This window comes from Acomys minous, assembly GCF_964271855.1.
Source record: "Acomys minous genome assembly, chromosome: 4".
In the NCBI taxonomy this organism is placed as follows: domain Eukaryota; kingdom Metazoa; phylum Chordata; class Mammalia; order Rodentia; family Muridae; genus Acomys; species Acomys minous.
In genome coordinates, this window is record NC_140486.1 from 130,447,577 (window position 1) to 130,735,934 (window position 288,358).

Sequence of the window (288,358 nt, forward strand, 5' to 3'; positions counted from 1 at the left end):
GACATATTTGTGAGACAGCAACTATTGAGGAGTTGCTTACCCTGTCTTTGCAGAGTTTGGCCATCAACTCTGCCTGCACCCAAGCTTGTCCATTTTTATGCAGAATTCTATCTGTGGTAGAAATGAGGACATTTTGCCCAGTGGCTTGTTTGCTGCATTTGAAGCCATCTCCATAAGGGGGTTCTTTGATGCTCATCATCTTCTTTGAGCTGGCTGGGTGTTGCCAACAACCTGTCTTGTTGTTAAAGAATCTTTAAAATAATAAAAAAAAATATTTAAATGCCATATTCTGTAGGTCTCTGAGGCTTTGAGGACCTTATCAAACTCTTTTGCCTTATCTATCTATAGAATCATATTTATCTGTTAAACCTCCTCTTTCTGAGTACTAGGGGAGTGAGTGGGAGGGGATGAGGGAAGGAGGTGGGATCTACAATCCGGATGTAAAGAATTCAAAGTGTAGAGCAAGCAAGTAACTTATAGTGCTAACCCCGCTTTAGGGAATAGCTCTGAGACTGGCTGAGAAATTAATGCATGCATTCAACAAGGCTTCTTGGTCACGGAATTCTTGGTCACTTATTATTAGATGTCATTCTTCATATGGCATGAATGAAGATTTGCAGATGCCTTTCTTCTGCTCATACAAAAAGCAGAGAACCAGCCTTAATTGTTCTGTGCGGCCTGCACACCTAATACATTTATAATTTTAAGACTGTATAGTGCTTGCGAGAAATTGTTTTCAGAACAATAGGACCAGACATTGACGCTGGGTCAGACCTGACAGGATTCACTCCTCTCAGCATGCTGGACACTGGCATCCTGCATCCTTCATGTTCCAGCACCAAGTGCTTCAGTTGCTGTTCCTCATCAGAACAGGACAGTTCCCAGGACAGTTTCAAAGAAAGCTGCTGAGCTCAATTGGTCTAGAGTCTCAGACCATCCACACAGGACTCCTATTAAACCTGGCATTTCTCAACATTTAGAAACTGGACCACAAATGCTATTCCTGGCTTGCTTAACCATTTTCCCCAACTTTATTTGGGTCCGTACAAAGGTGTTATTCACCCCAAATCATCCAGAAGAAACCTTAAGAGAACAACGCCCCATTTCCCCTAATGGGAGTTGGGTGGTCTCTGTTTGCTCTCTTGGGCTACAGATGCTTATTTTCATTGGGAGTTGGTTGTAAGTTATTATTGGTTTTATTCAGAGGGAAAATGAGGTTGGACTCAGGAATGTCCCTCTTTTCTTTTTTCTTTCTTTCATAGATATGGAGATAGGGGTTGAAAAGAAAGAAGGGGGTATAGAAATTCATAGCAATGATAGGACAAAAAGTAGATTATTGAATCTATTCCTCAACTTAAGGGCTTAATTGTTACTGACAAATAAGGCTATTTTTAACCCATTGGAATATATTTTTGTATATTGGTACACTGACATAGAATTCAAATTTAATATTATTCTTCATACACATTATATATATTTCTACTCTAATATGAGATATTGTACTCATACAACTCAATTATAATACAACATTTAATTCCAATATGTTGAAAGTGCTATTGAAAGCTGTTTAGAATAATTGATACAAGCTAATTGTTAGTTCATCAAATGATCAAATCATGGTCACATAAATTATTATTCTATTTTTATCACAAGAATATACACCCTAGGTTTAACAGATAGATATGATTCTATAGATAACTTTGATTTTTATAAAAAATTATTATTATTATATAAAATTACATTAAATAAATTCAACATTTATATTAAATATTTGGAGTATCATAAGCTTTCATTTTTAGATAATGTCAAGCAATTTCAATTGAGATGATTATAGATCTGAAATATTTTATTTAATTGATTTGGCCAAACAAAAAAGCTGTATATACATAGATTTTATTATACTATATTCACTTTTCCACAATCATCTTATAGGATAAAATTTGTTTTTTGTAGAACATTGTATTATTTTGAAGTTGAGATTTCTATATTTTAGAAATTTTATTCTAAACATGCTTTTTTTCCTTTCTTTTCTTTCTTTCTTTTTTTCCCAAGACAGACTCTCACTATACAGCTCTGATTGTTCTGGAACTTACTATGTAGACCAGGCTAGCCTCAAACTCAGATCTGCCTGCCTGTGCCTCCTGAGAGCTGGGGTTTAAAGGTGTGCACTTCTATGCCCAGTAGGGTATAGTTTTCTAACATTGCAGATAAACGCTCCATTATAATTCTGTTCATCAGTAGACTTAGAAATTACATTGTTATCATCACTAAGTAGTGTTTTTACATATCAATTTAGTTGGGAAAATGTAAACCAGGAACTTGTTTGATATGTTCTCCTTAATTAACCCCATGGGCGACTACCAAGTCCTATTAATTAGAATTTCTGAATATTCTCTTATCTCTATTAGTTGTTGCATGGACAAACACTTGATCAAAGCAACTTAAGGGAGGACAATTATTTTATTTATTTAACTAACAGTCTACTTCATAGCAAAACAGACTCATGGCTGCCACATAATATAATCTGCATTACATCCAATTTCAAGATTTTTACATAGTTTTATCAGTCATAAAACTTCAGAAACCCTCAAGAAAGTCTGAAGTATGAGTACCTGTGAAACCAGGAAATATGCTTAATATTTCAAATATACACAGAGGAAACATATCTATCCCCAAAGGAAGGCGTGAAGAGTTCACAAGGGAAAATCAGATCAAAACAAGATAAACCCTAGCTGGGGAAACACTGAGGCCTGCAGCTCCATGTCCAGCACCTGGGACTTGTGATGGCATCACGTGTGTGCTCTAATGGACTTGGGGAGGCCCATGCATCGCCTTTCTTTCAGGATGATGTACTCAGTGCCTGTAGCCCTTCTTGGCATATAACTTCATGCCTTTGACATCTCCCGCATCTTTGAGGTCTCGACTTTAACCTTCAAAGCATAAAAAATTGTTCTTTATGGACTCTAGCCCTACAACACATTGCCTGGTCCAACTGACTTTGGAGTTGTGTCAGAGCCTTGATGTCCCTGTAACTAGATGCTACCTGTTGCAAAGCTAGCACCATGTGATCAATGTCACACTCTGCTATCCGTTAGGGGTGTATCGAGGCCTCCCCTCCTTACACACCTGGATTGGCCTCTCAATGCCTGAGTGACTAAAACTGGGAATGAAGGGACCCCCAGGGACCCTGAGAGACCTCTCAGAAACACCAGACTGTTTGATTAATCTGACTCCATGACGGGTTTCAGTTCTCTGCTCTGCCTGACTAGGCCTGAGTTTCTGTTTCCCATGATTCAGAAAAACAATTCCTGAATAAGCCAACATGGGCAGAGATGTAAGGTTGACCGAAGCTATGTTTATATTATTTTATGGTCTTGTTATTCCTGAAAAGAACATATCTGTCCCTAGCCAATCAAATTGAGGATCAACTTCTGAGTAAAAGCCAAACCTCTGTGACTCAACAAAGTCCCCAGGAACTAGGAAGAGTCTCCAAACTGATAGCCAATCCTGAATCACACCCCTGCATCCCTGCCACTGTGTACTCTGACTGTCTCCAAACCAATAATCAATCCTGAATCACGTCCCAGCATCACTGCCACTGTGTACTCTGATTCGCTTCTAACCAATCTGTTTAAAGGTTACCACAAAACTTCCTGACTGTTTATACATTGACCACTTTGTGATCGATATTTTGAAGAGTAGTGATCCCAGCATGCTGGAATTTCTGCAGAATAAATGCTCTTTGCTTTTCCATACCACTTGAGTCTGGAGTTTTCCTTCAGTGATTCTTGAACCCTTATAGGAATGCACTGTCCCAGGAGCCCTTAGAACAGGACACTCTTGGAGGTGGCATTCTCTCTTGTGACACTCTTTACAGGAACTTCCATTTTAAATGAAAGTTTTTGAGTGAGCTTGTATTTTCACACCCAGATCCACGGATGTGTGGAACTTTGCCTTCAAATCTCTCTTCTAAGCCGATGTGGAGTGGGAGGTTTCTCTTCAGTGGTGCTTGCCTCTGGGCCACATGAGTGGTTGCTTGTCCCATTCCTGAGAGAGTTGCATGTGTTTGAAGCCTCATGGACAATCTTTATTGTTCACATTTCATCACTGTTCTGCTTTCCTGTACTTGTATTAGCGTAGCCTAGGGAGCCCTGCTTATACCACTGTAGGGCAAGTCGCACCTGAGACTCTGAACGCCTCCACGCTCTTCCCGCAAGCCAGCTCCAAGAGCCCAAGACCCCAAGGTCAAGTTTTTCCCCACTGCAGCCCCAACTTCCCAGTATTATTTTTCTGCACTTGTTATTTTCCCTCACTGTTCTGACAAAATGAGTGACGGAAACAATTTTAAGGAATGGAAGATATGTTTTGGATTACTGTTTCAGTTCACCGTGGTGGCTGGGGCATGAAGCAACTGCATCTCACATCCACCTTGGCAGATCAGAAAGCAGGGGTGTTAGACCAGAACCCAAGGAAGTCTGCTCCTTAAAGCCCAACCCTAGTGCTACATCTGACAGCTAAGACCTATACATCCCAGTGCTTTACAACATCCTCAAACAAACCACCAGCTGGGGACCAGGCTCAGTCACAGGTGCCTGTGGGAGGCATTTCACGTTAAAGCTGAGGACCGTCCCTTTACATTTCTGTGAGTTCATGCACAAAGTTGTTCATGAAGCTCACATGTTTCCTACAGACATGTGCAACGCCCTTGGCAGGGATGCACATGGACCCAGCTTTGTCCTGTACTTCTTTTTTTTTTTTAAGCCCTCAACAGATGTTCAGTGCATATTTTAGGAAAGTTTGATGAATGAATTAAGGTTTTATATAGTGTGAATTTCCAGGGCTTCCGAATCCTTAGATATGAGGGTAAATTAGACCTTGTAATTTATGTTAGATGCGCCTGTCAAGGTTGCAAGCAATTCTTTAGGAATCGTGTATGAACCTGAAGTTCTGCCTTCATAGATATATATTCATTCACCAGTATATATTCATTCTTTCATTATGGCTTCTCAGAGCTTCCGTCTCGTGAAACCTCATTGGTCAGTTCTGACTTCAGATGGTTTTCATGGGTTATACTTTCTCCAAACATTAAGTCGAGAGAGTGATAATTAGTGTCGGTGATGGCAGTCTTGGCTGCCAATTTGACTACGTCTGGAGTTAACTAAAGCCCAAGCATTAGAAGTGTGAAGATCCACCCTAAATCTGGGCCACACCTTCTGGTGGCAGCCTATGTACAGGACGTGAAAGAAGGAAGCTTGCTCTTTTCCGGGTTGCTCCCACTCTCTTTTTCATCTTCATTTTCTCACTGGCATTAGCATCAACTTCTTCAGGTCTCTGTTGCACACTGAAGACCAGCTGAGACATCCAGTCTCATGGGCTGAACAGCTACTGGATCCTTGGGGACTGTTTGTGGGGAGACAGCCATTGTTGAGATAGTTGAACCATGATTTGTAAGCCACTCTAATCAATCAGCCAATCACACAGACACCTTTTTTTTTTAATCAGTTCTGTTTCTCTAGAGAACTCTAATACAATATCTATTTTAAAAGCCAGACAATGAGGTAATGACACAAAAGCTGTATTCTCTTTATTTTGGGAAAGAAAGTCATAATTAATTATGCAGGGGTGGACTGGGATCACAAAAGTATAGCCTGTGGGTTGAGCCAAGCAGAAGTCAGGATGGGAGGAGTTTGGATGTCTTGGTGATTTGAGAGCTTGCTTGCCCTTCATCCCTCTTAATCCCAGTCATTTTTCTTTCTTTGCTTGCTTATTACTAGTATATATTATGTATACAAAATAGTAGGTTCTATCAAGGCATATGCACACACACACACACGCACACACACACCTCTATATAAAATTCACCCTTCTGTCCACCTCTCTTCTCCCTCCTCTCCCCAAAATGACACCTTCTACATTTGTGTCTACAAAAATGACCTAGAATCCTGCACTTGACAGAAAACAAGAGGCCTGGAGAGATGGCTCAGCCATTAACAGTTAGGCTCACAACCAAAAAATATAAAAGAGAAAACAGAGGTTGCTCTTGTTCAGGATTCCAAAAGGAGTCACAGGGTATTAGAAATAGCATTTCATCACCCTTTGCATTTTAAGTGACTGTTCCTTCTTTAAATAACTTCCCTATAATTTTTTCATAAGTGATACATTCTTCCCAAGGCCCATGTAGCTTTTGAGGCTCTTTGTAGCTGGAGTGGAATTTTCTCTCCCATTTAATAGTGCTCTTTGTGCCATATAGGAAAGTTCTTTATTTTGGCTGCTTTGTCGATTAACGTTTTACAGTCAGAGAAAAGATCTGTGAGGTTTTTATTTCCCCTCTAATTACTGAAATCCTGCAGTTCAGAGCTGACATTCACAGTGTGGAATTTTATGCAGCATTAATCTTGTGTCCAATTTCTCCTGGGTCTCCATGTGTGGATGGCTCCTGTTGGCCTTGTAAGAAGCAGGTGGGCACAGCATGCCTGGAAGCCACGTGTTCCCAGCTGCAGATTAAAGATAAATGCAAGCGATAACACCCCCAAAATTTCACTTCTAACCACCTTGGATTGAAGGGTCAGGATTAACTGGAAACAGAAGAATAAATCTGGTGTTTGGGTAAATGAATTGATCACGTCTCTGTGTTCAGAAAAGGCGTTTTTGTGGGTAGAGTATATTGACTTTTTAAACAGAGCCCAGGCTGAGCGAAAGCTCCTTTATGGTCTTGCTTTTACAAAGCCAAGAAAAAGAAAAAAGATGCAAATACTTCGTGCTTGTTCAACAGCAAAGGCGAACTTTGGCCCCCCAAGGCCTGAACACAAGCACGTGATGAAGGATGTAGGATGAAGTGCATATTCACAGATAAGTGTGGAAAGCACCTCCTGCCATGATCTTGTTCAAGGGCTTCTTTTTTGGTAATTAGAAAGATCAAATTATTAGCAACACCAAACATAACTGGGGAAAGGGATTTTGTTGCTTTGCCTAAGGTATGTCTGTTTGCATTTGGGATAATTTCTCCCTGGGTGGAAAGAGTCTAGGAGACAGATCTCTGTCTCTCTGTCTCTCTCAAATAATTTATTATTTTTAAAATTTGTTCATTCATCTCAATTGTAGCCCCCTACCTCATCTCCTCCTGGTCCCACCCTCCCTCCATCTTCCCCCAACTCCCTTCCCCAGTCCTCAGAAAGGGGGAGCCCTCCTCCCCTCCCATCTGACCCCAGCCTCTCAAGTCTCATCAGGACTGCCTGCATCCTCTTCCTCTGTGGCCTAGCAAGGCCGCCCTGCCAGGGGGAAGTGATCAATGAGCGGGCGGCAGAGTCCATGTCACCAGTGGTTCCTACTCCCTGTATTATGAGACCCGTATGGAGGTTGAGCTGCCCATCAACTACATCTGAGCAGGAGGTGCTTGGTTGGTGCGTCAGTCTCTGCAGGCCACCCTGGGCCCAGGTTTGTTGGCCCCATTGGTCTCTTTGTGCTGCTTCTGTCTCCGCCTAGGTCCTTCTATCCCCCCCACTCTTCCATAAGACTCCCTGTGCTCCGCCCAAAGTTTGGCTGTGAGTCTCAGCATCTGCCTCCATCCCATGCTGGGTGGAGTCATTCTGAGGACCTCTATGGTCAGCTCCTGTCCTGTTCCGTCTTTCCAACAGCTTCCACCGTCTACTCTATTTGCGCGTCTGAATGAGAATTAGGCATCCTCCCTAGGGCTCTCCTTGTTACTTAGCTTCTTTAGGTGTGTGGATTGTATGTGGTTATCCTGTACTCTATGGCTAGGATCTGCTCATAAGTGAGCATATACCATGCATGACTTTCTGGGTCTGGGTTACCTCACTCAGGGTGATCTTTTCTAGGTCCACCATTTGCCTGCAAGTCTCAAAGGGCTCATAGGTGGAGTTGCGTGAGGGCAAAGTATCCTTGGGAAATAGAGCAAAATGAAAGACAATGCTGTCACCTGGTGACCATGTTCTGGAATTACAGTAATGTCCTCTGTCGCTGTTCCCTGTTCCCCAGCCCCTTTCCTGAACTTTTATCCCCAATGTCAGGCAACCCCATAGAGTTCAAGCTGGAGCAACAGGAAAACAAAAATACACCCAGCTTCCCCCACTTTACAAACGGGAAATGGGCATGAAAGCGTTAAAGTGACAGAGTGGGCGATGACCTACCTTGGTATGAGAAGCAACAGCTTTGAGATTTACTGGGTGTGAGTTCACAGACAGATTACCAAGCCCTGATGCACATGAGAGTTTGATTAGGCCACACCCACTGGACTGTGGGGGAAAGTACAAAAATATGTAGGCAACTGCTACAGGTTAGCTACTGTCCTCATGGCGACCGCTACTGTTGTAATTTCTTTTACATTAGCTTCTTGGCTTCCGAAGGACTTTTTTTTTCTTCCATGTATTAAATTGTTTTTGAGGGACAAGTGTTAGTTGTCATCACAGAGCCAGAACCCGTAGGCGTAACCACACAGAATTTGGCTTAGACTTGAAAGCAGCAGAAATGACAACTTGAGCTTGAGCTTAGGTTATGTTTTCTATGGGCTTTTGTATTAGATTTATGTTGCTATAAGGAAGCACCCGAGGCTATGCACATTATAAATCAATGAGGTTTATTTATCTCATATGTTGGTAGCTCTAAGATTGTGTGATTCCCCAAAGATATGGCCTCTTGTGAGAGCCCCCTTGACTGACTGGGGTCGTCACAGAAAATGACACTAACTGGGGTCGTCACAGAAAATGACACTATGGTAGGAACATGGAAGGAAGGATGACATGGAGAGAGAGAGAGAGAGAGAGAGAGAGAGAGAGAGAGAGAGAGAGAGAAGAGAAGAGAAGAGAAGAGAAGAGGAGAGGAGAGGAGAGGAGAGGAGAGCAAATGAAGAGGCAAGAAGACTGGGGAGCACCCAACAATGGCTTGCAATGAGTGCCACCTCTTAAAGGTTCCACCATCTCCTTTTAGTTAACAATTCAAGATATATCTTTTATTTTATGTGTAGGATGTTTTGCTTGCATGTGTCTGTGCCCCATGTGCCTATGTGGTACCCACAGAGGCCAGAAGCTTTGTCAGGTCTCCTGGAACTGGAGTTAATGGCAACTGTGAGCCTGCCACATGGGTGCTGGGAGTTGAACCAGAGTGCTTTTAAGGAACAGCCGGCGCTCTTAACTGTTGAGCCATCTCTCCAGCCCCTCTGCTGTCTCTATATTCCTTTTTATTATAATTTATTCAGATTACTCTCTTTGGGTAGGGTTTTGGAAAACAAAACTGCCTGAAATCTTGGGATACACATTTTCATGCATTCTATATACTTGATTAATTTATTCTATCTATAAATAAGTGAAGGCTAAATGGGACTTATTTATGTCCATGCAAACCCAGGAACTTTGAAGTCAAAGTGGCAGGCTTTTGTTTACAGAGTGACTTTTCTTTATAAATTCTAATTACGTGGCTAATGTTTGCTTTATTTCCTAACCCGACTATACTGGACAAGAAATCCCAAGTCCTGGGAATTTCCGAGACCATCAGAGAGAGGTATATAGGTGTGAGTGAGAAACATCAAACTACAACAAAACCTCGGGCAGCCCCAGGGTCCCACTTAAAGAAAAAAGCGAGCCAGCTGTGGTGAGCTCCTGCCCAAGTGTTTTATCTTGTCAATTCCGTAGGAGGGGCTGGAACGCCATCGGGGCAAACCTCATCAAGTCTGGACAAAGATGGCTATGGAGGAGCCAGCAGAAACTGTCTCCTGCTATTTCACACTGTTTTGTCTCAGCTCTGCCCGTATAGTCTCAGACACAAAGGTCTCAAGCTTTTCTGTCATCCCTCCTGCCCGTGCCACCCCCACCTCCGGGGCCCAACCCATCAGTGGGCAAGCTCAAGGCTCTCTCACTCACACACAGAGGGAATAGAACTGGTCTTTCCTTGCCCTTGTTTTAAAAGGAGGCAAATGCTGGTGTTCACTAGAAGGGTTGTCCTTGATAGGTGTGCAATAAGTGGTACCATTTCACACAGCTGACGGTGGTGCCAACTGGTACAATTACTTTGGAAAACTGGAAATACTGGCTAAACTTAGATGCGAGTAACAGAAGACCCAGCCATGATGCTCTCACCACAGGCCTTGCCCTAAGATGTCTACAGCAGCCCTGTACATAACAGCTCCAAACTGGACACTATTTCAGTGTCCATCAACTGCAATGAATAAATAAATTAGTTGTAGGACACTCGCAAGATGGAATGCGTATTGCGTATAAAAATTGTTACGTGCTACAATGCAGCAAAATGTAAACCTTACAAAGGTGATTGTGAAGGAAACAATTCAGCCTCAGCTGGGAACGTAATAGGCGATTCGGCTTGTATAACGTTAGATGACAAGGCAAATGAATCAACCTGCTAAAGTCCAGCGTGTGGGGATCCTTTCATGAGGCACAGGAAAGACAGGGGACCTGACTAAGCCTTCTGGAGTCTTGTAGTATTTTGCAAAACAAAACAAAACAAAAAAAACCATTACCTTTTCCTGTAAGGACATTATAACCTTGATTTAAAACATTTGATAAAAAACATTTTTTTTTCCAGTTTGTTTTCTGAGACAGGGTCTCTATTCGTAGTCCTGGCTGTCCTGGAGCTCACTATGTACACCAGGCTGGCTTCACACTCACCAAGATCCTCCTGCCTCTGCCTCCTAAGTGTTGGGATTAAAGGCGTGCGCCACCACACCTGGCCAAAAAGTCTTTTAATACGTAGTGTTCATTGCATGTCCTCACTCTTATGAAGGTCTTAGTGCTGGATTTTCTGATCTCGGTGTATAAATTGGAGCCTGTGGAAGCCAGGAAAGCAGAGAGAGGCCTGTGTGGGAGGAGGGAGAGGGATCTTAAAGGAGAGGGCATTGTAGAGCACAGGTGGTGTGTATGAAGGGGAAAGGGGGTAGTGGGGAGGGAGACGAAAGTGGGGAGACGGGTGGGAGCAAAGGGTCAGGGGAGCTATAACTAACTCACAGATGTTTGAAAAAGCCAAGTAGAAACATAGTTTATGAACTTCCTTTTATACGTACACAGTGGAGCCTAACTGGAGGTGCTCTACACACAGGGTGATGTTCCTTCCAGAAGCCACAGGTTGTCAAACAAAAAGCAGGTTGCCAGGGGTACCACTCCTCCATTGTTGGCTAAGGGGGTCCCGAAGACCCCCCCCCCACACAAACAACACAAGCTGTCGCCACTGCCCTTGGTTTCCCACCTGAACCTGAGGCTAAGACCCTGTTGCTGTTTGAAGACATTAACCTGGTACTGGAAGCTTCCTGCATGTAGTTTTCGTAGTAACTGAAGATGTTATACAGACTTCTGGGAAGAAAGGAGTCATGAACAGTCTCACGCAGCTGTGGACGCTGGGAGCTTCGGTAATGACTGGACTGGCAAAATGTGCCCATGGCATATCTTAGCTTTTATCATAGCTCATTTATGGATCATTGCTACAATTGTTCCATTTCAGTATTAGTTATTGTTAAACCATCACTGTGTCTAATTTCTGTATTCGAATGGTGAAATAGTGGTGTGGTAGTCCTGGGAGTGAGTGACCAGCACATTCTGACAGAGCCACTCTGTAGGAGCAAATGCGTTTTACCAGTCCCACGTCTGAGGTCTTTTAGAGGCTCCAGGGATGGAACTACTATTTTTATTTTGCTAAATGGACGTAACATCAGCCTCTCCTCTAAACTCGCATGTCTCTCCCAGGAGATTCGTGCAGCTCTCAGACCTCATCAGCGAAGTTCCCTGTGCAGTGGTGGTGACTAATACACTGACTTATAGCTGGTTAAAGTGTAGATAAGCGTCTGTGGACTAGTCAGCCAGAGATGGGACATCTCTATCCCTGGGTGGGAAAGAGAGAAATAGCATCTTCCGATGTGACAGGGTTGCTGCCATACTTTTAAATGCATAGTGGCTGTGCTGGCCTATACAGGTCCTGTGCAAGATCAAGCCAGCGCACTAGCAAGAGTGGGGGCAAGGCTCACAGCCCCAGCTGAGGAGCTATCGGCAGTTTTCCCTTTTAAACTATAGCTTTAAAAAATATTGCTAACTATAAAATTTTAACTCTTTTTTTTGTGAGAATTTCCTATGTAAGTACTGTGCTTACTTAATATTAATCCCTTTTCTCTCTTTCTCCGACTTGTGTGCCCTCCCCATTCCTCTTAAACCATTGGCCTCTTGTTCTTTGATTGTTATTGATGCACACACATGCTTGTGTGTGTGTCCTGCTTTGTCCATTTAGTGTTGCGTGTATGTGTATGTGTATGTGTATGTGTTTAGGGCTGACCACCTGGGACAGGACTTGTCCCTGAGAAGACTGCCCCCCCTTTCTCAGCAGCCATTAAGCACCTGTGGCTCTTCGTGTCAATGTGGGTCCCTAGGAAATTTACCTCACCCAAGTTGGTGTGTCAGCTGATGGCTTTTTTTTTTTTTTTGGGAGGGTTGGGAGATTCCGTCGTCTTCTAGGCTGTTGCTTCTGGTAGGCTGACCTTGCTCCTTGGGTGGCCCGTGTCTGCGAGTACATGGGCAGCACAAACTGGACTGGGTGGGGTATTAAAGAGCTTGAAGTTGGGAAAGGGCAGGAGAAGGGATGGACCTCAGAGGACATGGGGGAGGAGTGAGGACTAAACACAATCAAAACACACTGCGTACACAGGGGGAGTCCTCAAGGAATTAGTAAAATAGTACATTATAAAAACAACTTGAGTATGAAAGTATAGGGTCTGTGAGGAGGGGGGAGGAAGTCCAAAGAGGAGATAAAATGAAGGTGTCGGGGAATGATGGGATGTCCCACATTTTCTTTGAAGCAGGACCTATACTGAAATGTAAATGTCTATGAAGGGGAGAGAAAGGAGGATGAGGAAGAGGATGAGGATGAGGATATGTGTTTGTGTGTGTGTTACAAATAAAACAGAAAGGAAACTACTTGTGTGGAGGAGGAACTAGGGCAGGCAAGAGGGATGGGATGGAAGAGCGAGGTGCAATCATATCCGTGTAGGCTGATGCCACAACGAAACCTATTATTTGTTTGCTAACAACAAAAAAACTAACAGTAAAAAGAAAGAGCAAACAGACAAAAAATGTACTGTGTTATTTTGGAAATAAAATAATGGAAAGTTCATGGGATCAAACACTCACTTAACCATGCATTTCCCCTCCTGTGGGCACATTGGCGATGTGCACAGGGACTTGTCCTGACTTGAAAAGCAAGTCTGAAGTGGCAGGAAAAACGGAGAACCAGGCAGGGCCCTTTAGGAAGAATGGCTCATGGAAAAGGACCAGGGTGAGGATTGATACGGTAGACATCTGTGTTGGGACTACATGTAGCAGGCCACCTAGTGTTGTCAGAAGTAATTGGAAAGTGATGATATGGATTGCATAGAGGCCAAAGGAAATCAGAGAGCAAAGTAAGTTCTGAGCTATTTATTTTAAATTCAATTTTTTATTTAATTAATTTATTCAGAGCACAACTCAACTGTTATCCCATCACTTTATCATTCCATTCCTTCTTCCCTCCCTCTTTCACCCCATTCCTTTCCCCTGGGTCTATGACCGAGGGGGACCTTTTACCCCACTATATGGTCATAGGCTATCAAGTCTCATCTTGGTAGCCTGCTTATTCTTTCTTTGAGTGTCACCAGGGCTCCCCACCATGGGGAAGTGGTCAAATATGGGGCACCAGAGTTCATGTCAGAGTCAGTCCCTGCTCTCCACATAACTGTGGAGAATTTTCTGTCCATTGGGTAGATCAGCGTAGGGGTTAGATGTTTACTACTTGTATTGTCCTTGGTTAGTGTAATAGTTTGAGCAGACACCCCTGGGCCCTGAGCCACCCATCATGATGCTCTTCTTGTAGGTTTCTAGGACCCTCTGGATCCTTCTATTTCCCCATTCTCCCATGCTTCTCTCACCTAGAGTCCCAGTAGGATGTCCTCACATCTATCCCAATCTCCTGGTGCCCAATTATAAGTGAGTATATACCATATGAGTCTTTCTGCTTCTGGGTTAACTCACTCAGTATGATCATTTCTAGTCTCATCCCAGAGTTTCCTTGTTTTTAATAGCTGAATAGTATTTCATAGTGTAAATGTACCACAGTTTCTTTATCCACTCTTCAACTGAGGGACACTTAGGCTGTTTCCAGATTCTGGCTATTATGAATAAGGCTGCTATGAACATGGTTGAGCATATGTCCATGTTGTGTGCTGGAGCATCTTCTGGGTATATTCCAAGGAGTAGAATAGCTGGGTCTTGAGGAAGCCCTATTCCCATTTTTCTGAAAAAGCACCAGATAGATTTCCAAAGTGGTTGCTGGTTGATCAGTGGAATCGAATCAAAGACCTAGAAATGAATCCACACACATATGGTCACTTGATTTTTGACAAAGAAGCCAAATCTGTTCAATGGAAAAAGGATAGCATCTTTAACAAATGGTGTTGGTCTAACTGGATGTCTACATGTAGAAAAATGCAAGTAGACCCATATTTGTCACCATGCACAAAACTCAAGTCCAAGTGGACTAAAGACATCAACATAACACCAGAGACACTAAATTGGTTAGAAGAAAAAGTGAGGAAGAGCCTGGAACACATTGGCACAGGAGACAACTTCCTGAACAGAACACTAACAGCCCAGGCCTTAAGGTCAACAATTAATAAATGGGACCTCATGAGGCTGAGAATCTTCTGTAAGGCAGGAGACACTGTCAACAGAACAAAGCGACAGCCTACAGACTGGGAAAAGATCTTTACCAATCCTACATCTGACAAAGGTCTAATATCCAAAATATATAAAGAACTCAAGAAATTAAACACCACCAAACCAAATAACCCAACTGAGAAATGGGGCTCAGAACTAAACAGAGAATTCTCAACAGAGGAATATCAAATGGCTGAGAAACACTTAAAGAAATGTTCAACCTCCTTAGTCATCAGGGAAATGCAAATCAAAATGACTCTGAGATTCCATGTTATACCGATTAGACTGACTAAGATAAAAAATGCAAGCGACATCACATGCTGGCGAGGATGTGGAGAAAGAGGAACACTCCTTCATTGCTGGTGGGAGTGCAAACTTGTACGGTTCTGAGCTACTGAAGGCTCAGACAGAGGTTGACTCGAGCAGGTGCTAAGGAGTTGAAGCTTAAGTTTACATAGCCAAGGGATGTCTTATTTATTTATTTATTTATTTATTTATTTATTTATTTATTTATTGCCCGTAGAGTTTCTTTCTCACCCATCTATGCTCTACAGAACAAATGTTTCTGTTGAATGTGCCGTGGCATCATATTTTAATCTGCAAATGGTGGGGTCCGTCATGACTTTTCTGTGGTGGTGTCACCTACCTGTCTTCAAGCTTGGTCTGAAAAATATAGTATAGTGTAACAGGATATTGAGAGAACAAGATGGAGAGAGAGAGAGAGAGAGAGAGAGAGAGAGAGAGAGAGAGAGAGAGAGAGATGGAGAGACAGACAGAGACAGAGACACAGAGACAGAGACACAGACAGAGAGACAGAGAGACAGAGACAGAGACAGAGCAGGCAGAATGAGGAGGGGGCATATAGGAGCAATATCACAACTGCATAACTTTTATTATGACATATTTAGGGTAGATCATTATAATTGTTCCATTTTAGAATCAACTATTGTTGATCCATCACTGATTTTAACATTTAACTTCTTCACCGTTTTGTATATAGGCAAAACCTTGGTATATTCAGTGTTTAGCACAGTTTCAGGCTTCAGGTGTCCAATAAAGCTGTGGCACCCATTCCCTGTGCACAAGGAGGCCGACTGTGCTCCCTGTAGATGGGATGGCAGTGGCTCTGGGGTAGCAGCCACGCTCGGAACGCACGTTACAGTGCCAGTCCGCTTGGCAGAGACTTCATTTTCTCAGTCAGCAAAAAGCCATGACTGAGACATGTCAGCAGAGGGTGGAACTTTGCCAGAATGGATGTGATAACGGCCCCCACGAGTGCCCGGATGTTGGCTGCACTGAATAAACACTGGCTGGCGTGACTCACAGTCATCTGAGATCAGAGGACGCAGAGTCATAAAAATAATCGCATCATCCCATCCCCCACTCCTCACTTCCCCTCGAGAAGACACTAAATTGCTCGTGACTCATTTGTTGCGTTCCCACCATCTTCCTTTTATTTTCTAAATCTGTGCTCTGTGAGATTTTTAAAAATAATATTTTCATTAGTTCTTTGAGAATTTTATACAATCTATGTTGGCCGTATTTAACCCCTACCCCAACACCTCCAGGCTGACCGTCTCCACCTTTACCTTCCTACCCACCTAACTTTGAGTTTTTTTTTGTTTTTCTTCCTAAAGATCTCATCACATGTTGTCAGTGCTGCCAATTACGCTTGGGCGTGAGGCCTGAACTGGAGTGGGTTGACATACCAGAGGTCACATCTTTAAAGAAAGCTGCCCTTCATCTCCCAGCGCTATGAGATGCTAACCCTCCTTAGCGAGTGCTGGGAGTTCCTGTCAATGACCTCTCCTCCACCAGGCTGGTTTGTGTCTGTCTTGAGGGGGCCCAGGTCTCCTGCAGACTGTCATATTCACTGTGAGGTTCATTTGTAGAACTGCCCCTCTGTATCTGGAAAATGGTGTTTTCTTGGAGTTATCCACTGCATATGGCTCTTAAAAATCCTTCTGCCTCCTCGTCCATAAAGACCCCTGAGCCTTAGGGGGAAGGCGTGGTATGTATTTCCCATTTAGGCTGAGAGTGTCTCTCCTGGGTTTTTTGCAGTCTCAATTTCTCAGGTACTTAAGGTCCTTGTGGCTCAGTTATGAGTGCAAATGCCTATTTGGACCCCGAAGCATCAATATAGAGTTAGCTTCACTGATGCTGACTTGATGAGCAAGCCCACCCAGGCGTGGTGCAGCGTAAGCCTGTTTGGCATCTTGTGAGCTTGTGCAAATGTAGCTCAGAGAAATCACATACAGAAAATCGCATCTACCATCTAAGCCAGACCTGGGCTGGCTTTTCCTTCTTTTTTCCTGTTGTCTTAAAGGCTGGCCAGGCATATGATCGTATCTGACATGACCCCTCTTATTTGTTGAGGTACAGCATAAGTCAGACAACACTTATTTAAGTCTTAGGAAACTAAAACAACCCAAATCTAGATTTCACTTTTTGTGGTTAATTCAAGTAACTGAAAAAAAGAAAGAAAGAAAGAAAGAAAGAAAGAAAGAAAGAAAAAGAAGAAGAAGAAGAAGAAGAAGAAGAAGAAGAAGAAGAAGAAGAAGGAAAAAAGCCACTCCACCCAGTTGAATACTGCAAAATTCGGGTTTACAAGGGAACCCAGTCTTCGTACTCTGTCTTGTCATCTATCCAGCAAGAGAACCAGGAAAGAACTCAAGAGAGGAATGCATGGTGCAGGCATCTAGGTCATGACCACATTTACGCTTTTAGGATCGTGAGAGGATGGGACGTGAAATAAGAAGAGACCTCAGGTTTGAACTCTGCCTCCAGTGGCCTGAAAGAGCTATACTAAATATAGATTATACTGTCAGAAATACATCCATTGAGAATATTTCTCTTGAACCAGTAGACCCCACTTATACAGTGATTTGTTGGCAAACTCTTATCTTTTACACAATACCAACTCTTAGAGAGAGAGAAAAAGAGATTCGAATCCTTTGAGAGACATGTCCTATTGTGTCAAAAAAACCAATCTTCCTTACTAGGCTCTTGCTTCCAGAGTCCCCTACAGGGCTGAGGTAGACCACAGGGACCATCAGCGTGTGAGACACAAGACGAAGGTGAGCTGCCCCGCGGGTAGAGCGTGAGCTGCATCAGGCGCATGCGCCTGCCCGCTCCTATTTTCTATGGCAACAATAAAGCGAAACTCCTCAGCTCACTGTTGACCCTGCTAAGCGACACATCTTCAGGTCACAGTCCGCGGTGGCATCCCTACCACACCACCCAGATGCTGTCACACTTTCTCCAAGGACTCAGAAGCACCCACGGGTGGCGCCTCGCCAGACACTTCCAGCTAGGCTGGTCAGAAACTTGGACATCAGCCTCTGAAGCAAGCAGGCATCGCCGTTGGGTTCCCAAGCGGAAATTCACAATGCTACACAGATCAGTCACTCCCCAAAGCACCGCAGAGTCAAGCAGACCGACTCCGACATGCTCCAGACATAGAGATCCGGCTTGCTGGCCTTGGCTGCCAAGATCACAGTGACCTTGAATAGCAGTGTGGTCAGGGCAGCATTTCAAGCACTCCCCCGCCCCCTCCACCCCCCAGACGGTTTTGCTTCTGGCTGTTTATTGAAGAGAAATGGAAAAAGCTTGTTTCTAAGAGGTTTATAGATATGAGTGCCCCAGATGGAAAAGATTTCAAATGTCTACCAGTTAGGTAATCTATAAAATTTGTATTTATACAATGAAACAGTAGGCACAAATAGAAAAGCACCAACGGCTGGTACTGACTTGGCAGAGAGGAAACAAAACCAAGTTTATAATTCACCACTCTGGCTGCTCTGAATGCGTAGCTTTCTCATTTGCACAACCATTCATCTTTTGAAAAATGGTAACAGAATCTTTTGACTTTATTTGATGGGCGTTTGCGCCCGGCTTCTATGTAGTTACCACCTATTTCCACTAGATGGCAGCAGCGATCTGGGAAGATCACGGGAGTCGCCACTGAATCTCAAGGTCTCAGGCTCAGGGAACTAGCCAGCCTTAAGAGTGGTAAATGAGCTGGTGGAGATGTGGTTTCCAGAAGCTGGGATTCCACAATAGCGTTCCCTATAAGTGTTCAAAAGCCTCAGGTGAGGGCAGTGAGGCTGCTAGGGTAAGTCCCGGGGAGCCCAGGAAGGCGATCACCACCCACCCACTCCCAATCTGGAGAAAGGAGGCAAGCGGAAAGAACTATGCTTCTAGGACAAGCAGCAGGGACAGGAAGGAATTCAAAGGGTCCGCAGCCACCGGGTATAAAGTGGAGGGCAGAGGCTGTATATAGGACAGGCAGACACTGGTCAGGAGTAAGATCCGGAGGGAGAGAGCCAGGGCCCCCAGAGTCCTCAACATTCTAATGCTCTTCCCGGCTGTGGCCTTGTTGCAAGAGATGCCTGCTGAGTGGATTCTGACCCCCTCCGTCCTCTCCCCCTTCATGAAGGAGAAATAGGGGTAGAAGAGAAAGACTCCACCCGGTTCACAACGAATTCCTGTGCTGGGGGGTTTGGGGCGGGAGAGAGCTTGTGGAAGGAAGGGTTGGGGGGGGGGGGAGTGAAAAGAGGCTTGCTAGTTCCTGTGAGCATAACTAAATGGAACAGTGGTTTCCCCCAGGAGTGGTTAAGGAGAAGGTTTTATTTTATTTTTTAAGATAGAGGGAGAAAACAGCAGAGGCATCTGGAGAGTCCAGATTGAACCTTGCCATGAGAGGAGAGCGGGATCAAGAAGGATCAAGGAGCCAGGAGCCAAGAGTGCACAGCCCACCAAGAGCACCAACAGACCACACAACCAACATGGCTGAGGTCATACGCGGACCAAGAAGCTGGGGCAAGGGCAGAGAAACGCAGAGGCTGCAGAGGTTGAGGATAGGGGCAGACATGCCAGCCAGGGCAGCTCTGTACCAGGTAGGGACTGGGGGACACTGGAGGCAAGATTCTGCTTTGATTTGTTAAATAGGCACCTGGGCCATTTCTCTGGAGGAGTTTGAGACAGTTAATTGGGAGAGGCGGACTGGTGCCAGGGAGGTCATTAAGGGCTTTTGTAGAATAAGGAAATTAATGTATGTGTGATAGTTTTGTAGGCCTACCAAACTGAGACTGTGTACAAAGTTACTTTGAAGGTGGGTGAGCTAAGCCAGGGGAAACGGCTGTAAAGCTTTGAGAAAAATAGTCTGGAGATAGGGACTTAGCTGAGGGTCCAGTGTGACATGTCACGGAAAGGAAGAGAAACATTCAGTTAATAGTGTAGTAGGAACAGACAAAAAAATTACAAAGAGCAAACGAGAGCATCAGGAGACATTTCCCAAGGGAGTTAGCTCATACCGTGGGGTAAGGGTTTGACACTGCTGAATGCCCCAGGACAGTGTGGTAACTAGTGGCGTACCTCCGGTTTTATTAATGTAAAGTCTGGCCTCTGCTTCATCCTTGTTGCCAGACCTGCTTCCTGTCACAGTGCTGTCTCTCTTCTGCCTTTGCTGTTTCTGCCATCTCCTGCCACTATGCTAGCCCAGGCATAGTGGGCTCTCTGCTCCAGCCCACAGTCTTATGAGCCAGCAGATGCTGTCTGCCTTAACTTTCCTCCTCATTGGTGCCTTCTGTTCCTGCTTGATATGCCATGCTGCTGTGCTGTACTGTACTCAGCATAAGTAATGGTCTGCCTTCTTAATGGGGGGGGGGTGCAGGGGGCGGGAAGGGAGGGGGTCATTTCTATCTGGCTCTAGGTGTTAGCATTCCGTTTCAGTCCGCCCACCTATGACATCATTGCTTACCTGTCCTGGGGGCGTGGCCATATAAAAGGTCATATAAAAGGACAAACCTGCACCACGTGGTCTCTCTCTGTCTCTCTGTCTGTCTCTCTGTCTCTGTCTCTGTCTCTGTCTCACCTCTGGGCTCTCCCCTCCCCCCCTTTCCTTCTCCCCTCATGTTCATTTAATAACTCCATGTAACATAATATCTGGCACCTTCTTATACCTCATTACCTTATCTTATATCTAATTTTTATATATACCACTAGGTACCTCCTAAAACACCTGTTTTCATGGCAACAGAGCAGGGACAACTGGGAGGAGGAGGAGGATCTGGTTTCAGAGCCGCCCAAGGTGGCTGTGTTGAGCTGTCCCTGTCCCTGCTCCCACCCTTCCCCAAGGCTGAAGTGTCCCTGTTTTCTGCATCAACTTTCTGGGTATAAAGCCTTCCCCCTCTCTCTGGAGTGTGTAGGATAGGCAAATAGCAGCCAGCGTGCTCCTATCACAAGGAAGAGCACAGAGGGCAACATTGTTTGTTCAGCTTGATAAACCCAGGCTCTGGCCCTTCATGCTTAAAATCAAAATTAATTTCCACAGGAATCTCTTATGGCATCCTAGATTTTAAAATGAAGGCCCACCCTTGGGGAAAGAGCAGTAATAACTCAGCTGCAGGGGGCTGAGGAGGAAGCTCTCACAAGACGGCGAAACTGCAGGCTCAGGCTCCTCTCCTCTAATTGTGCGACAATTCCCTTGGGAGCCGGCTGAATTATTCTCGCATTATCAACCTGCTCAAGCAAAGCCATTCATGGCTGACAAAGGCTCAAGGTTGTTGACAAGCAGCGCCAAGTACACAACATAATTGACAAATATTAATTATAAAGAGCTACTTGTGTCATGTGAGGGGAGAGTTCCTGTCTCCGTCAGCAAGCATTTTGCTAGTTTGGTTCTAACTGCTGTGTATCATTGCTTTTCTCTGGAGACGTGTAATTTGTTTCCCTATTATTTTCCTTAACAAATATTTGTGTATCTGCTGCAAACTGACTAATTAAGTTCTGGAAGTATTGAGCAGCATCTGTAGCTTACAGACTTTAGGAAACTGGTCTCGAGGACTGTGTTGTTAACGCCCAGATAGTGAGCCTCCCAAAAGACCACCAGGACTCAATTCTGATGCAATACACACAGGGTCTTTTACTATCGAACCGAGCTCGGACCACAAGCCTTCCTGATGAAGCAAGAGAGTTGGGCTGAGCTCCAAGGGTAGTGGGTTTATAAAGGAAAAAAAGCCACAAGCAGGGGTTTCTAAGCCTTGGTGGTACATGATTGGTCTAGGGTATGTGGAAAGTTGGTCTTTCAGAGGTGGTCACGGGCCAAACTGCAATTGTAGCTGGGACAGTTCACAGTTTTCCCAGTAACCGCAGGTGGGTGAAGGGTCCCTGGGAGAACAAGTATGTACAAAATGGAGTCTAGAAGGGGAAATGGAACTAGTCCTGCTCTTTTGATGCCAGCAGGTGGGAAATTAAGGATCGTCTACAGCTGGGTTCTAATCCTGAGCACATTCTGTTTAAGCTGGAAGAGTGAGAAGTCACCTTGGTTAGACTCAGCCTCAGGTTAGTCAACGGCAAAATGAAGCTACCAAGTGTCATCTCGGCACCGTAGGACTCTGATGAGTGAAAACGCTTTGCCAGTGTAAAATATTGGACAGCTGTGAAGACATGCATGGGATGATACAATGGGACATCTCTCTCGTAGCTTCTATGGCTGTAAGCTAATTTTTAGGACACTAAAACATTGGAATCATGAGAAAAGTTACTTACTTTCATTTCTAAATCAGCCCCTGGAAACATGGACAAGTGTGCCCCGGGGAGGGTTTCCGCCGACAAGCACACCTCCTGTGAAGTGCCATGGGAGAGCCGTCAGAGAGTCTCACTGCCTGGTGGTCTGTGAGCTTAGTCACCTTCCTGCTTGTACCCCAAGCCCCATGCAGAGTAGCATGTGTTTACAGCTTATGATTTGGTTTTTGTCTTACTTTTATTCCAAATCTGTACACACTTGCTAGCCACAATTTTGACTCAAATTGACATTAGATATCTGGGTTTCAAAGTTTTAGTTATTGGCACTTGCCAACCGTTATTATTTTCTCAGAGTAACCATTATAGAAACTCCGTTTGTATTTGCTTTGTGGTCAACATGATTCTGAAAATGAAATGGGTGGTGTATCCCCATGGAAAAGTAACATGGTGGCCGAGTGTGGGTTTTTCATACTTTGCTGAGAAACGCTCGTGGGTCCATTAATGGAATCCATAGAGGCATCACACCCATGGCATTTGCAGGTTGCTTTTAGCAGCTGGATCAAGAGCAGGACCATGTTTCTTAGCCTTCCTTTTGTTGTTGTTGGTTCAGGGATTGAATGATTTATGCAACTTGAATCACATGGAGACTCCAGGGGCCGATTGACTATTGGGGGTAAAGTGTAGAAGTTAGAGTTCCTCAGAGAAACGTAATCAGTAGTATGTGCATGTATGTGTGCTGAGACTTACATTTTGAAAATATTTATTTTTATTTTTTTTGTGTGTATGTGTACTTGCCTGCATGTATGTTTGTGTCTCATGTATGTGCAGTTCCTGCATAGGTCAAAGGAAGGTGTCAGACCTTCTGGAACGGCAGTTACAGATGACTGTGAGCCGTTCTGTGGGCGCTGGGGACTGAACCCCGGTCCTTCTTCAAGAGGAGCAAGTGCTGTTAGCCACTCCGGCTCCTACACCCTCACGTCGGTGCTTTATGTTACGGTAATTACGGTAATTGGCTTGTGCAATTTTGGCGAGGGAGTTGAATGACCTCCAGTAATTCCCATGGAGTGTGCACAACATGTTTATAAACGTTTGCAGTAAGCACACGCGTGTGTGTTTAATAAGCACTGGGGCATGTGATCTGAGGCTTGCCTTCACTGTGCTTGGCCAAGAGGGGAGGACAGGCTCCTGATGTTATTCCAGGAGTGGGACCATTGTTATGGTACCGGGCTTGCAAAAAAGCTAATTTGTCTTTAGTCTCTTATGCAATCCTGCCCTTCTGCCCAGCCCCCCCCCCAAAAAAATGTCCTTCCAGATGTTAACGCCTTGACCTTGGACTTTCAAGCCTCCCAAAATGCTCCTGACTAGCTTGCTCATCATGGCTTGCTCAGTTTGTTTTTTTATGCAACCTAGGACCATCTGCCCAGAGGTGGCACTGACCCTAGTGCCCTCCCACATCAAACATAAACCAAGAAAATATCCCATAGGCTTGCCAACAGGCCACTGCGATGGAGGAGTTTTCTCAGTTGGTGTTATCTCTTCCCAGATGACCCTAGATTGTGTCAAGTTGACAAAAACCCAACTAACTTTTGGTATCTGAGGGGGAGGCACACCTGAACCTTCAGATCGAGTTGGTGACATGAATACCCATCATCAGGGGTGCTGAAGATTTAGTTCCTGAAAGAGTCCATTGGCATCGCAGTCCTTAAGGTGAATTCCTATGGTGTTGGTGCCTGACAGGTCCTTCAAAGTGCTTAATTAAATGTTTCAGAACCCATGTGGACATACGTTTAAGAAAAAGGATACAGGAAAAGTAAATGCAATGTGATCAGTTTCCTTCCTAACTTTTGTGGGGCCCACAGACCATATGCCTGGACAGTATAAGCCTGGAACTGGGTTGACGACCTAAACAAAATGATTGTGTGCATTCTTGGCACCTGACAAATAGGCCATGAAAGCCACTGGGAAGCTTTGGACTCAAGTTCTGTGTGGTCATGTGAGCCGTGCCCTCCTGTGGTCTCTCTCCAACCCCAGCTCCAGAGAACCTGGCAGGAACCTAAGCGCTCCCAGAAACGATTTCCAAGGTTGCTTTTTTCTTGGATGTTACATGGTGCCTGGAGCCATTCTCTTGGGGTCAAAATGATTAGTTCTTGCTTTTTTCTAAAATTGGTTGAACTGGGCAGTTTGCCATCAAAGTTGGAGCCAGCCACCCTCCAATTTCAGAAAAAGATTAAGAAGGGAAATGCATTTGGGAAACAAAATAGATTTCATTCAGAAATAATTGAATTCACTTTTTGAATGATAGATACAAACTGACCAAAAGTTATTCAATAAGGAAGCAAGAGGTTGAGATGCAACTTAGCTATATATATATATATATGTACTGTCAGCCTCTGCTTTTGTACGAGAGAGCCAGGGGGCCAAACCCACAGGTCATATCTGTAGATAACCTTAGAACGTGTGGCCCTATGGTCATGGTCATTCATTATATTGTCTTCAATCACTCTTTGTCTTTTTACTCTCTCTCTCCTCTAATTCCTATTGGGAGAGGGAGGGAGGGAAGGAGAGAGGGAGAGAGAGAGAGAGAGAGAGAGAGAGAGAGAGAGAGAGAGAGAGAGAGAGAGAGAGAGAGAACATACTCACAGACGGATATTCAATCCTCAAGATGAGATACTCTTAGGAGACATTGGGAGGCTGACCCTCAAACCTTTAACACGCGTAAAATTCAAAGGCGGACTTGTTAAAATGAAGATTTCTGAATCAGGCATTCTGGATGGGGTCTCGTGACTCAGTTTTACACAGCTCTTCATCACAGCAGCATTATGGGATGCCCACTGTTTACTGCAGTGCCAGGACGACATTTGTAATTAGGGTTGAGGTCTTCTAACCTCATAGCTGTGCCCCACATCAGGAGGATGTCCCGCTTCCAGTCTCTAAGCTGTGTTGTAACTTGATTCTCAGGCCTTTGAACACAATAGAGTGTTGTCTTCTCCATTTGCCTTTGCCCACACTCAGTCACATTCCTAGGCAGCTGTAGTCTCATGGCCATATACAAAAGGTCTGGTCCAGAAGATCTATTATACTTTCCATGGCTTTTCCCATTGGGGAACCTCTTCTCTATGGATTCCCCTTAGGAGGTTGGAAGAACAGCAGGGGCTGCGCTACTCTCTTTCAGTGTAAATCTCACCCTTCTGCACAAAACAGTGGCCATATTTGTCAGATCACCTGCGCTGCTTGCACAAGTCCCTCCGGATAGGGTTTGTTGACTGCTGACGTTCTCCCCTTGATGGAGAGGGTGGGGAGTGCCACTGAGATTCCACACCCCCCTCCCCATTTGTACACGCTTCTGCCCTAGTTGCACATGGCCTGAGGAGGCTCCTGGAGGTTCCAGAGCACATAGGTAGCTGGCTCAGTCTAGCCGGAGGCTACACAGCCTGAAGGAGCAGATGGAATGATTCGTGAGTGGATCTTGGCGAACATCCTGCCACATGCCTGTCACTAACACTGTTAGATGCTCTCACCACGGTGAGCGACTGCCAGGTACAGCTAGCCTCTTACACTCTGAGAAGCTGATTAATGGGACTGAAGATACATTATCAAGCAAAAGATGGATGAAAGTTGCCTGGCCATGTACAGACTTCATTCTGTCAGTCAGTGTAGTGTCGGCTGTCCAAATTTATGTCAAGGAAAGCCAAATTCCATTAACATTTAGTCTATGTCTGCCCTTAGAAATTACAGAAGAATCTTAAAACAGCTGGATGGTTTTATGTGGGAGATTTATATCTTACACAACTCAATTTATTTGAGGAATTCATGCTTCTCTGACACACAAGGCAAGAAGAGAGAAAATAAGAGAATTATGCTGAAGGTGGGAGATTAAATAATTCAGTTGACTAGACCATTACATGCTCCAAATTCTATTCTATTAATGTTCTTTTATTTCTTTTAAAGTTATATGGATTTAAAGTATAACTAGTTATGGCTATGCCATAGTGAGATGCACTTTTTTGTGCAGTCACTATGTGTTAAAATTATAAGATAGAATAAGGTAACACAGATGCTAGGAAAACGTGGGTTTGCTCACAGGAAGCTGTTGTTTCTTCTAACTCAGGAGTGAAAAGACTTCAATTCCATGTGGTGGTACAAAAGTGCAGTGCTAGTTCCTCACAAGGTTGAAATATCAGTGTCACTCAAACCCAGGAGCTGGGACTATACCGGACAGTGCCAAGCTGTTGCCTCCACTGATGTCAGCATCCACTGTGGCTCTTGGAGCCCCAACAGCCTGTACCTGCGGATTGAGGGTGCCACCCAACTGTAGCGTTGACAGCATCATGAGACTGTCTTGACTAAAAGGATTCTTCTTTCTGAATACTGATTCCTGGTGAATACCCACATGTTGTGGGTAAGCACACGCTTGTATGATTAGTAGAACGTTTCTGAGCATACGCAGACACACAGAAATTAGAACAGTTAGGATGAGTGCCTGTTGTTATGGGAACTCAAGATTTTTTAATGCTACTTAATAATAATTAACCCCAGTAAGCTAATAATCAAATATTAGAAGTTAACAAATGCCATACAGGTAAGTACACAGTGCTTTCCTTTGTGGTCTTTACAAAGGGTTATCTGGGCGTCTACCTGTCCTGCCTGTGACTATACCTCATGGACATCTCAGGCAGGTTGTTTGAGGTCAGCCCTCCTAAACACTGCCAGAGAAAGGAACTTCTACCCAAGCACCGAGTGTTGTCGGGAGGGGAGCAAACAGCCCATGGGCACTGGCTGCTTGGGTCTGGGTGTCTTTTCAGGGAGGGTCCTACAGGGGTAGGTGGAATCCCCTGGCATTCAGTTTTAGCAGTCATTTGCCCACAAATAAATGATTAAATGCAAAGACATTGCTCCATGAGTGCTATTTAGGCTGGGGTAGCTGCTATCTAGGGGTTTTAAAATAATTTTTTTGAGATTATAATGTTGTTATAATATCAATTCCACCTTCCTCCTCCTCCCTTCAAACCCCCTGTATGTACCTCCTTGCTCTATTTCAAACTCAAGGCCTCTTTTTATTTAATTGTTCATTCATATATGTATTCTTAAATCCATAAATACTTGCTCTGTATAATGTTATTTGTTCGTGTGTGTTTTCAAGTCTGAGCCTTTGGTTTTGGATAGCCATTTGGTGTGTTTACCTCTGACAAAGATGATTTTCCCACTTTCAGCATTCCTGAGTTGCCTGTGGTCTTTTTTGTTTCCTTTTTTCTTTTTTCTGGCCTAGCACTGAGGCCTCCGGAGCTTTCCCCCCGTCCATGTAAGGATGTGTATAGTTGTCTTCCTCATTCGCCTCATGTTTAGGCAGCCATGTTGGTGCGAGTTTATGAGTTTATGACATTCCTAGGAAACACAGTCTCACAGCAAACTCCCTGATCATCTGACTTTTCCGATCTTTGCAGCCTCTCTCGAGCAATGTTCCCTGAGCCTTAGCATTGTATTGTAGATATATCAGTCGGGATTGGGCTCGGCAAGTCTTCCTTTCTGTGGTTGTGACTTCCTGTAATGGTCTCAGCCAGTTGCAGAGAGAAGGCTTTTGATGAAGAGTGACAAACACACATCTTTGGGTATAAGGGAAAGTACTTAGAATGGAGTCAGGGATTCTGCTGGTTCAGTGCAGTGGTTGGCTATGGGTTCTCCAAAAATCCATCACTTCACTTCCCTGAGCAGTCGCCTAGGGTTTTAGTACCAAGCATAATTTCCCCCTTGTTATGCTAGCCTCACATCCAATCAGAGAGTTGTTGGTTACCATGAAGATAATACATGCCACTACTCCACCCTTAGGGTAATGATGCATGCCGGTTGTGGTTTGTAGGTATCATAGCTGAGTAGAGCTGTTGGTTGCTTTTGCAGGACACCATTGGCACATGAGAGCCCGTCCTCAGAGAAGAGGCTGTGAGGTCAGTTCTAGCTCTGAGGCCCTCTGATCTCTATCTCCAAAGCATACTCTGTCTTCAGAAATCGGGTCCTAACTTCTGTCCCTAGGGCTGGCAGCAATCAAGGGTGGTGATAGTAATGACATATGACATTTTCTTAATGCCTCAGACACCCAGGACCAATAACTCAAAAGTGGTTTCTCATGTCTGGTGCTGGGGTTCCTGTTAGATGGTCTATGGCCCTTGGGAGGGGGAGAGCATCAGCAGCCAAGGTGGGGAAGGTTTTATTTAAACCATAAATGCATATTTGTACACTAACTTATGTGTATTATAGGTATTTTTAGGTAGGTAGTTAATATTAGGATTCCTTAGTCTTCTTCAGACATACCCTCTTCCTCCTTTCTTTATTTATCTCTCTACTGAGCAGGAATGATTCCTCTTCATGTTCTTAAGCTCCTAAATGAAAGAAGTAAACGTTAGCACAGAAACACAGCGTGTGATACACCACAGCTCTCACTATGAGCCCAGTGAACTCTCCCATAGTCATGGGTCCCAGCTCTGATATCACAGGAAATGAGGCTTTCCTTTCTCCCAGAGAGCCAGGTGTGAACACTGAGCACAGGGCTGGACACGACTAAGGATGCTCCCAAGCAGAAGTAATCAAACAGAAGCATAATTTCCCCTGCTGTGCCTTCACTTTACTGTTCCCATTGTCTCACTCGGGCTTATTTTGCTAAAATACCTACCCAAGGAAGTTAGATGCACAGCGTTATTTTCCTTGACACCTTGTCAGTAAACATGGGATCTGGTGTGGTGCCTCAGTTTACCAGGCTTCTTAGGTAACAACAACCACAATAGTAGTTAGTTTTATTTCAAATTTATTCATACCATGTTTTGCTTTTGGGAGTAAAAACACATAAGAACTAATGTCCCGTGGATATGAGTTTGTGCAAACTGACCGACCCGCTTTCCACTGTTAATGTTTTCCCCTTCTAACAAAGGCTTGCTTACCTTCGCCTGTTTGCATGCTTCGACAGCATTGTGAGACCGGATTTGTATCTTAATTTAATCTCCATCCCTTTTCAAACAGTACGTTTCCTTTCCTCCGGATTTCACAATACCCGGTAAGCAAATACTTGCCACAATACACACTTTTATTTTTCGTTCTCCGCAGCTCAGTCTCAGGCCTGTTTACCAGGCGCCCCTCTCCCCTGTGCCTCATTCCAAGGATGCACACAAGGGATCTGTTGTTTAAGGCAAGCTTCTTCCCAGCTCCTGCATAGACGTGGCGTATGTGCAAGGTCTCTGCTTGGCTACAGGGCTGCACCCATTTCTCTCTCCTCCCTTTCTGCAGCTGCTACCCCTGAACAAAATAATGAAGCTATCTGGTGGCATTTTTAGCATCTAGCATCGGTGTATGTGCACTTGGTAGGTGTTCAAGGCCAAGGCACACAATGCTCCTGTAAGAGAACGGCTCTTCTAGGAGGATTCACTCCATTACTCCCCAAACACATATTCTTTGCCCTGAAAAACCCGCTCAGTATGATAAGGGGCACCTAAGAAGCTGTGGTTTCTTTCTCTGTTGTGTCACTGAAGCTTATCTATTAACATTTGACTTTTCCTGGGAGATGGCCATGCCTACTGAATTAGAGGCTCTACAGTCTCATCTCTAGACTTCAGGAGACAAGGAAATATGCTCATTCTTTTTACTCTTGGCATTGACTTCTCCCTAAAGTCCCATTGCCTCTAAGATACACCCCCCCACACACCAAAAAACCCCCCAAAACCTCAGCATCTTTAGTGTTAAAACTTTAATTAAAACAATTTATTTTTATTATCTCAATTACATGTCTGTGTGGCTGTAGGCTATATGCACACAAGTGTGATGGTGCCTCTAGAGCCTGGAGGTGCCAGCATCGTTCTAAATGGAGTTATAGGTGGCTGTGAGCTGCCATGTGGGTGCTGGCTGCAGAACTTGGGTCCTTTGCAAGAGCGGCAAGTGCTCTTAACTGCTGAGCCACCTCTTTAGTCCCCAAACATATGACACAATAAATGTGGGGGGGGGGGAGAAGAGACTTGTGAGTTATTTCCCCACACCTGTGTGAGTTCTGTGTGTGGCCTGTCACTTCCCCAGGGAGACAGTAGCTGCTCTCTCTTGGGTCTTTGGGAGAAACTCACACTTAAAATGTGGTTATATAAAATAGATATAGATTTAATTATACTGATGTTGCCAAGTTAGGGTTTGGTTTCTGCACAGCCTGTGGCTATCAAAATTTGAGGATCCTCAAGTCACTCATATAAAACTATATACTATTTGCTATACTCTGTGTCTATTATTCCGTGTACTTTGTTTTCCAAAGAGTTCTTCCTATTTGTATAACTCAGAGTCCAGGGTGATAATAGTTAAACCATGGGAACATATTTTATTCCCTGAAGAATCAACATGAACTAGGTCAATAGGCTGGGAGGTGAACCCAGCACGGCCTGTGGCCTTGATTCTCTTTGGTCTCTGTGATGCAAGTCTACCTCCTGGGTATGGAAAAGGTCTCCTCATGGATGTACAGTAAGAAAAGGTAGCCATAGAACATTCTCATAGTCAGTCCCTACACAGAAAGGCAGGCAAGGCTGATGCGGTGTTTCCAGGGTCATGAACGACTGTGAGAAATGACCGCGCCCTGCCTGGGAGAAGTAAAGTTCTTAGTTTGCATGGCCGTCTATGGCGTCTATGGAGGAGAATGGGAGATCTCAGAAGAACGGGGGATGGCCAGAGATGACTTTGCACCAGAGGCTCTCTGATGTCCCTCATTTCAAAGTGGTGTACTTTGAGTTACTATTATCTGATTTCTGTCAATGGTATCTAGCCATTTATCTGTAAAATGAATCCTCACATTCACATGAGAGGACAGCAGTACACGTTTACGGTATTGTACAGAGCGCTGGCAACTTTGCCTGTTTGCCATGTATAATTTGAAAAGACCTAGACTGACCTTTGCTGTGGACACCAAAGGAGAAAGTGACCTATCAGACTAGTGTAGCAGGATATTTGATCCCAGTGTGATCCCTGAGATTGTGAACTGTAAAAACCTGCCTGTTGTTAGGTGTGGTCGAGCCCTAACACACACCTTTAATCCAAGAGCTTTCTGTACACAGGATTTAATAACGTTAATCCTAGTTCAAGAGGCAGAGCAAGAATCCAGCTGACAGGGATTAAAGAGTAGGAGGGACTTAGAGTTGAGGTATTTAAGACAGTGTGCAGAAGTAGAAGGGCTCTTTAGCTTTTCGGCTTTTAGCTTTTAGCTCTTGAGCTCCCCAGCTCCTTGGCCTTTGGCTTTTGGGGCTTTGATCTAGCAAGGCTTTGGCCTTGGGGATTTTGGCCTTTTCTTCCTGCGCTGCCAGCTGAGCTACTGAGCCTTTTGGGCCTTTTACATCAGGACATGAGAAGGAAGGTCATCTAGGTGCTTTCTCTGCCTCTCTGAGCTAGCAGGCTTTTTACCAAAGCGTCTGACTCCTAGAGTCTTTGTTGGTAAAATAGAAAGATCAGGGATTTTTAACTAAAACAACAGATTAGCTATAAGTAGTGGGTACTTTGGATGGCTTTCTTTCCACAGTATGGGGGAATTAGCTCAGCAGAAATTTAGGAGCTTAACATATTAGTGAATTTTTTATGGGCCTGGAGATCTGTGACCTGTCCCATCTACTCCAGATTAAACAACAGTTTGCATTTCTTTGCACTGCCTACTGCTAATGGCGACTGAATGGTGGTATTTTTGTTATGTCCACACCCGGGAACAGTGTTCTCTACCCTTGGGAGTTCAGCCTTAACTTCTCTGCCAAGTCCAAAGGAAGGATTTGACCAAGCTTCACTGGAGTCCCGAGGGGAAAGTATGCAGGTCTGTGCCACCATGGCTCCTGCCTGGGACTTGAGATGTCACGTCAGAGAAAATTGGGGTGAAAGATGACATCACATGGCCATAGCTATGACATTGCACATTTGCTGAACAGCTCGGGCCATGTGATTTGGCCACCCTGGATGGCAGTGTGCCACATGGACCTTTTGACCAGTGACTGTTGCTCTTGAGTGGCCTGTCTCAACCTAGATTCTTCCAGAACATCAGCTCGGGCCAGGCAGGCTCAGTGGCGGTTGTTGGGAGGGATCAGTACCCTGGGATCGGAGCTGGGCACAGTGAGTATAAGGCACATCTGATTCAGCTGAGTTGTCCCCTCATAGGCAGAGCTGGGAAATTGCACATGTCTCTGAAAATTGTGAATCGAGGGTACTCGAGATGACTGGGGCAGGCGTCTCAGAGCTGCACTTTTCCTTCTGATTGCCTTGGCATTACATCGTGGTAAATACCTCTGCATAGTTTTGTTAGTATATGGAGTGTCTTTTTCTAGAACTTAAAAGAATTTATAAATATGCTGGTATAGAATTAGACTTATTTTTATTTTACGGAAATGTACATGTGTACATATGTGCACATATGTGTGTATTATCCACTATGAGATAAGTATTGGTTACATACAATTTCATAGATTGTAAACAGAAAATCTTACTTATAGCAATAATTAAGACATATTATATGTGAGCCAGACTATCTGAATAAATGTCTTGATTGTATTACAAAGTAATATGAGGTATAAAAGGTAGAAACAAAATACTGCAGTGAAAGAGAGTTCGAATGTTCCACATATTGTAAGTTTCAGGCTGGTGTAAAAACATCGCCTCACATGAGAAGCTTTGCGATGTATTTTCTTCTTGATTCAGTTTTGATAACAGTGCTTTCCTGCTTCTCCATCCTAACTCCTAAGAGGCAGTGGCACACAGAGGAGTAAGAACTCTGCATATTCGTAGGTGAGTTTCGTGCCATTTGTCCTTTTCTAATGGTGTGTGAGTTGTGATTTCATTTGGCCTTGAAGAGACTTGATGCCTGTTGTTTTATTTCCCCTACCTTAGCCTCTTTACCAACCACAGTGAGCGCGAACGCGCTACTCTTGAGTTTCTAGCTGCTGCACCTTCCAGCCTCTTGTGTTTTGTTTAACAGCAGTGTGAGACTGAGCAGTCTCCTCTGGGTACCTTGCTGGGGACTTCACCTTTGTCACATTAATTTTTTTTCTGATTCTGCCTCTTGATTTTACTGGACATATTTTGCTTTCCTCTTTTGCGATTCTAGAATTGAATAAATCATTTATGTAAAATGGCATTTCCTACAAAATGGCCTTCTTTAGTAAAATTGCATGGATGAGCATGCTGTGAGTGGAGCACAAATTCCATGCAATTGGATAGATTATAGATGGGAAACACTGTTTATCACAATAATTAATTAAAACACCTAGATCTGCGAGCGATGAGGAACTAGTAGGGGGTAGACCACTAATTTAGTATTTAAAACCTCTTAACCAATAATTTTTAAAAAGCAATTTCAAATATAATTTTATACTGAATTACTCTGTTTTTATAATAAGAGCTGTGTGGACCACTCAGGAGTTTGACAGCTCGGTTTTCCTTTTTTGTCCCTTTTACCTCAAAGATCATTTCTGTTTAATGCTTCTTGGAATACAATGTGATCTTCCCCATTGTTTTTATTTTCATGCATGAAATAGGGATCCAAAGGTTTATTTTCTTGTTAGTTGTTAATTATTGTGTTTTACTGATTAATCTGAATTTGGTTTTTCTTTTTTTGGAGCGGGGGAAGGGAGTGTAGCCTTGGCTGTCCTAGATTCGCTTTGTAGACTAGGCTGACCTTGAACTCACAGAGATCCCTCTGCCTCTGCCTCCCTGAGTGCTAGGATTAAAGGTATGCGCCACTGTGCCTGGCTGATTTTGGCTTTTCTTATTCTCCATTTCCCTCACATTTTCTTTATACAAGCATGTGTTACCTAAAGACATCCTAGTCTGTGATGGAGCTCCCTTGGGGCTGTGCCATCCTGTGACACTGTTGCTGCCTTAGTTTACCTGAGCATGCTCAGTGATGCTTACACAATGGCGTGCCATGACTGCCTAGCACACGTTTCTCCGATTGTGTCCTTGTCATTAAATAGAGCATCATTGTTTACTAAAATATCCAGTGAGCTTCTACTTTCTTCAGTTTGTGGACTTCAGGGACACTATTAAAGTGAGTACAGCTCAAAGTTCCTTAAACTTTTGCCTATGGATCCTCAAAGACAAAGCATTAGTTTCCTACTGGGAATGTATGTTATCTTCTTTGAATGTATTTTGGTCACAAATGAGTATCCCAGCTCCCATGAAAACTGGTGGCAATAACCCCCTCATTTGCATATGATAATGAGGAAGATTGCACAGTTCTGATGACAATCCTTACTGCTGTTATAATCACTCTGGTATTGACTGAAGTAAATTGGGGTATTTTCTGATCTCTGCATAGAATTACGTTCAAAGAAATGTTGTCCAGCAACTTACAAATAATTCAAAGGTAGCATGATTTTTTTCCCATTCCTTGAACATCATTATTCACTGTATAACTCATAGCCATATAATATCTACATATCTCAAAAGTTCCTTTCTCTCACAAAGTGTCCAATCTTCCTTCTGCTCTGGAGTCTCCTCTTCCTCTCACAACACTTCTCGCTGTGTGTGTTTGTCTCTACTTCCCTTTCACTTTTCTGTGCATCTATGACTGCATGCACCTGCTGCCATGCATACCCTAATCTTGTGTCACAAAAGCCCAGGAACAGAGCACACAACAATAGGCTCCTCAGGAGAAGGAGGGTTGAAGACGAGTGATGTAACGGAAAGGAGAGACAAGGAAGTGAGAGAAGTCCACATGGCACTTCCTTTAAAGGTTGAGAGGAGGTGTGTGGGACATTCATGCACGGCTGCGGTTTATCTCGTAACCAATCACACCCTTGTATGGCGCACGTACATTTATTCTTGAGATTGTAATACAATTACACCGTTTCCCCTTTCCTCCTGAAATCTTCCATGTGGCCCCCCTTGCTCTCTTTCAAATCCTTGGCCTCCTTTTTCATTTTTCGTTATTGCACACAGCTACCTACATATCCCCAAGCATAACCTGCTCAGTGTGTGTAACGTTACCTGGACGGATGTTTTCAGGGCTGACTGTTTGGCATTGGACAACCCGTTAGTAGTCCCTTCCCCAAGGCCTTGTGAGTTTTCCCGTCCACTCTGCCATGACTGCTGTTCTGTCCTTGTTCACTTCACATCTGGGCGGTCACGTTGGTAACATTTTTACAGGTGCAGTTTCTGACATTCCTGGGAGGCACAGTCTCACAGCAAACTCCACCATCCTCTGGCTCCAGCAATCTTTCTGCCTGTCTCTTCTATAACGCTCCCTGAGCCTTAGGTGCAGGAATGTCACGTAGGTGTAAGGAGTGTTTGTAGGGGCTGGACTCCATAACTCTGCATTTTGGTTGGTTGTGGTTTTGTGAAGTGGTCTCTGTCTGTAGCAAAGAGAAGTTTGCTTGATGAGAGGTGAAGACTATACTTATTTGTGAGTGTAAGGACAAATATATATATATATATATAATGTAGTTAGGGATTGTGATAATTTAGTGAATGATCATGTTTTGGTCGGTGACTGATCACGGCGTTCCTATAAGATTACAATGGAGGGCCTGGATGGAAGAGTTGCTTAGCATGGAAAAGACCATGCTGTTGGCACCTAGCCCTACAAAATATTAAATGGAGCTTAAATTTCCTGTTGCCTGGCCAAACTGCCAAACGGTGGCTTTTATAATATAATAGTGGAACGAGTGTATGTGTGAGTGTGTGTGGTGTTTATGTGTGTGTGTGTGTATGTTAAAAAACCTGCAGACTGTCAAGTAAAAGCACTGCATATAAAATATGTATATCGTATATTACTTGATGAAGATGTTTACTATATTATGTTTTTAATCATTAATTTAGAACTTCTCTTAATTACAAAACTGTTTATTTTTATTTTTAATTTGTCCACTTGACATGCTGATTGTAGCCCCTTCCCAATCCCCCTCCCCCCGTTCCTCAGCTCTCCCTCCGTTCCCTAGTCCTCAGAAAGGGCGAGCCCTCCTCCCCTACCACCTGACTCCAGCCTATCAGTCTCATCAGGACCGCTTGCATCCTCTTCCTCTGTGGCTTGGCAAGGCCACCCTGCCAGGGGGAAGTCATCAACGAGTGATAAAAGTGTTTATTTAAAAAGCAGTATGCCATGTTATGTGGGCAGCAGCCTCCTGTTCCCTGTGTCTCTTGGTTATTTCAGGAGGCCGCACAGACTGACTGTCTGTGGCTACTTAGCCTTATGCATGTACACACTGTGGTGTTGATAAAAAAACAAAGCAGTAGAGTGATGTGGAGTGCTGTGCTCTCAGAACCTATCCCTAGTGTTAAACAACACTTCATTGAATAGAGCAGTCAAGCTTCATGTGACTGGAAGAGACACACGCGGCTATCACAATATTTATTTGGTTGATTGATGGCTAGGACTTGGAAAGACGAAGCAATCTACTCATATCCCCTGGCTGCTGAGTCATCACATCATATCCTGTAGCTGCTGAGCCATCACATCATATCCTCTAGCTGCTGAGCCATCATATCCTATCCCTGGCTGCTGAGTCATCACATCATATTCTGTAGCTGCTGAGTCATCACATCATATCCTCTAGCTGCTGAGCCATCACATCATATCCTCTAGCTGCTGAGCCATTACATTATATCCTGTAACTGCTGAGTCATCACATCATATCCTCTAGCTGCTGAGTCATCACATCATATCCTCTAGCTGCTGAGTCATCACATCATATCCTGTAGCTGCTGAGTCATCACATCATATCCTCTAGCTGCTGAGTCATCACATCATATCCTCTAGCTGCTGAGCCATCATATCCTATCCCTGGCTGCTGAGTCATCACATCATATTCTGTAGCTGCTGAGTCATCACATCATATCCTCTAGCTGCTGAGCCATCACATCATATCCTGTAGCTGCTGAGCCATCACATCATATCCTGTAACTGCTGAGTCATCACATCATATCCTCTAGCTGCTGAGTCATCACATCATATCCTCTAGCTGCTGAGCCATCACATCATATCCCCTAGCTGCTGAGTCATCACATCATATCCCCTAGCTGCTGAGTCATCACATCATATCCTCTAGCTGCTGAGTCATCACATCATATCCTCTAGCTGCTGAGCCATCACATCATATCCTCTAGCTGCTGAGTCATCACATCATATCCTCTAGCTGCTGAGTCATCACATCATATCCTCTAGCTGCTGAGCCATCACATTATATCCTCTAGCTGCTGAGTCATCACATCATATCCTGTAGCTGCTGAGTCATCACATCATATCCTGTAGCTGCTGAGTCATCACATCATATCCTGTAGCTGCTGAGTCATCACATCATATCCTGTAGCTGCTGAGTCATCACATCATATCCTGTAGCTGCTGAGTCATCACATCATATCCTCTAGCTGCTGAGTCATCACATCATATCCTCTAGCTGCTGAGCCATCACATCATATCCCCTAGCTGCTGAGCCATCATATCCTATCCCTGGCTGCTGAGTCATCACATCATACCCTCTAGCTGCTGAGCCATCACATCATATCCTCTAGCTGCTGAGTCATCACATCATATCCTCTAGCTGCTGAGTCATCACATCATATCCTGTAGCTGCTGAGTCATCACATCCTATCCTCTAGCTGCTGAGTCATCACATCATATCCTCTAGCTGCTGAGCCATCACATCATATCCCCTAGCTGCTGAGCCATCATATCCTATCCCTGGCTGCTGAGTCATCACATCATATCCTCTAGCTGCTGAGTCATCACATCATATCCTCTAGCTGCTGAGTCATCACATCATATCCTGTAGCTGCTGAGTCATCACATCATATCCTCTAGCTGCTGAGCCATCACATTATATCCTCTAGCTGCTGAGTCATCACATCATATCCTGTAGCTGCTGAGTCATCACATCATATCCCCTAGCTGCTGAGCCATCACATCATATCCTGTAGCTGCTGAGTCATCACATCATATCCTCTAGCTGCTGAGTCATCACATCATATCCTCTAGCTGCTGAGCCATCATATCCTATCACTGGCTGCTGAGTCATCACATCATATTCTGTAGCTGCTGAGTCATCACATCATATCCTCTAGCTGCTGAGCCATCACATCATATCCTGTAGCTGCTGAGCCATCACATCATATCCTGTAACTGCTGAGTCATCACATCATATCCTCTAGCTGCTGAGTCATCACATCATATCCTCTAGCTGCTGAGCCATCACATCATATCCCCTAGCTGCTGAGTCATCACATCATATCCCCTAGCTGCTGAGTCATCACATCATATCCTCTAGCTGCTGAGTCATCACATCATATCCTCTAGCTGCTGAGCCATCACATCATATCCTCTAGCTGCTGAGTCATCACATCATATCCTCTAGCTGCTGAGTCATCACATCATATCCTCTAGCTGCTGAGCCATCACATTATATCCTCTAGCTGCTGAGTCATCACATCATATCCTCTAGCTGCTGAGTCATCACATCATATCCTGTAGCTGCTGAGTCATCACATCATATCCTGTAGCTGCTGAGTCATCACATCATATCCTGTAGCTGCTGAGTCATCACATCATATCCTCTAGCTGCTGAGTCATCACATCATATCCTCTAGCTGCTGAGTCATCACATCATATCCTCTAGCTGCTGAGCCATCACATCATATCCCCTAGCTGCTGAGCCATCATATCCTATCCCTGGCTGCTGAGTCATCACATCATACCCTCTAGCTGCTGAGCCATCACATCATATCCTCTAGCTGCTGAGTCATCACATCATATCCTGTAGCTGCTGAGTCATCACATCATATCCTGTAGCTGCTGAGTCATCACATCATATCCTCTAGCTGCTGAGTCATCACATCATATCCTCTAGCTGCTGAGCCATCACATCATATTCCTGGCTGCTGAGTCATCATATCTCCTAGCTGCTGAGTTGTCGCATCCCCTAGCTGCTGCGTTACAGAACAAGGGTCCTGCTTTTAAGCAACTTGCTGCAGTATTAAATTAAGCCCAGTAAAGGCTATTTTCCAACATAATATACTACCTATTTTCTTCTCTACTCTAAGCCCCTAACCCAGTTCAATTATTCCAAAAACTTAAAACACATTCTGAGTTTTCACATAACCATTAGTTATATTTTCTTGATTCTACTAGATTAAATAAAATGGATTTCTTTTGGAAGATAAAGCTAATATGGGCAGGTTTAATGAGGAGCGTGTTCATAGCCTCTGCTGATCTGACACTAATATTGGTGTGCTCTCTACCATGCTGTCTCTCTGCCACCTTGCCTCTACTTCATCACTTTCCATCTATAGCACAGAGTCGTGGGGACCAAGGAGGCAAAGGCTGATGGCCTAGGTATAAAAGCAACAAAGATGCTATATCTCCATGGGAAGAGATACAAAACTTGATAGAAATTTTAATATTCTGTTATTATATGTGTGTGAATGTTTTACCTGCATGTATGTATGCATATCACAGACCTGCCTGCTCTCCACTGAGGTCAAAAGAGGATGTTAAATCCCCAGGGACTGGAATTAGAGAAGATTCTGAGGTGACATGTGGGTCCTCTGCAGGAACAAGTGCTCTTAAAACACTGAGCCAACTCTCCAGCCCAATCTTCATGTGTTTTTAAGGAGAGGAAACTATAACTGTAACCTCTGTCATGAAAGGGGACAGAGTGATCACTATGGACATGAGAGCAATGTCAGCGTGCCCTGTGGGGTGAGTCTGCTGACTACGGAGACCTTATGCATTGCAGTAGTCCAGCACACGGCTTACTCCTTATGCCGTGCTTTGTTGAACTTTTGTGCAATTATGCAGGAGAGCATAGAAGGTAGAAAAAGAAACATTACTTGCTTCAACCCACGTCTCTGGGGACCTGGATGTACAGCACGGAGTCTGCTTTGAGGAGTGAGGACAACAGCAAACACAAACCACCACCCTAATGTATTATTTATCCAACCTCATAGGGAAAGTGAGACCGGATACTCTCAGGAATGTAGAATGTGGGCACATACAGCAGAGCAGAGGTTTTGAAGTGGAAATCCTGTGGTACCTTTACGTCAGAAGAGACAGCATTCAGCCGAGCTTTGATTAGGTGTTCCTTGTTAGAAGCTCTGTGTTCCTGACTTACTGAAGGTGCTCGCTGTGCTGTGCAGAGGCTGTGCACACACCATGCTGAACAGCAAGGACCATGTGCAGTAACAGCCTTAGTGTAAGGAAGTGGATGTATCACATGGTTTTTAGTCATGCTGTAGTCCTCCGTGGATGACATCTTAAACTGTAAGGTTGACTGCCATGCTGCTTTATAGAATTTATCTTCATAAATATATAGCGGGCATCACTGACCTCACCTCCTAGTGAGGGGACAGAGGGAACAGCTGTGGTGGCACATGCTAGGGAAACCCAACACTTTGGAAGGTAGAGGCAGGAGGATGGCAACTTCAAGGCCAGTTCGGCTTATATAATAAAACCTTCTGTCAGGAAGCCAAGGGATGAGGGTGTGGCTTGTTGGTCACACACTTCTTACCATGCACAAGGCTGTGGCTTCAACTCCCAACATTGCAAAACAAGACAAAAAACCTGCAGGAATAAAATAAAAATGCAGTAAGTATTTTATTCAAGGCTAGAAAGAGGCAGAATTCATATTTAATTTGCAGGGTTTTTTTTGAACAGCTTATGTGAGAACCATGTTGAGACTCACTTGTTTTTTTTAACTTACTGAGTTAAAAATCGTAGGGAGCATAGACAGCACAAATGTCTTTAAAAAAAAAAAGATTTATTTTTTAAGTATACAGTGTTCTGTCTGCATGTATGTATACCTGCATGCCAGAAGAGGGCATCAGATCACATTATGGTTGTGAGCCACCATGTGGTTGCTGGGAATTGAACTCAGGACCTCTGGAAGAGCAGGTGGCACACTTAACCACTGAGCCATCTCTCCAGCCCTACAGCACAAATGTCTTAAGGAGTAGTAACACTGTCACACAAGCCAGTGAGTCTTAGGGGATGGGTGGCTAGATCGAACCCTCCTCAAGGAAGAAGACCATAAGTGTGTAGTCCCCAAGCATGGATGGTGCATGTCCACTTTCTTACAATGAGTACAATATGGATGGTGGTGGAAGAAGCTAATCTCTACTGGATGGGAAATTGAAAAACATTGGTTCATTAACATGACTGTGCTGTTCTTAACTCTGAAACCCCATAAGCCAAGTCTAATCATGAGAACTAAATGCATACAGCGATCATTTGGAAATTTTACTCTGCAGTATTTACCTCTTTTGAATGTTTATCAATTCACCCATGTGTTTATATCAGTAAAGACTCATGGGCAATTGTAAGCTGGGTTAGAATCTTTTTCTGTTGGCTCCTGTGTCCCTTTGACACAGCCCCATCAAAGTGAGATTGTTTTTGGTGTTCTTGCCTTCCGGTGTAAAAAAGATAGTTATGTGTGTAATTTCTATTTCGGTCTAGTCACCCATTTCCCTAAGAGGCACTTGCTTGTGTGACAGTGTTACTGCTCTTCAAGACATTTGTGCTGTCTATGCTCACTATGAGGAAAATCTCAGAGAAGGGGAGCTCCCTGCTCCATGAGTACCAGCCCACCCTGGAACATCAAGTCACAGCAGGGCTAAGTGCACCCTCTCCCACTGGGACCTGACAAGGCAGTCCAGCTACGGGGAAGGAATTCAGTGGTAGGCAACAGAGGCAGATATAGCCCCTACTCCCATTGTTAGGGCACCCACATAATAACCAAGCTGCTCATCTGGTAGATATGTGTAGAGGGTCTAGATCTAGCCTATGCAAACTCCTTGGATGGTGGTTCAGTCTCTGTGAGCCCCCATGGGCCCAGGCTAATTTACTTTGTAGGTCTTCTTGTAGTGTCCTTGATCCCTCTGACTTCTTTTGTCCTTCCTTCCTGAGCTTGACCTGTTGTGCTGTGGGTCTCTGCATCTGCTTCCATTAGGTGCTGGGTGAAGCCTCTCAGAAAGCAGTGATGCTAGGCTTCTGTCTGCAAGCATAGCAGAGTATTATTAATAGTGACAAGGGTTGGCTCTCTCCCATTGGGTGGGTCTCAAGAAGCTGGGCCAGTCATTGATTTGCCATTCCCTCAATCTCTGCTCCATCTTTATCCTTACACTTCTCTTAGGCAAAACAAATTTTGGGTCTAAAGTTTTATTGGTGTGTTGGTGTCCCCCTCCCTCCACTGGAATTCCACCTGGCTATAAGAGGTGGCAACTTCAGGCTCCATTTTTCCTGCTGCTTAGAGTCTCAGATAGGGTCAGCCCTGTAGACTTCTGGGAGCCTGCCTTGTCCCAGATGTGCCCTCTCCCAATGGATTTCCATCCTCTTTCCTGGTTGACATCTCCCCACTCTCCCCATCCCTACACCTCAACCCACCCCAGTTCCTCTCCCCACTCTCGCTGCCACCCAGATCCCATCATCCACCTACTGTGGATGTCTATATTATTTCCTCTTCTGGGTGAGATTCATGCATCCTCCCTTGGACACTCCTTGTTACTTAGCTTCTTTGGGTCTGCGGATTGTAGTATTGCTATCTTGTACTTTATGGCTAATATCCACTTATAAGTGAGTACATACCGTGTGTGTCTTCCTGGGTCTGGGTTACCTCACTTGGGATGATATTTTCTAGTTCCATCCATTTGGCTGCAAATGTCAAGATTTCCTTGTTTTTAATAACTGAGTAGTATTCTATTTTATAAATGGGCCACATTTTCTTTATCCATTCTTCATTTGAAGGACATTTAGGTTGTTTCCAGTTCCTGTCTATTATGAATAAAGCTGCTATGAACACAGTTGAGCAGATGTCCTTGTTGTATGGTAGAACATTTTTTGGGTATATGGCCAGGAGTGGTATAGCTTGGTCTTGAGGTAGAACTATTCCCAATTTTCTGAGAAGCATCGAGATTGATTTCCACAGTGGTTGTACAAGTCGCTTGAGTTTTTTATCTTAGCCATTCTGATGGGTGTAATACGGAATCTCAGAGTGGATTTATTTGCATTTCCATGATGGCTAAGGATGCTGAACATTTCTTTATGTGTTTCTCAGCCATTTGCTATTCCTCAGTTGCACATTTTCTATTTAGCTCTGTACTTCAATTTTTAATTGGGTTATTTGGTATTGGTGTTTAGTTTCTTGGTTTCTTTTATATATTTTGGATATTAGCCCACTGTCAGATGTAGAGTTGGTGAAACTCTTTTCCCAATCTGTATGCTGCTGGTTTGTCTTATTCACAGAGTTCTTGGCCTTACAGAAGCTTTTCAGTTTCATGAGGTCCATTTATTAACTGTTGATCTTGGTGCCTGAGATCCAGGAATTCTGTTCAGGAAGTTGTGTCCTGTACCAATGCATTCAATGCTATTCCCCACTTTCTCTTTTGTTAGGTTCAATGCGTGCAGTTTTATGTTGAGGTCTTTGATCCACTTGGACTTGAGTTTTGTGCAGGGTGATGAATATAGATCTATTTGCATTCTTCTACATGCAGACATCCAGTTAGACCGGCACCATTTGTTGAAGATGCTTTCTTTTTTCCCATGGTGTGGTTTTTGCTTCTTTGTCTAAAACCAACTGTCTCTAGGTGTGAGTCTTTGATTCAGTTCTGCTGATCAACCTGTTTTTTATGCCAATACCTTGCATTATTATTATTTTTTATTACTATTGCTCTTGCAGTACAGCTTGGAATCAGGGATGGTCATACCTCTGGAAGTTCTTTTATTCTACAGGATTGCTTTAGATATCCTGAGTTTTTAAAAAATGTTTTTATATAAAATTGATTATTTCTCTTCTAAGGTCTGTAAAGAATTGTGTTGGAATTTTGATAGGAATTGCATTGAATCTTTAGGTGGCTTTTGGTAAGATGGCAATTTTTACTATGTTAGTTTACTAATCCATGAGAATGGGAGATCTTTCCATCTTCTGATATCTTTTTTAATTTCTTTCTTCAGACACTTGACATTCTTGTTACAGGTCTTTCACCTGTCTGGTTAGAGTCACACCAAGATATTTGATATTTTTATACAAGGATGTTGTATCCCTAGTTTATTTCTCAGCCGGTTTATCACTTATATAAAAGAGGGCTACTGATTTATTTGAGCTAATTTAATCCACCTACTTTTCTGAAGGTGTTTATCAGCTGTAGAAGTTCTCTGGTAGAATTTTAGGGGTCACTTACATATACTATCTTATCATCTGCAAAAAGTGATACTTTGACTTCTTTTCCAATTTGTATCCCCTTGATCTCCTTTAGTTGTCTTATCGTTCTAGCTAGGACTTTAAGTACTATATTGATAAAGAGAGAATAGAATACAGGGAGAGTGGACAGTCTTTTCTTGTCCCTCATTTTATTTGATGTGCTTTAAGGTTCTCTCCATTTACTCTGATGCTGGCTATTGGCTTGCTGTGTATAGCCTTTATTATGGTTAGGTATGTGCCTTGATTTCACCAATACTTTTAACATGAAGAAGTGTTGGATTTTGTCAAAGGCTTTTTCAGCATCTAATGAAATAATCATGTTTTTTTCCTTTCAGTTTGTTTATGTGATGGATTACATTGATGGATTTTCATATATTGAACCATCCCTGCATACCTGGGTGAAGCCTACTTGATCATTGTAGTTGAAATTTTTTTGTTTTGTTTTTTGTTTTTGTTTTTGAGGCAGGGTTTCTCTGTGTAGCCTTGGCTGTTCTGGACTCTATTTATAGACCAGGCTAAATTTGAACTCATTGAGATCTGATTACCTCTGCTGCCATGAGTGCTGGGATTAAAGGTGTGCACCACTACACCCAGCTGATGGATGATATTTTTAATGTGTTCTTGGATTCAGTTTGCAAGAGTTTTATTGAGTATTTTTTATCAATATTCATAAAACATATTGGTCTGAAATTTTCTTTCTCTTTTGGGTCTTTGTGTAGTTTAGGTATTGGGGTGATTTGACTGTGGCCTCTTAGAATGAGTTTGGCAATGTTCTTTTTGTTTCTATTTGTGGACTAGTTTAAGTATTGGTATTAGGTCTTTTTTTTTGAAAGTCTGCTTGAATTCATGCTAAAACCACCTGGTGAAGGGTATTTTTTGATTGGTAGACTTTTAATGACTGCTTCAATTTCCTTAGGAGTTATATGCCTATTTAAATTCTTTTCCTGATCTTGTTGGTAAGTGGTATCTATTAAGAAAAGCATCTATCATCAATTTTCCAATTTTGTGAAGTACAAGTTTTTTGCAGTTAGACCTAATGATTCTTTGGATTTCTTCAGTGTTTGTTGTTATGTCCCCTTTCATTTACAATTGTGTTAATTTGGATACTGTATCTCTGTCTTTTAGTTTGCCTAAGAGTTTGTTTATTTTGTTGATTTTCTCAAAGAACCAGCTCTTGGTTTCATTGATTTTTTTTGTATTGTTCTCTTTGATTTCAGCTCTGAGTTTATTTCCTGCTATCTACTCATCGTGGGTGCTTTTTTTTTTTCTAGAGCTTTCATGTGTGCTTTTAAATTGCTAGTATAAGATCTCTCCAAGTTCTTTATGAGGGCACTTAGTGCTATCAGCTTTCCTCTTAGCACTGCTTTCATTGTGTCCCATAAGTTTGGGTATGATGTACCTTCATTTTCATTGAATTTTACAACATCTTTAACTTCTTTCTTCACTTAGTTTCCTGACCCAGTGATCACTGAGTAGACAGTTGCTCAGTTTCCATGAGTTTGTAGCATTTCTATTGTTTTTGTCATTGTTGAAGTCCAGCTTTAACCCATGGTAGTCTGATAAAATACAAGGAGTTATTTCAATTTTCTTGTACCTGTTGAAGCTTGTTTTGTGATGTGGTCAGTTTTGTGAGGTGCTAAGAAGAAGGTATATTCTTTTGCATTTGGATGGAATGTTCTGTAGGTATCTGCTAGGTCCATTTGATTCATAATGTCAGTTAGTTTAATTATTTCCCTGTTAAGTTTTTATCCCAATGGCCTGTCCATTGGTGAGCAAGGAGTGTTGAAGTCTACTCTTAATGTGTGTGGTTCAATGATTTAAGTAATATTTCTTTTATGAATGTGGCTGCCTTGCATTTATGATATAGATATGATATAGATGTTCAGAATTGCGACATCTTCTTGGTGGATTTTTCCTTTGATGAGAATGAAGTGTCCCTCCCATCTCTTTTGATTAATTTTGGTTGAAAGTCTATTTTACTAGCTACTAGAATTGCTATTTTAGGTTGCTTCTTGGATTCATTCGCTTGGAAAACCTTTTTCCAGCCTGTTACTCTGAGATAATGTCTATCTTTGTTACTGAGGTGTGTTTATTGTGTGCAGCAGATTGATGGGTCCTGCTTTACACATCCACTCTGTCAGCCTGTGTGGGGTATTGAGTCCAGTGATGTTTAGAGAGATTAGTGAACAATGATTGTTAATTCCTGTTATTTTGATGTTGGTGATGGCAGTGTGTGCATGTGTATGTTTGTGTGTGATGTGTATATGTGATGTGTGTGTATATATGTGTGTGATGTGTGTGTGTGAGTGTGTGTGATGTGTATGTGTGTATGTGTATGTGTGTATATGTGTGTGATGTGTGTGTGTGTGTGTGTGTGTGTGTGTGTGTGTGTGTGTGTATGCTTGCTTGCTTCTTTCTTTTGGTTTTGCTCATGTGGGGTCGTTTATTTCCCATGTTTTATTTGGTGTAGTTAACTTCCTTGGGTTGGAGTTTTCCTTCTAGTATCTTCTGCAGGGCTGGATTTGTGGATAGATACTGTTTAAATTTTATTTTGTCATGGAATATCTTGTTTACTCCATCTTTGGTAAATAAAAGTTTTTCTGGGTATAGTAATAATGAGCTGAGATCTAAGTGGTTTCTTAGTGTCTTTAAAACATCTTCCCAGGCCCTTTTGGTTTTTGCATCTCTGTTAAAAAGTCAGATGTAATTCTAAAGGTCTGTCTTGATATGTGACTTGGCCTTTACCTTTGTTGCTTTTAATATTTTTTCTTTGTTCTTTGTTTTGATTATTATGTGGTGGGATTTTCTTTTCTGGTCCAATCTATTTGATGTTCTGTAAGCTTCTTGTATGTTTATAGGCATCTCGTTCTTTTGGTTGGGTAAGTTTTCTTCTATGGTTTTGTTGAGAATCTTTTCTGGCCCTTGGGGCTCTACGTCTTCTCTTCCTATTACTCTTAGGCTTGGTCTTTTCATAATGTCCCAGATTTCTTGGATATTTTGTGTCAGGGAAATTTTAGATTTAATGTTTTATTTTGACCAATATATCAAATTTTAAAATCTTATTTTCTACTCCTGAGATTTTCTCTTTCTTCTCTTGTATTCTGTTGATGATGTTTGTGTCTGTGGTTTTTGTTCTGTTCCCTTGCTTTTCTACCTCCAAGATTCTCTCAATTTGTGCTTTATTTATTGTTTCTATTTCCATTTTCATGTCTTGAACCATTTTATTTATTTCCTTATCCAGTTTGATTGTATTTTCCTTTATTTCTTTAAGGGATTTATTCACATCCTCTTTAAAGGTGTCCATCATCTTTATAAGGTTTGATTTAAGGTCATCTTCTTGTGCTTTGACTGTGTTAGGATATCCATGGTTTCTTGTAGTAGGATGGCTGGGCTCTGGTGGTGTCATATTGCTCTGGATCTTGTTTATTGTGTTCTTATGCTTGCTGTTAGCCATCTGGTCACCCTGGTGTTGGCTGGTTTGCCTGATGCTGGAAGGACTCCTGATGTAAGGCAGGCAGAGCCCTGGGCCTGAGAATGGCACTCAGGGGACAGAGTGAAGCTCACCTCTGCTGCCTGTGCATCAGGAGGATCAGGCGGGCAGGGAATTATCTGGGAGGGGTCTGAACTGGGTGTTCCTGTGTCCTTGCAGTTCTCCTCAGGAAGACTGGCGATGCAGCTACGGGAATAGACGCAGCTCCCCTCTGCTTGTTGTGCTCCAGGTAGACCAGTCAGGCAGAGGAGTGGCAGGGGGAGAGGTGAGGTGTGGGGACTGGGGGGAGTGGGAGGGTAGGAGGGAACATCTAACCTGGATGTTCCTGGGGCCCAGCAGGCCTGGATGTACCTATGGCCCTGCGTGTTGCCTTGGGAATGTGGGTAATGGGGCTTGAGGACAGCACATAACTCACTTCTGCTGGGTGTATCCCAGGTGGACCCAGCAGCCCTGGCGGGCCAGGGTGGGGGTGTCTCCACATCTGGGTTTTTATTTTTGTTTTTGAGAGCTTGTTTGGAGGTTCTAGCAGGAGACCACAGCTACTTGTATACTCCTGACTGAAGACTGGACCTCTAGTCAGAAAATGAGCGGGCACTTTCGGAAGGGGTGCACTTGGAGCTGCAAGGCAGGAAGGGGCCATCTGCCTAGCCGTCCAGGCCAGCTGATTTGGCCCTGTTGATCAATGGGGAAATAGATGTCACAGACAGATCATCCCCACATCCTTATTTTTGTTTTTGAATAAATGGTATTGTATCACCTCATGTCATGTGCTACATATGGTTTTTGTGCTTTCTACTCACTGTCAGAATTCCCTGCCCTTCTCCCACACAGGGCTGTCTGTGTTCTCAGATATCCTAGATCTTCTGTTCCAGACTTGTAGCAGAAACTATGAATCCAAGTACTGTGATTTGGGCTTTCTCAAGAACAATGTTTAATATCAGAGCACAAATGCAAGAGGTTGATTTGTAAAGTAATTCCTGGAAGCATTCCTGAAAGTGAAACAGGAAAAGAAAAAAAAACATGGAAATAAATTGTGTAATACATAGACTACACACTGGGCCACTGTAGCCCAGTTCTACCCTCCAAATCTCAGAATCATCTCTGCCGTAGCTGGGGAGTCATAAGCTCTTGTGGGAAAGCTGCTGTTGGTATTCTTCTGTCTGTCTGTGATAGTTCTGTCTAATTGCCTTCTCACTGTTTTTGTTCATTCCCATTGATTATGCCTCTGTCAGCTTTGGTGAGAGAAGCTCCTCTTGGCCTTGGCAGTAGTGATTGCAGAGTCTCAAACCCCATCAAGATGCTGAGGATGCTTATGGTCCAAGGAATGGGAACAATACCCCACAGGTTCTTGTATTTTTGCTCTCTCTCCCTCCCCCTTCTTCCCCTTCTCCCTCCCCCCCCTCTCTCTCCTAAGCTCTCAGCTCCTGCTCCAACATTATGCCTGCCTGTCTGCTGCTATGGGTGCTTCCTGCCCTGATGGCCATAGACTCATCCTCTGAATTGTAAACCTTCAGGAAATGGTTTCTTCTGTAAGTTTCCTTAGTCAGGGTAATTTGTCACAGCAGTTAAAAGGTAGCCATAACAATGACTGACAAAGGCTGAGATGGGTCTTCTATAATTTCCCCCTCCCTCAAAAGTTCAAGGCACATAATGAAAGAGGGGGTAAAGAGAACATCAGAATTCATGAAGGGCTCTACATGGTGAAATACTGTCTCTTAGGCATGACATCACTGTTGTGTACTTGGACTCTAGGTAGCTATGGTTACAGGCGCAGACCCAGAACAAGCCTGGGCCACTCAACATTTCCCAAATGAACAGGAAGGACATCAGGAAGCCCTATACTTTTCTGAGTGTATGAAGGAAGCTAGTAGTTGTGGAGAGAGAGAAGAGGGAGATTTTCTTCAATGGTATACCCACTGGTCAGAGCCTGAAGATGACCCCCTCACCCGTACTTCTAAAGGTAACCCAAATTAAACTCAGTGAATAACACAGAATGAAAACAAATCATAAAAAATAAGAAAACAATGACACTGGAAAGGGGGCTGGTTAACAAGAGAAAGGGTTACCTCAGGTGCAAGAGAGGTAAGAGTTTGGGGGAGTTAAATATGATCAAATATATTATGTAAATGTCTAAAGATGCCATAATGGAACCCATCATTATTGGATTATGCTAATACAAAACTAAGAGCAAAAGAACGCTGTTGGGTTGGGGAGGCTGTCCTTATCCACCGCCTCTCATCTTCAGTGGTTGACGTTTGTCCCTCGGGGATGAATGTTCTTGTATCTAAGGCTTTAACTACTGAGAAAGTCCTACTGCTGGGAAGATGGAGACTCAGCTCTGGGAGTAGGATGTTACCCATCCACCAAGAGCTACAGAAGAACCTGGAAGGAGGGAAAATGGCAGAGTCAAGTGCACCGCAGTGGGGTTCACATGTGACTCCCCACAGTCACAGCTGCATTCTGATGTAAAGGACACTTTTCGTTCTTAAAGACAGGCTTTGTCTTAGTTATCTGTATGCATGTATATCTCTGTGCGGGTATGCTCACATGAGCATCATTTCCTGTAGAGGCCAGATTCACCAGACTCCCTGGAGCTGGAGTTATGGGTAGCTGTGAACTGCTTGACTGGGGTGTTGGGAACTGAACTCAGGTCCTCTTCAAGAGCAGAGAGGCCTCTTAATCTCTGATCCATCTCTCTAGCCTCCAAAGGACAATTTTAATGCAAAGACATGCATGGTTAACCCGTTTCAGATTTGCCCGTCTACTGATAAGGTCTTAAGTGGTTTAGCTAAATGTCACCCATTTTCTGCTCTCATAAAGCTTAGCTATAATGTGAGTCCAGATTTACTGCAACCAGATTTCTCCAGCCTTAGTTTTCACATCATCCATGGCTGCTTTGGCATGTCAGTAGCTAAGCTGAGGAATATAGGTGTAGCACACCCACAGCGTCCACCTAGCACATTTAAGTGTCTGGCTCTAGGTGAAGAAAAAAGATCCCCCAACTATGATAAGAGCCTATGAGGAGGAGAATGTTTTAGCCAAGGACATTTCCCCTCTGCTGCTCCCACTGTCTTCTGTATGTGATGACAACCTGCCCTTTGGGGATGATGATTAATGGTCCGTGAGACCATTTGAGCTCTGTGAGATTCTCTGCTCTGTGTTGTTTGGTAGTAGAAAGGTGTCCCTACTGCCATTTTTGACTTACCCTGAAATAACGATGACAGATTAAAGATCTCTCAAGGCCATTTATACTGTAAGCTCTGATTTTGGATAAATATGTAGTGCCAGCAATGAGAAATGACAGCATGCTTTCGGAGGATTGGTTAGAAACTCTGTACGTCTTCATACAACACTCCGTTCTATGGGGATCAGGGACACACTTCAGGGTGAGTGTCACTTGGCAGTTGAGGAGTTTGTTTTGCTCATAAGAAGATATCAAAGGAACTCGTTACAGACAACAGGCTACAATTTGTGAGCGTTTCAGCTCCATGTCACCAAAAAGAGAGTGTCCAACACTTCACTGCTCATTATCTTCAATTTTCAGGAGAAGCTGTAAAGTGATGTGCAAGTACGTGGCAGCATCCTTTAGCAGGATGATATGTTTACAGAGCGCCGTGTTATGGATGGCCCTCCCCCGAGCCCAGTCCAATAGATGTAGGGTAGATACATGAAAATCACATTTCTCAAATTTGGAAACGATCTGCTGCCTAGCTTGTCAAAGCACATATAGACTTGTCACCAGCTACATCACTGCAAACAAAACTAATGTAGAGCCATCCGAAAGATACTTGTTGTTTTTGAGAGGGACAGCTTAAAAATGCAGCCGGAGATCTGGTGAGGCTGGAGGAGAGTGATGCTCATGGTTATTCTTCATAAACTGCGACTTGAATTCGTAATGTTCATCTGAGTCATCACCATATACAACGAATGAATGTAGACCTGTGGCTGCTAGCGGTGGGGTGGTAGGGAGCAGTTGCTCCATGTGCATGAGGATTTTGAAGGAAAAGTATTAAAAGTGGATAGTGGCATGGGTGCACAGCATTCATTAAGCAATCAACGCCTGTGAACTGAGTCCTAAAGATGGCTAAGCCAGTATTTTAGAACTATTTTTATGACTATATATTAATTATACACAATAAGGAGCTTCAGTAGCTGTGTATAGAAATGGGATTCATTGCTCATTCTGAAAGTTTTAATCTTCTCATTAGCCACCTTCTACGTGTGTGTGTGTGTGTGTGTGTGTGTGTGTGTGTGTGTTGGGGGGAGAGCCCATCAATGGGTGTGATTTTGCTTACGGGAGCATGGCACCGTATGTGTAGGTACACTACTGAAGAAAATGTCTCCCCTTTGCCCCCTGAAACCACTAACTACTAAGATTCATCTGAGGTAATAGGGCCTCCATGCCTTCATGATGGAAGGTTGGTAGATTCAATCTTGTGCAAAAGCAGCACATTTTAAGATATATATGTATTATGATAATAGAAAAGATGAAGAGGTGTGTGTGTGTGTGTGTGTGTGTGTGTGTGTGTGTGTGTGTGTTATGGATCCTCTTGTCTAAATGGAACAATGCAGTATGTTCTATTTTCTCTAGTAACTGCTAGAAGATAAAGTACCCGTTATCACGCAAAGAGCACGTGCTATGTTGCATGGAGCATGGAGCAAACAAACAGTGCTTATGAATTAACAATGGCAGGAGGGGAAGTCCACAGCATGACTATGGCATCTGAACACAGGTGTGCTCCAAAGCCAGGCATTCCAGTCTTGGCCACGCCCCTAGCTGCTCTGAGGTTGGAATCGTCAAGAAGATGCATGCTACCATACCCCACTGAACCCCAGAACCGTCCAATTGAAAAATAAATCCAGTTTATAGTAGAAGTGGATACAGTATAGCACATTTTCACAGGAATATAATTCTATCATGGTGACTTAACTGTTGCCACACACAACACTGTTGGATGAATCCTGTCCCCAAAGGTACTGAGCAGAAGAGAACAGATAACAAAAAGAAACACTTACTGTAAGGGTTCTTTTAATCCTGGAGTCTACATAGTGATGACAGGTCAGCCCTTTCTTTACCTTGATGTGAGTGGCGTGTGACTGTGTTGCTCTCTTGTGGTCCCCTATCTTCAGCAGTCTCAGTTTTTGTTGATTCTAAAATGGTTCACATGGTTAATTCTTCTTTTTAAATTCTCCTCCTCCTCTTCCTTCTCCTTTTCCTTCCCCACCTTCTTTTTCTTTTTCTCTTCTTTTCTTCTTCATCCTAAGCCTCTTCCTCATCTTCCTCCTTCAATATTTTGCTTTTTAAAAAATGTACTGGTCTTTAAAATTGAAAATATATTCTTCTCTCATACAATACATGCTAACTACAGTCTCCCTTCCCCCAATCCACTCCACTTACATCCCCACTCAGGAAAGAACAAGCCTTCAAGAAATAACAACCAAGCATGGCAAGAAAAAATACAATAAGACAAGGCAAAAGCCCCCATATATGTGCATATAATATGCATATGTATAATTATGTATTTTGCCTGACAAGGTAACCCAATGGGAAGAAAAAAGTCCCAACAGCAGGGAAAGAGTCAAAGACACATTGCTCCCGCAGTTAGGAGTCTCACATAAAGACCAGACAAACAGCCATAACGTATATGCATAAGACCTGATGTAGAGCCCTGCTGGCCCTGTGCTCGCTGCATCAGTCTCTGGGAGCCATGGAAGTCTTGCTTAGTTTATTCAGTGGGTCGTGTTCTCCTGATGTCCTCCATCCCCTCTGACTCCTACAATCTTTCCTTTCCATTTCTGTGGGGTTCCCCGAGCTCCAAGGGGAGCGACCCCATGGAGACCTATAATTTGGACTGTTTCTCCACAATGATTGGCTGTGGGTCTCTGTGTCCACCCGTGTATGCTGCCAGTGGAAGTGTCTGATAATGCCCAGAGAAGTCACTGATCTGTGAGTGTATCAGGATATTATTTGGAATCATTTCATTGATTGAAAAAAAAAACCCCGACCAGCTGTGTTTGGTCCTATCCTAGGGCTCTGCTATCCCGTCTCTGGCTTCTGGCCATGCAAGCAGTGTAGGGCATGGGATTCCTCTTGTGGAGTAGGCCTAGCTAAACAACACAGCAAGTTCTGTGCCACTGTTGCACCAGCACATCTCACAGGTAGGACAGATTGTAGGTCAAGGGTTTTGTGGCAGGGTTGGTGTCTGCATTTCTTTTTTGGTAGCATGCAGAATGCCTTCCTCCATCAAAGATATTAGAGCGTAGGCGTGAAGGCTCCATGCAGGCACTGGCTCGACCTCTCTACATTCAGTGAGCTGGGTGGATGTTGTCTGGGGCAATAGGGCCCTGCCCTCAGTATCCAGAGAACAACCCTCTGTCCTAGCATCAGCCTGGGTTATTTGGGCATCTCCACAGGACTCTCTCAGCCAACAACTCAATTGAATTCAACCCAGTCCCACCACTTGGAGCTTTGCCTGGGTACAAGAGACACCTAGATTCTGTGTCCCACTCATGAGGACCGCTCTTATGGATTACAGGAAGTCTCTTCCGCACTAGGCTTCTGCGCTGGCCTCCCCCAAATGACCCTCAATTCCAGCTGTCTCTCTCTGTACTCTTCCTCTATTGTACCCCAACACCTGGTCCCGCCCACTCCTTTCCCCCACTCACCCCACTCTACTGCAAAATCTATTCTAGTTCCCCTTACCATGGCAACCGTGTGTCCCCTCTAGATCCCTGCTCTTTAATTAACCACCTGGGTCTATGGACTGTAACTTAGTTTTCATTTGCTTAACAGCTAATGCTCACTTACTAGTAAATACATACCATGTTTGTCTTTCTGGGTATCTCACTCAGGATGATTTATTTATTTTTCCTAATTTCATCCATTTGCCTGAAGGTTCCATGATGCCATTTTTTAAATAGTTGAGTAATATTCCATTGTGTAAATGCACAACATTTTTATTTATCCATTCTTTGGCTGAGGGACATCTTAGTTGTTCTCCAGTTTCTGGTTATTATGAATAAAGTGGCAATGGACACAGTTGAGCAGGTGTCCTTGTGGTAGGATTGCGTGTCCTTAGGATCTATGCCCAGGAATGGTATCCTGACTCTTTTTTTTAAATTTTTCATTTACTTATTCACTTTACATCCAGTTGTAGCCTTCTTCCTCCGCTCCTCCCAGTTCCACCCTCCTTTTTTCTTCCCCCTCCTCTATTCCACAGAAAAGGGGGTCCCACCCCCACCCCAGCTCATCAAGGCACAGCAGGACTGACCACATCCTCTTCCTGTGGCCTGGTAAGGCGGTCCCACCAGGGGGAGTGATCAAAAGTAGGCAACAGAGTCCATGTAAACAGAGCCAGCCCTCCCTCCCTTTAATAGAGGAGCCACATGAAGCCTGAGCTGCCCATCGGCTACATCTGTGTAGAGGACCTAGGTACGGCCCATGCATGGTCCTTGGTTGGTGGTTTAGATCCCAAATGCTCCTCTGGGCCCTGATTGGTTTTCTCTGTGTCTTCTTATAGAGCTCCTGTCACCTTCAGGCCCTTTTATCCTTCCACTTTTCCACTAGACTCCCTATGCTTTTTCCAATGATTGTGAGTCACAGCATCCGTTCCCAACTGCTGCTGGGTGGAGCCTCTCAGAGGACAGCTCTGCTAGGCTGTAATCTGCAAGCATAGCAGAGTGTTATTTGATCCCCATTTCTGAGGCACTGCCATATTGATTTCCAAAGTGGCTGTACCCATTAGCACTTCCACCACCAGTGGAGGAGTGCTTCCATTGCTCACACCCTGAGCAGCATGACCTGTCATTTGTGGTTTTGATCTTATTCATTCTGACAGGTGTCAGACAGAATCTGAAAGAAGTTTTGTTTTGCATTTCTCTGATGGCTAAGGATGTTGAACATTTCTTTTAAGTGTTTCTGAAACATTTGGGATTCCTCTATTAAGAATTATCTGTTTAGATCTGTAACCTATTTTTAATTGGATTCTTTTGCTATCTAATTTCTTGAGTTCTTTATATATTTTGGGTATTAGTCCTCTTTCAGCCGTGGAGTTGGTGAAGATCTTTTCCCATTCTGTAGGCTGCCATTTTGTGCAAATGATGATGTCCTTTGCCTTAACGAAGCTTTTTAGTTTCATGAGGTGCCATTATAAATTGTTAAACTTAGTGTCTATGCAGTTGGTGTTCTGTTCAGAAAGTCATCTCCTGTGCCACTTTCTCTTCTATCAACTTCAGTGTATGTGGTTTTATGATGAGGTCTTTGATCCACTTAGTCTTGAGTTTTGTACAGGGTGATAGATATGAGTCTATTTGCATTCTTCTACATGCAAATAAGCAGTTTGACCCATACCATTGTTTAAGATGCTATCCTTTTTCCAGTGTGCATTTCTGATGTCTATATTAAAAATCAGGTATCTATAGTTGTGTAGATTTATATTTGGGTCTTTAATTTGATTCTGTTTATCGACATGCATGTTTTTGTTATAATACTATGCTGTTTTTATTACTCTGTAGTATAACTTGAAGTAAGGGGTGGTGATGTCACAGAATTTCTCTTATTGTTCAGGATTGTTTTAGCTATCCTTTTGTTCTGGTGTGTGTGTGTGTGTGTGTGTGTGTGTGTGTGTGTGAGAGAGAGAGAGAGAGAGAGAGAGAGAGAGAGAGAGAGAGAGAGAGAGAGAGAGAGAGAGAGAGAGAATATAAAGCTGAAATTGTCCTTTCAAGATCCATGTAGAATTGTGTTGGAATTTTGATGAGGACTACACTGAATCTGTACATTGCTTTTGGTAGGATGCTTTGAGTTTCTATTTTGTTTGATATTGGCTGTCGGCTTGCTGTAAAATGTTTTTTAAAATTATGTTTAGATAAGTCTCTTGTTTCCCCAATCTCTCCAGGACTTTTATCATAAAGGGGCATTGGATTTTGTCAAAGGCATTTTTGGCATCTAATAAAATGATCATGATGTTTCTTCTTTCAGTTTATTTATATGGTGTATTACATTTAGTAATTTTCATATATTAAGCCATCCCTGCATCTCTGAGATGAAGACCACTTGATCAGAGTGGATGATCTTTTTTATGTGCTCTTAGAATTGGTTTGCAAGTATTTTATTGAGTATTTGTACATCCATGTTCATCAGGGAAATAGGCCTGTAATTCTTTGTTATGTCTTTATGTGGCATCACGGTAAACATGACCTCCTAAAATGAACAGGGCAATATTTCTTTTGTTTCTATTTTGTGGAATAATTTTTAGGAGTATTGGAATTAACTCTTCCTTGAAAGTTTGGTAGAAGTCTGTGCTAAAACCATTTGTCCCTGGGATATTTTTTCCCCCTAGACTTGCAATGTCTGCTTCTATCTCATTAGGGATTATAGGTCTGCTTAAATTGTTTATCTGATCTTGATTTAACTTTGGTAAGTGGTACCCATTGAGAAGATTATTCATTTCTTTTAGGTTTCCAAGGTGTTGGGATGCTGGTTTATAAAGTACATCCTTATCCTTAGGATTCTGTGTTTCTTTGGTGTCTGATGTGTTTTTGTTTCTGAGTTTGTTAATTTAGATATGCCCTTTCCATCCTTCAGTTAGCTTGGATGAGGGTTTGTTCATCTTTTTAATTTTCTCAAAGAAATAATTTGCTGTTTTATTCTTTGTATTGTTCTCTTTGTTTGTATTTTATTGGGTTTGACCCTTAGTTTGATTATTTCTCACTGTCCACTCTTGGGTGTTCTTATTGCCTTTTGTTTTAGAGCTCTCGGGTATGTGGTTAAGTTGCTAGTATGAGGTAACCCCCACTTTTATGTAGGTACTTAATCTATGAACATTTCTCTTAGCATTACTTTCATTGTGTATCAGAAGTTTAGGTATACTGTATATTAATTTTCATTGAATTCTAGAAAGTATTTTCTTCATTTTTGTTTTGACTCATTTTTTTCATTCAGTAGAGAGTTGTTCTGTTTCCATGAGTTTGTAAGCTTTCTGTTGTTTCTGTTGTTGACCTTTAGCTTTTACCCATGGTGGTCTGCTAGGATATAGGGGGTTATTTCAGTTTTCTTGTATCTATTGAAACTTGCTTTGTGTTGAGGTACATGGTCAGTTTTGGAGAAAGTTCTGTGAGATGCTGAGAAGATGATAATACCTTTTGTGTTTGGGTAGAATACCATGAGTTAGGTCAAGGATTTCTTTGTTAATTGTCGGGTTGACCTGTCTATTGGTGAGAATGGGGTATTGAAGTCTCCCACTATCACTACTTGGGGGCCAACATGTGGTTTAAGCTGTAGTAGTGTTTCTTTTACAAAAGTGGGTGCTCTTGTGTTCTGGGGCATAGATGTTAAGAAACTAAGATGTCGTCTTGGTGGATTTTCCCTTTGATGAGTATGAAGTGTCCTTCTCCATCTCTTTGGATTAGTTTTGGTTTGAAGTCTATTTTGTAAAACCGCTCCATCAGCTTGCTTCTTAGATCCATTTGCTGGGAATATCTCCTTCCAACCTTTTACCCCAGGGTAATGCCTGCCTTTGTTGTTGACATGTGTTTCTTGGATACAGCAGAAGGATGGATCCTGTTTTTGCCTCCATTACATTAATCTGTATCTTTTTATTGGGGAAGTGAGACTATTGATATTGGCAGATATCAATAACCAATGATTATTCATTCTTGTTTTGTTGTTGTTATTGGTCATGGTGGTGAGTGCATGTGTGAATGTGTGTGCGTGTGTGTGTGTCTATGTGTGTGTATGAAAATTTTACCAATTTAAGTTATGATATCTTATTTATTCTTTACTTCCTTCCAACTGATTTGGAAGTTATTCTCTCCTAATTTTATTTATCTTCTTGAAGTGGATAATCAGATGGTTATTCCCTCTTGATGTAGAATTAATTGCTATAAAATTTCCTCTAAGCACTGTTTTAGTTAGATTCCACACATTTCTACATGTGGAGCTTTAATTTTCTAACTCATGTTATAACCTCTGTAATGTCCTTTCTTTCCCCTGCAACAATTCTCCTCTTGAAATCAATTTCTCCTGATAATGATACAGTCACTACAGCTTTCTTACCGCACCCTGTTTACTCTTTATTTATGACTACATTCTCAAAACTTAATCTCTTAAGAAAGCATATAATTGAGTCATCTGTTTTTAATATCATGTGGTATTATTTTGCATGCAACTGTGCCTGTGTACAGAGACTAGAGAGGGACACCAGAGAGAACTGATTTTAAAAAAATGGAAAGTAGGCAACTCTACATTTAAGGACAGTAGACAGAGATTTCGAAAAGTAGAAGATAGGAGGAAGACTTAAAAATCCTCATTTAGTTGGCACTTTTTGGAGGATTCCACACAAAATTGACAGAATTTATACTTCCAAAGTACACACAGAACCAAGGTCTGCCGTGAGAGGACTGTAAATCATGTGTTGATTTTTTCGTTTATTTATGAATTTAATTTCTTTACAGTTGATCTCAGCCCCTTCGTCCTCTCCTCCCAGGCCCGTGCTCATGTGGCCTTTTCCCCATTCCTCTCATTTTTTTTCAGAGAAGGGGAGGCCCCCAAAGGGTATCAACCCACCCAAGCACCTCAAGTCACAGCAGGGCTAAGTGCGTCCTTTCCCTCTAGGGCCTGACAAGGTAGCCTAACTACGGGGAAGAGACACAGCAACAGGCAGCACAGTCAGAGACAGCCCCTACTCCCACTGTTAGAGCAACCACATGTGGACCAGGCTGCTCATCTCCCTCATATGTGCAGGGGTCTAGGTCCGGCCCCTGCATGCTCTTTGGTTGGTGGTTCAGTCTCTGTGAGCCTCCATGGACCCGGGTTAGCTGACTCTGTAGGTCTTCGTATGGTGTCCTTGACCCCTCCAGCTCCTTCTGTTCTTCCTCCCACTCTTTCATTGAACTTCTCAAGCTCTGCCTGTTGTTTGGCTGTGGGTCTCTGCATCTGTTTCCATCAGCTGCTAGATGAAGTCTCTCAGAAGACAACTATGCTAGGCCCCTGTCTGAAATCATAGCAGAGTATCATCAGTAGTGACAGGGGTTGACTCTCCCACAGGATGGGTCTCAAGTTGGGCATCTCTGGGACAGGGAGGCTCCTGGGATATATAGTGGTGACCTTGTCAGAGACTTCTAGCAGTGGCATTTAGGGGATTAAGGAGCCTGAAGTGGCCACCACCTGTAGCCAGGTGAGATTTCCAGTGGAGGGAGGGGGACATCACCCATACAATAGCCCCAAAATTTGTCTTGCCTACGAGAAGCATAGGGGTACAGATAGAGCAGTTGAGGGAATGGCAAACCAGTGACTGGCCCAAAATGTATTGAAATTTTAAAATAGCTGCAGTCAGACAGCATGTGATTTTTTATTTTATATCAAATTATAGATCAGTAATATGAAGACACCCAAAGTTTTTCTCAAGTATTTGGAAAGGAAGTTGTTGTTTGGTTAGGCTAGCACCCATGATCCCCTCGCCTGTACATTCCTCCCAGCCTGTGCGCAGGGCTGAGGTTAGCTGCTATGGGTGTACACTCAGATTCTTTAACAACAACCAACCTTGCTCTCTCTCTTGCTGTCTCTCTTCACTGTGCTCCTCAAATGCGTATATATCCACAGATGCTGTTTCAAACAGACACACATAACAGAGTGTTTATTGGTGAAAGCAAGGCCAGAGGCATCTTACGCTGAATTGATGGGGTTTGTTACAGAAACACTGGGAGGTAAAAGTTACCTCTGGGCTATGCAAAAAAAAAAAAAAAAAAAAAAAAAAAGGGAAATATGGGACATTACATCTTCGATTAGCAGAGTCTGATGTTTTATAGACAGTCAGGTACAAACATTTCATTTGGCTAGGAGGAAATAGTTTTCCTAAACGGGTCTCCAATGCCACTGCAGTAGTGGCACAAAGGATTTGTTTCTACCCACCCCCCCAACCTTTTGACATTTTGATCATTTGACAAGTATGAGGTGAAATTATTGCCACTGATCCCCCATGAAATCTTAGTGAGTTCAGTTTCTTTCTGTTTTTTTAACTCTTGAAAGTGAACCACAGCACCAAAGTTGGGGGGGGGGTTGATTATGAGGAGGATTAATTTTGAGATGAGGTAGATCTTACTTTGATGCCTCAAATGAGATTAAACTATTCCTAATGTTTTACTTATATGATGTGCTGATATGTCTTGACTGGGCTTTGGTAGACCCACCGGCTTACCTGCTTTCTTCTTCATTGATTAGTAAATATGAACAGTATAGTTGGTAACAGTAAATATTTTGACTTTCCCTTCCATTCACATTTAAATGCAGCTCTGCCTCAGATTGTACCTGATGTGCCTATGCAGTGGTGGTTGTGAGAAACACACAGGCAGAAGGAGTGGTTATAGATAGCAAAGAGCAAGTGGCTCTCACACTCAGACATGACAGGGTGTGCAGAGACTCATCCTGACTTTCCACTCAGACACGGGAGGGTGTGCGGAGACTCATCCTGACTTTCCACTCAGACATGACAGGGTGTGCAGAGACTCATCCTGACTTTGCGCTCAGACATGGGAGAGTGTGTGGAGACTCATCCTGACTTTCCACTCAGACATGGGAGGGTGTGTGGAGACTCATCCTGATTTTCCACTCAGACATGGGAGGGTGTGCAGAGACTCATCCTGACTTCCACTCAGACATGACAGGGTGTAGAGACTCATCCTGACTTTCCACTCAGACATGGGAGGGTGTGCAGAGACTCATCCTGACTTTCCACTCAGACATGGGAGGGTGTGCAGAGACTCATCCTGACTTTCCACTCAGACATGGGAGGGTGTGCAGAGACTCATCCTGACTTTCCACTCAGACATGACAGGGTGTGCAGAGACTCATCCTGACTTTGCGCTCAGACATGACAGGGTGTGGAGACTCATCCTGACTTTCCACTCAGACATGACAGGGTGTGGAGACTCATCCTGACTTTCCACTCAGACATGGGAGGGTGTGTGTAGACTCATCCTGACTTTCCACTCAGACATGACAGGGTGTGCAGACTCATCCTGACTTTCCACTCAGACATGGGAGGGTGTGCAGAGACTCATCCTGACTTTCCACTCAGACATGACAGGGTGTGGAGACTCATCCTGACTTTCCACTCAGACATGGGAGGGTGTGTGGAGACTCATCCTGATTTTCCACTCAGACATGACAGGGTGTGCAGACTCATCCTGACTTTCCACTCAGACATGGGAGGGTGTGCAGAGACTCATCCTGACTTTCCACTCAGACATGACAGGGTGTGCAGACTCATCCTGACTTTCCACTCAGACATGACAGGGTGTGGAGACTCATCCTGACTTTCCACTCAGACATGACAGGGTGTGTGGAGACTCATCCTGACTTTCCACTCAGACATGGGAGAGTGTGTAGAGACTCATCCTGACTTTGCACTCAGACATGGGAGGGTGTGTGTAGACTCATCCTGACTTTCCATTCAGACATGACAGGGTGTGGAGACTCATCCTGACTTTCCACTCAGACATGGGAGGGTGTGTGTAGACTCATCCTGACTTTCCACTCAGACATGACAGGGTGTGGAGACTCATCCTGACTTTCCACTCAGACATGGGAGGGTGTGTGTAGACTCATCCTGCCTTTCCACTCAGACATGACAGGGTGTGCAGAGACTCATCCTGACTTTCCACTCAGACATGGGAGGGTGTGCAGAGACTCATCCTGACTTTCCACTCAGACATGACAGGGTGTGGAGACTCATCCTGACTTTCCACTCAGACATGGGAGGGTGTGTGGAGACTCATCCTGACTTTCCACACACCTTTCCATGTTCTCTCTTGCTGTTACCACAGGTCTGGTGCCCAGTTCAGGAGCAGGCCATGCAGTGTTTCCAGTTTTCATAGGTTTATGTTTGCAGAAGAAAGACCAAGCCACAGTATTGGTATCTATTATTAGCTCTAGCAAGTGCAAATATAATGTGATTCATAATCATGTAAGTAAAAACCAATAAATACACTTAAATATGAAAATAATAAATAAAATTTAATAATATATTCAATTCAGTATCACCAAACACATCATAACATGTAACCTATAAAATACAGTATTCTCCATTCTTCTTAAAAACAAATCTTACTTTCGATTAATATATACTACTTACATATATCAGTGGAATGTGGTGTGACATTTCCCACATGCATACAGCTTGTTGTGATCATGTTAAACCTTCCTTCATCTACCCACTCCTCTGACTTGTGTTAGTTGCTATGGCCAATGTCTAACCCAGTAGCTTAGGGGAAAATAGTTTATTTTGGCTTAGCATTTGAAGGTAGATTCCACCATGACAAGAAGGCAGGACAGCAGGGCACCAGGGCCACAAAGCTGATGGACGTATTGCTCCCGCAGCCAGAAGCGGAGAGAGGGAGAGATGTGTCCTAGAACTTGCCTCTCTTCCTCTTTTGTATGTCCAAGACCTCAGCCCATGGAGTTGAGTTGCCCACATTTAGCGTGGGTCTTCACTCCTCATTTACCTTAGATAATCTCCCACAGACTTTCCCAGACACGTGTCTCTTTGGTGATCCTAGACCCCCCGAAGTTGGTAATATTAATCACCATAAACCTAACACTTGTCAACATGATACCCCAAATATGTCACTTTTAAGTCACAACTCTCCACCTCTTGTCTCTATAAACTCCCACCCAGCTCATAATGCGAAATACACTGTTAAATGGGAAAAGTCCTCACAGTCTTTAATATTTCCAACATAATTCAAAAGTCCCACTTATATGTGAATATTAGCTACTAAGTAAATGGCAATCATGTGGATATTAGCTATTAAATAAATGATAATCAATCTATAATCCGTAGACTGGGAGAGATTAACTGTAGAGGAAGGAACTAGGGGAGACACATGGATCTCCCCAGGAGGGAGAAACAGAGTAGATTTTATGGGTGGACTGGAGCACAGGGGTGTGGTGGGTAGCAGGGATGGAGGGCTTGTAGGGGAGGTGAGGGGGAGATGGGTTGAAGGAGGAAATGTGAGGAGAGATAGCTATAACTGAGGGGCATTTGAGGAATGGTATTGTGTATATATTCCTGAAATATATGAAGATGATCTTAATGAAGTCTTGAAATAATGAGGTAGACAGAGTCCCAGTTGGCCATTTCTTGTCACTAAATGAAGCTTCTAGTACCCAGACTGGGTTATATCCAATTGAATTGTTGGCCAAAGGGGTCCCATGGAAATCCCAAGACAACTCAGGCTGTTGCCAAGACAGTGGTTTGTTCTCTACAAGCTGACAGCAAAGCCCATTGCTTAAGACACCCACATGAGTTATTGAACATGGAGAAATCACACTTGTGCCTACACAGAACCTCCAGCCTGATGTCCTAGTGTCTATCCATATGATACCAAAGAGAAATACAATCATCAACACAGCCTCAAGCCTTTCATGTACAATGCTGTCCTGACAGCAAAGTATGTTAGGGCAATTGTGACACAGTGCTTATGGGAATAACCAATCAATGTCTGCTTTGACTTTAGGTCCAAGCCATAAGATGGAACTCATACCTGACACTGTTTGGGTGATGAAGAATCACAGACTAGATAGCCCAGAGACCTGGGGTAAAACTAAACACTACTGTTCTTAAAAAAAAAAAAGCAGTGACAAAATGACTTCTAATTATATACATCAATGTCTTATTCAGTCATCATCAGAGAAGCTTCATCATACAGCGGATGGGAGCAAATTCAGAGACCCACAGCCAGCCAATAAATATATAGAGAAACCTTGGAACACGCGGCTCTAAATGGGATGTGTCAAATCCCTTCCCTCTGATCTCAAGGAAACCTGCAGAAGAGGAGACAGAACAAGTGTAAGAGCTGGAAGGTACGGAGGACCCCAGGAAAAGAGGCTTTCTAAATCCACTGAGCAAAGCTTGTCTGAACCCACAGAGACTGATGCAGCCAGCCCAGGAGCCATGGGTCTCCACCCGGACCTCTGTGTATATATTATAGCATTCACTTCAGTGATTTCATGGGACTTCTCAGTCTGTGAATGAGCCGGGCTCTGACTCTTGTGCCTTCTCTTGGGCTCTTTTCCTTCTGTTGGTTTGTCTTGTCTAACTTCAATGTAATGGTCTAGTATTTTACTTTGTTATATCTTAGAATGACAAGCTCTGTTGAGAGAAACGAAATGGATCTAGATTGGAGGGAGTGGGGGGAGGGGCTGGGAGGAGTAGAGGGAGGGTGAGCTAATCAGGACGTATTGTGTGAGAGAATAATCTATTTAAAAAAAAAAAAAAGAAAGAAAGAAAGCAAAAACGTTTGAAGTCCAAGTGTCACCTAAGACTCGAGACTATCTGTAAGATTTATTCCTTTGTTATGTGCGTGCATGCTCTGTCTGCATGTACATATGTGCTCCGCCTGTGTACCTGGTGCCCATGGATGTGAGCCGCCATCTTGGAACTGGGAGCCAAATCTGGGTTCCCCACAAGAACAAGTGCTCCTAACAACCGAGCCATCTCCTCAGTGAAATCTCTTAACTGGGTTTCTCTTAACAAGCAAACAAGTTACATACATTCAATATAAAAGGAATAATGAACTCCATCCATGAGCTTTTCTGTAGGCAACACAGACATCCCCTCTCTTGGTCCAGCTCTTAGCCCATGCAAGTCAGCTTCCTTGGCCCTAGCGACTACAATATCCTGAAGTCTCCAATGCGACTTGGGTTGCATCCCCACAGCTTCAAACGGTGGCATCTCGGGGCCTCCTAACCCGGACTCTTACCCTACTATAGTTGCCTGGCTTCAGTTACTTCCTGAAAGCCTGGGAGAGCGCTCCATGGCCCGTTCAATCTTGCATCTTTTATGCATGGGAAGTCAGTGCTGTGTGGACAATACTGCCAAGTCCTGCTGCCAACTTGAGGTGCAGCCTGGACTCTTGGTCCGGGTTGCATAGCCTCCACAGTCCTTCTAGGCTGGGGAGCCCTGGAGAAGACTTCCTTAGGACATTGCTTTTGATCTGAGAATCCTGTCAGTGGCATTCTCAGTGTAGACGCTCTTTTCAGGTGAATTTGCATTTTCGTAAGGATGTCCCTCCTGTGGGTGGGAGCTGGTCTCTCCCTCCTGCTGTCTATGGCTTTAAACCTCCTCAGGTTTTTCATTGCCTACCCTCACATCTTCCATCTTTCTGCTCCCACACCCTAGATCTGACACACAAAAGTGTATTGTCGGCATGCCTCTGCCAAATTCTACAGCATCTTAAAATTCTCTTTGCCACACAAACTAGTCCATTACATTTCATTTCCGCCTCATACAAGTTCTCAGAGGATGGGGAGAATGCAGCCATACCCTCCACCAGATCATAGTAATGACCTCTAGTGCAAACCCTTATAAAATCCTTTCTTCCTTCAGATACCTCCTGAGCCAGGCCTCTGGTGTTTGCATTTCTTTTGGCGTTCTGGTCTTCCGGAACACAATCACTTGCAAGGCCTGTTGCATTCTGTTTACAGAATTCTAGGGCCTTCTTGGCCAAAATTTGCATATTTTTCTACAAACCAAAGTTCCAAGGGCTTTCCAAATAAATAGCTGTCTGTGCTAATCAGATGTCTCTTTGCTGTGGCATAATGCTCGAGAAGACCTTATTCACAGGGGAAAGGGTTATTTTAGCTCATAGTTCTGTGGTGCAGTCCAGCGTGGACAGGTAGGCACAGCAGCAGGGATGGGAGCCTGCTGGCCACCTGAGGGTGACAGCCAGAGCCAGAGATAGAAGAAGCTGGCACTCAGCCCACCATCCCATTGTTACAGTCCCCGAGCCACAGCCCACAGTCCATGCGGCCTGTCTTTGGTGGATTGATTCTCACCTTTGTTAAGATAGTGTTCACACAGGTGCTCAGGCACTTCCTTCCTGCCAGCCCCTGTCAGACTGTTCAGACTGTCAGTACAGTCCCTGTCAGACTGTTAGTGCCGCCCCTGTCAGACTGTCTGTCAGTGCAGCCCCTGTCAGGCTGTCTGTCAGTGCAGCCCCTGTCAGGCTGTCTGTCAGTGCAGCCCCTGTCAGGCTGTCAGTGTAGCCCCTATCAGACTGTCTGTCAGTGCAGCCCCTGTCAGACTGTCAGTGCAGCCCCTGTCAGGCTGTCGGTCAGTGCAGCCCCTGTCAGACTGTCAGTGCTAGCACCATACTACCTGACTCAGATCTGAAGCGCCCGCATGTGCTTTTCTTTCTGTGTCTGGCTTTGTCATGTGACCATCCCGGGGCTTCCATCATCTCTCCTAGATGGGAAGACTGCACCCAGGGAGTGGATCACAATTCCATCAGACAAAGGCGCCTCAAGGCAAGTTTTTTTTATAACCAAAGTTTTTATCTTTTTGAAGTAAAATTCATAGTAGTTTTGGAAAATGAATACAATATCGCATGCGGTACAGTGCAAGGTGACAGTACCTGTATTAGTTACTTTTCTATTGCTGTGATAAAACACCATGACCAAGACAATTTGTTTAAGAAAAGGTTGATCTGGGCTTATGGTTGAGGAAAAATAAAAGGCCATCATCATCACAGTGGGGAAGGGTGGCAGCAGGCAAGCTGTCTGGAACAACAGGCTGAGAGCTCATGTTTTTAATACCAGCAGGAGGCAGAGGGCATGCTGGGAAGGGCTCTAGACTTTGGATTCTCAAAGGACTAGATGATAAGGAGATATATATATATTATATATTCACCAAACATGGCACCCCTACCCAAAAGCAAGACTGATAGAGCTGGTTCCATCACCATAAGTGGAATTTTCTGGAATAGCAAGAATAGAAATTCCTAGCAAAGTTTTCAGAAAATAAAAAGAACTTAAAAACAAAACAAACAAACAACAACAAAAACCCAGCTGGGTGGCACACGATTTTAATCTATGCTTTTGGGAGGTAGAGCCAGCCAGATCTCTGTGAGTTTGAGGCCAGCCTGGTACACACACACACACACACACACACACACACACACACACACACACACACACAGAGAGAGAGAGAGAGAGAGAGAGAGAGAGAGAGGGAGAGAGTTAGAGTTGAGAGTTGCAGGACATCCAGGGCTACACAAAGAAACCCTGTATCAAAAAACCAGAACCCCAAAACCAACAAACCAAAACAAATAACAACAACAACAAAACAAACAAAAACCCTTGTTGCTGGATCCTTAGAATTTGGCTTAGTTTTTAAATGGCAAAGAAGCACTTCATTTTGAAGTGTAAACTGTTCTGTGACTCAGGACCCAAGCATTTACATATCTTATGTGCACCAAGCGCCCACTATGGCACAGAAGTAACGTGTTATTAACGCTGCACTCCACAGAGCATGCTTGGGTACAGCCATACTCCTACCGCACCTTCGTAACTAAGTGCTGATAACACACACCAATAGTTATCAAACAGGCTGTACATCCTACAAGCCTCCACTAGAGGGTGTCACCACTCTGGGTGAAGTGCAGCACTCTGCTACCCTCTCTTGTTTTTAGGGATGCTTGAAGCAGGCAATGTTTGCCTTTTTTTTTTCTTTTTCTTTCTTTCTTTCTTTCTTTCTTTCTTTCTTTCTTTCTGTCTGTCTGTCTGTCTGTCTGTCTGTCTTTCTTTCTTTCTTTCTTTCTTCCTTTCTTTCTTTCTTTTTTAAAGCATGCTGGGAGCTATGTATACTCAACTGTTTTCAGTAAACTGAAGACTAAGATCTTTCCTGGCTTTAAAGAGAAATGAAAGGTCTCTGTTCAAGGTTGGTGACAGGATTCTCTCAGAACTGGAGAGGTGGTTTCAAGGTCATGGCGCTGAAGCCATGAAGTGAACTGATAATGGAAGGGTGGTCATCAGAGTGCCCGCTGAGTCTACTAGGCACCCACCGCTCCGGCAGCCGAACTGCTGGCTGGAGAGATCTGGTATACCTCGGCAATATGAAAAGGTGCTTTTTCAACAAGGAGGGTTGTTGGAAAAGCAGCACAAAGCTCTCGCGTTTTGGTAAGGAAATGTGCCCAGGCCTGCGGCACTATAATAGCCTGGGTTACAGAGAAAGTGCTGATGAGGGATGGCAGGAGTTGGCTACATTCTCGGTCCCAGCCTGGCACCCCAAAGCCAGCTCCCCTAACCATCAACCCTTGTACGAATTTACTACCCGGTGTTTATGAGGCTTGACTCCTTGTTTGACCTTATAAGGTGCCCCCCAGCCCCACCTCCAGCCCCGTGGACCCTACAGCCCCCTAGTATGCAAACGAAGCATCTTCTAACACCCCTGCAATGGGCAATAGTGCAGGGCTTCACAAGCCTTGACCCCGAAACCCTGGCCACCTCCCCAGGGGCATAAATGCCCCCCCCCCCCCAAAAAAAATCTGGAGCAGCTACTCGAAGTGTTCCCGGGTGTGTCCGCTGCCTGTGTACTTATCACCGAGACCCTGCGTTGTACCCACCCACGCCCGGCTGAGGTTCCCAGCGCAGTTTGCTGTGCAGCTGACCAGGCTAACTGTGAGGGGGAAGCGGGACACAGGGCGCCAAAGGTTTGGGAACTGGAGTGAGGACTAGAATAAAAAGCATGCTGTCACTTCGACTTTCTACCTTCGCGACATTGAAAAAAAAAAAAAACATTGCCTTATGATTCTTAAAAGGATAAATACGGTTTTTACTTGGGCTGAGGGGAAATGACAAGTTGAGACATTGTCTTTGTGATTATAATCGCTGCCCTATTCTTTTCAGTTTCCCTAAGACGCTGGTCCATGAGGATGGCAAATGTAGGTTAGGTTGCTGTGCGAAAGTCCATGGCTTCATTACTGAGTCTATCACAGAGGAGGACACGTTAAGCACAACTTACCAGCTCAGCCACACCAGGCAAATCCCAGGGCTGTGCTTCAGAATTAATTAGAGGGACAGCAAAGTTATTAGCTGCTGTAGTAACCAGGGCCAGAAAGGATGTCCTGAGGGATCCTGTGAGGCAAGCAGAAACACCATTTTCCAGAACTTTCAGGAACATTGAAATTGGACATCAGGTCAGAGGCCAATATCAACCTGGACTGTCTGAGATGGCTCTGTGCGGATTGTGGGTGCCGGTCAGGAAATATGTTGGCTGACAGTAAGAGAAGCTCTGTTTGACGACAGGGAACAGTGAGGTTAGTGGAAGGGGTAGCAGAGGGGACATTGAGGTGTTTGTGTACTCGTCTGAAAATAGTGCTGATGCCTCTGAGTATTGTGGCAAATAACAGCGAGAAGCACCTGTTTAAAGTGTCTCCTCCATTACGCGACTTTCTTACCCGCTGAAAATGTGTTTTGCATTTAAATGTTTTGGAGGCTGGAAATGCAGTTTCCTTAGGCACGCATGTAGAGCTACTCTCAACTCAATCTGCTGACCTAACAAGCTTGTTATAGGGGTGCATTGCTGTGACCTCAGCACCTAGGGAGTGAGGCAGGAGGTCCTCCTTGGCTACAAAGTGACTTTGAGGCTAGCCTGTGATACATAGGATTCTGTATTAAAAAAAATAAATGAGTAAGTAAAGTTCTCAATTTTGTTTTCCTGTAACGTGGTTTAGGTCAAGGTTTTTGAAAAGCTGGGTGAACGTCAGAAGTAAGGGGAAGAATTGTAAGTTACAGAGTCAGGAGGACAGTCTCATCAGAGACCCCAGAAGGGAGGCCTGCAATTCCAGATCTTTTAAAAGCTTTGAAAGTCCTCATGTAGCGTCTGTGTAGTAGATCGATCTATCTATCTGTCTGTCTGTCTAAGCCATGTGTTAGGTGATATTTCAACAAAGACTCATACAGGTTGTATTTTACATTGAGGTTTGTTGCTCCCATGGGTCCATTTTGGTAAAATATAAAGAATCCAGATAACTTTAAAAAAACAAAAACCCTGATACTCTCTTGCCCAGTATTTTACACGATGCTTTTAGCAGCTCTTAGCCTAAGTCCTAGGCCCAATCTGGGACTAACTGTTCAAACTCATTCTGGTTGCTCTAGCTCCATACCTTGAGCTACGTCATTTATAAGTACACTCATGGAAACCGATTTGTGCTTCTCACCGTGGTCCTGTAGCTTAGAAAGTCGAAGACCAAGGCTGAGGCTTTTGGTGAAGGCTCACTCTCACCTTCAAAGACGGTGCAACCTTAGGGAGTGTGGAAAGAATTTACACTCCCCTTTATGTGGCACAGATGAGCTGCCCTGTGACTTGATCACCTCCCAACAGCTCCACGTAAATTCCAAATGCCACGACCTTCCAGGTAGAGTTTCTCTCAAAGGACCGACATCACCTGCTCATTATCTTACCACTGTGCCATCAAATCGGGAATCAATAACTTAATAAGAGCGAGTGCACTTATTAAAAAGTGTGTAGGTCTAGGTAAAAAAATCAATTATAATTGGAAATATCAGTAACAGAATGGCATGCAATTTATATATAATATAGTTTTTGAAATGCAGAATGTAGGCAGAAATGGGAAGAGTCTAAACTCTCGTGTCTGGAAAGAACTGATGAGCTAAGTAGCCCGTCATCAGCCAGAATGAGGAAAGCTGAGTGAAGTAAGGAAGCGGGAGTGTAATTGTCACTGCAGATGTACAGTTTAAGATGCCCAGACTTCCAGGCTTTTAGGAGAACCGAAAGTAGACAAAATAGAACAGAGCAAACAGAGTCTTAAGCATCCTTCAGCAAGTAAGACGGTGGCACTCTTCTTGGCTGTCTGGGAACACCAAGCTCCTGAGAAAACCACTTCCTGTGTTTAGCTGAACTGACCCATATCTCACTGTTCCTTTCTCCTTGTACCCAGCAGCCCTTGCTGTGTGTCAGAATGTTACACTAACATTACATCCTCTCAGCTTTAGTTTTCAAAGCCCAAAGACATACTGTACATAAGTGATAAATACTGTATGTTTTAAATATTGATTACCGATAGAGATATGCACATTACTATTTATGTTTGACAAATATATATATAATGAATTTTGATCATATAGCCTTCACTGCCCCCTCTAATCTTTTTCTCATGTCTACCGGGCCTTTCTTCTTCCTGCCCAGCTTACTTCCTGCCTTTAAGTTATTTTAAGATGGGATGCTTGCATGACCATAAGTGCAGGTTGTTGTTTAGAACATGAGCAACACGGTTCAATAATGAACGGGAGATTTTTAAAGGAAGGGGGCACATCCGTACGTCCGTAGGTCAGTTCTATGTCAGATTCCAAAATTATATAAGAATAGGGATTACAGACCACAGGAAATTAGAGATTTTCACATTTCAAAACACAGATCACAGGGGAAAATTATAGACACTTCTTTGTAGGGAGTATTTAAGATTGGATCTTAGGTTTTAAAGGTGCTGTTCACCCTAGACTTGCATGACTTTTCAAGGACTTGCTTGTGTGAGTTTTAATGTTTTTGAAAAGTTTTAAAATAAAGTCCTCAGAAATTAAAAAAAAAAAAAAAAAAAAAAAGAACATGAGCAACTAACCTGTGGCTACACCACAGGAGAAAACTCCTCTCCCTCCTTCATGGTAGTGACTGATTGCTAGTGGGTCCTTAGGGAGTACTAGTGCCCCGCCCCTCCCGCCCCCCGCACGCCCCGCCCCCACTCTGACTCCTTTTGCCTATTCATTATAGTGAGAAGCCACAGATTTCATTAAGCCACAGTTCTTCTTAGAGGAAAAAAAAATGAGAGTTATACATAACAATGTCAATATGGAGCCAATTCTGTGAATTATCTTAAACATGTGTTGTTTTATAGCCGCCCTTAAAACGCCGTGAGACACACAGGAAGCCGCATGGCGCCGACGGTCATTGGAACATTGAGTTTGTTTTCAGGTCTGGTTCTTCTTGACCCAACTCACCTTCTTAACCAGAAACACCAGCGTTTTCACAGGGGATAAGATGCCAGCTGCTGAGTAAGCCTTGCTTTGCACCCCAGGTTTGTGTAGTTAATTTAGAGCAGTCGCACTTAAGGTCAATGTTCTCCTTAGGTATCCACTCAAAAGTTCTGTGCTGGTAGCTTGTCAAACTAAAGTTCAATAGCCATTTATGTTTAAAAAACCACTTTATCTCTGTATTTTCATTGTGGAAATTGATGGCTTTTACTGTGGCATTTTCAGAATCGTGCCACGTGCTTGACAGTGCTCAGCCTGCTGTTCTTTCCTGATACCTACAGTCTAAGACCGAGATCATATCATCCATTATTTTTTATAATATTGTCTACAGTTTTAAGCCTCTATCCACAAAAATAATTCTGTCCTATTTTGCTGAGTTAGCTCTTTTCCCCTGTTCTTCTGCCCCAAACACCAACCCTCTATTTAACTCTGTGGACCTCTTCTCCCTAAAAGCCTTTCCTAATCCTAGTGGCTAGATATAACTGGGGTTTTTGGCGACCTTGCTGGGTTCTTATATTTACCATCTTTTCTACGCTCCAACCCCTTCCAGCCCCGCAACACCAGGTAGGTGAGAAAGAAGGTTGGAGGGGGAAGGGGCACAGACCTCTATAGACTCTTTCCTGATGATTGGGGTGTTGGGCCTCTTGGGGGCAAGTTTGACATCTGCCAATAGGATATTTAATTTCTTCTTCTTGTCTCTGCACACACTTACTTGACAAACCACAACAAACTGCAGCACCAGGGACCAGCAGCCGCGGCCGCCGCAGGTCCTCTCTGGGCTCTCCCATTTATACCCTCTGCAGAGTCCCCGGAATTAAACTATCTGCAGCTGGCCAAAACTACCCCCTCTCCCGGAGCATGAGACGATCATGCTTAGTGGCGGCGGGCAAACTGAAGCAGCCCCCACATCCCCCACTTGGGGTTAAAACAAAAACATATTCACACAACATGACTGGGTTTTTAGAGAAACCAAAACTCTCACTCAATTAGACCTGAAAATTTCCTCCTTGCTTGCACTTCTGTCTTCGTCATCGTCTAACTGGTTTATGCTGTCTTCTCCAGGTTTGATCCCACGCTCACTGAGGCAAGAACCCCGGGTCTTTGTGCTTTCTTTTCTCTTGTTGCCTTGGAGGATGTCTGGGGATGAGAAACAAAGAGCAGGTAGACCAGTCAATGTAGATTTAACTAACCTTCACAAACTGTGTGAGACATCGATAATATTTTAAAGTGATCTCTTATTGGCGACTATGCCTGTCCGTTTTTATAGTCAACGGTACAGCCTAGAATCAGTGGTGAGGAAACCTGAGTTGAGGAACCTTCCCAGATCAGGTTGGCCCCATGGCCACATGTGGGAGAGACCATTGTTTGATTGAGGTTGGAGGGCTCAGCACACTGTGGGCGGTACCATCTCCAGATCGCGGGTCTGGGCTGTGTACGGTTAGCTGAGCAAGCCAGAAATGGATCTGGCAAGCTGAGTTTCTTCATGGTTAGTCCCTGCAGGCTTCTGCTTGAGTCTTTTCTTGATTAATTGAGAAGAAAGTCTGCGGCCTAGAATATGAAACGAAATAAATGCTTTCATGGTCATGGTGTTTAACTTAGTAGCAAAATGAAGCTTGAACAGATAATGTTTTAAAAGCAAAGACTGTTTGGTTAAATGACAAATAGTTTGCTTCATTTGTCCTAAGTTATTGTTTAAGAGTTCAAAGATGAGGACAGAACACACAGCCAGTGTGTAGCCAAGTGTCACTTAGCCATGTCAGATGGCTTTATTTTTGTGCAAACGACAGTGTTCTTTCACAAACTGAGATAGTTTACTCTGTTGCACACCTGGACTGCACTGCAGCTATTTTAAATGAATAAGTGTCCCCCCCAAAAAAACTCTTTACTAAAAGCTAAATCAGAAAAATTTTATGTTGGCCTCTGATCACACTGGGCCTGGTCAGGGCCACCAACACCACTGTCTTCCTCCACCACATCTGTTCCCTGGAAGGTCTTCAGGGAATTATCATTTAGTGTGGCCAGGCCAGGTCTTCTCCCTTTAATAGTCGTGAAGAATCTATCTGCTGCTGTTTTGTAATAAATTTTTAAGAAGTAGCACACACTCTGAGATAATGACAAAAACTGAAATATGATGATATAGCCATTTATTACGAGCTTCAAGCGTTGCCACTATAAATAATTGCGTGTGCCATCTCTTGTGTACCTAGCAGTGCGTCGCTATGTATCATTGTGAATACAAAACACTTTGCACCACACTGTGATGTGTACAAGATGGCAGGAATGAACCAGCTCCACTACAATCTGTAGTCCTGCTCTCATGTACAAGCTACCCCAGTGACTGAAACAGTGTGAGGTGTAGGAGTGTATTTGTTTATGAGTCCATGGTGTGGAAGGCTTTACCTATGACACGGAATGACTAACAGTTCTGTGCCAAGCTGACATTTAACACTGCTCTCAGTGGATATTTCATGTTCTCTCATATCGCAATAGGAGCGCTAAGCTCCTTGTGATTTCTTCAATTTATATACCTTCTCGAAGTAGAGATTACTAATTATTTCGGCCTGCCAGTTTAGCTGCAGGTCCCTGAGGTATACGCAGCAGTTTCTTTTGAATTGTGTAATATAAAGTTTCACCACAGGGACATTTGAATAACTTGATCACCCAAGTCCCAAGTTCTACAGGACCTTCTGGAAAAATGGTATTTCAAAGAGGAATATTAACTCAAATTCTAATCCTTGAATTATACAATTTGAAGCCACTTGGTAGCATTTCTCCTAAGAATTGGTGTTCTGGGCTGCTGTTGTAGCTTTCATAAGAGAGAAAACAAATATAAATAATCCTAACAGCAAGCAAATTCATATCACAAGTGCCTAGTTGTTTACATTAGCATACTATACATAAAGGGGGGGCAGGGAACCGACCCAGATGAAGACAAGATGCACAGTGAAGATTAATGTGTGGAGCGAATGGAACCAACGGCTCTCAAACTCAGGACTTGGAGCAAATTAACTCGAGAGGGAAGACAGAAGCCCAGTGCTCACTTCCTTACCCTACAGAATCCCCCAGCTCACCTCTGTGTCTCACTTCCTTACCCTACAGAATCCCCCAGCTCACCTCTGTGTTTCCTTTTCTGTTCTGTAAGTCACCAGCGTCTTTGTTCTAGATATGTGCCTAGTGATTCCTGTATTGTCTCCTGCTCTATAAGCCATGTCTTTGTTCCAGACCTATATCCAGTGAGTTTGCTGAGAAACTGCTTACCTAATCACTCAGGAGACTTCTACTCACTTACAGAGGGAAGAAAAAAAAGATTTCAACAAATAGGCACTAAGCCCGCAGAGCGAGCACTCAGTTCTGGGTCATCTTCCGAGTCACTGCTTTCTCCTCATCCTGAGATGTCTTCTCATACTTTCCTCTTCCATTTTACTCAGTGCACCATCTCTTACTCCCTAGAGCGGCAATGCCAAAGCAATGCCAACGAAATGTCTCATTGGGTTTTGGCATGATTATTTTTTTTAAAGGTGTCATCAAATATTGAATGGCACAAACCTAGTCTCCCAACTACTGCAAAATAACAGTGTTTCTCCCTAGGTAAACCAAGGCTCACCTCCTTTTAATCTTCTCAGACATATTTTAAGCATATGTAAGGCTACATTTGTGTTATACACATTCCTGAAGTGCAGTTTCTGATAGAACACGCTGCACTACAGAAATGGGAACTCACTTGTGCTCTCAGGTGTGATGTAAAAGTTAAACCTTTACAACCTCGCAGCTACCTAGTGTTTTTTTCTCTCTCTCTTCCTGGATATACCTACTTCTCTTAGGATAAACACTGAGCAGCTTACCAGGTGCATAAGAAACATTCCACAGAGTTATATGTCATTATTTTAGTTATTTTTAGGGAGTTGATATCTCTGCTATTCTTCTTTGGTAAAATCCAAGTTCCCCTCCTTTCTTTAAACCAAGCAGCTGCAATGGGGGCTGCAGACAGCAATTGTTAAGACTTCTCCAAAAGGATTAGATGAAGTATGGAGAAACGCCAGGAGATAATTTCCTACAATTTATGTGGAAAGAAACTATGAAAAGAGAATCACAAAAGGAGAAATCTGGAGAACAATGTATGACATCATCAAACTGGAAAAAAAAAAGGTCCCAATTTAGACAACATTTTTGTACTCAGTGCCAGTCAGATTGAAGCTCCAGCTGTGTTTGGTCCCTGAATATTCTGATGGGATTCAAAATGTGTTAATCAGAGACAAGCCTTGCCTCTCCTCGGCTCCCCTGTGTAACTGGTACTTTGCTAGCCCTGCCACGGTGAGCGTGATCTTAGAACATGGCGGCTAATTTTCTGGGGTTAGCATGATGACAACAGTGGCTCTGGAACAGCTACTTAGACATTATTTAGAGACAAGTTGGGCTGGAAGTGTGGGTGGGAGGGCTTGCTTGGAGCTGCGGTTTTATAGAAGAATTCCGTCCCTTCTTTGCGTCCTAGTTTTAGGAGGCTGATGACTTGCACAAATCAGTCATCATCTGCCATATCCAGTTGACTAAAACAACGGGGAAAAAAATCCGTTCCTTGGGCTAGTTCTGACTTGTGCTCTACAAGTCTCACGATTATTTACTAAACTAGTAATTATGAACCATTTACAGATACTACCCTATATGAACTTATTTCTCATATGTTCTAAATTAGGGTTTTCTAGATGTGCAGAACACATACAGTGCATATATATATGAGTATATACGTCACATATACACATATACATACATACACACACATATGACTTAGAGGCTTTGATCTAGCAAGTCCAACACTGTTTATCTCTGAAAAGAAAGGTCAGGAACTAAGTAGTTTTTAGCCCAGGAGGTTGGATGTCTCAGCTGGTCTTCAGACTCTGTTGGAATCCCACAGACACAGGTTCTAACTACAGTGGAAGGATGCTCAGCCTCAGTATGGGTGGATTGGCCACTGGGAGTGAGCAGTGAGCAGGTAGAAAGGAGAGACTCCTTCCTTCACCCATGTTTTTTTTTCTCATCAAGGCTGCCACCATAGCAGACTTAAACTCTTTCCACTTCAAATGGTCGGGATCCACTTCTCTTGCCTTGAATGATCTTATCAAGAAGACCCGTCACGGGTGGCCCCGATGCTTTGGCGCTACATGATTCTAGATGTCATCACGTTGACAGTTGAGATCAGTCACCACGGGTGTCTTGCTTGGAACACAGTAACGATGTGGCAAAGTGTCCCTTAACATTTTGTCACCCTAGCTAGAGGGAAATATCTACACCTAACACGTTCTTCCTAAATCACACAAATACCTGTAGTTTGTAGGATCCATAACTTCTTAGTTTGTTTTTAATTAATTAATTAATTAATTAATTAATCTATTTTATATTTCAATCATAGCCCCATCTCCCCCTGCCACCCCGCCTCCAGCACGGCAAGTCACATCAGGATGGGGTGCATCTTCTTGCTTGGTGACCTGGCAAGGCAGCTCCACCAGGGGGCGGTAATCAAAAAGCAGGCAACAGAGTCTGTGTCAGAGACAGCCTTTGTTCCCCTTACTAGAGGACCCAGAAGAAGACCAAGCTGCCCATCAGATACATCTGTGTAGAAGGCCCTAGGTCCAGCTGATGCATGGCCCTTGGTTGGTGCTTTAGTGTCTGTAAGCCCCTCGGAGCCCTGATTAGTCGGCTCTGTTGGTCTCCTTGTGCAGTTCCTGTCCCCTCCAGGCCCTTCTAGCCTTCCCCCTATTCTTTCACTAGGCTCCTTGTGCCCCGCCTAATGTTTGGCTGTGAGTCTTCGCACATCTGTCTGGATCCATTGCCTGGTGGAGCCCCTCAGAGGATAGCTATGCTAAGCTCCTGTCTGCAAGCATAACAGAGTGTCCTTAATAGTGTCAGGGGTTGGCTGTCTCTCTTGTGTGGGTCTCAGGTTAGGCCAGGCATTGGCTGGACATTCCCTCGGTCTCAGCTCTATCTTTACCCCTGTATATCTTGAGGACAGGGTCAATTTTGGGTTGATGTTTTTGTGGGTGGGTTGGTGTTCCTCTCTGTCCACTAGGAGTCCTTGTCTGGTTAGAGGGTGTCCTCTTGCATCTCCATGACCCTGGCTAGTAGTAGAAATGTAGTTAGTTATAAATAAATAAAGTCCATGTGCAAAAAAAGGAAATTCATTTCTCTATCTGTAGCATGACTAATAACTTTATTAATAATGAAAGCCATGGTTCACTTTGGCTACAAAGCACTTTGACGAGTGGGATACCTTTGGGACTTCTGCCTGTGAATGTCAAGGTCAGGAGCAGCAGCTGCCAGGGAGCAATTCTCCTCACTGAGGGTCACTCAGAGATCTGCTCTCCAAAGTCCTTGGTTACTCTGCATCTGACACTGTTTGCATTAAATGTGCTCCCAGGCCAGGCGTGGTGGTGCACACCTGTAATCCCGGCACTCGGGGGGCAGAGGCAGGTGGGTCTCTCTGAGTTCGAGGCCAGCCTGGTCTACAAAGTGAGTCCAGGATAGCCAGGGCTACTCAGAGAAACCCTGTCTCAAAAAAAAAAAAAAAATCAAACCAACCAAACAAATAAATGTTCTCCCAGATGAAAACTTGATGTTAGGTCAACAAATATCCTGACTTACGAGACATGGGAATAACTTATGGTGTATCTGATGACAATTCACAATTTCAACTCAGAGTAAAAAATATAAGAAAAAATGCAGATCAGAATGTTTGGACTCATTTTCTTTTATTTCCTAAGGAGTATATTTGGACTTTTTTGTGTGTGTGTGTGTGTGTGTGTGTGTGTGTGTGTGTGTGTGTGTGTATGTGTGTGTGTGTGTGTGTGTGTGTGTGTTGTGTAAAACAGACTTTATGGATGGTTTGTCTAACGGTAAGCTAATTTAAGTCCTCTGAGCATGCTTAAAGTACATAATGATGGGCTGTAATGTTTAGCAAGCTAGCTATATTAAAAACATTTTCAGCTTATGATATTTTCAACTTACAATAGATTTAAGAAAACTTAACAGCATTATAAATCACAGAGCATCTGTATATTCAAATGTTATTTTAGGAAAAAACTGAGCATGGAGAAACTCATTTGTGTTGGTGAGATTTATGTCAACTTTCCACACGCTTTGTGGAGAGTGGCTCAAATCAGAAAATGCCTCCATAAGATCAGACTGCACGCATGCAAGCCTGGAGGGCAGCTTCTGACTTAGTGATCAACGTGGGAGGGCCCAGCCCATTGTGGGTGGGGCTGTGGTCCTGGGTTCTATAAAAACATTGGCTGAGCAAGCCAGTAAGCAGCATCCTCCATGGCCTCTGCCTCAGCTCCTGCCTCCAGGATCCTGTCCTGCTTGAGTTCCTGTCTTGACTTCCTTCAGTGATGGACTTTTTGGCATGGTGTTTTGTTGCTGACACAGAAGCCCTGACTGAAACGCTGACATTCTCCTGTTTACTGGATGCTGAACTGCAATTTCCTCTGAACTGAAACGTTGCATGCCTTCATGGAAGCTCCTTAAGGCTTATGTGTTCTAAAGGTAAGCTTAAGTCTCAGGAAGCAAACAACTCAAAAGTCTGAGGAAATTCCTGAAACTTATCAGGTTCCTTCCCCGAGGAGATAGCACTAAGGACTATTAACCTGTTGAATTGCCTACAAATTGTGCAGAGAGCTCCAGGGTTGCAGCCTTTATGAGTTTTCAGCTATGCTGGATTTTGGTGATGCAGCTGCTTCTGAGTCCTTCATGCCCCTGTCAGTGATCCCTCCAAACTCATTACTTGACCAAATTGGACTTTGACGGCAATGTTGTGCTGGTCTACTGTTGGTTTCCTACGTGGGGTGAGTAGGTGTCCACATCTCTCAGGACTAGCATTATACAGCACTAGATGTAATTTTCTACGAGGGTCTCCAAGAGAGCAGGATTTAGACATCTTGACTCATAATAAATGCTCATACTCACATTGTTAAATATATGTCTGTATTTAATAACTCATGTAAATTACCTTTGTTTATCAAGGAAAATTCCAATGCACTTGAATGGGTTACAAATCTCACCTTCCTTTTAAATCTACCAGTAACCCAAAGAAAAGATGCAAAGCCAGGCACAACAGGCTTGTTTTTCCTCTCTGGATTTGCTGCTAAACTTCCTGTCAAAATTTCTCTGCTTCAGACTTCACAGGTGTCAAACCACAGACCTTGGTCACCATCATACACAGGACACTAAGTGTCTTTGCTAACTCAGCAGCAGCACAAGTTCCGAGCAGCATACAGCAGGAAGTTTTAAACCAGAAAGCTGATTAAATGTATGTCTTTGTGTGTTAACCATGTGAGGCTGGACAGCTGACCTCTTGGAGTGCCAGCTTGCTTATCCAAGAGGGGAGGTAGGAGTGAGTGGACACGGGATGAGAGAAACATGCCAGCATTCCCATATAACAACGCATGGCTGTGTACACCAATTTTAGATGTCCAAAATTTAATTAGTGACAATGTTTATAGAGACATGAGTACTAAAGTCAAGGTGCAATCCACATATCATAAAATTTATACCTCCAGAGTTTATGGTTAAATGGTTTTCAAAACATTTTACCACTATAAAATATGTCCATATTCATTAAGTAGCCACTGCCAACCTGCTCATGTCCAAATCAGACCAATATAACCACTGATGTGCATGTGTGCGTGTGTGCGTGTGTGTATGTGTGTGGTGTGTGCATGTGTGAGTGTGTGATGTGTGTGTATGTGTGTGGTGTGTGTGCATGTGTGCGTGTGCGTGTGTGCGTGTGCGTGTGTGCGTGTGTGTGTGTGTGTGTGTGTGTGTGTGTGTGTGTGTGTGAATGTGAATGGGAAGGTAGGAAGCTAACCCCACGTGTCATTCCTCAGGAGCTGTCTGTCTCACTGAGACTTGGCTGGTCTGTGAGTCCCAGGGATCCTCCTGGCTCCACCTCCCCAAAGGTGTGTGGGATTATGAGTATGCATTATAATATTTACATTTTTGTTTAGGTGCTAAGAATTAAACTCAAGTTTTCACATTTTCCTGACAAGCATTTTGCAAACTGAACTATTATCTCTCAAGTTTGCTTTTAACAAAAATAATACCACAGTAACATTGATACCTAAACCATAGTCAAATTGATACCTAAACCTCACAAAGACCCAACAAAGAAAGAGAATTTCAGACCAATTTCTCTTATGAACATTGATGCAAAAATACTAAATAAAATACTTGCAAAACGAATACAAGAACAAATCAAAGATATCATTCATCATGACCAGGTAGGCTTTATTCCAGGCATGCAGGGATGGTTTAATATACGGAAATCCATCAATGTAATCCACCATATAAACAAACTGAAAATAAAAAACCACATGATCATCTCCTTAGATGCAGAGAAAGCATTTGATAAAATCCCACATCCATTCATGTTTAAAGTTTTAGAGAGATTGGGGATACAAGGCACTTTCCTCAACATAATAAAAGCTATATACAGCAAGCCAATAGCCAAAATCAAATTAAATGGTGAGATACTCAAGGAATTTCTCTAAAATCAGGAACAAGGCAAGGCTGCCCACTCTCTCCATATCTCTTCAATATAGTACTCGAAGTTCTAGCCAGAGCAGTAAGACAACAAAAGGAGATCAAGGGGATCCAAATGGGAAAGGAGGAATTCAAATTATCCCTATTTGCAGATGATATGATAGTCTACATAAGTGACCCTCAAAATTCCACCAGAGAACTCCTACAGCTGTTAAACACCTTCAGCAAATTGGCTGGATACAAAATAACTCCAAAAAGTCTGTAGCCTTCCTATACACAAATGACAGGCTTGCAGAGGAAGAAATTAGGAAAACCACACCCTTCACATTAGTCACAAGCAATATAAAATATTTAGGAGTTACTCTAAAGAAGGGAGTGAAGGACTTGTTTGAAAAAAATTTCAAAACTCTAAAGAAAGAGATTGAAGAAGACATGAGAAAATGGAATGATCTTCCTTGCTCATGGATCAGGAGAATTAACATAGTAAAAATGGCTATCCTACCAAAAGCAATCTATAGATTCAATGCAATCCCTATCAAAATACCTACACATTTTTTAAAAGACATTGAAAGTTCTATTCTGAACTTCATATGGAAAAACAAAAAACCCAGAATGGCTAAAACAATCTTGTACAATAAAAGATCCTCCAGAGGAATCTTCATACCTGATCTCAAGCTGTACTATAAAGCAACAGTAATTAAAACAGCATGGTACTGGCACAGCAACAGGCTGGTTGATCAGTGGAATCGAATCAAAGACCCAGATATGAATCCACACACATATGGTCACTTGATTTTTGACAAAGAAGCCAAATCCATTCAATGGAAAAAGGATAGCATCTTTAACAAATGGTGCTAGTCTAACTGGATGTCTATGCGTAAAAAAAAAATGCAACTGGACCCATATTTGTCACCTTGCATAAAACTTAAATCCAAGTGGATCAAAGACCTCAACATAAAACCAGAGACACTAAGTCAGATAGAAGAAAAAGTGGGGAAGAGCCTGGAACACATTGGCACAGGAGACAACTTCCTGAACAGAACACCAACAGCCAAGGCATTAATGACAACAATTAATAAATGGGACCTCATGAGGCTGAGAATCTTCTGTAAGGCAGGAGACACTGTCAACAGAACAAAGCAACAGCCTACAGACTGGGAAAAGATCTTCACCAACCCTACATCTGACAAAGGTCTAATATCCAAAATATATAAAGAACTCAAGAAATTAAACACCACCAAACCAAATAACCCAATTGAGAAATGGGGCTCAGAACTAAACAGAGAATTCTCAACAGAGGAATATCAAATGGCTGAGAAACACTTAAAGAAATGCTCAACCTCCTTAGTCATCAGGGAAATGCAAATCAAAACAACTCTGAGATTCCATCTTACACCCATCAGAATGGCAAAGATCAAAAATTCAAGCAACACCACATGCTGGTGAGGATGTGGAGAGAGAGGAACACTCCTACATTGCTGGTGGGAATGCAAACTAGTACAGTCACTTTGGAAATCTATCTGGTGCTATCTCAGAAAAATGGGAATAGGGCTTCCTCAAGACCCAGCTATTCCACTCCTTGGTATATACCCAGAAGATGCTCTAGCACACAACAAGAAAATTTGCTCAACCATGTTCATAGCAGCCTTATTCATAATAGCAAGAACATGGAAACAGCCTAAGTGTCCATCAGTAGAAGAATGGATAAAGAAACTGTGGTACATTTACACTATGGAATACTACTCAGCTATTAAAAACAAGGAATTCCTGAAATTTGTGGACAAATGGATTGAACTAGAAATGATCATAATGAGTGAGTTAACCCAGAAGCAGAAAGACTCAAATGGTATATACTCACTTATATCTGCATATTAGCCCAAGGGGCATGTCCCATGAAAGCCTTCATTAACCAGGAAATGGGGACAGAGGGGAGGACATCCTATTGGGACTCTAGATGAGAGAAGCATGGGAAAATAGCAAAGTAGAAGGATCCAGAGAGTCCTAGAAACCTACAAGTAGAACATTATGATAGGCAGATTTGGGCCCAGGGGTCCCGCTCAAACTAAGGCACCAGCCAAGGACAATACAGGCAGTAAACTTCAAACCCCTGCCCAGATCTAGCCAATGGACAGGACATTCTCCACAGTAGAGTGGGCAGTGGGGTCTGACTCTCACATGTACTCTGGTGCCTCATATTTGACCAAGTCCCCTGAATGGGGAGACCTGGTGGCACTCAGAGGAAGGGTAGCAGGCTACCAAGAAGAGACTTGATACCCTATGAGCATATACAGGGGGAGGTAATCCCCCTCAGGAACAGTCATAGGGGAGGGGAGTAAGGGGAAAATGGGAGGGAGGGAGGAATGGGAGGATACAAGGGAGGGGATAACCATTGAGATGTAATATGAATAAATTAATAAAATAAAAAAAATTAAAACTGAAAAAAAAGAATAATAACATTAGTATTACTATTATTTTGTGTGTTGCGATGCTTTGCTTGCATGTCTGTGCACCATGTGCATGCCTAGTGCCTTGAGAGGTCACAAGAGGGTATTGAATTCCATGAATCTTGAACTACAGCTGTGTGTGAGCTGCCACGTGGGAGCTGGAATTAAATCCAAATCCTCTGTAAGACCAACAAGTACTCTTGACTGCTGAGTAATCTCTCCAACCCAAACAACATTTTTTTTTCTGAAAACAAACTTTGCTTTGAATATGTAGGATCTACAATACAATATTATGGGATAAACCAAGAGAAGAAAGGTCAATCATATCTCACGGACTCATCGTATTGTGTCGCTATCCACTTTTTCCTGCACTGTAGTACACAAGAGAAAGATCTGTACATTCTAAGATGGTAGTGCATGGGACATTACAAAACACTGATTCATCGAATTTCAAAAGATACAAGTAGATGAAAAGATAGTCTGTTCTCAAGGTTCACAATTAACAGTGCTAAAAATGCCTCCAGACAAAGAAATTCAGAGAAAGAGAATCAAAACTGTGGACCTCACACTTCCTGACTGAAAATGACATCACACAGCTGTAGCACAGCACTGGCATAAAGCAGACACAGAGTGGGGAGGAGGAGGAGGAGCACACAGGCCAGAAGCAAGTCTAAACATATACAGTCAACTAACTTGACAAGCACACAGCGGAGCCACAGTGGGGAAAGAATAGCTTCTTCTGTGATGTACTGAGCAAGACTAGATTTGCACATGAGAAAAATGGAATGACACCTTAAAACTGTACATAAAAAAACAACTCAAAATAGATACGCGATTTACAATGTTAACAAAAGCGTAGAACTATGAAACAACATAGGGGACTCCTCCACACTGGGGTTGGCATTGACCAAAATCTCACACAACAAAGAAAGGTAAACTCCCGTTGTCAAATGTAAGAATTTATACAGAAGAAAAGGAATAATAAACAAAATGGGATTGGTAGGAGATGCTTGCAAGTCAGTAGTCCTTCTTGACACAAACAACAAACGGGCTGAGAAAGAAATTAAGGAAGCAACACCCTTCACAAGTGCCACAAATAATATAAAGTGTCTTGGTGTAACTCTAACCAAGCAAGTGAAAGACCTGTGTGACAAGAACTTCAAGTCTCTCGAAAGAGAAATGGAGAATATATCAGGAGATGGAAAGATCTCCCATGCTCATGGATTGGTCAGATGTAGTAAAAAAAAAAAAAAAAGGCCATCCTACCTAAAGCAAACTATAGATTCAATGCGGTTCCCATGAAAATACTAACACAATTCTTTACAGATCTCTAAATAACAATTCTCAACTTCACATGGGAAAAAACACAAAATAGCTAAAAACATCCTATGCGATAAAAGAATTTCTAGAGGTATTTCCATCTCTGACTTCAAGTTATACTGCAGACTGATAGTAATAAAAACTGCATGGCACTGGCATAGAAACAGTCTGGTGGATCAGTGGAATCGAATTGAACACACGGACATAGTCCCACATACTCATGAACATTTGATTTTTGACAAAGAAACCAAAACCATACAATGGAAAAATGAAAGCATCTTCAACAAATGGTGCTGGTCTAACTGGGTGTCCACATGTAAAAAAATGCAAATAGATCCATATCTGTCACCGTGCACAAAATTCAAGCCCAAATGCATCAGTGATCTCAACATAGAACAAGACACACTAAATCTGTTAGAAGGAAACATGGAGAATCCATTGACACCGGGGACAACTTCCTGAACAGAACACCAACAGCTCAGGCCCTAAGATCAACAATTAATAAGTGGGGCCTCATGAAACTAAAAAGCTTCTGTAGGGAAAAGAACACTCTCAACAAAGCAAAACGGCAGCCTTTAGACTGGGAAAATATCTTCACTAACCTGACACTTGACAAAGGACTAATATATAAATATATAAGGAACTCAATAAATTAAACACCAATAAGCCAAATAATCCAATTTAAAAATGGGGCATAGAGCTAAACAGAGAATTCTCAACAGAGCAGTCTTGAATGGCCAAGAAGCACTTAAAGAAATGCTCAATGTCTTTAGTCATCGGGGAAATGCAAATGCAAATGACTCTGAAATTCCATCTTACACCCATCACAATAGCTAAGATCAAGACCACAAACCTATATCAAGCAGCATCATTAATAAAAATTTGTTTTTAAAAATCCCATACAGTTAAACAGCAGAACCAATGCCTCAGTTTAAAAAGGCAACTGACCTGAGTAGATGTTGCTTTACCATTTCCCAAGCACACAGTTGGTAATACTGAATACCGTCAAGTTGTTGTATCACTTTCAACACCAGCTACCCATAACATTTTCAGCCTGTGAAACTGAACCCCTATTTATAGCAATCAACAGCTACATATTCTCAATAATCTTAGTCCTTGGAAGCCACCATTGTCCTCCATCTCTGACACACAATAGTTTCATCACCCGAGTTAAATTGTGCAGTTCTACTGGTCAGCTTGTTTCACGTAGTATACTATCTGTGCTCGTGATGGGGTTTCTCTCCTTTACATGGGTGGCTGATATTGTACCATATGTATAATAATAATAATAATAATAATAATAATAATAATAATAATAATAACAACAACAACAACAACAACAACAACAACAACAACAACAAAGTTATTATTATTATTAGCCCTTGAGAAAGGGTCTTTCTGTGAAGCCCTGGCTGGCTGGAAGTGACTTCAAAATTATGGCAATGCCCTACCTCCGTTTGTCCATATTTTCTTTACCTGACTCATCCATTAATGGCTATCTCTGTCCATTGTCTCTGTTATTGCCCACCGTAGACAAACACACTAAGACCCTAATTTCAATTCTTTTGAATATTAAGCAGAGTAATCGCTGAGCCATACAATGGTTCTGTTTTAAATAGCTGCTTCACACCAGTTTCAATTTTTTGTGTCCTTTCCAGCAGTCTCTCCCACCCTGCTCCTGCTTCACTGCCCTAGCCTCTCCCTCCGTAATGTAGTGTGCAAGCCTGCCCTGGAGAGAGAATACGTTGTGTATTGTATGGATGTAGCACCTGTCCATAATAAACCTGGTGGACTGTAACTTATGCAGGAAGTGGAAGGTGGGACATACAGTAGGCAGAAAGGATTCTGGGAGAGAGCCAGGCATTCAAGATTCCCTTGCAGCATGTTTGGAAGACAGACACACGGCACCTGAGCACAGGTAACCAGCCACACAGCAGAATTAAGAATAGAATAAATGGGTTATTTTAACTTATGAGCTAGCCAGTGAAAAGCCTAGCTATATGGCCTAGGTATTTATAAATATATTTTGAGTTTCATGAGTCTTTATTCTGGGAGCTTGGGGATGGGAGGAAAAACCACCCCTAACAGTTTGTAGCTTTCACTGGAGCTCAGAGTTCTGACAGCTAAGCCAGACAGATTTTTCTTTTTTAAAAATTTCAATGTTATTTGAATGAGAAATAAGATTTCTGAGCTTTCTGTTCTAAATCATTCCCAGGTCCCCTCCTCCTCCTTTTGAATTGCTTATTTCTCTAATTCTCCTAGATTTGTTTCATATGTTTTCAGGCACCCTCTTAAATGAATATATTTTTCAATAATTATTATATTTAATACATTAAATTTTACCATTATAGAAGCTAAATTGAAATTAATATGTTTTGCTTTAAAAGTTGGTATGTAGCTACTGGTACCCTTTTATGGTGTGTGCTTTTAAAAAAATCTGTTTACAAACTATTTGTGTCTTTGAATTTAAATCATGTCTTTTGTAGGAAGCATTTTTGAAAAGCTCATCTAATTTCATTTTGGTTATATTGTTTAATCCATTCTCAGTCAAGCAATTACTAAGGATTAGATTTTTGCCTCCCCTTTGCTTTGTGTTATTTTATATTTTATTCCTCTATTTCTTCATAATTACCTTCTTTTACTGAGTGATTACTTACTTAATCATCTTAATTCCCCACTGGAAATGCATTAGGGCTTACAATAAGCACATTATCTTCTAGTGTTAGGATTCCAGTATCGTTTTACCTCAGTAGTAGACAGACATTACATGTCACTTCCTCTGACTCGAACACTTTGCCTATAAATGTGTGACAAGTCATATATATCAATAAATAATAATAATCAAGAAGTATTTTCATGAATTTAAGGACAGAAAAGGGAAGCCACCAATCATAACTTTTAAAATACAAAATAATACATAATAATTTACCTTTTACTTGGATTTGTCTTTGTTGGTTTGCATTTGTGCTTTTTTGAGATAGGTCTCACTATGTAGCCCTAGGTTGCATAGAATGCAGCATGTTGACTAAGCTGTCCTCAAACTCACAGAGATCCTCCTGCCTCTGCCTCACCAGTGCTGGAATCACTGCACTCAACTACACTTTTAAATTTTTTTAAATTTAAAATCATGCTTTTAGACACACACAGTCTTTGTGTCTCTTTTCTCTGTGTGCATGAGAACTGGATGAATACTTGGCCACTAGCTGGTGAGCCCCACCCCTGGTTTCCCTCTTTTACTTATCTTTTCTTTTTCTTTAACAATTTCCCAACATTTATTATGGCATCTTGATAGGTGTCTTCTTCCTTCTCTATACTGTTTCTTCCCTTTTCCTCCCATTGCCCACAACAGTCAGTGTTCAGCGTTTTGAGTGCGGTGGAAGCTGAGCCCAGAGTAATGGTAGAAAACGATTCCTAGAAGCCTGGTGGTGTTCTTGCCTTGGCTGTACGAGTCCCTAAGTTTAATGGTCAGCACGGCATTGATTAGAAATGGAGGCGGAAGCCTGAAGTCCTAGCGTGTGGCAGACAGAGCCAGGAAGATGAGGAGTCAAGTCTAGCTTCTGATGCATGGAGAGTTTGGGAAGAGACGCTGACTCATAAAGTCGAAAAGAAAAGAAAGAAAAAAGGGGGGAGGGAAGGAAAGAAGGAAAGGAAGGGAAGGGAAGAGAAAGGAGGACGGAAGGAAGGGACAGAGAGAGGGAGGAAGGGAGGGAGGGAAGGAAAGAAGGAAAGGAAGGGAAGGGAAGAGAAGGGAAGAAGAAAAGGAGGGAGAGAGGGAGGGAGGAAGGGAGGGAGGGAAGGAGGAAGGAAAGGAGGGAGGGAGGGAGGGAGGGAGGGAGGGAGGAAATGACCATTAGAAGCTATTTCTTCTAGGTAGTTGCATTTCTGTTTTGTGTCATCAAGGAACAGAAACTTCAGTTTAATTACTTTAGACACCCAGTAAATATTCATCTTGATCAAAGTTAGCTACTTTAGTTGCTGTATTTCTTTGGAAATGGCAGCAGTTTGTGGCATGATTCCTGTCCTTCTAAAGAGTCTGCCTAAGTCAGTTTCGGATGCTTCAGTGAGATCCAAGTTGGAATGCTGATTTATCATCACGAGATTTCCAGAAAAAACACCTGAGAATGGGACTGACTGAAGTGCTGCAGCGAGCAATGTGGAGAGGGGAGCGTGACTCAAAAACAGAGAGCAGAAAGCAAAGCCATATTAAGGAGAGCATTTGTAAGAAAAGAAATTTGTAAACATTTAGAGAATTGGTTATATTGAAGTGGTTTTTTTCCCTCTAAGTCTTAGTATTAAATATGAATGGATTCAGTGCATCTCAATAGTCACCCCACAGTTACTCCTTACCTCTGAAGAAGCTTTCTCTCTCTGAAAGTTTGAAAAAATTAAGTGTTATTGACAAGCTTTTGGTTTTTAAAGGGAAAAGGAAGCACATTCTGTGTTTGCCTTACCAACTCCAACTCTATTGGAAGGAATAAATCATGTATAAGTTAAGATATAAGCAACCATACTAGAACCCACAACCCAAATGGATTATAAACATGGGATATGAGGGTGGGAAGGGAGAGAGGCAGAGAGGAGAGAGAGAGAGAGAGAGAGAGAGAGAGAGAGAGAGAGAGAGAGAGAGAGAGAGAGGGAGGGAGGGGGAGGGAGGGAGGGGGGCAGTGAACCAGTCTTATTTCCCACTGTTTGAAAGTTGACAGTGACCTTGACACATGGTCTGCCACCTATCCCGTGCCCTGAAAAACTGCCTCCCTGTGAAATAATTTATAATCATATCTCAGAGCTTCAGGCCAGTGTCAATGTAAGCAGAAATATTTGAGTCCTTTCAGCCCCTCATTTTCTAATTAGACTCTGGATGACACTCCGAAACAGGAGTGTCACTGTTTCTGCTTTTGTGCTGTCCAGCCTAATTAATGAACAGACTCTTTCATAAGTAGATTAATGGGAGTTGTCTCATTACCCGAGTTATTTCAGGCATGGCTTATTGCACCTCATTAGAGAAGTGTGACTAGGGATGACTTTCAATTAGAGCACAAACTCCTGGATCTCAATGCTTTTGTTGGAATAGTTTGTTTTCTTGTGTTTCCAGAAAGCGTTCTTAGCTCTCCTTCCTTTGCTTGTGGTCTTACTTGGGACAAAAAGACATTGCAGATAAATCTGGAGGTTTGCAGTCAAGAGTACTTGTCAGCCTAAGCCTGTCACTTAACTAAATAGTTTGTGGAGTCATTTAAGGTCTCTACTGTTACTTTTTCCTTTGTACGTAGAAGGTGATGCCTTGGTGCCTCCTACCTCACAGAGCTGAAGGTATTGAGAATGAAAGCACTGATGGTGCTCATCTTCCTTTTCCACAATGCGCACTCCGCTTTCCAGGCTCCTACTGTACCCCCATTTCTTCCACGTGTCCCTTTTCAGCTTTGACATCTGAATCAGTGGTCCACCCTTGACTTTGTTAACTGCGGTGAGCTGCCTCTGTGACTGCGCTTCGTGGTCGCAGTCACGTCCTGGTGACCTTATTATCATGAATGTCCATCGTCGTCAGCATCTGGACACAGCCCCACACTTTCAAGAACCTATCACTTCATGTTAATTAGGTAGTTAAAAATTTTAGTCAATAATGATGCTAATGATTCTGCAAGAATTTCACACCTATTTTTTATTTTATTTTGGTCATATTTACCCCACCTCCCAACTCTTCCTAGCGTCATCTCCTTCCCTACACACACAGCTTTGTATCCTCCGTTTAGACCCATCACATCCAGTTTGTGACTGCGTGGACATTCACTGGAGTGTGGATGACCTACCAGGGGCCACGCTGTTAACAAGGACTGACTCTATATCTCCCAATAGCCACTTGCCCACAGATGCTGAGCTAGAGGTGGGATGTTGAGCCTGGATCCCATCTCCATGCTCAGGTTTGGTCTGGCTTGAGCCTGTGTACATCTTGTGCATGCTGCCATGACCACTGACTTCATATGTACACCTGCTCTGTTATGTTCTGAGTGTACTTTTCCTTAGTAGGCATCCGTTGCCTCTTGCTCCTGCAATATTTCTGGCCTTTCTTCCACAGTGACCTCTGAGCCTTTGTTTGGGAAAAGAGTGTAACATAAACCTCCCACTTAGGGCTGAAGCTTATGCAGTCTCTTATTCTCTGTACTTTATCCAGTTATGGGTCTTCATGTTAACTTCTGTCTACTGCAAAAAGGAAACTTATCTGATGAGAGTTAAGAGATGCTCTGATCTATGGGTAGAGCAACAGATCACCAGGAGTCACTTTAATACCATGTCATTTTGCAGAATAATGGTGGTTTCTCTCTGGAGGCTTATGACCTGTGCAACCACAGGTTCTTGTCCCTGATAATGGTGTCTGATTTGGGATTCGTCTAACAGAAGGGCCTTAAATGGTTGGTTGTCCCATGACAGTCCCACCACTATTGCACTAAGGTCATGTTTTTGCCAGGAAGGTTGTTATTATAGGTCACAGTGTTTATAGCTAGGTAAGACTGAGCATTACTTTTCTCTAGTAGGTCATTTAAAAGTCTTTAACTTTTAGTACTGATTAATGAAGACCTAGTGCTTTCCCCAACTTCCTCACTCAAGAGACAGAAGTTTTGGCCAAGCCAACAAAGGTGGGAGTCTATTAGAAGAAATTAAGCAAATGATTTGTTAGTCACCAAGATGGATATTATTCTGGAGGAAATTCATCTACTTTGTGGCATCTGCTGTCTTGTTATAATTGATTTTCCTTGTAGAATTTTTGTAATGTGAATTTTTGTATATATCTTATTATATTTCTTTTGATTTCCTTTGTTTTGGTTAACTCATTATCAATATCATAATATATACCAAATGTCATAAATATATACCATATGTCATGAATATACATCAAATGGAATAAATAATCCCATATGTAATAAATACCAAATGACTTTCCGAGGGACAGAAGTTTGGTTGGTTCCCGTGATTTCTAGCTAAGGCAGCATTCCATGATTACTTGAACTTACATATGGTAACATTACACACGCTGGGTGGGTCTAAGACAATCAAACAAGCAATTAAAAAGAGAGATATTCCTAGTATTCAAAAGCAAACGAAAGAGTGAGTGTTCTGGCTCAAGAATGGAGGGGCACCTGGCCTGGGGTGTGTAAATCTAGAAACTCAGTGTAGACTTAATTGGCATCTGGTAAGGACGTTTGTCTCTCCCATATGAGGAGACCTATTCTTCAGGTCAACAGTGAACTTGGAAGAGGAACTCAAGTCTATGTGAGCCATAGCCCAGCCAAATCTCTGATTTCCACACAGTATTAATGGACAGAGAACCCATTTACGCCACGCACAGGCTTTTGACTCCCGGAACTAGGAACTGATCAGAAGGTGTTCTTTTAGCCACAAGTTGATTGTGAAAGAAACTAGCAAAAGTTGACATTAAAAGGGAGGCATCTGCTCTCTGCCTTCCTGAGATTTTTCTGAGCGACATATTTAAGCAGAGGTTAGTGAGGTTGGGTATCTTCTTACGTACTTGTTATCTATCCATTTGTCTTCTTCTTAGTAGAGTCATCTATTCAGTTTCGTAGGCCTTAAAAAGTCAGATTATAAAGGTTATTTGCCATTACATTGTGGGAATTCCTTACACAGTTTGGATATCTCACCCTTAGCATTCTTGTATATGATTTGGAAGTACTTTCTGCTGCTCTGTGGGACATCTTTTTCTTGTATAGATGTTTTTTCACGTGCTGTCTTCTCTGCTTTTGCTTTTGGTGCCTGCGTTTTGAGGCATCATTCCCAAGAAATTGTTGCTAAAGCAAATGTCATGTAGCTTGCTTTCTCTTCTGTTTTCCTCTAGGAGTTTTACAATCCCAGATTGTAAATTTACTTACTTAGTCTGTTTGTGTCAGTTTTGGGTATTCTTTCTGTAAGACAAGGGCAGGTTTAATTTTCTTCCCAGCACCAGTTGTTGAAGAATTCTGTTCTTTCCCTAGTGTGTACTCTCAGCAGCCTTGCTGAAGATCAGCTTATTGTGTGTATGCGGGATTTTTTAATTTTTTAATTTAATTTTATTAATTTATTCTTATTACATCTCAATGGTTATCACATCTCTTGTATCCTCCCATTCCTCCCTCCCTCCCATTTTCCCCCTACTCCCCTCCCCTATGACTATGACTGAGGGGGACCTCCTCCCCCTGTATATGCTCATAGGGTATCAAGTCTCTTCTTGGTAACCTGCTATCCTTCCTCTGAGTGCCCCCAGGTCTCCCCACTCAGGGGACATGGTCAAATATGAGGCTCCAGAGTACATGTGAAAGTCATACCCCACTCTCCACTCAACTCTGGATTTTTTTTCTGGGTTCTGTAGTGGAGATCACTGAGCCCACCATACTGTATGAAGGTTCTGGGTTTAACATTGTGGATTCTCAAAACTACTTTCATGTAAATACTTATGGAAATGCTCTCAGATTTCATAAAGACAAATAACTATACTCAGATAAGCATGCACACAAAATAATATTCTAATGAGTGCAAGGAAGTCATCATGATGAAACAGGCATGGACTTTGATTTACGAATAACTATTAGTGCGACATTAAAAAAATACATACATACATACATACATATTTTAAAGCCACAGCACCAAATTAACCTACAATCACTAGTTTTATCAGCATGGGAAACATGAATCAAGTGGTTCAGTCTGGACAGAGAAGCTGAAACAAGCTCTTTTCCCACTTCCCGTTTCTAAAGCAATGTCCATCTGTATTGGTTACGTGGCAGACATTAGAATGAAGACAACAGTGCAGGCCGTGTCTAGCTCTGTCTCTGAAGGGATGACAATAAGTGAATATCTATTGTAATGGGCTGGGACTAGAAATGATAAATCATTTATTTGCGTAGTATGACTGTGTCTGAGGGGGACCTCCTCCCCCTGTATATGCTCATAGGGTATCAAGTCTCTTCTTGGTAGCCTGCTATCCTTCCTCTGAGTGCCCCAGGTCTCCCCACTCAGGGGACGTGGTCAAATATGAGGCACCAGAGTACGTGTGAGTGTTGAGATTAAAGGCATGCACCACCATGCCCGGCCTCTCCCTCCCCATTTTATGCCTCCCATTTTAATTAATCTTCACCCACTGAGTCAGCCCGTTGACATGTGGGCACAACGTCATCTTCTAAGGCACAGAAACCCTACCAATGGGCACACTCCTGAGGAAAAGCGAGTCTCTTTCCCCAAACATCCACTGCTACCAGTAGCTCCTCAGTTCTGGGTGTAACCTTGTGACCCCTTCCCCAGTTCGTGGGTCGTAAATATTGACTGGCTTACTGTTATGCAGCTCTTGTGTAGGTAACCACATATGCTGAGTTCCAGTGTACTTTCCAGAGGATGGCATTCCCCTTCCCCTCCACCTTAGGGCTCTTACATTCTTTTGCCCTGGTGTGTGTGTGTGTGTGTGTGTGTGTGTGTGTGTGTGTATGTGTGTGTGTCTGTGTCTCTGTGTATATATGTGTGTGTGTCTGTGTCTCTGTGTATATATGTGTGTGTGTGTCTGTGTGTGTGTGTGTGTGTGTGTGTGTGTGTGTATGTGTGTGTGTCTGTGTCTCTGTGTATATATGTGTGTGTGTCTGTGTCTCTGTGTATATATGTGTGTGTGTGTCTGTGTGTGTGTGTGTGTGTCTGTGTGTGTGTGTGTGTGTGTGTGTGTGTGAGAGAGAGAGAGAGAGAGAGAGAGAGAGAGAGAGAGAGAGAGATGCCCTATGGCTGAGCACTGAAGAGTCATGGATTCTTAGCACTTTGTGGGTTACATAGCAAGACTCCACTTGAGAAAAGCTCTAAATAATGCATGGATGGATGGATAGATGGATGGATGGATGATGGATGGATGGATGATGGATGGATGGATGGATGGATGGATGGAATAGTCTGGAGCCTGACTCCTGGGAAGTAAGCATGTGATTATCATGAACATGTATTTGATTATCAAAGTACACAGATCTGTTTTGTGTTTTAGTTTCCTAAATAAAGACATCCTCAGAGACAGCACTTGCTTCTGCCAGCTGTGTCACAGAATGCTGAACTGCTCTAAAGCCACCTGTGGGGACACGCATGTGTGCAGACTCATCAGGATTCTTTCATGTGACTAATGGAAGAGGTTTCTCCTTGGGAGTGATGGTAGGGCTTGGCTCTGTAGGCCTAGGTGACTCAGGTGGGAGGAGTCCAAATTAGCTTTAATTGAGTTGTCATTTTGACCCCCTCAAAGGCTTTTTATAACATAAATGAGCCCCTTAGCACACAAATCCAGTTTGATACACTCATCTTCAAGAAAGTCATCAAAAGTAATTTATTTAATACTTGTAAAAATTGTATAAATTAAGCAAGAATGTTAGGAAGTTGGAGTAATAATAACCCACACTTCCTTACACTTATTAGTTTAACATTTTATCATATGCTCTACATGCCATCTATATCCTAATATTATAGCCTCGTACTAATTTTGTAAATATTGTAGCAGAGGTCATTTATTAATTCCCTAAGAAGGAAACTAAGAAACGGGGCCACCCAATGATTTGTCTCTGTTCAAGGAATAAAGTTTATGGCTGAGCTGAGATAAGCAAGCACAGAGTTCACCTGTCTGTGCACACAATAAACTCAGGAGCTACAGAGATAAACGTTAGGCAGACAGAGGCGCTCTGAGAAAATGTCTACCCTAACAATAAAGGGTGGAAGTGTTGTGCATAATGTTTGCCTTCCTACCAGCCTGTTGCCTTTAGCAACAATAGCCATCACTACCAAAGCCAGCATGATCACACGACTGTGTCAGCGAGGGCTTAGTTGTAGCCTCTTCTAGTGGTGTTCTGTCTATAGTGGGAATGAGAAAGAAATGGCGACTTTACGGAAATGTAGCATGCCCTGTCAGTGAGGACAGCTTCTGCTTCGTAGAAAAGTACCCAAGAGCTCTCCGTGTCTATGGAGGTCTTCATGTTTACTGTGTATCACATTTGAGCACCCCTCCATTATGGCTTTGTATTGCAATCATACAGAGTTCTAACAAGAAATTCAACTCTGTAGATGAGGTTTGCTTTCTACATGTAGACATCATGCAGTAGAAAATGAGCTAGTCCAGGAAGCATAGTTATTTACGACAACTAAGAGCTTTTCTTTGTTTACCTTTAATTTTACAAAGTTCACAAGAAACCATGACAGTGGTTCATGGTGGGAAAACTTTGTGCTATATTTTTAAAAGTGTTTACAAATGTATTGATCAAAGATGGAGCACTAGATGGGGAGGCCTGGTGGCACTCAGAGGAAGGACAGCAGGCTACCAAGAAGAGACTTGATACCCTATGCGCATATACAGGGGGAGGAGGTCCCCCTCAGTCACAGTCATAGGGGAGGGGAGTAAGGGGAAATGGGAGGAAGGGAGGAAGGGAAGGATACAAGGCTAACAATTGAGATGTAATATGAATAAATTAATAAAATATTAAAAAACAGAAAAAATGTATAGATCTACTTAGAATCCAATCAGCCAGAAGCTCCAAGAGAAGCCGTCACTTCAGCCCACGTCAGGAAGTCCTGGGGTATAGGTTCAGTTTTCTAAATGATAGGAAAAGAGGATTAAGGAATAACAAAACCATAAGGATATCAGTTCAGAGGAACAATTCTCCTGGTGTAATCAGCAGGATTTCTTCTGCTGGAACCTGGAGTAACCAGAACCCAGAACCTCAGCAGGAGCCAGAACCCTGAAGCCTTCCCTTGAGCGGTTCTCTCAAGGAGCATCTCAAAGTGGAGAGATGAACAGCCAGAACTATCCCAAGTCTCCAAAGGCCCCACCTCCAGTTTTCAGCTCATTTATATTTCTCCTGCCAGAGGCTGTTCTCGGGATCTTTTCAGCTGGCAACCATCAAGCTCCTGCACGAGGTGGTTGGTCTTCTGGTGGATTAACCTCACCTGTTCTCTCACAAGACTGTTCCCCATCCCACACTTGGGATCATAACAAAAACAGGTTTATCCCTCCTTCACTGGGATGCAACAGACATGATTGCAGTAGACAGAGAACACCTTCACCCACAGGGATGAGGGCATTTATGCATCCTCAGGCCAGGCTGGAGGCTACGGGGTCATAGATGCTCAAATCTTATGCCCAGGTTTTTCCACCGTCATATTCTTACATGAAGGTGTTCCTGCATGAAGGGCATGCTTTCTCTCCAGCAATTCTTCACAGCAAAGGTGGGTGGTTGCACTGGGATTCTTGATTTCCAGCTGTTGAGAAGTTTTAGATGGACTTTGAAGTAAATGGCTCCCTTCTCTGTTCATGCCCTGTAGTTCTCACTGCCTTCCTGCTGGCCTCAGGAGAAAACTCCGGGAGCCTCTCGCGTCTCAGCTCAGGAGTCTCCCTCATGAGCAGTGGATCAGGAGGCAGATGACACAGGACTCTGCATTTGGTGGAAAGGAAGCCACTGTGCTGGAGAGTAGAGGCTGAATCAGAGAGGTGACACTTGGTGCTGGGTGATTTGGTGTGACTTATTCGAATCCTTCAGCTGAGGTGTGACGACTTTACATGTGACATAAGGTGTTGGAGGGAAAAGTGACAGACTAACATGGTTGCTGTGGCAGAGCAGAAAGCGGTGTCACTTGAATTCCTTAAATGGGCAAAACTTTTAATTTAGATCTAGCAACGAGGATTTAATTGTGTCTCTTCTAATCACTCTACAGACCATGAGTATAGCTAATTTGCAAGTTTAACGGAGGCTCAACTCTAGCCAAGGATAGCTTTCGTTGGGTGTAACAAACTTCAGTTCTAGGATGACAGAAATATAACTGGCATCATATGAAATTGGGTATCTCTGGAAATTTCATTATTCAGAAAAGATTTAGAATTTAACACCTCCAAACTAATACCCTAGCATCTGTAGCTGTCGAAGGTCAATTGTTTCACCACTTTTCTCTCATATCATTCTTCAAACTGGGGGTATAGAGCCCAAATGTATGTCCCTGTTAGTCTCTGAGCGGGCCGTGCATTTGATGAGTGCAGATCCTTCCTTTCTGTCGAGTTCTGTGGACCGATTGTATTTTTCATCTAGTAAGGACTGTGGAAAATGAATCTCAAGGGTGTATTTCAGAGATTAGGATTTATTTTGAATCGCTAGAGGTCAGATGCTGTTGTTGTGTAGATTGGTGATGTTGATTGGTGATGGTTTTATCCAAGGCAGGGGGTACAATTATGCTTGTTTGAACACCATTACTAACCCAGGAGACGTCAGCACTGTCCTACTGTTACGGCAATCACATGTTAATGGATACCGCGAGCCACACAAAACCCGAAGCCTATTATTCCTGGAGAAATCATATTTAATACAAGATATTAAGAAAGATGCAAATGTAATTGTGCAAGTTTGATGGATTCCCAGAATGGCCTTTCCTTGGTGCTGAGCTTTTACATAAAGGAGACCATTTTAGGGTGTATGGAATGAAGATTCAGTTTCCTGAAGTATCCTGTGGTGTCAGTTTATAAGAATTGCCAAGTATCCACAGTAATTTGTATTTAATCACATGAATTAGAATCTGGTTCAGGGCTATTCAATCAAGTTCAGATTGAAATTTAAAATTTCTTCTCCTTGTTGTGAGTTAGTGAATCTATGTCAAGATTCTCCAGAGACACAGGCGCGTGGAGCTATGCTCTTGTGTGTTGGGAGTAGGCAGGGACCTCTACAGTAACAGAATCAAGAGAATGGTGTGCTATTCTCTCTCTCTCTCTCTCCCCCCCTTCTCCCCTCCCCCTCCCCTTGTCTCTCCCCCTCTCCCTCCCTCTCTCTCTCTCTCTCTCTCTGTGTATGTATGTGTATGTGTGTGTGTATGTGTGTATATGTGTGTGTGTATGTGTGTGTGTATGTGTGTGTGTGTATATGTGTGTGTGTATGTGTGTGTATGTGTGTATATGTGTGTGTGTATTGTGTGTGTATGTGTGTGTGTATGTGTGTGTATGTGTGTATGTGTGTGTGTGTATGTGTGTGTGTGTATGTGTGTGTATGTGTATATGTGTGTGTATGTGTGTATGTGTGTGTGTGTATGTGTGTGTGTATGTGTGTGTGTATGTGTGTATGTGTGTGTGTATGTGTATGTGTGTGTGTATGTGTGTGTGTATGTGTGTGTATGTGTGTATGTGTGTGTGTGTATGTGTGTGTGTATGTGTATGTGTGTGTATGTGTGTGTATGTGTATATGTGTGTGTGTATGTGTGTATGTGTGTGTGTATGTGTGTGTGTATGTGTGTGTGTGTATGTGTGTGTGTATATGTGTATGTGTGTGTGTATGTGTGTGTACTCTGCAAGAACAACAGGTACACTTAGCTGCTGGTTCATCTCTTCAGCACCACAGTTTCCCCACTTTCACCAATGAAGTAACTGGCTGCGATCTCCGCAGATGAATTGCCACATAGGAGGGAGCCATCTTGGTGGGTGTGATGAAGACCAAATGGCTCTCATGGCCTGAGTGATATGGGAAGTTTATTTAAACTCTGCCACCAGGATCTCCAGGGGCAGCCTGTTTGTACAGCTTGAACGATTCCATTTTGAGGAGAAGGAATCACAAATAATATCAATTCAGTAAAACTGAAGTTGAGTCTTTTTGATATTTGTATGAATGTTAGGAACACAAGCGTGATTCCCCGTTTAGTTACCAGGAATCACCTGTAAATGTGCCAATGGCGATCGCAGCTACTGTTAGGTGAAAATAACCGGCCCATGTGTAAGATGTGTGACATCACCTGCTGCGGAGGCCGTGGTGCTCTGCTTCTACGTAGTGGCAGAAAGCATGCGCTGGCCAGGGCTGTGCTTCTTCACATGAAGAGGAGCAGGATTTACCCAGGATGCCCCAGGATGCCTGGGGTTTACATATCTGATTCGCTCCAATCATAAGTTTCACTGCCCTATCTTCATGCTCCTGTTGTGATGGAGAATTTGGTGGGGGGAAGCTGACCGGCCAAGTCACAGCTCGTGTTCGGCAAGTGGATGAGCTGGGATGCAAACTTCATCCATGACACTTGACTGCTAGCTAAGTAGAAATTCCAGATCCACTTGAAAGCAGGAAACTAAGTTAGATGGTTTCCCAATTTGCATATTCACATGCTTGCATTTTCAGAATAATTTCAAAGCATGGGTGTCACAGAGAATAAATGAGAATAGTGGGTAAAGGGAAAGAGTAGATGATTCTTACATCACAGTCCCTTTCTTTCCACCATGTGTGTGCTGCCTTTAGAGAACGGGAAAGTTGCCAGTAGCCCCAGAGCCGTAAGGGACGGGATGGATTTCCACCAGATATGAATGACCTAGACCCATTAAAGGGAAGGCTGCTTTCCAGAAGATGTGCAAACACAGGCAGCCTAAAAGCCCGTGTTTGTTCGGGACCCTGACTCATTAGCCCACATCTACCCTGGCTGCTGGTTCTCAGCGTCTACCATCTCTGTGAATGTCTTCTTCATGCTGACTGACTCATTTTACAAACACAGTCGTGTTCCCTTACCTTGTGGCTGAGATTGCAGATGCTTCCGAGTCCTATAAACACTGTGTTTGCTCTATGTACATCTGTGGTTAAGATTTACTTTATAAATTAGGTAAATAGATTTATGATAGGGAAACTGAAACATGAACAAAACAGAATAGGTGGCTGTGATTTCCCATTCTGTTGTTCTATTGTGCTGCTTTTTTTTTTAATAGGCCAAAAGATGACTGTAACAGCTTCTCTTTGGCAAGTCCCAATGGTCGGCATGGCTGTGTCTGTGCTTTAGGACAGTCACTGAGTAAAATTATTAGACCCCATAGACTGTGATACTGAGACAGTGGATCTAATAACTGACACTGCTGCAGCAACTACAGGCTGCCGGTGTGTACTGAGGACTGACTCTGGCATGGGGAGGGTTTGTTTACACGTGGGAAATGGAGCAGGGTGGTGAAAGATCCCAGCATGCACTTTGGGAAATAGGTGCCATTTACAGCTTTTAAATTTACTGGTAAAATTCTTCCTTTTTAGCATTTTCAGGTCACAATTGACCACAGGGACCTGGAACCACAGACAGAAAAGAGAGTGGAGCGGAAATGTTGACTAAACTGACTTTTAATGCAAGGCTATCACTCAATATCAATGCAGATCTAGCCAGGCCACTTTGATATTACCTCCCTCACAAGAGTGTCCTTTCCACTGAGACCATCTCAGGGCCTTCAGCTCATGCCCCCTGCCCCTTACCTGTTAGACAGTCTTGTTGCAGGTGCTGCTTAGTCACAGCAGGGAGGGGCAGGCACGTCTCTCCAGGTACCAGGAATCGATCTAGACCATCTTGTCTGACTGACCAGGTATATTGATTTGGCTAATTACTCAGGATCATTTTCTGTACTTGCACAGAGAGGAGGAAAAATGACACCTGCTAGAAATAAGGCAGAAAGAATTGCTGCTTTTTTTGTCACAGCAATATACAAGCATCTACACTTGACCTATGCGGTCCAGACATGACAGTACTGCCTGTGTGCATTAATAATGTTGGATATGCATTAACTTATTGATAGTCTTGTGTTTTTACCTCTTACACAATACACTGTTAACATTGGCACACCTTGTTTTCTATATTATTATAAAACATTTTATAAGTATACACTAGAAGCTCTGTAAAAGGGTGGAAGGTATGAAGACAAACAGATGCACATTTCTTAGTGCCAACGTCCAGTTAGGGAGTAGACAGTCCATCTTTGAGACCTGCCATGTGTCTCTTTACAATTTGGGTCTCCTTATTTCTAGTCAAAAGCGATCACAGCCTTGCATTTGGGATCATTGTTTTGATGACGTTTTATAGTTTCTTTATATATCCAACCTGTTCTGAGTAGTATAAAACTTTTATGGTTTATATAAGAATATTATGCCACAAGCATGCGGTAAATCTTACCCTAATATTCTGCTACTGATTGCCATCAGTGTGGACACACGTTTCTGTACTTTTCTTGCTTACCAGCTTGTGTCATTTCGTTATACGGCTAGCTAATGCTACTTCGGTAACTGTTTCGCCTGAAAGGACCTGGGTTTATTTTCTATTCTCTGCTAGTTTAAGTAAGGCTCTTGTGGATCCTGGGTGTCACTGGATCCTGGGAATCCAGATAGTCAATTTATGACTTACAAACAGATTGCCTGCAGGGTGATGTGGTAGGTCATGGAAGCCCACGGGGCCTCTTTATTGTCTAGTGATGATCGAGGCTTTGATTTTCCTTCTGTGTCACTCTGGTTGCTCCATGATTGCATGTAAACACAATGCCTTTGCTATCGTTGTTTGGGGCTATTCGTTTCTGGAAAAGCATGGCTGTTCTCTCCCCTTCCTCACTGCCATAAATGTATGGGAAACGATATGTAAAGCCAAATAGATATCTTTTAGTTTCTTGTCTTCTTTGGACATTTACATTTTAAATGAGTTATTATGTTGTTGAATTTAGCCATTCCTGTACAATTTCTGTCTTTTGAACATTAAAAAAAAAAAGGCTTTACCAATCCCATTTCATACAAAACACTTTTGTTTTTCCATATTTTATGTCCTGTTTTAGAAATATGTGATCCACTTTCTTCCCTGTCTCCTTTTGGGCAGTCTATTTCCCAGTAGCATTTTGACTTTTTTTTTTTCTTTTATGAAACTGACATAAAATGGGTTTTAATTCATGCACATGTCTAATTTTAGGCCACTCTGTATAGAGTTAGGGCCATGTGCATATTATCCAGTTCTGCCACACTGTGCTATAAAAAGCCTTAACTTATTGCAGGACACCTCACTTCTTTTTCAGATATTTTATATTTTCAATGATTCTTAATCTTTGTATGTGTGTGTGTGTGTGTGTACATATTAGAAACAGTTATTGTAAAAATCTCTGCCTTGTTCTCCTAGTGAGTTCCTTTTATCTCACAAATTGCTAAACATGTCTTGCATTTTTTTAACCTGTCACGCCTTGGCTGTTTTTGTGGTACTGGGCGTTGAACTCAGGACCTTACACATGAGAAGCACAGGTTTGTCACTGAGTCATACTAAGGGATTCACTGATTTAGTTTTCACAGATACTGTACATGTCATGTCTGTTAACTCAAGGAACTGGGTCCTGTGGATACAGCGTTGTGGCCTGGATTTTTAAATATATATATTTTTTGAAATTTAAAATATATTTTAATCATTTACCTCTTTACTTTCTTTATTCTATGCCTGCCTGTAATCTCCTTTATGCTCCCTCAAACTCATGGCCTCCCTTTAAAGTTGCTGTTAAACACACACACACACACACACACACACACACACACACACCCCACACACCTATAACTTGCTTAGTCCTTATCCTGTTACTTGGATGCATATGATCTCAGGACTGGCCACTTGGCAACCAACTGGCGTGTTCTTCCCAGGGGAAGACTGCTTTTCCTGCTTTCAGCATTCCTTGGTTGCCTTTAGTTCTTGGCCTCTGGTCTGTTAGGGTTCTGTAAAATTCCCCCCTTCTGTTTCACCATGGCTGTTGTCAGCCTTGTTCAAGTCCCAACACTTCCAGGACATTCGATGTCACAGCAGACTTCCTGGCCACCCGCCCCGTCTTCCGGGACATTCCCTGAGCCTCAGGTGCAGGAGTTGTGTAAAGGAGCTGGGTCACTTGGAGCTGGCCACCACAGGGTCATCACTTGTTCTCTGCATTTTGACTGGCTGTAACGGTTTCCAGTTGCAAAGGGAAGTTTCTTTGATCAGGGGCGAGGGTTGCCCTTATTTGCGGGTTTAGGAACTAATATTTAGAATGCACTCAGGGTTGTGCTGGGCTAGTAAAGTGGTGACTGCAGGTTCTTCTCCAAGAGTCGGGACTTCATGAGCCCTGGGTAATTCACCGACTTTGCAGCACCAGGCTTTTTCCCTCTTGATGATAATATAATTCCTTATGATTTTTCAGACGTCCACACTGTTCCTTTTCATCATCTATATTGACCTCCCTTCTCACAAGCTAATTACAACCCCTCTGTTTCCCCCACTTCCACCTTCGGATCCCTTGAACCCTGCTATACTCTTTGCTCTTCCCTCTGTGGTTACTTTTTACTTCCTGGTTTCTGTAGTTTACTCTTGGTCACTTACATCTAAGGATGTGGGGTGAGGTGTCAGAGATAAGAGAGACCGTGTCACACATGTCTTTCTGGGCCTGGGTTAGAAGCTTTTCTAGTCCCATCCATCCATCTGCAAATTCGTGACTGGTTTTCTTTACGGATCAATAATATTCCATATTCTGTGCATCTGCCACATTTTCATTACCCATTTGCCAGTTGTGGGATGTTTTGGTTGCTTCTAGAGATTGTGCATGAAGCAGCAATGAACGTGTCTGAGCAAGTGGCTGTGGACGTATGCCCTTTGAGTGCTGTGGACATGTGCCAAGGTGTGGTATGCCTGGGTCAGACTGTAGAGTTATGTTAAGCTTTTGAGGAGTTCTCCATGTTGATTTCCAGACTGGCAGGACCATTTTGAGATCCTGTCAGTGACTGGCTGTTCCCTTTTCCTCATAACCCTCCATTTTTGTTGTTGGTTGTTTTGTTGATCTTGGCCGTCTGAGTAGAATAGGGTGACATTTCAGAGTTGGTTTGATTTACATTTCTATAATTGCTAGGGGTAATTGTGGCTTGCGTTACCGTCTCGCCAGCAAGAACGACGCAGCACACATACAGGATCCTTCTGCAGTAAAGCTTTAATGCATCTTGAGAGGGAGAGCATAAGCTTACAACAAGTAAAATGGAGACCCCAAACAGCAGAAACCCATCCCTTATATAGGAAACTGTCCTCCGCCTAGGATGTGTCAGTCCCTGATTGGCTGTTGCTCATCGGGCGAGATGACGCCACGGGAGAGGCAGAGCACAACAAGTGGAAAATCCCTTCGCACATGCGCAGATTAGTTGTTTGTCAGCATGGGACACAGGATGTCAGCGCCATCTTGTAATGGCGAATGTGAGCGCAGCTTCCCACAGGTAATGAACATTTTTTAGATATTTCTTAGCTATTCTTTTTTTTTCCTCATTCTGAGAACTCTCTGTTCAGGTCTCCAGCCCATTTTGTGAATGGGCCACTGATGGTTTTGACTGTGTGTTTTGAGCTCCTTGTATAATCTGGATACTAATCCTTTGTAATATGTAGCGCTAGCAAAGACTTCCTCCCATTCTGTGGGTTTAGTCAGGATTCTCTAGAATAACAGAGTGTATAGAAGGAATCTCTCTCAAATATATATTATACTTACATGTTAAACACACACACATATATATATACACACATATACATAATACATTTACAGGGATTTACTAGGATGACTTACAGACCGTGGTCCAGCTGGTCCAACAATGGCTGCCTTTAAGCAGGAGGTCCAAGAATCCAGTAGTTGTTCATCCCACAAGTCCGAATGCCTCAACTGGACTGCAGCAGGTGGTGAAATTCTCAAGACGTGGCCTCTAACGTCACTGAAGGGACAGACTTGTTAGAAGAGATGAGAGCAAGTAGGCAAAGCGCAGAAGCTTCATTCTCCTAAGCCCTTTAGACAGGTTTCCAGCAGAAGTTGTGGGCCAGATTAGAGGGGAATCTTCCCACTTCAGAAGATCTGGATTAAAGGTTGAGTCTTCCCTCCTCAAAGACCCAGATTAGAATCCCACTTCAAATTATTTAATTAAGCAAAAATCTGTCACCTGTTTGCCTGGCCATTTTGTTCGCCTTGGGGCAGGGTGTTAGTTAATTGTGGATGAGTCAAGTTGACCACCAAAATAGCCATTATAGCTTCCTATACCCAGGTGATTGTTTCCTTAGTTGTAATAAGCTTCTTGGTTTCATGAAGTCCCACTTGTCAACTGTTGACCTTAGTTCTTGGTCAAATTCAGAAAGTCTTTTCATACATTATGTCACGTAGGCTCCTGTGTATCGTTTCTTTTGGCATTTCAGTATTTCAGGTCTCATGTTTAGGTCTCTGATCTGTTTCGAGTTAGTTTTTGTGCAAGGTGATAGACACAGGTCTAATTTCTTTCTTCTTCTTTTTTCCAGCACATGGTTTTTGGCAGCTTTATCAAATATCAAGTAGCTTGATATATATGTAGTGATTTTGAGTCTTCAGTTTCTTCCATTTGTCTGTCTTTGTGCCCATGCCATGCTGCTCCTCTTACTACGACTCTGTAATATATCTTAAGATACACTGATATCCCAATGGTGATCCCTCCAGCACTTTCTTTCTTCTTAGGATTGTTTTGTCTATTTGGGTTCATTTGTAGTTCCATATGAACTTTAGCATATTTTATGTTTTTTTTAAAAAATCCATTTCCGCAAAGAATGTGAGAGAGGCTTTGATAGAGATTGCATTGAATCTGCAGCAGCTTTTGGTAGAATGGTTATTTTCACACTATTAATTCTGCCAAATCCATGAGCCTGCGATGTCTTTCCATTTTCTAGTGTCTTTCTCTGTCTCTTTCCTCAGAGGTTTAAAGTCTTCATGGTAAAGATCCTTCACTTCCTCAGTGGCTTATTCCTAGACACTTTATGTTCTTCGATGCTGTTGCGGACGGGAAAGTGTGCCTGATCTTCCCTTCCGTGTGTTTGCTGTTTGTGCATAGTAAAGCCACCATTTTTGAGTTGATTCTGTATCCGGCCACAGTGATGAATTTGTTTATCTCTTCTGCAAGTTTCATGGTAGGAAATCTGCCATCTTTAATGTATAGTATCTGTATATCATGGGCAAATATGGGTAGTTTGACCTTATCTTTCCATATTTCCATCTATTTAGGTTCCCTTTTCTTGACTTATTACTCCACCTCGGATTTCAAACACAATATTGAAAAGAAAAAAGTGGGGATAGCGTAGATCCTTGTCTCATTCCTGACTTCAGTTGGGTTGTTTTCAATTTCTTCTTCATTCAGGATGGCAGTGGCTGTGGGCTTCGCATATAGGGCTTCCTTCATTGTGTTGAGATGCGTTTCCTCAGCCTCGCCTTCTCTAGGACCTCATCATACAGGAATGTTGACTTTTGTCAAATGCCTTTTCTGTACCTCTCGAGATGATCATGTGATTCACGAAGACTTTTGTGGCTTAATACATTTATTGACTTCTGTACATTGATGAGTCATGCCTATATTTCAGGCATACTTCTTCACGGTTTATTATCTTTTTGATGCTTATCTATATTTTTAGAGAGCATTTTAAAGCACTATGTTAAAGTACAGGACTCTGACCTGTAGTTTTCCTTTTTTTTTTTTTTTTTTTTGAATGTGTGTCTTTTCCTGGTTTCAATACTAAAGTGATACTAACTTTGTAGAAGGAGTTTGGGGTTGCTCATTCTGTTTCTGTTTTCCCCTCAGATAGTTGTGTAGGGTACTCTTGACTTAATGGTGGTAGTTTGGCTGCATATAGAGATTCATCCATTTCCTTTAGGTTTGCCAACTTAAAGTTGTCCCTCTACAACATCCTGAATTTCTCTGGTGTCCTGTTGTCATGTTTCCCAGTTCACTTACGGTTCTTCTAATTAAAGCCTTGTCTTTCTTCTGCGTGTGTGGACCTAGAGTCTGTCAATCTCACCTTCTTTAAAAGGTGTCGCTTATATTCATTAATTCTTTGTACTCTTGTTTCTTTTACATGGATTTGTGCTCTGAGTTTATTATTTCTTGACATTGACTGGGTTTCCATTTGGTTTGTTCTTGTTTCTCCAAATTCCTTGGTGTGCTCTTTCTGTGCTCTTTCTGACTTTTTAATGTAGGCTCTTAAAGTGACAAATCTCCCTCAGAGGTCTGTTTGCAATTTGTTGTACTGTGTTTGCATTCTTATTTAGCTCCAGGAAATGTTTATTCTTGGTTTCTTCTTTGGCCTAGTTATTATTCAATAGTGAGTTGTTTAATCGCTGTGAGTTTCAGTATTTTTTAGAGACTTGTTGGTGTGGATTTTAAGTTTTATTGTTCTGTAGTTAGATCGGATGTATAGAGTTAGTTTAAGTCTTTCTGATTTTGTTGCAAACTTTTATGTGTTGCTGACTATATTGTGTATCTTTTTATGTTTGGGTGGAGTATTCTGTAGATATCTGTTAAATCTACTTGTTTTATGATATCACTTAATTCTCATGCTTCTCTATTTTATTTTATTTTTGTCCAGCTGGATTCTCTAGTGCAAGAGTAGGGCATTAAAATCACCTACTTTTAATATGTTAATCTGCATATTTAATCCCAAGTAGTACACTTTTATGAAATTGGATGTACCAGAGTTGGGTGCATACATGTTTAGCATAGTAATGTTTTCTCAGTTTACTATTTTCTTTATTAAAATGAAGCATCCTTCTCTATCTCTTCTGATAAGTTGTAGTTTGAAGTCCATTTTGTCAGATATTAGGAAAGTGACACTTGCTTGATCTCTGGTCCTATTTGGTTGGAATGCTTTTGTTCATCTTTCATTCTAAGGTGGCTCCTGTCTTTAAAGTCAAGTTGAGTTTCTTGTAGACAGCAAACAGATGGATTTTGTTTCTTGATCCATTCAGCCAGCCTGACTTTTCATTAGAAAACCAAGACCACTGATATTTAAAATTATTATTGAAGGCGTGTGTGGATTGTGGTGATTTTATTTTGGTTGTTCCTGATTGTGTTCTTGGTTGTACTTTGCATTTCAGTAATTACAGCTTCATTTGTTTCCTTTCAGCAGTCTTTTGTCTATGCTCATCCCTCTCTTTAGTTAAAAATATTATTTCCTGCATTTTGTATAGAGTTTGTCTTTTGGTTAAAAATATTTTTAGGCCATTTGTATCAGGAGAAGCTTATTTTTCTTTTGTGCTTCAAGCATCAAAAATAGTTTTGCCTGTACATTAGTCTGGGCCAGCAGTCACAGTCATAAGGCATGGAATGAAATGCGTTGCTCTTGGCTTTTCTGACTTTCAGAGTTTCCAGTGAGAAATCAGCTGTTATTTTGATGGCTTTTCCTTTGTAGAAGACTTGGGTTTTTCCCTTACTGTATTCAATAATCTTTCTTTGTTCTGTGAACTTAGTGTTTTAACTATGATATGTCATGGGGATTTTCTTTTGTGATTTGTATGGATGTATCTTTCTGAAGTCTGAGGAAGTGTTCATCTATGGTCTTATTGAAGACTGGTCCATGCCACTGACTTGAAATTCTTCTCTCTCACCTATGCCTATAATTTGAAGGGTTCATCTTCTCATGGTGTCTCAGATTTCCTATTTGTCTCTTTCCTATGTTAAAAAAAAAGCCATGTTCTTTGTTTGTTTGGTCTAATTATTCTCTTATTTTTTATTATTTAAATTTATTCTTCTCTCAGCACTCCACCCACAGCCCAGCAGCAAATCCCAGCATGTGTCTGGATCCCTCACTGGGTGGAGTCTCTCAGAGGACACCTATGTTGGGCTAATATCCACTCATAAGTGAGTATAAACAATGTGTGTCTTGGAGGAATGCAGGGAAGGAAGGGCCAGGAGGGCTCAGGAGCCCCACAAGGAGACCATCAAGGCTGGCGGATCTGGACCCAGGGGCCTGCACAGACTGTTGTACCAATCAAGGACAATGCATGCAATAAACCTAAACACCCTGTTCAGATCTAGCCAAATGACAGCTCATTCTCCATGGTTGTGGGGAGAGCAGGAACTGTCTCTAACATGAACTTTGGTGCCCCTGATTTGATTTGTTCACTTCCCCTTTGTGAGGAGGCCTGGCGGCCCACAGAGGAAGGGGAAACAGGCTATACAGGAGAGACCTGATAGGCTGTAGTCATATGGTGAGGGAAGAAGTCCCCTTCTGTCAGCGGTCTAGGGGAGGGAAATAGGACAGAAGAGGGAGGCGGGGTGGGAACAAGAAGATACAAGTGAGGGGGATAGCATTCACGATGTAATCTGAATAAATTCTAATAAATTAAAAAAATAAATTTATTCTTCTCTCATACTAATTGCAGTTTCCCCTCCCACCTCTCCTGACCCATCCACATTTTCTCTGTTTTTCTACAGAAAAAGGAAGACCACACAGGGATATCAACCAAACATGGCATACCAAGTTGGTATGAGACTAGGTACCTTCCCTTGGATTATGGCTGGACAAGGCAGCCCTGTAGAAGGAAAAGGGTCCCCAAAGCAGGTCCAGGAATCAGACAGGCCCCACTTCCACTGCTAGGAGTCTCACAAGAAGACCAAGCTACATAATCATATATTTTTTAATGTTTGAGTAATAATAATGCTATATTCTGCTTGAACTGTTCTACTGACAATGCTTTTCCTTGACTTTTCCGTTTGGGATATTCAGTTTTCCATTTGGGATATTCAGTTTTCTGTTTGCATCTCTGTTTCTGCATGGGTTTTGTCACTGTTTGTATCTTTTAATTGAATTCATTTATCAAACCCCGGCCTGACTTTGCCACTTCCATCAGCTTTATGTTTGTGCTTTCTTGGGCATCACTTGGGCATTTATCCTCTTTAATTTCATTGATCTATTGCTTTGTGTCTTCGTCAAAGTCCTTGGATTCTTTGATGATGTTTATGATTGTATTTTAAAATTCTGTGTCTGTCTGTGGTTCATCTGTGTAATTTTTTTATGATTTACTTTTATTTTATTTTTTAATTTGTTTACTTTACATCCCCATTGTAGCCCTCTTCCTCATCACCTTCTGGCCCCACCCTCTCTCCCTTACTCCCCTTCCCCTGCTCCCTTAGTCCTCAGAAAGGAGGAGCCCTCCTCCCCTACCATCTGACCTCAGCCTATCAAGTCTCATCTGGATTGCCTGTACCATCTTTCTCTGTGGCCTGGCAAGGCCGCTTCCACCAGGGGGAAGTGATCCACGAGTGGACACCAAAGTCCATGTCAGAGGCAGCCCCTGCTCCCTATATTATGGGACCCACAGGAGACTGTGCTGCCTATCGACTACATCTGAGCAGAGGGTCTAGGTCCTCACCATGCATGGTCCTTGGCTGGTGCATCGGTTTCCGCAGCACCTCACTCCTCCACCCAGATGTGCTGGCTCCATTAGTCTCCTTGTGGAGCTCCTGTCCCCTCCAGGTCCTTCTATCCCTCAACTCTTTCCTAAGACTCCCTGTGCTCCTCCCTGAAGTTTGACTGTGAGTCTCAGCATCTGTTTCTATCCCCTGCTGGATGGGGCCAGAATCTGCAAACAACCTCAATGTCCCTCAACCAAAGAGTGGATAAAGAAACTGTTGTACATTTACGTAATGGAATATTGTGATGCCATTAAAAACAAGGAAATCTTTTACATTTTGCAGGCAAATGGATGGAACTAGAAAAGATCATCCTGAGTGAGGTTACCCAGCCCCAGAAAGACAGGCGTGTGTATATTTACTTATGACCAGATATTAGAGAAACAATACAGGATAACCACACTAGGATAGACAGACCTACAGAGGCTGAATAACAAGGAGTGCCATACAGAGGATGCCTAGTTCTCATTGCGGTGGGCAAATAGAGTAGACACTGGAAACAGCTGAAGAGCAGGAACAAGATGGGAGCCTACCTTAGAGGTCCTCTGACAGCCTTCATCTAGGTAACTCTTACTGAGGACCATTTCTATTGTAGGAGTGGTGGGTTTTGAGGGTGTGTGCAAGTAAGACACCTCAACTTTCATTCTGTTTGTATTTTTGTGTTGAGACCTGGGCATGTGGACTCCTTTTGTCAGTTCTGTGTCTGATATGGACACAGTGGGTTGGGAGGAAAGCATAGGACTTGCAGGGCTACATTGGACAGGAAGGTTGCATACAGCTTAAGTGGAAGGAAACTGGGGTCTCAGCAGATGCACTGGGTGTGTCTTCATCCAAGTCTGGGGTCTGCATAGATCTGGGGTTTGGGGAGGTGGTGTGGATGGGAAGGTCAGGTATACTCACTGGGCTAGGCCCTGGTACAAGATGTGTAGGGCCTGTTTTGGGGCGAGGCGTCACGTGGCATGCTAGCTGCCTGGAGGTTGTACTCTGGTCGTGTAGGTCCTGGCTGGAGTGTGCAGGCAGGGGTAGCCTGACTAGGTCACAGGCGCTGAACGTGGAATCTGAGCTAGATCTTGGGGTTGGAGGGGTAAAGGAGCTTAAGGTGGATTTACCTGGTTAGGCACTGGCTCAAGACGTGCATGGCATGTTTGGGCGGAGGAGCTGGATGTCATTGATGGATTTTGACATTTTTTCTGACACATCTGTGACCTGAGTGATGGATGTTGTCCTGACAGTTTGTTAAACATCTGGGTGGTGCCTTCTTCGGTAGAGAGGTAGTCACTGTTTGCTCTAATGTGGCTGGGTCTTTAGCTGACCAGTGCTGTGCTACGTGCATCGTAAGGTGTTGTAGAACAATTTAAATGAGAAGGTAATGCTAAAATCTTTAGTCTGTCTGTTACTAGGTAGGCACTGATTATTTCGGGTCTTTGGCATCCTTGGTTGAGGTGTCCCTGAGAACACTAGTGCTGTACTAATCCTGCCCTTTGGGAAGCACAGGTTGTCTTCCCTGTTAGCCTAGAACGTATGAGGTGCCATTTTAAGTCTCTCGTCTTTCTTCCCAGCAAAAGGCAGATCAGATCCGGGGGCACGGGGACACTTTCTGTCCCCATGTTTTTCTTTCCGTGCCATAATTTCTCTGTTTTCCTATCCTGCCTCATTTCTGTCCTCTGCCCCCTTTCTACTAGAGTTCTGTGCCCTACACAGCTGCCTTGGCTACATCCCTAATTCCCATTTCTCCATCCAAATCTGTCTGCCAATTTTTTTTTTGCTGACTTCTATGCCCCCTATCAGTGCCCCCTCACTGGAACCTCTGTTTGAATCCGTGCCAAGAATTGCTAAATACCCTGAGAAAAGAAAGGCTGTAAAATGCCAGTTCCTCTCTGCGTGCCGCCTGTCTCTTCAGGATGCTGGCCTCTGAGCCTTTGAACGTCTTCAGTGCCTCCGAGCAAAAGTCATTTTCTCTGCATTCTGTGTTCTTAGTTGCTTCTTTTGCGGATGCTGATCTTCTGTAAACTACTTTATTATACACAATGCACTATCTTAGAACATTTTTATTTTAAAATTAAACATTGATATGAGAATAACACCATACCAAAATTAAAGGAGTTTGGTGGATTATAACAGAGCAGTCACCTGCGACCGTCATGTTAAAAGCTGAACTTTTTTAGCCATCCTGTCACGCATTTTACATGGCTCGTGCCCACCTGAGCTGTTAGTTCTTCCTTCCAAATGTCTGGCATCCTGAGATTTAAGCTTTTATTTCTTTATTATATCATCACCAATGTAAAATATGATAGCTTGGCATGTTTTGACATGGTTTAATTATCATTATTATTTTCTTAATCTGTAAGTTCTATCTCCACCTTCTTTGGCCATACACTGTGTCTTGAACTATTTGACCCTAGCTGTTTCTGGTAATCCAAAGGATGCCTTCAGTAAATTGTTCTAAAATGTCATTTAAATACTGTTGTTCAATGTTGTTTTTTAATTCATACACACATCTACTAAATTTCTTTTACTTATTCTGTCTACTGACAAAAAGTAAATATTCTAAAAATCTCTAAATATGAAATATGATTTTTAATTATTCCTCTTGCTTTGTTGAATTTGACTTCATGTATTTGAAGTCCATGCAGTACTGGGTTGTTTTGCTGATGAATCTGAGATTTCATCCTTAATTTAGCTCCTTCTGCCATTTGCAATAATAATTTTCACTTTATCCTTTAAAAAGATTTATTTGCTTATTTATGCATATGAGTGCTCTATTTGCATGTACACCTGCATGCCAGAAGAGGGCATCAGATCCCAGTATAGATGGTTGTGAGCTGCCCTGTGGAAGCTGGGATTTGAACTCAGGACCAGTGGAAAAGCAGACAGTGCTCCTAACCACTGAGCTATCCATCCACTGCCTCTGTTTTGTTCTTAATGTGTTTACTGTTACCTTTTATTGCAGACATAAATTTTTTCACTCTGAAGTGACATTCAATGCTATTGAAATGCATTCTTGTTTTTGTGAGATTACCACCCTGTCCAGCATCCCAGGTGAAGCTCAGTGCCCATTAAACAATAATTCCCTATTATTTTCTAATACCCTCACCTCTTTCTGTTCATATGAACTTCATCAATTTCTTTCCAGTGTCATTTAAGGTGAGTCTCAATTTTTATTCTGTCAAGGGCATATATTGTACTTATTACCCCTCTTATGTTTGCCACCCCCTATTCCAGGAACGAATTCCCTTACTTAGTCATGGTTTACTGTCTTTTACACAAACAAACTCTGCTTACTGGTACTTTGGAGATTTTCATGTCAATTTATTCATAAGGGCTACTTATTTATCTTCACTTTCCTTTTGGTCAGTTTGAGATGTGATTTGGCATTGCTATCAGAGAAATACTGGCCTCCACGGATGAGTCACAAAGGTTTTATGTATATTAAAATATAAATATAATGTTATATATAAATAAAATATAATTATTTAATATATTACAAATAACATATATTAAAATTAAAATTTCCTCTCCTTTAGCGTATATTCAGCTAACATTTTCACAAAAATTTACCTGACTGATGAGATCTGAAACAAACAAATTGCAAAAACAAAGAAAAAAGCAAAATAAAAGAATAGTCTGGAATTTGAGGGCATTTGGGGGACAATGTGGAAAGCCAGTGCAATAGAAACTCCCGGATTCTACAAAGGTGACCCTAGTGAGGTCTCTTAGTAATGGAGACTATGGGGCCAGAACTCTCCATCTTTGATAATCAAGCAATTTCTAGAGTGCAGCTGGGACACCCACCCAGGCATAAACCCCTCAGCCCACAGTCTATCTGCTGATGAGACGTGCTTAGGCTATGGAGGCAAAGAATCTCACAAGAGGGAGCCCGTGGCCCCTGGACGTGTGACAGAGTCTGGTCACCGCAACACTACCTGGATGACCAGGAGTCGGAGGATGGATAGCCCCTAGTATAGAAAAAAAAATCAACAGTGACTCCTAGTGACTGTCTGCTATACTCACAGATCAGTGCTTAGCCCAGATTGTCATCAGAGTGCCTTTCTCCAGCAGCATCCAAACATTAGGCGCAGAGTAAGCCCAATTTGTAGATTTCCATCAGGTGCCTCCCCTTAGAGACTGCAGAACCCCTCTGAAGAGGGGGAGGAAGAACTGCAGGAGCCGGATGGGTAGAGGACACGAAGAGAACCCAGCCCACAGCATTGACTGAGCAGGGCTCATAGGGGCTCACCAAGGCTGAACTGACAACCACAGAACCTGTTTGGTCCGTGCTAGGTCCTCAACACATACGTTATGGTTGTTTAGCTTTGTGTTTTTGTGGAACTCCTAACAGTGGGAGTGGGAGTGTTCCTGACTCTTTTGTGTGCTCTTTAGAGGATCTGGTGGAGAGGGGAAGTTGGTGTAACTAGGAGGAGTGGAGAGAGTGGAAACTGCAGTCAGGATGTATTGTATGAGAGGAGAATAAATTAAAAACAATAAATGTCATGAAATATCAGTGAAAAGAAAGTATAGCCATGTCCTTCCATCTCCGTAGCCCCGCCCTGTGCTGGGGATGCTCCGCCAATGCTTGCCTAGGCTGGTCCTGGTTGTAGGGACCAGAACAACGTGGAAATGAAGGTCTTCCTGAAATTCTCTGATAGCGCATCGTGCATAATGCAGCTCTCCAGACTTCCCTCACACAGCGAGCCACTTTAGAACGTTTCATTATCTTAAAGAGCTGCACTTCAGACTTCTAATCTTCTCAAAGGTCTCGTTCCAGAGTCCCCTTCAGCATCTCCTCCAGACTTAAGATGACTTAGTTTAAGTTTCTGTTTGCAGTCTCTTGCCCCAGGCACCTGCAGGTTTTAATCCAACTTGTAGCTTTTATGACTACTTCCTGCTCCTTCTCGTGACTGACCTCCAAGTTACTGAAAACCACATCCTCGCTGAACCCTTTCACATGTCTCGGAGTTTAGAAGAGATGTGTACAAGAATTTGCTGATAGTATCTGCTATTCAACCTGTGGTTCACGCAGTGGCTGGAATTCAGGTGTCAATTGTGAACTAGCTCCGGGTCTAGCAAGAATCCGGTAGTGTAGCCATTAACTCAAATGTAGAAACATTGTAACATACGGTTCCCTTTATCTTCCTACCTTTGTGTTAGAGTGGACATGTATTTTAAATTTGAAATTCCACTAGGGTTTTTCTATGCCTTATGTTTGTTTCTTGATATGCCAGTCTTCGATTTACTCCAGAAATATTTCTTGCTTCGTTGTCTGAACGTTTTTATTGTTGACAATACATGGTGGTCAGAACATTCCAGTTGTCTTTGTTGATTATTTTCTCTCAGAAGGGTCAAGATTTTTCTTGTGTTTCCTATATGCAGATATTCTATTATGGGATGGTGGCTCTTATTTGTATTTTATTGCTACTTAGTGGGAAATCACTTTGATTGGGTTTATTACACCAGTTCCTACATCCCTTGTAGAATGGCTCATCATCAGATAAATTTTAAAAATGTTTGAGGCACCATTTGATTCTCTCTCCTGTTTGTGATACTCAGTAGCCCATCTGAGGTTTGAATAGAAGTCTATTAATTCAGTTCTTACTGACTGGCTCACTGCTAGAATCAGGTTTATTTACCCCTGGTTTGAGGGAATGACTGGGCGTTTATAAACACTTCACTGATTCATTTCCAAAATTTCGTTAATACATTCTTATTGCCTGGGATTGCCTCTTTAGGGCACCTAGCTGGATTTGTGAAAGCCTAGTTATCTATATTTTTTCTGTCCAGATGGTATTGTTTATATAGAGTGGGAACAAATGAAGAGAATGGGGTGTGACCAAACGCCAAGAGGAAAAAAATAAAAAAAGAAAGAACCAAAAATATTACTATCCTCCTGGAGCCGTCTCAGCTTGGGCTTGCTTCCCTGCTTTCTGAGGTGGAATTCGTTAGCAAGTGCTTGTAGCAGGCTCGCTTCCCACACTCAAGCTGTGGTCTGTGATGACTGTATCCTGGGGGGCACCAGAAAGCAAAACAGCACTTGCTACTGGGTCGGGGTACTTCCTAGTCTGATACTTAGTCCTGGCAGCTTCAGGTGGTGGTAGCGCCTGGCAGAGTCATCAGGTGTACTTGCAGTGACATAGGTGAGCCAGGGCCACTAACGCTCTCAGCGGTGACCTTCCTGTCCCTCACCTCTCCTTCTTCCTTTGTGCCCATCTCAGATGAGACTGACGGGATGAGTTTTACTCATCTTCTCAGCTGGTCCCCACTTTTGTCCCACTGGTTTTCTTTACTGTTTGCCCTTTTGTTTCATTGATTTGCCTCCTGTATTTACTCACTCACTGTAGCTTTAATCTTGTCATTCTTTCTCTAAATTCCTAAGAGCGATGCTTTGCTCAGTAGATGATGTCTCAGAGAGGACACCATAGTGTAGCTTTCATTTGTACCTCCTGCCTCTCAGTGGCTGCAGGGCGCTGTCACCTGCTTTCCCTTTTAGAGATGCTCCAGTCTGCACCAATGATATTGATTCCTCATTTCTGTTAAATTTAAAATATTTTCTAAGCTGCTGCATGACTTCTTCTTGAGACCATCAAGCACATTGCTTAGTACTGAGTAGTTGTGTTTCAAAAGTATCCTCATCTTTATTACTTTTAAGTTGTCCCCAGTCTAGAAATATACCCTATCTATACCTCTCCTTGCTGTTGCAGGACATCTGATCCCATTGTGAACTCTACAAACCTGTTTCTAATCATGGTGTGGCTCAGCCCTTGACCCTAGAGCTTTCTGTTTGCTGTAAACAAGTAGCCGTGGTGTGGCTCAGCCCTGGTGCACACCTTTAACCCAAGAGCTTTCTGTTAGCAGGATTAAATAAAGTTAACCCCAGGTCAAGAGGCAGAGCGAGCAACCATCTGACAGGGACTAAAGAAAAGGAGGGAAATTGAGAGAAGGGTATTAAGACAGCGTGGAGAAGAAGACAGGGCTTTTGGCTTTTTCCTTCTGGGACGTCTGCTGAGTAGGAAGATCAGCCGGTGCTTTTTCTGCCTCCCTGAGTGAGCAAGCTTTCACCCCACTGTCTGGCTTCTGAGTCTTTTTATTGGTAAAAATCAAATGACTGAGACCTTTTTCTTTAACTTAAAACAACACCTTGCCCCTTAGTTTTTCATGTTTTACAAAAATGTTTTTTGTTTATATGTGCTGATTAGAGAACAAGTCCTCATATATTTGCCTCTGTTTTCTGCTGTGTGAAGAGGAATGCGATTAGGCCAGGTAAATTTAAAAGGCTTCCTAAAACCAAACTTGAGCAAGAAGATGACATGTGAATATTCTCATGAGAATAACACTGAGGAGTGAGTTACAGACGATCTCCACCCTCCATGTTTAACTCTCTGGAGAATCAGCATTTATAAACAGGCTGTAGAAAGAAATGCAGAAGAAAATAGTATTAAAAATATACATCAGTGAAGGCATTTCTGTGAACAGTAAAAGCCAGTGTCTGGATACCTGCTTGGGTGTAGGTAGCAAGAATGAAAAATATACTTCATTTCCAGTAACCAAAACACTTATTTCCCAGTTACTTGGAGGCCCAGGGGCACGGAGGCTAAGGCTGCACCCTGGATCCTCACCTTGCTGGAGGCTACGTGTGGATTCCGTCTTCTTGCTCCTTGCATCCACAGTCTGGTCTTGTTATCAGCATCTAAGTGCGCCCCACTTTCCCAGTCTTGCTGTCAGAAGGAGGGAAGTGTGGAGCAGTGCATGGTCCTCCTCACACTCCACTGGCCTTGGTAAAAACAGTAGGAATGACAGTGAAACGGAGTGAGGAGCCATTGCTAAGTCAAGCTGCAGATGCTGCAGCCGCAGAACCCTGACGCTGGCATGACAACACCCACCCTCACCTGCTTGCTGCTAGCCAAAAGCAGTTGCGGAAGACTTTATGGATTGCCCTTTTGTGTGAGTGCACCTAGATACTGATTGTGCCCAACCCCTTTTATGTAGATGTGTAACTCCTGAGTGACAACTGATGGCATTTAATTACTAAACTCTGCAATTCCTTGTTTTTCTTTTCTTGTTTTAATTATAATTTATTCATCTTACATCCTGATTGTTATCCCCTCCCTTGTATCTTCCTGTTCCTACCCTCTCTCCCTCCCTCCCTCCCTCCCTCTTCTGTCCTCTTCCCCTCCCAATGACCTCTGACTGGGGGTGGTCCTCTTCCCCACAGCCTATTAGTGCTCATCTGGATAGCCTCTTCCTCTGTGTGCCTCTGGGCCTCCTCACCAAGGGGAAGTGATCAAATCATGGGCAACAGAGTTCATGCCAGAGGCAGTCCCTGCTCTGCATGCATTGTCCTTGGTTGGTGCAACAGTTTGTGCAGGCCCCCCTGTGTCCAGATCCACTGGCCTTGATGGTCTCCTTTTGGGGCTCCGGAACCTTCTAGGTCCTTCCATCCCCCTACTCTTCCCTACCACTTTCAGTGCTTCACCTGGAGTCCAGAAGCTAGTCCCAGCATCTGTCCCGACCCCCTGCTGGGTGGAGTCTCTTGAGAACATGTATCTTGGGCTAATATCCACTTATAAGTGAGTACATACCATGCCTGTCTTTCTGGGTCTGGGTTACTTCACTCGGGATGAGAGTTACTAGTTCTATCCACTTGCCTGCAAACTTTCAAGATTTCCTTGCTTTTAACAGCTGAATAGTATTCCATTGTATAGATGTAGCACAGTTTCTTTATCCATTCTTCGGGTGAGTGACATCTAGGTTGTTTCTAGATTCTGTCTATTACTTAAAACTACAGATACATTTACAGACCTCGGGGCTCATTTCCAAGGCCAATCGAAACCGTGTAGCTTTGAATCTTCTCCTAATTAGCCCCACACAAATGTGACTATTGTTGTTGTTTTTTGTTATCTTGGTTGGTTTTCTTCTCAGTCAACAGGCTGGACATGACATCATCGTGTAGCGACAGCAGCTGTGAGGGAGAGCAAGGGAGAGAGCTGCTTCTCTCAGCGGTCATGTGCTCAGTGAAACAGAACAGACGGGCAAGACGGGGAGAAAATTAATAACCGCTTCCACAGGCAGTCCAGCTGCTTAGCGCAGTTAGCATAAGAGAAGAAATGTTGCTTGTGCCCTGGATGAGATCTGGGCAGTCACTGCGTGTGTTTTCAGCTGAGTCTGTAAAACCTGTGGCGTGTATGAGCTTTTCTGTTGCTTGGTAAAGCATCTCCCCTGTCAGACTCCAGAGGTGGGAGGACGAATAGGTGCTTTCCGTGCTGAACCTGTGTAGTCCAAAAGGGCAGCTAGCACTGAGCTACATTAGGTAGTCCTTGAGTTAATTCAGAGCATCTCTCCACTACAGAGGCAGAGCCTTCAATTCTAAGCCATATGGACAGCACTTGACACTGCTGAGGCCCCGTTTCAGCTAACCCTCAGCACAGTGGTGCAGCATCAGCAGCCTCTTCAAAGCCTAATGGCTCAAAACAATGACCACTTACACATCCCAGTCCCGTGAGTCACAACTGCGAGCTGAAATCAACCGGGCTCTCCCTGGGTTGAAGTCAGATGAGAGGCTGTGTGCTGCTCGCTCACTCTTGGCTGGTCTCACTGCCATGCCCAGCCTTGGCTGGGACAACTGGGGACTTGGCTCTGCTCTCCGTGGTCACTTGCCCTTGGCAAGCAAGCTGGGTGGAGGCAGGGGTCCAGGTCAACCAGAGGATGCCTGCAAGAGCTGGGACCGGTTCTTCTGGACAGTTCTCTTAGTAACAAAACACTACAGGCCCCGTCAGAAATTAAAGTCTGGGGAACTATATTCCGCCCTTTGGGCTGCGCAGTTACTCTTCCCAGATGGCAAGAGGAGTCGAGACTTTTATCTACTTAGCAGCATCATGTATTTCGATTCTCTGTAGTCTCTAGTAAAACACGATATCTCAGGGATATCAAAGCCGTGCAGCTCGATAAGTAATTTTCCAGATGTTTGCTAATAAGCATGTGGATGCTAGGCAGGAGAGAATGCTTACTTTACTCTGGAGTTACACTGACAAAGTGGGAGTATATATTCCAAACCCGTAGCTTTTTATTTGGATCACCTCAGCTGGAAATCGGTCACTAATGTGACTGGAGGGGAGTGTACTACTCCATAAAATGTGATAAAATGTTGCACCACTGTGATGCCTTGCTCTACAATGGAAACCCTTGGGATTAAACTGTCACTCTGCCCTTAGTGAAAAATCTCAGGATTAAAGATTTAGGGCACAGGGCACGGAGCATATTTCTAAACTGTAAGCCTAAGTCTCCTCGTCTATAAGACAGTGGTGGTGGTGGTGGTGGGGGGCGTAATCCCTTATTTCTTTTGAGACTTGTATAAGATCATGAATTCAGCATTTTAAAGATGGTGCCTGGTACTCTGTAGTAATAACAATATTGACTCCCTATTATCCGTTATCTCTATTATTATCATCACTAACACATATGGAACCCATGATAGACGCTAAGGCTTTTTAGCACCGTCTAGCAGAGCGAAGGAAGGCGTTTATGTTCACTGTTATTTCCTCCTTTAACAGGAAAGAGGCATGCACAGGAAAAATGAGGCATTATATTGGAAGCTGAAGGTGGCTAGCTAGATACAGGCCTACAGAAATCCGATACACAGTGAAAGTATGGGAAGCCTGAACAGTCACAGACACAGACGCAGGTGTCATGGACAGTGGTTGGTGTCTATAAGGAGCAGGGAGAGGCTGCTGCGCACAAAGCTGGGGACCCAAAGAAATTCAACATCTTGGCTTAGGCACAGCCAGCTGGGGCAGGGTGGGGGGGCGCAGGGAGGGGGGGCGGGGATCGAGTTTATATTAGTGAAAACAGTAAGTCAACGGCTGAAAAAGGAGACATCCATCTTGCTTCCTCCTCTGTGTCTCTCCAGGAAGGATATGTAGGAGTTTCAGGGGTACGCCAATGAGCCGCATGGTCGCCGAAAGGAAAACAAGAGGTGCGGAAGTGACAGCAATATTACTGAAACTCAGACTCTCGGGAAGTTAGCGGGAGGTGATGCAGTCAGGAAAACACATTCAACCAGAACACCGAAGAGTGCCCAGAGACGCCCTGATCAGATGTAGCTGATAGGCAGCACAGTTTCCATGTGGTCCCATAATACAGGGAGTAAGGGCTGCCTCTGACATGGACTCTGCTGCCCACCCATTGATCACTTCGCTTTGATTTGATAGGCTGAGGTCAGGTGATAGGGGAGGAGGGCTCCCCATTTTGAGGACTAGGAGAGTGGGGGAGGGGGGATGAGGGAGGGAGCTACAACCAGGATATATAGTGAACAAATTTAAAAATAAAATAAACTAAAAGCAGAATGTCCGGATAAAGCAGTATCCCTTGAAGATTAAGTAGCACTAAATAGGGAAACAAAAAATTGACAAAAACATTAAAAGTAAATTTGAAGATGCCTCTTAGTAAGGAGGGGAAAAAAAAAAAAAGGAAAGCAGAGAGGCAAGATAAGGAAACTAGGTAATTATGAAAAATCCATTTTTATTGCATTCCGGGAAACACTGCCTAGAAATTATGGGGGTCGGTGGGTGAAAATGTAATTAAAGATATTTTTCAAACTGAAGGATGTGCTTTCCAGAGTGGCCGTCTCAGCGAGCCCTCTGTGTGATGGCTGCTTGCTCTTTCCTGTTGGGTATGCAGTGTCTTGGGGCTTCTGTCCCCAGTGCCCAATGCTAATCAAAGACGGAAAGAAACAAAACCAGTGAGGATGCTGAGAACTACACAGGCACTGGGTGGCTGCACAGCTGCATTGGTTTCAAGTGTAGAAGAGTGTCAGGTCTATGAACTAATGAACTAAAGTGAGACAGGTCACTAGGCTCACAGGCTCCAAATGGTCAGAATTGGAAACGTGTTGTCTGAGGCCAGAAGTGAACCTGCAGCATCCCTACAGAGCTCAACACGGAGAAGCGTTCGGGGGTGGTGGTGGTCGGGGGAAAATGCCCGACCAATAAGCCTGGATAGGAACATGTCAAAACCAGGCAAGTGAGAGAGAGAGAGAGTCACTAGCCAACACAGACAGGCATGGAAACAACCGGAATGCCCACTGAGTGTGTCTGATGTGTTTGAGGAAGGGGCTTTAATAGGGTTCAGATGCCAGAATCTTCAGGGCTGCGTTGGTCAGGCACATGCATTCACGGTTTGTGGGCTGCAGCAAGGGAGGTCTTGTCTGACTGTGGGCACCTTCCTCACTAGCTGGGCTCTTTACCAGGATGACTGAACTCTCTGAGCCTCAGTCACAAATCATTTCAAATCACTAGAAAACATTTAGGCCAGGGTCTAGAACAGAGTAAACATCAGTGATTTTATGTTTATCATTATCAGTATTTACTTATTATTGATTACCCTTGGGAACTGCTGATGATTTAAATATATGTAGATATTGCATTGCAATTTTCTCATCTGTAAAATAGTTTCATCACATCGTATAGTATTATGTGGGCTGGTAAATGTACCCTCCATATCACTGAGTAAGTGACAAGCAGACAAGCTTAGTGGCCGCAATGTTGCTATTACCTAAATCAGTATCATTCAAGAATAAAAAGAAAAGGAATCAGAGTTTTTACAACAAATTAGAAATTTCAGTTTCTGTGTGGTTTGCCTGGTCTTGGGCAGTCTGTTTCTTGTGAACTTTGTGGCAAATGAGCTTAGGAAGTTGCCTTGTGATGGTAGGGCAGCATGTTTGTCTGTAACTTCTGCAGTGTGTGTGTGTGTGTGTGTGTGTGTGTGTGTGTGTGTGTGTGTGTTGCTGTTTTATAACCTGTGGAGTTGGGCAAGTGTTCTGTAGACCCTTCCGCATGCCCACTTTCAGGTACTCCATATATCCTACCAACAAGGAAGAGTTCCCTGCATGCTTTTTAATCTTCCCACACAAGGGGCTGTTAGTCACCGCTTACCTCGCTGTGGGTCAGGGTGATCTCCTGCCAACTTAAGCTCAGACTCACCTTGTGTGAATCTAAATCAATCTCCATCAGTTAACTGAGTGTTGGAGGGTGTCCTTCCTAAATGCCCTTGTTACTTACCCCTTGAGACAACAAAATTATATCTGTGAGGGGGTAGGGTAGGACAGGATGTTCTGCGTTTAAGCAACCCCAGTTGTACCCTGCTTCTCACAGATTGGCTTTCCGTGCCTCCCACAGAGAAAAGATGTTGCTTCTGCCTTGCTCTGGGTCAATTTTTCCTTGGGCCCCTGGGCTGGGCATGCTAGACCTTTCCCTCTGGCCAGGGATTTTTTTCTTTTTTTTCTTTCTTTCTTTCTTTCTTTCTTTCTTTCTTTCTTTCTTTCTTTCTTTCCAAGCAATATTCTAGAATCCTAGGTCAAGTTCAATTTGACAATGCCTAGCAGAGCAGGCCTTTAGGAAGAAGGTTCAGGTAGACTGAAATAAACTGATGGTAAATTAAGAAGAGAAAAGGCCCAGCCACTTGCTCCATGCGTGATAACTTACAGCAGAAAACAACCCTCCCTGGGAGGAGGAATGACAATAATTGAGGGTTAATGCTTTTGGGAAAAATAAAAAGGCTCCAAAGAGAACACAGAGACACTGAGAAAACAGGGTCACAGGTTCTGAGGGTGGGGGTGGATGGATGGAACTGTCAGCCACAGTTGTGGGTTGTGTGTGTGTGTGTGTGTGTGTGTGTGTGTGTAGATAAAACATCACATACTCTCCCTTGGACTTGCCTTCAGGATAATATATGAACAGTCTGCCTGGGTGTGCCTTGGTCTCTTCTTCATGATTAAATTTCCCTGGCAAATGGGACTTCATGGATGCAGTCTAAGACAACTGCATTTATCTTGGGGGGAAAAACCAACCTCTTCAGTTAAGTAACAGAGCATCAGAGAGAGTGCCTCCTTTTGGAAGATAATCTCCCTAATTCAAAGTGCTGAAATGCAAAGAGCTTTGCCTGCTGAGCCTAACTTTTTTTTTTTCCTCTCAGCCTTTGACTCTTGCTATGTAGAACATGCTGTTTTCAAACTTTGATCCTCCTGCCTCAGCCTCCCCAAGGGCTGGGATAGTAGACATCAGCCATCATGTCTGGAGTATTGTTACTGCATTCTGAGATCCAACGACAGACGATCTCCCCAGCGTCAGGGACTACGGTTGTGTTTACTGCCTTGTGAGTCCGCAATGGGCCTTTAGGAATTCATTTACACACCAGTCTTAACATTCACTCTTGCAAGCTGCTGGCCTCTTCCACGGTGTTTTTCCGGAGGTGAGGATATTTCTGTCTCAGATCACTTGGTCAAGCTGGTCGCTCTTCAAATTCCGTTCATTTGCTGCATTACTTTCAGGCTCTGACAGACCCAGGGGAAGCATGGTACAGAACCTGACATTTTTTTTTCCAGATTCTGCATCTTCTGAAGAGATTTCTAGAATGTTTGATAGAGATTGGCTTTCCACTTTGCCCTATTCTGTAAGCAGTGCTTTGCGGATTCTCTAGGTAAACAAAACTTCATTTCTCAAGTGGGTTCCTGTACGTACAGGGTCCTTGTCGGGCGGCACCCATAGCGCTGTGGCAGCGATCACCGTGAGGTTCCTTAATGCTGTGCCATGTTCCATTTCAAGATGGCTGTACTTTTATGCCAATAACATATGGAAGACATGACTGTGCTCAAATCCTCCCTAGCATTGTTCATCATCATTAAAAATTCTGTTCGGTGTGAGAAGTAAAGATGGCAAATGTATATGGCATGGTTTCCCTTCTCCAAACCTCATGTTGATATTTAGAGCTGTCGAGCCTTTAAGAGACGTTGAGTAAAGAAACATCACCTTCACAGAGAAACTAATGTAGTTCCCAAGAGATTGTGTTAATTTTTCAAGCAAAACTTGTATAAAGCAGGCTGGCTCCCTCCCGTCTCCCTGACATATGTGTATGTGTTGGGGGTTACTCTGTGCTAGTTCCTATCCATTGCAAGAAAAAGGCTTCTCTGATAAGTCACTCTATATTTTCAATATCTTTCCTTCCGATGCTCATAGGAAGCTATTTCTTATACGCAGCATTCATGTGGCATTATATGCTCAGTACTATCATATGTAGAATAGTGTATTTAAATATGTTTGGCTTCTGCATTTGTTCTTATTTAGAGTTCATTAATAAAATTAGTTGGAAAGTGAGCCCGAGGAAGGCTAGGTGCTCACTAATAGATTAAAGCCATGGACATGTTTATTTTTACTCATTAATGCCTCTTGCTGTGCTTTGAGAAATTAGTCGAATTCATTTTTATCTACTCGCACTTAGATTACATTTAATTTTTATAGGTACATGGTCTCAAATAAAAATGCCATTCATAAAACATATAGCAGACAATAGTGATGCTAATAAAATAGTGAATTTAAAAGAAAAATAATTCATTGTGATATTAGTTGTAAAACCACAACACGTATAATTAGATTCTGTCAAGCATAAGAATGCACATTATTGAGAAATATGTTCTGGCCTTATTTTCTTCTAGGATGTGTACATTCCAGAAGTTTCCAGTCAAAAGTTAGCTCATCTTCTTTTTTCAGTGAACACTGCTTTGATGGTTTAAACCTCTCCTCTCTAAATTAAGAACCATGTTATAAATATAACAGGAGTTAAGGAACACAACACATTCTGTGTGGGTGATTTCATATTTTCCTTGCTTTTTTGCATTGAAATTATTAATGAAATGTTAAGCTAATGCTTTTGCATTCAAGTCCTTCGGAGGTTTATTTTTAAGTGAGAAGGTAGGAAGAACAGAGCCGTTCGCAGCCCACCCACCTTTGCAGCAAGGGTGCAGTGTGAAACCCCAGCCACGCAGCTATCAGGACATGCTCTTTAAAACCTATAGTTAGAGAAATAATTACATAACTCAAAAATTTAAATTCTGAGAAAAGTTCTATGTCCAAAACATTTATAAAAATACAATCCTATTTTTTATTTTTTATTCCCTTAAAAACCTCCTATGGCCACAGTTACCCATGGCTTGGTGGCAAGAGCTACCTAAACTTTGAAGCACACCCTTTCTGGGAGCCCATCAGCATGGGCATCGGTTACTATTCGGTCGTGATGAACTTACTCCACCCAGGAGCAACTGATAGGTGAAAGAACCTATTTTGCCTTATAGTTCCAGAGGAGTCCATGATGTCAAGGTGTGATGGCAGGAGCAGAAGTCTGGCCGGTCACATATCATCCACCCACAGGAAGTAGAAAGATCAAGCAGGAAGCATGGCAGGGCACCCACGCCCAGTGATGTGCTTCTCCCAGCAAGGCTGTATCTCCCCAAAGGTTAGGTACCTCCCCAAGCATCATTATCCACTGGGACCAACTGCTCAACTACTTGCATCTCCAGGCGACTTTTTAAAGCTCTAACCAAAGCAGCATATGAAGTCGATCGTTATTCCTAGATCTTGTATGAAAAAAAGGTGGAACTTGTGACGAAGGGTAAATATTCCTCCAAGTTAGCCTTTTCTTAAATATTTTATCGGTCGAGCACTTGAAGTTATTTAAAACCCTGTGAAGACTTCAGTTTCATGGCTGGGTTGTGTAAGCACACAGGATGGTCACTATGCAGGGTGAAAAAGCTGACTGCAGGTCGCAGTTTGGGAGATGCTAGTCTGTGGTTCTATGGCGTGTTCGCTTTGCACGGCACATCAGGGCAGGAAGCGTGAGGTCGCTCAGAAGCCTTTCACTTGTGGCTTGTTCACTTTGCACGGCACATCAAGGCAGGAAGCATGAGGTCCCCCAGAAGCCTTTGACTTGATACGGATGTGAAGGACAGGTGAAGAGGAGCCTGTCCTGTTTCACTTCAGGGCACATCCCTGGAGACTGAAATACCTCTCTCTAGTCTCTACGCTCTCAACTGCTCCCCCGCCTTACCATAGTTGCAGCAGCTGGGTACCACTTTGGACTGACTTGTCTAAACTTAGTGAGGATTAAGAATCAAGACTGCCCATCGGAATCATAAAGAAAGCGCGGTTAACATCTATCCCCGTGGATTCCTGCCTGCAAAAGAGCATTAAGCCATCAAAACTGACCATGATATCGTGCAGTTTTATTTTCACAGGAGCTGGTTCTTTATAAGAGAAAGAAAAAGAGAAAAGAAAAACTTAGGGTTATGAAGAAAAAGGCTCTCCTGTTTTAAGGAGCCTCAGCCAGGAAGTAGCTTCCATAGTTTCTCGTGCTAGCATGACGTCATTAAAGAGGGATTTGCTTCAGAACAAAGGCATGCTCTATTTTGAGAATTGTGGATACGGTTGCTCCATTTGGAGACTGTATTTAATAAACTTGTATTCCATGGCTTTGTTTAGTTTAAGATATTAGTTCCTTTGAAGCACCAACCATGCCCATCACCATGGAGACTGGGATACTTATCCCTGATGGTAGCTAATTGGCAAAGAAGAATACTTTTTGATAGGCAGTAAAATGGGCCTCATTAGTACACACTGCAGTCTGCATGAAAGATACCACTGGAGTGACGCTGCTATTCGGGTGAAGCATTTCAGCTCTTTATGCTCGTAAAGTGATGGATTCTTTTTCATCCTTTTGCTATCTTGTTTTGACCTATATTTGTGCATTCCAAGCCCTCCCCACTTCTAAGACGAAGACCAAAAGCACAGGTAAAAGAGCCATTACACTTAACGTTTAGGCACTGAAGTACTGAAATGCCTTGTTAGTATGTCTGCATTTAGTACTTCATGCTATAGGATGAATTGTGTCTCCCAGAACACATGTCACAGAATGCAGTCACAATATGAGATAAGGCTCTAAAGAAAGAGAACTGAGTTATAATGGGACATTTATGACCTATGTCCCTACAAGAAAGGGAGAGGAATGGAGTGTGGGTACCATAGGAGAAGGGCCACGCGAGGATGTTCTAAGGTGACGACTAAGAAAAGAGCCTCCCGAGGAACTAATACCCTTGGTTTGGGAATTCCAGTGTCCAGACATTAGGAAGATGACTCTTACTCGGTCTGCCTTGGGTAGTGTGTGCTGCTGCGGTTGTCCTCGGAAAGGACACATTCTACTCCATCCCTTGCCACTCTTCAACAGAAGGGAACAGTGACCTCGCCTTTTGACTGACTCTTTTCATTCCTAAAGGACAGTGTTAGGTACCATCTCTTCTAGAAAAAGAAAAGACAGAAACAATTCAAGGATCTTTACATACTCATTAAACAGGAAAAGCACCTTTAAAAGAGAAGATTCTCAAGAACCGAGGATCCATAAATAGATTCTTTATTGAAAAACCGATGGTTTGAGGCTGAGAAGATGGCTCGGTGGTGAGTGAAACTGCCAGGCAAGTGTGGGGATCGGATCCCCCAAACCCACATAACTCCTGAGTGGGTGTGGTGCCTCACCCATAATTCTGGCACTTGTAGGCAGGAAACAGAGGTTCCTCACAGCAAGTGGGTGGCCATGGGAGCCACTTCTGGATTCAACTGGGAAACCTTGACTCAGTGAGTTAGGCAATCCCAGATCCGCACATGTAAACACACATGCAGGTGCACACTCATGCACACACATGTACATACTGACATTCACATGCATACCGCACATGTATACACATGAAAGAAAAGAAAAATAGCTGATTTGCCTCTTAGCTCTTGTTGTCTGATGTAATTATACAGTGGAGAACTCATAGCATTTCATACTGAACCCTAAATTTTCCTTCTTTCCTATTTATATTCCAATGGAGTACTTACAAAGCATTTCCCCTAGAGAGGTTTTTCTAGAGTAAAATGGGCCACAGTGCTGTTTTACCTCCATCTATAAGCTAGAAGGCATTTCACCTTTTCAGTTAAGCACTTGACACATTCCGTTTGTTGGTTTCTCCTCAGTTTGGTAGTATGTGAGGTGAGAACCTTCCCTGGACCATGGTAGGAGGCTGTACGCAGGGATGGGTCCTTCTTAAGTCTGAGTATTTGATGTTTACTGCTTTTCCACTCAAGTATCCTTTGTTCACAACAAGCTTGCAAACTCTCGTGTTTGGAGGCAAACCACAGAGTGGTGTGGAAAACTATGGTTGGGCAGTGCGTGACTTTGTGGCTATTTCTTGAGAGACTGGGTCAGCTGACTCTGTGCTAGGCTCATGGAGGCCTCGAATGCAGCTGCACAATTTTCCAGCCTTCACATTTCCTCTATTGTTGCTGTAATAGGCGAGGAGAAAGGTCAACGGAGGAGGAAGAACCTTCTAAGACAATTCTTAATCTCCCCTCTAAGGCCCAGAGAGGCGCAGTCTGCCCGCTCTAGGATATGAATCTCAGCTTGCCAGATAGGAGCGACCACTCCTCCTGGGATGCCACATCCCTCAAGGTGTAACCTTCACCACGAGATGCCTTTTCTTTGCTTTGTGGTACCACACTTTGTAAGCCATCAGTCTTGGGCTCTAAATTCTTCACCCCCTCAATTCTGAGCTTTGCCCATGCCGCAGGCCACAGGTTTCTGTTAGCTGCCCACACAGGGAGAGTTGTAGAAGGCAAGACAGAAGGAGACCGGCTTTTCTGTCAGCTTCTCTCTTCCTGTAGCAGCGAGCTGTAGGCAGAGGACATCCATTGCTGTCACAGCGGTTGAATCCGATGTATTAGTTCTCCCCAAACTTGTAAAAAGGGAGAAAAAGCCAACCTTCTCTGTCATGGTCCAGCACGAAACAAACAGCATTTTCTCAGAGGTTGGTTTTGTTGGTCTCCGTCTGCTCCCCAAGACCGCACATTTAACGGCTCTCTCATCTCTGCTGCTGCTCCCACCAGAGACCCTGCCTGCCTCCCAGCCACCAAGTCTGCCACACACTGGCGCTTTTTGTTTGTTTGTTTCTCTTGCTTTTACATTTAAAAAAATCTACCTGTTAAATACAGCTCCTTAACCCCTGTCTCCTTTCAGGAGATGTTTCATCTCGGCTGACTCTTGACTCTACCATGCCAAATAAAAAATGCGGATGATATGATCACAGTTCATGGAGCAGTTAGCGCTGTGTGTCGCTTGGTGCTGAGTCTTGTCACATGCCCTTTTCTTTATAATTTTAAAAACATTTTATTTTCATAGTCTCACATACAGGAGTTAATGGTTTATGCAGTGATAGGATCAATGCTGGACCTGCCGCTGAAGCCTGAGATTTTATGTATTTCACAACCTGTCTGCTTTGTATATGTGTCTTGACCCCTTATTCCCACTAACTCATGTGTCTCCTTGGATCTATACATCCTTATTTGTGCAAATAGGATTCAGATTCTAGCGTCCTTAGGTCCTCTTTAGATGAGTTTTTTCCCCCCATTATCTTGGGAGTAGAATAAGGACAATTTCTGTTAATTCATGTATGTCAATGTACACACATGATTTGAAAGCTTTGCTCTAAATATTAAGCATCGAATAGCCTATGGAAACAAGAAATTTCTTAGAATGAATTATTCATGGTCTGTCAGTATTTCAACCCCAGTATGCCCCAAACTTTACTGGCACCAGTATCCTAAAATTGCAGTCTGATACAGGAACTCTGGGACACAGTTGGGTCCGTCTTCTCCAAAATCTGTTGTGTAGTGATAGTGTCACTTATTAACCATTTGCTATATGCAATTTGCGTTATTTCTAAGCTTCAGAAGACTTCATTGTACTACTACTACTATTACTACTACTACTACTACTACTATTATTATTATATTGATTACCTGTTGGAAGAAAAAGACTATGACCAGGGGAAAGCTGAATAATTGAACCGTGCTGTCATTGTGGGAAACTGAAGAACTGAGTGTGAAGTGTGTGTGTGTTGTGTTTCAAATTTGCCTCCATATTTACTCATCAATAGCGTGGCACTACGAACAGTAAAGGAGTTAACATGAGGACAGACTTGCACCTGCAAGAAAAGTACCAAAAATAGCATGGTAGACTTTGGGTAAATGTGTTGATACTTCGAAGTCAATCTGTTGAGTTTTTTTTGTTGTTGTTTTTTTGCAGAATTCTCTATTTAAACTTTTATTTTTTGAGACATGGCTTCTCTCTGTAGCCCTGGCTGTCCTATAACTCACTCTGTAGACTAGGATAACCTTGAACTCACAGAGATCAGCTTGCTTCTGCCTCCCCCAGTGCTGGGATTACAGGCATGAGCCACTACACCCAGCTTGCTATTTAAATGTCAAATTCTCACTTGTTTCTTGTCTGAAAAATTATCAGCCATTTCAGTGGAATAACACAGGGCAGGTTATTAATTATAGCTGAGTAGCTCATTGGAATGGAACTGTGCTGTAGATAATACATACGTAGTTTTCTGTCAAACTAAAAGAAAAAAAAAAGGTTGAAGTTAGTTGTGAGCGTCAGCACGCTGCCGACCGAAGGGTAAATGTGTATTGACACCGTGAGCTTTGTCACTGAGCTTCTCCATCACTTGCTGCCGTCTGCAGGCTGAAGACAGACTAAGGAAAAAAGAATCAGCGGCAGCTCCCAGTGAATTCACCTATAGATGTAGATAATGAGTGTTGCCATGGATACAGCATAATTATAGCACCTGAAGAGAGTCCAAGGGAATTGGAAAACAAGAGACAAGGAAATAAGCTTAATTATTCATCTTTTGGAGAAAAAAAAATCTCTACAGGCGATTCAACAGCAAAGTAAGGTGACTATAGGACACATATGTTGCATGCTCAGGTGCCCCAGAAATAACTAATTAGGCACAGTGTTTCATTCCTAATTATGAGAGTGATTGCCGGAAGCAGGAAGGCTGAATAAGGAAAAGCTGGACTGTGGTGGCTCTCCTGCCTGGTAGGATGTGCTTTTCCGTTTTTGCACGACGATTGGATTGTAACTGGTTTAATGAATCAGTTTTATTTTTTAATAGCTTCCTGATTGCCAGAGCAGACACAGCAGTAGAAGCTGTGGTGAAAGCCTTTGAGCACCCAGAACAAAGGGGACACGTAGACTTGTCAATTCTCATCTAGGAAGAAAGTTCCTGTTTGTTTCCTTCACCCATCTGTGAGGATTCTTCTCCTCAGGAGAGTAGGATCATATGGACAACGGGGCCAACTGTGTCTCTTTGTCTTAGCGTAGACACTGTCTGCCAACTCAGCCATCATTAAGTCCCTCAGAAGGGCTGCCTGGAATTCTAAAAGGGTTTTGTTTTCAGTAGATGAGTAGATACCACTGAAGACATAAGGTCATTCACACTTTAGTCTGAGTTCGATTGAACTGAGTTCCTAAGATCGCACCATGAGAATAGAAGCTGCCACCCGTTGCTAAGGTTTTGGGAGGGCAGGCTTCTAGGGCAGGCCCAAGATTTCTCCTCTCTGGTGTGCATACCCTGCTCATTCCCAGAATATGAGTATAGTAGATTTAACTTTGGGATGTAATTAGATTCTATAGTACGACACAACTGACCTTTAGCTAGAACCTCCTAGGAGGGCCTGACCTTATCCAAGTCAAGTGACCAGAAACAGAGAAAAAGAAAATCAGAGACTCAGAATGCAAGAGTATGGCGGAGAGTGAATAGGCCGGCTGGCCAGAGCTCCCATGACACTTAGGAGCTGAGAGTAGCCCCCCAGCTGAAAGCCAAAAGGCAACACTGACCTCGTCCTCAAACGTGCTACTGAGTCCCACCAGTGGTGTGAGTAAGCTTGGACACGGTCTTCTCTGAGCACTGCGGGTGATAACTTCCCCTGCCTGGCACCGTCGTTTCTACCCTGTCACTCTCCAGGAGCACAGCTGTAGCACCTTTGGTTTCTGACCTGTAGTACTGTGCACCCAGAAGGTGACTACCATCCTTAGGCACTAAGTTTGTAGCATTTTTAACACACCAGTTGAAAATTAGTAGAAGTGTGTAGAATCTGGAAGGGCATAAGAGAAATCCTTTGAGTTGCAGAACATGGGAGGACACACGGGCTGAGAATGCTCCTGGGGGTTGGTGAAAAGCAATCCTTGCTTTAAGATAGAGGCAGGAAGAACGCACAGGCAATGCTTAGCTATTGTGACATCCAAGTTCCTTTTTAAATTGGTTATTTCTATTGTCACAAGCCTCACGGTAAATCCTAGCATCTCACTTTTGGAATATTAACCATGAGGTAGATTCTGGTTCTGATTTTCCTTTAGCACATTGTTGAAAGTAAGTGAGAAATTATATCCAGCCGAAGCTCAGTTTTGAAGCTTTGATGCAAGTGGGTTGGCATCAGAATGGCTAAGATCAAAAATTCAAGTGACACCACATGCTGGTGAGGATGTGGGGAGAGAGGAACACTCCTTCATTGCTGGTGGGAATGCAAATTAGTACAGCCACTTTGGAAATCTATCTGGTGCTATCTCAGAAAAATGGGAATAGGCCTTCCTCAAGACCCAGCTATTCCACTCCTTGGAATATACCCAGAAGATGCTCCAGCACACAACAAGAAAATTTGCTCAACCATGTTCGTAGCAGCCTTATTCATAATAGCCAGAACATGGAAACAACCTAAGTGTCCATCAGTAGAAGAATGGATAAAGAAACTGTGGTACATATACACTATGGAATACTACTCAGCTATTAAAAACAAGGAATTCCCAAAATTTGTGGATAAATGGATTGAGCTAGAAATGATCATAATGAGTGAGTTAACCCAGAAGCAGAAAGACTCAAATGGTATATACTCACTTATATCTGCATATTAGCCCAAGGGGCATGTCCCACGAAAGCCTTCACTTACCAGGAAACTGAGACAGAGTGGAGGACATCCTATTGGGACTCTAGATGAGAGAAGCATGGGAGAATGGCAAAGTAGAAGGATCCAGAGGGTCCTAGAAACCTACAAGTAGAACATTATGATGCAAGTGGGTTGGACAGCGAGGCGCTCTGGAGTCCCTTTCCACAATAGTGTTTGTGATACGTTGCGTCACCACTCTAGCCTGGCCCTACTGCCTCCGTCCCTTTTCTACTTGACTACATAGGTCTCATCTCAGTCATATCTTTTTAAAAAGTTAGTTGATTTAAAAAAAAGATTTATTTATTTATTATTTATTGTATATGAACGTTTTATCTGCAGTAGAGGGCATCAGATCACACTATAGATGGTTGTGAGCCACCATGTGGTTGGTGGGAATTGAACTCAGGACCTCCAGAAGAGCAGGCAGTGCTCTAAACCACTGAGCCATCTTTCCAGCCCCTCATCCATATCTTACTCAAAGGCCCTTAAGGTCCTTGCACTAAGGTCCTTCTGATGCCAGTTAGGATTTTTTCATTTGTGAATGTAAACGCAGTGTTTTAGTGTCACAGGCTCCTCCTCCTCCTCCTCCTCCAGAAGCTGACCGTTCCAGGTGACCATGTCATCTGTCCCCACGACACTGTTCCCAGACATAATCTCTGGTTTCCATCCTCACGGTCCGTGCCTGGCTCTTTGGGGATGAATTTTTTTTTATGTGAATCTGGCCATTGATTCTAACAGCTCTGTTCAGATCTAGCTCAGAAGCTGTGTGTCCTGAGCATTTCCTCATCCCTCCAATGGGAAATGACAGCCGTGCTCTCTCAGCATCACTGCAACCTTGCTTCGTCATGGTTGTCACTATAATGGTATTCAATGGTAAACATGTGTGTTTGTGTTTGCATACAATGCATATACATGTGTTTACATTTTATTGTCTCCAAATGATCATAAGCTTCTGAAAAGCTAGAAATCTACTTACTCAATTTCCATGTTACTATATATATTTACATATGTATGTATTATATATATATTTATTTGTAAATAGTAACTTGATTATGCAAGAAGTCTGCAGAACTGACGATCAGATCCTGCATTGCCTGATAATGCCGTCCCTACTGCACATTTACATAGTGTTTTGTAAGTGTTCCCATAGCCTACTTGACTTCAGAAAAATCTACTTCACCCTTCGAACTTAGAGCTTTTTGTCTGTGACATGTTCCACACGTGTTATGCATAAACGTGTGCGTCTGTGTACTCAGTGTGTCATATGAATTCAGCTGCTATCATTAGTGTCCTTTGGGTAGACATATTTTAGATATCACAGATTTTAGCTTATGAACTTCATGTAAGGGCAGACTGCTTTCCGTATTCTAAGTTTATTTTCCCCGGCGTCCTCAGCATCCTTTTTCTATTAACAGCTTCACCGCAGTGTAACGTAGACTGTGTCTATCTCCATCCGCGCTGCCACGGATGGTGTGGATGTTCTTATTCTGCCCACTCAGGACAATTCTGCTTTCCCCTACTTGACCATTTCACTTTCCTCCCTCCGGTTCTCCGCTAGGTCCATCTGTAGGTTTCTTGAGAGTTGACATGGTATGGTTTCTCCACCCCCGCCCCCACAAGTACCCATTCATGAGAGAGAAAACTGCCTTGTCAGTGGCCAGCAAAACCATTCAGTAAATGCTGGTTGAACACCCTGTTTTAAAAAATCATGCTATTGAATAAACATTTCCAAGAGAAGAAAACATGCCCAATTTTCCAGGCAACCCAGTCTCCATCCATCAACATCTCCTCCGTGTGACACGCCAGTGAGCAGCCTGAAAGCTGGCAATGCAGCTGTCTGTGGTGGATGCCAAGGAAGCAGATGGTAGGAATGCAAGAAAAATGCCTGCCATCGCTTGGCATTAAATTCTTCTGCGTATGCACCAAAATGGAGAAGGGATTGACAGCCACGGGGTGCCTGAGCAGCCTTTAACACCAGCACTAGTCAGCTGGGCTATTTTTAACATATGCTACTGAAGAACTTCTTGGGCTCACTCTACTCCCCCTTAGCATCACAAAGGATTTTCCAGGAAAACAAAACAAACAAACAGGAAGCTACCCAAGTAGCCAGACATGGTATCACATGCTGAAAAATGTCGAATCGCATCCAAAATCAGCCTTTGGAAGCTGAGATGCTTGCGTGCCTTTTCTGTCCTGGTACATTTATAGTAACAGGCGCACCATCAGGCTATGACAAAACTACCACGCTTTTCTTGTTTTACCCATGACAATGGCGCTTCTCTTCTGTTTTCCTTTTAAGAAACCTTGAGGAGGGTAAAGCTCAGGGCCTGCAGATGCTAGGGGAAGAAAACCTGCTCCACGACGCGAAAACGTCCACCTGCAGTCACTTCCAAATGTTTCTGACTCAGCCAGCAAACAGCTAGAGTTGCCGTTAGAAGTGGGTGGTGTTACTTGGAGGAACATCCGACTGGAACACTGTGTGTGAGTCTGTTTGTGTTACTACCTCGAGATGCATGAGGCTGGCTGATTACAGAGAAGCAGCTGGTTTAGATTACAGATTTTAAGTGGAAAATCCAAATGGCATAGTGTCAGTTCTAGTGACCTCAGGCCTTGGCAGCTTGCCCACATGGTGAGTGGCACCATGATGGTGAGACTTCCTGTCCAAACAGGAAGCCAGAACAGGCTAAGTAGGCTTGTTCTTTTATAACAACCCTGTCATAAGAACCAACCACAGTCCAGTGAGAAGTAACCCAATGTCTCCCACAGCCAGAGCTCATAGCACCCTCTTACTAGGTTCCAACTTTTTAAAAAAGTTAAGCAAAGTTGTTTATTTATTATTAATATATTAGTTTAATATTTTCTTTCTTATGGATACTTTTATGTTTTATTTTATTATTGGGATTATAATATAATTTCCTCATTTCTACCCTCACCTTCCTCCCTCCAAACTCTCCTATATAATCCTTTTTGCTCTCTTTCAAATTCCTGGTCTCCCTTTTCATTAATTATTGGTACATGCACACACGTATGTATGTATAATATATTCCTAAATATAACCTGTCTGTACAGTGTTACATGTGTGTGTGTTTTCACAGCTGGCGACTTGGCATTGGGTGGCCAGTTGGTGCGCTCCTCCCTGGGGAAGCCTGCTTCTCCCATTCCCAGAATTCCTTAGTTGCCTGTGGTTCCTTGTGTAGAGCTAGGGTCACGTGGGCTTTCCCTACCCACTTTGACATGTTTACTGCTGTTGTCCTTGTTCATCTCATGTCTGGGAGGTCACACTGGTGAGACTTTCACGGGTGTAGCTTTTAACATTATCAGGAGACACAGTCTCGTGGTAACTTTCCTTGATCCTCTGGCTCTTACGATCTTCCCACTCTTTCTTCTGCCATGTTCCCTGGTACAGGAGTTTTTCACAGCCGTATCCATTGCGAATGGGCTCCATAGCTCTGCAGTTTGATTATTATGATTAGATGTGGTTTTCTGTAATGTGGGAAAAATAGTCCTGCCCAGGTAAGAGAGCAGCAGGTGGTTATCTACCACCAAACGGTCAGCTCTGAAAACGGTCATATAAGTAACATTATAGAGACTGCAAGACTTATATTTAGGTGGTGTGTGTGTGTGTGTGCCCGCGTGTGCCCGCGTGTGCATGTGTGTGAGTGCGCGCATGTGTATATGTGTGTATGTGCGTGTATGTGTGTGCATGTATGTATGTGTGTGCACATGAGTGTGTGTGCGTGCACACATGTGCATGTGTGTGCGCCAGTGTGTGCGTACACATATAATGATAATTAATGAAAGTAGGCCATGAATTTGAAAGAGAGCAGAAAAGGTTACATGAGAAGGTTTGGAAGTAGAAACAGGAAGGGGAAAATGCAATTTTAATACAATCTAAAAAAAATACATATATCGTTTAAATGAATTTTTTTTTCATCTGGGCTAACAATGCTCCCTCCAACAGTCAAAGACTATTTAACAAGACCCCTAACACCAGGCATTGAAAGCCACCTTACGAGTTGTTGGTCAGGGTTGTCTAAGAGACGCTGTAAACATACACCCTGTTGCTATTTCCCTAAGTTGTCCCCAAGAAGTGGAAGGTAAGACCTTACTGCTGGAGATACTGTTTGCCTCACACACCAGGCTCGGGTGCCTGCGCTGGAAGTGAGAGGACTGTCCTTCATGGCCACAGACGGCACCATGCAGGCTTCCAAAGGAAGAAAAACTAACAGTCCTACAGCAATGACCAACGCGGCACAAAACCCCAAGGGTGCAGCAGTGACACGCACACCGTGGCAGTCCCCAAGGCTGCAGCGGTGGCACACACGCCGTGGCAGTCCCCAAGGCTGCAGCAGTGGCACTCACCCCGTGACAGTCCCCAAGGGCGCAGCAGTGGCACGCACGCCGTGGCAGTCCCCAAGGCTGTAGCGGTGGCACTCACACCATGGCAGTCCTCAAAGCTGCAGCAGTGGCATGCACGCCGTGGCAGTAGCCAACAGCTTTCTAATTGGAGTCAAGACCTGATCAACAAGAGGGAAGCCATGTCTGATAATGAAAAACTAGCCAACCGCTCAGGGCTAGTGACAGCGTGGGTCTTGGAGGAGAACCTGCAACTACCACTGTATCAAACCAGCATGATTCCTAACTTTACCCCCTCTCCCCCCCTTAGGAATCATACTACTATATATCTAAAATAAACCTCTGACGCATGCAGCTCTCCCTCCCATTTCTCTGATGAGAACCCTGTGCTCCGCCATCCCCTGCTGAATCACTGTCCTGCTCTCTTCTAGCGGTGGTCTCTTTTTACTTTCCTGGTTTCTGAAGTTGCTCCACAGGACGTACCTACAGCTGAAGATTTGGAGCCAGGAGGAGCCAACCTTTAAAGGTCCTACCACCTCCCTGCATTGCCACCCTGAGGATCAGGTTTCCAACACATCAGCCTTTGGTAACAAAACACAAGCAAACCACAGCCCATTTCTGGCAGCATGTGTGTTTAGAGCTCCAATACCATCTATGTGTTATAAACTATATGTTTATTGTTGACCCCTTGGGCCTAACGTCTGGACAACTGAAGGCAGCATTCATTTTCAGTTTGCTTTCATTATGTGTCATGATTCTATAATGAAAAATAAAATAATTTTAATTTTAAATAATTTATTAATAAAGCTGTTAATTTTAATAGCTTTTTATTAGCAAAAGTAATGCTAAGATAGTCTTGTTGTCGCTTTGTTCCCAACCATGCCTTCTCTGTGACCTTTGACACTGAGAATTAGTCCTTTGCAACTCTTTCTTGGGATTTCTTGTTCCCTGACTTCGTATTAAAATCTATCCAAAGTAGAAACACCATTGGATGAGATTGGGATAGTAAAGGAGTTAAAGAGTCACCCACCCTGTTTTCCCCATTAGCCTCCCTACTGTGGGTTCCCAAGCCAGATGAGGGATGGTGGAGCGCTGCTCATACCCTTGACCGCTCTCAGACAGCATGGCAGGACTGGGGGCCTCTCCCTACCCCAATCCTGCTCCGGCCTAGTCAACCCCATAGAGACAAAGGCCAGGTCATGATAAAGCCAGTTAGGCTTCTGTTTCCTGGCTAGAGAACCGGCTTCTCAGAATCGGGTGACCCACAGTCAGCGCTAATCTAGCTGATAGCTTGCAAAGTCCCTGCGTCCTCTCTCAGGCTTTGGTATCTGAATTGGTGCATCATTAATGTTTGCCTGTCTTCAATCAGGTTCGCATATGCAAATTAGGTATACTTCCCCCCTTTCCTGTTTCCTCCCCTCCTCCTGACTCAAGCTATATAAACTAGCCCAACTATTTCACTAGATGGCCTGTTCTCCGACAGTCTCCAGGTGGTTTATACCCACCTTACTCAGCGACCACTGGTGCGCAGTGCAGGAGCGGTGGGGACCCACGCACTTCAGCAGTGGCGGTTGGCTCTTTGGAGCCATTTTACCAATGTGGCTCTGATACTGGCCTCATCCGTCCTCCCCAGAAACCATTGTACAACCTATCAGTGACCCCCTTTTTCCTTTCTAAATACCGACTACATCAAGATCTTCCTGTAGAGTCTGATGTCCTTGAGATCCGCTCACCTGTCTTGCTCTTCAGCTCTTTTTTTTTAATGCCCCTCCCCCCATCGCTGTTCTGTGTCATAGGAAGTGGCCACCTCTCACAGGAGCTCTAACTGAATCAGTGGCAAAGAGGTTAGTTAACCTGGCTTAGCAATTCTCAGGGACGTTCAGCCAGCAGGTTTTGACTGACTGTAAGGGAGGACTCACGTTGTTGGTTGTCACTTTGAGGGTGGAAAGAATTTTATGTAGCTGGAAACACTCAGCAGCTATGAGGTGGCGATAACAGCGGCATGGTAGCAAAAACAGCCAGATATATTTTGCCAGAGAGGTTGGAAAATATTTAATATATAGTCATTAGACACGGCCCAGAGGTTAACATGCATACACTGTACGTCTGGCGTGTGTGTCGGCATAGCTTTCCTGAAGGGGCATTTGGCAATATCTGTTCAGCTACTCACCGTTTTCGTGAAGGTACAGAAAAAGAATGCAAAAATGTTTGTGTCACAGGTCAGGAGCAACCACAACCACTCAGTACAGTCAGCACAGAATTAGACACCTGAGGAAGCTGCATCCTGCGAGGGGAGGCCATGACGGATCCTCCATGAGTGGGAACATCTGAGTAAATATGATAAGGAAGGTATGTGAGCAGTGCGAGGGAGGATGATCCAGGCAGAAGAAGGACATGGCTCAAAGAATATCAGAGCATCACCGAGCAATCTCTCAGATGCCAGTGAGGACACCACGTGGGAAATTGTGGGCAACGGCAAGGACAGTTCCGTCCTCTGAGAGAGGCCCAAAGCGATCAGACCATCTTCTTACCCAAAAGAGAACCATGATCTGACACATGCGGTCATCAAAGTCTAGGAATACATTTTACCTTTGACCTTATAATTTTACTTTTAAGTATTGTAGGAACAAAACCTCTAGGTGCACAGACAAAAATGTTCGCTTGTTATTTCTTCAAGCAGTTTCACCATATGCCAGCCATCAGTTCATGTACTTTATTCATATTAATTCATCTGAACTTTATACTATGTGTGTGTGTGGGAGGGAGGGAGGGAGGGAGGGAGAGAGAGAGAGAGAGCATGCACCACTATGATTCTTATTTTCTTATTTTGCAGGTGAAGAAACCCAGACATATAAGTCTATGCATTTATAGATCTATAAATGCATCTATAAGTGTGCATTTTTCTTTTTTACACTCCCAACTTCCCTTTCTTTATTTGAGTCAGTTCTGAGATTTCATGAGTACACTGTCCTTCACCGACTTTGTAGATGGGGTTCTAACCAGAGCACCTGGCTGGGGTTGATATGCTATTTCCATGAGCACACTACACAAGCAGGATTAGCCACACCAGTCTCCAGGACACACACACACACACACACTCTCTCTCTCTCTCTTCTGGCCTCAGCAGATTCACCACGGGAACAACATCTGGTCTACCATGGCCCATCAAGCGCCTTTGTAGAAACTGGCTATGAATGCCAAGCCAAAGCCTTTAGGTGTTTGGAACGGAGCCACGTGAAATGTAGCTGGACTCCAGAGAGTCCAGACGCTGGCTGTAAGACTGCTGCCACGTTGCTGCCTGCTTCCCCGATGCCTGGAGACTCAACATTACCTTTTTCTGATTCTAATGCTTTTGGGTGAAATCCTGGGCTTTGGTTAATCTGCTGAGATCATGGCTACTGCTTGTGAACCAGACCGCTTTCTCAGAAAGATTTACATCAGATGTCAACAGTGAATGAAGACTCTTGCATGAGTGTTGTTTCTGTCATGTTGTTAAATGCTTAAATATGGAGTTAAACCGCCTAGGTTGACATAGCTGCCTACTTATTACTCTGATGTAAAGTCTTCTGATGACTTCCCAGGGCCAGCAAAGCCTGGGGAGCCCACAGGCCCAGACTTCAGTAAGGAAGCCATGCTGTGTGTGAGGGTGAGAACTGGGTGCTGATAGAATACCAGTGCCAGGAAATGCTAGAGATCGACACTTGGAACATTCCAGACCCAGAGGGAGAACAGATAGTGGCATGTGGACATGAGTATGAAAGGGGACTCCTGATGCCACTGTTAGGGCTAGGACTTCTGTGCAAAGCACTGATGGAAGTTTGTGACTTGCTTCCTGAAAGCACATTGTCAACACCAAGCAGCCCCATGACTTGGGCTGGCAGAGGTGCCATGAATTTGCTGTACCCTTGCTGGGGTTGGAGTAGTGTTGCTGGCCAGAGTTTGTGGGCCAACAAAGCAGTCAGAGCGGGCATGAAAAGGAGCTGGGAATAAGTGAGGTGTCCATTTATGAAATTTTTATGAGTAAAAGCATATTTCATTCCAATCAATGGCCCGTTATGATTAACTGCCCACGTAGCAAGGCATTTAGTAGGCTTTATAGATCCATTTGTAATTTTCAATCCTGCTGGGTTTCTCCAGTTCTTTGGAGTTACCTCCATATGTGGGCGTTGGGCATTCAAGCTATCGAGAGACATGGTACTAGGCAATAAAAAATACAGAACTATCTAAAACTGAGGCCGGGCCCTCTGTACAGTACATCTCCACATTGGGTGGGGGTACAATTTCAGTATATGCCCCAAGTTTTATATGTGCCAACGTAGGATTGTATGTCAGTATCATAATTATATATATATATATATATATTTTTTTTTTTACTATACTCACACCCTTATGCCTATGGCTTCATGTTTTAATTGCAATATTCAGTTGCATTGTTGCATGTGCTGCTATGACTGTTGTCATTTTACTGATAGGAAACTGTCTTCAGAGAGTTATTCTTGCCCAGTGTTATAACATTCAACTGTTGTGGAGTCAGGGCTACATACCAACACATGGTGGGTCAGGTGGCGGAAAGGAGAGTGTTATCTCTTAACATATACCTCAGCAAGGAGAGAATAATTCTTTCTGAAAGGTTAGGATGTCAGGCTCTGTGCCGGGGCTGGGTAATTGTGTCCCTCTCAATTTCAGAGCTGAGACCTGACTGTGATGGCATTGGGATGCAGGGCATTGGGAAGGTCATCAGGTCAGATGAGGTCATGATGAGATCGGTGCCCTTGACTAAGAGGCATCAGAGAGCTTATGCACTTTCTCACCACAAGCACGCACTGAGAATAGGCCGTGTGAACCCACAGCTAGAAGAAGGCTTCCTGCAAGCCTGGGAGAGGCTGTCGGCAGACACCCAGACACCTGCTCGCGGAGCGTCAGTCTGAGCTGTGAGAAACAGCTGCTGCTTCTGTTCCTTGCTCTGTGGCATTCTTCACAACAGTCTAAACATGCTAAAAAGACTGAAAAAGGACACAAGGGCACAGGCGCGCTCTTCCCAACTGGGGCCCTTATCCCTTGCCGCTGGCTTCTTCCCTGTCACTGTCTTCTGCCCTGTAGCAGGAGGCTTTTGAGAAATACTCTTGTGATCCACTTCTGCAGAGAAAGGCAGGAAGGAGGGCTGAGGGAATCTACCGGGCAATAAAGGTCACACTAGCTCCCGCAGATCTGCAGTGCCAGGGTGGCCCTCCTGATTGGCAGGCAGCTCTTTCTCCTCAGAAGTTATCAGCCAGGGGTTGCATTTGTCACACAGCTAGTTACTAAGGAATAAAAGGGCTAATGCTCTCACCGGGGTCTTGGGATAGTCCTGAGTAGCCCGTCTCTCTGTTGTATGTCTTCTAGTCCTCAAGGTTTCTGTGGTGGACATACAGATACCGACCAGATGTGGTGATGAGGTCCTAACTCCAAGCGTAGAGAGAAAAGACAAGTTCAAAGCCAGCCTGGTCTATCTAACACATTTTAGCATCTCAGTGATCACATAACAAGATCCTGTCTCAAAAACAAAAAACAAAAAACAAAAACAACAAAAAAACAAAAACAAAATGAGGTGAAAAAGATTCAAACCCAGCCTCAGATGGCATGTGTGCGTGTCCAAGAGTGATAGGAACACTCACGTTCTGAGGTTTAGTTTAAAAGAAACTCACTGTGTTTAAAGACGGAAAGGAACTAGTGCCACTCCCTGTCTCACCATTGCCGTACTGCTTCCTTGAACTCCACTTTAGGGAAGAAAAGTGTATTTGGATTCTGTGCATAGTTTTGTGTCAGCAGACCACTGCTATGAGTAACAACAGTCTAGAACTTTCCTAATTCTCCCAGGGCTTGTACACATCGACCAAAGGAGGCTTTGAAGTTCTTACCTAATAAATGGTGAATGGCCAGGGCTGGTGTTTACTCATTCATTGCTATGTACAAATTAGACCATTGGGTGCTGTAGTCCCCTGGCATTTAGAGTGAGAGAAACTTTCTTTTGTCAACTTTTCTGACATGGTTTAAACTCATACTGATGACACTTAGAGGATTTTTTTCCTCCCACAACCTATTTTTTTTATTGCTTAGAATCTAAATTATTAAAAACAAAATATATGTCACAGAGGAGTACTTGAAAAATACCAGGAAGCAAATATCACAAATGTAATACAATGCTATTTCGATAGCTGTATAGTAATGATGAAATTTGCAACGAAGGCCCCATGGAGGCAAGCCTGCAGAATATTCATGGCTGGCCTTCCAGAATTCAATCTGTCACAGCCCCAGGCTGAGAGACAACATATGGGCAGCAGTGTGGAACAGGAAGGTCAGACACTCTCCAGCCGAAAGTGCATCTGGCCAGCAGCTCAGCTCAGGCAGCGGCCCCGCACACAGGGGAGATAACCTTGCCCTTGGTGGCTGGGAGCAGATCTCAGCTGAGAAGATCCTACAATTTGATAGGCTTGAGCTTGAGGACGGGATGTGGATTACTTCCTGAGTCAGCCGTCTGTCGATCACGGGCTACCAAACAGGACACCTGACAAGGCAGTGGTTCGCTGGTCACCCGCAGCTGTGCCAACAGCAGGGTGACTACCTAGGAGAGCTTGATGTTATGAAGACAGCCTGTCTTCATAGTGCCATGGTTGCTCCCCCATGCTCCCCCAAATACTTAGGAAACCCCCCAGCTATGACCTGCGGAGTGTTGGAAGGATGGGAATCCCCTAGCCCACAGAGTGCAAGGCCAAAGGCGAAGAGGGAAACTACTAACATGAAGAAATGACATGAGCTGTGTTCCCAGCACAGGCTCAACACCATGATAAGCCACAGGAGAGACGGGAGCTCACATGCTCAGCTGAGGACTTGTGATTATAAATACCAATCTCCAGCCCTCAGGGGCCCAGGAAGAAGCTGTTCAAACACTTTCTTTCTGCTCCCTTCCCCTGCTCCACATTACTTTTAGCAGTATGTTGCTCTTTTATCACATTAATGCTTACCCTCTGTTCACCTTCATTCTTCTAATTCTGTTTGTGCATATTTCACATCAATGAGTGATCTTTTCCTAAGTATTTTTTTATTATGACTTATAATTCCCCTTCTTACAATTTTCTGATCTGGTTTTCAAACATTCTCTTTGTTGAAAATTAGAGCCTTTTTCTGACCTCTCGCTCCTCCTGTCCTTCCATGGTGTTCTCCTGCGCGCCTTTGTCTGTCCATTAACTGAGCGTTGCTTCTCTAGCTCCCCCTTCAGTCTCCTGTCTTTATTCCACTCATTTACAATTTCAATATTTACCCTAAACAATTTAAAGGTTCACAGCATAGTCTACATCAGTTTCCCCATTTTCTGGATTATAGTTATTGGTGGTAGACTAATAGAGCTTAGTTGATTTTAAATGTCTTTTTATATCTTGTACTGTTTGTTGTTATCACTGGTATAACCATTTGTTTCCTTCCCACTGGGCGGACCTGCAAGTTGGGGTCTCAAGAGTGGGCTTGCTATGCAGATCCCCATATGAGATCTGAAAAGAGATCTCAGCAACTGGATGTGCAGATCTCAACAAACACAGACACATGAGAAGGAAAGGAACCATGGCTTCTCAAGAGGGCATAGCTCCCCAGCTCCTTAGTTCAAAGACACTGAAGGAGGTGAAATGCAAGGTGAAATCTGTACTGGTCTTGGAGTAAACAAACAAACAAACAAAAACAAAGACCAAGCCACGCAGAGAATAAAGCCAACAATTCACATGAGGAAGTCACTACAACGGAAAGATGTTTTGCAAGGACATTGATATTTTGAAAAAGTATTCAAAACATTGCAATGGAAATATCCATGAGCCTAATGTGAAATAGTGTAGAGCATCACCAACAGCCAGGAAGAAAGGCTGTTGGGGATGGGGCAGATATCTGAGGAAAAACCACTTCCAAATATAAATGAGGAAAAAAACCGAGCACCACCACCATGTTCAAGAACCATGGGAACTAATCAAGAGACCAAACTCACCTTTCCTAGGATAGAAGGAGCCGAGAAAGAAACACTATAGGGAATTTTCAGAAAACTCCGCAAACATAAGGGGAAATAGATACCCACACCAAAGCTATTGTGTAAGGATAAGGAGACTGAGGGAGAATTTCTCCTGGAGAGAAACCTCGCCATATCACAAGACTGATGTATCAAAAGGTATCAGAAGTGTAAAGGAAGGGGGAAAAGTAAAAGGCAAACAAAAGCAGGGGAGATCCCGATCCGCTAGGCCCGATATCACATGCTGTGAAGCAGTTGTGAGTCCCACTGCTGTTGTCCACTGTGGAAACAACATGGCGGCACTTGTCAGACCTAAGATGACAGACTAGCTAGCTTGAGAATGATACGTGGTCTTTCCTTCCGTCTGCTATGCAGGCTAAGCTAAGGCACTTACTATCGTTTTCATTTGTTTGTTTGGGAGATTTTGTTTATTTGTTTGAGACAGAGTCTCACATAGCCAAGGCTGGCCTTGAACTCATCCTGCAGCTGAGGCTAGCATTCAAGTCTCACTCTTCCTGCCTCAATTTGCCCAGTTACTCAAGGCCTTCCTAAATTTTATTACTACTATTTTTATTAATATATATTAAAGTAAGCATTTTATAAAGACATTTTAAAATAAATAATTTAATGATGTCATAATACTTGAAGAAACCAATCCATCATCAAATAATATTTTTGCCTCTTGGGCAGCACATGGAGATTTCTAGACAGACTTTTGATACGTAGATTCTCCTCAACGTGTGAGAGGCTCACACTGACAAGGAGTTGAAAATCTCTCTAGGTAAAAATGTGCACACAAAGTCCCTAACCTACTGATAACCACAGCTTGGTGGCACAGGGCGGTGATGGCTGGATGGATACTGTGGTACAAAAATCGCTGTCCATCATTTATCTCTGTAGGGAGAAGGTAAAAAATTTAACAAATGACGTTCAGTTTCTACTGAGTATTTCTCACCTTCACACCATTGTAAAAGCAGGAGGTTGTAACCCACCTTAAGCAACCATCTGTGACTTGTCATGCTACAGAAAGGAAAGCTAGCCTTGCGTGGAGCCTCTTGGAATCCTCCCATCTATTCAAGCCTCCTCCACCACTAATGCCGGTTTTCCCTCATGCACACGTGATTATCGTTGCTTACCTAAGTATCCGCAGTTGCTTGTGTGTAATTTCTTCCAGGGAACTTTCTACATTCTGCTGTGGATTTTGCAAATTCTATTACTTTCACCATTACATACTTCTTGGGTCATAAGACTAGATTTGTTTTATTAACTAATGTCTAATTCTTTTTAATTTCCTCGAATCATCTTAATCTACAGCGTCATTAGCTCAGGAAGCCTATTGTTAAGTAAGTGAGAGAACAGAGAAAGAATTCTGAAGCCCTTTCCCACAAGGACAGATATTTGCATTAATTGGGTTGAAATGAGAAATTGTTTTAATTTCATCAAATTGGACCTATATTCCAAGACCTACTTAGGAAGGTATAAGAGGAAAAGAAAACCACTAGGAACATCGTTATTTTAGCATAAATAAATCTGTAGCTTTACTCTGGCACACAAACCCACCAAGAGTGTTTACAAAGTGCTAGCAATTTGCCAGTAAATCTGAGGAACGCAACCCACCGAGAAGGCATATTTCCACCACTGCTACACTAAATGGGAGAACCCCTTTACATGTCCCACAGCCACGCAGGCCCTTGGCTATTTTTGAAAACACTATGTATGAATAAATAACTGTATTGATTGGGAAGCTAAACTACCAAGAGATGCAAACTTTTGGCCCTAATAACACAGTGATTTCCAAATGCAAAAATCGATTTCAGGCTTTTCATCTTTCAATGCGATTCGAAGACTCCCGTGGACAACACAAAGCAAATATTGCTTCCAAGTTGCTATTAATATCATTTGCCAGCACATAACAGCTAAAGCAGTGGAAATGTGATGCCTTACGTCTACGTCCACACCATGAAACAGCTGGTTGTCTCTTGAGAAAGCTTCCAAATCAAAGAATTTAATTATTACCAACATAAAGGTGTGCCAACCACACAGCCGAGTCTCTGCAGGTGCTCTGGATTTGCCTGGGAGATGGGCGCTGGGAGCTTTGAACAGTTAGGAACAAATCCTGAGAATGTACTTAAATGGAGCTCTAAAAAGATATATTACTGAAAGATAACTGGGTTCACTTTGTGTTTAAAACAATCTGAGTTTCTGTAATGTAAAGCAACATGATATGAAGATATAATCAAATATGCTCTAAATTAAATATAAGTGACTTGAGGTGTTTTTTTCGGTCTAATTAATTGAGGTCCTTCCCCACAGAAAACATTATTTGAATCTCAAATCTTTCAACAAAGAAAAAACTGTTTTGAGGCAGAGTTTCTGTGTATAGCCCTGTCTGTCCTGGAGCTCATTCTACAGACAAGCCTGGCCTCAAGCTCAGAGATCTTCCTGCCTCTGTCTCTGGAGTGCTGAGATTAAAGGTGTGCACCCCCGCCCCCCACCCGGCCTGGCGTCAACAAAGGAATTTCAACGAGAGGATTGTTTAAAGAAACATAAATTGTCTCAAGACAAGTGACAAAGGAGGTGGCTGGAGAGGGTAAAGGATCATTAGTTTGAATCTGGGCTGTATAGTGGCAGAGAGAGAGAGAGAGAGAGAGAGAGAGAGAGAGAGAGAGAGAGAGAGAAACTGAGAGACTGATTTGCTCTTCTGCATCAACTGAAAGTTGACGTGGGTCTTAGACGAGCTGAATATTCCACATAGCAGAGAAAGTCACACCATCACACAGGCGACGAAAGCAGGAGAGAAGCCATCCCACTTCCTCCCCACATGATGTCTGTCTTGTGCTGTGGCTTTTCTTTGTTCTTTTTTCTTTTTGAATTTTTTAAAAATGATGCTTCTTTTTTAAAAAAATTTAATGCTTCTTTTCTAACATACACTTTTATATTATTACACATGAGTAAAATAAACCACATACAGCAGGAAGAACCACGAGACAATCAGGAATTATATAAATGTTACATTCATAGTGATTTGGACATTTGTATTTGGCAAATTTGAAGTAAACATCTTTCCTATCTTGTCAGGTCTAAAGAGTGGAGATCAATATCTATCACATCTCATCTCTATTGACTTAAAACATCTATCTTGATCAAAAAACATTGTAACCCCTAACCTACTAAGCTTAATTGAAAGACTAAACTATCTGATCTTCAAACCCATCAGAGACTTGAGAAGGGATAAAACTTAAATACCTGAGTGAACCTGGGGTGCAGGTTGGCAGCTTCTAAAAATGAAAAAAATGACTGAGACAATTACTGCCTGAACCATCACCCACCACTCTCTATAATGCTAGAGCATCATCTTCAGCCTTCTGGTCCAATATATCTGTCCGACACATTTGCAAGGTAGGTACTATTGAGGACTTGCATACCCTGTCTTGACAGAGTTTGGCCGTTGACTCTGCCTGCATCTAAACTTGTCCATTTTTAGGCAGAATTCTGTCTATGGTAGAAATGAGGACATTTTCCCTAGTGGCTGGTTTGGCACATTTGAAGCCAACTCCATAAGGAGGTTCTTTGATGCTCATCTACTTTGAAGCAAGCTGGGTATTGCCAGGAGTTAACTTGTCTTATTGTCAAAGAATCTTCAGAATAATAGAAAACATCTTTAAATGTCATATTCTGTAGGTCTCTGACTATTTTACCTCATATTTCTATAGAATCACATCTATCTATTAGACCTAGAGTATATATTCTTGTGATAAAATTAGATTAGTTTTTTGCCAGGAGCATGATTTGCATCAGTATACAAAATTCAATACCATTGAATTAAAAAATAACCTTATTTGTGAGTAACAATTAGGGCCTTGAGATGAGGATTAGATTCAATAATCTACCTTTTGTTCTATCTTCCCTCTCTATCTCTATGTCCCCCTTTCTTTCTTTTCAGCTCCTAACTCTTTACCTACAAAAGAAAGATAAAGGAAAAGAGATACATTCCTGAGTCAAACCTAGTTTCCTATCTGTAAAAGACCAATAATACTTATAACCAACTCCTGATGAAAATAAGCATTTGTAACCAAGAGAACAAACAGAAACCTACCCAACCCGCCCCTCTTCAGGCTGATTTAGGGCAAATAATTCCTTTGAAGGCCCTGCCCTCCAAATTGGGGAAAATGGTTAAGTAAGCCAGGGATATCATTTGTGGTCCATTTTTGAAAAGTTGTGAAATTCCAGGGTTAATAGGAGTCCTGTGTGGGACAGTCTGAAATGCTGGACCAATTAGGATCTGCAATGGCTCAGGCTGACAAAGAAACTCTGAAAGTCAAATCTAAAGAGCTGGCTCTGAATACAGAATATCCAATGTGGCCAGGCCAGAAAAGGTCCCCTAATTCATTGCTCTTACATTGCTGAGTTTCTTAAATTATTATTTTTCATGTAAATTATGTTGATCACATAGTTTCCTAATTTTGCAGCTATTAATTTGAAGAATTACACTGATTGACATGATAAAAAAGACTAAATTGTATGCTCCTTAGATGAATCTACCAGTCTACTCTTGTCTGATGCAAGCATTTCAACATACAATTTTCCAAATAAATTTTGCCTTAGCCGAATACCACATACTTTAATTTTGTTATTTCCATTCTGTATGAAATATTTTTCTAATTCACTTGAGATTTCATCTTCAATCCACAGGCTATTTACATCTGTTTTGCTGAATTTCCAACACTATCTTTATGAAATCATGTTTATACCTACTGACACCTCACTTAGTAACAAACATGTTTGACTGTCTCCTTTTTATGTTTATTGAGACTGCATTAATGCTTGGGATAGAACCCATTTTGTGTTTTTTTCAATAGCAACTTAAAAGAAGATACAGCCCACCATTGTAGGATATCAGACTTTATTAACTTCAATCTAGTTAGTTAACTGTGTGAGTCTTGTCTTTAATGGCTGAGTCATCTCTCTAGCCTAGTTAGTTAATTGTATCATTCATATTTTCTACATTTTTACAGACCCTTTTACAAGTTTTATCATTTACCAAGAAAAGACTATGGAAATATGTATGCCCCATCAAATACTAAGAGAAAAATATTATTCTGTTCCTTACCAAGAGAAAAGTGTTGAAGTGTGACTTCAGTAGGTTCATAGAGTGCTTTGAGAATTATTGTTCCTAAATATTTTTTCAGAGACTTGGTACATGTTATAAATGTGAATATGCTACTAAAATATAAGCTGCTTTGCCATGATCAAAACTACAACTCATTCATTCACCTTTGTTGATAATTTTATGAGGAAAGCAATAGAAAGTATTTATCCATTTTTCTCTTTATTCATGTGGTAGTTTGAAGGACAAGGCTCTTATATTTGAAAATTTGGTCCCCAGTAAGTGGAACAAGATGGGGAGGCATGGCCTTTTTGAAGGAGGTATGCCATTATGAGTGGGCTTCAAGATTTTAAAAGTCCACATCATTGCCAGTTTAGCTTTCTCTGCCTCATGCTTGAGGATCAGACGTAAGCTCTCAGCTACTGCTCCAGCATCACGCCTGCCTGCTGCCGTGGCTCTCACCATGATGGACATGGTTCATTCCCAGAAACTGTAAGCCCCAATAAACTCTTCCATAAGCTGCCTCCATCATGATATCTGTTCACAGCAATTGAGAAGTAAAAAAGATAGAAATTGATACCAGGGAGAGAGTAATTGCTGTGATGGGACTGACCATGCACTTTTGTGAAAGACTTTGGGACTTTGGGACTCTGGACTAGGGAAGTGGTTGAATGCTGTAAGCAGGGCTTAATGGGGTGACCCGGTGGGAGCTTGGAAGACAGTAATGCTTTACTATGTGGACTGTGGAGGCCCAGCTAAAACGTTTCAGAGGGAAAAAATATTGGCAACAAGATGAGAGACCATTTTGTACTATTTGGGGAAGAATGTGGCTGCTCTTCACCCTTGTCCTAAGGATCTGCCTAACGCTAACGTGAAAGGGTTGGGACTAATTTTGGTGAGGGGATTTAAAGACTCCTAATACTGGCTCTCTTAGGTAGATCCATAGTGAAAAAGAACCAACAGGGAAAAACAAAATAAAATAAAGAGTAACAGTTAGAGGAGACAGTTTAATGCTGGAGCCTTGCTTTGTGTGCTGAAAGATGTAAGAATGAGACCTGATGTGAAGTGGAGTAAAGGGAATGGGGCCCTCGGAGCAAGACCCACCCACAAGTCATCCAACTTGTGAAAAGAAAAGGGCTAAGGACTTGTCAGTTCCTAAAGAGAACAACAAATCAAAGCTTTGAAAATGTCATTCAAGGAGAGGATGGGGTTCCGTCACCTCAAACAGGCAATATAACGTGGCAGGTTTGGCCACATGAGTCTTACTTTCTGGACATGAAGGATACAGGAGTAAATGGGTTGCAGAAATTTTCTCCATGGCTAAGGAAAGATACTGAACCAGGATTATGGCAGAAGAGTCCCTGCATGGAGGCCCTGCGAGGCCATTTCATGAAACTGTGAAAGTGAAGTCTGGATTGTGTTGGAGATCCCAAGGTGGTGAAGATGTCAGAGCCATAGGATGTGTGCCAAAGAGAACTACAGACAAGAAGTGGAACCAGCCAAAAAGAAAGAAGTGGGTGTGGTCCAGCAATCTGGGAGAGAAGAGCCATCCAAACCCTTTGACACTCTACACACAGCTACAGAACTGGGGCTTTTCCTGCTGGGGTTTAACTCTGCTTTGACTTGGAATTTCCCCACCATGTCCAATTCCCTCCCTTTCAGAATTGCAACCTGTATTCCATGCCGTTGTATGTTAGAAGTGTGTAGTTCACTTTTGAGTCTGATTTTACAGGGAGCTAATTAAGAGATTATCCTGAGTCTCTTCAGAGACTGGATCTTGACCTTTTACACTGTGATGAGGCTGAAAGACCGTGGGGACTTTTGAAGTTGGATTAAATGCACTTTGCTTTATAATACGACCTCAAGCCTATGGGGGACAAGGACTGGAATGTGGTGGTTTAAGAATGGCCCCCCAAAGGTTTATATATTTAAATACCTGGTTCCCAGTTGGTGGAACTGTTTGGGAAGGATTAAGGAGGTGTGGTTTTGTTGGAGATGATGTGTCATTATGAGTCGTCTTTGTGCTTTGAGGAGCCATACTGTTTCTTGTTAGCACTTTTTGCTCCTCTGTCTCTCTATTTAGGAATAATGTCTCTCAGTTATTTCTCCAGCATCATTCCCACCTGCCTGCTGCCTTTCTCCCCACCACAATGATCGTGTACTCACCACCTGAAACTGTGCGCCTGAATAAATTCTTTCATCTAGAAGCCACCTTCATCATGGTATCTCTTCACAGCAATGAAAAAGTAGCTTACATCACAACACCACATATTTAAAATGTAAGGTAATGAAGCATCATAAAATAAATATCCTTTAGTGTTACGCTAAATCAGCAAAGCCTGCCATGTATATAAGTGTGCTTCTTGTGGAAACAAATCAGAAGAAGTGAAATAAAAACAAGAATCCCAGCATCATTTATTGAGAACCTGCTAAGCAAAGGACACCAGCCGTTCTCATTTGCTTTTTAGAGAGACTAACTGAGGACCTGGTTTCCCTGGTCTGGAGGCAGCTGGCAGAGGCAGAGGGGAGCTCCAGTGCCGGAAGCAAGCAGCCTGAAGCAAAACAGATGACCAGATGTCACTTTGGCTTCACACTGTTGTGAAGCAAGGACTACAAATTTGTTGATGACCCTGAATTCTAGGATAAGAACTCCAGCTTTGGACTTATGCACTATCAGAGTCAGCATGCTGTGATGTACCTTTGAGAGTGAGTAGGCCTTTGCAATAAAGTTTATTGTCTTCGCATTTGAAGCAGTCCTGGCTGATTCCAGACTTACTATGTAGCTGAGGATAGCTTCGAACTCTTGGTCTTCCTGTCTCTCTGTCCATGTGCAGTAACTGCAGGCATGTGTCATGCCTGGCAAGGCTTGCTCTTGAAAGACTGAGCCCTTTCTTTGTTTCTGGCTTCAAGGGATGGGGAAGAGATTTGGGTTCTAGATGAACTTGAATATGTTCTGTTTACATCAGTTCTTGTATACCAGTAAAAAATTCAACCAACAGAATGTCAAGAATGGTGTCAAGATTTGCACTGAAAAAGGATACTTCAAGTACAAATGAGAAAGATTTCTAGAGAGTCCATTCAACTGTTGATGGATATGTTGACTCTGTAACTTGCCAATTGTGTACACGCTCACATTAAATATGTGAGTGCAGATTTCTCTGTGTATGCTGGCTTGGGTCCTTTGAGTATGTGCTTCAGAGTATATAGCTGGCTGATACGCCGGTTCTGGGTTTAGAAATGCTGCTTTCTATCGTGGCTGGACTGATACAGACTCCATGAGCACTATATGAAGGCTCATCCCTCTGCATTTCCCCAGCATTTTAAAAGACAATAGGTGGAGCATTTTTCTGGGTATATTCCAAGGAGTGGAATAGCTGGGTCTTGAGGAAGCCCTATTCCCATTTTTCCGAGAAAGCACCAGATAGATTTTCAAAGTGATTGTACTAGTTTGCATTCCCACCAGCAATGAGCAGGAGTGTTTCTCTTTCTCCACATCCTCACCATCATGTGGTGTCACTTGAATTTTTGATCTTAGCCATTCTGATGGGTGTAAGATGGAATCTCAGTGTCGTTTTTATTTGCATTCACTGATGACAAAGGAGGTTGAGCATTTCTTTAAGTGTTTCTCAGCCATTCGATATTCCTCTGTTGAGAATTCTCTGTTTAGTTCTGAGCCCCATTTCTCAATTGGGTTATTTGGTTTGGTGGTGTTTAATTTCTTGAGTTCTTTATATATTTTGGATATTAGACCTTTGTTAGATGAAGGGTTGGTCAAGATATTTTCCCAGTCTGTAGGCTGTCGCTTTGTTCTGTTGACAGTGTCTCCACCACACAACAGGGACATATGCTCAACCATGTTCATAGCTGCCTTATTCATAATAACCAGAACATGGAAACAGCCTAAATGTCCCTCAGTAGAAGAATGGATAAAGAAACTGTGGTACATTTACACTATGCAATACTACTCAGCTATTAAAAACAAGGAATTCCCAAAATTTGTGGACAAACAAATTGAACTAGAAATTATCATGAGTGAATTCACCCAGAAGCAGAAAGACTCAAATGGTATATACTCACTTATATCAAGACACTAGCCCAAGGGGCATGTCCCATGAAAGTCTTCACATACCAGGAAAGTGGGTCAGAGGGGAGGACATCCTATTAGGACTGTAGGTGAGAGAGGCATGGGAGAATGGGGAAATAGAAGGACCCACAGGGTCCTAGAAACCTATAAGAAGAACATTATGACAGGCAGATCTGGGTCCAGGTGTCCTGTTCAAACTGTGGCACCAGCCAAGGACAATATAGGCAGTAAACTTCAAACCCCTACCCAGATCTAGCCGATGGAGAGGACGTTCTCCACTGTTGAGTGGCGAGTGGGGTCTGACTTTCATGCGAACTCTGGTGCCCCATATTTGACCACGTCCCCTAGATGGGGAGGCCTGGTGGCACTCAGAGGAAGGATAGCAGGCTACCAAGAAGAGACTTGATACCCAACGAGCATATACAGGGGAAGGAAGTCCCCCTCAGTCACAGTCATAGGGGAGGGGAGTAAGGGGAACGCAAGAGGGAGAGAGAAATGAAAGGATACAAGGGATGGGATAACAATAGAGATGTAATATGAATAAATTAATAAAACATTTTTTAAAAGACAATAGGTATCCTCATAAAATGTAATGCAGAAATGTAATGTCTGTGCCACTTGGATTTGTATTTCCTTTGTTCATTGAGGATATTGATCTCATTTATCCTACATGTTTAGTATTCATCTATATTTTATCTTGTGAGAACTGTCTGTTCATTTCATTAGCCTAATTATTGGTTAAATTACGTGACTTTTAGTTAGGAGTTCTTGTATGCTTTTGATATTAACCCTCTGTCAACAACATAGTTGGAAATGATTTTCTCCCATTGTATAGGCTTTTTTCTTCAGTATGGCATATAAAGGCTTTATAATTTCATACAGTCCCATTTGCCAGTTCATTGCATTATTTAATATAGTTTTTAAAAGTCTTATTCAGAGCAGTAAGAAAAGTAAATAGAAAATGGATACAAATAGAAAAGGAAGAAATCAAAGTATTCCTATTGGCTGATGGTATGATCTTTTGCATAAGAAACCCTAAAGACACCTCTAGAAAACTCTTTTGTTTTAGAAAGACTTATTTATTATGTATACAGTATTCTGCCTTCAGGCCAAAAGAAGGCATTAGCCACCATGTGGTTGCTGGGAATTGAACTCAGGACCTCTGGAAGAGCAGTCAGTGCTCTTAACCTCTGCGCCATCTCTCCAGCCCCTTAGAAAACTCTTAGAATATTAAGCACTTTCAGTCAAGGGTTTTGTTACAAAATCATTATGTAAAAATCAATAGCTTTTCTATGTATCAATAACAAATATACTAAGAAAAAATTAGAAAGAAAAACAAAAGTCCATGCACCAAACATACACCTATGATCACTCTAACCAAGAAGGTAAAAGATATTTGCAGTAAAAACAGCAAAGCATTGAAGAAAGCAATTAAAGAACATACAAACATCTAGAAAGACCTCCTATGCTCACGGATGGGTAAATCCAATATAGTAAACACGTCCACATTGTCAAAAACAATCCACGGGGGTGCTGCAAACCCATAAGCATTCTAATAACATTTTCTCATAGTTTTAAATTAACATAACAGAAGAAATGCAAATAAATATTTATTCTAGAAATAATAGCCTCAAAAAACTTTGTGAGGAAAACTCCATTTTTGTGTATATGCGTATGTGCATACCTGCCTGTGTGTATGCATGCATGTGTGTGTGTGTGTGTGGGAAGCCAGCGGCTAGTGTTGAGCATCTTTTTCTACTCCTCTACTTTATTTTATGAGACAGGGTCCCTTACTGAGCCTGGGGCTCACTGAACAGGCTAGGCTAGCCGCTCACAGAGTTTCCGATAATCCTCCAGTCTCTGTCTCCCCAGCTCTGACTTTGTAGTCACACCGTGCGATGCCCAGCGCTTTTCTCTATAACCCTGAGTGGGCAGGGGTCAGAGGCAGGAGTGGCTGCTTGCGAGCTTTCCCGACTGCGCCATAGCCCTCACCCTAGAGAAAGCCGTTTTCATGGCCCCAGAATACCCTAGGACATCAGCTTTTCATTGCCACCATCATTTATCCTTGTGGCTGCTTTAAAGTGAATAAATATCCTTGCCTGATGTGACTGGAACTCTTTTTTAGACTTTTGCACCCCAAAAGGTGTAATGTGTAACTCAGCAGCGAAAACCCTAGAACACTCAAACTGGGAGGGACCTTGGACATAAGCGCATTTCCTCCCTAACGGGCTGCCTGAGGTCTCGGTGCCCTCCGTGTTGCGGCTGAAAATGTGCAGCCTCTGAGCTACAGGTAACCAACGCTGCACCCTGGAGCGAGCTGAGCGAGCTACCTCTGTGGCTGCTTCCTCCACAGCTTGCCAGCCTTCTACACACCTTCTCTGACGCCCCAGTTTTCATTTAGATTTCTCCACAGCAGTGCAAGTCAAGATTGCCCCACCCGGGGCTTGGCCTAGAAAAAATTCACCTTATCTGGCTTCTAGAGTATCATGGTGGACTAGGTCAGAGTTCGTGCCTTTGACTCATTCAGAATTCAGCTCATCTTAAAAACCAAGAATCATGCCGTGCAGAAACGCATTATAAGCAATAGCTAAACAGAAGGTGGTTACTTTTGAGTCAGTTTGATGCTATATTTATCTTGGGAAGGTATTTCTTAACAAAATATGAGCACGAAGCCCAGTTTCGTTTTTATGTTTTCATCTTCAGATACCACCTGCGATTGGAATCGCAATCACCTCAGAGTGGTACACACTTGCAACGGATAACTGTAGGCTTCAGAATCACTGTATTAAAAAATATTTATTTATTCACTTTACACCTGATAGCACCCCCTTTCTGTTCCCAGTCTCTCCCTTCCTCCTCCTCCTCCTCCTCCTCCTCCTCCTCCTCCTCCTCCAAGAATGGGGAGTTCCCCCATGGGTACCAACTGTCTTGGCGCATTAAGTCACTACAGAACTACCTTCATCCTCTCCCGCTGAGGCCAGACAAGGCAGCCCAGTTAGGAGAATGGGACCAAAGGGAGGCATCGAGTCAGAGAGGGGTCCCACTCTAGCTGTTGGAGGAGTCACATGAAGGCAAAGTTGCATATCTGCTACATATGTGTGTGAGGAGGGGCTAGGACCAGACCATGCCTGCTCTGTGACGACTGGTTCAGTCTTTGTGAGCACGCGTGGGACCAGGCCAGTTAACTATGTAGGTCTTGTGGAGTCCTTGACTCCTCCAGCTCCCTCAACTGTTCCCCCAACTCTTCTGTAGGACTCCCTGAGCTCTGTCTAATGGCTGTGGGTCTCTGCATCTGTTTCCATCACCTGCTGGGTGAAGCCTCTCAGATGACAGCTCTGCTGGGCTCTTGTCTACAAGCACAGCAGAGTAACATTAATAGTGTTAGGGATGGGTCCTCTCCCTCCGGATGAGTCTTTGGTTTGCCATTCCCTCAATCTTTGCTCCAGCTTTTTTCCTGCACATCTTGTAGGCAGGGCAAATTTAGGGTCAAAGGTTTTTGTGGGTGTGTTAGTGTCCCCCTCCCTCCCCTGGAAGTTCTGCCTGACTACAGGAGGTGACCACTTCAGTCTCCATATTCCCCACTGCTAGGAGTCTCAGCCAGGGGGACCCCCACAGACTTCCTTGGGCCTCTCCTATCCCAGATCTCTAGCAAATTTCAGAGATGCCCTCCCACCTCCAAATTCTGATTTGTCTTCTCTCTCTTTCTCTCTCTCTCTCTCTCTCTCTCTCTCTCTCTCTCTCGCTCTCTCCTCAGCTCTTCCTCCTCCTAATCCACACTCCTGATCCCCTCTTTTACCCCGTTCCCTCCCTCCATTCACCTCCAGTGCCTGTTTATCTCCCTGCCTGAGTGAGATTCAAGTGTCTCTCCTGGGTCCTCCTTGTAACTAACTTAGCTTCTTTGGGTCTGTGGATTGTAGCACGGTTATCCTATACTTTACAGCTAATATCCACTTATAAGTGGGCATATACCATGCATGTCTTTTTGTGTTTGTGTTTGTGTTTGGGAAATGAAAATGAATATATGAGCTCCAATGATTAATTCATACAGAAGGCCTTGGTTAAACTCTGCTGTACACAAAACAAAACCAAAAATCTGAATGTAGGTGAGGTATTTGTAGGGACGAGGGGAGGTTGATGGGGTAGGAACTAAGAGTAATTACTTAAAATAAATTGTTTAAAACAAAATGAAATTGTATTTTATACTTGTAGGAGATGTCAAAAACAAATTTAATTAATAAAACCTGACTGTTGTTGGGTTGAGTACTAATGTATTCATAATGTCATTTTTTTTTTACTTTTGAACATGTTCAAGTTTTCCCAAAGTAGTTAAAACATCACCTCTCTTCTCGGATAGGAAAACACAGAAGACAAAAATGAGAGTCCCTAATTCTTAGGTAACTATGTGGGAAAAACAGTCAAGATCCCAGCCTGGTAATGTCTGCTTTCCTGGTTTAATACCAGGTTCTGAAGCCCACATCTTCTCTGTTCACTCTTCATGAACATCTTGAGATAAATAGTTGGGGGCAGGATATGTTATCAGCAGCCTACTTCCTGTTGGTGTGTGTTTAGTGTCTAGACGTCATGGTAAAGAGTGGGAAACCATCTACCCTTGGAGGCCAGGCTTGTAGATGAATAGGAAATACGACTCCATCGAACACTGGCCGTTGCGTTTGGCTTCCTTTTACTCTGTGACGCAGCACACACTCGAAGGGACCCTGTCAAGCAAGACAACAGTCTTTGAGTGGAGAACTCATCCCAGGAGGAGCAGGAGGTCTGAGTGGATAGGCTGGAGTTAGGAGCCATGTTAATCTGACTCTTATCCCTGCACAGCTGTTCTGACCTACACCCCTGAGCTCTTTCACTCATCTCCAAGTACCAAACAGAAGTTCTCCCTTCCCCAAGGTCAGGCTGCAAAACTCACTCATTGCATTCGGATGTTGTATCTTTTGATCCAAAGTGTCCACCTCATGCACTGCTCTTATTTTAAAGGACCTCGTAATATTTTTGAGCGTGCATGTAAGTTGTTGCTTATGACTGCGATGCTTCAATGCTAGTCCATAAAGAGATGCATGCCCTCTGAGGCAGAGGATCTCCTTGCAGGCTAAGTATTTCTATGAAGTCTCTCATGTTTGGCATAGATTCTTATCAGCTGCACCTCACTGCATGTGTGATGATGTGACATTTTAGGCATAGATTCTTTTCACATGCGCCTTACTGCATGTGTGATGATGTGACATGTTTGGCATAGATTCTTAGCCAGTTCCTCCTGCTGTTGTGCAGGTACAACAGTAGGTACATGTTGCTCTGTGGCCCAGACCCCGTGTGTAGCACTGCTGTAGGATGTTGTCTATCTTGAACGTGGCTACTAGGTTCCGTTAGTGTCTTCTTACAGTTTCTTTCTCCTATACATTGTGTGAAGTACACTTTGGAATCAAGGCAGCACTCTCTGGCAAATGATTGTGGGCCACTAAGGAGAGCTGGGTATATGATTCCTAAATTCCTACCTGTCGTATTAGATGTGTATAAACAAATGAAGTTGATCTTAACAATATGTTTTAATTTAACTCCAGACATAACCATTTTGGTGCAGAATCGATATAATCATTATTAACAAGCTAGATTAGTTTTGTATTATTTTCTTTCTAGCCTTCAAGCCCCTACCAGATATCGTGTGTGTACACTGCACCCCAGATTGTCCTGGTCCCACTGCAGGGTCAGTAAGTGTATGTACCAGCAGCTACAACAACCCAAGATCCCAATTACACCAGGATTCAAATGCAATTCTTTAACTGGGTGCTAGATTTCTCTTCCTACTTTACATCAAATGATGCATTTTGTCAGTTTATTTTGCTATTTAAATTAGTAGAGATACAATTTGCTTAGCACACAATCAGTCACTTGTGGTCACCCCTTTTTTTAAGAAGCAGAGCTTCTGGTGCCAGCTAGAAAACATGGAGAAGCAAACGTTTTAATTCATTTTAAAGGCACAGAAGACAAATAGGACTGACTTGATGGCATAGATTACTTTATAGATTCTAGTAAGTCTAAGGCATTTAAAGCATGATGAGGTGGTTTCCCAGGTACCCGCCTGCCACTCTAGGTACCCAGTTAGTGTGTTTACTGAGACCGGTGAGTTTTATGCAGCTGACAATCACATACCCTCTAGAAATGCTAACATGAATTGAAGTTCAAGCAGAAGTTGATGCTAACCCTGAGCCTTAAAATACTTCAAATGTTTTCTGTCTATGTTTCCCCGTCACAGCAGCTTAAAGATTATCTAAATAAAATGGGTGCGTGAGTTATGTGCTACGGTGAGGTATCCACCAGAGAAGACTATTTGGACCTGCACTTAATAGGTGGCTAATAGGAAGTCCTTCTTAGCTGACCAGCAACTACATAGGATGAGCCTTTCAGCGGTGAACTTTTAAGCACACACACACACACACACACACACACAAACACACACACACAAACACACACACACAAACACACACACACACACACACATACACACACACACACACACACAGTCGTGTCCATGGTTGTTGTCCTTCAGCTAATAAGAACAGTTAGGCAGAAGCAGAAGTGCAGAAGCCAAAAAGCAAGGTTGGTACATTTAGAGACTTTGCCACAACGATGGACATTGATAGATTAGGTCTCTGTTTTCATCTTGGCAGGTGGTGCTGTCTATGTGATGAGTTTAGGGACTGAATGGTATTTTTATCGTGAAGTCTCTTGTGCTAAGTTCTGGGGCCTACTAAGATCCTGGACACTGGTACACTTACTGCCTTTAGAACAAACATTAGACTGTTTTCTTAACTATATACATGCAGCAGTGTTTGGATAACAAACTTGCTAATAAGCTGTGCATTAGGCACACAGCATGGCCTCTGACCAGTGATGACTTAGTCTCTGTGAGCCATTGGTTGCTACTGTTGAAATAAGTGACCAAGTGGACTTGCACACTTTGTGTTGTTCAAACCCACTCTGATGAATTGGCTTGATGGTCTCCACTTGGAGGTGCCTTTCTTCTAGGTGCCCACGCCATTGAATAGGATGTTCACAGGACCACCCAGGGAGCCTCCAGCTAGCTTCATTTGAATAGCACAGGGATCAAGGGAGAGAAATAGGAGTTATCTTAGGTGCCCCCCCAAAAAACATTGCCACTTTCTTTTTTAAAAAAAATTCATAATGTATTGCGTATATGTGTGTACCTATGCTCCCAAAGGCTTATGATGCATTGAAGCTGGCCCCATCCTTAAAACATGTAGAGATACCCAAGATTTTACAGGAGGCTGAGACGCAAAGGCTAAAGGGCTGGCTGCCTCTCTTTGTTGAGTTCTGTGCTTAGAAATGGGAATTGAAATGGCCTCGTCAATACCTTTCAAAGCCTTTGATGCTGTTGCATGCCTTATCATAAAATAATGTTTTGCTTGTTTTCTGGTGTTTTGAGAGCAGTTTTTGTCCCAAGGCATAAATTGCTGTCAAAGGGAGGAAGAAATGAAATCTGCCTTCATTAATGAGGGCGTGATTCTTGTTTATAGTCTCTGTCATAAAGGCACATGACACTCTCAGGAGAGAGTGCTTCCCGCTTGCCTTGCATAGAATCTTTCTGATCTGTTCTGCTGGAAAAGCAATGACACCCCAAAAGATAGCCTCAGTTTTACTGTATGTTGTATATGGGCTTTCCCCTGAGCTAGCATTGTTTTGAGCAAATTGGATATATAAGCTCTGGGTTGGAGTACTATGCTTTTTTGGTTGTTAGGAGCTAACAGGGACCAGAGGCTGTAAAGTTGTAGAATTGGACAAATCATTTAATGTTTCTTTATGTTTGTATGGGTAGCACCATGTCCCTCACAAAAATACGGGAGTACAGTGGAGAGAGAGGGGCTTTGATTTAAAAGGCCCAGAGCAGTTTTCTAAGCCAAGTGTGTAAGCTTGAAGAGATTGACATGCAGAGATCTCCATGGGTGATACCCCCATCCTGTGTCAAATAAGCTAAGGATGCATGTCGTGTGATGCTCCGAAGAAAAGTAAGCGGATGGTGTGTCACTGCATCCATGTGACCTGGGGTCCTCCTGTGGCACCTGCTCAACACTTCAGTGGTCTGACTTCTCACTGTCAACGTCCAGCTAAAGAGTCCTGATGAAAAGGCCCTCCTCGCATTGCATGTATGAATGCCTCTATGGATTTACCCTACCCAACCTGTGCAGGTCTCCTGGGTTACCTGCCAATCCCCCTTCCTGGATAAGTTTCTCTCCTTTTCCTGCCCATGATTTTTTTATAATTAATTTCATCAAACTCTATATGCTATGAACTCTCACCCCTGGGTACCAATAAAAACCAGAAAGATGTAGTAGGAATTCTCTCAAGCTCCTCTGCTTTATACTTATATTTATCCACAACCCCCCCCCACTCTTTTTTTTTTCTTGTTTGTTGGAGTGTTCCTACTGAAATCCTTCTTAAGTTCTGGACCACATCCACTCTCTCCTCTGCAGAACATCTATTGATTACTTTCTTCATCCTTCAATTGCTATTTTTCTCTTCAACAGTGGCACCTGTGTGCAGCATCCCTGCCTTAATGGAAGTTATCCTCCATGGGTTCTAGATCCTCCCTGGATAACACTCTGTGTGCTTCCCTTCCCTTCTCCACCAGGCATCTCAGAGACGCTCATTTCCTGGTCTCCTTCATTACTGTTGAACTGAAATTTGACGTCTACATCTTCTTGGACAGTAGTATCGCTGCCTCCACCATCATCTGTGAACTTGTTATAAAGCCTAGCAGCCCCTCCCAGATGTTTGCTTTGGTTAAGTTCTCTATGCCCAAGAGCATTCCCATTTGTAAAAATAATTTTCCTCTTGTTTGTTTAGAAATTTCCTACCCTCTTAGTTCACTCTTGCCTTTCTGCTTCTGTATATTCAGCGTTCTTTCTAGTATTGCTTCCCAGTCATGTTCCTATGACATCGTATTTTCTATACATTTTATCTGGAGATTTTTGTCTCTTCTTAGTTGTGTACCATTTTTTCCAGATGATCACACCAACTTGCATAGTTTTTGCCTAGGGGTAGTCAAGCCTATAGCTAGGACTGTAGTCCAACTCTTACATCACATCCAAAGCTGCTACAAACACTTGCCCATCAGACTACTTATGTGTCTCCTGTGTCTTGCACACTCAGTGTGATTTGTAGAACCCATCCTCTAGCATGAGTTTCTTCTCGGTTATCTTTTTTGAATAAGGGCTCTAATTATTTGTTGTCTATGAGGGCTTTATCTGTAGAAGAGGGCATCAGATCACATCATAGATGGTTGTGAGCCACCATGTGGTTGCTGGGAATTGAACTCAGGACCTCTGGAAGAGCAGGTGGAGCTCTTAACCACTGAGCCACCTCTCCAGCCCCCAAGGGCTCTAATTATAACTCCATTTGCAGAAGCACAAGCTGTTGACTTGGGATTGGTTTAGGGTCTTCCTTTATGGAGGAGTGTGCATGGTCACCATACTTAATCAACCTCGAATTTCTATCCATCTTACCTCATCGTCTCTCTTCTCAGGGCTGCCAGTTAGAGCCCACCCGAGTATTCCTGAACTTGGGCTGGGCTACTCCTCCAACCCATTTCTTTCTAGCACTCCAACGAACCATTCCCTAGCCAAACACAAGACTGTAGATTGCATTCCATGATTAAAACTCAACATTTCATATTACTTAATTGAGATATTCTAGATACATTACAATCTGGTCTCTGTCTGGATTTAAAAGTTTCTTTTACTCTGATTTATTTTTAAAATTTTATTCTCTTTACATCCCAACTGTAGCCCATTCCCTCATTTACTCCTAGTCCCATCCTCCCTCCCTCTCCCCCCCTCTTCCCCTTCCCTAGTCCTCAGAGAAGAGGAGCCCTTCTCTTCCACCAGCTGGCTCCAGCCTATCAAGTCTCATCAGGACTGTCTGCATCCTCTTCCTCTGGGGCATGGTAAGGGCACTCTGCCAGGAGGAAGTGATCAAAATGGAGGCATCAGAGTCTGTGGCAGGGACATCCCCTGCCCCTCTTAATAGGGGACTCATATAGAGACTGTGCTGCATATCAACTACATCTGAGCAGGGAGCCTTGGTCCTCTCCATGCATGGTCCTTGTTTGGTACATCAGTATTTGCCAGCCCCGCTTGGGCCCAGATTTGTTGGCTCTGTTGGTCTCCTTGTGGAGTTCTTGTCCCCTCCAGGTCCCTCTGTTCCCCAATTCCCCAGTAAGACTCCTTGCCCTCTGCCCAAAGTTTGGCCGTGGGACTCAGCTTCTGCTTCGATCTCCCTCTCGGTGGAGTCTCTCAGAGGACCTCTATGGTGGGCTCCCTTCCTGTTCCCTCTCTTCAACAGCTTTCAGTGTCTATTCTATTTGCCCTTCTGAATGTGAATTAAGCATCCTCTCGATTTAAAAGTTTTTAATCTTTTCATTCTGAGATTTGTGATTTGGTGACTAAAGCATTAACACCCCGGAAACACACTTCCTTCCCAGCACACACTTCTGTATGAGCATTTCCTTTTTTCAGGAACGCCTAAACCATCTTGATATTCTTTACTTGCCTAGCAAATGTTCTAGGAAGTCTTTGTTGACACCTCAAGGTGCTATCTTTCGGTTCATACAAATTACTGACTAATTCACAGCCATTATTATTATTACCATTATTGTTTGATAGTTGGTAACCATTGTTAATATTTCTACATTGTGAGCCTGAGCTAAAGCTTTATAAATCCAACATTATTCTTATTGTGGCCTATATATCATAGCTGTGCTCACCTATCCACACGTCATCTAAAAAAGTCCTTGTTACAATCGGTGTGTAACTATATTTAACCATGGAGGATGGTTTTTTAAGAGTCTTGCAGAGGACAAAACCCACAGAGGCTCAAATACCTCCTGCAAAATGACGTAATATTTGCTGGTTCCTTACACAGACCTACATACTTTAAATCATCTTTGGACGGTGTACAATACTATGATAAAATTCTATGTAAATAACTTGTTATGATCCATTATTAGAGGATAAGATAAATAGGTCTGTATGTATAGATGCACTGTCTTCCAAATACTTGGTTATAGTTGTCGGAACCTGAGAGGCATGGAAGGTCAACGTTATATGTTTCAAGAGGTTTCAGTCATTTAGCTGGTGATGTAGCACCTTAAATGTTGGGTATTCATCTTCAGGACAAAGACTCTGTCTTTGCAGTATTAAAATCTTTAGAATACATTCCTACCCAGAGTCCCTGGCGTGCTAGGCAAACTGAAGATGAGTGCTCACAGTGGATGCATAGGCTAAGCAGTGGGAGCCGCTGTAACCACCTGGGGACCCAAGATGATGCAAATTCCTCTGTGATGATTGCAAATAGTGGTACTGAAAGGGAAAGTGGAAAGTGCATGCTAAGTCAAGCTCCGAGGGTCAGAATTCCTCTGACTCTTTCTAAGCCTGATATTCATCAAACTGAAGAAGTTTTTCAACAGTGTGTTGCTGGTTGGTGTGCATATATTATGTGAGTCTGTCAATAGGAAGCATGTTTTGAATTGGCTTTTTTTTTTTTTTTGGTCAAAAGGATGTGGGTTTTAATTTTTACCAAAACTGATATCCTTTCCAAGAGAAGTGAAGTTAAACTCTTTGTTCAATTAGTATTACGAAGTATGCTTTTGAAGTTGTCAGGGCCATAAATATGCAAATGAGAGGAGTCATCTCATCGTACATGAGTCGCATACACATCCTTAGTTCCGGCTAATGAGCACAAATAGAAAGGCTAATTATCACTGCTGGTTGGAGCTGCATGGGTGTTGACAGCAGGTAGGATCCCTTATAGAGCATAGTGAGAATGCAATACTGAGCTTGAATGAAGACTGGAAATCTCCACAAGTAGATTTTTTTTTATCTGACCACTTAAACGGGCCATTACATTTCCTAAAAACATGTTAAAATTTATTTATTTTAATTATGTGCTTATGCACGTATCTGTTAATAGAAGAAACCACTGTATAAAATCAGATTACTTTCCACTGTTAGCACATGTAAAACCATAGGCACTAATTACAGAAGAGATTTTAATCATTTACTTTATAAATAGAAATATGTGACCAATTTGGTAGTCTGTAGGAATACAATGCGTGAACTACTGCTGAAGAAAGATTCGATGGTGGCTTTGAGATATCTGGCCACATCAAATCTTCTGCTAGTTTATAGGGTTGCAGTTACTATGGTTACTTTCTGTCCCATCACCCTTATCACGGGGCCTAAAAGATACAGTTGCACATTAAAGGAACCGCAGACAAGGTCATAGAAAGCTCAGGGCCAGTAGGATCTGTGGCTAGAGGGCAGGCAGTTCCTGAGAAGCAGGTGACTTGGGGGAGGTGGGGGGCAGGGGGGTGTGAGCGGGATGGGGGGGTTGATGCAAACGTACTCAGCAGGTGGAGAACAGTCTAGCCAGTGGAAAGCAGCTGCTTACGAAGGCTGCTGCCCTTAGCACAGCTACCAATTATGCTCAGAATTAAGGTGTTACGGTAGGTGAAGGGACTTAATTGTGCTTGGGAAAAAACAGACAGACAAATGGCCACCCTGTTCATATAACAAGTGCCAGTGAGTCAGTACACATTCTCAAAGGTTGCTTCTGGTGGGGTGACACCTAGGACAAGAAAAAATGAGACACGAAGGTCACTCAGGTGAGGTGTAGTCTTAGAAAACTTTTTGGGAGATACAGTAATGTTGATAATAGTCAGCTATACTGAAGACTATAAAAAGATCAATGGGGCAGAGATTAAGGTCAGCTTAGAAGGCTAAATCTGATCGGACTGCGGGACACAATCTAATGAAACACCCTGTAGCTCAGTGGAGAAAGATCGATACGTACCTATAGGTCAAGTCAAGCTACAGTGAACATAAGCCAGGATTTTACTGATTAAACCTTTTGGCCATTTGACTTCAGTGGAAAGTGTGTGTGTGTGTGTGTGTGTGTGTGTGTGTGTGTGTGTGTGTGTGTGTGTGCACGCGCACGCATGCGTGGGCATGTGTGTGTGTTACTGGCACATTTGTACATGAGTGGAGGCCACAGGAGGAAGTCAGGTGTCCCTTTTTGTCCTTTTAACCTTACGACTTTGAGGCAGGGTCTTTCTTCTACATTTGGAGACAGAGTAGCATCCAGTAAGCTTTAGTGACGCTCCTGTCTCTTTCTCACGGTGCTGGGGTGGCAGGCACACAGGACCACACCCTGCTTCTTACTAGGTACTGGGAACAGGAAGCATGTACTCAAGTTTGTACAACAATGCTACTCCTTGTATTAGTCAGGATTCTCTAGAGGAACAGAACAGATAGAATCTTCATCCATCTATCTGTCTATCATCTATCTATCTACTTATCATCTATTTGTCTGTCTATCTATCATCTGTCTGTCTAGCTCTCTATCTATCTATCTATCATCTATCTACCTATGTATCATGTCTATCTATTGACCTATCTATCATCTATTATTTATCATATCTATTATCTATCTATCTATCTATCTATCTATCTATCATCTATCTATCTATCATCTATCTATCATCTATCTATCTACCTATCTATCTCTATAATCTACCTATCTACCTATCATCTATCCTTAATCACCTATCTACCTATTTACATGGAATCTACTAGAGTGGCTTACAGGTTGGGGTTCAACTATTCCGACAATGGCTGCCACCAGCTGCAATGCAATAACCCATAGAACCCAGTGGTTCACGAGGCTCTATGTCTCAGATGGTATTTGGTGTACACTGGCACACGGAAGAAGTAGGCTCTCATAACAGTGGGGGAATGAGCTTGCCAGTGAGGGCGAGGGCAAGCAGGAGAAGAAGAACAACCACTTCATATAGGCTGCCACCAGAAGCATCAAGAAAAATCCCTCACAGGTATACTCAGAAGCTTGGGTTGTAATGAATTGTGTATGTAGTCCAGCTGACAACCAAGAACATCCAACACGGCTCCTGTGAACTGTCTGCCCTACCCCTGAAATATTTTTATCAGGACTTATTCATCTTTGAATTCTTGGAAGACCTTTCTCAGATTGTCAGTATAATTTTAATATAAATATGTTTGTTGGAGATATGCTTTTTTGCTATTACATGATTTTTATAGCATTTTTAAAATAGCTACCAGGTTGGAGAGTCTGTGTTCAAAACTCTATTTCAACATAATTGCATGTTTCCACAACAGTCACATATGGACTCAGGATTGTGTCAACTCCTCGGACAGATATTGGATTGTACTCTTTGCTGTATGAAGTTTTAAGGTGCAATGTACACATTACATGCCTTTGTGTCAGGGTCCCCATGGCATGTTTCAGAGCATTTTCACAAAACAGCCTAACTAAGAAACATGATACAAGCTGAAACATGGAGACAGGTACCCACTTTCTACCCATGTTACACGTACAGGCTCTACCGGGTGGAGGGTGCAGTAGGCAACGCATATTGTAGCACTGATACGCCCATGCTGACTAGGGTTGAGACTATGTAACAGTACCTTGTGTGACTCTCGATTCATGTGACGTCAGTTTCCTGTAAATGTTCCCTTGTTGCTGCTTTTAGCTGAGTTTCCCATGATGCTCAAGACTTTATCTTGGCAGAGTCCATCCCATATCGATGCCAGCTGATTTCAATCCTTCACTTAGCCCCAGCGCCTCTAAGAGAGACATCTCTAGAATAACTCAGACATCTATCATTTCATTGAACAGGTATCCCTGCACTGGACACAGTAACCCTGCGGACATTTTCTTTTCATCTTATTTTCGGTTTTGGGGAAATGACACCAAACTTTAAAACTTGCTCAGAAATCAGTAACCCAGATCAGGCTTTCAAATGTTGGGCTTGGGACACCGCCTTTCCCCCAGAGCACTGGGTGTTCATATGTGAGACTGAATTTTGATTTCAAAGGCAGTCACACTTGGGGTGCCATTGCCACGGCATAGAGAAAAGGTGCCTTTTCTGGGGGTTAAACTTAGGTCTCCATGCTTTCAACGCAAGCTTTTTACCAACAGCTATCCTGGCCCCACAGGTGGCTTTAAAACTGTTTACACCTATAAAGGGATAGCAGGCATCCGAGTGCTCTGTGTTTCTCTTTGCACATTAAAGCCCCATGTTTCATAGATTCTGAAGTTTCAAAGACTATTTCTTGATTCCAGATCAAAGACTTCAGAGGCAATAGAGGCTGGAAAGGGATGGAGTTTTTAGAGATTAAGCTCTGTTCGAGTTGCTGCCCTCACTTTCAGCGAGGAATCCATGGCTGTCTGACACATAAAGTGGCAAGTTGGGCTGGGCAGCTCCCTGGTAAACATAACTGTTTAAATTATATAAATCACCAAAGAAGAGAAAACAAAATAATCACAGACAAATAAAACCACAGGAAAATGACATCCAGAAAAATCTGTAGCAAAAAGACAATGGATTTGTAAAGGAGTTGAAAGAACCACCACAAAGGGCATGTCAGTGTATTTTTTTTTTTTAATGGCTACACAAAAACAGACTTCAAACGCCCGCCTGTGTATCTCACCATTTCCAGGGATTAGCTGGGTCGCACAATGTTTCAGCCAATGCCTTGGCTGATCCTGTGGTCTCATCCAACGCAGCCTCTCTCCCCTCTCAGGAGCAGGTGGTTGTGGGGAGACTGCTTTTCTTAGAGCTGCCGACCACAATGGTTGTGGGTTTTCTATGGGGCCACTGGAAGAAGATGCTTCTGTTGCCTTGAATCTGGGCTCGAAGAAGGTCTGAACTGGTTTACCGGGCCTGAGTAGACTAAGGAGGGGTAGCAGGAGAACCTGCCCCTGATGAACTCAGTCAACTGTTCAGGACCTTGATTATATTTGAAAATTTCACACAGCCACAGGTGTCTTGTGCAAGGCAGATGGCTGACCACCTGGACACGCCACAGGATATGCTTACCACGCCTGGAGACAGAATTCCTGGCTCTATTTGTAAAACATTGATGAGGTGAACTAGACACAGAGATGCAGTGTTAGGCATGGGGACGTTGAGATCAGCAAGTCACTTTTTCTCTCTTGAATTTCCAACAACCGTTATCATTTCTTTACTTTTTAAAGCATAAAAAAAAAATCAGAAACCATGTTGTTGTATTTCAGAAAGCTCTAATCTGTACCTTGATGCCTATAGTTAAACTAATACAATCTTTTCATTTCTTCTAGTTCTGGTACTGAGTCAGGACAAGGAGAGAAAGGCAAAAGAGACGTTAGGAGCTGAGTGGCTGGCGCAGATTTTATTTCCTGCTGTATCCCTAAGCCAACGCCATTTTCAGACCCTAAATTGCAAGGTTAGCATTTCCCCCTCCAAAATAACCTTCGAGAACACTCAAGATAATTCCTCAAAGGCCAAGGACTTAAAATATCTCGCGCTTGTTCTCCCATCTCTGCTCCCCTAGCAATCAGAGACCATTCTCCCACAGCGGGAAGAGCGTTTCCTTTGTCGTCGCTCCGCAGGCGCTACAGGCGCAACACAGCTGTGACCGCACTTGGCCTCTGCGGATCCACCTGACTTCCTGCCTGTGCAGAGCTCTGGCGCACCAGTACGCCACAATCGAAAGACTCGGCTTCAATTCGTGGAATCTGCAGCGATGTGTCCCCTGAGTGTCCTTGTCCAGAATGGTTTTTCTCCTCTTATACCCTTTCTGCGTCAGCTCCTTCTAGACTTGAAACGGATGGGATGATGGTGCCGAGCAAGGGTGGCGAGAACGCCACCAGGCAGTCGCAAGCCGCGGGGGAGCTATGTGAGGCCAGACATCTTGAGCTTCAGAATTTCTGAGCTCTTTTCCAAGTCCCGAAGCCCCTTCCCAACCTAAAATCAACCACAATGTCAAGAGCGAAACCAGCGCTTTCCCGGACTGAGCCTCCTTCCCTAAGTTAACAAAAGGGAATTTCAGATAAAATCTGATTTCTCTGTCCTGTAGGAAGGGTACTAGGATTCAAACACTGCTCATATCTCAGCTTCATGGACTATTTTCTTTTCCGTTCGGAACCTCTTGAAAACTGCTGCTAGTTTCATTACATCTGTGTACAAAGTTTCCGATTTCCCTGGCAACAAGTCTATGCCCCCTGCCTGCGCTGGCCCCTAAAACATCCCTTCTCCTAAGGCCTCTACCGCATCCCCCCCCAAAGTCAGGCCCATGATCTCTGTTCTCTTGCAAGTGTTTATCCTACTGGATTATAATGATCTGACGTTTTTGTTTGTCCTTAAGCACAATAAAGGATGAAGCCACTGATAATAGTGAGTAATGTTGACAAGATAGTGAGAGCAGCCCAGAGGTGATGATTCATACAAAAAATGGTAGTGGGGGGGGGGCTAGGGAGGACAGCCAATGAGATGAAAAGTTCCAAATCTCAAACAAAAATAGTTCTCTATATAGTATGAAAAGGAGACCCACAAACACAGGTGATGGCACCTAGTTTCTCTCCGAGGGTTGATCTTTTAAATTCTGCAGACTGAAAAATAGGTTTCGAGAAACCAGACCCCCAGAGGCTTGTCTTTCACCAATGCTAGTCCCAGGGTTGATGATGCACTTTTAAGGCAGAGAGCAGATTGCACTACTTCGCAAGGCACCCAGTCAGACTCCTTAAGGACACGAGTTTACCCAGTAGGGATGGCTTAAAGCTAATGGTCAGCTTACCATTGACAAGGACAAAAACTGAGCTGAGTCAGGTTTCACACAACGGGACAGAGACAGTGACATCTTTGCATCCAGCTGTTGGTGACAAGGCTTTGGAAAACGGGTCTGTAGCTTGTTCCCTGCCAGAGTGGAAACGCCCTCCACTTTGCCACTTACATAGGACTTGCTCGCTGCCATGTAAGGTGTTACAGCCATAAGGGGCTTAGGATTTCATAACAAATACTTCTGATTAGAAGGAGGTTCTTGTTCCCTTTTGGCGGAATCCTACCTCTCTATAACCTCTGTGTACTGGGGACAGTTCTGAATCCCTACGTAGGAAAATATAACCAATATGGAAGAAATATGTAGTAGAGTCAAACTGAGGGTGCCTGGAATGCAGACCGAAGCCCTGTTCTAAGGAACCAAGAGGCCACTGGGGCTTTAGGTCAGGGGAGGCATATGATTAGACACTGCTGTCTGTAAGGGCTCTTGGCTCTGGAGGGCATACGCCAGAGGACTCAGAAGAAAAAAAAAGAGATGAGTTCAGAGGCGACAGCTGTTCCAGTTACTGTACAGTCGTAATGACTACAAGTGTGACTGCAGGGACATGTGTGAGGCCTGTGGCTTGCGTGTAGGTATGCTCTGACGTGCAATGCTGAGGGTCACATGAACCAAAGCTGCACTCCTGGGTGTGGAAAGGAAAGAGTAGATTTGACGGCACATGTAGGGCTGCACAGGATAGAGTCTGTTGGCCAACCTTACATGGAATATAAGGAAGGAAGGAAACAGGTTGCTGCTCAGGCCAGGTTTCCAAACAAACAACCAAGAATGACAATTTTTAGAGAATGATTACTATATTTATTTTGTCAATGAAAGAGACATTAGTATTGCACTTTACTATATTTTTGAATACATAGATTTGCATAGGTTAACTGTGCGATGCATGCCCTCTCATTATTGTTTCTGGGAATTTTGGAGAGTCCTGCAGAATTATCATGTTACCAGGGATACTGAGTTCCTTCCTGAGGTTCTTAGTCTCATTAATAAACTAGTTGCAGAAGGAAGCCTCAGGGCAACATGTTTAGCGTTAAAGGCCACATGGCATTCAGCCACATGGTAGACACGTGACCTCATGATGGGGGCGGAGCTCGACAGCAGCAGTGTTCACAGAACCAGGGAGAGCATGTTCATGAAAGAGACAAGGAGAAGTCACGCTTGTCTGGCTAATTCAGAAAAGCAGGCAGACTCATAGCTCATGGCTGCGGCTTTAAAAACAGCTGCATTGGGAATCTGTTTCATTAACAGGATAAGTATTCCTTTTATCTCTTTAGCCTGGCTTGCAGTGGGGTCTGCCAGCTTAAGGAATGGTTCCTTAGCTAGTTGATGGGCCCAACTGGATCAATCCCTTTATGTTTTGGGTAGTTTGGAATGTTAGGTCTCTACTCAGGCCAGTGAAATTACATCCCTAAAGAGTCCCCACAAAGAATGACAATTTTATCACAGGGGAGCGGGGAGGGGACTTGACAGGAAGTAGTTCAAAGACAACATCAGAGAAAAAAATATTAAGTTGTTTTGGGGGAAAAATGAGGGCAGGGATAAGGAGATCCAGTGAAGGATGACATGTTTTCAGGAGAATTTACCATGCCAGTGTCAGAGTGTGTATGACAAGGGCCTGGCTTTTTTGAGTCATGCCAGCAGTAGCCCATACATCTAGAAACTTTAGTAAATGGAAGAAATCAGCCATAATCTCAGGGGGAAAGGCAAAGGTGGAGGGAAGTGAACATCTTATTTCCCATGTTTGTCACTGCCAAGCTCTGACTGATTTCAAGCAGAGGCCAAAGGGGAAGGAGGTCCATTACCTACACCAGTGAAAGTCAGGTCACAGGGCCCAAGGTGACACGAGGAACAGTAGGAAGTGATGATACAACCACTAGGTCTCTCAAAAGTGTTGGCTAAAAACCCAAATAATCATTGACACTGGTGTGATTGTCCAACTGCATATGCAGTTGTTACCAGTTGAGAACTTTCTTCTCCAAAAAGTCATTATCTCTGGGTGCAGTGGCGCATGCCTTTAATCCCTGAGGCAGAGGCAGGTGGATCTCTGTGAGTTCGAGGCCACCCTAGTCTACAAAGTGAGTCCAGGACAGTCAAGGCTATTACACAGAGAAACCCTATCTTGAAACACAACAACAACAACAACAACCCAAAAGTCAAAGTCATTATCACATAATCTGTTGAAATTAATATAACATGCCCACTGTCCATACCATTCCTAAGGCTGAGTACATTGTTGAAAGCAACAGAACCTCTAATCCAATCAAACTGTCATCCCAGGAGTCCGGTTACAGTCATCCCAGGAGTACGGTTACATTCTGACCTTTTACTTCTGAGTGCACACAGGTTCGTAATCATCCCCTTCATCGTACAGTTTAGTTGTGACTTTTTTTTTTTAAGAAAAGGAGTAATAACAATCCATGAATTTACAGTTTTCACACATTTACTCATCATTAGCAGCAGAAATATAGACAGATAAAGCGCATGTTGAGAGAAAGAGACAGAGACATAGAGTGTGCGTCAAGGACATTTGTCTCTCTGGTTGTTTATCTAGTCCATTTCATCCTATTTAAACCCCACTAAATTTAATGAGCACACTGTAAATCTCTGAGTCCCAGGAGAATGGCCCTCTGCCTTCATGCTCCCTTTGACCCATGTACTGGAGAATTTCCACTCCTGCCATAACCATTCCCTGGGAAACCTCCAGGAAAAAAAACCCAAAACAATCTACTGAAACAAGCAGTGTAGTTAAAGCTGAATTGGCCTGTAGACTTCCCTGCTTACATTATGGGAGCTTTTAAGGAAAGAGTTAATATCCCATTCACTTCAATTTGGTACCTAATAAATGGGTATTGCATGAATTTGTGAACAAATGTGAAAGAACAGAGGAAGTGAAGGGAACCGTTGAAAATGTTAGCACCTTTGTTTCTCTGTGTACCCTCGGAACCAATTTCTTCCTTCCACGTACAGTAACGCAGAACTTCCATCTGTCAGCCACATCTTTTCATAGCTACTTTGTGGCAAATGAGATTTTTTTTCTTAGAGACCATAAAACAGTTGAAATCTGCGATTTCGCGAGGCATTCAGCTTCCGCCGTAAAAACTAATGACTAAGCAGACCCTCGCGGAGATGATTTTGTAAGAATAAAGCTCACAGACATACACATCGTAATTGCAAGGCTACTGTACAGCTTAAGCAATTCAGAGAAGCCAGCTGCTCCAAAAAGAAACGAGTGTGCCTTCTCGACAGCGTCTATCAGCTGAATTGTCTTCAGAACTTGCTTTCAATGCATACTTGATTTTGATTGGGATATTCTGAGCATATCATGTGGCGAGATCACATGGCACCATAGCATTCTCTCTCCTCACAGTGGAAGTGCACTTAAGGATTAGCCAGAACTTGTCCTTGTTCCCAACACATACACACTTATTTCCATTTTACAGATGGGGAAAAAAGGCAAGGGCAACATAAATAGCCTAACAAGTGAGTGTCATAAGTAGCGTTATGTCAGATAAGAGAAGTGTGCATTTATGTTGTATCCTGGTTAAATGCTGCTAATTAAAATTGTATGCTTACCAGGTCTTGTGAAAGTTTCACCAGGTAGGGAGCCTTATGATGTGTTGATGAAAGTACAAATAGATACAAATCTTTCTCAAAAGTAACTCGGCAACATGTATTGACAGAAGTGAAAATGTTTTCTATGCACCGGGAGTAAAGGACCCCAAGGAAATGTACTGAGGTAAGGAGTGAAAATGCGCTCAAGACCAACTCACCAGGACTTTAGTAATAACCACTGTGTATCATGCACGTGGCATAATGTTAGCGATGTAGTAGATATTCTACATTATTGCGTTTACTCGGCCTCACCGCCATATGATAATGAAACTACATACTCCATCATTCTGATAAGGCAGCGGAGGGTTAAAAGGGTTGAACTAATCAGAGCAAAACAGGGAGTGACAATCCACAGTTACCAACAAGTGACTAAGACTAGAACCCACTGTTATTTATGGCACCAAATTTAGCAACGATTGTGTGCTGGATATCTTTATGTCAGCTCAACACAAGCTAAAGCCATTTAAGAGGAGGAAATTTCCATTAAGAAAAAGCCCCCGTATGATGAGGCTATTGGAGAGCCCACAGGGCATTTTCTTCATTAGTGATTGATAGGGGAGGGCGCATCTCACTGGAGGCGCTGCCATCCCTGGGCTGCTGGTCCCACCGTGAGGACCAAGACAATAACCAACACCCTCAGCGGGCTCGACATCAACTCCTGCCTCTGCTTTCTGTCCTCCTGTCCTGACTTCCTTTAGTGATGAACAGTGATATGAAAGTGTGTGCCAAATAAACAATTCCTCCCTAAGTTGCTTTGGTCATGGTGTTTTATCAAAGCAGTGATAACCCTAACGAAGGAACACACACACGTGTGTGTGTGTGTGTGTGTGTGTGTGTGTGTGTGTGTGTGTATGTATGTGTGTGTTTGTGTGTGTGTGCATGCACTTAGAGGACAGAAAAAACTTTATTGTTTCTTGTTCCTTGGCCTTGTATTTGAGACAATATATCTTAATGGCCTGGAGACCACTGGATTGGCTGGACTAGCCCATCAGTGAATCCTAGTGTCCTTCCTGTTTCTGTCCTCCCCAGTACAAACTCCAAGTTTCTGAAAGTCAATATTCTATGTCACTTACCTTTCTGTGCTTGGAGTTTCAGCTTAGAGATAAAAGGCGCTCCATGTGACTTGGTGGAAGCAGACTCCCTAGTGGTCGTCCTTTGGTACACATTTGCCCATGTTCTCTAAATGAAAAGTGCCTTGATAAGGTCTATGGTAAAGACAGCGACCAACTCCAATAATATCCATACTCTGGTTCCCAAATGTGTTACTTTATGCTACTTTATACCAGCCAAGGACCCTGTCTTAGATAGGGCTTCTACTGCTGTGAAGAGACTCCATGACCACAACAACTCTAATAAAGGAAACCATTTAACTGGGGCTGGCTTGTCGTTCAGAGGTTTACTCCATTCTAATCATGGGGGAAGTGTGGCATTATGTAGGCTGACTTGGTGGAGTTTGGGGAGTCTTGTGGAAGAGTGGAGGGAAGGATAGAAGTTCTACATCTTGGCTTGGTGGCAAACAGGAATAGACGGTCTTGTGCAGGCATCCAGACAAAGACTGGAATTCCATACTGAGTGGAGCTTAAGCATAGAAGACCTCCAAAGCCCTCTCCCTCAATGGCACACTTCCTGCAACAAGGCCACACTTCCTCCAACAAGGCCACACTTCCTCCTACAAAGCCACACTTCCTCCAGCAAGGCCACACATCCTCCAACAAGGCCACACTTCCTCCAACAAGGCCACACATCCTCCAACAAGGCCACACTTCCTCTAACAAGGCCACACTTCCTCCAACCAGGCCACACATCCTCCAGCAAGGCCACACATCCAGATACTGACATTCCCTTAGGGCCAAGCATTTGAGACCATGAATTTATGGGAGCCAAACCTACTCAAAGCACCACATTCCACTCCCTGTACACCATAGGCTTGGAGTCATAACATAGTGCAATGTGCATTTAATCCAATTTCTAAAGTCCCTATAGTCTATCACAGTCTCTACAATGCTTAAAAGTCCAAAGTTCAAAGTCTTTTCTTAGATAATATTCAATCTTTTAACAGTAACCGCCTATGAAATCAAAATCAAAGAAGCAGATCACATACCTCCAACACTATAGGATTATGTGTTACCATTCTGAAAGTCATAGTGAGGAAATACTGGGCCAAAGCAAGACCAACAATCCTTCTGGGAAAGCTTCAAACTCTGCTTCTCCGTGTCTGCTATCAGATTACTCTCAGCTTTGTTGTCTGCAGCACACTTCTTTCTCCTGGGCTGTTGCCATCCCCCGTAGCAACTCTCCTCAGCAGGTGTCCTACAGCTCTGCCCTCTGTAACATCTTGGGGAATACAAGGCAACCTCAACTTCACAGCTTATTGTTCCAGTGTTTGGAATCACACGTGATCTTCTGGGCTCCTCCACAGGCCTTAGGTCCCTTCTGCAGCTCTTCCCTTCATAGCACTCTAAGCTCTTGCTGGCTCCACTCTACCACAGCTGCTCTTGGTGGATGTCCCATGGGACTGGCATCACTGTGGCTGCTCTTGGTGGATGTCCCATGGGACTGGCATCACTGTGGCTGCTCTTGGTGGATGTCCCATGGGACTGGCATCCCCAATATACTAGGGCGTTCCACTGTAACTAGGCTGCACTTTTACCAATAGCCATTCATGGGCTATCTTTATGGTGCCAAGGCTTAACTTTAGCTCTAGGCCTTAAACTGCCACTGAGGCTGTACCTTCACCAGTGGCCTTTCCTGGCCTCTCACAGTGCCAAGCCTCAGCTGCTCGCCATGACCCCTTCATGCCTTCAAAACCAATAAAACCTGGGTGACGATTATATATTATCGAGTCCGGCTGCTAGAACAAGTCACACAATTGGCTGACTCACACAATGGCCTTTCTGGGCCTCCATTCAGAGACACCCCTTTGCCATGCACCTGGCCTCAGAGGCTTTCCTTTGTCTCAGAGGGAAATTCAATCCTTGATCCTAAAGCCAGAACCATGTGGCTGAAGCTTCCATGCACTGCTTGTTGCTGGGGATGGAACATGGCCCCCTCTTTCAATTGCATCTTCACCAGCTTCCTGTTTTCAATAATTTCATTCACTGTCTAAGCTCAACTATCCTAGAACTTGCTCTGTAGGTTGACTTTGAACTCAGATATCTGCATGCCTCTGTCTCCTGAGTGCTGGGATTAAAGGTGTGTACCACCATGCCTGGACCTATGCTTTTCTTTAATTCCTTTTCACAAGGTCATTATAAGTTCTAGATTGTAGTTTATTCCAGATAGAGTCAAGCTGACAACAGAGAGTAGCCATCACAACCCATCCCTTGCTAATTACACACACAATCCTATCTCCTTATGTCCAAACAAAAACAACGTCCAGGCCATAATAGCCTAACAGGTTATAACCATCCCTTGTGCAACTGCAAACACATAAGCAATAGGCTTAGCTGGGTGGGATCTTGTCTGACACCACCACACCGTTAATTCCATTTAATATCCTTGAACACAGGATTTAGCTCCGTTTTACTGACATTTTAATCATTGAAGCATATATTTTGTAATTTTCCTTTCTAAGCTTTCTATCCTTGATCAAAAAGCTCTTTATAGGAGTGAACGACAGGACAAAGTCCATGCTAGGCTGTTTGAGATTTCTTTTGCCAATGCAATTCATCTGAATCTCTTCAGATTCAGACAGAATCTCAGACAGACTCCTCAGGCAAGGGTGAAGTGCAGTCACATTCTTCACCAAAATATCACACACACACACACACACACACACACACACACACACACACACACAGATATACACACACAGATACACATAGACAGACACACACACACAGATATATACACACACAGATACACATAGACACACACACACACACACACACAAATTGATCTCTACGCAACATACTGAAATTCTCCTCTGAAACCTCTTGAGCCAGGCAGGCCCTCACAGTTCAAATCATATTCAGGACCACTGTCATACATGTTTTTACTAGTATGGCCCATTAAGCCCCATTAAACGCATTCCATAGCTTTCCTAACCCAAAGTTACAAAGTCCACATTCCTTCAAACAAAAACACAGTCATGGCTGTCACAGCAACACCCCAGTCCCTGGTACCAAGTTCTGTCTTAGGATTTTATTGCTGTGAAGAGACACCATGGCCAAGGCAACTCTTATAAAGGAAAGCATTTAACTGGGGCTGGCTTACAGTGTCAGGAGTTTAGTCCATTGTCATCATGGCAGGAAGCATGGCAGCACACAGGCAGACATGATGCTGGAGGAGCCAAGAGTTCTACATCTTGATTTGAAGGCAGCCACGAAGGGACTGTCCTCTTCAGATAGCCAGTAGGAGACTGAAATTCCACACTGGGCAGAGCTTAATCATAGTAGACCCCAAAGCCTACTCCCATAGTGGCACATGTCCAACAAGCCCACACCTCCTAATAGAAGCTGGAAGACAGTGGTTCTGAGAGCACTGTGGACTAAGAAGGCCCAGTTCAAGGGGTTTCAGGGAGGAACAATATCAGCAACTGGGCTAGAAGCCATTTTTTATAATATTTTTGGGGAAACATGTGGCTGCTTTTATCTCATCCTAAGAATCTGCCTGATGCTAAATTGCACTGATTTTATTGGCACAGAAAATATCAAGAGAGCTTGATCTCAAATCTGTCACTTGACTATTTGTAATCACTCTCTGATATCTACCATGAAAAAGTCAAGCAGAGCAAGAATAAATACAAACTATAGTTTGAGGAGAAAGGAACACCAGGAACCCTAAAGTTGGAGCCAAGGAACTTCTGGATGTAAAGAGCACTAACAAACAAAGATCAGCAATCATAATTCAGGCAGGGCAGGGCAGCAGGTTTTACCGCAGACAGGCACCCAACCTTGGCAGCTTGGGCTACATGGTTCTGGCTCTAGAGAAACAAAGATACATAAGCAAAGGGGTTGTGAAATCTTCCTGTTTGGTAAAGGAAAGATGCCAAGGCCAGGCTTGTGGAGGGGACCCGCTGCATGGAGACCTTGAGAAACTATTTTAAGAGACCATGAAAGTGAAGCCTGGATTATGTTGGAGGTCTCAGGATGCTGGAGATGCCAGAGTCACAGAATATGTGCCAAAGAGAACTGCATTATAAGAAGTAGAAACATCCCAGGAGAGAGGGTCGTATTATAGTCTGCAAGACCCAGAGAGCAGAGCCATGACTTCACATCAGACATAGAGCTATGGGATTTGAAGTTTTCCCTGCTAGGCTTCCACCCAGTATTTCCTTACTATGCTTTAATCTCTCACTTTTGGAATGATGGTGTATATCCTGTGCCACTGTATGCTGGAAGCATATAATTTTACAGGAGGTTACAAATAAGAGATTTTGCCTTGGGTATCAGAAGAGGCTTAGGATCTTGGACTTTTAAACTATGTTGAGACTGAAAGATACAGGGACTTTTGAGGTTGTGTTAAATGCATTTTCCTTTATGATATGGCCACAAGCCTATGGGGTCCAAGGGTTGGAATATGGTAGTTTAAGAATGTACCCCACAGGCTCATATATATGGATACTTGGTTCTCAGTTGATGGAACTGTTTGGGAAGGATTAAAGAGGTGTGGCCTTGGAAGAGGTGTGTCACTGTGGGAGGTCTTTGAGATTTCACAAGCCCACATCCTTTCTGATTAGCTCTCTCTGCTGCTCTCTGCCTCTTTATGGATACTGATGTAAGTACCATGCCTACTTACCTGCTGGCATGCCTCACACCATGACAATCATGGGCTTTAATGCTTTGGAACTGTGAGCCTCCAATTAAATGCCTTCTCTTACAAGATGCCTTTGTCATGGCATTTTGTTACAGCAATAGAAAATTCATATTCTTTGTGGGCAAAATGGTTTTGGCATTCACATTTTCAAAATGGTTTAGTTTTGTCTTTTGTTGCATACATTAATGTAAGAGAGAGAGAGAGAGAGAGAGAGAGAGAGAGAGGTACATGTACACATGTAAACAGTTGTCTTTTGACAGTCACAAGTCTCCAACAAATACTAAAATCTTATATGCCCCAAATCTTTATGTAAATGGTATTATATTTCTAGGTAGTCTCATTTGTATAGTTTATTTCCTTTGTAAAGTACCTTCATCACCGAGTACAATGTTAATGCCATGTCAGTAGCTGCACCCAGTAGGGGATAACAAGAACAGTAGCGCGTGTTCACTATGAAGGAATTCTCTAAAAATAGAACTTTTTGTTCTATAGTGGTTTGAATTCATGAGCATGACGCCAGCTGATACAGAAAGACAAATGTGTGTATGTATGTATATCTTTACACACACACACACACACACACACACACGTACTGATAAATGGGGCATATTTTGTTTTGATATGGCAAGTTTCTGAGTTTTATCTATGTTTCTATTTTCATAAATCAATAGTTAAGTCTTTTAAATTTTTTTTTTACTAAGGTATACCCTAGCCCATAATATTTATTTATATAAAATTTACCAGATTTTTCTTATACCCCTTGAATGAACATAGTAAAAAATAGTTTACCATAGTGAGGCTGACTAATGAATTTGTCACTTACACACACAGTTTTTGTATACAGAGAAAGTAGAATCCACTAAGTCTGACTCCTAAATGCAGTGTAGCTTCATCCCCTATAAGCTGCCCAACCACGCTTACATGCCTCATTTTCCCCATTAGTGAACTGAATTGAAAAAAACATGGTAACTGGTACTGTCTTTGAAAGGTGTGTACATGCGTTTTGCTTTCAGGAGGGTTTACCTCTTCCAGCTTTCCCTTGGGGGTTAGTTCTTAAGCATCCTGAAGATTGGCACTCAAAGGCCTTCCTTAAAGGCATACTAAAATGAATACATACACCAGTAAAATGTCACTTATTGTTATTTTATTATATACTGTAGAAAATAATTAAGAAATGAACAAAAATTTTTAAAATAAAACGAGTGCGTATGATTACACGGATAAGCCTCATTTTCTGTGATTTGTATCTGTGAGAAAAGTTGATGCCTTTAGTGGATAGAGCTCATTTATATGTGGGCATTTATAATAAACCATGACAGCATGATGCACATTGCATACTGATGAGACCCTCTGAATTGACTGAATTATTGCTTTGTTGGTTTTTATTTGATAAAAGTTTTCAAAGAACCTATGCCATTATATAAAGTGAAGGCTGCAAGAACTATGTAACCATTTAATAAAAACATATGTGGCATTGTTCTGAATAAAACAAAAACATGTATATAGTTTATGTAAAACATGAACACATTCCATCAAAGAAAAGGAGCTGTTATATGAAATGAACTGGTTTGGTCATGCAGGGTTAATAAGGGTCGGCTGCTAGTTCAAGAAAAGCTGGTCAACGTTTTTTCACATCTACAAAGTTTAGCGAAATGAAACCATTCCTCCACTGCGGCAACTCTTTGAGGGTGAACCCACGTGGCATTTGGGAGTGCCACCAGCAGGGCGTGTCGGTTCACTTGAATTAGGGCACACAGTATGGCCCAGGGCTTGCAGGAACTTGGGGTTCACCAAGCATTGTGTTAGGTGTTGTGGGTACAGTAGAGAAACATGAGCACACGTACTGCAGCTGACGAACAGAAGCGTCAGGAGACCCACAGAGCAGAGGAAGTCATCCTTGGCCAGAAAGGATGCTGGAGCAGCAAAAAGAATGGTGGGCTATGTGCAGTAGCTGTGTGGCATTCTCATTTCAGAGAGGGGGGGAGAGGAGAGAGGAGAGAGGGGAGAGAGAGAGAGAGAGAGAGAGAGAGAGAGAGAGAGAGAGAGAGAGAGAGAGAAGGAGGGAGAGGAGAGAAGAGGAAGGAGGAAAGAGGGAGAGAGAGAGGGACAGAGAGAGAGGGAGGGAGAGAGAAAGAGGAGAGAGGAGAGAAGAGGAGAGAGAGGAAGAGAGGGAAAGAGGGAGAGGGACAGAGAGAGAGAGGGAGGGAGAGGGAGAGAAAGAGGAGAAGGAAAAAGAGAGAGAAGAGAAGAGAGAGAAGACAGAGACAGAGAGAGACAGAAAGAGAGAGAGACAGAGCTAGAGACAGAGAGGTGGGTGGAGGGAGAGAGAGGCACATACATCTCCATCAGTTAGTCCTTGTCAGCCCCATATATGCTGGAATCAAACTGAAAGAAGAACATCAGCTGAGATAATGCCTATATCAGATTGCCTGTAGGCAAGTCTATAGGGTTATTTTCTTATATGGTAATCAATAGAGGAGGCCCACATTACGGGAGTCAATTCTACCTCTGCTTCTGGGTGACACAAAAACAGGATGGGTGAACTATGAGTAGCAGGCCAGCAAGCCAAGCTCCTCCCTGGCCCGCGGTTCAGTTCCTGCCTGGAGCTCCTGCTTGGCTTGAGCTTCTTTCTACCTTGGCTTCTCTCGCGGGTGGGCTGTGATCAGACTTTTAAGGCAAATAAACCCCTTCCACCCCAAGTAGCCTTTAGTTGTGGTGCTAGTCATGGCAATTGAGACCTAATAAGACAACCTATCTTAGGAAATGGTGTGCCTTTAAGAAACTGAAAGGTGGTTAGAGATGAGAGCATGATGGGGGAAAGAGACTGAAGACAGAAGAAAAGAGGGGCCTTGAGCAGGCAGGCGGGCCCTGGAACTTGGTGCTTATCTTGGTAGTCACCCTGAAGCCTTATACAGCTTGGCTTTGTTTCAGGCTTCGTGAAGGAACACGAGATTGCTCATTTATGCAGTTGTCCACACCCCAGGACGTCAACAGAAGGAAACTGCTTGCTTTGTTCTTCTGTGGAAGCAACTGGGGACTTGAGAGTCCTTACTGATGAAAAAGACAAGCAGCGTGTTCTCCTCAGCACTAGAAATATGGCAGCAAAATGAGATTACGAGGCACGGGAGTGTACCCAGAAAACGAAATCTGTAAAATATTCATGATGTAACGCTGCTGTGTTCTTACTTTTCCTTTTTGTTACACATTCATTCTTCCAGAGTGGGACCAACCTTAAGCTCTGACGCCATGCCTCTTATTTCAAGGTCTCTCTGAGCGTTTGTCTCCTTTGTCCAGTTGACTCCCAGGAGGAGTCGTTTCTTCAGCAGAGACATGTTATGTCGAAGCCTGTCTGGTGCACACTTTTCCTCATCCAGTTCTTCTAGTAAAACACCGTCGTCACCTGACTCCAACCCAGGGTTTCTGGTGTCCTCCTCCTCCCTGGCCACTGCTGTGGGCTGACTAGGCACGGGTCCCACACCTTCTCATCTCTTCAGACTTCAAGCAGCTCTGAAATCTAAGGTCTAGAGGAAGGGCAGGATTAGCATCCCATGGAGTCATGGTTGGGCAAGGAGGGAGCGGAATCTAACCGGAGCCTGGCCACCTTGTGTCTTCCTCATCTCGAACATATACTAACGCGAAGCTGCTTTACTCTCAAGGCCTGTGTGGAAAGTCCTGCAGTTGAGTGAGTGGCCCTGGCAAGCAGGACCGCGGTCAGTCTGTCCACCTGCCCTAGATAACACTCTGCTTCACTGGACATCTTTCCTCTCCTCTTTAGTGCCTCTCCACCCTCTCCCAAGTGAGGCATCCATGCTTAACAGCTGCCTTCAGCTCTGTTTCCTAGAGAAACTCAGCGAAGAGGGCTCTTCACTTTTGAAGCTGTTTTTTTTTAAATAAAAAGACGATTTTTCATCATTCATGTTAGATGCTGTGTCTGTCAAAACAGCATTATTATCGTATTACTCAAGATGATGATTAGTATTGCTCTTTTTTTTTTTTCTATTGATGAGACCCAGATGCTCAAAAGCCCTACTGGTGTTTCCTTTACATTTTACACTTTTTACACCATGGCTGCTGCCCTGGGCCTGGGTGGTCAGCCACTGCACCTCAATTCTGTGCTGGCTTCCTGCTTTTCCACCCCGATTTCCTGTCTCCAGTTACCCAACTGTCCTTTCATCAATGTCATTTTCATGTCCTTTCTACAGAAACTAATGAATAAAAGGACACACATGACCCTCTGTGAAGTTGTTTTACGGTGCACTGAGGACTGAGATGATTTCTGGGTTAGCCTTCTTCTCAGTTACCTCAGCATCTTTGTTTATTTCCTCTTTCCACTGTTGTCAAGGACCAGATTGTTTTCAACCTTTGTGTTTTGCTTGCATTATTTATTTCGCCTGAAACCCTCTCCTGCCTTTCCTCCACCCTGCCTTTCTTCTCTCTTTTTTTCAATTAAAAAAAAAAAAGATTAGCCAGATGTGGTATCACACTCCTTTAATCCCAGCTCTTAGGAGGCAGAGGCAGGTGAATCTCTGTGAGTTCAATGCCAGCCTGGTCTACAGAGTGAGTACAGGGCAGCCAGGGCTACACAGAGAGACCTTGTTTTGAAAAAAACAAAACAAAACAAAAAATTATTCACTTTACATCCCTATTGTACCCTCTCCCTCACTCATCCCCTTCCCCCTCCCCTAGTCCTCAGAAAGGGGGAGCCCTCCTCCTCCACTAACTGACTCCAGCCTATCAAGTCTCATCAGGACTGCCTGTGCCCTCTTCCTTTGGCCTGGCAAGACTGCCCCACCACAGGGACAACAGAGTCCATGTCGGAAGCAGCCCCTGCTCCCCTTACCAGGGGACACACATGGAGACTGCACTGCCTGTTGGCTACATCTGAGCAGGTGGCCTAGGCCCTCTCCATGCCCTTGTTTGCTGCATCGGTCTCTGCAGGCCGCCCTGCAGCCCTGCCTTTCAAATCTAATTGGAAACAATATTTTTCAGTAGGTTTATCCTAAAAATCCTAGAACATACTTCCATTCTTTAGCGTCAATCACCTGCAAAATTTAGTTGCTTAATTACATATTGATCTTTGCTGTTCATAAATTGATGTTTTAGTCATAATTTAAACCATAAAACCCATCTTATTTTTTTCTATATGGCTTTAGTTATACAAGACATAGAATAGGGTAGATCTCAAAGCACCTCTATATTGATTGCTTTTGAGGAAATGAGCGATCCATGCTCTATAAATTGAAGGGCCTTATTTGAAGGTTGGACAATATTCTCTCGCTAATGTTGGTTGGCCTCTGAATGAGGGGACTTCAGCTATGGACTTGCTTCCATCAGCTTCTCCTGGGAGCGTGTCTGTGAGCATTTTCTGACTGTTAATTGATATGGGAAGTCGCAGCCCATGCTGGGGGGAACATTCCTTAGGCAGGTGGGCCTGGGCTACATCAGAGTGGCCGCTGAATATAAGCCTTGTCAACAGCCAGTAAGAAGCACTCCTGCGCGGCCTCTGCCTCAGTTCCTGCTCTGGGTTATCTGCAGTGATGAACTATAACCAAGTTGCTTTTCAGAAAGCAAAGTAGAACACCAGCATACTGGCTGTTGGTGAGAATGACAGCTCAGTTCAGTACAAAAGGTGCCAACTTCCTACCAAACGTGGCTATAAGCGTCATTCGAAAGGTGGTCAGTGATGAAAGACCAAGGCTGTGTATCCACTGTTGTTGCAGAAGCGAGCGTGTTGTTCCTTCTGTCTGATGGACCCAGCTCTGTGGGGCAGCAGTGGCATTTGGAGAGGCAGTAGTGGAATTACAGAAGTAAGAGACGTTCCTGTACTTTGCTGCCAGTGCTGTTTCAGAGTCAAACAAAGCATTTAAGCTGAAGACTAGAATGTACCACTGAGGTCTGAGAGTGACTGACAGGCCCGTGTGGCTGTGGTGTGAACTGAGCTGTGAGCAGTGACAGGCCAGTGTGGCTGTGGTGTGAACTGAGCTGTGAGCAGTGACAGGCTAGTGTGGCTGTGGTGTGAACTGAGCTGTGAGCAGTGACTGGGTACTCAAGGGTACAAGTTCATGTGGAGGAGGCTGAATTTTACTCTATATTTAGCTAGTCTGAGCCTAGGCCTCTTACTATGTAGACAAGGCTAATCTTGAACTCATGATTCCTTGCCCACCTCCCAAGTCTGGATTGAAGGTATGTACTGCCATGCCTGGACAGAACCTTTCTGATAGAGATCTACCATATCTCTATTTTATGAGGGTCCTTCCGGGAATGGTACGGAAGGCGGAAATGGTGGAGATGGAGAAGCGGGTTGCCGGGTTTGCCTGTGCCTGGTCTTCAAGCTGTTTGCTCATCATCAAAGACAGAGCGTATGAGCCTCTAGGTTAGCTCCAACCACAACACCGTCTGCTGCACCTGGGAAATGCTGTCAAACTATACTGTAGCTTAAGAAATTAGAAAACTGTCACTTTACCTGAACAGCAGACCGCTGGGAGTTACTTGGACAGATTAAAACTTAGAATTGGCCAGGTGCAGTGTCACACGCCTGTAATCAGCACTCTGGGAGGCAGAGGCAGGCAGATCTCTGTGAGTTCAAGGCCAGCCTGGTCTACAAAGTGAGTCCGGGACAGCCAAGGCTACTCTGAGAAACCCTGTCAGAAAAAACAAACAAACAAACAAACAAACAAACAAACTAGAATTATTTGGATTTGGAAGGCTGGAGAGATGACCCACGAGTTAAGATTACTAATTGTTTTTTCAGAGAATCTGGGTTCAGTTCCCAGTACCTACAGGGCAACTCACAAGTGTCTGTAACTCCAGTGCCAGGGGGCCTGGCACACACACACACTCACAAACAAATGCATGCAAAACATAAATGCACATAAAGATAGGTAAATATTTTAAAAGATCTCCTTGAACTTGTTTATCAATAACTTCTATATGGTTAAAAAAATCTGTGGAGGCAAAGATCACTGGGTGGCTGCACAGTGGCTACCTCAACAGCCAAGGTGGAAGTCACTCCATGGGGAGAGTTAGGGATTGAGAGTGCTCCCTCACCACACCCATTGAGTGGGAGATGCCCCTGGTGACAGCTGTTTTGAATGACGGTGAGAGATTAGGGCCTGGGATTCTGGAGAAAGATCTGACTAGGGTTGCTAGTCCCAGAGCGGAATGGGGTCTCACGGTCTTTGCTCCATGCAGGTTGGTGCGCTCTTGGTGTCACTCTTTTTCAGCTCATGCTAGGTGGTTGGTCATGTTGGTGAGACCTTCTAGGTGGGGCTTCTGACGTTCCTAGGAGATGCAATCCCTCAGCCAAGTCCCTGATTCAGCTCGCAGAACTTTGGCCCTCTCTTCCACAATACTCCCTGAGACTCGGGTGTGGGAGTGTTTTGTAGACGCTCGACATTCATTAGAACTGGGCTCCACGATGCTGCATATGGATTTGTTGTGATATTTTTTTCCCTGTGGCCATTTCCATCTATTGCAAAGAGAAGTTTCTTTTATGAAGGGCGGGGACTACACCAGTCTCTGGATAAAGTATGAACCCATGACGCAAACTGAAGTTACATGTTCATAGGCAGCAAAGAAAGCACAGTCCCTCAAACCAAGACTAAATTACAATTACTAATATGAATCCTAAGTGGGCAATGAACACATGTACTTACAGCTACTGACGGAGGCTGGGGTAGGGCCATGTGGGGATTCAAGGCCAGCTAACACAAGTGAGGACCTGTTTCAAGTTAAACAAAACAAAAATTGGTCATGGAACTAATACTACCATCACATAAGACTGCAACATTTAGAGGAAGGATGTAGTAACATGCTGTTAGCACATTGGTAAAAGATAATTTAGTAGGGTCTGATTTAATCCACTCTAATAAAATACCAGTGGTGCCACGGGCCTTTAGTCCCAGTACGTAGAGGAGGCAGAGGAAGGTGGGTCTCTGAATTTGAGGCCAGCCTGATTTACAGAGTGAGCTCCAGATCAGCCAGGGAAACCTTGTGTCAAAACAAAAACAAAAACAAACAAAAATGAAAACAAAAAGCAAAATAAAACAAAACAAACAAAAACGTTAGACGTAGACTTGGTTAGGACAAGTGTCAATTTAAAGGATGATATGTTAGTCTGCTTGTTAGCACTGTAACATGTGCCTGAGGTAATTAGCCTGTGAAGAGAAAGAGGTACTTTCAGCTCACAGCTTGAGAGACTGCACTCCATGACTGGTTGATGTCTTTGCCTTTAAGCTTGCAGTGAGGCAGCATCTCATTGCAGATACCCTTGGCAAAACCAAGGAATTTTCTTTCACAACAGGAAACCAAAAGGGAAAAGTAAAGGGCACTCTGATGCGCACCTGTCCAATAGCTTGAGGGCATCCCACTAGGCCCTCCCTCCAAAAGACCCTGTCACTTTGCAGCAGTGCTACTCCAGACACCACATTTCCAACTTCTGGGCCTTTGGGGACATTCCCTACACAAACCCCTGCAGGTGTGAACTCTGGCAGTCTTGTTTTTTTATTATTATTAATTTATTCATATTATATCTCAATGGTTATCCCCTCCCTTGTATCCTCCCATTCCTCCCTCCCTCCCATTTTCCCCTTACTCCCCTCCCCTATGACTGTGACTGAGGGGGACCTCCTCACCCTGTATATGCTCATAAGGTATCAAGTCTCTTCTTGGTAGCCTGCTATCCTTCCTCTGAGTGCTACCAGGCCTCTCCATCCAGGGGACGTGGTCAAATATGAGGCGGTCTTGTAATTACCCTCTGGGAACCTCAGGGAGACTGTGCACAATGTATTTTCCCTCTATGTGCCTTTGAGAGGCGTTTGTGGGTATAGTGGCTACCACAAGGAATCTTCCTCTGGACATCTCAGATGGAGAGCAAATGACCACTAAATGTCAATGGATAAGGTTGCTTTACTTTACCCTAAGTCAGTCGGTCAGCCTTTGCCATCCACAAACCTGAACAACCTGCTACGATCTGCAAGCCTGTAAGTAAGCAGGCAGGAAATACTAAGCTGCAGCTAACATTTCAGTATGGTGTGTTGTTACTGCAGCCGTAAATCTTAAGTCTCTGCTGGAACTGGCTGAGCACTTTGAGGTTTGGACTCTGCCTTCCGAGGATATAAATGTTGGCATTCATTGCTATTTTCTGAGAGGAAGGGCTTTTAATACAATCCCAGAAGTGTTGGTTATTTTTTTTTTGTAATATTGTGTCATCAACCCAAGATAAAACAATGAATCAGAATTTAGATTACCAGTTCTATCAAGATTTATGGACAGGAAATTAGGCAGGATTTATAGGAGAGGACTGTTTGTGGAGAGGTTTTCTCTGGCATCGGGAGTGCTAAGTGATTTAATTATACAGTCACATGCATTTATAGTCAGTGTTTGAATTTGCTATCATCTGGCCTCATTTAAAAATCAACCTCAAAATCCTAGAGTTTAATTTTGGGGGTCCAAATTTCATGCATATTTATTTTTAGGAAATGGATGGAGATGTTAGACGCCTTCGATGAGATGAATCATTGACATGAGATGAGGCTCGAGATTAAAGATTAAAAAAAAAAACAAATCACCCTTGCATCAGAGCATCTGTCCAGAGCCTCATCGCATTACTATGATTGGATTTTATTGGGATGAATGAGAAGAATTGTGGCGCCCCCTCTGGCCAGATCTGCTCTGTGGTGAGCTGCCTCTTACACAGGCCCTGAGGTGAACACATTACATCATGTATGCCTGCCTTTGCATACATAGTAACAAATGTTTGGTCTGATGAATCTGTGGAATAGAGTCATATTAGAATGTTTTAGGACTCAAGGAGTCTTCAGAGGTCATTTAGAGGAAGGCTTTATTTGGTTGACAGGCAACCGAGGCATAGCAGCAAAGGGTACGGCACGGGGAATGATTTGCACGTCGTCTCATCAGTTGCACACACCCTACCACTTCACTAGTGCTCACTAGAGTCTGCGTAAGCCACTCACCTGCGCATAGATTATTCATTAGATGGGGGCCTGGAATCTGGTGTGGCGTTCAATGAGGATTGATAAACAACTTTCACACTAATTCAACGAAATTATTGGACAGTCAATGTTGCTCTCTGAGCATTTTGTGTGTGTGTGTGTACAATGCATGTCAGTACGTCCACCATCTTTTGTCTTCCTTCTGTCTCCACAGGCGCCATTTGCCCGTTTGTTTTGTTACCTACTGAATGTGAGCCTGGGCCCTGTGTGTGAGCATAGAGTTGGAGCCATCCACCAGAAGTGACACGCCCATCAGTGGAACAAAACTGAACTCAATCGCTCCTCATTTCCCAATCTGTCACATGAATGACTGGTGACAGAGCCGGTCATGTGCAGGCCCAGGGCAGGTAGCTACAGCTGCTGGAACTTCCTGAGTGCAATGGTTGTGTCATGCCCAGAGGATGGCTTTTTCCACCCCTTCTCTCTGTATTCCAGCTGGAACATTCATCACACCCTCCACACCTACTCAGAACCCTACAATGCATTTTCATGCTCTTGGAAGAAGTTCCCAGCCTAGTTCTAGCTTGCTCGCTTTTTATCTTGTATCTAGGGTGTGTGGTCTCTTTCATCATAGGGTCATATTCTCTAGTTCTGGTGAGCAACCAAGAAGACTGCTTTGAGAACCATTGGGCTCTCTCTGACAAGCGCGTCCTACAAAGATATGCCTTAACCTTGTACTTTGTTTGGTATCCCACTGCCTCCCAGAGGACCGTTACCTAGCCACGTTTGAAATCTCCATTCTATATATATATAGTTTTAAATTGAGCTACAATATAGTTGGTTTGCATCTGGGTTTTTCATACACCCTTCAGGTTAACTTTCCCCTGTGCCCAGTCTCCTCAACCCTCCCTTTTTGAATTCTTCTGTCTTCAATATTATGTCTTACTGTCACTTTTGGCTATGTCCTACTATCCTCCTTCCTTAAAGGAATCTACCCCTGATACCCCCCAGTGAAACAAGCAAAATGAACACACTAAATCTAGGACGTGCATATAGGACCAGGCATACGGCCTTTGTCTCCTGAGCCCGGGTTACCTCACTCAGTGTAACTGTTTCCAGGTCCATCTACTCACTTTTGCAAACTCCATTTTTCCTCATAGGTAATTAATACTCTACTGGGTAGGCATCCCACATCATTGCTGCCCATCAAGGATGGACATCTAGTCTGCTTTCATTCCCTAGCCACTGGCAATAAGATAGCAATAAACACATAGGTAATTATGTAGATATGTGGGTGTCTCTAGTGTGATATGGAGTTCTGGGGTGCATGCCCAAGACTGGATAGGTTAGTCATATAGCACTTTCGTTTCTAGATTTTTGAGACGCCTCCAGGCTAATTTCCAAAGTGGCTGTATTATTTTACATCTCAAAAATACTATGGAAGTGTCACCTTTCCCAGCATCCTGCACCTAAGCATCTGTTGTCTTTGGTAGTTTTGACGATAGCTATTCTGATGGGAGTGAGGAGGAGCCTTGAAACAGTTTTAGTCTACATTTCTCTGATGGCCAGGGATGTAACAGTTTTTTAAAGAGTCCGGTGTGGAGCAATGGGGGCGTTGCTGGTACGGAAATGGAGGGATTCAGGGGTTTGATGCTGAGGGTCTGTTACTGCATCTGTGGGATCGTGTTCACAACACCCATATGGAGTGAGTATAGAGCACACATTTGGAGGTCAGAGGATGCAGGAGCCAAGCCAATTCTTGTCTCAGTCTTTCTTAGGTAAGTGAGCTAGAGCGTAGATTCCTGCAGATGAAAGAGTACTCCATAAGGAGGCTTCTGTGAGAATAGAGATAGAACAACACCACATCAGAAACACGCTATACCGTGATGACAGCAACACAGAAGGAATCTATGACTGAGAAGGAGAATGGGCATAAGTTACTTCCACATAGTCTCCGAGGAGGTTAAAGTTCAAAGATGCTAAGCCATGTGTCATCTTCCCAGAGGCTTGCTCTCTCCGTGGAGTCAACATATCCCCCCATGGCCCTTGTTAAATGCAGATTCTGATGCTGCTAGAATAATGTAGGCACAAGGATTCAGGCTCAGGGTGACCCCGGCTCAGCAATAACAATGCACAAGGATCCAGGCTCATGGTGACCCTGGTCCAGCAATAACAATGCACATGGATCCAGGCTCATGGTGACCCCGCCCCAGCAATAACAATGCACAAGGATCCAGGCCCATGGTGACCCCGCCCCCAGCAATAACAATGCACAAGGATCCAGGCCCATGGTGACCCCACCCCCAGCAATAACAATGCACAAGGATCCAGGCCCATGGTGACCCTGCCCCAGTAATAACAATGCACAAGGATCCAGGCTCAGGGTGACCCCGCCCCCAGCAATAACAATGCACAAGGATCCAGGCTCAGGGTGACCCTGCCCCCAGCAATAACAATGCACAAGGATCCAGGCCCATGGTGACCCCGCCCCCAGCAATAACAGTGCACAAGGATCCAGGCCCATGGTGACCCCGCCCCCAGCAATAACAATGCACAAGGATCCAGGCTCATGGTGACCCCGCCCCCAGCAATAACAATGCACAAGGATCCAGGCTCATGGTGACCCCGCCACAGCAATAACAATGCACCTGGTGTATAGTTGATACTTCTCATAGGAAAAGGTTACATTCTGTTTTCTGCAGTCTATAGAATATCTGTATTCTGTATTCTTGCTGTTCACAAAAAAACAGAGCAATAAATCACCCAAATGCCAAGAAAATATATTAGAGCATTCTATTTGCAGCTTGCAGGAAAATGCAAGGCCCAGGTTAGAGTAAAATTGTGAGTTCTTCTGAGTTTAATATTGGTTCCTCAATGTCACCTTGTTCTCTAAATACCCAGAATGAGGGAATGGGTTAGATTTCACTTTTTGCTTATCACAGTCTTTCATTAGAAGTGCCAGAAGTTAGGTAATGAATTCCCTGTACACACTTGAAGTCAGACGCCGACTCTGGCTTGATCATTCACGAGTTTGTTGGAGAAGTGTATATGAAAGATGCAGGAGAGAAAGTGAAGGGGGTGTGGGGAGAGGCTTCCGCGCAATGAGACAGGAGAGGAGGAAGTGGGTAGGGGAAGTCAGACTGCTGTGTGCAACTCAGAAACAGATCTTTGCGTCTATGGAGAGCTGTCAAGCCAAAGTTGCCTGCCAGAGAGGCCCCAGTCCTAGGTCCATGGGCCTGGAGCAGTATCGACAGTGGCGTCATGCACTGCTGGGGCCAGCGAGGACATTGTTGTCACTGGTAGCTGATGTTATCAATCCACTCTGTTCCCGTCAGTAAGAGAACAAAAGAACAGACTGTTATGGCTTCCACCATTATCTCCTGGAGAGCCACAGAGCATTTAAATTCAGTCATGGAGTTGCTGTCCATGGTACCTAGGAAATCGTTCCTATTTAGTATTTCCTAAAGGGGCAGAAACCTGGACCCTTACAGCCTGAATTCAGGGAGTTGCTGTCCTTGCTGCCTGGGCCATAAAGGGGAGGATGAAAACTCCAGGCCCTATCAAGGCAGCTGATCTCAGGGCTTCTGATGCCAACTGACCCGTGGGCTTGCTGGTCGTTCATTCTGTTACCCTTCTCCCCTTACTACTTTGTTATGTTTCAGTGGCTTCTTGGAATCTCTGTTTATGAGAGAGAAACTTGAGTCTCCTGGTGCTCTCAGGCTGAGGTTGGGCATGCCTTCCTTGACAGCTCTAGTAGACAAAACAAGGGACAAAAAGGATGCAGTGGCTTGCCCCTCTACAGGCATTCCTTCCTCCTTTGTTGTATGACTTGTGCAGATCTTAATGGCTTATGTCAGTTGGGATGGTAATACCAACTCTTACCTACTGGGACATAAAAAAGAGACACCACTGTGCTCTGGTGTAGCCGTGTAGTTTAATGAGACAGTTTTGAAAAGAACACTCAACATCTGACAACCAGCATCTCCAACCCTGCAGAGCCCGAATGCTGCAGGAATGGAAGGCACGGAATCTCCCAGTGGGACATGGGATGTCAGAAGTGAGGGAGGAAGTGGGACATCTCTTCTTCTGCCCCTTGATGTCCAGATTCAGGTTGCCTTCTAACTCGAAACACAGTGAGGTCTTTGATAACACATGCGCTGCACCCTGCCAGGTAACACACCGCTCACCTACAGGCTCACCTTAGAGCTGGTGAATCCCCTGTGCCTTAGGAAGTCATTTGAATTTCCCATGAGGCCAGGTGATTCTGAGAGATGTGATTGATACACAATGGATCCTATCATCATGGGCTCAGTGACTCATCCTCAGTATTCTGATTGTCCTACTTGGACCCTGTGTGTGAGAGTCCGTGCCTGTGGGACAGGAATCCATAAGACCCAGAGCAGCATGCTGAGGGAGACCCCTCAAACAGGATGGATACATCTGTATCTAGAACTGTAGTGATTCCTATAAGGTTCAGAACCTTCCTGATGCTGTGGCCCATAAGCACAGTTCCCCCACGTTGTGATGGACCCTCTCAACTGTAAAATTATTTTGTTGCTGCTTTATAACTATACTTTTTGCTACTGTTATAAACTGTAATGTAAGTATCTGATATGCAAGCCCTGTGAAAGCTTCATTCAACCTCCAAAGGGGTCATGACCCACAGGTTGAGAACAGCTGCTATAAAACTTAAGAGCTGAGCCGCCCACCCAATGATGGAAGAAGCCTAGTGTTGTCACCCTATCACCAAGTTCCAACTGGTCTTCTTAAGGGAGATGGCTGGATTCAAGCTGTACATGCTTTCTGTTCTCCATGAGCTAGTTTTCTACAGGTGACGATCTTTAGATCAGCATAGATAACAGACTCCATCTCCATCTCTGCGGAAGCTGCTGCTGTGCCCATAATGATGATGCTGACATTTAGCTGATACCAACCAGGCCAGCAGTAGGTACTTGCTATTACTCTATTTTTGAGGACTTCTAGTGATTCTTTGGGTTGCTGAAAATCAATATCCTTTTAAGTCCCATGTCCAGTAGGATTCATAATATCGAAGTCTTTCCCTTTCTTTAGTATTGCCATTGAAGTGCTGGTGTTGATTTCCTCTGGGAAAGAACACAGGAGAATCAAATATACTCTTTCCACGGTTTCCAAGTCCCTTCCAGTCACTGGACATTAGAACTGAGCAAAGCACGATGCACGCTTACAGATGACAGTAGGGCCCCTCCCTCATTAGAGTTTGCATGTGGAATTTCCTCTCTGAGTCTAGATTCGGAGCACTTGTTCCTGAGCTGGTGACATTATTTGGGGAATTACAGAACATCTGGGTCATGGCATAAAGATGGCAGATCTAGGGCACCAGGGCAGCTCTTTGAGGGTTGCATCCTACTCCCGGTCTTTGCTTCTAAACCCACAGGGCTGTGTGCCCATCTTGCTGTAAAGCCACTGCTGCCAGGGAGATGGTTACTGTAGCTGCCTTGGCTTCTCTTCCCTGTAGAATGGCATCCTCCGAGCAGTGGACCAAAACACACCCTTCTGCCCAAAGTGGATTCCGCTTAGTACTCTGCCACGGTGGTAAGAAAAACATGTGATGCGTGTCATCAGCCTGGTTCTTTGTTCTTCCTTTTTATGACTACAGAAGTAAGCACTGTCCTTGGTGAACGTATGTGTGTTTTGACTCTAGTCATGCTGTGCACCTCCAGGAGTCAATTGACATTGATTTCCCTACTGGATTTTTAGTGGTTATTATTAGAGTTTTAGCCTTCTGGCTTCTGGTGGGCAAGCATGACCACATGCTCCTCGTTGTCCTGAGACCCATGAACCCATCTGTGTGATTGAACTCGGCCCCTATTGTCATCATTCCTCTGACTTCCTAATGATATTGATGCCTTTTCACCAGCCCATTGCATTATTTGCCCTCGAGGTCCATTCAAAAGCAGTTTTGGATTAACTCTGCAGTATTAAAGTTAAACTTTTCTGATTACTTCACTTTACAATGTCTTGTGGATTTTAAGGCCTGGGATATTCTGAGATGTGTGAATTTTTTATTCCAATGACAGGCTAGATCTTGGCAGGTGCCATATATGCTTGTCGGGCTTTGCAATACCTTCCACATTAATGACATTCAGGCCTGTCAAGTCATACAGATGGACCATTCAAGCTCCCATAGCTAAAAGCCACAGAGCTTAACCACCCAAGAGCCTCTGTCCCTAGAATCTGTCCCATTCTTGGGGGGGGGGTGGACAATTTTCTCAACCTAAACTCTAAACTTGGATAAGCATCAAATTTCTCTGAGCTCTGAGTTCTGGTTATTATGAGGCTAGCTTCTGCTAAGTCAGACTGTAGTAGTTAATAACCTATTTGGAACATACCCCAAATCTCTTCTAGTTCTTCCTTATTCATTCATCCATCTATCCATCCATCCATCCATCCACCCATCCATCCATCCACCCATCCACCCACCCATCCATCCATCCATCCATCCACCCATCCACCCATCCATCCATCCATCCATCCACCCATCCATCCATCCATCCACCCATCCACCCATCCATCCATCCACCCATCCACCCATCCATCTATCCATCTATCATCCATCCATCCATCCACCCATCCATCCATCCATCCACCCATCCATCTATCCATCTATCATCCATCCACCCATCCATCCATCCACCCATCCATCCATCCATCCACCCATCCATCCACCCATCCACCCATCCACCCATCCATCCATCCACCCATCCATCCACCCATCCATCCACCCATCCATCCACCCATCCATCCACCCATCCATCCACCCATCCATCCATCCATCCATCCATCCATCCATCCATTCATTCATCCATTCGTTCATGGCATTTTCTTCCTCATTACTCTTCTGCAGCGCCTCAATACAACTTAACAACAGAAAGATGACTCTGCCATCTTTGTAGTGACTATATTCCACATCTTCCTGGTTCCTGAGTCATTGCTCTTAAAGAATGTTTCTTCCACCAAGATACCTTTTGAAGCCAGGACACTTCAGAGATCTTTAGCAGCTAGACTGTACTATGCACCAGCATGTGCACCCTCACGTGGAACATGTCTCCCTTGACTTCTGGGCAGTGACTAAGCAGCCCCAGGACCTTCTTCAGTCTTTCTTCAGTCATTGTAGCCCCACCCCCTCCTGCTTTAATTTTAGTTCTCTGAAAGGCAGGCATTTAGGATGAGAGCATGCCTGTGTTCACAGGTGGAATGCTGGAGAAAGGCCACGGTTATGACAGGAGTGAGTAGGCAGAGGTTTTGCCTTATTCTGTGGAAGGAGACAAGGGCAGGAGGGAAAATTAATGCATCATAGAACAGTCTCAGCAAACTTTTATTTTGGCTAAAACACAGACCTTAAGACCAGTTTCCTCTGTGATGGTGGCCCTGTACCGATGGCTGCTGCTCATTCCCAGGCTAGGGACAGCCCCAGGGGATTAGGAGCTAAGGCATTAACACCATGTAGGTCCAGAACTTAAGGGGACAAACACTCCTATAGAGGACCTGCGTGCTCTTTCCCCCTGTGGCCAGCAGGGACTTTAATTGGCTTCTGATTAATGGCTTGCATTTACTGAGCATTTGTTATATGCCAGGTGCTCTGTGCTAAGAGCTTTTAAGTGTGTTTTTCCACTGAATATTCATATCGAGTATCATGATTATCCTTAATTTTCAAAATTGAATGGAGAGTTGGGCAGAGAGGCTCATGCCTGTAATCCCAGGATGCAAAGGCTGAGGTAGGAGGGACAGCCACTAGTCTAGGCCACTGTGGGCTACATAGTGAACTCCAGTCCAACCTGAGCTACAACAAAGACAGTCCTTATCTCAGAAAGCACACCTAAAATTTAACTGAAGCTTGGAGCGGGTATTTAATCAAAGATCATAAGGAGCTGGTCTTCTTGACCAAGTTAGGACAATTTATACAACTTATCATTTAAATAAATAAATAAATATATATATATGTGTGTGTGTGTGTGTGTGTGTGTGTGTATTATATTGCAAGCTATAGTTTAAATATTAAATATTGTCCCAAAGCCGATGTATTTACGGGGATGACCACCAGAGTGGCACCACTAGGAGGAAGTGGAATCAAGAAGTGGCATCTAGTAGGAGGTTTAAGGTAATTAGGAAGGAAGTTTAATCTTATAATGGGATTGTGGGATCCCAGTCCCTCACTCTTTGCTTTTCAGTAGTAAGGTGGATGCCAGGTCATGCATAGCCTACCATGGTGTATTGCTTTACCATGGTTTTCCATGGCCTCAAAAGCAGCCTGAGCCACTGGAGCACAGACTGAAGTCTATAAAACAAACCGTTCCTCCACAGAAGCTTGATATCTCAGGTATTTGTTACAGTCACAGAAAACTAACATATCCCTCAAGCACATTCTATTTCTGAAGATTCACCACATCCTCAAATGACAGCAGTGGACCTTGCGGTGTTGACCTTACCGTCACAGAGTTCAAGTTTATTGAAGGAACACAAAAAAACACAGATTCTATCATAGGTTTTGCATAGCATAAAAACCTCAAAATAATGCCAAAAGGTCTGCTGGAGAATGTGACCAGAGAATGGATTACACTTTGCCTGATAACAAGTGATCAGCAGAGACTTCCGAGGAGAGCAAACAGTGTGCACAGATTTGGACCACAGACAGCCTAGTGTGTCAAAGTAGCTCGTAGTAATGGGTGTCACAGAATTTGGGAAGAGTTCTAAACTGCCAGTTAACTCTGAATTTGTCTGGTATGAATATGTGCCTGTGAGCAGACAAGAAAACATCTCATAATTCCCCAAAGGATGCACAAAACAGCTTTAAAGTTGCCACGTGGAATAAAGTAGAGATGTAAATAAAATTTTGCAGAGCTTTGCACCACATTTCACTGGATTCAGAGTTTTGACCCCCTCCTACTTGGCCAGTACAAGAATTTCCTGGTTGAGATCTCATCCCTTAAATTGACTCTCCCTGGCCCTCCATGCTGGAGTACCGGAATCCCCACACAGGCTGTGACGCCCTAAAATTCAAGTTTCCCACTGGTCACATTTATGGACACCTGGCCTTCAGGGCCCTTCACAACCAAAGCACTTTTGTTTAGGGCATCAGGAAGGGGGATGATTCCTTCATATTAAACCAGATGCAGCTGTCAAAGGCACCAGAAATGCAGAAATAAATGAAAGCGCTTGATTTTGAGATGATGATATATTTTCAGGTAAAAACAAGGGGCTTCCTTTCTTTGAGCAGCTCTATGGAGGAACCTTCAAGCAGGAGGAGAGAAATTGTCACACACACACACACATACACACACACACCACACACACACATACACACACACACACACACACATATGTATGGAGAGAGAGAGAGAGAGAGAGAGAGAGAGAGAGAGAGAGAGAGAGAGAGAGAGAGAGAGAGAGAGAGACTTTTGAGGTAAAGTGACAGATTTAGATAATTGAGAAATAATGCAGCTGGTTGAGAAGAGCACAGGAGAAGTATATACAATAATATAACAAAACGAACTATGGGTCCTGTGAAATGTATGTGGCCATTTAGTGAAGTAACATATGTATCAAGTGCTGTGACGTTAGTGCGTACTATGTACTCGCCTGCTTTCCTTGCATGTCATCCTTTACGTTTCCCGCAATATTTGGAACTTGTTTTATTTCTATTTTAAAGGTGAAAACCCTGAAATCAACAAAATTACACAACTTTCCCAAAGTCAAATAAGTAGCAATTGGTAGAAACCTGACTTAATTTCAGGTTTTTGTAACTCTAAAACATGGGTTTTCTCCAGAGCACATTTCTAAGTTTTTCTTTGAGGCTGTGCCAACAGCTTCCTGTAGAGCCACTGACATCCTGTACCTGGTTCCCCCAATGAAACGTTAAGCTTTTGTGTGTTGGGGATGACTGAAGAGAGGCTCCGAAGCCTCCATGTTTCTGTGTACCTGGTGTGAACTGGCGTTTGAGCTATCTTTCCAAGGGTTATTGTTTAATAAGCAGCTCTGGAGAAGAGATCAGCTGGCCCTTTCTAGAGCACGTAGTAGGTTCACTTGGTGCTCTGTATAATGAAGGTGACGTGTCTCATCAGGGTGGATAGCTCTTGGGTCTAGTTACAGCTTGTTATAGGATGTGAAGATTTCCTGAGTGAGATGAGATGTGAAATTCACTGTGTACCACATCCACTGCCACCACCACCCCCACTCGCATCCTGCTTCCTGGTACATGGTGCAGGGGAACGAAGCTGATGGTTTACTGTGTCGTGAGAATCATGCCGTGCCATGAGAATCAGAGACACTGTCTCTGACTTGACAGTGTCATACCGTCAACAGGTTCCTGTAAGATGCCAGACAAGCCAGCTTGTTAGGTTGCAAGTGAGACTTCACAATTCTGACATCGACTCTTCTCTTTTCACCATCTTTATTAAACTAATAATTGCACCTTCGATTGACACATTTCATCCAATTGTTCTCAGACATACTTTGAAATGTTTGAACTTTGAGTCATCCATTTGGGTGCCGTTCTTTCTCTTTATTGCACTCTCCTTTTGCTCCTAGAGTCTTTGTTTCTTAGCTCCTTTTCACCTTTCCCTGAATTTTAACTGTAAAAAAATTATATCCATTGTTCACACCTTAGGGTAAAATAAATGTGTTGCCTCTCTTGGAGATATTTGCATTTTCAGTCTCAATTTTAGATACAGACTCTGTCTCTAGAAATAGCAATTTAAGAATTTTTAATAAGAGAGTAGAAGAAAATTTATTTGTGCCAGAGATTCATTCTCTTTACTTCTGAAATTAAAATGCTCAGTGTTTTTTCAGTTCTTTCCATAAGTCAAGAGAACTTGGGATTAACTCCAAACTTCAGTCTATACAGCCACACTCAAAGGCTTTACTGCTATGCGTTCAACCAACTGCACATCAAAATCACTTGGGGGAAATTGTGCTTCCACTGACGATGTACAGAGTCTCTTTTGTCCCACTATTCTCCGAGCAGTAGAGGGACTGTGCACAGCCTCTACACTGTGTTAGGCATCACACATCATCTACCGATGATGTAATGCACAGGGGTGGGGTTGTAGCATCTAGGTTCTATGCAAGCACTAGGACATTTCATTCAAGGAGTTTGAGCATCTGCAGATTTGGATATGTGCTGGGGTCCTGGCATCACCTCCCATGAGGACTGAGCAATGGCTGTCTCTGGCACCTGGAAGTATGCTGAACGTTCGGTTACTCAAGCCAACCACAGCTTGTTATTATAATATAAGCTTCTGACATTCAGTAGGGACTAGTAAAAGCACAGTTCTTATTCAGGTTGACACAAGCATGTGCTTAGTTGACAGCAGATGTGCCTCAATGTGGGCCTGGGCTCCTAGGCTCCTTCCACTCCCGGGGCAGATGAGGGATTCCCAGCAAGGACAAACACCTTAGCAAGCACCTGAGAAGACTGAGCATGCTTTCCTCCTTCTCTTGCTCTGCTGACTGGAGCTCCTCCACATGCCTGCATCTCCATGCAAAGGCCCCATCACAGAGAGCCCTGCCTCATGACCAGAAAGAAAGTGAACACGGAGCTGTCGCTCGCTGCCGCAGGATGTGTACTCTCTGTTCCAGAATAAGTCAGCAGCACTGGATATTTCCGAAGAACGCTCATGAATAATTCACTTTGACACAGTGAGGAAATGCCATATGCTGCTTGTATTTGTGGCTTCTTCAATTTCAAGTCATTTGCTTCCTTTTCTGCAGTGAAAGTAATGATAGCTTACACCCTTTCACATAACATTAAATAAAAACTCAATTTCACAAACAATTTGTATAGTATGCTGCCATTATTGTAAATGCGGACTGTGTGCACAAATGACATCTAAAGAAAACTATAACAGTGTGGCAATCAGAGTGTGGCGATCAGGGTGTGGTGATCAGAGAGTGGCACTAGTCACCTCTTTGTGAGCAGAAACCACTTTTTCTGACTTATATGTTAATGTATTTTCTAGAAAAAATGCCCACAACTAGAACAGTAAAAAATTTCTATTTTAAACAATAGAGACCAACTTAACATATGGCTGTTAGACTAGGGCACTCTCAAACTACTGATCCCGTTGCCTCAGCAAGGCAAGTATTGGGGATGTTATACCCACTTTGCACATAAGAGACCCAAGGCTCAGATGGGGGAAGAACTTCACCAAGAGCACCCATCCAGAAATAGTCAACCTAGGACTTAAACATATATTATGTCTTTTCTAAGTCTGTTTGTCCCCACAGCTCCACATTAACTTCAGGAGCCTAAGCAAACTACTGTACATTTGACTGTTCCAGGAGCTCTTGAATTTCATAGCCTAAAAATTCACATGTGGACCTCTATAAGGAATTCTTCCATAGCTCCTAAAGTTCTCTGGTGGCTTGTTCTACAGAATGAGGTGGACTCACTTAAAGGGACGTTCTGCCTGCTCTTAGGTGTTTTTAGGTAGAGGCCCTTTGACAAAAGAATTATAGCGCAGCCTTTCCTCTGTAGCTCCATCCGCTGACACAATGTGTGCTTAATGAGCCCTTGGTGCTACCTGCCTCTCCGTCCCCCGCCTCCCCCCTCGTGACAAGGGTTAGAATATTTGCCAGCCCATCTTGTCAGTACCACATCAGATCCAGATGGCTCTGAACACTCCAATTTTAGTTCCTACTTTGTTTTCACCTCTCAGGGTAAAAAAGAACAGCCTGTAACATTGCCATGGATAAATTTCTGGAGCAATTTCTGCACAGTGACTATGTATGAGAGGCAAGGTTGCCACTGATCTCCAGTGCTAATTAGACTCTTACTGTCATTGGCGGCAGCACCCTCCACCTGTCCGGTACTGAGAAGTGGTGTTCAGGGCCTACTGGTAAAAAGCAGAGAGGATGCAGATGCAGAGATGTTCCGGCAGTGGGCTACAAAGATGTGCCTCACCATTCTAAAAGCTTATGCGTGGACTAAAGGACACAGAGAAAGAAAACAAAACAAAAGCTACACCTTCCCAAGTACGGATGTTTGGAGGAGGCTGGTAACTAGTTATTACATCACCTAAATGGCATGCCCAGTGCAACGCTGGTGATGGTGACGGATAAGGTTAGTGGCAAATAAGCATATTCAAAGCCTTCTTTTAAATCTCCTGTAGAGTTCAGCCCCATCCCGCACTCTGTCTCCATTCAACCTCAACACTGTTGCATTACGGCAAGGGGTGGATGGGATGTTATTTTAGGTAGCAGGATAATTTTGGTCATCAGAGAACTCGCTCTGGTGTTTTAGCAGAGCTTTTCTGGGAGCCTGAACACAAATGTCCAAAAAAAAAAAAAAAAAAAAACCCGAGGAAATGACAGCACGGACTCATTGAATGCTGTGGCCAGGAAGACAGTTAAAGGGGCAAACTCTACAGACCACAGGGTAAATGTCTGAGTGCCACCGAGAGCAAGTCAGACACGCGGCACCTTCCCTGGATGAGATGCAGCATTTCTGACCCTATTCCAGTCTTTAGCTTGAAAATTAAAGCTATTCCAGGAAGAAAACAAAACAAAACAAAAACAAAACAAAACAGTTTTCAAGATAATTGTTGAAAGCCTTAAAGGAATGAAAATAGAAAGTATTGCACGGAGATGACACAAAGTAAAACAGACACGCAAGGCGAGAGTGTTTTGGGCGCTGTCGCAGTGGCCACTCGAAGCGTTACATAACACGCTTCCTTCCTTAATAGTGTGCAGGTCTGTCATTATGTCAGGATGCAAGAGGACGAGGTGGTATGATGTGCCCTAGTTTCCAGGAGGGAATCTTAAGGCAGATGTGCGCACCGGATATTGTGGCGTGGCGGAGCCTGTGCATGTCATGCAATATTGTTGATACCATTGCAGGACCTGTGTTTAGAGAGTGGAAGTGATGTGGCCCCTTTGGAAATAAGAGCACAGAACCTCAGCCTTAGGTCTGAGGTAGGGCCAGGCACGCCTGGAAGGCAACGGTTGCGAAGCATTGTCGGTTCTCGTTATGAGAAGGTGCAAGGCCCAGTTTCTCCCCCCTCCAGCTGGTGTGTGCTCCGAGGGCTGCTCTTGATAAGGGAGTGGATAAACGATGAGGGCTGATTCTCAAGACCCAGAGGTTTGTGTCCTTTCAAACAAAGGTGCATGGATTCTAGTCATTTCTGCTTTGCCTTTTACAGATTTCCTGTCCCACCACCCTCAAAGGCACTTCTAGTTCTCACGGCGCAGTGTGTGGAGGTTCTGTGAAGGAATCCCAAGATCCAGGAACCCTCGCTCTGTGAGTAAGGGTCAGTGCACCTTGAAGGAAGCCTGTCTGAGCGCCACGGAGTGTGGTACCAAAGCACAGCCCGACGGTATGAGAACGGTCATTCACACCGTCTCCTTGCTTGCCTTGCCTCTCCCCTGTACGAAGCCATGAAAAAAATTATGTCGTCCGTTTTGGCTTAAATGTGAACCGTGCACCAGAGGCTCATGCGTTCAAACGATCAGTCTCCAGCTGGCGCCACCGTTTCCGGAAGGTCGTTGACACTTTATAAAGCGGAGCTTTTATAAAGGAATTGGAGCGCTAGGAATGGAGCCTCAGGTACTTTTAGGTCCGGCCGGAGCTCTGCTTTCAGGGTTTCCGTGCAAAGTTATTCCCCTAGAGTTTGCCGCCAGTGGCTTCATTGGCACCCATTTGTTTCTGTCACTTCTTTTGTTTGCTTCCTGGGACGTCATTTATTGTTTGAATGTAACTGCAAATGTAACTAACTCTACGTTAGTTGGGATGGCTCAACATTCTAGGACAGAAGGAGCCTTTCAGGCTGAGAACAGCACTGACCTCGGCAGCGCCACAGTCTCCTTCCTCCTGACCCCAACTCAGCTGCAGCCTCCAGGGTGGAGGGAAGTTACTGTAAGTTTTCTGTAGTACTGCTTGTCTGGGTTTCCTTTTTACTATTCTAATTAAACTCTTCCTAAAAAAACGTTCTCTTTACAAACACTGTTTGTGTTCATTACTTTCCTCCTTGCTGTGAAAAACAGGCCCGATGGGAGCAGCTTAAGAAAGGGAAGATTTGCTGTAGCTCACAGGTTGACAACACTTCTCCCCACGGCATGGGAGGCGGGGCTCGCCTACGTGGTGGGTGGGTCCTTCCTATGTCAATTAACCTAGTGCAGAAAAGCCTTTACAGATGAGGGGGCATGGGAAGGGGCTGCGCTCTTCTGAGGAATAGAGGAGGGGGATGTGGGAAAGGGAGGGAGGGTGGGGCTATGGTCAGGATGTAAAGTGAATAAATACTTGTGAAGAAAGAAAGAGAGGAAAGGAAGGAAGGAAGGAAGGAAGGAAGGAAGAAAGAAAGAAAGAAAGAAAGAAAGAAAGAAAGAAAAAGAAAGAAAGAAAGAGAGGTTTACAAATTCCACATGGTAAAGTCGTGGTTACCCACGTGCGGCACTGTTAGGAAGTGAAGCACGCCTTAGGAAGTAAGGCATCATGGGAGGAAATGAGGTCATTAACTGAACACCTGAATGTCAGGACCCTAGCCTGTCCCGTTGGCTTCTTCCTCTCTACTTTCTGAGTGACAAGACGTGGGCAGTGTTGTTTCGGCATAACATTCTCACGAGACAGAAGGCCTAAGCCATAACGGGACGGACTTGTGGAACCCTGAGCCTAATAAACCTTTCTTCCTTACGAGCTCACTGAGATCGGGACATTCACCACGGCAGCAGAGACGCACTAGCGCAGCGAACCGTGTTTACTGCTGAGCACACGTGTGGGTCGTTCTCGGGACTTTACACGCACTCACGCCCGCTATGAAGCTGGTGTTCCCATGTACGGTCAGTGAGGTGCACTGCAGGCCTTGGGTTTTGACTAAGCATCCGAGCTATGCCCTGTAGTCCCTGCTGCCACGGTAACCATGGTGAAGCTCTGCTGCCAATCAGAGTTGACCAGGAAGTGAATCATAGGCGGATCCCCAAGCAGGCTGACTTACCCACCATGGTAAGGAGAGCAGTGCCGAGGAGCCCAGCTCACTCCAAGCTCCCGGTGTCTCTTCCTACGCCTGTATTTCTGTCCTTAAAGTCATACTCGTCGTTTATCTCATTAGAACTCTTTCTACTTTGTAAAACGGGGTGTTTCCATAATCTTGAATTTTAGCTAGAGCCTTTAAATTAAATTTGTAGTGTGTTGTATGTGTATGTGTGTATGTGATGTAAACATGTGTGCACGTGTATGTTGTCTAGGTATTTCTCATGTGTACAGGCATGGAGTTCAGAGGTCAACATGGAGTGTCTTTCTTTTTTTTTTTTTCTTCTTCTTCTTTTTTTTTTTTTTTCACTTTCCTTTTTGAGAAGTGGCTTTCCTGAAATCGGAGCTCACAGTTGCAGCTAGACTGACTGACCCGAGAGGCCCCAGCATCTGTGTATCTGCTGCTCCCCAGCACCACCCTGTAACTGTATGCCCCCTCACATGGTTCCTACGTGCTTGCTTGGAATCTCAATTCAGGCCGTTACACTTAGGTGCCAATAAACTTTATTCACTATCAACCTCTCACTCGCTGTAATTTCACCTTTTGATACAGTTATTATCTCTGCTTTGTGCACAAGGAAGCAGAGGTATCAGAGGCCTAGAAAACTTAGCCAAGGCCAGAGATTTCATAGGTGGATGAAGGAGATGACAAAACGCAAACAGTGCTGGTCTAATGGCGGAAGTGTTAACTCTCAGGTGGTTTTGGTTGGTTGGTTGGTTGGTTTTGGTTTTTCAAGACAGGGTTTCTCTGTGTAGCCCTGGCTGTCCTGGACTCACTTTTTAAACCAGGCTGGCCTCGAACTCTTAGAGATCCACCTGCCTCTGCCTCTCCGAGTGCTGGAATTACAGGCATGAGCCTCTGTGCCTGGCTCTGCTAGTTTTTTTCGTGTGCACACGTTTTAGTCTGATTTTGCTTATTAAGCCGATATTCTCCTGGTTGGCGTCTGTGGACATTTCCCGGGCGCTTGCTCACACTTAGTATGGAAGTGAAAGGAGACTGAAGTGTAGAAGCTGCAGATGACGTAAAGGGAGCATAGTGAGAAGTGGAGCCGGAGGGCCACTTACCTAGTGGTGACTGTTCTTAGAGGGCAAACTAGATATGACTTCTAAAAGTGATGATCTTGTAACTACTTCAAAAGTGAAACAAAAAAAAACACGACCAGGTAACAAAGAAACTAAAAACACGACCAGGTAACAAAGAAACTAAAGGAAGACAGTAAGCCTGAGAAAACACAGAACTATGTTCTGTTTGTCTATTCACCTAACAAATAGCTGGGAGTTGAGACAAGAAGTGAGAAAACATTGGGACAAAAATTCCTTCATTTGTGAAACTTACATTCTATGGAGAATAATGTTAAGGGGAACAAAACACACACAAGAAAGAACTGCTACGGTTTCCTCACCCTTCTCAAGTTTGTGGCTGAGACCCTGTAATAAAAAGCGGGTTAGCAAAGACCTAAGGCATTTAAAGACTACAAGCTTTGCAAGACACAAGAGGCTTTGGGGAAAATGAGCCCTTTCCAGGGCTTCGCTTCTTAGCGAGTTATATTCGTGCTTGTGTGTGGTGAGCAGTGGGCAGCCTTGCATGGCCATAATCAGAGGGAGAAATGATTTGATCTAAGGATGGTAAGTGGAGGAGGAGTGGGGAGCAAAGCATGTTGGGTCAGGGGGTTGCTGAGTCTGGATGGCATCCCTTGTTTGGGTCCTAGATGAGGATGGTTGTTAGAAGAGCATCATAGGGGGAGAGGAGTGAATGTGCCAATGAACCAACACCAACGTGGCACTGATACGTTAGTGAACCAGCCCACGCTGGGATCCCTCATAGTGCACAGCTACCACCCAATTTAATGATATGAAAATTGAAACTTTGGAAATGGTCTCTAGGATCGCAGGATTGCTAGGAAGACACACACACACACACACACACACACACACACACACACACACACACACACACAAACCCCACAATCTATCTTCTGTGTTGATAGTTGAGACCCTGTGTGTGGCCCTGGCTTCAGTGACCACTGATCTTCAGGCACTTTTTCTGAGTAAACATATACGCCCTTCTGCCCTCCTGTCAGCATTGGCTTCTTCTGAGGCTCTCTAGGACCTTCTGGGACCCCATTTAGTGCCACCCCCAACCATTTGTTACTCTCCCTGCTCCCGTCCACTCCCCTGTCCCAGACCATCAGTCCTAGAGGACAAGGGGAGCAGAGGCAGGGGAGTTGCATGACCTTGAGCGTGAATGACCTCTTGGATCAGCTGCAGGGAGGCAGATCAATTTTATTGTGAGTGTGGAGGGTTATATAGAACCTTGGGGAGGGGTGGGGATTTCCAGGGTGGGTGAATGTCATTGGCTGGAGGGCTAAGTACTGAGATGCCTCGTTTGCATATCGAGGCATTCCAAGAATCCCAGGTGCTTGCTGAACAGGCTCTACTGAGAGTAAAGAAGTTGGACCTGTAATTTCCCCTGAGGACGATGTGACATTTCTCAGGTATCAGATGTAGGAACGTGGGATCCCTCAGGAAGAGAAGAGGAAGCCCCTCTGACAAAGGGAGTCCACCAATTTGCACCAAGCTCAGGGCTTTCTGGTAATCTTGGACTTTGACCTTAGCAGCAGGGATTCCTGGGGCAGCCTGTCATGGCCGAAGGGCTTCATGGCAGATGTGGGTTGAACCTGCAAGCTTCCAAAATGTCCTCACTACAAAAATTCCCCAGTGGAATCCTGTAGCAGCATTTTCTGCCTGAACAACTGTTCCCTGCTTGGTGAGATTATCTGTTTAATTTTTATATTAGTGTGGTGTTACAAAGAATGTTTGTGTGACTAAATCCAGTATAGTTGAAAAACAGATCTTGTTTGGACATCCTAACTTCCCAAATGTCCCACAGTCCATTGGCCATTCACTCCAGACAGAGTCTCACTATGTATCCTTGGCTAGCCAAGAACTGTTTATGTAGACCAGGTTGGCCTCAAACTCAGAAATCTGTTTGGCTCTGACTCCTGAGTGCTGGGATTAAAGATGTGTCACTGTGTCTGGCTAGTCATGCTAATCCCATCTGTGATGGAGTCAGAAAAGCTCTGATAAGTGGAGGAGGGGGCATCCCTGCAGGGTACCCGATCCCAGGATGGTGACAGATGCTGGTGAGGAGGAAGAAAGACTGAGTTGGTAAAGGAAATCTCCACTGGCTACCGTCAATCTAGTTGCTTTCCACCTTCTAAGCATGGAATTAATTCATTTTTGTGAATGTCTGACAGAAGGAATTTAATTTGGAAAGGTTGATTTCTACTTACATTTTCAGAAGACTCAGGTCACGGTTGCTTGGCTCATAGACTAACGGACCATTCCAGTCATGCTGACGAAACCAGTACGGGAAGGAACAAGCTAATCGTAGTCTCAGAGGGCGTCCACCCAGCTAAGTGACCTACTTCCCCCATCTAAGCCTACTTTTTGCTGCTTCCTTTCAATGTCATTGAATTGTGAATCAGTCAAGGGGCCGAATCCATTCATTAGGTCAGAGTGCACATGATTCCACTGATCTGGGAAAGCTCTCACGGACCTACGCAGCGGCCGGATTTACTTGTCTCCTGTGAGTTTCTCCATCCAAGCCCGACTAACCATCACATGTTGCTTCTTTAAATCTGATGCTACCCAGCACTTATAAAAGACGAAGCTATCTCATGAGATCAGGATGCAGTTTATACGAGATCCATAGATTTCAACTGTTGGCGTATTTTAAAAACAACATGTACATTGAATTAATGTTTTCTCCAAATTTATTACAGTTTTCTTTTGTATTCTATAAGACGTATAACCCTTCCCCCGAAGAGTTTGGTGAGCAGAGATGGGGGTGGAGTTGGAGATGTTTAAACTACGCTGGCTACATGTTGTGTTTACTTATAGAGAAGGAAGATGCACTACATGGAAGCAAAGGAAGCACATATGCCTAAAAACCTTCAAATATCAAACACCAAAGCATTAGCAGTCATTGTTATTATTACTCATGGCAGAGCCGTCTCTTCACCCCCCCCCCCCCCCCGCTGTAGGCCTTGTAGTTTCCAACTAGGAATTCAACAAGATGTTCCTTGAGAATGTTGTTTCCTTATATGATTTGGCAGAAGAAACCCGAATTCTTACACATCTTAGGTATCAGTTCTTCTAACTACCATCATCTGGTCTTGAAACAACGATAAAACTTAAGTCTGTTTATGTAGCACAACATTAGACTAGTAACACTGACCTTTTGAATATTTTTAATAATATTCAACAGACACTTCTAAACAGTTTTGTTCTGTTAAAATATTTCAAAGTTCTGAAGCAGGAAGAACTTTGGTTTTGAGGGAATGAGGAGTTCAGAAGACTAATCAATGCAAGCAAGGTGGTATAGACCATGGTAGAAGCCTGCCCAGATGGACAAAAGGCTAAGGTCACAGGCAGCCTCACAGACCAGCAGCTTTGCAGTTTTCAAAGTGATCAAGGCTTTGACCAGGCTCCTGCATCTCTCTAGCTCCCTGTGCAGATGTTGTGTCTGGAAGTGAAAGCAGGAACAAGGCAGAGTTGCCTGCATGAGTGTATAGGTGCTGTGAGAGGAGCGGGTGAGATAATGCTTGCTCCATTTGGACAACGAAAGACTTACTCATGTGAAAGAAAGCAGGAAGTAAGCACCACTTCTCAACCTGCCCTAGTGACGTACATGTGTTCACCTGCTATCTTAAGGAAGACCACAGAAGTCAGAGTAACATAACCTGTCCTCCTGCCTGAGAGAAAGTGCTGTGGAATAAGCCATAACAGCTATCATGGTAGACATGTCCAACAAGACATGTTAACATGGTTTCTAAACACTGTGCAGCTTAGGCACGCTGCTTATAGAGTCCACTGGTGACTGCAACATGGCTCTAGAATGGTTGAACAAACTAGGCTCAAAGCAGAAGGCCAGGTCAGTGTGCATCTCAGCAGGACAGTACTTGCCCAGCATGTGTGAAACACAATTTTCACCTCACCACCTCCAACATAAAAATAGTTTTTTTGTTTTTGTTTTTCAAAGAATAGATGTGCCTGGAAAGGGACAAAGCTAGAATGTTTAGGGTGACCGACAGGGGAACACTGAGATTTCTGCATTAGAGGGTGGAAACTCGCTCAGCTCAGCACTCACAGGGAAGTGGCCCGGTTAGGATGGAAGCTGAGAGTTCTGCTCTGAGAACTGAAGACTCTGGGTAATACATCTGGTCACACTGGAATTAGAAAAGGAATATCTGATATATATTTAGTAAATACTGAGCTACAGTATACACACAAGTTACATATGAACTGACCAGGTTATATTTATGTATTTAGGAACACACACATATGCATGTTTATAACACTGACTAAAGAAAAAGAAGCCATGAATTTGAAGAGAATAAGGTTGCGGGGGGCACATGAGAGGGTTTGGAGGATGGAAGGGGAAGGAGGAAACGGTGTAATTATAATCTCAAAAAATTAAAATATATATATATTTAAAACAATAGTCCCCTATCCAGTGTTTGGGCAGCACCATGGGCTGGCCTGACCATTGCACAGACAGGTGCGCGTGTGAGCCTGAAGAAATGGAGACTTTAGGATGCTCTTACGCCTGCTGCTGTGCTCCTTTCTGGTAGAAAAATGGGGCAAGTGTGGGGAAGCAGGCCAGCCACCCGCAGCTGAGAAAAAGAGGTCAGCTTCCCTTCTCCCGTGACTGTTGGCACCTCACCTTCCTGACCGTCCCCCCAATGCCTTCTTGTTCTCTCACCAACAAAACCTGACTAAAATGCTTGAAAATGATGCCTCTGTTGCAACTCAGTCACAGCACTCTCAAGTGTTCCACACAGAATGCAGTCTTCCTCTGGGAAAACAGCAAAGGAAAATGAGAAAGAGAGCTGGGGGTGGGGGGTGGGGAGGGCACGGAGGTGAGTAACTGCAAACACTACCTACCAATTTCTTTCTGTATGCTAAGGACAGAGCTGGGCCAGCATTCTTCCCCTGACTTCATTTGAAATTCACTAGCAAGTAGCAGCCGAAAAGCATGTTGAAAATTTCCAGTATAAAACCTATGAAGCAACCATAGTGGAATTTAGGGGTTAATGGCCCTCCAAAAACTTGCATATAATAAGTTGGTTTCATTTTCTTGGAAAAAAAATTATGTATACTTTGATTTTCTCTTTTCATGGTTTTTAAAAAGTAAGACCTCATGTATAAACAGCCTAGCCTCAAGCATGCTGTGTAGGCAAGGCAACCTTCTGCCTCTAGTCCTCTGGCACTAAGTTACAAATTAAGACTATCAGCATCATCGCGCTGATTGAACAACAACAATGCGTTGCTGCCTTTTATGTAAGGTTAGTCCCTGAGAGACTTTCTGCCATCATCAGAACTCTCCCTCTTCCCTTACCGTCTTTCAGTGGTAATGTATGGCAGCCTGCCCTCTGACGTCTCCCGGCTGCCTCATCTTCCTCACTCTCCGTAGACGGCTTTGGTCCTTTCTTTCTGCAAGTCTTATTTCACTCGCAACAATGTCTCCCTCATGCGGTCTCAGTCCTGGAATGGTGCCCTCGTGGTATAGCAAAGGGATAGACAAGCTCCCGAATCAGTTCCTAAAGTGCACATAAGTGACGGGAGTGCCTTCTCTTATGATCTAGTCTCTGAGAGGGACCAGCCCCGCTCCCACACGTGCCCTCAGCTGTAATGACTAAAAAGCCTGGCCTGCTCCCGGGAAGCACAAAGCCCGACTGACGTAGTGATCAGGACATTACTTCAGTCAAGGACATCACCCTCCCACTGTCAGTCTTCCCCAGCAGAAATCCAGGTCCATCCCTGAGCAATAGGAAAACAAGTCCATCACCAGCATCGTACTTGGATCCTAAGTGCTTTTTCTGTGATGTGCTTGCCCTGACCCTGCTGGGCGGCAGCTCTCTGCATCACGACAGCCAGGAGGGAATCAGAGCGGAAGGAGGAAGAGAGCGAGTGTGCGAAGCGCAGCCAAGAAAGGGTCTTAACCAACAATAACCTCTTTTTTTTTCTTTTGGTAGAATTGCCTTATTTCTTCCACTTAAAAATAGAAATGCCATGATATACATAATGGGATTTTTAGAATAAGATGGTTCTTCAATGACGTTTATTTACATATTTAGTATATATGGGGTTTGTTGTGAGATGTTTAAACAGCACCTGTGATCATATAATTCTATCCCATCAATCTCTGTGTTTCCTGTGCATGCTGAAGGTGGAGAGATAAGTGCACAAGTCAGACTATGACGATTTAAATATGCAAAGGAGGATGAGCAGCACAAGAGATAGCTTTCTTCTGCAAACAATGCTGGAGCCACTTGACATCCATATGTAGAGATTGCAGAGAACGCACACATGAACCGCAAGGCTCTCAGGAGATGTGACTTAACATAGATCGGTGTGCCATGCTACACATAGAACTCAAATCTCTGAAGCCAGATGACATGGAAGGAGATACAGATGAGCTCACGATCAGCAGTGTCCTTCCAACACAGTGTCCAAGGATCTATCCGTGGAAAACTGCTACGTTGCGTGGCTGTGGTTTGGATGCGCCTCCCAAAGGCCCATGTGCTAAAAGCTCACTTCAGAGCCATAACACTATCAGGAAATAATGGCACATTTAGAAGTAGGGCTGCTGTGAGGAAGCTGGGTGATGGCAGCCACGCCTTTAAAGGATGTTATGATGCTCAGCTTCCCTCCGAACCCCAGAACGGTGTGCTGCCTCTAACAAAACAACAACATGAAAAACCTGTAGGACTACCTATTCATAGCCTGTAGACTCTGAATTCGGAGCCCAAACAAATATTTTATTAGTATGTTATCTCAGGTATATGTAACAGTCACAAGATTCTAAGTAATGTGGACTTTATTAAAAATTTAAAAAGTGAAGTGAGTACTCAGACAAATGCACTTCTACTGCAATACGGCCCTTGTTGAGGGAACACAGTGCAAGTACGAGACACCGTGACGGAAAAACAAAGGCAGCACTGGGACAGAAGCAGGGTGCCTGATAGACAAGACTGTCCTGTTGTTCGGAGCTGGCTAATGCCTGGAGCCTGCTGCGAAGGTACTTACGACCGAAGTTAATATATGAGGGGTCCTACGTGCAGGACGATGAACTTGACGTTGTGGTCCACACAGGGAGGAGGGGGATTCACTGTGGGAGCCATCCCAGGTGTGCTGACTGTATTTGTGCAAGCGCATAGCTTACCACACACCCCAGGGCAGTGTCGATGCGTAGCCTGGGAATTCCAAATCAGGACACGTGACTGCAAAATATTCCCATAGAAGATATAGTACTGTTGGCAATCTTTCTTAAATTCCGTTTTGGCTATCCTGTTTGTAATTAAAAAAAAAATGACTTTAGACAGAACACATCCCTACCCTCTGACCCAGGAAAGTTGGCAACCCTCTAAAATCTAGACAAGTGATGTCTTTTCATGCACTGGAGAGCTCTCTACAGATAAGGATATAATCGACCTCAGGCATGTCTGAGCTGCTGAGTCACATGGACATAAGTTCCTTGTTTGACAGTTTTATCTATAAAATACGTAAAAGCAGTTTACAGTTATAATAAAAGTAAACATGTACTCATATTTCTATAGTAACATAAGTTGCGGAGCTATTTTCCAGGAAGTCGGTCTCCTAAATTCCTCCCTGGACGTGACTGCGGGCATTAGGGAAGATCCATTGGTCCATTTGTTCCCGAGGAAGCTGTCAGTGCGCAGCTGGCAACAGTAGCTGTGAGGCTGAGATGTACCACCCCGGAGATGACACTTAGCGAGGCTGTACCGAGTGGTGGGTACTCAAAAGGCATACACAATATTCCTGCGAATGAATTAGACCAAGACACCAGCTTTTGTAGGAAAAGCTGAAGAGGAAACGAGATTAGAGTGAAAGTGAACATAGACTGAAACAGTGAGCAGAGAAAAATCAGAGAACAAAACAAAACAGAAAAGTGTGTTCTGACGCAAAGTCCTGATGAACGGGCAGCAGCAGCGTGAATACTTCAGTAATTCCATTAACCCTGACATAGTTTTTAAAAAGAACCATTTATTCAAACCGGCAATCCATTGCTTGCATGTGCTGCCTGGCAGTGGCTCCAAGCGGAATATACAGAAATGTGCTTTTATAATGCTGTAAAAACTTCTCCTGAATTGCCTGGTGAAGAATTATCGTGCTAGCATCCTGACTGAGGGCTAACGCCACCGCATTAGGAGACACTTACTGGAAGAAACTCACTAGCCGTGAAGCGTATTCAGTGCTTGAAAAATTCCCCACTATGAAGAATCCTTTTATGTTTTTGGGTTTTGAGAGGTAGTTGGTGTGTAACTAAGGCTGTCCTCAAATTGCAATGTCCCTTAGTCTCTCGTGCACTGAGATCACAGGCACTGGCCGTTGTGCTTGGATTCCGTGTCCTTTGCCATTCTGGGTGGATGTTTCTTTATGAAACTGCCAGAGCCCTCTCTGAACAATATCGAACAGACCCTAGACCAGTGAGTGAGGACTGAGAAATAAAAGAGCAGAAATAAGAAACAGAGGCAAGAGGTAGTCAGAAACACAGGACAGGCTCGAGAGGGCCTCCGGTCAACACCACGTGACTCCTCAGCTTTCTTCACCACTTCAATTTATACACATCTCAGGCATGGGGAAACAAGGCGAAGGTCGCTCTCAGGAGAAGATTCCAAGATTCTCATGGGACCCGCGGCGGTGTGATGAGGACATTCTCATGGGACCCGCGGTGGTGTGATGCGGACATTCTCATGGGACCCGCGGTGTGATGCGGACATTCTCGTGGGACCCGCGGTGTGATACGGACATTCTCATGGGACCCGCGGTGTAATCGCGATTGACTCTCAGCTTTGAGGCCACCGTGTACTTTCTCTGATAGTCTGGAGCCCTTGAGTGTGCACTTGGCAACACATCTTGTCCAATCACGGTCTCAGCAATCTGTGTGATTCTTATGCTGCAGCAGAGAGCGTGAGAGCAACGCCTATGGACAGAGAGCCTTTACAAATAGCTCCCGAAAAGAAACTCACTGATCTTCACTCTACTTTGGAGCTACAGTCAGGCTCACGTCTAACAGAAGGCTAGCCGTATGACAACTGGTCCCAGAATGGCAGTGTATGTGTGTGACATCTTTCACATTAAAAGACAAAACAAAACGCCGAACTCAAGTCTGAAGTGTCTAAATGTCCTTTCAAGTTCTTAATTAGTTTATGGTTGCTCTGATGTCAACCTCTAGATTAAGCACAAGTATATTACTGTCACCACTTCCCCTACTACTTCTAAAAATAAGAAAACCCAGTTGATGACATGAACTGGTGCTAGTAACACAACTGGAAACCCCTGACCTGTTCAGTCAGAAACAGTCATTGCCAGTGCTCACGAAAATGTGTATATTCTGTTTCTAAGATATCCCCCCATCTTTGTCCCCTCCTTTTTTACTGCTACCCTGATCTTCTTACAAGTCACTTACTCCCACTCTTGCCTCCCTTTGATAAATTTTCACACTGAACCCAAACTCTTATACAAATTAAAAATATCTTATCTACTATAGTGCATGATTTTCTGGTCAAAATGTGTCCTGGCCTTGGTGAAAAGATGGCATTGTAAACTGTCCAAAGGATTATAAGATTAAAAACTATTGTTCTTCCATCCCCTAAGATGAGTAAGGCTGTCAATCACCTGGACAAAAAACCACCCAGGACATCTGTCTGTCCTGTCTAAAATGTGCAGTGACTATATTCCTACTCCAGGGCTGAGGCTTTGTCTCTAATACGCCCCATGTTTAGCAGAGGTGGCTTACAAAGTAACTGTCTATGTCACCGAGCTGTTGGATTCGGCAGTTGACGACTTCCCCTGGTGTGAATTGTTGTCCGTGACGTAAGTGCAATTGCTAATGAATGGTGATATGAATGTGGGGACTTTGATAGCTTCCATACCTAACACTTCAGAAATTAACTAGAGGAATCCAATGTAGGCCACTAAGTGCTAGTGTAGGCAGGAAGCAAAGTGCTGAAAAGCAAGAACCAGAGAGTGCAAACACCAGAAAACTGTACGCATGGCTGGTAAGACAAATACTTTCTCGAACTGGTTTTCCACTATAATGCCACAAATAAAGTAGGCATAAAATATTTACTATATAAATACTCAGTTGGAAGCAGAAAGAGGATTCTGAAAAAAAGCCGATTATCTCTATAATTTATAATTAATCTCCATGAGTTACCTTTTCCTCCTTTTAAAAATGTATCTGTTCTTGAGAGACTTATAATCATGGCCTCTCTGGTGTGTGTTGCTGACTATTGAATCATTCTCCTGCTAAACCTTTTATCTGAGGTAAATTGTAAAATGCTTATTGGCTAAATGCAGGAAAACGAGACCTTGCCTAGATATCTCTGCTCTTAGATCTAAGACAGCAGCAGCTAATCTCACAGTATCCAAGGGTGTGCTTTTGCATTGGCTGTGCCTCACTTGTGCTGCTGGCATTTTCTCTTTATTTTACAGAATAATACTTAGGAAAAAAACCTTTATAATTTAACAATACTTGTCAGTTTCTTTCAGACGTCCTCCCACTCCTTATAGGCTGCTTGTGTTCCTGGGGACAGCCCGACACCCATGCACAAACTGGCTGCAGTGAGCAGACTCAAGTGCATTAAAAAAACTAGTGACGCCGGGAGGAAAATGTGGGGTTGTTGGCTATAGAGCAGTTGGAGAAAAGGGAGTGGGTTGTGTTTGTTTAAAACACATTGTATCTGTGTTTGAAATTCTCAAACAATACATTTTTAAAATGTGGACAACTGAGATATCTAGTGATTAACATGAATATAGGATGAATTCGAATGATCTAAAGCGCAAAATTAAACATAAACTTGTAACAGTAACATGGGTTGGATTCTGATAACAGAATTCTCTGACCCTTTCATATCAGTTGCTATATATTTAGATACTTTAATCATATTGGGATTTTTTTTTCTCTTATAGAAACTACAAGGTTGGTTTTGTTTCATGTTCAGCAAGACATAAAAAAAAACACAGCCTCCAAACATACAGAACAAGAGCGGGAGGCCCTGTAGTCTTCTGCTCACACAGGTATATCATCACACGGGCAGCCCCCTTCCCTGTAGCACTCGGTTTGTATTTGCTTGGCCAGCTTCTTTCATCTGCTCCCATCCTGATATAAATACCTCCAAATAAAAGGGGGGGGGGAGTAAAGGCAGAGAAAGAGAGTGCTCTGCTTCAGAGCATCTTGCCGCACACTGTATTATCACAGTTAATTAAGGCCCGTTCTGCTCTTTCTACTCCGTGGCCCAGATCCAGCCTCACCGGGCCCGAAGTCCTTTATTGGGCATTATAATTCTTCTTATGTTACTACAGTTATATTAAAAAGTAAATTAAATGTTCTTGGAAATATTTCTGTACTTGAGAACTTAGAACAACAATTGAACCTCATAGGACACAAATATGTCCTTTGGTGCTTTGATGAGAACGGCCACCACAGGCCCATATATTTGAATACTGGTTTCCAGTTGGTGGCACTGTTTGGGAAGGATTAGGAGGTGTGTCCTAGTTGAAGGAGCCGTGCCACGGGAGCAGGCTTCGTGGTTTCAAAAGCCTATGCTGTTCCTTAGTTGTCTCTGCCTCCTGCCTCGTGGCTGCCACCACAGCTTCCACTCAGATTTACAAAGCATTGGCACCGCTGATGTCACTCTACCTTCACCTTAGAGCAAATGGACAGTTTTCTGATTACACTCAATCTCCATCTGCCTGGCGCTTAGAACACGTCATCCATTATTCAGTACTGACATTGGCCTACACAGTGATAGCTCAGTAACTCTAATGGAATGACAGGTAGTTCCAATTTAAATAACTAAAAACTTGAAGCTGTAACTTTTTTTAATTTTTGAAATTATAGTTTAATCACTACATTCCCTACCCCTTTTCTTCCCTCAATATTCTCCTTTATCCCTCTCCTTCTTCCTTTAGAATTTGTGGCCCCTTTTTGTTAAGTGTTGCGACACATGCTTAAATACGTAAAGACAACCTGGTCAGTCTACACAATGTCACCTGCATGAGTACGATGTCTGGCAGACAACTGGATATGTGATAGCAAATAGGTATGATCTTACCTGGAGAAGAATGTTCCTCTTGCTCTCGGCATTGCTTCGGTTGCCTGTAGTTCTGTGAGGATGGGGCCTCCTGTGCTTTCCCTGGTCTGCTTCAGCATGTCTACTGCTGTCCTTGTGTAGTTCATGTTTAGGCAGCCATGTTGGGTGAGGCTTCATAGGTGTAGCTTCTGCCATTTCTAGGAGACACACTCTTATAGCACACTCCATTCTTCTGACTCTTACAGGCTTTCTAACCCTTATTCTGAAGTAATCCCTGAGTGTGAGGAGCAAGAATCATATTGTAGTAAATGTATAACTTGGTACTGGGCTCCACATCTCTGCATTTTGATTGGTTGTTGCTTTTTAATGGCCCCTGTTGCCATGAGAAGTCTTCTTAATGAGAGGTAAGAACAGCCTTTGATCTGTGGGTATAATGGTGCATATTTTGAACATTGGATTGTGCTGGCTTAGTAAAGTGACAGTTGTAGGTTCTTCCCTAGGATCTGTGAGTTCTCTAGCCCTGGGTAGTTGGATAGGTTTCCAGGACAGGTACAATTTGTCTCTTGGAGAAGGAAGTTCAGTGAGAGAGCGGTTGGTTACTGCACACCTCCACTGCACCGTCAGGGGTACTGTGTCCTGCTCATAGGTGGTGTAGCTGGGAAGGACTGATGCTTGCTTCCCTCCTTCGGAAGCTTTGAACACTCCTCTCTCTCCAAGGCTAACTAGATTTCCCTCTAATCAAGGGATGTGAGAACACTCACTGCAAAATGACAGGCAGCCTCGCTCTCTTCACAGTGAGTGCGTTTATACTTCCAGCTGCTCTACCCACGGTGTCAAGTCAAAGGGGACTGAGTGTCCTTCCTTGTGGTTAAAAACAAATACTTTACCTATGTTATATTTCTCTTCTCCTTTAAAAATCTTGCTGGAATTCTGATACACAGAAATAATAACTTTGTTTCATGAAGTGCTTTTTGCCTTGGTCCAGGCAGGGCCGTTCACTTCTCAGTTTACTTCTATTCTTCCTGTAGTTAGGAGTGTCTGTGGTTCAGCTACCGCAGGGGTTTTTCCTCCCACATGCTTCATGGCACTAACCTGCTGGGCCAGCCCACGGTGAGTAGAGTGTCTATTTCCTGGTAGGCAGTACATTCCAGAAGTCTATCCACCAAGTTTTTTTAAAATCATGATTTCCTCCCAGCTCTATCAGTTAACCTAACCCTCCATTATATCATCAGCCTCTGTCTTTGAAGTGGTCCTTTTCTTTGCTGTTCAGGTGTATTACAGCTGAAAACAAAACACTTTCTCCTTAAACAACTCATCTTTCTTTCTTAGTGCTTACTGCCCGTGATATGAAATCAACAGGTCCTCTGCAGGGTGACTGTGGCTTCCCTTCCCCTGGCAGCTCCACAAACTCTGCCTGACAAACCCCATGCAACATCCCTGTTTCTGTAGCTAAATGGAACGTTTTAGTCTCATTCTCTGTAACTTGCTGCTATCTTTGATGTCACTGAAATAAATTCTGTTTGAAAGAGTCCATCTTAAGCATCAAGTCCAGTTTGTGCTGCCCACATATTCCTGGGTGTGTGGCCTTCTCCTGGAACATGGTTCGCCTACCAGAATTCACACCATTAAGGAAAACTGACCTTTTCCCAACAGTTACCAGTTAGTTGCCAGTGGTTCTCAGGGTGAGACTTCAACCCATCTTCCCTTTCTACGATGGAAGGCGTTGGGGTAAGGGGGTCATGTGACCAAAATACTTCATACAAATTCTCAAAGGACTAATACAAAAATATAAAAAAAATAGTGAAAAAATTTAAAGAGCCCACTTTAGTTGAACTCATGAGAATTTGAGTTTTCCCTACTCATCAATCAGTCCATTTATCCTTTATACCATCTCTCTTGTTGTCATCTGGAGAATTCTAAGAACTACATCCTGAAGGTTCTGTCCTTCCATTGTTACTGAATTCTTTTGCTGGAAATAACAAGCTCACTTTTCTATACCCTTAGAAGCACATGTGTGAGAGCGCAGCCACAAAGACGCATACAGAGTGAGAACCCTCCAAGTCTCCAGGCTTGGCCTGTCTCTCGAGCATCATTATCATAATGGAAGATATGGATCAAAGAACCCTCAGCCTCAGCAAGTCCTAAAGCCACCATACTCAGCCGGAGTCTGTATTTTCCCTCAAAACAATCTCTTCAAAAAATAAAACCACATTTTGTTTTGTTTGCCTCGCATACCCTCTTTCAGCCCTCTACTTAGGCAAGCAATTGGTGAGACATGTAGCCCAGTTCTGTTTAGTGGGAGCGTTGGGCAGATTAAAACAGCTACAGCTAATTCCTCCTCCTCCTGGCTCCTCTCTGCCCAAGCCTTGCCACCCCCAGTGTCCACACCACACTTCTTTTTATTTTTTACCTATAATGCAGTGTGCCCCTGCCTTACCTCAAAGGCCTCTTTCCACTTTGCTGACTTCCACCTGTGCTACAGGTAAAATGCACAAAACAGAAGATTTTAATCTTGGATCACATATGACATAGGACAAGCAGAATTTGCCTTTCTGGACCTGAATATAACATACTATATATAACATAATATATATTACATATCAACATACATTTCACACCAAATTTTATTATTCAATTTTTTTCCTGCTGACTATTATCCAACTGTTTTATATGTACCATTTTCTATGGTAAGAATTAAAAATATTTTCTTATTTGTCCATCTGTTGATGGGCATCTGGATTGATTCCATTTTCTGATGGCTGTGAGTAGAGAAGCAATGAGTGCGGATCTGCACGTGTCTCTGTAGACCGTTGGGCGCGGTCCTAGACTTGTATGTAGGCTCTATGGCGGTTCTGTTTGTATTGCTTAGGAAACCTCCAGACTGATTTTCACGGTGGTTGTGTTAACTTACACTCCCACACACAATACATAAGGCTTCTCCTTGTACCCATTCAAACCACCACTGGTTTTCGTTGGTATTCCTGAAAATAACCGTTGTGAAGGTGTGAGATGCATGTTTAAATTGGTTTTCATTTGTATTTCCCTGAAGGCTAAATTGTGTTGCATACCTTTCACGATTTTTCCTATCCATATGCATTCTTCTGGGAACTTTCCATTCAGTTGCGTTGCCTGTTTTTAAATGGACTGTTTCTTTTCCTGATGTCTAAGGTTTTATAGCTCTCTGTATAGTCTGGACAATAATCCTCTACAGAATGGGTATCAGGAAGATTTCCTATTCTTTGGGATGTCCATTGGTTTCTTTCACATTTCTCACCTTTTGCTTCCACGGGATCCCATTTGTTGATTGCTAGGCTTATTTTCTTTTCTATGTTATCAAAGTCTTATTCAGAGTGCCTCCCTGTGCTTATCAGTTAAAGAATGCTCCTTACATCTCCTCTAGCAATTTCAGGGTCTGGTTTATATTGAAATCCTTTATCCATTTATAGTGAAGCTTTCTGCACAGTGAGAAATACAGGCCCAGTTTCATTTTTCTCCATGTTGAAATCCATTTGTCACAGCACCATTTGTTGAAGATCCTGCTTTTTTCCCCCAGTGTCATATTTTTGGCATCTTTAAACAAAACCAAATACCTGTCGTTTTATGGACTTATGTCTGGGTCCCCAATTCTATTCCATTGTCCTTTGCGTCTGTTTTTGTGCCAGCACTGTGCTGCTTTTGTTACTACGGCTCTGTGGTATAATTTGAAATTAGAGAAGGTGATATCTCCTGAATATTTTGTTTTACTTTTAATGTTTATTATTTGAGAATCTCACGCAACACACCCGATGTGTTTGGGTCAAATTTACCTCTGCTCCCCTCTGCTGCAACTCCTCCCAGTTCCTCACCCCTGCTTCCTCCCAAGTTCATGCGTTTTCATTTAAGACTGTTTAGTCAGCTCAGTGCTGCCTGTATGCGCATGTGCATAGGACGTCAGCTAGAACACAGGTAGTCGCTGAGAGGACACAGCCCCAAAGAGACCCCCATAACCCTCCCAGCTGTCAACAGCTACCAAAGCTCCTCAGCCTCAGTTGAGTTTGTTACCACCTTCCCAACCCATGGGGACACTCTTGTCCGACGTGATCTTGCACAGATCTTGTACACGCAGTCATGACTGCTATAAGTTCCTATGTCCAAATTTCCTGCTAGGTCCAGAAAACACTGTTTCACTGTAGTTGTTCACTTCCTCTGGCTCTTGTGGTCTTTCTACCCAGCCCTCTGCAATGTTCTTTGAGCCTTTGGAGAAGAGAGTGTGATCTAGATGTCTCAGGGGTGAGCACTCTACTCCACAGCCTCCTGTTCTCTGCATGTGGAACAGCAGTGGCTCTCTCTGTCAGTCATCATACAATGTGAAAAGAAACTTCTCTGATAAGGGCTGAGAAAGGCACCAATGTACAGGTGTAAGTATACATAATTAGGGGTTGGCTTAATACTATGCTCATTTAATAGATTAATATAATAATGATAATAGTAGGCTCTCCTCCAGAATCAATATCTACCCAACCATGGGTCCTTGGCCCTGTTCACAGTTTTGAGCATGAATTCCATCCTACAGAGTGTACCTTAAATCCAATCACTAAATGGTTGATTACTACCATATTATTTGTGTCACAATTTAACAAGTGGGCGTGATTTACCGAGCCATTTGCTCTCGTTGCTTGCTGGATTATTGGTGATCACTTTTTTCCCATTGTAGCATACATAGCCCCTTCTAGCTGTGTGGAAGCTAGTCAGTAAGGGAGAGTGATGCTTCTAGATTGGTACCAACTTAGTCTCTTGGTGTGACTCGAGCACGTGTTGTCTTCAGCAATGGGGTCGCACTTTCAAGTTCTGATGTATAAGAGCAGTGACAGTAGCCTGCAACGTCTGTGGGATTCTATGGGATCCGAGTGTCCAACAACTAAAAAAGAAATGACCTCACTGTGGTGGATTGAACAGGTTTGTCCCCCAGAGACTCATGTGACTAAATGCTTGGACCAGAGAGAGTGGGACTACTAGGAAGTGTGGCCTTGTTGGAGGAAGTGTGTCCCCGCGGGGCAGGGCTTTGAGCTCTCCTAAGCTCAAGCGCCGTTCAGTGTGGCGTAGTCTCCTCCTGGCTATCTTCCAATCAAGATGTAGCGCTCTTGGCTCCTCTAGCACCATGTCTGGCTGCACCTCACCACGCTTCCTTGCCATGATGAGAATGGGCTAAACCTCGGAAACTGTGAGCCAGCACCGACTAAATGTCTGTTTTTTATTAAGAGTTGCCTTGGTCATGGTGTCTCCTCACGGCAATGAAGATGCTCTCACAATATTCATTTTTCTCGGGATTTCTTTGGCTATGCTTGTTCTCTTTTGGATCCACATAAGTATTTGAACTTTTTATGTGTCTGCAAATAATTTCATGAAATTTTAATTGGGCTTGCATTGCTTTCATTATGCCAAAAGGTGCTCTTCTGGATGCTGGTGGGGGAAAGATAGCACTAATTTCATCCAGTGCTGAACAGTAAATTCTGCAGCACTGGCCTGTTAGGAAAGGTGGCCCCATAGGCACAACAGTTATGGGGTAAGTTGCATGTTTCTGACTGGGTTTAAGGCCTGATCCGCAGGAGGGTATTTCTTTCTTGGTACTTAATCATTGCCAAATGCCTATGGCTGGAGTGGTCATAGGCCTTAGGGTAGAAACTACTATTATCATTTTGCTGCAAAATTGCCCTCCAAATATATGCTTAGACTTGTAGACTTTAGCTGCTTTTAAGCTTGGGCAGAGAAGCTTCTTACAGTAGACGACAGTGAGTGAAAGATGTATAACAGGTCAAATGCTGAACTTTAGCACTCAGCCCTAAACAGGGCATCCACGTTAAACGCACCACTGCAAAGGCTCAGGGATCATTACCAGAGAAGGGACCAGAAATAATGTAAGATTCAGGGATGGAGAGCAGTGTGATGAGGCTTCATTTTCTCAACACGATGCGGTTCTCATGCTCTTCGATTCATAGAAGCTACGCTTACTTACGCAGGAACATCCCAGCCAAGATTCTGGCATACAGTGATAGATGCTCTCTAGGGCCCACTTCTTACTGAGGGGTGACTGGCAATAGAGAGCTTTTGGGGGAAGAGACTCATTCCTTTTTGAAGATGTAGATACTGATATGTTTTCCTTGCTCCAGTGAATGGCTTCACACCCATAAGCATAAGGCTAAAATTAATTAGACTCAGCAGAGTATTAAAAGATGGAAAGGAGAAGGAAGAAGAGAATGAATATGAGGAGGAGGAAGAAGAAGAAGAAGGAGGAAGAGGAGGAGGTGGAGGAAGAAGAAGAAGAAGAAGAAGAAGAAGAAGAAGAAACAAAGTTAGGAGAAAGGCGTGATAGGTGAGATATGGAGAGAATAGGAAAGAAAAATAGGAGATAAAATGTGTGTATGATCATATTCATTGTATACTGTATGAGATTCTGAAAAAATACATACACAACCTAAACACACACCTACACACACACACACACACACACACACACACACACACACACACATTATAATGGTTCATAGATACTTGTGACTTTTCAGGGCTTGAAATATAGATTTTGTAGCTAACAAACTGAATTTTAACTTAATTTGTGTTTAAGTAAGCACATGAGGCTAATGACCACTCTATTGAGTAAATATTTGTCCTTCACTATCATGACTCCCAAAAATCATGTTCCACTTAATGTTGATGTTGATGTGTTTGCTGATACACACATAAAACATACACATATGAAATAGAAAAATAAAAAAGGGGAGTGAAAAGAGTGGAGGGAGGCAGTGTTTATGGTAACTAGGATTTGGTAATGTGGCTGAAACAAAAATAACCTATTTCTCTATGTGGAATGGAGTCTGTGATTTTCACATGAGATACAGAACATACAAAATCATACGCAACATCAGAGTCCAGACACATTCTACTAGACTATCTGTCGCTGTCTGAGAAATTTTGGACAAAGGTGGAAAATAATACAAAAACCCTTCCTTTTCTTCACTTCTTCACTATCTACGTTTCCAATAATCAAGTCTTTTTCTTCTTTTTTTAAATTATTCTTGTTACATCTCAATGGTTATCCCATCCCTTGTATCCTCCCATTCTTCCCTCCCTCCCAATTTCCCCTTATTCCCCTCCCCTATGACTGTTCCTGAGGGGGATTACCTCCCCCTCTATATGCTCATAGGGTATCAAGTCTCTTCTTGGTAACTTGCTGTCCTTCCTCTGATTGCCACCAGGTCTCCCCCTCCAGGGGACATGGTCAAAGGTGAGGCACCAGAGTATGTGAGAAAGTAATATCCCACTCTCCACTCTACTGTGGAGAGTGTTCTGTCCATTGTCTAGATTTGGGTAGGGGTTTTAAGTTTATGGCCTGTATTGTCCTTGGCTGGTGCCTTAGTTTGAGCGGGACCCCTGGGCCCAAATCTGCCTATCATAATGTGCTACTTGGAGGTTTCTAGGACCCTCTGAATCCTTCTACTTTGCTATTCTCCCATGCTTCTCTCATCTAGAGCCCCAATAGGATGTCCTCCCCTCTGTCCCAGTTTCCTGGTAAGTGAAGGCTTTTGTGGGACATGCCCGTTGGGCTAATATGCAGATATAAGTGAGTATATACCATTTGAGTCTTTCTGCTTCTGGGTTAACTCACTCATTATGCGATGATCAAGTCTTAACACATCCAGTTTTTAAACAATTTTCCCATCTCATTCCTTACTTATTACATTGATTTTTAATGGTTACCATAATAAAAATAATGCTAAGTAATTGTGTTCAGCAATATAAATGTATGTCCAGCTACATAAATGCATTTTCATACCACTCTCAGCGTTAGAGCTATCTATTTGGTATTCCCATAGTGTCTTAGTTACTGTTCTATTGCTGTGAAAGACACCATGTCCAAAACAACTTGTTTTACAAATTACCTGGGGCCTTGCTTACAGTGTTGAAGGTTTGGTCCATGACCATCATGGTGGGAGCACAGAAGCAGGTAGGATGCTGGAGAAGGAGAGGGAGGCAGGGTGGGCACTCGGGCTGGTGTGGGCTTTGAGGTTTTAAAGCAACATACTTCCCCCAGCAAGGCCACGCCCCCAACCTTTCTAATCCTTCTCAAATAGCTCCATTCACTTGTGACTAAGCATTCAAATGCCTACAGTGACCGCTCTCACTCAAAACACCACAAAATGACATCATCTCGACACATTTTTGAACACTGCGCCAGATCTATTTCGGTTTTGCATATCGCTACTTTTAGAAATGAGCCATGTTTCTTTTGAGTTATTCTGCTGACGTCACATACAGTTGGAAACAGTTTGTACTCACTTATTCCTTCCTGAACGCTAATGGACTGTTCAGGCCAGTGACATGAAGCACTAAGGCTTTTCTTAGCACTAGCATTCAGAACAAAATAAAACATGATTTCTGTCTTAGTTCAGTAGTTAAATTCTTAAGTAAGTGCAGGTATGAGAGAAAAGTAAATTATAGTTCACCGCGAAGATGGTAGGTATTGAATATTTTACCAACTTCTCTGTAAGTCATATTACTTAAAGAAAATTTTGGTATGTGCACTTGTGACCTTCCATATTCTCTCCAGAAGACTGTCTCTATTTAGAGCTTCTTCCTATGCTGTTCTTCATTTGTGTAATTTTGAGAAATTGCTGGAATGTAGCTAGCACCCTTTGTGTTTGCTCAAGGTTCTGTAAACCTCAGAGATGGACTCTCAGGTCCCGGAACAAGCACACTGCCCACATTCCAGAGTCAGTGCTTGCCTCTGGGATGCGCGTTTTCTTGGCCTTGCCTTGGTGTCTCGATTTTAGTTGTCAATGTCCTTTTTATCTTTCACTCTCGTGAACACGTGAATTCTTAAAATAGTAAAGTAGAATCATTTTTATTTATTATTTATTTATTATGCATCTATTTGTTTTGTCAGTAGTGATGATTGGTCTCAAGGCCCTGTGCATGCTGGGTAAGTGCTCCATCCCTGAGCCGCGTCTCCTGTTTCGGTTTTTAACTTTAAGATCCCCGCTACTCGCCCTTTCCTGCCATCCTCCGTCCCCGTCCAGTGTGGTGAAATCCCCTCCTGATTACTACCATTTCCCCTACTCTACTCCCAGCAGAAATTTCTTTCTATGAAGCTTCTAGCAAAGTCGTCTGATGCCGGGAATGTCCACCGTGCTCTACATTGCTGTTGGTGACACTTCGGGAATGTCCACTGTTGCTGTTGGTGACACTTCGGGAATGTCCACCGTTGCTGTTGGTGACACTTCTCATTCTATGTAATTATCGGAACACATTCTGGCAACTCGAAAGCATTTGGAGCAGATGTTTCCCATATAGCTTTTTTTAAAATCTTATAAGAATGGTCTCCCCTTAACTATGCTTCTGTCAAGTTTTATTTCTTCTGAGAAAGTAATTCTTCTATTAAATCTTTAGGTTGGTTTTTTTTCCTTCTTCTTCAAAAGACTTAATTAGAGCTTATTCCTAAATCTTATCTAATGCACTGGCCCCCTTTTTGGTTTGCTTATTTATTTGTCTCATTACCAGGCTGTAGTTTTACATAACAACACGTTGGAACCCTTGTATTGAAGGGTTTCTCATTTCTAAATTGAGGACATTAACACCAATTCTTTGGTTTACAATACCACAGATTCCACACATTCTGCCTTTATACATGATCTTTCCAGTGTTTATTGGTGTGTGAGAGCAAAAGGTACAGTTTTCATGTCATTATATTGTTTGGAAATGATTGAGGCAGGTTATCATTACTCAAATATGTGGTTGCACACCGATAACCCCCACAGGTGTATTGATGTGGCTGCACACTGATAACCCCCACAGGTGTATTGATGTGGCTGCACACTGATAATCTCCACAGGTGTATTGATGTGGTTGCAAACTGATAACCCTCACAGGTGTATTGATGTGGCTGCACACTGATAACCCCCACAGGTGTATTGATGTGGCTGCACACTGATAACCCCCACAGGTGTATCGATGTGGTTGCACACTGATAACCCTCACAGGTGTATTGATGTGGCTGCACACTGATAACCCTCACAGGTGTATTGGTGTGGCTGCACACTGATAACCCTCACAGGTGTATTGGTGTGGCTGCACACTGATAACCCCCACAGGTGTATCAATGTGGTTGCACACTGATGACCCTCACAGGTGTATCAATGTGGTTGCACACTGATAACCCTCATAGGTTTGTTGATGTGGTTGCACACTGATAACCCCCACAGGTGTATTAATGTGGTTGCACACTGATAACCCTCACAGGTGTATTGGTGTGGCTGCACACTGATAACCCTCACAGGTGTATTGATGTGGCTGCACACTGATAACCCCCACAGGTGTATTGATGTGGTTGCACACTGATAACCCCCACAGGTGTATTGATGTGGCTGCACACTGATAACCCCCACAGGTGTATTGATGTGGTTGCACACTGATAACCCCCACAGGTGTATTGATGTGGCTGCACACTGATAACCCCCACAGGTGTATTGATGTGGTTGCACACTGATAACGCTCACAGGTATATTTATGTGGTTGCACACTGATAACCCTCACAGGTGTATTGATGTGGCTGCACACTGATAACCCCCACAGGTGTATTGATGTGGTTGCACACTGATTACCCCCAGGTGTATTGATGTGGCTGCACACTGATAACCCCCACAGGTGTATTGATGTGGCTGCACACTGATAACCTCCACAGGTGTATTGATGTGCTTGCACACTGATAACCCCACAGGTGTATTTATGTGGCTGCACATTGATAACCCTCACAGGTGTATTGATGTGGCTGCACACTGATAACCCCCACAGGTGTATTGATGTGGCTGCACACTGATAACCCTCACAGGTGTATTGATGTGGGTACACACTAATAGTCCTTCACAGGTGTATTGGTGTGGTTACACACTGATAACCCTCACAGGTGTATTGCTATTTTACTGTATCTTTTGCATATTTATGTGTTTCCCCCGCATTTTATAATTCTTTCCTTTATCCCACAGTTGCTTTTAAATCTTAGTTGGCCAATAATTCTGAGTCACTGAATACAGAAATAAGCTAAGGTTAGAGCTTATTTTCCTCTGTATTTGACCTGAATGCCTTCTCATCCACACTTGCTTCAACTTCCACGCAAACTTCAGGCAAAACTGGCGTCTCAAGGCATGATTTAAAACCTGCACTGCCAGCTCACTCAGGCATTTAAGTTTTATTCCTTCTCAGGTCTCTGAGGGGAGTTGACGACCAGATAGTTTAGTTTAAGAATCAAGTTTAGTTGGTTAGGGGATAAGATCTTTTTAGATCAAGATAAAAGATTTAAGTTAATAAAGATGAGCTATGATAGATATTGAATTTCATTCAGAAATTTAAACCCAGCAAGAGAGGAAAGAGGTTTACTTCAAGTTTGGCAAATACAAATAGCCAAATCCCTATGAATGTAACATTTATATAATTCCTGATTGTCTCATGGTTCTTCCTGCTGTATGTCGTTTGTTTTATTCATGGGCAATAAAATAAATGTATATTTTAAAAATAATATAAAATGTTTTTGTTGTTGTTGTTCTTTTTTTTTTTCATACTCAATTCTGGCTCAGTTGGAAATATTTTAATTTCACTTCCTGGCTTCCATCTCCTGGACAACTACATAAAAAAGTATTGTTTCTTCCCTACAGTTTTTTTTTTTACTGGTTTTTTTTTTCTGGTAGAACTCCAGTACACTTGCCCACGTGTGCTTCATCAGCTGAAGTTGTCATTGTCACAACTGCTCCAGAGAGATGCTGTCTAGCTTGAGGAAATCACACATACTTCTCTCAGCTACAGTTCTGGATAACAGGGGGCTTGCAACAAGGCCCATGGGCTGAGAGGTTATGTGAGAAGGTGCTTAGCACAATTCCTTGCACACTATAGCATTACTGTGGAGCTCTGACTAGACACATCAGCGGTGTGCCCTCAACTGCACCATCCCTTCCCTCTCATCCTCCCTTTCGGAATGTCTTTGCTGTACTTAGGGTCACTATGACTTTAATGGTTCACATGTGGGATTTAAAAGGAAAATTTACAGGATTTTTTATGGCTATATCTTACCTAGACATGATTTATTGAGCCATGTCTGTGGCAGCCTGCTGACTGTGGAACTCCAGGTAGCTCGATGTCCAGCAAATGTGTCCCAGGATATGGAAAAGCCCATACTGCAGTGATCTTGTCCTGTTTTAAACTCCCCAGGGTTTGACCAAACATCAACCTGAGTTTCAACTTCATTGAGATTCTTTGCTATGGGTCCTACTTGCATCTTGCATAAACCTTAGGGACAGAACATTATTTGGATGTGGTAGAACCCAGAGGATGTAGGAGGAGTTGGGTGACACAGGAGATGTGTAAACAGAGATACTGGTCCTCAGGCCATCCCTGCTTCTTTGTTTCCTAGTTGCATGAGGTGTCCTCTGCCATACAGTCTTCTGTCCCCAACCCAAGTCCAAAGTTACAGGGCTAAGTGAGCGTGGTCTGAAACCTCTAAAATCATTAACTCTTTAAAGTTGACAGGCTTGATTAGCCAATCAGCTGGGCAGAAGGACAGGAAGTGAAAGATGGGACCTCCTGGAGACAGGGAGGAGGCAAGAATTGATAGTTGATGATGGAAAGAGGATGGTTGACAGTTGACAGGAGAAGGAGGAAAGAAGCTTCTGAGGATCAGATTGGCAAGTTCTTGGGATATATGTATGTTATGAGGTTTAGAGTAGTTCATTTTAGTTTATGGGTAGATTAGTACCAGTTTAGATTCTGCCCAGCATAGTGCTTGCAGCTTTAAAGTACGTTTCAGTAGCCAAAACACTATGAATGTAACATTTATATAATTCCTGATCGTTTTATGGCTCTTTTTGCTGTATGTAGTTTATTATATACATATATGTGTGTGTGTGTGTGTATGTGTGTGTGTGTGTGTGTGTGTGTGTGTGTGTGTGTAATATAAATGTATACGTAAAAATACAAAAAAAGAAATTAAAGAAAAATACTTTAAAAAAAAAGTACGTTTCAGTCTCTGTCAGTTATCAGCTTCCTATTCCAAACAGGGACTTTGTTGCAGTGACAGACAGACAGCTAATACGAGCCACTGCCTCAATTCTGAAGCTGTAAAACAGAACCTTGAAGTCAACTATGACCTCTGGCAATTCTTTCCGTCTTGGTGCACAACTTAGAATTCACTTGGTAAGCTTTTACCACAGGACCAGGAAGACCTAACCACATCCCTGTATTCTAGTTGGAGAAAACAGAATGACGAATATATAAACTACACGGCGTGCTACAGAAATGCAAGTCACTGTTATGAAAGGGGAAGTGGAGAAGTCAGGCACGAGGTCAGGGGTTTTAGGTCTAGAATCTTGAACAAGGTTGTGAGGGTGTGACATGTAAGGCATGTGTATATCTGATGGGAGACTATTCAGGCAGAGGAGGGAAGCCTCTCAAGCTGGTGGGGGGTGGGTGAGGGGGAGTAAAGAAAGGCAGCAGTGATGAATAATCCATAAAGCTAATATTGATCAGGTGTCAGAGTGTGGCTCCTTGGAATACAGTAACCCAGGCGACGTCTCTATTCTCTGACTTATCGTCTTGTGAAGCATGGATGTTCGGGGTTCCCAAGACTGACAGTCCTTCCATGTTCTGGGGGATGATTGGGGTAAATTTTAATTCAAGGTCCTCCTTTTGACTGACTTTGTGAGGCGGATAAACTTGTTAAACCTTTGCCAGTCCAAGTCCACACTTGTGAAATGTGGAGTTAATTCGGACATTTTTGGGGAGGGAGGAAGGAATGTGAGCAGACGGAAGAACAGATGCAGTGCCAAGCAATACTGGAACCTGTTTCTTTTAATTACATTTTTCCCCACACAATATATTCTGATCACTTCCCCTCCCCCATCTCTTCCCAGATTCTCCTCACCTTCCCATCTATACAACTTTATGTTCTCTCTCGTTCTTATTTCAGTCTCTCTCTCTCTCTCTCTCTCTCTCTCTCTCTCTGTGTCTCTCTCTCTCACTCTCTCTCTCTCTCTACTTCTCTCTCTACTTCTCTCTCTGTCTCTCTCTCTCTGTCACACACACATACACACCAAGAACAAGATAAAGAAGCCCAAATGAAACAACAAATTCCACTGAGTTAATTTTGTGTTGGCCAACTACTCTTTGGCATGTGACCTTCCCTGGAGCGTCCTTGATAATCACAATGAGCCTCCCCTGGAGGACACTGATTTTCCCTTTGCTAGCAATCTTAAGTTGCAAATAGCTTCTTGGTAAGGGAAGGGATCCCATGTCTACTTTCCCCACTCAGTGCTGAGGCCCCATCTGGCTTGAACCTGGCAAGTCTTCAGCATGCCTCCACGTCTAGGTTAGTTCATGGGTGCACCAGTGAGAGACATTGTTTCTTTGGTGTCATTCATCCCCCTCTGGCTCTTACATTGTTTCCACCTCCTCTTCCAAGTGATCCTCATGCTCTGTAAGGAGGGACTTCGATGAAAACATCCCATTAGTACATCAGACAATGAAAACATCCCATTAGTACATCAGATGCTGCTTGACTATGCTTCCAGTTCTTAGATGACATGAGAGCTTTGGTGTATTCAGAATTCAAATCCAGCTACAAATTACAGCACTGCTCTTCCAATCCTATTGTTTATACATCTGCGCTAGGAAACGAGACACAAACCACCACATATCTCTCCTCATCTATTTCTTCTCTCTTGTTTTTAATTTCTTTTAAATGTTCAGTTTTCTTCCTTTCTCAAATAATGTTTCTACTGCCCAGTATTCTCGTGCTTTTGACTCAAGAGCCATGAGAGGCTCAGCCCTTTGAAGCCCACCTGCCTCTTTCTTCCCTTGTGACTTGCACAAGGTCCCTTTCTGGGCCACATTCTTGAAGTTTTATGTACACTGTCCCTCTTAATTGCATAGCATGATGAAAGCCACATGAAGAGGCAGGAGTTTGTGTCACCACAATTACTGGTATAAATAATATAATCTTTTAAACCTAGTTTGCTCATTCTCTCAAATGTGCAAATGGCCAAAGTAAACACTAGGCTTCTCCACCCTAATAATTTTTGGTTTTTGAGACAGGATCTCTCTGTGTAGCCTTGGTTGTCCTGGACTCGCTTTGGCGACCAGGCTGGCCTCAAACTTACAGAGATCTACTTGCTTCTGCCTCCAGAGTGCTGGGATTAAAGAAGTGCATCACCATGCCCAATTTTGAACTTTATATCTAGAGTTGGTTATTATAACACCTTGCCCATTTTTTATGAAAATGCTGTGAAGCCTCCCATTTCATTATGTTCTTTTATGTAAGATATCATTTTCTCAATGCAAAGTTAAATTCTGTTCAGTATATAATATTTAAAAAGAGTTTTTTAAAAGCATATGTAATACAAATAATACTAGATTTTCATTGTGGTGTGATAGACCCTCATGAGTATAACTTTTCTAATATATATTTTCCTTACAAGACAGCAAAATTTCCTGTTTACTTACATCACATTCTGTAATTACACGCCGATATGCTGCCTCAGTTTGGAAAGTTAACAGATTTGGGAGACCGCACCCAGCCTGGACACCATAGGATTGCCTGGCTTACTAAGCATCTCCCCCTTCAACCTGACAGAGCACTCTGTATCTTCGGACACCTTCAGAAACACCACAGGGGCCACTCACACACCCCTGCTCTGATAAAGTCATGGAGGGACAGGGAGGTCCACAGCATTCTTGAAGTCGTTTAAAGATATTTGTCAAAGATTAGATTCAAATGTCCCTTTTTATATTACAACTTAGCTGCTTTTAAAAGACAGAGATATTTTGGCAAAATAGGTAAGGTAATGGGCCCCCAAACAGATATTTTACAGACATTTCTCATCTAGAAAAATCAATAACTTGTAAATGTGAGGCAACGGTGAGCTTTTTGCTGATACTGTCTCAATTTCAGCATTGAAATACTGGAAATTTGTGTTCAAGAATATAGTCCAAAACCCTGCTTCCAGAAAATTACAGTTCACAAAGGAAAGAAAGCATGGCCAGGCACAGAGACGCGCATCCTGCCATCCCCTCCAGGCCTACTGTGTTTGGGGCACTTACCCAGCACCAGACATTTGAGGCTGTTCAGACTTTCGAAAAGCATTACACGCGTATTCTCCCAAATTGGCTGCACACTGAGCAAGTTCAATGGCAGCCTTGAACTTGAATAGATCTTTGAAATTGTCAATTACCACTCAGCGTTAAGGATGCTGGTCAATAGCAGTGATGTGCCAACTTTGTTGCTGCTGCTACTTGGCACTTTGAGTTAGGAAATCCAATACTCAGGCTGCCGTCTATAGCTAATGAATCCTGAAACACTCAGACATTTGTTTTGCTGTTCTCATTCTTATTCATACATTAGTTGGAAAAAATTCAACATATACTGCTGTAAGTAACCATGGCAAAAAAATTATATATATATATATATATCCAATGCATTTTTAAAGAGCCCTTTTCAAACAGTCAGCTTCCACCAGAAAGGAAAACAATAGCGTTCAAAGCTTACACAGGCTCTTTGGAAAGCATTAAAGGCTCACTAGATTTTACTGCAAAGGCCGTGTGGGTTTATCTGCTCATTTGAATTCATTCTTCACTCAGACACATGGAAAACATTTCAGGACCAGAGAGATGAGTACGTGGGAGGGGAACAGGACAGAAGCCTCAGGACCTGACTTCAGTCTCAGAACCCTCAGGGAGGGGAGGACAACTGACTTCCGTAAGTTGTCATCTGACCTCACGCTGACCCCTCCTCACGTGCACAAAACAAATAATTATGAACATATTTTGGAACACTTTCTTCCTTCCCTAACTTTTCTTATGCCTCTTCTTTAATCTGCAGATTATTTTTCTTTATCTGCTTTATTTTGTATATTCTAAGCCTTAGTGCATTTTTTTTTCATACTCTCCTTTCTGGTTTTGGCATCATGCTTTTATTAACATTCCTCACAAGTAAATTTAGTTTTCTGGAGCATCTGTGGACTAGTAGCTGATCCGCACAGCCTATGTAGTTCCCTTTTATTACTAGAGCTGCAGAGCAGAAGGCTCCCCTCACAGTCAGATGGAGGCTGGAGTCGCTACTCCTCGTATCCCCTGTAGCCTCCAATACTGTGAAACCTATGATGCTTCCAAACTGCCAATACATAAACATTTCTCAATGGTTTTAGAAATATACATATGAGCTAATTTATCAATAAAAGTTGACTAGTCTTACAGTGTGAAACATGGTACATTTACATGTGTGCACCTTTAAAAGGATGAAGTTCAAAATGCAACTTTGTCATTTCAAAACCTATTTTCTTCAGTGGCAAGAATACTGAAGATTTATTTCCTTGGCAACTGTCAAATGTGTAGTAGCTGCTATGCTGAGCAGTGGTTCTCTAGAATAAGATGGTTCTTCTGGGTTTTCTTCAACCAGGCCATCAGGTTCAAGTTTTGATGGTTTTGTATTGATATTTTAATGACACAGAAAGCCAAACAAAAGACTACCTCTACTACACCAAAAGGAAATATACATCCTTTGATAACAGGACTTATATTATCCTCATCCTTAAACTTCTATTGCTAAATATAGACAGACACTGAAAGAGCAAAGTGAATATATCATAGACATAAAAATTAATCAAATTCAACTCACAAAGGCATATAGATGAATTCCCATGATACTCAAAGTGACCAAGACATCGTGTCCATGCACGTTGTGAAGTCTAAATAAATATAGATGTCCTGGCCCTTATAAGGTTGATTTTCTGGAAGGTCTTTTTACTTAGCAAGAAACCTTGGTAATTTTAAGTTGAAATTGGTTTTATTCTTGCAGATCTTAAAATTGTATCTCAATAAAAATAGCTACCAAAGAGATGAGTAAACTTTCAATAATTAAAGTAGGAAAATCATTTGAAATACTTTGTGCAGTTCTGCAGGGTTGTCCACAGGAATAGAAGAGCAAAGTATTGTAAGGTATGATCAAAATATACATCACAGCACTACACCCATGCTTTCAGTCAAAACAGAAAATTCAGTGTATTGCTCTGTCTCCAAGCGAAAGAGAAACATCCACCGGAGCACGTTGTTACTCTCATTCCTGGGAGGAAGGCTTTTAGAACCTCATCCCACATCCAATTTGTACAGAACTGAAATGCTACATGAAGACAGCCATGAAAAAAAAACTTGCAAAGTTTTGTGGAGGCCAAAACCTCACACATGCTGAATGGTAGAGTCATTTTAACTCTTAGACAAGAAAGACAAAAATAGATGACCTGACTGTCCCGAACATTAATTGAGTCAAGCCAATCCATTCCTCCTTTGACCCTTTCCCCTCGAAGGGACGTTGTCCCAAAATAGTTTTCCTCTGCCATCCCCCTCTCTGCCTTTGCACAGCCATTGCAAGAGCAAGAAACCAATGCTCTTCATAGACACTAAATAGTCTCCAATCCAGAAAATGTCCGTAATTAACAACAGCCGGGGCTTTTATACAACCGGAGGTTATGTTTAGTATTCACACACTCATTTATTCATTCGCTGACTTGTTCATTCGTCCAGAGCCTGTTCACCACATGTACAGGGGAAGGATCGCATCTCAGCTTTCAAGTGTAGATCACAGCGCAAATGGGTGCAGAGAACAGGACAAATAAGGCACACAGGAGAGGAAGGAGTCCTCCTCACACAGCGCACACCGCACCGTCCTGTAGATGTCCACAAGGAGAGGTTCTGAATTCGTCGGGCGTGGCATGCAACTCTGTACAGTCTGTATTCAGGGAAAATTATTTGCCTTAGCAGATATTTAAATTTTCCTTAAGCTTGGCTTCGGTCACTTTAGGGAAAGGTGGTGTCCAGTCCAGTGACTGGTAAGGGAAAAACATGGACATTCCGCTCCTCAGAGGGAGCAGAGTGGCAAGTGTGAACATAGGAGCGAAGCCAGCAGGAAACTGACTCAGATACTTAGAGCCAGAACGATGCTGTCGCCTGACCCTGGATGATCACTTCAGACCTGCGTGTTGGTGCCCGTACGTGAAATCCTTCGCTCGGATCTGCAGCCTGCCATTTGTGTGTTGAGACATCAGGGGCTGGTGCTGGGAGTCCCTTCTTCTGTTGCTCTTCACTTCGAGACAGGGCCTCTCACTGAAACCGGAGCTCACCGATTGCCTGGACCAGCTCTGGAGTGAGCCTCCCAGGGCATTCTTTTCCACCTCCCAGAACTGCGTGCCTTCTTCTGGCTTTTTAAGTGTGTGCTGGGGACCCAAAGTCATGTTTGCACAGCAAGCAGTCTACCCCTGTGCCTGACCATGGAGCTTTGTTGATCTATCAGGCCTTCAGGGTCCAGACAGGAAGTGAGCTATCAGGCCTTCAGGATCCAGACAGGAAATGAGCCATTCTATGTTCCAGGTCTCAAACCTGTATCTCACTTTACAGATATTGGGACTTGATGATTCCAAAATGGCGAGAACCAATTCCTTGTACTGTCTGCAGTGGTATCTCCTATTGTTCCATTTTTCTTCTGTTTTAAAATATATTTTATTAATTTATTCATATTACATCTCAGTGGTTATCCCATCCCTTGTATCCTCCCATTCCTCCCTCCCTCCCATTTTCCCCTTACTCCCTTCCCCTCTGACTGTGACTGAGGGGGACCTCTTCCCCCTGTATATGCTCATAGGGTATCAAGTCTCTTCTTGGTAGCCTGCTATCCTTCCTCTGAGTGCCACCAGGCCTCCCCATCCAGGGGACTTGGTCAAATATGAGGCACCAGGGTTCGTATGAAAGTCAGACCCCACTCTCCACTCAACGGTGAAGAATGTCCTGTCCATTGGCTAGATCTGGGTAGGGGTTCGAAGTTTACTGCCTGTATTGTCCTTGGCTGGTGCCATAGTTTGATCAGGACCCCTGGGCCCAGATCCACCCATCATAATGTTTTTCTTGTAGGTTTCTAGGATCCTCTGGACCCTTTTATTTCTCCATTCTCCCTTGCTTCTCTGAACTAGAAAGGATCATAATGAGTGAGTTAACCCAGAAGCAGAAAGACTCAAATGGTATATACTCACTTATATCTAGACACTAGCCCAAGGGGCATGTCCCATGAAAGTCTTCACTTACCAGGAAAGTGGGACACAGGGGATGACATCCTACTGGGACTCTAGGGGTTCCATCATGCAGGCCCATCCAACAGTCTGATTTCTAAAAAGAAAGTGTAGGTCTTCCTTCATACCCGAGTGGTTAGGCTACAGTTCGACACTCTATAGGAAAGGGGAAGACCAAAGTGACAAGGGTATTCTACTTCATACAGAGAAAAGGTATCTGTATGGGAGATTTTCCATAACCCACAGTGACTGTGTTCTCCCCCATTACAATACTTGCTTCATATTTCAGTTAGAGGTGGAAGTCTGAAAAAACTGAAATGGTAGTGTGTCTCTTTGGCATCATAACTGGTGTAGGTGGGCGATTTCTGCTCTGATCAGAGTTAGTTGTTCATTTCAGATGAACAGCGTTAGATAATTATAGACATGAAGTAATAGCCTCATGCATCTGTATTTAGATTTCCTTTAAAACAATCTTAAAAACTATTATAAAGATGTTGGTGTCTTTTCCAGGTTTTTTTCCTTTTAAGAGGTTCCAGGAGATGCCAGCTCCAATGACCCTCCTGTCCTTAGCTACATTCTGTTTAACTCATCCCCCACTATGAAGTTATGTTTCATTTAGTGGCACACAGAGTGGTTGCATAGCAACAATATAGGCAAAAACATCATCAGATTTTCCCTCTGTGCAAACGGAATGTCTCTGTGCTCAGCTCAACTTCTTTGCTTAAAGAGTATAAAATCATTCATTGCCTCACTGGGAAAATGGAGCAAAATCTCAGTTATTTTCTATAATCATAGGCCCCAGAAATGGTTGCATGGGAGGTCAGTTGGTCAAGAGAAGACACAAGGCCATGAAGAAATTTGGTGAGATTTAAGGTCAATTTGAATGATGCAACAGTATTTCATGAATTGTGTGGGCACATCAGTTGATTCCTGCCCCTTGTGGGGTTGGTAGAATTACAAGTCTATTAGAATGGTCTGTTGATATGTAGCTGGTTTGCCATTACTATTCCAAATATTTATTATGATCAGTTTATTAAAAAAAGATATTTATTTGGGCTCCAGGTTTGTGGTCAGTCCGTGACTGGTTGGTCTCGTTGCTTCCCTGCCTGTGCTCAAATGGGACATTCTAGTGGTTGTGTGTAGTGGAAATGTCCACCTCATGCCTGGAACACTGTCTGGTCATCTTCCAGAAAGGAGGGACCAGATCTGTTAAATTCACTCCACTGAACCATCAATCAAACGATTAGACTTTCAGAAAAAAAGATAAAAATAAATATGTGGCTTTTACTATGGAGGCTCTGATTACACACAGGCGTTCAGATATCTGTGGATGCTTGGTAGCTTTAATTACATGAGGGAGGAAGAAGAAGAAGAAGAAGAAGAAGAAGAAGAAGAAGAAGAAGAAGAAGAAGAAGAAGAAGAAGAAGAAGAAGAAGGTCTACAGTCCCAGTCTCCTTAAAGGCATAACCCCAGTGCCTGTACAGCCTCTCTCTCTAGCCTGCATATCTTAATGTTTACGACACCTCTGACATAGGATATGAGCTGGGTACCAAGTATTAGTATATGGCCTCTGAGGTGACAATTACCCAAACCATAGCATAGAGCATAGACCTAGTGCCCCTTATACACCTAGGAGACCCAATTCTTTTATCTTCAGATTTTTTAAAACTAAAAGTTTAAGGTACGATAAAAACTGCCTTAAATTTGCAGTTCTCAATTTTAAAAAATGAGCTTTTTTTCCCTAGAGAATTTGAGATACAACATGTAATGCTATATTAAGCTACATAAGAAACAAAAAAATTACATCCAGCTTTTATCTTCAGGAAGTGTGCATTGGGCTGGAAAGGGGCTCAGCCATAGAGCATTTTCTGGCTCACACAAGGCCTCGGATTTGATCCTCAGTACTGGAAGAAGAAAAATAGAAGTCTAACAGATTTTTTTTATTGTTTCAACTTGCAAGCCTGCCCCTCTGAGGTGATGCCTGCATGGGTTCTTCTCCATGAGAGCTTGCTGGAGGCCCCTACATGGCAGAAGTCCTCGCTTTCTCCTTTATCTTTAGCATCCTGTTCCCCTCTCCTGCTCTCCATCCATTGAAGCCAAGCATCACGGGTACAGCGAGCCACTAAGCAGAGAGATGGCTATGTTTCTCCTGTAGTTCTTGCTGTTTTCTCTCCCATATCAACGGAGACAGTGTCTTTTATAACCACAACAGTAACCTCCAGTTGCACCAGTTTAGTCTTCATCTACGAACCTGCAATTTGCAGAGTTTATGAACAGTGGGAAAATGTCAGCCTCTTTGGTACACTTCTCTTAATGCCGAGCAAGTGCTCTTTCTTCTGAGCTATGGCGCCTTCTATAATAAACAACATAGCTGCTTATCTGAATTCTAAGTGTTACTTTGGGCAGTGGTCCAAAATATGAGTGTGTAGTTTTCAACACTGTCTGGTCATCTTCCAGAAAGGAGGGACCAGATCTGTTCAATCTACTCCACAGAACCATCAATCAAACAATTAGACTTTCAGAAAAAAGATAAAAATAAATATGTAGCTTTTACTATGGAGGCTCTGATTACACACAGGCGTTCAGATATCTGTGGATGCTTGGTAGCTTTAATTATATGAGGGAGCAAGCTCCTTGCCCCATGGTTGCTTTGCTGCTGATTCAGTAATATCTTGTAAACAGACTTAATATGTATTTGCTGGTTATGCTTTCATGGAACAATATTACAAACAAGTGTTTGCAGTAAGGAGAAAAATAATTTTTACATGTTACATTTTTTTCTTTCATTAATTTATGTATTTTCTTTATATCTCAGTAGGAAGTCCCCTCCCTCCTCTCCTCCCACTCCATCCCCTTCCCTTCCCTCCAGTCCCCTCCCCCTCCCCTTGTGCTCCATCTCCTTTCTTCTCAGAGAAGGGGAGACTTCCCATGGGTGTCAACCCACCTTGACATACCAAATATGACTGGGCCTATCTTCCATTGAGGCTAGACAAGGCAGTCCAGTTAAGGGGGAGTGTTCAAAAGGCAGGCAAGAGAGTCAGAGGCAGCCCCTGTTCCTGCCGTTAGAGGTCCCACATGAAGACAAAGCTTCAATCTGTTACATATGTGTAGGGGGCTAGAACCATCCCATGTGTGCTCTCTGGTGTGGTTCAGTCTCTGTGAGCCCCTATGGGTTCATGTTAATTGATTTTGTAGGTTTTGTTGTGGTGTCCTTGACCTCTCTGGCTCTCTCAACATTCCCCCAGCTCTGCCCTCCCTAAGATTCCCCGAGCTCCGCCTAGTGCTTGGCTGTGGATCTTTGCATCTGTTTTCACCAGCTGCTGTGTGAAGCCACTCAGATGACAGTATTGCTAGGCTCCTGTCTGTAAGAATAACAGAATATCATGAGTAGTGTCAGCAGTGTGCCCTTCCTCATGGCATGGGACTCAAGTTGGGCCAGTCATTGATTGGCTGGATGGAAGGGTTTATGTGTGGATTGGCTTCCCCTTCCCTCCACTGGAAGTCCTTCCTGACACAGGAGGTGGAGTCTCACCTGGGGTCACCACTATAGACTCCCAGGAGCCTCCCCTCTCCTACATGCCCCTAAGAACTTCCGTTCTCTCTCCTGTCCCTCCCCCTTTCCCCACACCTGATCCCCACCCCCATTACCTTCCCGATCCCCTCTCTCTCACCCAGTTCCCTCCATCTACCTATGTCAGATGTCTGTTTTATTTCCCCTCCTGAGATTAAAGCATCCTCCCATGGGCCCTCCTTGGCTTCTTTGGGTCTGTGGATTGTAGCATGGTTATCTTGTACTTTATGGCTAACATCCACTTATAAATGAGTACATACCATGTCTGTCTTTCTACATCTCAGTTACACAACTCAGGACGATCTTTTCTACTTCTATCCATTTGCCTTCATATTTCACGATACCCTTATTTTTCAATAGCTGAGTAGTACTCCATTGTGTAAATGTACCACATCTTCTTTATCCATTCTTCAGATGAGGGACATCTAGGCTGTTTCCAGTTTCTGGCTATTATGAACAAAGCTGCTATATATATAGTTGAGCAAGAGTCCTTGTGATATGGTGGAGTGTCGTTTGGGTATTTGCCCAGGAGAGGTATAGCTGGATCTTGAGGTAGAGCTATTCCCAATTTTCTGAGAAACTGCCAAATTGATTTCCATAGTGGTTGTACAAGTTTGCACTCCCACCAGCAATGAAGAAGTATTTCCCTTTCTCTACATCTTCACCAGCATGTGCTGTCACTTGAGTTTTTTATTGTAGCCATTCTGATGGGTGTAAAATAGAATATCAGAGTTGTTTTGAATTGCATTTCCCTGATGAATGATTACCTTAAACATTTCTTTAAGTGCTTCTTGGCCATTAGAGATTCCTCTGTTGAGAATTCTCTGTTTAGTTCTGTACCACATTTTAAAATTGGATTACTTTGTATGTTGGTGTTTAATTTATTGAATTCTTTATACGTTTTGGGTATTAGTCTTCTGACAGATGTAGATTGGTGAAGATTTATTTTCATTCTGTAGGCTGCCATTTTGTCCTACTGATGGTGTCACACCTTTGCCTTACAGAAGCTTTTCAATCTCATGAAGTCCCATTTATTAATTGTTGATCTTATTGCCTGAGCTGTTGGTGTTCTGCTCAGGAAGTTGTTTCCTGTACCAATGCATTCAAGGCTCTTCCCAACCTTCTCTTCTATTCCATCTAATGTATTCAGTTTTTGTTGAGGTCTTTGATCCATTTTGACTTGAATTTCATGCAGGGTGATAAATATGGATCCATTTGCATTCTACATGCAGACATCCAGTTAGACTAGCACCATTTATTTAAAATGCTTTCTTTTTTTCCCCCATTGTATGGTTTTGGCTCCTGTGTCAAAAACCAAGTGTCCAAGGTATATTGATATATATTTCTGAGTTTTTAATTCAATTCCATTGATCATCCTGTCTATTTTTATGCAGTTAGCATGCAGGTTTTATTACTATTGCTCTGTAGTATAGCTTGAAATCAGGGATGGTGATACCTCCAGCAGTTATTTTATTTCATAGAATTGTTTTAGCTATACTGGTTTTTTTTTTTCACCTGAGGTTGAGAATTGCTATTTCAAGGTATATAAATAATTGTGTTGGGATTTTGATAAGAATTGTATTGAATCTCTAGATTGCTTTTTGGTAAGATGGCCATTTTAATTATTAATCCTACTAATCCAGGAGCATGGGAGATCTTTCTGTCTTCTGATATCTTCTTCAGAAACTTGAAGTTCTTGTCACACTGGTCTTCCACTTGCTCGGTTAGAGTTACACCAAGATATTTTATATCATTTGTAGCTGTTGGGTAGGGTAACATTTCCCTAATTTCTTTCTCAGCCCATTTATCCTTTGTATACAGAGGGCTACTGATATTTTTTGTGTGTTAATTTTGTATCCAGCCACTTTGCTGAAGATGTTTATCAGCTGTAGGAGTTCTCTGGTAGAATTTTTGGGTCACATATATATACTATCATATCATCTGTGAATAGCAATACTTTGACTTCTTCCTTTCCTCTTTGTATCCCCCTTGATCTCCTTTAGTTGTTTTACTGCTTTAGCTATAACTTCAAGTACTATATTGAAGAGATATGGAGAGAGTGGGCAGCCTTGTCTTGCTCCTGTTTTTAATGGAATTGCTATTTTTTTTCCATTTAATTTGATGTTGGCTATCGGCTTCCTGTATATAGCCTTTATTGTGTTTAGTTACACAGCTTGTATCCCTGATCTCTCCAAGACTTGTAACATTAAGCAGTGTTAGACTTTATCAAAGGTTTTGCCAGCATCTAATGAGATGATCTTTTTTCCCTTTAGTTTGTTTATATGGTAGATTACATTGATGGATTTATGTATATTGAACCATCCCTACATGCCTGGGATAAAGCCTACTTTGTCATGGTTGATCATATTTCTGACGTGTTCTTGCATTTGGCTTGTGAGTATTTGACTGAGCATTTTTGCATCAATATCTATAAGAGAAACTTGTCTGAAATTCTCTTTCTTTGTGTGGTTTAGATATCAAGGTGATTGTGGTCTCATAAAATGAGGTTGGTAATGTTCTTTATGTTTTTATTTTCTGGAGTATTTGTTTCTAGTTGAAGAGTATTGGTATTAGCTCTTCTTTTTAGGGCTGGTACAATTCTGTGCTAAATCCATCTGCCCCTGTTTTGTGTGTGTGTATGTTTATTTGTTTGTTTGTTTGTTTGGTTTTTTTTTTTTGGTTGGGGTACCTTTTTTTCTTTTTTAATACTTTATAATCTTTATTCTTTTGTCTTTATTTTATGTGCATTGATGTTTTGCCCACATGTGTGCCTGTGTGAGAGTGTAAAGTGCCCTGAAATTTAGATTACAGACAGCTGTGAGCTGCCATGTGGGTGCTGGGAATTGAACCCAAGCCCTCTATAAGAGTACTTGTGTTTTTAACCACTGAGCTATCTCTCCAGGCCTCTGGTTGGGATACTTTTAATGACTCCTTCTATTTCTTTAGGGATTATAGGTCTATTTAACTTCTTTTCCTGATTGTGATTTAACTTTACTAAGTTGTATCTATCAAGAAAACCATCCACTTTGTTTAGATGTTCTAGTTCTGTGGCATATAGGATTCTGAATTAGGACCTAATGATTCTTTGGATTTCCTCAGTCTCTACTGAGACTTGCTTTGTGACAGGCTATGTCATAAATTTTGGAGAAGGTTCTGTGAGGTACTCAGAAGAAGATATATTCTTTTGTGTTCTGTAACTATCTGTTAGGTCCATTTGATTAATAATGTCAGTTAGTTTCATTATTTCTGTTTAGTTTCTATCTCAATGACTTATCCATTGGTGAAAGTGGGGTGTTGCTGTCTCCTATTCTTGAGGTGTGTGGTGTTTTGATGTGGGATTTAAGCTTTAGTAATATTTCTTTTGCAAATGTGGATGTCTTTGCATTGGGGACATGGATATTCAGAACTGACATGTCATCTTGGTGGATTTTTTCCTTTCATGAGTATGAAATGTCCTTCCCTATCTCTTTTGATTAATTTTGGTTAAAAGATTATTTTGTTAGATATTAAGGTGGCTACTCCAGTTTGCTTCTTGGGTCTTTTTGCTTCAAAAATCTTTTTCCAACCTTTTACTGTGAGACAATGTGTATCTTTGATGCTGAGGTGTGTTTCTTGCAAGCAACAAAATGATGGATCCTGTTTTGCATCCATTCTGTTAGCCTCTGTTGTTGAGAGAGATTAGTGACCAATGATTGTTAATTCTTGTTATTTTGATGGTGGTGGTGGTGTGTGGTGTGGTGGTGGTGGTGGTGGTGGTGGTGGTGTGTGTGTGTGTGTGTGTGTGTGTGTGTGTGTGTGTATGTATGTTTTCCTTCTTTGGGTCTTGCTGGTGTGAGATTATTTATTTATTTTGTTTTCTTGTGTACCATTAATGCCCCTATGTTGGGGTTTTCCTTCTAGTATCCTTGTAGGGCCAAACTTCTGGAAAGATATTGTTTAAACTTGGTTTTGTCATGGAATATCTTGTTTTATTCATCTATGTTGATTGAGAGTTTTTCTGGGTATAGTAGTCTGGGCTGGCATCTGTGGTCTCTTAGAGATTGTGAGACATCTGCCCAGGCCCTTCCAGCTTTTAGAGTCTGTAGATAAGTCAAGTGTAATTCTGATAGGTTTGCCTTTATATGTTACTTGGTTTTTCCTCTTGTGACTTTTTAGTATTCTTTCTTTGTTCTGTACACTTAGCGATTTGATTATTATGTGGTAGGAGGATTTTCTTTTTTGGTCCAACCTATTTTGTGTTCTCTAAGTGTTTTGTACACTTATAATCATCTCTTTCTTTAGGATAGGAAAAATTTCTTCTATGATTTTGTTGAAAATAATTTCTGCACTTTTGAACTGGGAATCTTTTTGTTCATCCAAGAAAAATCTACCAGGAAAACTTAGTTCTCTTAAGGTACTTTTAAAAGGAGTTGTTAGCACCACACTCTTATTCTTTAGTTTAGTTTTCAGGATTTATTTACATTAGGAAATATCACTGAGCATCTTGGTGATGAAAACTGTATCCATTTTTCTCACCCTCCATATTCCCTGCAAAATATAGTCAACACGGCTGTTTTTCCCTATTCGCCTCCTTCTTCATCTCAGTTCTGTGTATATATATATATTTCCTTGTAACTCTACAAAGAGGAACTTAGACGTCTTCCAAGTCTCCCTAGGAAAGTACTGCATTACGTCAGCCCCCTGCATAGGTGCCTTCTCTGCGTGGGTAACCCGCTCACGTCTGGCATGGCTCTCCCATGTTTGCAGCGCTGACATCTTCAGCCAGGGCAACTCTCTGAGACATGCTTTACAGGGGCTCCCGTCCCGGCTTTTCATCCAGCAGTGGAGATTCTGTGAGGAAGGATCACTCACACAAGACTGTCGGACTTCCGCACTCTAAGGCTCGGACATTTGTGTATCTGCTGGCCAAGTCAAAGCAAGAGGCCACACTCTTTAAAAGCAGAAGGGTCCCTCTGCGTCTTGGTGGACTATCAGAACGACACAGAGGCTGACTGAGGAGAAGGGTGAGAAATCGTCAGTGTTTCTATCTCTAAGCTAGCTGTCATCTCTTACAGTGTTTCATCAGGCTGATTCCTATCCCTTCCTTAGGGAAATCTTACAGAGAATGACTTCCGTGTCCTAGTAAGTCTGTGTCCTATTTTTCCTTTTGTTTGTTTGTTTGGTTTTTATTCCCAGGTCTTTATATCTGATGTGCTGAGCTCTGCACCAGCATGCCTGGTCTACACGGGGCTAGGGGTGAAGCCTAGGGCTTAGCGCGTGCAAAGCAATCGTGCACTACCCATTAGGCCACACTCCCACTGCCCTTTTGTGTTTGTTTCATTTGCCTTGTCTGAGGCCTATAGCATCTTAGATATTTGTCCTGTTCTGTAAACAAACACCCTGACGTTGCCTCATAGTTGGTGGGTACAGTTCATCGTGGTATGAATATCATGGTGGGAGGAGATAAAGGGGGAGATTGGTCACGCTGCATCTGTGGTCACAGAGCAGAGACCAGCTCAGTTCATGCTTGTTATTCAACCAAGGACCCATCCCGTGTACCGTCCATGGGTGTTTAGGATAGTTCTGCCCATCTCAGTTAAGTTAATGTAGATATTCCCTCACAGGCTTGCGCAGCGCCTGACCTCATCCAAACAACCCCGTTTAGTCATGGCCGGGCTTGTCTGCAAGGTGATTTTAAATCCTACCAAACTGACAACTTTAACCATCACACCCCTGTCCCTTTTCGACTTGATACCCCACAATACTACTTTTCTAAGCCGTAACCTTCTTTTTGTGTTCCCACAGGCTCATGACCATCCCATAACACACAACGTACTCAGTACAATGCCAAAGGCCTCCATAGTCTTTAACATTTCTGGGACTATTTAAAAATTCAGGCTCTTGAAGCTAAAGAGATGGCTCAGAAATTAATAGCACTGGCTGCTTTTCCAGAGGAGCCATGTTCAGTTCCCAGCACATGGCACTTCATAACCATCTGTGACTCCAGTTCCAGGAGACCCAACACACTCTTTAGCCTCTGTGGGCACCAAGTATGCACATGGTACATACATACATACATACATACATACATACATACATACATACACATATACATATATATACATTATATATACACAAGATGCATATGTTGTCTCAGGCAGATAGTCATACATAAAATAAAATATTAACAAATAAACAGGCACTCAAGGCCTCTTCTGAGGCTAGAAGCAAATGCTATGACTCAATCTCTTAACTGTGATCCCTTATTATTGAATTCTTCATAGTCCTCATGTACAAAGACAGAGCCTCACCCTAAAAGCAAAGAAGCTACGCAAATCAAACAATGACCAAACCAAAGACAGATCGAAGTCCATGCCTGCAGCAGCTCCGCGTCAAGCATCGTGAGCTTGTGCTTGAATTATCTATGCTCCCGAAGGCTTGAGTAGCCTGCCCCTCCAGCTCTGAGACCAGCGGCATGCGTAGCCTCTCTCTTCGGCTTGCTCTACTACGCAGTGCTCGCATCTTTCCTTGGTGGCTGTCCTATCAATGCTCGTAGCATCTGCAATACCTTGATGTCTATTGCAATTTAGGCTCCACTTTCACAACTTCGTACAACAACTGCTCAGGGCTTTCTTGCAGGAACGTTGACCACGGTGCCCTATCTGGCCCCAGCAGCTCTCTGAAGTCATGGGTCAAGACTATGTGGCTTCCCCCAACGTTGTATATTTCATTCCTGCAAAACTAGTATTATGTGGGCCATGATGCCAACTTCTGCTATGAGTTTAGGATGGAGCTTGGCCCTCTTTGGGCCCCATTTACAACAACCTCTGTGTGCCTTGGTGGCCGAGCAGCAAAATCACTCTTCCTAGGCAGTTATTTTCCAGCAGGGAACCCCTTTAGGGGCATTCTCAGCTTAGACTTTCTCCTTTATTATACATTTGCATTTTTATAAGTTAGAGCCTTTGATGTGTGGGGTCTTGCCTTCAGGGTACCTCTCCCATTGTGCCAGTGAGGAGTACGAGGTTTCTTTCCAATGGCTGCCCATGGTTTGTAGTCTGCATTATACTTATGTGCAATTTTAAACTAGCTGCACAACTTTCTGTGGTGAACTTTACATTTTCCCCATCTCTTTGCTCTCTTGTGGGAGGTCTGAATAAGAGCTCAGAGGAGACTAATTGCAATGCTGGCTTGATTCCATCTCTCAAAGAAATTGGTCTATTGCGTTTAAATCCAGCCTCACTTAAGTTCTGAGGACAGGGGTCCAGTGCAGTAGGAGAGCTGCCAGCCCACTTCCTAACAGACTCCCCGGTCTCCCCAGTCAGGCTCCTCTGTCTACCAGGAGAGTGGACCGCTAGGCTCTAGCCTGATGTTCCAATCTCTTCCACATTCACTCTGCAGACCAACTCCAAAGGCTTGGGAACCACATGGTATGGTCACGTTTATCACAGCAACAGCCCATTTCTCCTTACACACTTTCTGTCTTAGTTACCTTTCCTGCTCCTGTACTAAGATATCCCGATGAAAAGAACTTAAGGGTTAAACACTATCTCTGGCCTCACAGTTCAAGGGTTTAAGGCCATCACAGTGGCAGAGTCCCAGTGCCAGGAGACAGAGAAGGGCAGCTGGTCACATGGCACCCATAGCCATGCAGCGCAGAACTGTGGACATGGCCAACTTCCTCTTCTTACTGAAGGATCCCATGCCATGGAAGATCACAAGCACAATGAGAGTGCTTCCTCACAACCTAAATCCAAATGCCTCTCACAGCTGTGCCAGAGGTGTGTCTCTGCGTCCTTCCTAAGAGACCTTCAATTACGTAGGGACTTTTAAAACAATTCACATGGTTTCCAGGTTTCCTCCTCTTTTTGGAATCTATTTAAATGTCACTGTGGTTCGTTTGAATGATTTAACCTTATAAGATTTAATCAGACTGGCTTTATGTTCTAGTATTTGCTTTATGCCTATTAATTCACCATGGACTCTTTTTTATTTTTTTTCAGTTTATTTATTTTTAATATATTCACTTTATGTCCCGATCAAATAAGAACAGTACCAGAGAAAATTCTATGTTTATCAGTATTTCACAGACGCTGTTCTTATTGGACCTTTTGGATTGCGTCATCCAACTAAGCCAGGCCTGCATGGTTTCAGAGAACTTTATTGATAACTTATTGAAGCATCTGGGATGTAATGCATCACTTTTCTTTCACTGATTTCAAAACCTCCTTGTGATAGATTTTCAAAGGTTGATTACAATGTATCTCTGAATTTTCCCTGCATGAATTAAGTTGGGCCACATGGATATATAAATTATGATTTTTTATACATTTTGAAAACCTCCTGGCAACATTTATTCTATGTTTTTCGTGCTCCTTCCTTTTATTCTTGTTGAGCTGCACATGTGTACATTTCAATATATACACCAGCTGAACCTGGCTTCCTTCTTCCTCATTTCAGTCCTCTTGTTTGTCTTCCTCCTATTCTTTCTCCTCATCTTTTGTTCCCTCGTCTTTTTCATCTTTTCCTAAGACCGGGTCATCTCTGAATCCCTATGGCCTCATCCTCTCACTGTAAATTATTGACTTTGCAATCCCAAATGGAGCCTGTCTAGTTAACTTCATGTTTAGGTTTTCCTTTCAAATTCAGAACTTCTACTAGCATTTTTTCTATGTCTTTATTCATGCTATTTATTTAAGTAAATATAAAATTGTCATTGCTTTTACCTTTTATTGTTTTCTTTAGTTCTTTGAACATGTTTATAGTAGTGATTTAAGGTCCAACATTTCTCTTTTTCTTTCCCCCTCCAAATTCTCCTATATATCCTTCCTCACATACCTTCAAATTCGTGGACCTGTTTTTCACTGTTATTGCGTGCATATATGAATACATCTCAAATATAACTTGCTCAGTCTGTATAACATTACCTATTTGCATGTTTTCAGTGATGGCCACTAGGCACTGTACATCCAATTGATGTGCACTTCCTTGGGGAGGACCACCTCGCTACCCCTTTCCTTGGCTGCCTGTGGTTCCTTGTGTAGGGTTGGGGTCTTGCCAACTTTCCCCACCCACTTTGGCACGTCTGTTGATGAAGTCCTTGTTCATCTCAAATCTGGGGGATCATGTTGGTGAGGCTTTATGGGTGTCTCTTTTGACAGTGCTGGAAGACCCAGTCTCACAGAAAGCTCTTCTGGCCCGTCTCCTACAATGCTCCCCTAGCCTAAGCAGGGGACTGTTCTGTAGGTGTAGCCTTGGGAACTAGGCTCCATAAATATGTCTTTTGACTGGATTGAGTCCTTTTCCCCTTTGTGTATGAACTAGAGATTTTCGTGCCTTTGTTTATGTCTTATGTCATGTTGAGGAAAAAGGAAAACATTGGAAAACAAGCTGCAACAATGTTGGCGCCAGGTTTCCTCCTCAGCGCTTGCTTTTTTAGTTAGCCTTAGGTCGCATATCTTACAGAGTGGGGTTTCTGGGTTCTTTGTGCTGGGTGCTGTGTTAATTGCAAAACATCTGAAGCTGTGTGCTTTGTGCTTTGCTTTATAAATGGAATTGTTTGCTTAGCGCTAGAGTGGTTAGAATATGAGGCCGCCTCCCCGGTGAGAATTCCCTGGCTGTGTAGCAGCACAGCGAAGAAGTGGGAAGGCAAACGGACATTCAGAGAAAGCGTCAGATGGTAAAACAGAAAATTAGAGGGAAAAAGGAGAAGGCTTGCTTTAAAAACAAACAAACAAACAAACAAACAAAAAAGCAAAACAGCATGTGCTCTTATGGGGAACATTGAGGTCCATCGCTGGGATTGCATCATTCCCCCCTAATCGCTCAGATGACCTCAACACCCAACAGGCTCTGCAGCTGAAAAACCCCACAGCCTCATCCCCGCCCCTCACACCAGGTTTGTAGCACGGAACCTTCATGGAATACAGTCAAACCCCAACTGAGCCACCATGACCCTTTTCTTTTAAAATTGTTATTTTCACCTTTGATCCTGGCTTCTCAGGGTTCCTCCTTAAATCACCCTCTCACAGCCCTCTGAGAAGCAGTCGATGGCTTTTTCCTTGACCCAGGAAATTTTTACTGTTTTGCCCAAGAGATTAATCGGTGAATGGCCATAAATTTCAGGCATTATAAAAGTTAACTATAACTTTCATTTACTTTTGTCATGGCCTTCAAGATCAGTTATTCAGCGAGTAAGTGGAGCCCATGCTTTCTCAGTGCTGGCTGGACACGCAGTAAATCCTGCGCGGGCTCACAGGTAGCTGTGCTTCAAGGAGCGTGTCGCAGGCTGCCAGAGTGCAAGATGGCCACTTCACACCCACGTCTTCTTTGGTCTCTGCTTCGCCTGGAATCAGATTCAGGTGCTGTGGGGTTAGCCACACCACTGGGCTGCTGCTGGCTTATTCTGTAGAGCTACGCTCTGACTTTGATTAACTGAGAATCAGTCTTGTGGCTTCAGAGATCTTCTAGGTGACTAAAACCCTAAGCAAAATATCACACGAGAGGTCTAGGGACACAACTTTTCCTTTTTTAAATCAAAGTTTAAAGTTACATCTGTCTCCTTGTTGAATATGACGTCGCTTCTGTTTCACAGTTCTCAGAGGGCAGAGAAGGGAGCTGCACTGTTAGGTTCTGGTTTCCACAGTCTGGCCGGGTTTGGTGGTAGTTTTTTTCTGGGATTAATGTTTTGGCTTTTTTTGGGGGGGGTTGTTTGTTTGTTTTGGTTGTTGTTGCTTTGTGCCTTTAACTGATTTTTCAGAATGTGAAATTAATTAGACTTGATAGCTTTACCAGTATTAGTTTTGGGTTTTGTTTTGTTTTATTTTGAGGTAATAATTACCTCATCCCCCTCACCATTTCCTCCTTCTGAATCTTCCCATATACTCCTCCTTTCTCTCTTTCAGATTCACAGCATTTTAAAATTAATCGTTGCTACATGCATGTATGTATATACACACATCTAAATATCTTAAATAATAGTTTATTTTCTTCTTTGAGAATTTTTACACACAAGCACTGTATTTTTTATCTTACCTACCCCTCCCCCCAGATCCACTCCTTACCTCCCAACTTCTTCCCAACTTCATGTACAACCCACCATATCCAGTTTGTGCCGCCCACAGACTCTTCTTGGGAGTGGGCCAATGTATTAGCATGGTCCACCTCCCAGGGAGCTCGCCCCTCTGTCAGGAGCCATCCAGTGTCCACAGCTCTCAGCCTGGGGTGGGGGCCCCCAAGCCTCTCCCCTCCTCATGTGGGAATGTTCACTGCCCTGGTCTTGTTCCATTCTTATGCCATTCGCCGTTATTCTTGTTGACTTTATGGGGCAAGTGGATGCCCTGAGGCCATCCCTTCATTCCGGAAGTTTCCCCTCCTTATGCTCCTCAACTTAAGAAGTGAAGAGCATTGTTAGTTTTTTCCCTTGGGAGAAGGTAATGTTATTAATAAGTAAGAAGCACCTCTTACGTCACCAGGGAGAAATCAGACACTGATGAAAACGCCTTTGTAAATGAAATTATATTTTATAAAACCTAGTGGTACTTTTCAACATTTTAAGTGCAACATCAACCAGTAAGACATACAGAATCTGTGGCAATACTGGGAAGAGCTGCCTTGATCACAGGACTACAAAGATTTGTAAATATTTTATCAAATGCTGAGAGAATTTAAATGACACGCCTTTAGTATATGAGATTGGGTTATGTAGCATTACGATGTTCAATCACAGTTTATATGCTTATTGGCCACTTACATATCTTTTTGGAGAATTTAGGCTCTTTACTCATTTTAAAATATGCTATTAGTGTTGCCGATACGACAGTGAGTCCTCTGTGGGGTCCGGACATGTCCCGTGTTGAATTTATGGTCTGTAAACATTCTGTGCGTTGTCTCTCGTTTTATTCATGGTTCCATTTGAAAAACAAATTTTCACTTAATGAAATACATTTTAGTATTATTTCATTTTATCCCTTGTACTTTTTATTGTTTCTAAGAAGCCTTTGCCTAGCTCAAGATCATTACGATTTACTTCTAAGAATACTATTTCATTGTAACCTATGCCCAACTTGAGTTACTTTTTAAGTTTATGATGTTTGGAAGAGGTATAACTCCTTTCTGGTTGTTCTGACATGTTTGGTTTAAAAAAAAAAACAAAATTTCAACTCAACTCAATTTTCCTGGAACCTGAGTACCAATACATTTTTATTAAACCCAGAATAATTCTTGTCAAGGGTGAGAATATTCCTGATCAGGGAAGTGGCATAAAGTGCCTAATTCCTCTCCTCTTTTCCAGTTGCTGCTTTTGTGATTCCTGACCCTTCAAAGCCAGAACGTGAATTGCTTTGTTATCAATAAATATAGTTAGAATAAAGTATTGAGCAAAAAGCCAAATTTTCACCGGGTTTATTTAGTCTTGCCTTTGCTCTCGAGTACAAAATGCAGGCTGCCCTTGTGGAGCAGCTTGGTGAATGGCCCGGGGCACAAGCACTTCAGGGTTTTTGATGCCATAATATCAGCCCCATCATTTCGTTCGATTATGTCCACGTCAACTGAATACAGATAAACGTGATGAATGGCTTCTCGGACACACTGCAGTAACACATGGAACTCCTTTCCCCACAGCCGCTGAGTCCACAGAGGCCCGATACAGTCCACGCATTGTTCCTGTGCCACAGGCAGAGCACATGCATTTGCAGCAAGATTTGCCCATGAGAGTGAAAAACTACCATGAACTGTGGTCCACTGTAATAAGTGGGTTTCTTCGAGACCTTCAAATCCTTTATATAGGACACACTCCCAAAGAAAACATGGGTAGTTTTGAGATTATTGTTAGGCTGGATAAATATCTTCATTTCTCTTGGTATATTTGCAACTATTAGAGCACAAATTAAAAACTGTATTCCATGAAGGTTGCTATTCTTTGGATTAGTAAGGAAAATACCTCTAAAAGTAACTCATTAAAATATAACCCAGCTGTTAGAAGAAAGATTTGATACTAGATTTTCTTTTTGTTTTGTTTTGTTTTCGAGACAGGGTTTCTTTGTGTAGCCCTGGCTGTCCTGGACTCACTTTGTAGACCAGGCTGGCCTCGAACTCACAGAGATCCACCTGCCTCTGCCTCCCTGAGTGCTGGGATTACAGGCGTGCACCACTCCACCAAGCTTTGATAATAGATTTTAAAAAATTTTATAAGACACCAAAAGCACAGGCAACAAAAGAAAAATTGATGACATGGAAATGTTTTAAAAAGCAAAAGACTTTGCCTTTCTCCCATGAATCTCTCATCTAGAGTCCCACTAGAATGTCCTCTCCTCTGTCTCAGTTTCCTGGTAAGTGAAGGCTTTCGTGGGACATGCCCCTTGGGCTAATATGCAGCTATAAGTGAGTATATACCATTTGAGTCTTTCTGCTTCTGGGTTAACTCACTCATTATGATCATTTCTAGCTCAATCCATTTATCCACAAATTTCGGGAATTCCTTGTTTTTAATAGCTGAATAGTATTCCATAGTGTATATGTACCACAGTTTCTTTATCCATTCTTCTATTGAGGGACACTTAGGCTGTTTCCATGTTCTGGAGGGTCCTAGAAGCCTACAAGTAGAACATTATGATAGGAAGATTTGGGCCCAGGGGTCCCGCTCAAACTAAGGCACCAGCCAAGGACAATACAGGCGGTAAACCTTAAGCCCCTACCCAGATCTAGACAATGGACAGAACACTCTCCACAGTAGAGTGGAGAGTGGGATATGACTTTCTCACATACTCTGGTGCCTCACCTTTGACCACGTCCCCTGGACGGGGAGACCTGGTGGCACTCGGAGGAAGGACAGCAGGTTACCAAGAAGAGACTTGATACCCTATGATCATATAGAGGGGGAGGTAATCCCCCTCAGGAACAGTCATAGGGGAGGGGAATAAGGGGAAATTGGGAGGGAGGGAAGAATGGGAGGATACAAGGGATGGGATAACCATTGAGATGTAACAAGAATAAATTAATAAAGGAGAAAAAATGTAAAAAATAAAAAATAAAAAAATAAAAAGCAAAAGACATTTGTGGGAATGTGAAACAACCTATACCATAAGAAAAAATATTTTCAAGTCATGTGCCTGATTTGATACTGAGATATAAAACCTGTAAAGAGTATTTACAGGCTTAAGAACACAACAAATAGCCCAATTTAAGCATGGGTACATGGCTGGAATGAAACTTTCTACAAAGAAGGCAAACTCATGCCCAGTAAGCACACAGAAGTGCATTTGTTAGCATCACTACCATTAGGGAAATGCAAACCAAAACCACAGCAAAATGACACTTCGTATTCATTAGATAGCTATTATTGAAAAAGTAAAACAGAAATAACATGCATTGGCAAGGATGTGGGGGAAACTGGCACCCTTGAGTGTTGCTGATGGAAATGTGAAATGGCACAGTCACTGTGGAAACAGTATAAATTAGACAAAAAAATTACCATCTCAGCTAGCATTTTCATTCCTGGATATATATATATATATATATATATATATATATCTCCAAAGAAATGAAAGCAGATACTTCAACAGACATTACATACCCATGTCCACCACAGCTTTGTTTCTAAGAGCTAAAACTCAAAAACCAGCCAGGTGTCCACTAACAGACAATGGAAGCGAACATATACTGAAAAATTACTCTGCCTTAAGAAGAAATACAACTGTGCCTTATACCACTCATGAGCAAACCTAAAAGACATTAGTGTGAGACGGAGTATATATTCTACCTCTCTAGTTAGGTGCCAGATCTGGAATTGATACATTTGTAAAGACAGAAATCAGCTGGGCGTGGTGGCATGTGCAAGCCTGTAATCCCACTCAGGGAGGCAGAGGCAGGCAGATCTCTGTGAGGCCAGCCTGGTATATAAAGTGAGTCCAAGACAGCCAAGACTACACAGATAAAATCTGTCTCAAAACAAACAAAAACAAACAAAGGCAGCAGTCATAATGGTGATATAGTTCACATGGATAAATACCTTTAAAAAAAATGTTCAGTCACTTACCCAGGCTTCTCAGTTAAGCAATAGCTTTATAGTCCTGTGTGAACTCATTTATCCCTCTGAGCTGAAACTTTTAATTTATTTCTTTTATTGTGTGTGTATGAATATTTTGCCTGCATGTATGTCTATGCGCTGTGTGTGTACATTACCTGTGGAGGGTAGAAGAGGGTGATGGATGCCCTTAGCCTGTGATGGAGCCTGTGATGGAGCCTGTGATGGAGCCTGGGTCTTCAGGAAGAGCAGTCACTGCCCAGTAACCAGGGAGCCATCTCTCCAGCCAAAAATGTTCAGTTTCTTAATGCTACCAATCCCTTCACAAGATTGTTCTAAATCCCAGTAAAGTTCACAGCGGCGTTGTAGGCATCAGCTCTTCTGAACTACTTACCTTTAGAGAGAATTCTAAGTGCTTGACAGATGTTTTGTCTGCTTCCTTTCTGAAATTAAATAAATAAATAAATAAATAAAATAACAACAAACCAAACAAAAAACAGTTGCATGTTTTCAGCCATTTCTTATTGATTGTTGGTAAATACGAAAGGAATAAATCTTTTCTTTGTCTAAATAAAACTATAAGGTTGTTGGGTGTGATGCTGTGTGTCCCTACTCTCAGCGCTCAGGAGGCAAAGATAGACGGATCTCTGAGTTCTAGGTCAGCGTGGTCTATGTGGCAAGCTCAAGTCATCTATGACCACATAATAAGACTCTGTCAGAAAAGCAAACAAACAATCCCCCAATCACACAAACAGAACCTGTGATTCCTTTATTTACCTGAGGAGTTTGCATTAAATATTAGTACAATGATTGTTTTTCGTGTAACTTTGATTTAGAGTCGAGTTGAACAGAGAAGATGAGTTGGGTGACTGTGACCTTTGGTCAGATATCAAAACATTAGGTTCCTCTCTTCTCTGAGGCAGCAGCACATCCTTCTGGGTACCACACGGTGACATGTAAATCTTGTGCAGCCTTGATTATGTCAGGGGACATCTGACAATGTGAGTAAATCCCAGTGAGTGGAAGAAAGTGTCCTGCTTGCTGGTGCATGCTCACTCGTGTGCATGTGTGTGCGTGTGTGTGTGTGTGTGTGTGTGTGTGTGTGTGTGTGAGAGAGAGAGAGAGAGAGAGAGAGAGAGAGAGAGAGAGAGAGAGAGAGAGAGAGAGCATGTACATTCATGTGTGTGCCACTGTTAAAGAAGAACTATCATATATAAATGTTCAAACTACTAAAAACATTTTCACAGAGGTCAAGCCAGTGTTTGACTGGGGCAGTATTCCAGTGATGACAATCATCGTGATAATGGCTTCCTGTTATAATGAGAATCGAGTTAGTCATTTATTACTTTGTACCAAGGTAGGAAGGTCAGTCCCGGCTTTGCTAAAAGACTAGGCCTACTTATGGATTACTTTAGTTACTGACTTCTTAATCTGAATTCCCTTCTTCTCACTACTGTTACTAGCAAGTAGCACCTTGTATTATTACTTTTAGCTGTGATGGGGGAGGGTGGCGGGAGCACCATAATCCAATGTGCTTTCCACTCCGAGTTGACACTGAGAAAATAGTTACCGACTGGCCTCCATTCCAGCATTAGGGCTTTGCTGACCTCACTGTCAACCCTTATTAAGGTGAACGGATAATGTCAACTTTAAGAAAATGCAGTCTTCAAAAAGGACTCGTGGGGCCTAATGGGACACAAATCCAAAGCAGCGCCTGGTGGCCCCTTTGCTCATCGGTGTCACACACATGATGTAGGTGCAATGGCCACAAACTTCAGCACTCTTACTACTCTCAACTGGCAGAGAGAGAGAGAGAGAGAGAGAGAGAGAGAGAGAGAGAGAGAGACAGACAGAGAGATAGAGAAAGAGAGAGAGAGACAGAGAGAGAGAGAGACAGAGAGAGAGAGAGAGACAGAGAGAGAGACAGAGAGACAGAGAGAGAGAGGGAGAGAGAGAGAGGGAGAGAGAAAGAGAGACAGAGAGAGAGAGAGAAACAGAGATAGAGAGAGACAGAGAGAGACAGAGACAGAGAGAGAGAGACAGAGAGAGACAGAGACAGAGACAGAGAGAGAGAGAGAGAGAGAGAGAGAGAGAGGTGCTAAACGTGTCCCATTTCCCCATCTTGACTTCATTAATGAACTATGACTTGGCAGTCAAATGAAAAAAACCCAACCCATTAAAATGGCACTGGCTTGTCGGACATGGTGGTGCATGCCTTTAATTCCAGCACTTGGAAGGCAGAGGCAGAGGCAGGGGGATTGCTGTGAGTTCAAGGCCAGCCTGTCTACAAAGTGAGTCTAGGATGGCCAAGGCTATGCAGAGAAACCATTTCTCAATAAACTTAAAAAAAAAAAAAGCACTGGCTGTCTTGGAATGCTTGTTTCCAGCACACCAGTGCCTGCAGGCTAGAGTGGGAACTCACTGTGTGGAAGGCAACCCGCCTCTTTCCCCTTCAGGGCACACCATGCCAGGGAAGGCTCCATATTCATGGTTTACAAACTTACTGAAAAAGGACCTTTTCTCTTGAATTATTTCCTAGTGAGTTTTTGTTGGCACCTGGCTCTTGCATTTATACAGTCATCTCTAGACTCCTAGGCAAATGGACAGAAGGCACAGAAAGAGTAACTCAGAGTCTGTGATGTTGCCATTTAGGGGTTGCTGTGGGCACACAAAGCCAACTGGAGGGGTGACATTGAAGAATCAGGGGGCAGTAAAGAAAATCTCTCTTTTTTGTGATATATGCTGGGTTTTTTGATTGCTGAGTCTTATGGAGGGAAAGAGGACACTGATGACGTTTTGTTTGGCTACATCTCTATTCCGATTCTTAGCTGGCGAATTCTACCTGGCCTACAAATCTCCTCCAGAGAGGCCCTGCAGACTGTGTTAGCGCTCCTGACTTACACGTTACAGGCTCACAGCACAGCACAGGCTTCATTGTGGTAGTTCTATAGACCATGTGTTTTTATCATCTTAATTCTAAATTCAGTCTCATCACAGTAGGACGAGCAAGTGCTGTGTGTTCAGTGGTACCCACTCCCCCCCCCCCCGACTGATGCATAGAAGGCAGACCTTACGTGTTCATTTAACAAATGTGTAAATGGTGCTGAGCTCACTCATCAGCTCCATCCTCAGGCCACACCATGAGCCCTGTGAAATATTACTTGGTGCAAAATTTAACTACCAGAACATCAACACTGTTCATCTGATTTAAAGAAAAACTGAGTTTTCAAACTCATAATTTCCCATCAGCTCTCTTGAATATAAGAGTGATTTAACTTCCTATAAATATAAGTGGTATTGTATTCTATTCTGTCTCTTTTTAAAATTAAGCATATACATAGACACACACACACACACACACACATATGTATGATTTCTTAGATTAGAATATACTCTGTGTTTTAAACCTAAACAATGGGTCTCATTTTAGCACTAAAATAAAAGGTCTTTAATTTTTTTTTTTTAATCGTATTTATCTTGATTGTTAGGAGTGCTTTCTTCCAGAGAAGACAGATTAGACATCCTTGTCACTGTGCCTTAGATTCTGTCCTTTAGATCAGAGTCTCTACCACTACAGTGTTGACTTCGAGGGGGAGGGTGTGGCGACTCTGGGCCTGTCCCGTGCATTGGAGGTTGCTTAGCAACATCTCTGCGCACTGCCCTTCAGAATCCAGTAGCCCAAGTAATTATGCCCATAGATGTTCCTCAGCCCCGGCAAGGAGCAAAGCCGCCTCTGGAGCTTGGTATGATACTTGGATCTCTTCCCTACAATTGAGTTCTGGAGAAGGCAATTCTAAAATGAATATTTAAAGGGACACACTTTTGTGGTAATTAAACAAACAGGTTCAACGATGCCCTTGCAAAGTTAATGCTGAAGGGCTCTCCAGGGCACACTGATGTTACCTGCCGTCTCTTGAGGCCTTTCACCAATCGCTAATGGTTTTTAAGAGTACAGCTTTAGAAGCAAAGCTCTTATGCTTGTTATGAATACAGTGCTCGCGGGATGAGTTTTCAGTTGCTTCCCAGGAAAGCTGTGCAAGTTACTGGAGTTATTTTTGGTTCAAATAACTCCTGAAGGAAGGAGCCGTCATCTGTCACAGTCACTCTCGTTTGTCTGGGGCTTTCAGAGCTCCTTTTACATTCGCTACATCCTGTTAGAATATAGTTGAATAAGAACAAAGCTCCGCGGCAAAGGCGAGGAAATCTTGAAGGGGGTGTCATTTAAATTGCCTTCCTTCACCCGCTGTGTGAGGGAAAGTCTCCCCTTTTTGGTACAATACCGCTGTTATATACCACTTACATTTCAGTCAGGCCCTGGAATAATAGAGTGATGCAGACCCAGAATAGTCTGTGCCAAGATTTTTTTTTTTTATAATGCATTTGAGTAATTTTCATAACACCATAGAATGCAGCTGTATGGATGAGTTTGAAGTCTCAGATGACAGAGGCACTTGGCTTCCAGGTTTTGTAAAATCGATTTATTTGCCTATGGGAGAGCCCTAAGAAGGCATTATCCTGGTCATAACCACAACTAGGTGCAGGGTCCAGTTACCCGATGCTACACGGGACATCCCAAAGGGCTCAGTTCTTCCTCTGCTGGGTCAGAGCCAGGATTAGCTCAGCAGAGGAGACATGGGCAGCGTGTAATTGCGTTCAGCAGTAGTTACCACGGGGCCATCCCCTTCTTAGTGTAGGGTGACAGGAACAAGTTATATTTATTGCTGGTGGAAGCCATCCAAGCCTCTAGGCCTGGCTGGCTTCTGGTGTGACATTTTGTCTCAGAGGTCAGCAGCTGTACAAGAAGAGGTCAATTTGCAAAGCTTTGCTGTCCTATCATTTATACGGGGATAATGGCACAGAAGACATGACTATCTGCTCTGAGCATCCTTTTTTTAGGATGTCTCCTGCAACCCTCATGCAATTGCACCCACTCAGCAAATGAGTAGTTCTTGTCAAGACTTCCATCCTGTCAGATGGGAGTTCCTGAACTACTCTTTTGGATCATCCAGCTAAACCCCTTATTTTGCCAGGAGAGCAAGAACAGCTAAGTGTATCTGCCAAGTCCATAGGACTGATTTTGGGCAGAACCTGTATCATTTGATTTCCTAAATATAAAAGAAATGTATTTTATAAAACACACTGCCTATATCTTGGCATGCTTCGATGACATGGAGCAGAGGCTATTTTTGTTAGCTATTATGACAAAATACCATACATTAAACAATAGGAAATGTTTCATTACATCCCAGGAAACTAAAAGTCCAAGCTGCAAGTGCCAGAAGCATTGGTGTTGAGAGAGGGGGGGTGGGGGGACAGATGTATGTTAGTGTGTGTGTGATGTGTGTGTATGTGATGTGTGTGCATAAGTATGTGTGTGAAGCATGTGTGTATGTACATGTGTGTTTTGTATGTCCATGCATGTATATGTATGTGTGTGCAAATGCATGTATATGTGTGTGTGTCTATACATGCATGTGGATGCCACAGGTCAGCATTAGGTGTATTTCTCAGTTTCTCGCTGACTTACTTAGTTTTTGAGGCAGGGTCTCTCACTGAACCTGGGTCTTAGGGTTCTAAAGCTCATGGTTGGCTAGGCTTTTTGGGGTGTTAGGCCCCAGGGACCCTCTTTTTCATGTGTACCAAATCTAAGATTACAGATGTATGGTATCACATCGAGATGTTATACTTCACAGCTAGGAATCTGAACTTGGGTCCTTATGCTTGGAATTGCATAGCATGCAGGAGACATTTTACCAGCTGAGTCGTCTTCCCAGCCCCAGAGCTACCTGCTGAGGGAACGTGGTCTCACACGACCATCCCTGAGCTCTGGTGAACTGACAAAGAGAGGTGGCCAACTTCCCACACCAGCTTTTCTGATCTGATACAAACCTCAATATCTCACCTAAGCCCTTCCTAATACTGTCAGTCTGTGGTCAGAGTTCTCACATGGAACCGCGGGCAAGCACTGCTTAGTCCATTGTAAGTGGAGGAACAGTTCCATAAGCAATGCTCTCTGGAAGTAGACTCGCCTAAGAGGGAGGATATCTGAATGATTACAAAATGGCTACCCAGAGTAAGGGGTGTGGTCCAAGGTAGCTTAAGAGTATATAAGGCAAGGGTCCCAATCTTCCTTGGCATCTGCTGGGCATCACTGCTGCACTGAAGAGCAGGCGCCTTGCAAAGTCTAAGCGGTTCTGCACCTGTGGCCACACCCCCTCGCTGGAATTTAAAGAGCAACTTCCTTCCCATTCTCTATCCTGATGCACCCTAATACTTGCTGTTTTTAAGTAAAACAAACACAGACTTGTCTTAACATAACAGAATTATCTCCGCCTAACTGTAGTCTCCTTCTTTGCAACTCAATATGTCCATGGACTTCTTTCTTCCTGGACCTGTACAGAATTACCCAGCGTGCTCACGGGGGTGAGGGGCAGATAGCCACCCATGCACTGGAAGGCAATTGTACCGAGCACAAAGGAACACTAGGAGGCAGCTAGTGGCTGCAGCACAATTAGCACCAGCTGGGAGTTCTCATGAGGTCTCTTCCCCCTTCTGAATTCTGTGCAACTCCTGCTGGAGGCTCCTAGTGGGGAGTGTAGCTTTGTTACTTTTCTGGCCTAATTCTTTTCTTATCCACTGTGGTTTATGCCAACATACTCTTATTTTTATTATTTGAAGCTAGCCAAAGCCTTCATCCCTCCTTTTAAGATTATATTTGGGTAAAATACAATCATTTCAGAAGTCATAGTTACTCCATTCTAATGCCAAGAGCCTTGTAAGAGTATACCCCAAATATACTTATCATTTTAACAATATAAACACGCCCCAACCATGAGCTTTTCTAGTTACTTTTAGCTTTTATGTTGCCATTTATAGTTTAGATAAGTGCTAGTTTATTTTATTAGAACACAAAGAATAAGTTGGGCAGGCCATCCATTCTGAACGGTCTAAAATCTGGTTCTACAGACTTCACTATGAAAGGTTCCTTTCCAGTTTGTTCTGCCTGTGTCGCTGTTAGGGTCTGTTCACCATGAATCTCCCTTCTTTACGTGCAAACAACTTAGGCCATGGCAAGTGTTCACTAATCCTGCTCAAGGGCGTCTGCTCCTCAATCAGCCAAGGTTGTTCCCAGCGTTGCCACTGACCCTACTGTCTCAGGCTCATTCTAGCATAGTACAAGTCAGGCTCTGTGGAAAAAAAAACAGGCACTGCTGTACCCCCAATTAAGGATTTCCTGGGTTTGCACTTGGCTGCACAGGGTCCTAACAAATGGCAACTCTGAGAATAAACACAAAAACAATGAAGGACAGTGATAGAACACTGGGCAGAATATCAGAGAGGAAACAAATAAGACGTCGGACTAGGAAATAACCAATGTGAATGCCATAAAGAAAACTCACGTAGCACAAAAGAATTGAAGAATGTAGTTTTAGAAAATATAGTCATTATGGTTATGGAGTTGGAAGCATTTATTTACTCAGCCAGTCTTGACAAAGTAGCCGTTATAAGCTGGGCACTGGGCTCAGGGCTGATAACGAACTACATGACAGAACGTCTCCAAAGATAGAGGATGCTCCCATTGTCCAATGGCTGTGGCGCATTTTAAGTTCTTTAGACCACAGAACACACAAAAGCTAAGTAACAAAGACAGGGAAACACGCGGGACTTTTGGATTTCAGTTCTATTGATTATGACATATGAATTTGGGGCCCCTGCTTTCTGACTCTGGAAAAAAAAGGGAGTAGGCTTTGCAGTATATCACAGAGCTGCTCACATTTAAGCAACTCATAGAAGTTTAAAGTCGAGCTTGAAAGAGAGTCTTCATTAAAGAAAGCAAGGAATAGCTAAATTCAGGGATATGGTTGTGGCGGAAAAGTTTCTGAAGTGGTGTGTGAGTTCAACAGGAAAAGTTTCTGTGCTCGATTACTCATGTCTGCAGTGGGTGTGAGCATGGATAGTAGTGGTGTGTGTCCTATTTGCCTTCTCTTTTCTGTTTCTTATTTTGTAGATAAAGACACTGAAATGTTGAAGGGTAAAGACATGTAACTAGGGTGACATGTAATTAGCAGCAGAGCTAGAATTAGAGTTTTAAGTTTATTATAATCAGCTTAGCCCTAAAATCTTTTATTAGATCCAAACAAAAGATTTCCAGACAGGACTAGACAAATAGTTTACTAAACAAAGAAAAGAAAATGTCTACCAAACATTTATTAAGGACAGCCATGTGCAGATGAACTAAGGACAGTTTGCTTGGCTTCTTCAATTATATAGTTTAGAGAACAAACACACAAACATTTCACTTCACTTAAGATTAGTGAACAGGACCTGGGGGGAAAGGCAGCTTGGGTTAAATGCCTGACATGAAAGAGTTGAATTTGGTCCCAGTGGCTACTAGAAAGCCTGTGATACAGGCTTGTAATTCTCCCTCGAGGGGGCAGACACCGGGGATCCTTAGAGTTCACTGGCCAGCCACCCTAGCCTAACTAGTGAGCCATCTCAAAAAACAAGGTAAAGGATCCTGAGGAATGACACACAAGGTTGATATCCAGCGTCCAGATGCACATGTGCACACATGTGAGTGTACCCACCAACTATTCACATAACTGTGCACATGCAAGGGCTCTCTCTCTGTCTCTCTGTCTCTCTCTGTCTGTCTCTCTGTGTCTGCCTCTCTGTGTCTGTCTCTCTGTCTCTCTGTGTCTGTCTCTGTCTCTCTGTGTCTGTCTCTGTCTCTCTGTGTCTGTGTCTGTGTCTGTCTGTCTGTCTGTCTGTCTGTCTGTCTGTCTGTCTGTCTCTCTCTCTCTCTCTCTCTCTCTCTCTCTCTCTCTCTCTCTCTCTCTCCCTCCCTCCCTCATCCCCCTCCTCAGAGTTGTGAGAAGATAAAAGAATTGAAGACCAAAATAGTCATCTGTAAAACCCATGGAAAGCATTAACTATTCAGGGGAGAGGCAGATATATCTGTTGAATCTGTTCAAAAGAATATACACACAGAAAGCAGAAAGATGAGCTGCCTCACTGACATCCTTTATTGAACAAAAGTCTTAGTACGTGGTAAAGAATGTGAAAACTTCAATAATTAAACTGAAATGTGGATGCCCTGAATAGACTCGGCTCTGCTGGGACACCCTGAGGGTTTAGAGTAAGCACCCACAGAACAACACAACTCTCCAGTGTGCACATCAGAGCTGGCATGATTGCTGGCCTGTTCCTCTTGTGTGCTTCCACACAGCCTAGCCATGCGGCTTTGGGGGAACGGCCTCCCTGCCACATGCAGTTACAAAGGGAAACATGTCCCAAGTGTTCACCGGCCACTGTGGAAATGAGACATTACCAGGAGTAGCATCTGTCTTCAGGGCTAACTGGATTCCTTCTGGGATGCTGGCTCTCAGATGGGGCACATGCAGGACCAGCCATGGTGGCAGCAGTGGCAACAGCGGCCTTGACTTACCCCTTGTTCTCTTTGTATTCATTTATAAGCCACGTCTGCCATCTTCATTATTTTTTTTAATCTTTTGTGGCAGTTAACCTGTATTTTCAACTTGCCTGGATTTCAAATTACCTACAAGATAGTGAGACGCACTGTGGATGTGTCTGTGAAATGTCTCCAGAAAGGAATTGAGTTGAAATATTCTATTAAATGCCAGACTTTGTGAAATTTTCCATATGTGTGTGTATTCATATATATGTATATATGGATAAAGAATATATATTCATATGAATAGCCTCAAGATTCACTATGTGAAATAGCTGTTTGGAGATTTTCAGTAGATGTTAACTAACCATCCCATGTGAAGAATCAGTTTGTATATTATATAATAATGTATATTCTAAGATGTATGCGCCACTCATTATCTCTGTCGAATGCTTTAAAAAATCTTTTGTTTTATTTCTAAACTGTTGGGAAGCCATGACTAAATATTAAGCATGTCTTCAAAGTGTAAAGAGATGGTGCCTTAACTCTCCTCTGATCTATTTCAGTCTTGTATTCAGTATCCCTTGGTGTCCAACATCTCAGGATGCTGGACAGCGTCCAACGTCTCAGAAACAAGCCTTTGTACGTCAGGCCTGTTTGTGTTTGTTTTCTGTGGCAAAGTTCATTTCATTCTTGTTGCCTCTAGTTCTGTTTTCATAAAATATTTGCATAAAAACGACCCCGATGTCCTTCAAATCTCACCATTCGCTGTCCTACCAATTCTGTAAGGCTAAAGGCTCCTTCGAGGAATTTCCTTTCGCTTAGTTGAATAGAATGAGCTTCTCAGATGAAAATTATGACCTCTGTAGACACAGGCATCAGAGAGAACTGATTAACACCATTTCCTTTGCTCTATGGGAGAAGAAAAGTATCATTTAGAAAGAACTGCATGGCAAAAATTATATGATTTTGGTTTGAATTTTTTCTGAGAAAGTAATTTCATTTTGAAAAGATAATCATATATAAATCTCATGTATAAAGCATTTAAGATTTTTAGACATTCAGTGAATACACTCATACAACATGCACATGTACACATATATGAGCACATATGAACTATTTCCAAATTTGTACCAGATCTTCGCCTTCAGTCACAATGATAAATTCCACCAGCGATCGCGCTCAGCGTCCTTGGGATGACTTTAGACATCCACAGACTTATCAAAGCTGTAAGTAAGAACTTGTCTAATTTGTTTTCTACCCTGTCAAAGCCAGGAGCTGTTTAAAGAACTAAAGCCATGAGCTGTATAAAAATAGTTTTAAAAAAAGAAAGAAAGAAAGAAATAGAAACTGGCATCTCTTTCTCTTTCCACTAAACATCTACATTCGGAATATAACTACTTCACATTGGAGCCTGGAGGATTTCAGAGGGAGAAGAACTTAGTAAGATGTTCTTGTTGAAGATGATGAAAAGAAATGCCTACATCTAGGAGTGTCTTGCCAATAGCTCTACATCCGTCACAAGGACCATACGACCTTGACTTGTAAATGAATAGAAAACCACAGTGGAAGACTGGAAATTCAGATTTAAGTGAATTCGCATGTGTATGGGCAGCCAGCAGCACCAGATCTTTTATCAGCGATGTCACTGCACTCCTGGAGGTCCTTGCCAAGTGACCCTGGATCTAAAGCCACTGATAAGAATAGATTCTAGAACCTTTATGCAAATGTAGCTGATGACAGCCGCTTCAGAGCCATGGTAGACTAGTGCCTGGCAAGTCCCTCGGCCCGAGCCCTTATATTGCAGGTGAGGACCAAGGATGTCCTGCCACCTTCGGTTAGAATTCTGGACTCTTTCCAGAAGAAGAAGTGTTCTCTGTAATCCCTCCCTCTTTACCGTCAACACCCCCTCACTCCATTAACTGGTCCCAGGGTCCGAGTCTCCATTATTCTCCTTTTGGGTTATTCCTAAATATTTACCTGCTTGGATTCCATTCTGGCCTGTCTTCTCCATCCTCCCCTCAGAAGTGAGACCATGAATTTTCTGCCTATTACTCTTCAGTAACACCCTACCTCACACTCGCGTGCACCCCAGTAGCCCGGCTGATACGCCCGCATCTAATTCCCATTGCTTCCTGGTTACTCAGAATCTTGTCACCTGGGCTTCCTCCAGGCTCACCCTCAAACCCTGCAGACGGCTCCTTCGGGGGGGGGGGCGGGATGGGGGGGGCTTTGTGCCTAGCCTCTCGGTTAATGCCCGGCCGGTGCTCTGAAGAGGTCCAGGGCAGGGTCTCTGGGGCTGGATGCGGATGTCCTTCCAGTTCACTTTACCTCTTGGGTGGCCAGAGCTGAGGGCTCAGGCAGCCACCGATCAGGATTGAAAGGGAAAAGATGGAAGCGGAAAAAGAGCCTGAGGTTTCTTCTCTAGGGACTGGCTATACTGCTGCAGCGAGGAGAACTTAAACTAACCACAAGTTACCTGTGGCTGAGGCTATAAAAGCGGCCTCTGGCGTCGTAAAAGGAGGCTCTTTGATCTGTAGCTTGGCCTCTTTGCGGAGATCTCCAATAAGTTGGTGTAAACTTAAGCTTATTAGCTGTAGAAGGCTGATGGCCCTGAGTCGGCTAACTTATTTGCGAATCTACAGAGAAATATGAAGTAAGAGAGAGATAGAAAATAAACCACTCAACACGCATACGTTCAAGAGAAAGAGAGGATGAAATTAGGCATCTTGACTTCAGTTGAAGTTAAGTTTCCCAATTTCCAGCTGCGTTTATTGTAGAAGACCATACTTATACTTCTGAGAAAAGGGAATTACCGCATAGTAAAAAGAATACAATTAATCACAAACACAGATGAACTCTAAAATATAACAGGTTACATGTTTTGAATCTAAACATTTCTTATCTATGTATCCATTACATAAGTTCATAGTAAGTTCAGAATGATGAAGGTTGCCAGGGTCTAAGGTTAATAGGGTTTGAAACTTACAAGAGTATATGACTTATCAATTAGGACGGACCTAACTATACACTGTCCAGCTATCTCTTAGTTCATAATGAGCTCAGGACAATAATTTTATCTGTCTTTCATTCTAAGAAACAGTAAATTCAAACATATCTAGGTAACTCCACTCCACTTAGGTTCATGCAGAGTTTAAACAAACTTGCCTATATTTATGGTGAAATACCAGGATTCGGGTGCCATGTGGCGTTGGGGCTTATCTGAAGCCACAAATCTGCTACAAGGCTATCCTTAGTGAGGCATCTGGAGATCCACAAAGGTATTTATTGCAGCCATAAACTAACTTTAACTTTTAAAACTATTTGAATCAAATCAGGAATTCCATAATCAGGGATTAATTCATCTGAATAACAAACAGTACATCTTCAATAAGATCCTGTAGGAAGTTTGCTCAATCAGAGCTGGTCAGCGCCCAGAAAATAACAATTCACACCAATGCCAGATGTGTTTGCTTTTAGTTTTTGTGTAATCTTGGCTGTCCTGGACTCACTTTGTAGACCAGGCTGGCCTTAGACTCACAGTGACCTACCTGCCTCTGCCTCCCTGGGTGCTGGGATTAAAGGCCTGCGCCACCATGCCCAGTTCTAATGCCAGATTTTAGAGAAATGCAGCAAAGCACAATTGACAGGGTAGTCAGAGGTTGGAAGCAATTCTGGGGTACATCACGATACAGACCTTGCAAATATCGGATCACCTCCGGACATCTCTCATGCCAACTAGACTTCCCCAAATCAATGGCCCCTGATAGCATGCCAGAGGCTGGAAGCAGTTTGGGGGTGCATCATGGTACAAAACCTTGCAAACACCAGATCACCTCCTAGACAGCCCACCTGCCTAGTGAGCGCCCTTAACAGAATGGCTCTGGGCACCTCTCCCACCTCAGTTTCAGAAACTGGTCATCTCTCGGGGAAGCAGACCGATCCCAAGCCACGCGTGGAATCCTTTCCTCTCAGCCCACGTTTCTATTTTTGTGTCTCCGTGGACACCACGGTCCATGCTATTACTACTGAAGGACAAAGTGCTGTGATATGCCCGCAAACCAAAAATGATCTATTAAAATTAAAAATTAAGAAAAATAATATATGGCCCTAGAAAAAGGGCAAGTGTGCATGCCTGGGCCTCACAGACACTTTGCTCCCCAGCGACTCCCAGCAGGCACTGTGGCTATCACAGGCCAGTGGCTACCTAGTTCCACCTCCGCCCCATTCGTCACGGAAAAACGCCTCTCCTGTGGTAGCCATCTTCTTGAGAGGCAATGCGACAGGGAAATGACAGCAAGCCCCGGGTCTGATTTGAGAACTGTATGAGGGTCGTGGGGTTCACAGTTAGCCTTACACACATCCACTCGCATGGAGTAGATCACCTCTGCATGGTGTTAGCAAGCCTTTGGGTGTTTTGTTTGTTTGTTTGTTTTTGTTTTGTTTTTGATTTTCCGAGACAGGGTTTCTCTATGTATCCTTGGCTGTCCTGGTCTCACTTTGTAGACCAGGCTAGCTTTGAACCCACAATGATCCTCCTGCCTCTGCCTCCCGAGTGCTGTGTTTTTAAAATAAGCTTCTGTTTGGCCTCTGTTGAAGGTTGGGAGTGTGAAGGCTTCATGTGGCATTGTTACTAAGTAGGAAGTTGAGGCTGAGAGTTGTGGTTTCAATGTTTCTTTCAAAATTTCTCAAAACGTCTGAAATACATTACTTTAGACACGCGAGAGCGAGGAAAGATGAGGGAGGGAGTGTCTGAAGCTGGCCTTTCTTCTGTATCTATTGGTTGGAAAAGGAAAAACATACAAAACCCAGCAGCCTGAAGCCTTGCATCGAGCCTGGAATAGAAACTGCTACCTCTTTATCCCCCGCTTTCTTTTGAATGTCTGCCCACACTCAGTACAACAAGTACCCTGGTCCCAGATCACTTAACAGGAGAGCAAATCTTCTTCCTGCCTTCTTACTCGACAGAGACAGGTCATCTCCTGTCCTGGCAAATCAAAGGGTTCCAGGAAGAACAAAGCCTTCTGTGTGGAGGAGCGCTCACAGCCCCACCTGCCTCCTCACGCCTCACCTTTATGGGCACCTCAGCGGTGCTCAGGGGCCACTGAAGCACGGAAGTTTTCATAGGCGATTTTTCTTTCAAAACAGCTTGGATGTATCACAAATAATTTACTAGACTCACACATCTTGTGCACTTCAGTTATATTTATCTTTTCTTTCTTATTCTTACTTTTTTTTTCACTTTAAAACATTTAGTTCCTAGAGAAAGTGACCAAGTACGTTCAGTACAGGGAATTTTCACAAACTATTTCATCCTAAGCGTTCTGTTCCCTGTGGGCATCTACGAAGGGAAAAACCCTGTGTGCTCCACAGCTTGGTGTCTTCCTTTCTGTGACCTGTGGAAAAGACTGTCGTCAGCTGTCAGGGAGGGGCGCGCACGAGCAGACACAAGGCGAGCTTATGATCTCAGTGGCTCTCCCTCCCAAACGGATGCTTTAATACCGAACAAGCTGCTGTTTTCAACTGTATGTACCATGTGCTACATGCAAGCCATCTTACTTGTTATATAAAGTAACCCTGAAAAGCAGTTTTTGTTGTATCTTTTAAGTTAACTCTTAACTATGTAAGTTAGGAATTAACTGTAAGTGCGAGTGCGCAGATCCAAAACCAAATCCCAACAACCCCACATAAGAACCCCGACACATAGCACAGGCATCTATAGTAACAGCCTCATTGCTTCTGTGAGGAGATTAGAGGCAGAGACAGGAGGATTTCATTAATTCCTGGGCTGGGAACCAAGAAAGAAACCCGTCTCAAACAATATAGAAAACAAGAAGAAATATCAGAGGTTGTCCCCTGTTCTCCCATACCTTGTGGCACATTCACACCTAAATCCTCAAACACACAGGAGTGAGCACATGTGGGTGTGTGTACATGCATGTCCTAGTGCGCACCAAGTCGCACACACATAAATAACTAAACAAAATGAATTTTAAAAATAGCTAATCTAAAAATGCAACACTTTAAAGAAAACTCCCAAAATTTTCTCTTGAAATTGAGTAAAAGTAAAGCCCTGCTATGTCCAATATTTTCAGCATCATATGGTGGTTTTGGTCAGCATAGCAACCAAGAAGAGAAAGTTTTATGGATTTAAAAGAAAATGTAAATGTCAATATGTTGAGGCATTGTTGCTTCTATGAAGTACTGACTGAAAAAGACAAAATAAGTATCAATATATATTATATATTTAGAAAGTGTAAATAATCTAGAGATAAATACTTCAGAGTCAGTGCCCTAAAAGGTGTGAAAGGTACTAAAAATATAAAGTCACAATGAAGGAAATATACAGTGCTGGATACAGCTGGTAAAGCACTTGCTGCGACAGTACAAGGACCAGAGTTCGGATCCCACCACCACCTAAAGCCCAGCGAGGGGATTCAGGCTTTTAATCTTAGTGCTGGGGAGCAGGGAGCAGGCAGGTCACAGAGGCTCAGTACAGCTGGCTGCAACAGCAAAGCCGTGTTCAGAGAAAAGCCCATCCTCAGGAAGTCTGGGGGAGAGCACTGAGGGAAGGCAGGCATGCCAAACTCTGGCCTTCTGACACACACACACACACACACACACACACACACACACACACTCCACACAGAGGCTAATGCACCACACATACATGTAAACATACATGCACACGCACATACATACAAACACACATGTTACACATACGCAAACATGTACACACACAGTCTAATGCACCACGCACACACGTATGCACAGGTTAATGCACCACGCACACATGTAAACACACACATGCACACACCTCAAAGAAATGGGAAGCGTAAAGAGACATGCAGGTGTCAGATCTTTGCTGCTCAGTGCACAGATTCCATCCAGTTCAATCAAAATTGGACTTCTTAAGAAACTCTGAACCATTCTATTTTATTTTCTTTTGGGAGAAAATTATAGAGCTTATTCTGAAATGTGATTGAAGAATAATGTTATCATAAAATAGCAAAGAAACTCTTCTACGTGTTGTCTAGAGAAAACCCGCAACTCCGGGCACCCACATACAGCATCACGCTATGGACATAAAAGTGTGACCAGTACAGTTAATGAAACAGCTGCATCAGGAGAGAAACAGTAGAAACGACCACGACCACAAGAGGACACGTGGCTCAAGACGAGGAACGTTGCAAAGTGGGGAGTGTCTGAGCAGTAACTCTAACCACACTAAAATTATGAACAAACTTCTCCTGCGCTTCTTCCCTACAGACAAGACCATTGACATCAATAAGATGACTTGAATGTGGAAATAAAAATAATAAAGTTGCTGGAATAAGACATAGAATGGCTTTATAATCATCTGTAGGTGGGAGATACTGAGATAAGACTAGGAAAGCATCAGCCACAACAGGAAAATTGATAAATTTAACTATATTAGATTTTAAATTACAACCTTAGCAGAGATAAAAAGAAATAACAGCTTGTGAAAATACATTTTAATATATAACCAAGAAGAAGACCATGAAAATATCCCCAAATTCAATGAAGAAACAAAAACAATCTTGTTTCTTTTTTAAAAGAAATAATGTATGATAATTTATTCAGATTACACCCCAATTGTTATCCCCTCACATATACCTTCCCGTTCCCACCCTCCCTCCCTCTTCCACCCTGTTCTGCTCCTATAGACCGCTGAGAGAAGGAGCCTCCTCCATCACCTGATGGTCACAGCCTATCAGGGCTCATCTGGATAGCCTGTTTCCCCTTCCTCTGTGTGCTGCTGGGCCTCCCACCAAGGAGAAGTGATAAAATTGGGGGCACCAGAGTTCATGTCAGAGGCAGTTCCCACTCCCCTGACAAGTGTGGAGAATGAGCTGTCCATTGGCTAGATCTGAACAGGGGGCCTAGGTTCACTGCATGCCTTGTCCTTGGTTGGTACAGCAGTTTAATGCAGGACACCCTGGGTCCAGATCTGCTGGCCTTGATGGTCTCCCTGTGGGGCTCCTGAGCCCTCTGGGTCCTTCCATCTCCCCATTCTTCCATACCACTCTCAGCTCTCTGCCCAGAGTCCAGCACAAGCCCCAGCGTCTGTCTCAGTCCCCTACTGGGATGTGAGTATATACCATGTGACAATCTCATTTCCTACAAATAGCTCCTCGCCTGATTAGACTTTAAGCAAGCCATCATGATGACCAGTAGAAATGCAAAAGTCTCAAACCTCTTCACTCCAGTGACGTTGATATTTAAAGTCACAATGACTATGGCATGGCAGTAACACCAGTGTGAATCCACCATGTCAGTAATAATCAGTGTCTGGCAAAACTAGAACTTGGCTAAGAAATGGAGCAACTCAGATTTTCATGCATCGTCAACAGGAACGTTGTGTTGCAAAACATCCTTTAATGTAAGTGTTACATGAGCCACGTGACCTTTTTCATTGATAGCTGTGTATCCTCAAATAAACATTTACTTTCAGGTACCAGATTATAACCAAGGCTAGCCAGAGTGGAAGAGTTCAGAATGGGTTCAACGAGAAACAGGCAAGCGTCGGCAATAATAGGAAAGATAAAATACCATGCCCTGTGTAACAATCTGGGTCATAGAGCACCGCAGGTAAACTTCAGAAATGTATGAGTGAATCTTCAAGACACCAGACCCAGCTGAATGACTAGTCCATGCTCGCTCACACTTTGGTCACAGAGCGTCTTAGAGTGGAAGGCTTCAGCAACAGAACCCTACCTTCTCACAGCTGAGGGGCTGATTTCTGAGGCCATGGTGCCAGCAGATCTGCGCCTGCTGATTTCCTCGGTTCATTCTCTGTCTCCACATGGTACAGGAGTGAGGTGGCCCTTTGAGGCCTCTTCTTCTAGGGCAACTGTCCCACTCATGAGGACTTACGCTATGTGATCTCTACCAAAGACCCAATCTCTTAAACCATCTCTGAGAAAACTCTGTATAAGCAAGCGTTAGCCAGGCTGTAGGGTCAGCAACGCTTGATGTTATTGGGCACAGTTGAGTTTGGGGAGCTACTGGGAGAACAATGTCAGTGATAGTGTCATCTTGAAGCGGAATCTGATACTCCAGCCTCTCTTCTCTACGATGCACAGCCACTCGTGGTGGAGGGAGTTCACCCACCACACTCCTCTCTAACACTCGCTGCCTCTCCATAAACACCAAAGCAACAAGACGAGGACCTCCGGAACACGAAGCAAAAGTAAACCTTCCCTCGGTTGAATTTGGTTACCTCCGGCAGTTTGTCACAGTAATGGAAAGCGAAGACAATCAGGTTAGCACTTCAACATATAAATCCAGATAGTACACACAAAATTCTTTTGAACTTCTTATCTCACTGCCTCTCCTTCCCCAGCATTGGTATTATAGGAACATGCTACCCTGACTGCTGTCCCTACCGTTGGTATTATGGGAACGAGCCACCACGACCGCTGTCTAAAGTCCTAGGGATAGAACCAAGACTTGGGGCATGCTAGACAAGCACTCTGTCACCTAGATCCATCAACAGCCACAATTATGAGATAAACTGAGACTCGGCCATGATAGTGTATGCTTACAGTCCTACAACTTGAAGGGCTGGGATATGAAAGTTACAAGTTCCAGGCCTACGTGGACTACAGAGCAAGGTCAAGGTCAGCTTGTGATATATACAGCAAGACTCTGTCCCTAAGATATTATAAAATAAAATGTAGCCGGGGAAGTTAGAGGAAGAACTGAAAGCAAATGACAGAGCTAGAGCTGGGTCATCGCTTCTCGTCTGAAAGCATTTGTCTAGCGATCGTCATAATGCACGGGGGACACCGTTACTCTTATAAATGCCTCTCTCAGGCCCCCACACATAACTGACTGCGTCAGATATGCAGTGCCTCAGCTTCACGGATCTGTATTCTGGGCAGTGTTTTCAGAGACATCCCTGAAGCACAGTGAAGTTCACAAACAACCGCAGTGAATCACGCTTGGCCTCTCTCAAAGGGCAACGGTTTGCTAATCCATCCTGCCAATGGTCTCACACCTTTGTCTTGGTTCTGGAAGAAAAATTATTTGACAGTTTGAAAAAAGGTACCTGAGTGTCTTGGCGGCCGAAGCTGACGTTTGGTGTGAGCGAAAATGGTCTCTGAGGCTGGATTAGATGTTATAACAGCTCAGAAGAAAGATATTAGAAATGTTGACAGTGTGCCGAGGCAGCACATTCACAGTCTGCATCCAGAAGTTCTCTTAGCTTTTGGATGCACTACAGTGTTTCTGAGTCATGGAAGAAGCCAATTTCTTAGGAATTCTGTATTTATTTTCATGTATGTCCTTGATGAATCTCCTTGAGCATTCCAGTGTATCTCAGCTTTTCTAAAGTTAACTCCAGGTCAAAGTATCAAAAGATAAAACTAAAAGCATATCCTCAAACATTCCCCCTTAGTGAAGACTACAGGACTTGGTACCCTGGATGACTCTTCTCTAGCAGCAATGGTGCTGACCAGCCAAGGAAAGAGGACACAGGCGACAGACTATGGAAAGGTGATGGAAAAGACCATGGGGGTAGACTTGCAGATGTGATCTCTGAGACAACCGCAGAAGCAGGTGGAAAGCATATATGCATGGATGATCAGTAGAAAAGAATGCATTGTGACATTTTGGTAGAGTTCTGTGACTGCAAAGTCACTGTGAGATCAAGCCACACGCAGTGCAGCATTATAAGCCATGCAAAGCACGCAGATACCTGGATCCAGAGCCAGAGCACAGTGTGGGTGCTCCCCCAGAGGGCAGTGGGGTGCTCTGCTGGCATCACACTGGAGAAAGACACCAATGTGGGCGTAGAGTGGTGGCAGCTGGCTCAGCTGTGCCCTGCTCCTCTGCACCTGCAGATGCTGGCGCCCACACTCTGCCTGACAGCTCTACGCTTGCGGTAATACTTGAGGTGACTTTCCACTGGGAGACTTTGGGCATCTCAGCTTTGTGTTTAAGAGGAACCCCACAAGATAACACAGCATCCACTGAAGCATGTGTGTGGAAGCCTTCCTGCACAGCAAGGAGCCAAATCCTGCCTTGTTGAAGATGAATGCTGATCTCATGGACAAAGAAAAGGGTAATTATTTTTATTTTCAGAATACAAATACAAAAATAATCAAACATTTCAGAAGAAGGATTTTACATTTTTATTTTTATTTTTTTAATCTTTTTTTTTTTTACTTTTTTCTCCTTTATTAATTTATTCTTGTTACATCTCAATGGTTATCCCATCTCTTGTATCCTCCCATTCTTCCCTCCCTCCCATTTTCCCCTTATTCCCCTCCCCTATGACTGTTCCTGAGGGGGATTACCTCCCCCTGTATATGTTCATAGGGTATCAAGTCTCTTCTTGGTAACCTGCTGTCCTTCCTCTGAGTGCCACCAGGTCTCCCCCTCAGGGGACATGGTCAAAGGTGAGGCACCAGGATTTTACATTTTTATGCAAAAACTTTAAAAATAGACATGAGGCTATCTTGAGATAACATATAATTCTGTTATAACTCTACTGAGAAAACTATTGATGAGTCTTGATTAGATTTTAAGAACAAAATATGTATTTGACGTCTGTCATAGATGTGCTAGTTAGATGTGCTAGTTTGGAATGAAAATTGAAGTCTGGAATTAAACCTTATAGGAGGCTGATAGTAAAACAAAACTAGAGATGAGCCTGTTGGGATGGAGATGGAATGGCTGGGGGATGGCAGTGATTATGTGACAGGGATGGTGGTGAGAAGCGGGGTAGACCAAAGTGAAGGGGTTATGATAAAGCTACATTGAAACCTACTACCTTTCTTCTAAATCAAAGAAATTGTAAAGAAATGTTTGAAGAGAAATGCCCTATATGGCTACACAATGTTGCTGCTCCTGGAAGCAGAGAGATGGCTAAACAGAATCCCCACGACAAGTGTGGGGTACCTCCATAGGAGTTTAGTCAGGGATACCCAAGAACGGGTCCCCCGTCAGCCCCACTGTTGCTTTTCTTCTTGGTTGTCCACCAGAACGAAATGAGAAGACTTTATTGCCGAGGACACCTCACACCGTGGTTGAAAGACATAGAGAATTCACCCTCGGACTGAGCTGAGAATCTCCTTCCTGCTGGGCTGGGTTTCAGAGTGTCTTAGGGCCCCCATGAAGACTGGGATGGCGAGGACATCGCTGCCTTACCCATTGTGCAGCTCCGTGAATCACGGCAACCTGTGGGCCCACACGGTGTGCAAGAGTGGCACGGTGGTCACAGAGATAACCAACTGCCTTCTCATTGAATTTGAAGCCTCATCCTCATCCTGGTGCTGTAAGTTAAAAATTTACGCTTCAGGAAGTCACCAGGTGCTTTCAGGATGATTGCTACCACTGGTGGCTAAATAGACAAACTGCCAAACTGCTTTCTAATATGTATGCCCGTGCTCCTGGACAGAGGTTACTCTCAACCCTAACCACAGAAGATTCTATTTGCTGCGAACGCAGAGGCTCCTGGCTGCCCGACAGAGGAAAGCTTAGCCCTAGATAATTGGTTTATTCCCCTCCTCAAAGGAAGGCTCAGGGGATGTTGTAGAAGAGGAGATGGATTTAGGAGAAGAGCAATGAAACCCCTTCCTCTTGATAAAACACAGCTGAAGCAACTGTGAACTCATAATTGCTGTAATTAATTTCACCAGATGTGTACACTGGAGACCCTCTTGGCAGTCACAGGTAGAGAAGAGGTTCATGGGGCCCCCGGCCTTGCCGCAGAATACAGGGTACAGACAGGCTGTGGGGTACGGGGAGTCAGATTCTTCAGTTGGGTGCCACTAGGCTCCAGTAGACTGTTCTAGTTCCAAGGCCCACAGGAGGCCCTGGACAAATCTAGAAGGGCAAAACCAAACCAGAAAGACATGACGGTAGGAACAAGATTAGCAGGGAAGGCGGGTGTGCAGGGTAGGAAGGGAGATAAAACAAGGCGAGGGTGCAAAGCAATCAGAAAACATTATTATGTGTGCGAAGTTGTTAAAGAACAGAATTTAATAACTTAAAAAGGAGGAAGGAGGAAGGGGAAGAAGTGGAATTAAATTATGAGTCACTCATATATCAATGTCCTAAAGCACAATGCCTTTAAGATGTGCCCATCAACGTTCTGATGTCGAACGATAAATGTAGTGTAATTTTGTTTGCTCAGTAGCAAACATAAGGGGCTGCAGATGACACAGCAAACGTGTCACCATCTCACCTGGAATGCTGTGGTCCTTGAGCGAACCACATAGTAATTTCCTCACCTCACTAACAGATCTGTAAGAGAGAAAATAAAGAATCCAGATTGGCTCTGCAGCATAACAGACCCACAGGCTATAAAGTGCTCTATGAATGATTTTTTTTCTAGAAAGAACAAAAGACTAAGGACATTGTTTGTAATAAGAAAAAGAAAACTATTTAACTTAAATTTGTTTCCTATGGTTTTATAATGAAGAGCCTATCTCTAAGTGAACACAACTTGCTACCCAAAAGGCAAGTAAACCTAACATCAGATTAAAAAACAACGGACATAATATAAATTGTATTCTTGTGATCCTGAGCAACAGCCCCGGGTTCCTACTTTGGACCACCAGGCACTGGAACCAATTTCTTATCAGCCAAACATGTCCAGCGACCAGCTGCCGGGTTTCTCTTTTAATCATTTCCTTAGAAAATTACCACTACACCCTTTAATGAATATAGGACTCCTATCAAAGGAATATTTATATAAATATAAACTCAATAGTGAGTACACGAATGATAGATTAATAGTACAATATAGGATATTAGTAAGCAGTTTATCTGTGATCAATCACGTATTAATATTTGACCTAAAGTTAAAAAGTAAAAAAAAAAAATGAAATTAGTAATGAAAAGAAATAACTTCTCCACCAAAGTTAAATTTTTTTTTCATAAAAGAATATGGAAAAGCCTGTCTTAGCTAGAGGAGATGCCTTTCTTTTTGGTTTACTTTTCCATGTGGAGAAACATCCCCAAAGGAAACGTTCCTGGGTTTTCATTCCACGATTTCCTAGAATGGTGGTAAGAGCACTAACTCATGACAGTGTCCTGGACTATTTCATGACAGTAATTAATGGTGTGCTCTACTACTCTACAGGATTAAAAATTTCATGATTATACTCTTCAAATTCCCTGATTCATGGTCCCTAACTATAACGAATAGCAAAACAAAACTGTTCTACCGTTGGCCACATACCTTGACATTCTTTGTGTCATTTATAGATAATGCATCCTCTATGTGTGTGTGTGTGTGTGTGTGTGTGTGTGTGTGTGTGTGTGTGTCTGTGTGTGTGTGTGTGTGCATGTGCATGTGTATGTGTGTGTGTAATTTTTATTCCTCAAGCTCATATATACATTTATTGTGAAAGAATTAAAAATTGTCATTGTTCAACTAGTTCACAGAAGATGTAAAGAGAAGAAAATGGCAATGACTCTCAAATATATGAAGAATTTTTGTGAAATAGGGATTATTTTATTACCCATCTTAAAATATTATATAATCTCTCTATAACATCTCAGAGAGAAACAAAGTTTTGTTAAAAATAGAGGAAAAATGAAAACAACCAGAAGCAACATAACTTATGTATTTGTTCTTAAGAATCTACCACATACAAGACAGTGAAGACACAGCCACAGCCCTGGCTGGCCCCTTTCCATCCTGGCACCTGCTCCTGAGAGGAAATGACAGACAGGCCAGAAGCATGCTGTGTGATCTGCACTGTTCTTGGGGAAAAGGGATGTGTCTGGAACACACAGAGGACTCCCCTCCAAGGTCAGGGAGTATGAGCTGGATTCTCAGAGGAGCTAACGTTGGGATAACAATGAGACAGAAACTGAAACTGATCCAAGGGCATGGAGAGACAATGGTCACAGTGTCCCCAGCTGTAGCAAGAACACATGCAAACACTTGGAAAAGAATGATATTTAGAGAGCCTTAACTTCATTTTAAAGATATGAGCAATCCCCGAGAGCAGAAATATACCCAAATCAAAAGCCTAATCTTAAAACTATTGTACTTAAATATACTGTGAAAACGGAGGGGGTACAGGCTGAGTGTCTGAGGACAGTGAGGGGCAGAGGGGGGCCGGTTGTACTTATGACGGGTGCCAAGCTCCCCATTGCATGGGGGCAGCAGAACATGCTAGGCACCCATGAAGTCGGCAGGCTGTTCTGTGTGCACTCCAGATATTGCTGAAACTGCACTGATCTCTGGATGTTTCCAGAATCCTTCCTGAGGCTCCTTGGCTGAGCCCAACAGACCTGGGTGGAAATCATTGCAGAAGGACAATTCAAGCTTTAGCGGGAGGTCAGTTAAGTCAACTGTGCATCTCCAATCAACTATTCAAATCTGTTGATGTGGACCTGCTGGGGACTGAGTCAACATGTGACGAGGCGAAGTTTCTGACAGGTCTGTTTTCAGAATAAAATCATGACTTTGAATTTAGCTTTCCCTAGAGAACTTTTAGAGATGTGGGTGCTATTATCAGGGGTCGTTAGAGATAAGTGAAAGCAATTTGCCTAAATTATGGCACACACGCATGCATTTTCACTTTTCTTTAAAAAAAAGTCATCAAAGTTAAATAGTAAACAGATTAAACTGAGATAGTGTACGGCACCAGGCTCTCATTGTCCTCTCAAGAACGTATGGCTTTCCAGAGGCCACCGCCCTCTCCTGTTCTGTCATCGTCCCTTCTCACGTCCGTGCTAGTGTTTGTTCATTTCATAAGCTACCCACTCACAAGCCATGTTTCTCTTTATGGCTTTCAGTCTTTTTACATCATCCACACAGCATTGCTGTGTGAGGCCCAGACCTGAATATCTCAGAACCATGTTGCTGCCACAGTCTTCAGGCTCCTTCTAGCCGAATGATGTTTCATGCTCCCTTATAGAAATAACAGTTCACCAAATTGTGTTCTCTTGCACTTCTGGGGACTCAAACCCAAGACTTTGCGCATATTGTGCGATTGCTCTGAGGTACATACCTAGCCCTGAAGTGTTTTGCTTTCAATGATCACTCTAGTTCTCAAATAAAAGCACGGAGACCTATTATACTTATTAATAACCTTCAAGCACTGTATCTGGGCAGCTATTGAGCTATTACAACCCATCCATGCTGGCCTGGACTTCTTCCCAGCCACGTGGCCCATTTCCTCCATCTTGGTCTCTCCCTGGCTGCTCCTACTCCATCCATGTCCTCATGACTACTCTCCTCTCTGTCCTCCACCTGGAATCCCCTTACTGGGGTGGGAAGTCCAGCCTCATCCTCTCCTTCCCAGCTATGGGCTGTTCACCTTTTTAAAAGATCCAATCAGAGGCGATAGAGAACAATTTTTAACCAACATTGTGACAGGAGATGCTCTGTAGAAGTGACAATGCCAGGACTGCTGCCTTATCTCTGGGTACAGAAGTCAGCAATTGAGCACACAGTTCACAAAAATCATCCTCCGTCACATGGGTATTTGTTTGTTTTCCTGCGTACAATTTTTATTATAGGTAAGGCATGGCTGAGTGTGGATGGACACATGTCTTTCAAAAAAGAAAAAAGAAAAGAAAAAGAAAAGAAATACAAACACTAAATTCTTCCATTCCTCCGTAAAACCTGGAGAGCAGTTCCCTTATTTTTCCACTTACCATCCTCTTCTCTTGGCTCTCGCAGAGAAGCCCTGAGAAAATCACATTGCTTGTTGTCGCGCTTGCTTTTCTCTCTCCCCTAAGTCTCCGGGATTTTTGTCTTAGGAAATTTAGAGGCCAATTAGTCCACAAGTGTGGCCACATGTTCTAGTTCAGTTAACTAGAGATCAGGAGAGATTTGGGACAAAATTTCAGGAGCTCACTGTGACTCATCCTTGCTTCTCTGTTATGACTCTCTGCTAAACGCTTGGGAGAGTTTCTATGGGATTTGTGAGTGCCTGTCCCTCAGCTTCTTGGTGCTAAT

General features: G+C 43.3%; 1 long non-coding RNA gene across 1 annotated transcript; it reads left to right on the forward strand.

Moving 5' to 3' along the window:
* Positions 1–49,661: 49,661 nt before the first annotated feature.
* Positions 49,662–174,445, forward strand: LOC311596451. The gene is made up of 3 exons (XR_014778844.1): positions 49,662–49,833; positions 173,344–173,468; positions 173,577–174,445. It is a non-coding gene; the product is annotated as an uncharacterized lncRNA (long non-coding RNA).
* The last annotated feature ends 113,913 nt before the right edge of the window (positions 174,446–288,358 follow it).